Raw genomic sequence first — 288,358 nt, forward strand, 5'->3', positions numbered from 1 at the left:
TAGCATGACTTTTTATTGTGGTAAAATATATATAACACAAGCCTCACCATTTTAACTGTTTTTAACTGTATAGTTCAGCAGCATTAAGTACATTCTCATTGTTGTGCAATATTGTGGTTTTGGGTTTCGTTTTTTCTTCTTTTTCTTTTTAATCTCTAGCAGCCAGCTAGAGTCTGAGTAGTCTCCACAAACATGAATAAAGAAGATGTGCCTCACCTGGAAGGTGTTTCCCAGTACTCAGCACCATTCCTTGACATAGCAGGTACTCAATAAATGTAACATGAGTCATGGCAGAAGTTGCACATTGATAGGAGGACAGGACAGAGTCATCAGAGTTGTAAGATATGACGTTGGGGCCTCACAAATTTTTCTTTTTTAAAAATTTGTTCTTAGTAAGTTACACACACACACACACACACACACACACACACACATCCATATTCTGGTTTCTCTTGAAAAACAGAAGCCTCTCTGTTCTTGGATGGCAGCACTCTGCAATTACTGAATAACAGCACCCGACTAATAGGGATTAAATTTCCAACACATGAAATTTGGAGGTCACATTCAAAACATTCACCTGCCCATTGCATCTCCAGGGTTTTGAAATTGAACACTCACCTGGACAAACACCAGATCTTAACCAGCCAGGGCATTAGGGTCCCATCTGGTCAGCATAGGCAACTGCCAGGTGTTCCCCTTGCTGGTCAGTCATCTTAGGCTTTTGCAAAGACCCTGCCTGGGTGTAGCACAGCTCAGAGCAGGATATCCATGAGCAGGCCTGCCCTCCAGAGCCCCTTGCAGAAGGGTCCTCCAATACCCTGCACAGAGCTCTCACAGGCAACTGACTCCAAGATGCGCATCAGAGCGAAACTGCATGTATATTTTACACATCTTAAAGCCAGCTCCTCAGACTGGTACTGAGAGGTTGAGTGTCAGAGCACCACCAATCTCCTATCCCTTCCCTGCCCTCCTGGGGCTTGGTTTCTGTGATACCTCTTGTTAACACCATTCTTTCAAAAGCTAAAGGGCTCTCTTCCTTTCATTTTTTTAACAAACCCCTTTCTCACAATTCACCTCAAAACTCAGGTCAACTGTGTTTCATTAGCAGCATCTTGATACTGAAAAAGAGCTCAAGACAGGCAAGAAAGTAAGTTGAGCGATGCAGTTTTGAAATAAAACAAGTTTGTATAGTAACTAGTTCCAGATTGCCTTACAGTCTTGCTTGGCAGGTAGAGATTTATCTCTGATAGCATACCAGATGTCACACTTGCTCTTCTAAGACATTGCTTTTATCTTCAGCAGTTCCTGATGGAATAGATACAGAGAAAAGACTGGAGCCTTGTGTACACAGGGACTAGCGTGTTTGCATCCTGACACCAGAGATCTGATCACCTGAGAGCTTCCAATCTAGGGTTTAACAGCTTTAAAAAAAAAAAAAATCAAACACGTTGAAACAAAACGCAGCAATGCAAAACAAAAGCACAGAGAGGCACTTGAGCATTTTGCAATGTTCAGGTAAGGAGAAATAAGATGCGTCTGATGCAAGAACTAACAACCACCTAAAATGAGATTCATGGTTTGGTTCATCTGGGAAAAAAAAAAAAAAACCAAAATGAGGCCTCCAGAAATTGGCTCCTACTTTCATAGAATCACTTGACAACATTGCATTGTGACAAACTCCTCTGAGACTCATTTTCTACGGGAGTGGCAGCCTTTTCCCCTGCAGGGATTCTGAGAAGCTTCCTGCCCTGGGCCTTCTCTGTTGCCTTCCTTTCCTCCTGTCCACTGTACAGTCCTGGTGGGACTTTCTGGCTTTGTAAATGCAAGTGCTAGTCTCTTTGGCAAGTTGTACAAACCCACTGAAAATTAGTGTAAGCAAAACGGCACAGCCTCAGATACTCAACAGCATAAATCCACAGCCCATTTCACCAGACCCCTGTCAATAAGAGCAATCAGCTTCCAGCCCCTGGGCTCAGTGTCTTCTTAGCTCAAAATCTCAAAAAAGAGAATCTGTCTGTTCCAGTGTGGATCACCTTTCCATTTTGCTGCATTCGGGTTGGAGGGTCTCTGTAAATGTGGTTGCTAAGGTTCATCCAGCAATTGGAAGATTGAGTAAAGGAGTGTGTCATGGGCCGCCCAGACATACTGGGAGGAATCTGCCACTTTATAGCACTTGGTTTTGACTAGTGGCTGCAGCAGAAGTGGGGATTGTTCTGTGGTGAGTCCTTTCCAGCAGAGGAGCACTAATCAATGGGGATGAGAAACCACATGATTACTTTCAAAACTGGGATTGGGAGAGAGTCATGTTAGTTTTCTATACCTGCCGTAACAAATTACCACAAACTTCATGCAACACAAATATATATTCTTATAGTTCTGTAGGTAAGAAGTCTTACCAAGGTCTCACCTACATGAATCAAGGTGTTGATCTAAAATCAAGGTGTTGGGCTGGGAATGTGGCTCAAGCGGTAGCGCGCTCGCCTGGCATGCGTGTGTCCCGGGTTCGATCCTCAGCACCACATACAAACAAGGATGTTGTGTCCGCCAATAAAATAAAAAAATAAATAAATATTAAAATTCTCTCTCTCTCTCCCTCTCTTACTCTCTCTCTAAAAAAAAAAAAAGAAAAATATTTTTAAAAATTAAATAAATAAATAAATAAATAAATAAATAAATAAATAAAATCAAGGTGTTGACAGAGCTGAGCTCTATTCTGGAGGTTCCTGTGGAGAAACTGTTTCTTTGCCTCTTCCAGTTTCTGAGCCACTAGCAGTTTTTTAAAACATGGCAAATTTCTTCATCTCCAAAGCCAGAAACTTTGCATTTCTCTGACACTTCTTGCACCATCATCACTCTGTCTCGCTGACCACAGATGAGAAAGATTCTCCATATTGAGAACACATGTGACTAGATTGAGCCCATCCAGATTATTCCAGATAACACCCCATCCTCAAGTCCTTATATCTGCAAAGACCCTTGTATTGGGTGGAATTTTGTTGAAGTCCTAACCCCCAGCATGTGATCTTATTTGGAAAAAGGTTGTTACAGATGCAAATGGTTAAGATGAGACTTGAAATTGGGTCCTAATCCAATATGACTGGTGTCCTTTCGAAAAAGGGGAAATTTGGATACAGAGACAGAGATGCATAGAGACAGGACAATTTAAAGAGCTACAGGGAGAATACAGCTATCTGCAAGCAGAGGGGAAAGGCCTGGGACAGATCCTTCACTTACAGCCCTCAGAAAGAACCAACCCTGCTGACACCTTGATCTTGGATTTCCAGCCTCCACAACTGTGAGACAATACATTTCTATAATTTAAGCCACCAAGTTTGTGGTACTTTTAATGGCACTCCTAGAAAATGGACACATCCTTTCTCCTGGGTGAGGTAGCATATGCACAGGTGTTAGGGACTTGGACACAGGTAACTTTGGGGAGGGACGGCCACTATTCTGCCTACCACAAGTTTGGATGGTGGTTCTATGTTGCTTACTTGACTTCATCTGGATTCTGCACTCAATAGCCTCTACCATAAATGGAAGAATGCACCATAGGTCTGTTGCTCACAAACACCCTGCTGGCACCAGAGCAGTCTTAGAACAATCCATCTTTGTATGAGAACAGTGTCCAGCTTCAGGCACACTCACCTTTGTAAACCATAATGAAAGGTGATACTATTTTCTGCCATTTTTAAGAACAATTGTGTTTGCAGAATCCATTGGAATGGACATTATTAACTACTTTCTTAAAACATATGTACTGTTTTACCCTCCAATGTGAGTTCACTCTAGTTGCCTCCCCTACACTTAAGTGGGCAAGCATGCTATAGCCTGGGATGCCAACTCTTTCATCCACATGTAGACCAGGACAGCTCAGCAAGGACTCTCTCCCCTGCAGGTCACATGGATGCCTACTAGTTTAGCCCAGTTGTCAGACAACAGAAACTGAGGTGATAGTTGGGAGACATGGAAAACAACACAGAAAAGCAAATTTGAGACTGATAATAAAATAACAGGTTTATGTTCACTACAAAAAAGAAAGAAAGAAAGAAAGAAAGAAAGAAAGAAAGAAAGAAAGAAAGAAAGAAAGAAAGAAAGAAAGGAAAAAGTGCTTCATGTCCCCTACCACTGCCCTACCCTAATCCTGATCCTCTTTGATTTGAATCATGCAATAGTATCCTAGGTGTTTTCCTGTCTTCATTTTCCCCTGCTTTTTGTCCTCTGGCTGTTTCTGTAATCAGGAAAGATAAAAATATCACACACAGAGATCCGATAATGTCATTCACCTGCTCAGGGTTAGAAGCATCAGTGATTCCCCATGACCCATAAAGTCCAAGGTTCTAACATTGGCATAAGAGGTCCAGCCTGCTTTTCCATCCTTGTCATTCACTGCTCCATACACTCAAGAATCTATTCTAGTTTTCTCCAAAATACAGGGAAACCAGGTATGGGGAGTACCCTGTATTAGCATCACCTGTATTAGCATCCCTGTATTAGCATTACCTGGGGTGCTTGTAAAAAATCCCAGTCCTCCTGACTCTGAGTTTTAGCAAGCACTTGAAGCCTTTTATGTGTGCACCCCAGCTGGGGATCATTTACCTATTGCTACTGCAGTCTTTCTGTCTCAGATGCCCTTCTCCTCTTCTTCCAAGAGGAGGGAGATCACATAAGAACAGAGCAGAGACAGGATATGGGATGCCAAGGACAGAGTTATAGAGATGGAGGCACTTTGGGAAATTGCAATAGACCAACTATGAGGAGCCTTTAGGCTTTTGTTGCTTAAATACACATCACTGTAATGTCCCATGTGCTTTTGGAAAGACAAATGTGCTTTTAAAAAAAAAAAACAAAACATTGTTTATATCTCATCTTCTGCTTTTCATAAGCCAAATAAACTGCTTCTCTATCCCTCTTCCCTTAGCATTTCATACAGACCCTAATAATACAGTTCTGTTTTACAGATGTTTGCTACTGATCTGTCTCTTCTACTGAATTTTGAATTCCTTACTATTAGGAACAATGTCTTTTTCACCCTTTTCTCTCCAAGTAACAATATGATTTCTCTCTCTCTCTCTCTTTACAGTGGGAATTTGCAACTGACCATGATTTCCTTTTCCCTTGGCCACTTAACATGCTTAGAGTCAAATTCTAGTTCAAGCGTAACAATTATAAAGGCTCCTGTTGGCCTTGTATTTGTGTCCTCCTTTCCCCCTGGACTTGACCTATTTTAATTTGTATTTCCCTTGCCCTAAGTTTTAAAAACTTGCATTTAGATGTTTTATTTATTTATTTGTTTATTGTTTTCCTGCTACAAGCTGCCTCAGATCCTTCCTGAAACAAGGTAGGAGAGAGATAATTTATTCATCTCAGTATTCCTCCCACCCTGGACACTGTCTGGCAGACAGAAAATATGCAATAGCTGTTTGTTAAATTTAATCAAAGGGATAAAGTTATGTGGATTCTGTGACAGCTATTTTACTCATCACTTGGAAGACGTTTTACTGACTTTTTTTTTTTTCATCAGAGCTCAAGAGCTAAAACTGCTAGAAAGATATATGATGGGCAAGTATCTATTTTTTGAACAAATTTACTTGATTGCATCAACCCAATTGTTGCAGTTTTCCACCTTGATCCAATTGTCACCATGTTGCAACCCCATTTAGAAACTCAGACCACTCTTCAGCTGTGTAATGGTGATTAAACTTTAAAGTTGGTAAACAAGTAGCCAGGAAATGAGAAAGAAAACAAGGACGAGAGGAACAGGGAGAGAGGTGTTCAAGGGAGATTAAGCAAGAAGAGACCAGAGACAGGACACAGGATGCCAAGGACAGGGTCATAGAGATGAGACACTTTGGGAAATGGCAATAGACCAACCATGAGGAGTCTTTAGACTTTTGTTGCTTAAATACACATCACTGTAATGTCCCATGTGCTTCTGGAAATACAAATGTGCTCAAGCACATAGTTAAAGATGTCAACATCAAATTATTACACGATAAAACTATGAAGAAACAAGAGAAAAATCTTGAGAAAGAAAAATAATCTCACTTTTTATACTCATTTTTCTTCAATTTACATCTAATGTTTCCTTAAGAAAAGCCATCTTTTCCATCCCTTACATATTATATCTGAAGAAATAGCAGCAGTGCCCAAGTCTCTTTAAATTGGAGATTTTTTTTCCCTAGGAAACACATGAACATGTGTAGTCTTGACTTTCAGTTGTCACCTCAACTTTCTAAACAAGTCCCTCACGCTTCCAGCTAGCTATTTTCAAAGCATCACTCAACTGGAATTATTTTCCCCTTGAAGAAAAATAAAGGTATGCTAACCTATCGATTGATTCACATAACCAACTACACGTAAAGCCACATGTCTAATTTAAATTTGTTTCAATCAAAAACATCAATTCAATGTGTTGACTTTAATCATATTTTTCTTCATGAAAACCTAGAGAATCTGAGAGAATTCTTTGAACAACATAAAAGAAAGGTGTTAATATTAAATAGATTAGAATGGAAAGTTTGTGGCAATGAATTTGGTTACAACGTAACTATGTGAAAGCATGCATATGATGAGACAAAAGTATGTTTCTTTTCCCTGAATGAATTGAACAAAGGGATTGCAAGTTAAGGTTTGGATCTTTGGCTTATGTGTGTCATCTTGACCCTCTACTTGCATTGGCTGAGAGTTTGGTCTGAGCCTCAGAGAAATGAGTGTTAACCGGGTTGTCACCTCATCAGCCAAGGCGAGGAGGCCATATTAACCCCTGGTCTGAGCATCAACTGGCTGGATACTGGATACATCAGATGGTGTCTGAGGTCGAAGGTTATATGCCAGCTGCTCTATGCCCTGGGCTTCTTGCTCAGCTGCTACTGAGCTGAGACTCAGATAAGTCTCTAGTTTGCTGAGCTGAGACTCAGGTAAGTCTCTACCCTAACCCCAAACTGATGGCACCAGTCCCTTCGAGTGTAGACCTAGCTCTCCCTTTCCACTCTACCATGTGTCTCACAACTACACCTGCTGTGATGTTGAAGCCATCTTCATGATATAAGCTTCCATTTCTTTAGCCCTTGCCATGTGCCTAGCAGTATGCCAAAAATTTAACATACATTATCTTAGGTCATTGTCACAATAACAGAATGAGGTAGATGCACTGTCTTAATTTTGCTGACAAGTAAACTTAGGACTCAGAGAAGTTAAGTCACTTGCTCAAGAGAACAAAATTCACAGTGATAGAGCCAGGATTCAGACCTAAGACTTCAAGAGACCAAAATTAAAGTTTCAACTGTGTACTCCTTGTAATGAACTAGTAGCAAAGAGACCACAGAAGTAATCAAGAATCTTAGAGGTATTTCACTGGAACTGGCTGGTTTATTGACATATCTGTGCACTACTCCAAATCCTGTCGGCCTTACCTAGTCCTCCAGTAACTGAAAAAGCCTCCAGCTTGTGCCTTATGCACAAGCAACCTGGCAGGGTCCTGCCTCCGTGCGTCTCAGCCTTCTACTTCCTGCTTTGTGACTTCCCTGACGTCACCTCATGGACTACCAAGGCATAGCATTTTCACATGGACAACTCAAAAGGTAGGGAGTTACTCCAGTGGCAGATGACTGATAAATAAGTGTTTCCTTCTTTCATCCCCACGTGGACATTCTAAAACATTTCATATGGCTCCTCAGAAAGTTCCACATGGTCAAGCCTTGGCCCGTGGGCATGGTCAACCCAGTGCATCTTTATATTGGCCTTCCTTCTTCTGTGCTTCACTTTTGCTCATCCCTCATTTCCACCCCTTGGAACCACACTCCAAAGTAAACCACCTGTTTGAAAGTCTGTCTCAGGCTGACAGAAAACTGCTCATTTCTCAAGATAACAAATCCATTTATTCACAACTTACTCTCAGTGACCACAGTGATTTTTCTCTGTTTCGTTCAATATATTTCATCCTGGAGACAAGATGGAATCCCAAACTCCCTTGTTCTGAAGTCATACTGATTAAAATGTCCTGAAGGATTAGCGGGGAGATCTGACTGTGACAGACAAGACAGTTAACATCTCCCTCCTAAGCCAAAGGCTTAGTAAAGTGGGGCTTCTATAGGGCTGCCCAGGATGGCACTTTAGACAGAAGATGGAAGTTTTCCTGCTACAACCATAGAAGAGTTCTTTGAGGGAAGAAGCACACAAAGAACACTGTGCATCACCCAAACCAGGCATCAGGACTGCCGCTGCAGGTCTGTGCTTAACCTGCCCCATCAGGCTGCTGGGCATTTCCCTCACCACTGCAGGCAAGAACTAGGTAGAGCCTTTGCTTCCTTAAACCATTGTTTGTTTGTTTCTTTCTTTCTGACAGTGGAATGCACTACAATTCTTATTACACATATAGAGCACAATTTTTCATATCTCTGGTTGTATACATAGTATATTCACACCAATCCGTGTCTTCATACCTGTACTTTGGACAATAATAATCATCACACTCCACCATCATTAATAACCCCATGTCCCGTCCCTTCCCCTCCAACCCCTCCCAATCAAAAAATGGGCCAAGGACCTGAACAGACACTTCTCAGAAGGTGATGTACAATCCATCAACAAATACATGAAAAATTGTTCGTCTTCACTAGCAATTAGAGAAATGCAAATCAAAACCACTCTAAGATTTCATCTCACTCCAGTCAGGATGACAGCTATTATGAAGACAAACAATAAGTGTTGGCGAGGATGTAGGGAAAAAGGTACGCTCATACACTGCTGGTGGGACTGCAAATTGATGCAGCCAATAAGGAAAGCAGTATGGAGATTTCTTGGAAAAGTGGGAACAGAACCACCATTTGACTCAGCTATCCCTCTCCTTGGTCTATACCCAAAGGACTTAAAAACAGCATACTACAGTTACACAGCCACATCAATGTTTATAGTAGCACAATTCACAATAGCTAAACTGTGGAACCAACCTAGATGCCCTTCAATGGATGAATGGATAAAAAAAATGTGGTATATATACACAATGGAATATTACTTAGCAATAAAAGAGAATAAAATCATGGCATTTGCAGGTAAATGGATGGAGTTAGAGAAGATAATGCTAAGTGAAGTTAGCCAATCCCCCCAAAATAAACAAATGGAATGTTTTCTTTGAAACAGGCACTAAGGAGGCTGATTCATAGTGGGACAGGGAGTGGTAGCATGGGAGGAATAGACCATTGTTACTTTTGATCAACCTCTTTGCCTCTTCTGTCCACATTCACTCTCAGGGGCAGCTGGTGCCATCACTGTCAGCATAAAGATGTGCCTAGGGAAATCAGGAAGATGAGACAAGAGAGAATCTCACTGCAGCCACACTGGCATCTTCTCTGGTGGCTGAGATGTACACAGAGCATCCAGGGTGCCCCATGTGAATTCCCTCCTTCTACTCAAGCATGGGAAAACTGGGGAGAGAACCAGCCTCTTTCCCAGCCCTGAAGTGAGATTTATTCATTTTTCCAGAGCTTTATTTAGAGTTTGTTAGAAATCGAACACATGCTGGGAAGTGACTCCTTCTGCCAGAAGGACGTGCTACTGAAGCTGGCTAGCAAGCACACCTGGTTGGGTAGTCCACCTGCCTTCATCCCTAATGCCGCACTCCCCTTTGCCCGACAGAGCTGGGGGTCCTAATCTACACAATGAGCTGGTTTTAAAATTGGGGAGGACAAAGAGAAGGGCCATAATTAAAATGGCTACATTTGGATACAATTAAGGCTAAATACTATATTCTGAAAATGGACCACCAGACTTTCTATTTCTCACAAGTTGATTTTACATGAAGCCTTTCTGCTAAAATAGGTTTTTTACCCTTCCATTTATTTTCATTCTGGTAACCCTTATTTAACTTTTGGATATAATCATTTATTTTTTAAGAATATTATAATTTAATAAAAAGAATATGGTATCTATGACTCCTAACAAATTACACTAAGAAACAGCGTTTTCTTTTCTTTTTCTTTAAAAAAATAAACCCAATAATGACTAATGATTCCTACAAGTACCTTAAACCACTATAGCCATATTCAATTCAATGGCCACTACATTCAAGGCTGTGTCACAAGGCTACAGACTCCTAAGGCTTTTGGAGATTATTTAAAAAGATCTCAAATCCAAACATAATTTGTAATCTGAATGCCTAATTCCTATTATACACACATAGGTATGATTATTGAAAAGTGTTTGTAGAAGCAGATATGACTAACAAAACACAAATCCATTAACTCAATAGATATAGTGCTAGGGGAATGTAATATTTGAAATATTTCAAATACTAAAATGAAGTTCTAGTGACTCATAAGGTTAGGATAATTGATGTCATAGAAAGAAGCCCCAAGACAGGAGTCAGAAGACTTAGACCAATGTTCTAAATTCAGTTGTCAATAGGCTCAGCAACCTCAGGCAATCCATTGGTCTTGATGAACTTATTTTTTTGATTGAGAGAAGATAACCAACCTACATCACAGAGACTCTGTAAGAAATATAATTGAGCAGGCCATGGTGCTGCACATGTGTAATCCCAGCTGCTCAGGGGCTGAGGCTGGAGAATTGAGAATTCAAAGCCAGCCTCAGCAAAAGCCAGACACTAAGCAACTCAGTGAGACCTTGTCTCTAAATAAAATACAGAATAGGGCTTAGGATGTGGCTCAGTGATCAAGTGCCCCTGGGTTCAATCCCTGTACCAAAATAAGAAAGAGAGGGGGTGGGGAGGGTGAGAAGGAGAGAAAGAAAGATGGATCAGATCATATTTCGGTTTCTCAATTTTTTTTTTTTTGTGTGTGTGTGTGTGTGTGGTGCTGGGGATCAAACCCAGGGCCTTATGCATGCAAGGCAAGCACTCTACCAACTGAGCTATATCCCCAGCCCCTCAAATATTTTTAAAACACAACTTCCCCCAGAGATTCTGATTCAAAAGTCTTGAGTAGTACCCAGGATTAAAAAGATCCTCAGGTAATTATGACATACAGCTACATTTGAAATAATCTACATGCTAATAAAATTTCGGCTAAATTATTTTGCAATCATAAACTGCTATAGAAATACAAAAAGTTATTAGTAGTAAGTTGTTAGTTTAGTAATTTCACTAAACTAGTGCTCAAAGAGTTGTCTTCCAGCAACATGCCCTTGGCCACAAGGATGCATCTGAGGTGAGCTAATTGTAGCACAGCAATTCCATGCCATTTGCCCAAAAATAAAGAAGCAGGGGATTAAAAAAAAATGTTTTTTGTTCTGTTTTGCACTGGGGATTGAACCCAGGGGTGCATTACTATGAGTTACATCCCTAGCCCTTTTATTTTTTATTTTGAGACAGAGTCTCTCCAAGTTGCTTAGGTCCATGCTAAGTTGCTGAGGCTAGACTTGAACTTGCCATCCTCCTGCCTCTGTCTCTGGAGTCTCTGGGACTACAGGCATGGGGTGGCATGGCTGGGGGCAAAAGAAACAGGAAGAAAATCACACCAAATTGCATCAATAATCAAATTTCTGAAAACCAGTTTTAAAGAGAAAATATTAAAAGTAGTCAAGGATGTGGGATGGGATGATGGGGGTTAGAGAAAAATACTAAATATACTAGGGAAAAATTAGGATTATAGCTGATTTCTAATTAGAAGCAGGGAAAACTAGAAGACAATGAAGTAATAACTTTAAAGTACTGAAACAAATCTAATGCTCTATATGCAGAAATATTTCTTTCAAAAATGACAAAGCCTGGAGGTAGGGTTGTAGCTCAGTGGTAGAGTGCTTGCCTGGTATGTGTGAGGTATTGGGTTTGATTCTCAGAACCACATATAAATAAATAAAAATAAAGTTCCAGGGTTGGGGATATAGCTCAGTTGGTAAAGTGCTTGCCTTGCATGCACAAGGCCCTGGGTTCTATCCCTAGCGCTACACAAACACACACACACACACACCCACACACACACACACACACACACACACACACACAGTTCCATCAACAACTAAAAATAGAAATATATTTTAAAATAAAATATGACAAAGCCTGAACAAATTCACTGCCAGCGGACTGGATCTACAAACTTAAGCTAATTCATACCAGGTCACACAAGCTGATTGTTAAGTATTCAGGAGTTTTGAAAACTAGTTGTTAAACTGCTGGTGGCTTGAAATTGACCATTGTAGGAGTATCTATACCATGGGAATATCCAAAGAGCAAATTGGGGCTCTTTTTACTTCCCAGAGAGCAAGTTTACAGACATCACTGACAATATTAAAGAAGGTTTGGGGCTGGGATGTGGCTCAGTGGTAGAGCACTTGCCTAGTATTGTGTATTGCCCTGGGTTCAATTCCCAGTATTGTGGGGGAGGGGAAGTTTCCATTACTTTTGTAAGAATCTTACACTGCACACAAATGACATGATATTAATTGATACTTTTGTAAGAATCTTACACTGCACATAAATGACATGATATTAATTGAAAGTGGTCTGATAACATTAAGATGGATGTTATAAATTATACTGTAATCACTTAAGAAAAGGTGACATCACTAACACACCAATTGTGGAGATAAATTAAATCATTAAAAATATTTGACTACTACAAAAAAACTAAAAATGGGGCTGGAGTTATGGCTCAGTGGTAGAGCACTTGCCTAACACGTTTGAGGTCCTGGGTTCCATCCTCAGCACCACATAAAAAAACAAAATAAAACTATTGTGTCCAACTAAAAAAAACAAACAAAAACAAAACAAAATAAAAAACTAAAAATTGTTTGTAAGTAAACCACTTTAAATATACAGACATGAATAGTTTGAAAACAAAAGGGTGGAGTCTGAGAGTGTACCTCAATGACAAAGTGCTTGGCAAACATGCATGACACCAGGGATGACACTCAGCACCACCAAAAAAAAAAAAAGAAAAAAGAAAAAAAGGAGAAAGAAAAGGATGAAAAAACACATCATGCTATCAGTCATAAAAAGGAAGCTGGAGTGACTATATTCATATAAAAAAGGTCAATTTCAATTCAAGGAATTTTACTAGTGATAAAAAGAATCTTTCATAATGATAAAGGAGTCAAGTCTCAAAAAGATGTAACAATCCTAAGTATACACACACCTGACTCAGGCTCTAAATATGTGAAAAAAAAAAAAAAACTGATGAAAATGTAAGGAGAAATAGACAAATCTACATGATATTTAGGGATCCCAAAATTCCTCTCTCAATACATAATAAGATAAAAAGAAAATTACTAAAGATAAATAAGAATAATGACTTATAAATGAACTTGAGTTAATTGAAATTCATAGAATATTTTCCCTAGTAATATAGAAAATAAAAATTATTTGCAGCTATAAATAGATTATTTATGAAGACAGGTCATATTCTGAGCCACAAAACAAGTTGTCACAAGTTTAAAAGGTTTAAAATCAATGTACACTGACCACTGAAGATTTAAAATAGAATCAGTAGCAGAAAAATATATTTAAAGTCCTCAAATATTTGGAAATTTAACAACATTCTTCTAAAAATTTATGGGGCAAAGAAGGAATCATGAGGAAAATTAGAAAATATTTTTAATAAATGAAAATAAAAATCTGACATATTAAAATTTCTGGGGTAAAGTTAAAGCAGTACTTAGAAAGAGATTCATAGTAATAAAAAACTAATTTAGGAAAGAAGAAAGGTCTCAAATCAGTGGCCTTAACTTTCACATTAAGAAACTAGAACAGAAGAGCAAATGAAACCAGAAGTAGAAGAAGTAATAAAGATCAAATCAGAAGTCAATTTCATGAAAAAAGAAAAACAATAGAGAATATTAATGAGATGAAAACCTTGCTCTTTGAGAAAATCAATTAAGTTGATAAACAGACAACTAAAATTGAAAGGGAGAAGACAAAAATTACAAATATCAGGAATGAAAAGAAGGTCATTGTGAAGAATCTATAGACATTAAAACTATAACAAGATTATACATTCCAATGAATTTAACAGCTATGATGAAATAATTGATCAATCTTGTGAAAGACACAAACTATCAAAGCTCATTCAAGAAAAAGTAGATGGCTCATATAACCATATATCTATTAAAGGAATTGAAATTGTAGTTAAGAACTATCCCATAAAAATAAAATTAAAAAAAAACAACTCAAGGTCTAAGTATGTTTTGATTTGAATATATGGTGTCCTCCAAAAACTCATGTGTTAGCCAATGCAAGGACATTCAGAGGTGAAATGATTAGATTTAAGAGGTGTAACTCATCAGTGAATTAAGCTACTGATATGGATTACCTGGGTGGTAACTGTAGGCAGGTGAGGTATGGCTGGAGAAGGGAGGTCACTGGTGTGTGTCTTTGGGCATATATTTTGTCCCTGGTGATTGGAGCTCTATCTGCTTCCAGATGCCATCTCCTGGGCTACTTTCCTCCACCCTATCCTTCCACCATGATGTTCTGCCCCACCTCACTCCCAAAGCTATGGAGTCAGCTATCTACGGACTGAGAGCTCTGAAACTGTGAGCCAAAAGAAACTTTTTCTTCTCTGTGTTGTTCTTGTTCGGTGCTCAAAGCAGCTCAAAGCTGACTGAAACAAGATAGCTGCATTGATGAGTTCTATCAAGTGTTTAAGGAATCAACAATGTTAATTCAACAAAACCTCTTCCAGAAGAGTAAGAGGGAAACTTCCTTAATTCATTTTGTAAATTCAGCATTTACTCAATATTAAAACCATACAAAGACATTATAAAGTGAGAAAACCACAGAGTCTATAACTTTTGGGATCATGCAAAAGTTCTTAATAAACTTTTAGGAACTTTATTCCATCAATATACAAAAAGATAATATATTCAAACCAAGTGGGGTAGATAGAAGATAGCTTTACTTTAAAAATTCAATTAATAGAGTTCATAATAGTCACAGGCTAAAAAAAAAGCATATACGATCATCATGGTGTTAGCCAAGAAAAGCATTTGACTAAATTCAACACCCATTCATAACTTTAAAAATATATATCTTAGGGCTGGGACTGTAGCTCAGTGGTAGAGCACTTGCCTGGCATGTGTAAGGCACTGGGTTCAATCCTCAGTACCACATAAAAATAAATAAAATAAAGGTATATATATATATCTTAGGGAGCTTCTAGCAATTGTCCCCTCACAAAAACATCAATTTGAATAATTATCCACATGCAAAAATACCTTTATAAAAGCTAAGAAATTCATGTAAGAGATGACAGCACTTGGTTGGAACACAGAAAGAAGAAAAGACTACTTGGCATGGGTAGGAAGGACAATTTCCTATTACTCTTGTCACTCCTCCCACAAGTCTGTGGAGTGCAGTACAGAGATCTCCTCTGGGTGGTGGAAAGAGGAAAGCGAATACCTGATTTTTTTCATAGATGCAGCACAAGTGAATTTTCCATCAGGAGAGTCCCTGTTGTTGCTGTTGCTGTTCTAATTAGTTATACATGACAGTAGAATGCATTTTGATTCATAGTACATAAATGGAGACCAAGTTTTCATTTCTCTTGTTGTACACAAAGTAGAGTCACACCATTCGTGTCTTCATACATGTACCTAGGGTAATGATGTCCATCTCATTCCACCTTTCCTACCCCCATGTCTCCTCCCTTCCCCTCCTTTCCGAGAGCCTCTGTTTTAGTTAGCTTTTTCACTGCTGTGACCAAAAGACATGAAAAAAAAAAAAAAAAAACAATTAGAGGAGAAAAAGTTTATTTAAGGGCTCACAGTTTCAGAGGTTATCAGTCCATAGATGGCTGACTTTATTGCTCTGGGCCTGAGGAGAGGCAGAACATCATGGTAGAAGGGTGTGGCAAAGGAAAGCAACTGAGAACATGGCACCAGGAAGCAGAGAGAGAGCCTGCTTCCCTCACCATGGCCTGTCCCCATGGACCCACTTACTCCAGCAACACTCTCCCTGTCCACAGTTACCACCCAGTTAATCCCTATGGGGGGATTAATTCACTGACTAAATTAAGGCTCTTATAACCCAATCATTTCACCCTTAAACTTTCTTGTATTTTCTCACACATGAGCTTTTGGGGGACACCTCATATATAAATCATAATAGTCCTTATGGCCTAGGCTCTAGGCAGTCCCCATGCCAAAGACACCATGATAGCACCCACCTCCAGGCTCCAGGCTGATCTCTATGGACCTATGTTCTAAGCCCAACCCTGTGACCCTGGGTTTTACTTCAAATGTAAATGTGTTAAATTCTCCAATCAATCAAAAGACATAGAATGGATTAAAAAAATAATAAGACCCAATTTATATGCTACCTACAAGAGACTCACTTCAGCTTTAATGGCACACTTAGACTGAAGTGAAGGGATAGGTTGTTCATTGTGAATACAGAAAGGCAACTGATTTTTGTATCCTACAACTTTGCTAAATTTGTTTATTCTAACAATTTGAGGGGGTGAAATTTTTAGAGTTTTCTGCACATAAGATCATGTTAGCCAGGAACAGAAATAACGTCTTCAAATTTGGATGTCTTTTAGGTTTGTTTGCTTTTCCCCTAATTTCTCTGGCTAAGATTCCTAGTACTGTATTGAACATTAATAGCCAAGAATGGGCATCCTTGTCTCATTCTCACTCATAGAGTGAAGGCTTTCAGTTTTCACTATTGAGTATGATGTTAGCTGTGGGCTTTTCATATATGAACTAAACAACTCAGCATAAACCTATGCAGTAATTGTCAAATGGTCTTCAGCAAGGATGCCAAGAATATACAATAGGGAAAGGAACCATTTAATAAATGGTTTACTGGTGGTAAACAGTAAGTAGGTGGGGCATGGCTAGAGAAGTAAGTCACAGGGGAGGTATGTCTTTAGGGATTATATTTTGTCCCTAACTCTTCACATATTCTCTTTTTCTCTCAGCTTCCTGGATGACATGAACCGAACACCCTTCCTCTGCCACACCCTTGCACCATGATGGTCAGCATCACCTCAGACCTAGAGGGAAGGAACTGACCCATCATGGACTTGAACCTCTGAAACCATGAACCAAAATAAACTTTGCTTCCTCTAAATTGTTCATGTCAGGTATTTTGGTCAGAGTGATACAAAGTTGACTAACACAGTACTATAGCCTGAACATTTGTGTTCTCCCAAAATTCATATTTTGATACTTAATCCCCAATGCAATAGTAGTAAGATGTGGGGCCTTTGGAAGGTGATTAGGTCATGAGGGTGGAGTCCTCATGAATGAAATTAGTGCACTTCTTTTTTTTATATATATATATATTTTTTTTATTTTTTAGTTCTCGGCGGACACAACATCTTTGTTGGTATGTGGTGCTGAGGATCAAACCTGGGCCGCACGCATGCCAGGCGACCGTGCTACCGCTTGAGCCACATCCCCAGCCCCGAATTAGTGCGCTTCTAAGAGGCCCAACAAAGCTCGTTTGCCCCTTCTGCCATGTGAGGACAGAGAAAGAAGGTGTAGCTGCTATAGAAAACAGTATGGAGGTTTCTCAAAAAAATAAAGCAGAATTACTATTTGACCCAGTACTACTACTTTTGATATTTAACTGAAAGAATTGAAAAGAAGATCTCAAAGATATTTGCACTTCCATGTTTTTTTCCAGCATTATTCATAATAGGAAAGAGTAGAAATGGCCTAAGATCTACCAATAGATGAAAGAATAAAGAAAATATTTGAAACATAGATCCAAAAAAAGACAAGTCTAGGATACATTAAATACTTCTATAACCCAATATTAGAAAGATATTTTTTAAAAATATAAGTTGAAAATGGGTTCCTGGAAGTCAGGCGCAGTGGCACATGCCTGTAATCCCAGCACCTGGGGAGACTGAGTTGGGAGGATTTTGAGTTAAAGCCAGCCTCAGCAAAAGCCAGGCACTAAGCAACTGAGTAAGACCCTGTCTCTAAATAAAATACAAAATAGGGCTAGGGATGTGGCTCAGCGGTTGAGTGCCTCTGAGTTTAATCCCTGATACCCCACCCCCCAAAAAATGGGTTCCTGGATTTAACATACCTGAAGTCATATCTCCTTGAACTACCTAGTTACTTGACTAATAAATTCCCTTTTCTAACTAAGCCAATTTGAGTTAGGCTTCTGTTTCTCATAATAAAAAGAGTACTGAATAATAAACATGTATATTACAAGGTAATATTAGAAAAGCACTGGCTTGTGCACATACTGTCTGCCCTTGGGAATTCTAAAGCTCTGAGTCTAGGTTTCTGATCACATAGAAGTGATGGTATTGGGATAATAGGTTTCTAGAAGAGTTGCACAAAACTAAGGCACCACAGTGACCTCAGTAGGAAATGAGGGAGAAGCACAATCCTTTCCTCAACTAGACTAGAAATAAACACTCCTTTAAAAAATAATGTTTTAAATATTGAATTACACAAAGACTTTCATGTGTAAAAACTAAAAATTCCTTTGCTTAAAACAAACAAACAAAAAACCTTCTGTGATCTCTGCTTCCACAGCTCCAACGCTCTGTGTTAATTTATGAGAGACAGTGCGCATTATAGCACTGCGCGTTAAGGTACACCCCATGCCTTGAGTCTGGATTCAGCTGCACCCCTTACTAACTGCATGACCTTGAGCAAATTTCTCTGTTCCTTGGTTTCTTCATCTGTACACTAGGAGCAACGATTCTGTCTTCTTCAAAGGGTTGCTATGAGAATTAATTAGCAACGTATGTAAATCCCTTCCATTCATTCCTGGCACCTGGTACCTGCTCAATCCCTGTTAGCATTGAGGATGAAAATGAGAAGACCTGAACTATTTTCAGTGAGGCTGACTTCTGGTTTGCCTTTGTCAGCTCCCCCAAGGAATGAGCTGGAGAAAGAATGGAGACTCAAATCGGGTCACCTGATTCTTCCCTGTAATTGTGTCAATAGGTTGCAGGTAGTGAAAACCTTCCTCTTTGTTCTTTTCTGAATATAATCATCCTTTTAACTAAAGTTTAGCCCAAATAATAATTTTTTGAATGTGTTTTTTTCCTGATTTTATTTACAACATAATATGCATTGATTCAAATATGTAAAATTAATTTTAAAAGAAAATATTAAAGCACTTGTAATCCTGCAAAAAGAGATAAAGGCTATTAACATTTTGATTACTTCATATTTTAACTTGGTGTTATTTGCTTCCAGGTTTGGTTTCAAAGCATTTAAAATGATGCCCAGTAGCAGAGTGCTTGCTTCGCATGTGTGAGGCACTGGGTTCAATCCTCAGCACCACATAAAAATAAAATAAAAAATAAAGGCATGATGCCCATCTACAACTACAAAAAATTTTTTTAAAAAATGAACACACAGGGGCTGGGGATGTGGCTCAAGCGGTAGCGTGCTCGCCTGGCATGCGTGCGGCCTGGGTTGGAACCTCAGCACCACATACAAAGATGTTGTGCCCGCCAGAAACTAAAAAAAATAAATATTAAAAAAAATTTTAAAAAAATGAACACACAAATGCACGTTAAAAACTCTCTGTGTGTGTGCAGGTGTGCGCAGTTTCATATCTTTCTTTTCTCAAATAAGGTTATATTATAATTTTCCATGACATTAAATATTCTTTGGAAACAACAACATTTCATCATGTGCCTCTACCATCATTTATTTGACAAGTTCCCTATAAACCTTTTAGTTATTTTTTTGTTTGGATCTAGTTCAAATAATACTGTTAAAAACATCATTAGATATCGATCTTGAAAGATATCTGGTTAGGATCCTGAGAATACCATGCCCAGAGGTAGAATTCCTAGTTAAAGCTTGTGGTCCTGTATAAGAGTTCTGATATATATCATCAAATAGTCCCACAGAAGGTTTGCACCAGTTCACACATTGAATGGCACATGGTGTCTATAAATAGAAACTGTTTGAAGTTCTCCATGCTGATTTCCATGAGAGGAAATAGTAAGGAAGCAACTTGATGAACATATTGCCCCTTGAGAACTTGAACTAAATTATCAATTTTCACGGAGTGTTTTCCTTTAAAGTTTATGAAGCCAAACTTTTAGGGCCCAATACAGATCGCATATTTCTTTCTTGAGCTCTTAAAGTTTAATTTTGTTTTAAGACTCATTCTTATAGGACCATAAAATAAGAAGTTCATCACACACAGAGTGATTCAGATTCTTTATAAGCCATGATGTCTACTAATTTGAAAATAAAGAAAATATAATTGTTACTATTTCAATTATGAAGTTAGATCCCATCATTCACAGAGTGTGGTTAAAGGAATTGCTTATGTGGTGCTGATGCTGACTTCACTCTAGTCCTAAAACACTTAATGCTCTGTAGTTTAGACCAGTGACCTTTGATTCATTAAAAGTGAACAGTTAGCTGAGTTTAAGTAAACAGCAATTTGAAAATATTCCTTACATGTTTATCATTCAAGTTGGAAACTATTGGTAGTCAAATGTTGCCAGGGGGCAATTTTGTGATTAGAACGTCAAATTGTGAAACAAGCATCATCTAGAACTTAAAATAATTTCTAAAGCCTCAAATTCAAATTCCCTAAAGCTATGGCTTGTCCACCAGACCAAAATGTGCAGCTAATATGACAGTTTTTTGGCTTCCTTCTTCTGTGCCCCCCTCAACCCCAGCATTAACTGTTCTTTGTATCCTAAAGGAAACTAACAGAAAAATGAATCTGATTATGTATCCATCCTCTACCTACTTAAGGATCTTCAGCAGAACAAGTGGACCCCTGACAATCTGGACCCTGTGGATCCATTCTCAAAGGGTTTTATTCTCCTTCACCCTTCTCTGTGGGGAGCCATTCTGACACGTGATTGGGTGACTCCCGTTAAGGGCCTGAGGCACTCTGGCTGTGTCGGAGTTATCCCGACCCTTTCCTGATGAGAGAGCCCATCCGTGTGGGGGTGTGCGTGACCACTGACCCCGGAGACCCAATCACTGACCCTGACCTTGGAGTGCAGCCCCCCCTCAACCTTCATTGGATGGAATTCTCCCCTGAATCTCTTGTCCCCCAAATAAAAGGCTACTCCCCTGCGTGTTCGCTCTCTCTCTCTCCTGCTAGCCCAGAGTAATCCTCGCTGCCCTGCTGGGCGGCTGGAGGTGGGAATCAGGGAGGCGAGCCGTCTCGGACCTAGCAATGTAAAATAAGGTACTGTCTGTGTGTTTTATTTTGATCTCTTCTAACTAACTTAATGCCTAGAACCTCATTAATGAAACCACTGCGCAGGCCGCGTGGTAGAATTGGCGCCCACGAGGGGGGCATTCTGAATTAGTTAGATTGAGTGGGAGCGTGCGCTAAAAAGATTAAGGGAAAGAATAAAAAGGAAGATAAGGAAAAAGAAATAAAGAATAAGGAAGATAAAGAATAAAGATAAAGAAAAGGAAGAAGTGACATTTGGGTCACAAAAGTACCGGGAGATATTGAAGGAAAGAGACGTTAAATTACTTAAAATGGGAAATTCTACTTCTTCGGATAAGGAAATGTATCTGACTATTTTAGACAGTATAATTAATCAGAAAGGAAAACAGGTAAAGAAAACTCAGTTATTACAATTCTTAAAGATTGTAGGTGAATATTGTCCTTGGTTTTGTGACCAAGAGTCTCCAAATTTACTTACTTGGGAGAAATTAGGAAAAAAGTTACAGAGAGTCTGTCTTTCTACTGAAATACCTGGAGGTATAGAGAATATACAGAAAACTTGGACAGCCCTAGAAGTCTGTCTTTTTAAAAATATGGACCAGAGTTCACAGCCTCCTAAAGACCTTTTAAAAGACATTCAAGGAGCTGTTAAGTCTATTCAAATGGAAAATCAGCCTGAGGCTAAGTTAATTTCCTTTCGTTTGAAAACAAAAGCACTAGGGACCAAGGTTAGAAATGTGAACTTAGACTTGCAGCCCCATGCGGAGGATTCAAATAATGCGGATCAGCCCGCTTTCTCACCGCCGCCGGCATTTCCTCCTAGCGGGAGCCCAGGAATTCCAGGGAAGGTCGCACAGTGTGACATCATCGCGCCGGCCATGGGGGCCGCCATCTTTAGATTTACCGGAGCAAAACAAACAGTTTCCATGCCGACCATGGGGGCCGCCATCTTTAATTTTACCGGAGCGAGACAACAGTTTCCGTACAAACCCCTAATGATTTTCAAGGCTTTTAAGAGAGATATTTCAGCCTATGGGATCATTACAGCCAGGACTTCCCTCCCCCACAGCCATTCCTTTAGATTATAGCTTGATGGTAATAGATTTAAAAGACTGTTTTTTCTCTATAAGGTTACATCCTGAAGATTGTGAAAGATTTGCTTTCACTGTCCCAGCAATTAATTTTAAGGAACCTGTTAAAAGATATTGTTGGAAGGTGCTTCCTCAGGGAATGCGTAATAGCCCTACACTGTGCCAAAAATATGTTGACCAAGCAATAGATCCCATTAGAAATAGCTTCCCTGATGCCTATATTATTCATTTTATGGATGATATATTATTGGCTCATGCTAATCCAAAAGTACTTTCAGAAATTTTTACTCAGTTAGAGACTTCACTTACAACAATGGGTTTATGTATAGCTCCTCAAAAAATTCAAAAGGTATCTCCTTTTCAATATCTAGGTCAGATAATTCAAAGGAGTACAATCCGTCCTCAAAATCTTCAGATAAGAGTTAAGGAGTTACGTACCCTTAATGATTTTCAAAAACTATTAGGAGATATTAACTGGCTAAGACCATCTTTAAAGCTAACTACTTCTGAGTTAAGTCCTTTATTTCAGATATTACAAGGAAATCCTTCTCCAACCTCTCCACGTCAACTAACTTTAGAAGCTAAGGCAGCCTTAAGGAAAGTGGAAATTGCAATTAAAAATGCACAGCTTACTAGAATAGATCCTAAAGAAATAATGTATTTATTAATATTTCCAACTGAGCATACCCCAACAGGAGCCATATGGCAAAGATTAGGAGTTATTGAATGGATCTATTTATCTCACTCCCCTCAAAAAACATTAATTCCTTTTCATGATTCTATAGCTCAATTAGTTATTAAAGGTAGGACTAGGATTTTACAATTAATTGGATCTGAGCCTGATATCATAATTATTCCATTTTCTGTTCAACAGACTAATTGGCTTTTTCAAACTTCTAGTTCATGGCAGATAGCTTTTGCAGATTTCCCTGGCCAAATAGATAGCCATTATCCTCGTGATAAGATTGTACAATTTGCATCATTAACATCACTTATTTTTCCAAAGATTGTACGTTCTCATCCAATAGAGGGAGCTTTATCGGTGTTCACAGATGGTTCCAACTCTGGTAAGGCAGGTTTCTTCAGCCGTGTTCACACAGAGGTAATACAAACTTCTTATACTTCTGCTCAAAGGGCAGAGCTCCAAGCTCTGATTTGTGCCTTAGATTATTTTTCAAATGAGCCTATTAATATCTATTCTGACAGCTTATATGCAGTCGGAGTTACCAAAAATATTGAAACCTCAGTTATTGGCTTTACTTCATCACAGGAGTTATTTGAATTATTTCATAATTTACAAAAGACAATGCTAATGCGAAAGTACCCATGTTTCATTGGACACATCCGTGCACACACTAACCTTCCCGGACCCCTAATTGCACGTAATGACAAAATTGATAAATTAGTAGCTTTTTGTCAACAGATGTCTTCATATGACTGTGCACTAGCTTCCCATTCCTTGCATCATCAAAATGCTTCTAGCTTACGTAAAAAATTTAATATTACCAGAGAACAAGCTCATCAGATTGTAAGCCAATGTCCTAAGTGTGTTATTCACACTCCATCTCTGCCATCAGGGGTAAATCCCCGTGGATTAAAACCAAATCAGATATGGCAAATGGATGTAACTCATATTCCTCAATTTGGTAAACAATGTTATGTACATGTCATAGTGGACACTTATTCTAAATTTATTTTTGCCACAGCACGTACTAAGGAAAATACTCAACATGTAATTTCTCATTGCTTAGCAGCTTTTTCCGTTTTAGGGTGCCCTATGCAGATTAAAACAGATAATGCTCCAGCTTATGTAAGCTCTTCTTTTCAACAATTTTGCCAAGAGTTTGAAATTAATCATAAAACAGGAATTCCTTATAACCCCCAAGGTCAAGCCATTGTAGAACGAGCTCATTTATCTATTAAGCTTCAATTACAAAAATTGAAAAGGGGGAATAAGATAGTGACTCCCCAAAATAGCCTTAATCATGCCTTGTTTGTTTTAAATTTTTTAAACTGTGACACAGAAGGTCACACTGCTGCTGAGAGACAAATGTCTCCCTCAGTAACAGGCCCCTTAGGCAGAGTTCTGTGGAAAGATTTACAGACTGGTCAATGGAAGGGTCCAAACCCAGTAATAATGCGGGGAAAAGGCATGCTTGTATTTTTCCAGAAGGTGCTTTCCGTCCTATTTGGGTTCCTGAACGTGCTATCAGACATGGAGGAGATAGAACCCAGACTCAAGCGACTGAGGATCGACCCGGAGGAGCCACAACCCAGAAGGAGGAGATATCAAAAAAGGATGAAGAAAAACCAGATTGAACCAGCCGAAAAGCTGATTTCGTGGAAAGATGTAAAGAAATTGACAACCCAGGCTTCCCAAATATTCGACACCTAGGAAAGAACAGGACCCCAGTCTTGATGGTAGCAACAGTAATTGCCCTACTGGGCTGTCAGGTAAAAGGGAATCAAGTAGACACTTATTGGACATATTTCCCAGATCCACCCCTGGTACACCCAGCTGTGTGGACTGGAGAATCTATTCCAGTATTTACTAATGACTCATTCATGATGGGAGGATTTACAGATACTCATATTACTCCCAATCATGTGACTAGATTTAATTATTCTGGCTACAATGCCCAATTACCTTTGTGTTGGTCACATGATAAACATGCTGGCTGTCTGAAAGTATCATTTGAAGAAAAGACAGCGATTGGTAAACCTAGACTGACAAATAATTCTATTTATGGAGACTTAAAACCTAATACTAGATCAATAATTAAGATGGGACTTTCCCATAACAAGCCAGTCATTTCTGCAAAACCTCCACCGGTACCCCACTGTCCAAATAGTTCTATAATTGAAATTGGCACCTTTCCTAAATGGATGGATTGTGTAAATACCTTTCCTGTACTACATAAGGTGTCTAAAGCTAGTGGGTATATTTTAGACTGGTCTCCAAAAATTGATAAGAGACAATTACGAAGAAATTCTGCTATGACACCTGCAGGATTTGTTAGTAATATTTTGACTTATAGTGAAGGAGGTATTCAAAAAGATATTTGGCGTTTAATTGCTGCCTCAGAATATTTACATTTTACAGATAAACCTTTACCAAAATTTGTTGGCAAGAACTGTAAAGAGGGATCTTGCTATGGCCTAAGAGCCTGTGTCCAATCTCCTTATGTTTTAATTATTGGAAATGTAAAAGTTAAATGGATAGATGATAGATATTTTGTTACTTGTAATAAGTGCAACCTAACTAATTGTATTTCTAGGTATAATGGAGGAAAAGGAGTGCTGATACTTCATCAGCCCTTTTTTGTTTTATTACCTGCTAATATTTCAGAGCCATGGTATGCTGATGCTGGTTTACAAGTCTTACAGCAGATTCATGCCCAGCTAACAAGACCTAAACGTGCTATTGGAGTCATAATTGTTGGTGTTTTAGCACTGGTCTCTTTTATTGCCTCAACTGTCTCTGCATCTCTGACATTGTCTCAGAATATTCAGCATGCAAAATTTCTTAATAATTTAGCTCAAAATACTTCCAAGGCTCTGCGTAATCAAGTAAATATTGATGAAAGGATTGAGACTAAATTAAACGCCTTAGAGGCGACTGTTATAAACATTGGTAATGAACTTTCAGCCTTAAAATTTAAGGAAAGGCTTAAATGCCATGCTAATTATAAGTATGTATGTGTTACAGCTGCCAAGTACAATGCTTCTCTCTGGGAATGGGAGAAGGTTAAAAACCATTTATTAGGTATTTGGCAAAATAGTAATAATAGCTTGGATATTCTGGAACTTCATCACCATATCCAAGACATTCAAAATAATAGAGCTGATTTTTCAGATCCTTCTTCCTTGGCTAACCAAATATTGAAGGAGTTAAATGGATTCAACCCTGGAAATATTCTTAAGCACTCCGCTTGGTACATTATTGGATTATTCTCTTTGCTGTTAATTCTCTTTTGTATTGTAACTATAGGATGGCGAGTCCTCCAATCAAGAATCCGGGGACTCCAGAGAGTGAACCGCCGCCTCATTGTTAAGAAAAGAAAGGGGGAATATGTGGGGAGCCATTCTGACACGTGATTGGGTGACTCCCGTTAAGGGCCTGAGGCACTCTGGCTGTGTCGGAGTTATCCCGACCCTTTCCTGATGAGAGAGCCCATCCGTGTGGGGGTGTGCGTGACCACTGACCCCGGAGACCCAATCACTGACCCTGACCTTGGAGTGCAGCCCCCCCTCAACCTTCATTGGATGGAATTCTCCCCTGAATCTCTTGTCCCCCAAATAAAAGGCTACTCCCCTGCGTGTTCGCTCTCTCTCTCTCCTGCTAGCCCAGAGTAATCCTCGCTGCCCTGCTGGGCGGCTGGAGGCGGGGAACCAGGGAGGCGAGCCGTCTCGGACCTAGCAATGTAAAATAAGGTACTGTCTGTGTGTTTTATTTTGATCTCTTCTAACTAACTTAATGCCTAGAACCTCATTAATGAAACCACTGCACAGGCCGCGTGGTAGACTTCTCTTCAATTATATGTTCATCCCACCATTCTCTCATCTGGACCTTTAGTCTCTAGGTGTGCATCATCCATGTCCCCAGAAACTCTTGTTCCTTTGCTGGTCTGGTAAGTCCTAGTCATTGATCAGATTTCTCCACATAGCTCCAGTTCACAAATACTAAGACCAAGATTCACATTTTGTTAGGTTCTTTGGTTGTAAGAATTAAATTACAGTTATTGGGTTTCTTATTAGCATGTCCATGGAGGTAATAAGCAATTAAAGAATCTCATGGAAACAAAGAGTAGCCCCTGTTCAAGATTCAAGATAGTCACAAGACCTAAAGATCTCCATTCTAGTGCTCTCTTGTTATGGTGACACCTAGTCTCTCTGGTCCTGTGCATCTTTGCCTTGTCATTTTCTTCTCCCTGCCTACACCTGGCTTTGCTATGACTACCCCTTCAGACTTACTTTAAGTGGTTTCCTGGGTGTAGCTTCTCAGACAAGACCATCTCACAGATATGGACCAACCCCCAGTCTGGCTGCCTTTGGTGTCTGTTTCACATTGGTCCAGTCCAGAAGCCACCTTGTGTCAACCCCTGCCTTCTTGTAACAGAGGAATGGCTAAGAGAGGGCAGCTCCCTTCATAAAGAAATAAAAGGCAAGTTGGGCATCTTTCCAGATATCTCTGATGCACCAAGTCCCTAAATATGGCCCTGAGAATATTTCTTTTGATAGAATATAGAGGCCCATAGTTCTTTATTTGCTTTACATGTTGTAAAGGGGAGGATTTGTGGTGACTCTTCGAGCAGTATCCTGGAACTACATCAGAGAGGTTTTTTACCCAGGAAGTACAGTCATAGGCCACAGCTCTCCACCCACCCTTATCCCCAGTGCAACTTCCATAACCGCTTGGCTTCATTCTCTAGCTCCTGCCCCTCCATTTTCCTCTTTCTGGATCAGCTCTGCTGTAGCTCAGCATCTGTTGCTCAGAGGAAGCCACTTCTGCCAGTTGCCAATCCTCAGTGCCCCTCTCTCTTCTCCATCCATATTCTCAGCCCTCAGGGGAGGAGGTTCATAATTCAGGGCAAAGTGGAGGGTTGCCTTTAATGAGCTTTGGTATGGATTATGGCTGAGGTGCCAATATATTCTACTTACCTCAGATTTGCTGAGAGGACTAAATGAGATAACATATGTAAGTGCTGTGAACAGCGTCTGTGCTTCTTATTATATTTCAGTACTTGGAGTCCTCTTGGAAATCTCCTGAGTTGCTCATCCTTTCAGAACAGAATCAGCATGCTCTGTGTCACAGTCCAATTTATGCAGAGCAATTATATCCCCAAGTGATAAGTGAGGAATTTCATCTAGAAAAAGTACAAACTATTACTAATAATAGCTAGTATTTATTGAGTTTACTAAATATCAAACTCTATGTCAAGTGCTTTGCAAATTTTACCTAATTTAGCCCCCATGAAGTAGCTCCATCATTAGCTCTGCTTTATTGATGAGATGTTTCCTCATCAATAAAGGCACAGAGAGGTTAAGTAACTGACTCCAACTCCCTTGGTTATTGGAGTCAGCATTCAAATCAGGAAGTCTCTTCTGGTGCCAGAACTTTCTGCCACTAGCCAGGCTGTATCCAGTGACAATAACCACATTATTTAAGCAATAGCCTTGAAAATCAACTTGCCCTCACTCCCTCACTTCATAGATAGGGGCACTGAGATCCAGGCAAGTGAATAATTTGTCCTGAACTTCAAACCTTGTTAGAAACATAGCATTAGGTAGACCCAAGATACTGCTTTCGTTTCAGCTCTCCATTTTATATCTCTTAGACTACTTTTATTAGCATCTTCAGAAATGCTATCTTCAGATAATAATGAAAAACAGGTTTGTTTCTCCCCACTTATCCAAAGCAAGCTTCCAAATTTAGATGTATTCGTAAAATTTTGAGAAATTATATAACTTTTCAGGAATCAGTTTCTTAATATAGTAAAATGCTGGTTGAGTTTGATGAGTAATTTCTAGATATTTTTAATAAGGTATATACAAAAAATAAAAACAAATGACCATCTAAAATGCTATCATCAGACCGGGCACAGTGGTGCATGGCTGTAAACCCAGCGACTCAGGAGGCTAAGTCAGGAGGATCATGAGTTCAAAGCTAGCCTGGCCAATTTAGTGAGGCCCTAAGCAATTTAGCAAGGCCCTATCTCAAAATAAAACATAAAAATGGTTGGGGATGTTGCTCAGTGATTAAGTGCCCCTGGGTTCAATCTCTGGAACCAAAAAGTAAAATAAAAAGCCATCATCAGGAGCTAGGGGTGTGCAGCTCAATGGTAGAATGTGAGCTTAGCATGCACAAAGCCCTGGATTGAATCCCCAGCACCCAAAGATAAAATAATAAAATAATTCTGTAAAAGAGGGAACCTTCTTTCCTTCCTTCCTTCCTTTCTTCTTTTGTACCAGGGATTGAAGCCAAGGATGTTTAACAACTGAGCCACTCTCTAGCTTTATTTTTAATTTTTAATTTTGAAATAAGGCTTCACTAGGTTGCTTACAGCCTCACTAAGTTGTTGAGGCTGGCTTCAAACCTGCGATTCTCCTGCCTCAGTCTCCTGAGCCACTGGAATTATAGGCCTGTATCACCACACCAGGCTAAGAAGGAATATTTCAATGCCAAAAAAATTAGGAAGACTGCACTCTTAAAATAAAGGATAAGTCATTTAAAATGAAAAAAAGATGTGTTGTATGGAAAGACTCAAGAAACTGTCCTAATTGTTTTCATTTTGTCATGGACCAGCATTTGAGAGTCTCAGCTGACCTTTGAGGATCTCTCCCGTTCCAACTCTAAACGCTGTGATTTTGAGCATCATTTTCCCACTTACAATTATTTTAGAGGTTCCTAGTTGTTGGGTCTTTGTAAATTAATCCTTCCTAAGCTTATCTTTAAAAGCTTTGTTACATTGTGCGTGGAATGACTACTGAAGGTTTTACATTCAGCATAATAATGCACAGACATATGGTTATCTGTATTCCTTCTTAACACTGTGCAAGGCTTCCAGCCTCCCTCACTCCTACCCCAAGGAAACAGAGCAATGATTCTGACCTCTCCCTTCTCCCCAGAGTCCTTCAGACCAAGGGAGTCAGGCTTAAGCTTCAGTTGAAGGTTTTATTTCTCTACTGAGAGCCTTCTAATGACTCCTCCTGCCTAGGGTCTAACTGGCAGAATACCTGTCCCCAAGTAACCATCTGGAGAACAGTAGAAACCTGGCACAGATCCCTTTTGAAGTTGTCTCTTTGAAAATCATTTTTTTGTTTTCTACTTCATGCTGCCAGGTCATCCCTATGTATGTGTTCGCCACGAAGAGAGCCTCAGTGCCTCAACGGCAGTGGTTTGGCCCCCACTTCCCTCCGGATCTCTAGCATTTTGTTTGGCCACAGCAAGTACTTGTCATGCGTAGAATAAATCAAAGTTTTAAGCATACTAATTTAATAACAACAACCACTTATTGTGTGACTACTAGCGCCAGGAAATGTGATCCAGGCTTTACAAGACTTGTGATTCTTACCAGAATTCCAATTGGTGAGTGCATCGGTATTCCCTTTATGTAGACAAGGATACTGAGGCACAAAATGAGCTTAGCCAAAATCACAGAACTCCTTTTAGCAACTGAACCAAATACTGTTTCCAGCATGCTGAGCTGCAGAGCCTGTACATAAGTCAAATTCTGGGAAAAGGAGGGGAAAGGCAGCTGGCTTCTCCTTTTAGGGGCTGAGCAAATCTTCTTTTCTGGCCAAGTCTCTGTACAGGCAGAGAGGCAATCATGTCATCAACAGAAACAATGGAATCATTGACCTGCTTTTTAGACTCTCCAGTCTCTATGATCATGTAGGTCCACTGGGAAATGAGAAGTAGAGCCCAGACTAGCACCAGCTCTTCTGATTATCTGGTGCTTTCCCAACCTCTAGGGACCAGCAGAAATAGAAAAACTCACGGTTTACTTCAGGCAAGCTCTACAACCACCACCCACTCACAAATATCAGTACTTAAGGCAAGAACTTTGATCTCATTTAAATCACTGCAGATAGGAGGTGGACCTTCCTTGTTCCCTCCAGGCTAGCCCTATCTTGGGCTCTTGGTATCCTTTTTGTTCTCTTCATTTAGCCAACAAATGGAGCAAGAATTGTGCCTGGGAGGGGTTAGCAGACCAGGCCTAGAAGTACCTACCTCCCTTAACTCAATCAGGTGGCCATATCTGACTGCAGGGGAGTCAGAGGAACGTAGTCTGTATGCTCAGTAGCAGAGTGCTAGGGTACACTCTTCCATTCTAGAAGTCTATTCTGAGGGCAGCAGCTATCTAGACTCCAGTCCCCGAACTGCACTTTTGTCCTGAAAGTACTATGGGCACTTGAACTTTAAATCCCCATAATATATTTGTTTAAATACAAATCTCTTTGAAATCATTACAATCAGCATTTCTGCAGACTGGGGTTTACGTGAAAGGGACAGTGGCAATTTCAAGCAGCTAAAAAAAAAAAAAAAAAAAAAAACTGTGCATAGACTTTTCAGGGCTTATGGTACTGTTCATGTTGTTGTTTGGATGGTTGGGTTTTGTTTGGTTTTGCTTCATTTTTTTGTTTTGTTAATATTTATTGTATACTTACTAAGTGCTGAATACTGTATGATGCATTTGACATTTTTATCCTTGTTAATTCTCATAGCAACTCTTTTAAAAGACTGACCAAGGTCACCAAGCCATGAAGTGTGAGAGTCAAGATTTGACCTGGGTGTCTCCCATTCCATATCCTATGCTGTTCACTACATTGTCTTACAACTGGCAAAATTCTGGCCAGAGCTGGAGGCTAATAACAGCCCTGAACAGTTCTCTGAGGTCTACACCCCTCTGCCATGTAAGCTGCATGTGTTAGCATGCTGAGGCCAGGGTCACCATGTACCCCTTTCCTTATAGAAGCTGCCAGGAGAACACAGGCTTCCTATATTCTGACCAAGTGAAGGGACGTCAGTATTGCTTAAACTCTTGAGTGTAAAACAAGTTCTTTCATGTCCACACATTTTTGGTCCACATGTTAGAGATTAATTTCACCCAAAATGAATTAATTTATGTTCAGTCCAATATCTGCTGAATAATTTTTAATTCAGTGGGATATTTCAAAAAGAATTAAGTAGCAGTTCTCTTAAACCACCGTGGTTACAGGCTAGTTAGATCTTTCATTCCATGCTTTTAAATACTTAGAATGCCCTGGGAGTGAAGTGCAGGATCAATTAGGGCAAAACGACGAAAGGTTAATTTAACAGAGCCCTGAGCTCAGGCTCTGCCCAACCTGGCAGTTCCATGATCTAACAAGCTGAGTTATTTTGACTGTGTAAACACCATTAAAGTATAATGGTTTGTGTACCCACCCTACCATTAGATAGTAGTTTAAAGAACCTTATTAGAGGAAGCCATTGGGTGTGAGGGCGGAGAGCAGAAGGGGATGGAGGGGGTCTTTGAGCTATGAACTCTAATTGAACTACCAACAAGGGCTTATGATAAGCACCTCTCCCAGTACTCTCAGCACATGACCCCCTTTGGGAGTTTCAGTGTAAACAGAATTTAATCGCCCACCTGTCTTTTTAGGGCACTGTGCCACTCCACTTGCCTCTAGTTCAAGGAACTAAAGGTGTGAACAACACAATTTGAAATCATGGTGCTTTAAGGGTAGATTATGCAAAGAGCTCTTATAGCACAAGTCTAAGACTACTCTAACATGGTCCCATGGCTCAGGACATAGGCTAGGATCTGGTTCCAATCCCATGAGCTCTCCTGCAGCAGTGACAGCCATCATGGTGACGGGCAGCCATATGTTAATTTCTCAGGGAATCATTACCTGGTTTTCAGCTTGTCCTCACAAAGGTAATGGGTGCTCCAGGAGAACCTGAGTCCCCCATTTTTGGGTTCTACATCCTAGTTGGATCTTTAAAATACTGATGCCTGGTCTCTCCCCCAAGAGATGGTATTTTTCACAAAGCCATGAAGTATGAGAGTCGAGATTTTACCTGGGTGGACCTTAAGTGCAGCCCATGTTAGAACTATGGGTGTTGCCCCCACCCTTCTCCAGGAGGAAAGGTGGTTTGGTGTTGAACATCTTGGATATGGAAAATAGAAGGTGGGCCTGACAGATGTTCACTGTGGCCAATAGTAGTCATTGGGTGAGTCCAGTGTGCCCAATCTTTGTAATGAACAAGGAGGAGGTGGTATTGATAACCCGATGTTGTTAGCTCTCAACACAAGTCCTTTATTTTTTCTTCTTTCTGCTACATTGCCTTGCTTTTTGCCACATGACAATTTAGTGAACATTTATTGAATGTTTTCTGTATGCCAGACACCATAAGGAGAAAAGGAAGAAGAGAAAGGCATGGTCCTTATCCTCAAAGAACTTTCCAACCTTTACCAGGAGAGCAAATTCAGAAATCAGTTTCTTCTTATTAAAGTTCCTTGGGTGAGATAAAAATGTAGAGTTTTTAAATATTTTCAGGAATTCTTGGTGTTTTTTCCCATTATAGAGGTAATGAAAAGTTATCAATGTCCCTTCTCCAGATCCATTCACACACATGCATGTGTGCACACGCATGCACACACACAGACACACACACACCTCATCCAAAATAGGATATTTTATATACAAATCACAAGCCTTGATGTTTTTTATATGGTGCCTGTTTGTAGGAAAATGTGGGTGAGTTAAGGTTTAAGCTGCTTTTATTTTTTTTTTATTTTTATTTTTTTAGAGAGAGAGAGAGAGAGAATTTTCAATATTTATTTCTAGTTCTCGGCAGACACAACATCTTTGTTGGTATGTGGTGCTGAGGATCGAACCCGGGCCACATGCATGCCAGGCGAGCGCGCTACCACTTGAGCCACATCCCCAGCCCTTAAGCTGCTTTTATTGTAGAACATTGTTTTCACTTAAAAAAACAGTTTGTTTCTTTTATTAAATCACTACCATTGAGTATACAGCTTTATAATATTCTGTTTGACAAATGGGAACTAAGCAAAAAAAGTACTTCTACTGTATGTAGAAGTATAATAGTTGTTTTGAAAGAAAGCACTTGTTTGATTTTTTGAGTTGTAAACAGAACTAGCTGCTTTTATTGTAGAATATTGTTTTCACTTGAAAAAAACTGACAAACTAGGGTTATTCCAACTTGGATAGTTGGCAGACATTTTCTTGAAAATGAATAAATTGAACTTGTCACTTCAAGGAAAATAACTGACAGTATTTGTTGCCAAAGATAAAATTCAAGCTTTCAAACAAAAATTAGAATGTTAGAAAACCTGTAGCCACCATCATGAACTTGACAGCTTCCAAGCACTTAGAGACTCCAATGAAATTGATGATGATACCAATTAATGTGATTTTAAATATTATGTAATAAAATATGTTAACATTTGGAAAATCTATATAACTCAGTGAACTATTTTTTTTCCACGTAACTAATCATAAGGTTACAAGATTATACTTGAGGAAAAGGACCCATTCAAAGTGCAAGAGAAGACTATGCACACCTGTAATTCCAGCAGCTCAGGAGGCTGAGACAGGAGGATTGCCAGAGACAGAAGAATTGCCAGTTCAGAGCCAGCCTTAGCAATGACAAGGTGCTAAGCAACTCAGTGAGACCCTGTCTCTAAATAAAACACAAAAATAGGGCTGGGGATGTGGCTCAGTGGCCAAGTGCCACTGAATTGAAACCCTCACACCCAACCACCCACACACACACACACACACACACACACACCCGCCGCCCAAAACAAAAAAACAAAGTGAAGGGCTGGGGTTACAGCTAGCACATGTGAGACTCTCTGTTCGATCTTCAGCACAACATAAAAATAAATAAATAAAATAAAGGTATTGTGTTCACCTATATCTAAAAAATAAATATTAAAAAAACAACAACAAAGTGCAAGAAAGGTTAATGAATTTTAATGTGAAAGAATAGGAAAAGTTCATTAATATGGTCTTAGATTTCATATTGCAATAAACTTCTAAGAAACTACCACTTTTCAAGTTTTGATGTAGTATTCAAAAAAGACTATCTGCAGTTATCAGAAAAAGCTACTAAAATACATTTCTAAATATATTTTCTACATGATGACAGATTTTCTTTATATAATTCAACAACAAAAAACAGATCATAATTGACTAAATTCGGAAACAGATATGAAAATTCAGCTGTCTTTAATTAATCCAGAAATTTTAAAAAATTGAAAACTCTGCCATTAGTCTGTTTTTGGAGCTTTCTGTTTTTTATAAAATTATCTGTATTAAAATGCAGGCAGCCAGGCACAGTGGCACAAACCTATAATCCCAGCAGCTTGGGAGGCTGGGGCAGGAAGATTGACAGTTCAAAGCCAGCAATCTAGTGAAGTGCTAAGCAACTCAGTGAGATCCTGTCTCTAAATTTAAAAAAAAAAAAGTTGGGGCTAGAGTTGTGACTCAGCAGTAGAGTGCTTGCCTAGCATGTGTGGGGTACTGGGTTCCATTCTCAGAACTTCATATAAATAAGTAAATAAAATAAAGGTCTATTTAGAAATCAATGATAATAAAAAAATAAAAGCTACTCCAACACCTGGAGACTAAATAATATGCTACTGAATGAACAATGAGTTGCAAAAGACATCAAGAAGGAGATTAAAAGATTCTTAGAGGTAAATGAGAACACAGATACAACGTATTGAAATCTTTGGGACACTATGAAGGCAGTACTAAGAGGAAAGTTCATTGCATGGAGTTCATTCCTTAAAAGAAGAAAAAGTCAACAAATAAATGACTTAACATTACATCTCAAGGCCGTAGAAAAGAAGAACAAATCATCACCAAAAGCAATAGAAGACAGGGAATAATAAAAATCAAAGCTGAAATCAATAAAATTGAAACAAAAGAAACAATTGAAAAAATTGACAAAACAAAAAGTTGGTTCTTTGAAAAAATAAATAAAATTGACAGACCCTTAGCCATGTTAACAAAGAGAAGAAGGGAGAAAATTCAAATTACTAACATACGTGATGAAAAAGGAAATATTACAACAGACACTACAGTACAGAAGATAAGTAGAAATAATTTTGAAAACTTTTACTCCAAAAAAATAGAAAATATTGAAGGCATTGACAAATTTCTAGAGTCATTTGATTTGCCCAAATTGAATCAGGATGATATACACAATTTAAACAGATCAATTTCAAGTAATGAAATAGAAGATGCCATCAAAAGCCTACTAACCAAGAAAAGCCCAGGACAGAGGGTTACACAGCCAAGTTTTAGAAGACCTTTAAAGAAAAACTAATATCAATACTCTTCTATTTATTTCAGGAAATAGAAAAAGAGGCAGCACTTCCAAACTCATTTTATGAGGCCAGTGTCACCCAGATTCTAAAACCAAGCAAAGGCACATCAAAAAAAAGAAAACTTCAGACCAATATCTCTAATGAACATATATGCAAAAATTCTCAATAAAATTCTGGAAAATTATCCCATTTACAATAGCCTCAAAAAAACAAGACAAAACAAAACAAAAAACTTGGGAATCAACCTAACAAAAGAGGTAAAAGACCTCTACAAGGAAAACTACAGAACACTAAAGAAAGAAATTAAAGAAGACCTGAGAAGATGGAAAGATCTATCTTGTTCTTGGATAGGCAGAATTAATATTGTCAAAATGACCATACTACCAAAAGCACTATACAAAGTTAATGCAATTCCAATTGAAATTCCAATGACATTCCTCATGGAAATAGAAAAACAGTCATGAAATGCATCTGGAAAACTAAGAGACCCAGAATAGCTAAAGCAATCCTTAGCAAGAAGAGTGAAGCAGGTGGCATCACTATACCCGAACTTAAACTATACTACAGAGCAATAGTAACAAAAATAGCATGGTATTAGCACCAAAATAGACTGGTAGACCAATGGTACAGAATAGAGGACACAGAGACTAACCCACAAAATTACAGTTATCTTATATTAGACAAAGGCACCAAAAACATACATTGGAGAAAAGATACCCTCTTCAACAAATGGTGCTGGGAGAACTGGAAATCCATATGCAACAAAATGAAATTAAACCCCTATCTCTCACCATGCACAAAACTCAATCTGAAGTGGATCAAAGACCTAGGAATTAAACCAGAGACCCTGCGTCTAATAGAAGAAAAATAGGCCTCAATCTCCATCATATCGGATTAGGACCCTACTTCCTTAATAAGATTCCTATAGCACATGAATTAAAATCAAGAATTAATAAATGGGGGGGCTGGGGATGTGGCTCAAGCGGTAGCGCACTCACCTGGCATGCGTGCGGCCCAGGTTCGATCCTCAGCATCACATACAAACAAAGATGTTGTGTCCGCCGAAAACTAAAAAATAAATATTAAAAAAATTCTCTCTCTCTCTCCCCCTCTCTCTCTAAAAAAAAAAAAAAAAAAAAAAAAAAAAAAAAAAAAAAAAGAATAAATAGGATGGATTCAACTAAAAAGCTTCTGCTCAGCAAAATAAAACAACCAGTGAGGTGAATAGAGAGCCTACAGCTTAGGAGAAATTTTTACCACTGGCACATAAGATAGAGTACTAATCTCTAAGGTATATAAAGAACTCAAAAAGCTAAACACCAAAATAATAAATAACCCAATCAATATATGGGCCAAGGAACTGAACAGATACTTCTCAGAAGGTGATATATAATCAATCAACAAATATATGAAAAACTGTTCATCAACTTTAGCTATTAGAGAAATGCAAATCAAAATTACTCTAAGATTTCATGTCACTCCAGTCAGAATGACAGCTATTAAGAATACAAACAACAATAAGTGTTGGCGAGGATGTGGGGGAAAAGGCACATTCATACATTGCTGGTGGGACTTCAAAATGGTGCAGCTAATATAGAAAGCAGTATGGAGATTCCTTGGAAAACTGGGAATGGAACCACATTTGATCCAACTATCCCACTTGTCAGTCTATACTCAAAGGACTTAAAAACAGCATATTAGGGCTGGGGATGTGGCTCAAGCGGTAGCGCGCTCGCCTGGCATGCGTGCGACCCGGGTTCGATCCTCAGCACCACATACAAATGAAGATGTTGTGTCCACCGAGAACTAAGAAAAAAATAAATAAATAAATATTAAAATTTTCTCTCTCTCTCTGTCCCCCTCTCTCTCTCACTCTCTCTTTAAAAAAAAAAAAAAAACAACAGCATATTATAGGGACACAGCCACATCAATGTTTACCGCAGCACAATTCACAATAGCTAAACTGTGGAACCAACCTAGATGCCCTTCAGTAGATGAATGGATAAAGAAAATGTGGTATATAGATACAATAAAATATTACTCAGCAATAAAAGAGAATAAAATCATGACATTTGCAGGTAAATGGATGGAGTTGGTGAATATAATGCTAAGTGAAGTTAGCGAATCCCCCCAAACCAAATGCCAATGTTTTCTCTAATATATGGATATTATATATAATATAAGGATATTATTTTCTCTAATATAAGGATATTCATAGTGGGATTGGGAGGGGAAGCATGGGAAGATTAGATGAACTCTACATAGGGCAAAGGGGAGGAAGAGGAAGGGAAGAGGCAAGGGGTATAAAAAAGATGGTGGAATGAGATGGACATCATTACCCTAAGGACATGTGTGAAGACACAAATGGTGTGAATATACTTTGTATACAACCAGAGATATGAAAAAATTTTGCTCTACAGGGAGGAAGAGCATGAGAAAAAGATTAACATTAAACAGGGATGTGAGGTGGGAGGGAAAGGGAGAGAGAAGGGAAATTGCATGGAAATGGAAGGAGACCCTCATTGTTACACAAAATTACATATAAGAGGATATGAGGGGAAAGGGAAAAAAATCAAGGGAGAGAAATGAATTACAGTAGATGGGGTAGAGAGAGAAGATGGGAGGGGAGGGAAGGGGGGATAGTAGAGGATAGGAAAGATAGCAGAATACAACAGTCACAAGTATGACAATATGTAAAAACGTGGATGTGTAACCGATGTGATTCTGCACTCTGTATACGGGGTAAAAATGGGAGTTCATAACCCACTTGAATCAAATGTATGAAATATGATATGTCAAGAGCTTTGTAATGTTTTGAACAACCAATAAATAAAAATTTGCTCTATATGTGTAATATGAAATGTAATGCATTCTGCTGTCAAATATGACAAATTAGAATAAAAAAATAATTTTTTTTTAAAAAAAGGCTGGGGATGTGGCTCAGTGGTTAAGTGCCCCTGAGTTTAATCCCTGGTACCAAAAAATAAATTTAAAAATTTAAAAAGGAAAGGTTTTACCATTGCTATTTTTTAAAAAGAGAGAGACGAGAGAGAGAGAGAGAGAGAGAGAGAGAGAGAGAGATTTTAATATTTATTTATTTATTTATTTATTTATTTATTTATTTTTAGTTCTCTGTGGACACAACATCTTTGTTGGTATGTGGTGCTGAGGATCGAACCCGGGCCGCACGCACGCCAGGCGAGTGCGCTATCACTTGAGCCACATCCCCAGCCCTACCATTGCTATTTTTAAATGAATTAATAATTACATATTTTTTTAAATTCTCAGCTTTAATTTTTGATAAATATAACTAATAAACAAAAAGTCTTTGAGATCATTATGTTAGTCAGTTTTCTGCCACTAAAATACCTGACAAGAACAATTTAGGGGAGGAAAAGTTTTTTTTGGGCTCATGATTTCAGGGTCTCAGTCCAGTTACTGTGAGGCAGAACATCGTGGTAGAAGGGAAATGGTAGAGGAAAGCTGCTTGGTTCATGACAGCCAGAAAAAGAGAGAGAGAAGGAGGGAGGGAGGGAGAGAAGGGGAGAGAGAGAGAGAGAGAGAGAGAGAGAGAGAGAGAGAGAGAGAGAGAGAGAGAGAAGCACTTGTGAAGAGCCGGGGACAAAATATAATCCTCCAGTGACCTACTTCCTCCAGTCATGCCCCACCTGCCTACTGTTAATATCCAGTAATCCATTCAAATTATTAATCTATCAAATGGATTAATCCACTGATTAGGTTACAGCTCTCAGAGTCTATGATCCTTTCACCTCTGAACATTCCTGTGTTGACACTTGATCTGTTGGGGGGACTCCTCACATCCAAACCATAACAATCACGGATACTTTTCAAATGTTTTAAGGCATCCTGCGACCCAAATATTTGAGAACTGCTGGGATAAATCATTTTGCAGTAACAAACTCATCTTGAATTTTAGTGGGTCAACACAACAAATGTTTATTTCCCTCTTATGCATAATCAGGCGGCTCTAAAAGGCAGCTGTCTCCCACGTGCTGACTCCCTAATCTAGGTCACTCCATTCTGTGGTTCCGTTGTCTCGACACATGGCCACAATTGCAACTGTAGAGAAGAGAAAGCTGGAAGACAGGTCACTCAGCAGAACTGATCACAGGGCAACTGCAAGTGGGCTGGGAAATGTGAGAAAGCTTGTAAATATTTGGAAAGCAGCAGATGACTCTAAATAGCATGTGCAAAAATGTGTGGTGAGAAACTAAACTTCCATTGGAAGAGGGGATGGACATGTCCCAGATCTAATGAGATGAAGCACTGTGCAAGAAACTGCATGATGGGAAGCTCAGGAACCAGACTACACAGGCTGGCCTAATAAGCCTTGGCAAGATTGGATGGCTTAAACACTACTTAACCAATAATCAGCTCTATCTTTTTGCGGGGTGAAATGGTACTGGGGGTTGAATTCAGGGGTACTTGACCACTGAGCCATATCCCCTGCCTTATTTTGTATTTTTATTTAGAGACAGGGTCTCACTAAGTTGCTCAGCATCTTGCTAAATTGCTGAGGCTGGCTTTGAACTCTGGATCTTATTGTCTCCATCTCCCTGGGATTACAGGCATATGCCACTGCACCTGGCAATCAGCTCTATCTTTTGATAGATCACTGAGACAGTGGAAGAAAATGAAGTAGGCGGACAAGAGCAGAAACAGCACGGTGCTGATATCCGAGAGAGTGAAAAAAAAAAAAAGACAGAAGAAGAAGAAGCCTTAATTGTGGTGTTTTGCCCATTTCTACAGTGTGAAGTATTTCTACCATGGCTAATTTCTAGCTTGCCCATTGGAGTTCACTAAATGCAGAGTGAGGAAGAAACATGCACAATCAGCTTTCCCTCTCTCTCTCTCTCTCTAACTTTTTTTAGTTGTCAATGAACTTTATTTATTTATAAGCAGTTCTGAGAATCGAACCCAGTGCCTCACACAAGCTAGGCAAGCTCTCTACCACTGAGCCACAACCCCAGCCCTACAATCAGCTCTTTTGAGACAGTTGAGCCATATTCAGTGCCACTGAGGCAAGAAAAATTAGTCAGGAGGTGTGTTTAGACATAGATGATTGTGTCCTAAAATTCCTCTCCTTTGAATACAGCTGGAATGAACCAACCCATGTGCTAGACACTTCAGTTACTGAAATCCCTTGACCCATCACAAACAGCCACTACCACCACTGCACATCACCTAGATTTTCCCAGCTACACCTTGACACGTGATGGAGAGACACGTAGTTACCTCCCTCGCCATTTAGCCACACTCTTGCCTCTGCTACAAAAGCCTGGACCTCCATCCCTAAGGATCAGCAAATATCTTCTCCACCATTAGCTCATTCCCCCAGAGCCATTTGCAAACACTGTCTGATATTCTCACCTAATGTTCCTCCCCAGCTATTCCAAGGAGGAGCAGCCCAGAATAAGACTAGAAAGACCCTGCTTGGGTTGTTAGCAACTTCTGATTTACATGAAAAGATTCACAAGAATCAAAACAGTTACAGATTCCACAACTACGGGTTACAAAAAAGCTTTTTGCAAGCTTGCAGAGGGAGTGAAAACCTCAGCTTCTGATGGCTGGCTCCCAAGGGAACCAGATGTCTGTCTGATGGGGAAGAGGGATGGAGTGAGAGGCCCCAATCCAGGATGTTCTTGCTAAAGTGACCTGGGGCTTGGGCAGCAGGTGACTCTGTTCCTCATCTCCCACCCCAGCTAGCTCACCCAAGCTCCTTCTTCCTTCCCCCCTGCTCCAGTTTGCAGAGTAGAGTAACAGCTTGTATATACCTGAACTGGTGCCTGAGTGATGCTATTTAAATAGCTCTGCTCTGAACACAACAGGTGTCGCTCAGGATCTAGCTTCCAAATCTTTTTCTTTTTTTTTCTCCAGTAGGCCATATGGATTTTTTTTATAAAAAGAGTTTGCCTGGATCAGATGATAATCCCTCTCTTCCCTTCATCCTTCCTTCTCTTCCTCCCTCACCTTCTTCTTTCCCTCTTTTTCTTCTTTCCTCCCTCCTTCCTACCTTTCCTGCCTGCCTTCCTCTCTGCCTCCCTTCTTCTATCCTTTCTTCCTTTTTTTCCTCCTGGTCTTTCTTCTTCATTCTCTTGAGTTGTTCCTTCCCTTTCTTTCTTCCCCCCTCCTCCCCATCAACCCTTCCTCCATCCCTCCCTCTATCACTCCCTCTCACTTTCTCTTTTCTCATCATATAAAGCCCCAGGCTGCCATCTTTCTCAGGGCCCTGCCCATCCCCGCTGCTGGGTCTGAAAGTCACTGTCCCCTTCTTCTCCCTCTGCCTGCCAGACCAACCTCCCAAATAGAAACTAAGCATTCTGGGCTGGGGATGTGGCTCAAGCGGTAATGCGCTCGCCTGTCATGCGCGGGGCGCTGGGTTCGATCCTTAGCACCACATAAAATAAAATAAAGATATGTGTCCACTGAAAACTGAAAAATAAATATTAAAAAATTCTCTCTCTCTCTTCTCACTCTCTAAGAAAGAAAGAAAGAAAGAAAGAAAGAAAGAAAGAAAGAAAGAAAGAAAGAAAGAAAGAAAGAAAGAAAGAGAAACTAGGCATTCCAACCAGGGCCAGTGGTTAGATCTGCATCTCCATTCAAAGGTCTTACACAATCCATGTCACCAGACACTGGAGTATTCAAAGAGATGCAGAAAAGAGAGCTGTGGCCACAAACAAGGAAGAAAATGCCAGAGATCCTGGAAGCCATCAAATGCTAACATCTCTCTTGAAAAAATGCTAAAATCTCTCTTAAAATTTCTGTTTTAGACATTTCAGTTTTTATTACTAAACTCACTGAAATCACTAACCAAATAGAGGATCTTGAAAACAAAGGAGAATTCACCTCTGTGTTGCTGGAGTCGCCTAATCCAAATATTCCTGGCCCTGTGGGCACACATGCAGAGTGACTAGATTAGGATACCAACTTCTTATACAGCTAACTGAGCACACATTTTTAAAAATGATTTCTTTCTTTCTTTTCTTGTCTTGTCTTTTCCTTCTTCTCCCTCTTTCCCATCTCCTTCCCCCCCCCCCCCAGGGATTGAAACCAAGGCCTCATGCATGCTAAACTCATGCTTTAAAACTGAGTTATACCCACAGCCCCCAAAATGATTTCTTGTAATGATAATTTGATGAAATAAAGACCATTTTAACATCAAATATTTTAATGAATTTAGCATAAGAATTTACTAGATTGTCCTTTTTCACCTGGTAAAGGACTAATAAAAAAAAATACAGTCCATTTAGCAGCATTTGAGAACCTAAATCTCAGTGCGTCCAACACCATCTAAGGGAGTGAGGCCATATTTGGCAGGTACCCTCATGGAGGAATGAGGTCACAGAGGGGTTAAACAGCTTGCCCAACATCACACAGCTCATAATGTCAGAGCTAGAATTCAAAGCTAAGATGCAACTCTCTCCATAGTAAAGAAGCCGGTAACAGATTTTCCCAGCCCCAATACTGAATAAATTTTATGAGGTTTCTTTTTGCTGTTGTGTAATTCACTGCCCATCATGCAGTCTTCCAATCATATGTTTGATTTCACAAGGAAGTGTACTACCAGGTAGAGAAACTCTGGAATAGACTGCAACTCTGTTGTAAATAATTAGCTTTGTTGTTTACAAATTCACCTAGGTATTTCTTGCAGCCTCTGCAATACTGCTGGGGAAATGCAGAATAAGTTGTAGGATTTTTAGACCTGAAAAACCTGATTTTCCAGCCCTAGAATTCAGAGGCAACAAACATGCCTACATGCACTGACAGGGCTGTAGGGAACTCTGTCAGGCTGCTACCAGGCAGGATAGACCCTCCACCCTCTAGCCAGATGGCTCTCTCCAGCAGGTATTTTCCAACAAATGACACGGGCACCTGACTGTGGCCTCGGGTATGTTACTCACCCAGAGCCAACCTGAGGTTTCATCTAGAGTGGAAGGAATTTGGGTGAAATGATCTTGAGGGTTTCTTCCAGGTTGACAAATAAAACACAACCAATGAAATTCTCAGGATATTTCTGCTGCTAAACACAGGGATCAGGCATTTCTCCCCCTTGAGTGACACATAATCTGTGAACAAGGCAGGCCTTCTTTCTTTCATTTTTTCCTTAGTGTCATCCACTTCCACCAGCCCTCATCAAGACAAATACTGGCCCCACCAAAGGTCTTCCCTTTGAGGTGTTCTCAAGTGCAGGTGAAATGAGAAGATGGCTGTAGTTTATTCATGTAGCACAACAGCACATGGTTTTCTACAGCAAGCACTCACTAATTGGTAATTATTGCTCTCATTTGTCTATGTGTACTGTTTGATTGTTTCCATTCATTTAAAAGTATGACCTCAGCCAACATCCCAAAGTGTCCCCAGAAAAGACACGTTCCACACCCCATCTGGTCAGCCACTATTGCCACTCCGCTCTTCTTGTGTCTGGCTCCCATCCTGTGCATCTGGCTCTGGCAGACCCATGGGCTTTGAATTTGAGGTAACTCAGAGACAAGCTAATGCCAAAGTTCATCCACAGAGTAAACCTTGGACACTGCCACAGCTCTCTGCTCTCATCAGCACAGGGCTGGTGAGCTCTAAGGCAGCAAATGAGGCAGAAGGGCCTGCCCCACCCAAGCCAGGCAGGTGCCCAGGATCTCACCCAGTGCCTCCAACTCCCTGTCTCCAGAAGGGGTCAGTAGGGACAATGCTACTTATCCCATTGCCTCCATTTCCTCTTCCTGCCTCTCCCTTTTTTCTCTGGAGACTTCCCCTTTCCTCTTGTACTCAAGTAGAGCTTGTAGGCTGGGGAGGTGGATTGGAGCAGGCCAGGTTTACCCCCCACACATGTAATAATTGTGTTGGAATATGGCACCTCCTGGGAGGGCCCTGGATAAGTGACAGAGGACAGAAGAATTATTCACTATAAACCTTTTGTGCATTTTGAATGTTATGCCAACAGCATTAAATATCTATTCAATAAAATAAATTTTAAAATTTGTTTTAAATAATTTTAAAATCAGCTGGACACTGTGGCGCATACCTGTAATCCCAGCAGCTCGGGAGGCTGAGGCAGGAGGATTGTGAGTTCAAAGCTAACCTCAGCAAAACTGAGGCACTAAGCAACTCAGTGAGACCCTGTCTCTAAATAAAATACAAAATAGGGATGGGGATGTGGTTCAGTGGTCCAGTGCCCCTGAGTTCAATCCCAGTACCCTCTCCCTGCAAAAAAAAAAAATAATAATAATGATAATAATTTTAAAATCAGCCCCTAAGGGCCTAATTCTGTTTTTTTTTTTTTAAAGAGAGAGTGAGAGAGGAGAGAGAGAGAGAGAGAGAGAGAGAGAGAGAGGAGAGAGAGAGAGAGAGAGTTTTTAATATTTATTTATTTATTTTTTTAGTTCTTGGCGGACACAACATCTTTGTTGGTATGTGGTGCTGAGGATCGAACCCAGGCCGCACGCATGCCAGGCGAGCTTGAGCCACATCCCCAGCCCACTAATTCTGTTTTTTGTTTGGGCAGCTCTGTGCTGTCCAAACTTTAAACTCTTAGGGGAACCCCTTTTCTAAATAATGTGTTTCTGTCTAAATTGTTCTCTGTATCCACCAGCAGTAGCCTTGTGTGTTCTACCTTGAAGTCGCTAGTCATGTCAAAAGAGAAGAGAGTTGGGAGAGTAGAAAAGAAGCTGGGATTTGAAGTCAGGTAGACTTAGGTTTAAATCCTGGCTCTGCCACTGACTGAGTTGAAGAAGATTCTTAAGATCTCTAAGCCTAAGTTTCTTTCATCTCTCTGAAAGAAAACCAAATCAAATTACCTAGCTCACCATAAATCATAGCTGTTAAGAACATAGGCTTTGGGTTAAAAAGTCAACCTGAACATAGAATAGTAAGTACCAGAAGTCCAGACAGGGAGGTAAAAAAAGAAAGGTTGGAATTGATCAGTGTACTCTATTTGCATGTAAAAATACCACAATGAACCTCATTAATATATGCAATTAATATGTGTTGTTAATAAAAACACAGGCTTTGGGGCTGTAGCTCAGTGGTAGAGTGCCTGCCTAGCATGTGTGAGGCAGTGAGTTAGATCTTCAGCACCACTTAAAAATAAATAAAGGTACTGTGTCCATCTACAACTAAAAATATTTTTTAAAATATTAAAATACAAAAATACAAAACATAGGCTTTGGAATTAGGCTTCATTCTTTTTTTGTTACCAGGGGTTGAACTAAGGGGCACTCGGCCACTGAGCCACATCCCCAACCCTATTTTGTATTTTATTTAGAGACAGGGACTCACTGAGTTGCTTAGTGCCTGGCTTTTTTACAGGTTTAATTCTTATAACTGTCACATCCTGCTTTATTACTTTAAGCCTTCATTTCCTCTTCTGCAAAATAGAGATAATAATACTACTGACCTGGAAAGGTTGTGAACTTTAAATGAGATGATGTATGGGTAGGCCTCAGCAATTTAACCCACACATGAAAATATTATCTAAATTGTAGTTCTTTCTATCATGATATTTTTGTGAGAATAAGCTAAGATAAAGGGCCTGATACTCAGAAATACGGTGTATATTTTTAACATTTCTTTTTCCTTCCATTCTTTTTCTTTTTTTTTAAGTTGTAGTTGGACACAATATTTATTTATTTTTATGTGGTGCGGAGGATCAAACCCAGTGCCTCACACGTGCGAGGTGAGCGCTCTACCAATGAGCTACAGCCCCAGCCCTGATTATTTTTCTTTATGGAGAATTCCCTACAAGAAATTTCCTGATCTGTGTATATCCTCTCTCTCTCTCTCTCTCTCTCTCTCTCTCTCTCTCTCTCTCTCTCTCTCTCTCTCTTTCTAGTACTGGGGGTTAAACCCAGGGTACTTCACCGTTGAGCAATATTCCTAGCCCCTTTTATTTTTTATTTGGAGACAGGGCCTCACTAAATTGCTGAGGCTGGCTTTAAACTTGCAATTCTGATTTAGCCTCTGGAGCTGCTGGGATTACAGGTGTGAACCACCACATCCAGTTCTGGGTTTTATTTTTTGCAGTTCTGGGGATCAAACCCAGGGCCTCATACATGATAGTTCAGTGCTCTACCCGTGAGCCACACCCCCAGGCCCTAATTTTTTTTTTAATGCTCTGTATCAGCTGATGCATTCCATTTTGTGTGCTAATCACAATGCTCTTATGTGAAGAAATCAACTGGAAAGGCTCAAGAGAGACGACTCAAAACTTCTCTACAGGTATGTGAGTAGAGTGCTACTTAGCATGTGTAAGGCCCTGAATTCAATCCCCAACATTGTGAACACACACACACACACACACACACACACACCCTTTATAGTGGGAAGATTCTTTAATATTTCCTCTATTTGTAGAAAAATCTCGGTCCCGAGATTACAGAATTCAACAGAATACACGTGGTTCTTTCCCTGAGGGAGTTGAACCTTCTGGCTGAAACTTCTTTGTGTTCTCAAACCAAGATACCTACAGGAAACTTGCACTTGTGCTCCCCAAGTCTCCCTAAATTAGGGTTGAATGCATCAGGGAAAAAACCCAGCTGAGTAAGTTACAGTACCACAGACAACTATGGAAAGAACAGCTCATTTAATGCCATACATTTAAGAATCAATCTTTTTTTAAAATACCAGGGATTATACCCAGGGCACTTAACCACTGAGCCACAACCCCAGCCCTTTTTATTTTTTATTTTGAGACAGAATCTTGATAAACTGCTGAGGGTCTTGCTAAATTGCTGAGGCTGGCTTTGAACTTGCAATCCTTCTGCTTCAGCCTCCCAAACAACTGGGATTACAGGCATGCACCACCATGCCATCGAGAATCAATCATGGGGCTGGGGCTGGGGCTCAGTGGTAGAGTGCTTGCGTAGCATGTGTGAGGCACGGGGTGAGATTCTCAGCATTGCATATAAATAAACAAAATAAAAGTCCATTGACAACTAAACAATATTTTTTAAAAAGAATCAATCTTAGTCTATGATAAATGATGCAATTTTCTCAGAGTCAGTATAACAGAAGTTTACCAGGTTTGCAGGCCTAGTGAGCCTGTACAAAAATGCCAGAGAAAAGTCTAGGATTTCCAGGCTTCCAAACCCTCAGGTAAATGCCTATCCCACAGGGATACTTAAGCCTGGATGTGGCCATGTGTATCAGGGCAGTATGGCTACCATCAGATTGCAGCTGCCACAGACAACAGGAAGGAGCCCAGAGTTCCCCTGGCTCTGAGGTGGGTTTGTGTGACTGGAGCTAGGTGAAGTTTTATCTCACCCCCTCAGTCAACTGACTGACAGAGTAAAGCATCCTCTACCTGCTCCATGCTGGGATACAGCGCTGAGCAACAAACACACAAAATTCTCCAGTCAGAAAAGAGTGGGGCTGGAAGGACTCAGGGCTCTGCTGACGAAGCTCAGGGTCCTGGACTGTGCGGCTGAACATCCCCCCAAGGGGCCTTGGGTCAGGTCTGCTGTCTGTGCCGGGCTGCCATAACTTCTGAGTTGGTCAGAGGCAGCATGACGGAAGAGTGATGGGTTTAGTCACAGCACTTGTGACTTGTCACCACACTTTTCTAGAGCTCAGACTTCTTGTCATTAAAGAAAAGACTCTGAGAAAACAAAACCAAAAAAAAAAAAAAAAAAAAAAAAAAAAGGTTATCTAAGGACACTCCATTCCAACAGTGCTCTGATTTGGAAGTCAGGGAACACTGCCATGTGGCCTTCTTTGCCGTTCTAGGGGGTGCTCAGAGGGCTCATGCGCTCGCTCTCTCTCTCTCTCTCTCTCTCTCTCTCTCTCTCTCTCTCACACACACACACACACACACACACACACACACACACACCCCACTGCTACAATATGAGAATACTAACTTCAAGTCATGCTTTCCATTCCAGATTACCACATCATTTGAGGGTTTCTTTGACCCTCAAAATCCAGTAACCTCCACCACATACATCCCCCAGGTCCCATGACCTGTGATTTTTTTTTTTTTTTGAATCAAGGATTGAACCCCAGGGACACTTAACCACTAAGCCACATCTCTAGCCCTCTTTTTCTTTTCTTCTCTTTCTTTCTTTCTTTCTTTCTTTCTTTCTTTCTTTCTTTCTTTCTTTCTTTTTTTTTTTTTTTGAGACAGGGTCTTCCTAGGTTGCTTAGGGTTTTTTTTTTTTTAATTATTTTATTTTTGGTTGTTCAAAACATTACATAGTTCTTAATGTACCATATTTCACAGATTGATTCAAGTGCATCAGTCACTAGAAAGGCAATTTGTAAATCAATGGAAATTTAACTGATGTGACACAGCAATCTGTATACGGGGTAAAAATGGGAGTTCATAACCCACTTGCTTAGGGTTTTGCTAAATTGTTGAGGCTGGCTTTGAACTTTCGATCCTCCTCCCTCAGTCTCCCTAGCTGCTGGGTTGACAGGTATGTGTCACTATGCCCCGTGTGATCCATGACGTTTAAAACTCTTTTGATTATTTGTGATTCAGGGTAGCAGTGGGGTGATACTCCTCTTCTCAGCTCTCTGGCTGCTCAGCCCTGGGGTATAGTCAAAAACCTCTCTGCATTTCCCGTGTGTATCTCTGCCACTGCAAATTCCTCAGCCTACATGTGTGTCTCTGAGTGCTTCCTCTGGACTCCAGGACAGACAGCTGTCTGTCCTCCCCAGCAGTAATCTACACATGATAGCTAGTAGGTATTTGGCATCATTGGATGACTACATAAAAGGAAGGAACAAAGGGTCTCAAAGGTGACACCAAGATAGATTACTTTGAATGGCAGGTCAAGGCCAGCCCAGGAGAAAAATGTGTAAAAAGTCATCAAAGATTTTTTTCTTATTCAGGATCATCCCTGCCCCACCTGCTTTACGTATAGGGCCCCCATACAACCACAAGCTACTAAGAAATTAACTGACCAGGCCATTGTTCATTGACAGAGGGCTAACAGGGTGCTCCCTGGCTCAGTCTCTTTGCTTTAAGAGATTCCCTCCACCCCTGCCCCACTCTTCCAACTAAATCAAGAGATACTACTCTAAAAGGCCATCCCAATCCTGCTGATCCTTACTTAACCAGACTTTCTAGCTCTCTAGCTGGACTCCCTTAACCCTTTAAATAGAACTGCTTCCAGCACTGATCTCTGTGCAGCACATTTGTTTGTTCCTGTCTCACCCACTGCATGATAGCATTTTTTAAATTCCTCCTCAGCCACAGTGCCTAGCTCAGTGCTTGACACATAGGAGGACTTAGAAATATTTGCAAAATGAATATTAGTGCAGTTATTTTGAGATTTGGGGATAGAATATTAGTGCAGTTATTTTGAGGGCCAATGAACAAAAAAATGTTTATAGCAAATTTAAGGGGCAGAGTCAAATAATTTTTTAACAGAGAGGGAAGGGTGGAATGTTCCTTCAGCATTATTGAATGGATTAGTCATTCAGCAATCCTGCTGAGGGAAGACTGGGTTTCCTAAACCCCAGCCCAATGTTTTCTCATGGTGCCTTTGTCACCCCTGTCATATTGCTTTTGTTTGTGATTTGCAGCCTTGTGGGAATTACAACATTGGTTCATTGGTTGCTGGGTTTCACAATTCTCCTTCCCATCACGAATGTACCATAAGGCACATACAATATCTGTTTTCTGCATGTCGAAGAATTTAAATTACATTTTGTTTTACCAACTTCAGGACACCCCCTGAGATAACTGGAAACACCTGGAGATGTTGTGAAAGCAGAGCTAGGAATGGCCCAGTGGGCTCTGCAGCTAAGAAAGTACATACAGTTCCCTGCTCTGCTATTTTCTTCTTTACATGAGCAGCAGCTCCTGTGCTTAGAACTCTCCAAGCCCAGCTCAGTTGGAAACTAAGCACAAGTGGCAAGATGGCCCAAATTACTGAGGAGCCAAAAGCCTATGCAGAAGTAATCCTCCAAAATAGTCCATTAATTTAGGCAAAGATTTTTTATTTGATTTGTCAAACTGTCTATTCTTTACTCAGCTCTGTGTACTTTGGTGTGATCCAGTATGGTAACCATTGGTCACTTATGGCTACCAAGTACCTACAGTGGGGCTAGTCTGGATTTTGAAGACTTAGCATAATAACAAAATATGACATATCTCATTATACTTTTTAACTTTGATTAAATTGTAAAATATAACATTTTAAAATATCAGTTAAACATAATATGCTATTAATATTTATGTTGATTGGGCTAGGTAGCATAGGCCTGTAATCTTGGCAGCTTAGGAGACTGAGGCAGAAGGATGGTGCATTAAAGCGAGCCTCAGCAAAAGTGAGGTGCTAAGCAACTCAGTGAGACCCTGTCTCTAAATAAAATAAAAAACAGGGCTGGGGATATGGCTCAGTAGTTAAGTGCTCCTGAGTTCTGTCCCTGGTAAAAACAACAACACCAAAAAAAAAAAAAAAAAAAAAAAACACTAATGTCACCTTCAAAAAGTTCTTTTAATCACAGCTATTAGAAAATTATATATATATATATATATATATATATATATATATATATATATATATATATATATATATATTGTAAGGGTCCGGCGGAGCGTCGGAGAAAGAGACCACACAAGAGACTGGCTCCATGCAATTGGCAAAAGGGGATTTATTGGGGATCCATTCCAGCGCGCTGGGGCTCCGTGCTCACTCAAGAAGGGAGAGCAGCCCAGAGCCCAGAGCAGAGGTGGAGCAGAGCTTAAGTACATTTTTTGGGGAGGGGGGGGGGGCTTTGCATACATCAGAACAAATCATCATGAGACGCGGGAAAATTGAACAACAACTCTGAGACGTGATTAGCACATTCATTGGCGGGAACAGAGCGGGCGGGGGTGATTGGTCACTTCTAAGTGAGGTACACATTCAAACTGATTGGTTCGGGCCCTGTGACAAACTGCACGGGGCCTTAGGCTAAATGGCCAGTAGGGCGTTGTTTTAACTATCTCAGGAATTTCAGGTTCTGGGTGTAACAGAGGAATTTAATAATACCTAATCTTTTACATTTTAATTCAAGCTTTGCAGCTTAGAAACTTTATAATTCCCGGTCTTTTACATTTTAATTTAGGCTTTGCAATTTAGAAGCTTTACAATGCCCAGTCTTTTACATTTTAATTCAGGCTTTTGCAGCTTAGAATCAGCTTAGAAATTTCACCTTTACAATATCTTCCATTATATTTCTATTAGACATTGGTACAGTGACTATTCACACTTAGTACTGAAGCAAAAAAAAAAAAATCATAAGAATTGGGTTACTAAGAGAGTGAAGGAAGAATTGTTTCTAGGAAAACAAATTAGTTTATTTCAGATGTAGAGGAAAAGAAAATATGTTTTCTTGCTATTAGTTGTTGAGTAAGGCAGACACTTTTTGCACCAAACTCCTATGCTTATGAGGGGAAAAGCTGATGCCCTTTAAAAGTCTGTTAATGAACCTTCAAAGTTGTTCTTTCTTTTTGTTTCAATTAGGACTCTTCAGAGAAACTTACCAAGACCTTGTTTACCATCTTCCTTTTTGAACATGTGATTTATGACCTTGAACTGAGCATGCTCAGGAATGTCTGCCATCTTTCCTTTTTGAATATGTGATTTATGATCTTGAACTGAGCATACTCAGGAATGTACTAGACACTGAATGTACTTACCTACATGAATATACATAAGTACCCCTCCAAAAAAATCTCCTTACTTTTGCTTTTTTTGTTAGAGGAGAGCATTGCTTTGCCAATAACTCCAAAGCTCTCCTCACTTATTGCAGGGCATATACCTCTCTGTTTCTTTCACCTTCTGGTTGTACTCATTGGCTTTGTCCTTACCAAGAGGAGAGCCCAGAGCATTCAGTTATATTCCCATCTTAGGTTCATGGCTGAGACGTCTATATAACAATGGACAGATTAACAAGAGAAAAGTATATAAAATTAATTTAAGTTCTGTTAACATGGGAGTCTTTGGAAAGGAAGATCCCACCCCCAAAACAGAGAAAACCATGTATTTTTATGTTTAGGTTTGAAAAAGAAGTGGATAGTTGTAGAGAAGGATGACTAGACAAAGAGGATGTGACCTAATGGTAATAAATCAGGGAGGATTTAGCAAAGCCTGTTTGCTCAGATTCTTCTCTATATCCCTGTGTGACGTTGCTTTCTTCCTGGTATGGGGGTTACCTCTGGAAGACTTACTTATGACCTATTTCAGAGGAAGCTCAGAGAATTCTTTTATGTCCTGCTTCAGAGGAGAAGGACAAAGGGAAGCTTCGGCTATCTCCTCAAATACCAAACTACCATAGTTTGGAACACATGACTTAAACCCCATCATAAGCTAATTCTAAAGCATAAATGAACTGATGGATGTGAAGTGCTTCATGCAGTTCCCAGGACATGGGAAATGCTGGGTGTGAGGTGGCAAGAATAAGGATTTATCCTGTCAGCCAAGATCAAGAGAGATTTGGCACAAGGAAAGAACATGGGCTTTGATGTCAGACCTAGAAATATTTTGGTCCAAATCCATGTATTTGTGATCTTGAACAAGGAATTTAATTTTTCTGTGCTTTAAACTATACATTTACAAAGAAGTAATTGCACTCTGCCTTGTAGGGTTGTTATGAAGTTAAATAGGACATAATGAATATGGGTTCTAGTACAGAGTGATCAATTATAATTATTGCTATTAAGATCCTTTCTATAGTCATCTTTTCTCCAATCTAGGTCTGAGAAGGTCATCAGATTTACCATCTCCTAGTACCCAGGACACAAGCTTTCATGCCTAGGTTCCTACTGTCTTACTTCTAGGAACTAGTTATGAAATGTTAAAATTCTGCCTTGCATTCAAACCTACCTCCTGAAATATGCTTTCCCCAGAGAAAGTGGCTCCCTCCTTTGCTTAATATCTTCCTGTCTGATCCATTCGGATGAATCAAGTTTCACTGCCTTTGGATAAATTAAATATTCCATAACAATTCTTAGAAAACAACAACATAGAGAAAAATAATGATTACAGTAAGTTTCATAAATTCATCCACCATCCACGTCTCCCTTCTCCTTTTAAAAATGTTTTTTATTTTATATAAGTATGGTATTGCTATTTTTCAATGTGCCTGGAAAATTAAAAAGTAGAAAGTCCTGTGTTGTTTATTTGTTTGTTTTTCATTTTTTTTGTTTTTATTTGTTTATATATATATTGTGTGTGTGTGTGTGTTCGGGATGGAACCCAGGGCCTTGTGCATGTAAGGCAAGCACTCTACTAACTGAGCTATATCCCCACAGGAAGCCCTGTGTTGATCACCAAAATATTTTTGGTTTTGTTTGTTTTGCTATTTTACTGTTATACATAAAACAAAGAGTCTAAACATGCATTAGTACACATTAGTGCATGCCTGCAATTCCAGGAACTCCTCAGGAGGCTAAGGCAGGAGGATTGCAAGTTTGAAACCAGCCTCAGCAATTTAGCGAGACCCTCAACAATTTAGGGAGATCCTGTTTAAAATAAAAATAAAAAGGACTGGGAATGAAGCTCAGTGGTAAAGTGCCCCTTGGTTAAATCCTCCACACAAAAAACAAACGGTCTAGAAACTACTCCTTTGTGGGAACATGGAGGAAGATGGATGTACAAGAGACTGGTCAGAATCCAGAGGTTGTAACCTTCTGCAGAATGAAGGAGGCCCCACAGGTTCTGTGCAGGTGCTAACTAGCCTTCTACAGGAAACAAACGTGGTCAAGAGAATATTCATTTGCTAAAATCAGCTCTAATTCCAAGTTTAAACAGATAAGACTGGAGGCACCAGTTCTAAAACAATGATTTCCAAATTTCAATGTGAATGAGAAACACCTGAAAAGTTGGGTAAGCACCAAAGTCCAGGGCTCCTCCAGGAGATTGAGTGAGTAGAGCTGGGGCCTCTGCATTTTAACAAGCCTCCAGAGAATGGCTGGTGCACGTGGTTTGCAAACAAGCGGGACATGGAAAACCGCTGTGCTGAATGGCAAACACTGACTTTCTGCTCTCTCCTATATCCAAAGGTTCATCCACCCTAACCTCCCCCCTTTCCCAGCCTCTCTGCTTGACATCGCATCTGCTGTCACAGATGTGCAACCCTCAGGTGTCCCTAACACTTTTTTTCTTGGTTTAGTAATGAAAAGGTTCCAAGACGCCCAGACAGCTAACTTTACCTGAATCAAAGTGAGGTCTTATGTCCACTTGGTAGCTTCTTTAAAAATCACAAGCATTGAAATCTATGAATCCTGAGAGAAAGCATCCCCCATCACTCCTGTCTCCCTCATTGCTGCAACTAACTCTTCTCCAAGGAGAGGCAAATGCTTTTCCTCAGCACTACTGAGGATGCAAGAAACAGTAGCATTCTGTGAGAACAGATGAGTATGTGTTTGTTCCTAATCAGCTGAGTTCAGTGCCCAGGTGTTCAGGTGCCACAGGAGAGAAAACATGGCTGAAACACTGAATTGAACTGATTTAGAAAACACTAAGAAGGGACTCCGGGAAACTAGCTCTTTTATCAAAATCACTTAACTGCACTGACTTCACCTTTAGCTTATGCTAATGACATTCATCCATTCTGTAGTTCTAATCACCTCTCAGTGTTGCTGTCAGGTTTTAATCACTCTTTGCAAAAATCCTGACCAATGTTCATGCAAATATCTGAAAGAAAGGGAAGACAACCTTTCCTGGGGCTCCCTCTGGCAGTTTGCATCCTGGTGTTATCCAGAATCCTAAAGACTTTTGAAAAGACTTCACCAGTAGATAAAGCTCTCAAAAAGATTGATTTACAAAACGCCAGCTAGGGGCCAAGTAGACTCCTCAAAGACCTGAGTTTATGGAGGAGTGAGTTTTAGGGGCCTAGGAACAAAGCATAGATTTGGAAGCTTAGGAAGGATAGCTGAAGAAAGGAATTTCTTTGCTTTACATACAAAATAATTGAGAAAGGAGGTGTGTGAGGGCGAAGTGTGGGGGGAAGGGTTTTCATTCCTGTGTTAAAAGAACAGAAAGGGAGCATATTTCACTTTTATTTTTTTTTTTTCCTGTGAGGCAGATGGGCTGTTGGTCGACACTAAATAAATCCTTGAATAAATGAATCTCTCTAGCACCAGGGAGGGTTGGTGATGGAGGGAGCTGGGGGAGGATGGGAAGTGCTTTGTGCATATGGAACAGATAACTTTTTAAAGGAAAGGGGGATTAAAAGCAAGAACCTCAGGGCATTTAATAACTGTGGCATTTTATTCTTGCTTCATGTGGATTATTGGGGATTATCTGCTAAAAGCAAGAGCCCAGTCTAATGTTACCTTTTGATTCACCCTTCCTTTCCTCTCATTTAAAATCTTGTGTTTCTTCCATGATTTTCATTTGGTTATTGATGGACAAACCTGGAAAGAAAAAAATAAAGTTTTCCTGATGAATGGAAGGCACCATACAATCAGCCTTCACTAAGGAACAGAAGTGGGTTTTACTGTCAAATTCAGCCTTTAAAATACCAAAAGCCCAATTAGAAGTATTAAAGACTAGATCCATAAAAAGCTTTTGCAAACCAACTGCAGCGGCTTACAGCACTGCACGGCTAAAGCTCTGTAGAGCCAGTTGGTAGCAGACTGCAGGCTTGGGCCCAGCCTCAGCCTCACAATGCCAGCTTTTCATTCCACCCATGAGTTCTGCAGGCTTGAGGTCACACATGCCTGTGCACCAGGCAAATGCTTAAGCTTTGTCTCTCAAACATAACAAATCACCTGCATCTCAGAAGATAGAGTTTTTCCTTGTTTTTTTTTTTTTTTTTTTTTTTTTTTTTTGGTGGTGGTGGGGCTTGTTTTATAGCCAAAAGGAAATCTTAAAGTGAAGCACCTAAAAATTCAGCTCAGGGATTTTAGACATATGAGATATATTGGATTGATGGGTTAGTCTGAGGCTGACATAAAAGATCATCAGGGTACCAGGAATTAAGGAAAGAGCAATGGATTTTGGAGTCAATTCTAAAGTGCAGATTTTAGTCCTGGTCCTGTCATTTGTGTCTTGAGCTGGAACAAAGTATTTAAATTCTCTAAATCTCAGTATCTTTATATAACAGGGATAACAGCATCTCTCTCACGGGGCTGTTTTGTTTATAATTCAACAAATGGACATCTTTCCTTCTACACACAAATGCCATATGTGAAATAAATGTGTGTGTATGTGTATGTAACATAAATATTGTAATCCTTTTATGTATAAATATTACCTTTTTTTTTTACTACTTCCTCAGCCTTCCTCCCACCTACCCCTAAACTCCTTAGTTCAACCAGGACTTCTCAGTGCTGTGCCTACATGCCTCAGGAATTTACTTTGGAATGTCAAAGGGGGATAATTTGATAAAACCTGCTAACATCAGGAATTTCCTTTACAAACACATTGACAATGCCTGCAAGCTCTAAAGGCAGCTGTTCCAGGTGGTGACCACAATTCGCACCTGACTTGAAGAATTTCTCCATCAGAGAAGCTGCCTCACAATCTTGGTCCGGGTCCAGCAGGAAAAAAGAGAAAGTGGGTCCCCAGGAGACTGCAGGCAGAGGGCAGAGAGCCAGGCCAGAGAGAGCAGCAAATGAGGCAATGGGGGTCATGAGGGAGTGATGGATGTGCAAAGCCCCAGAAGAGGCAGAAAAGTTGAATCAGCAAGAAACCCAGGCCCATGGGTGAGATAACAGGGAAGACTGTTGACTTTGAAGGCCAGAATGAAGTCATAGGAGGGGAGGGACTCAAAAGGTGCCTCCCAAGAATTTTTGTATCTGGGGCTTGGGGGCAGCCAACTTGTTAAGAAGGGTATTTGGATGCTATGTTTACTAACCCATTGGACAAAAATGAAAAACAAAACAAAGTAAATTAGACCGAACAAAGATGGTGGTGATAGAGGAATGGTGAGATTAAGGAGAGAGAATGACTGAATGGCTGAAATTACTGCTCCCTGAGCCTTCCCCGGAAAAGAAGGGGCAAAGTACAGCAACTGCAGAGAGGGACACTTGGGAAAGTGAGGAGGGTCCTTGAGCACATGGAGAAGTCTGACCTAAGAATCTGTGTTTTATGCATCTTCCCAAGGGATTCAGAAGCACCTTTCAATTTAGAAGCTCCTCCATTAGTGGTAATAAGTTTTGTATGATTGTTAGGCAGTCCAACCATCTTCCCTGGCTAGATTCCTTTTCTCTTTGTCCTGGGAAACCTATGTTAATGTTTGTGGATTTTTCTTTTATAGAAATATTACCAGGCATTATAGGTATAATTCTCAAGGACATATAAAAATGGTTCATGCCTGGAAAAAAAAAATGGACTATTTGCTGGACTCACAAAATAATACCTCACAACATGGTGCTTTGGCATGCTGAGCACAGATGCTTCTTATGATGGGGTCCCATCCTGACACACCCATCATAAGTTGAAAGTATTATGTCAAAAGTTATTTTAATGTGCTTCATCTACTGAATATCATAGTTTAGCCTACCCTACCTTAAAAATATTCTAAACACTTAGTTATCCAACATTTGGGCATCATAAAGGAGTATCATGCCACCTATTGCTAACCTGGAAACAGAACAAATTTCAAAATTTGAAGTGAAAGATGTTTTTTATTGAATGCATATTGCTTCCTTATCATTGTAAAAAAAAAAAAGCTAAAGTCAAACCATCATAAGTTGGGGACCATCTGTACTCTGAACTGAAAGAAATTGGAAGAGATCTTCTGTCCTTCTTTCTTTGCTCAGCTTTCTCTCCTCAGGCAAGTCATAGAACCGAGAATTCCTCTTCCTTAATGTGGATCATAGAAATTAGAACTCCTCTCTTCCAAAGCCAGTCATAAAACCTAGAAATATTCTAGCCTTCCCCCACTTTTCTGTGTAAGAGCTGGCCATAAACAAGTTCTCTGACCTGCCTTTTTTGATCATAAAAATTCCCTCATTCTACAAGGGTCCTGCCCTGTTTCTGAGAAGGGGAAGTGCTCCACAGAGAGGCCAAGAGGCATCTGAACAGAAAGGTCTTGCTGGGGTTCCCCTCAGCCTCTTTCCATTAGGTCAAACTCTTTTTTGTTCAATCACATGTCTATATGACTGTCCATTCTTCACCAGATCCACAACTATGGAAAGTTTTGCTTTGTTCTTTGGGTCTTCATTCCTGCAGCCTCTTGTGTCATGTAAAACTGATCAAATAAACTTGTTATGCTTTGCTCTTGTTCATTTGTCTTTTATTATAGTCATATAGGCTTGAACTTGTAATGGGGAGGAAAGATTTCACACCCTTTCCACCCCTACTCTGTAAAACAAGAAAAGAAAATTTGAAAAATTGAAGTTAATAAACATAGGGGCTAAGGGTATGCTCAGTAGTAGAGGGCTTGCTTAGCATGTGTGAGATCCTGGGTTTGATCTCCAGCAGAGCCAAAAAAAAAAAAAGAAAGAAAGAAAGAGAGAGAGAGAGAGAGAAAGAAAGAAAGAAAGAAAAGTTAAAGAATAAATGTTTAAATACCTGCAAAATTTAACCTTAGGTCAAGTGCTCAAATATAATGGAGCCATATTTTGTTACATGTATAATCAAAATGATACATGCAATGTGGTAAGTTCTTTAAAAGCATGGCAGGGCCTCCAAAGATCTTAAAACAGCCCTGGCCTTAAATACTATCTCCATTTATTCATGTACCAATCTGTCACCTCTAAACAGGTTGTACAGCACAATGATATAACAGGAAGACTCCAGAGTCAGGTGGAGCAGAGGGCAGATACTTAAACACTTTTCTTTAGCATCTTCTATATAATGGAGAGAACAATAGTGCCTTTCCCATAGCTGTTTTTTGAATCCCCACTAGATGTTGGGTGAGAATAAACGTGATGTTACATGTAAAGCACCACCCAGGGGCCCCAGTACCTAACTTTACATAAATAGACTTCCACCTTTATGTTCTGGTTTGGCTGATAAGGATGTGACAGGGTGCTTTCAGATCACAAGCTGTATCAAGAACTTTCACATCCATGATCTTTTCTGCTCCTTACAGCTGCCCTTGGAAGTAGACAGCGGGGGCTCAGCCACATACAACATTGGGCAGGAGTCAGGCTTGAGTTCCCTAGGACCTTGAAAAAAATCCTTTAACCGTTTTAATCTCTGTCGCTTGCCCATGAACCAGAATAGAATTCCTGTTTCATTGAATTCACATTCTTAAGGGAATTCAAAGAAGACTGTATGTTAAAGGGTTAAACCACAATATCCATATACAAATACCTGATCTGCCCTTATTTTGGGGGGATAAGGAAACTGTAATTGGCAGAAATGACCTGACATGTGCAAAGTCTCTCAGCTTACCAGAGAGAGACCAGGCCAGGAAATTGGGTCAGTGTGCCTTCCTCCATAAGGCACTGCTTCCTGAACCAGGGACATTCCCCGCAGGGCCTTCACCGCACAAGGCAAAGTAAGAGAAAGACTCAGGTCACACAGACCTCTGCGGTCAGAGTTTTGCAAAGCAGACCTGCTCTGAGTCCCCATGGTTCAAGCCACTGCCTCTCTGTGGGAAGTGTGGCTTCCTGTGTCAGCCTCTCACCAAGCCAAAGCCCTCTGAGGTTACTTTAACTCTTTGCTACATCCCAGTTTATACTGGGGCTACGGGGCAGGGTTTAAGGTTCATGCTGATACATTTGCAGTCATCCTGAGTTGGATAATTTATCTCTGTTTTAAATCAAGGTAAATAATAGTTACCATTTCTTAAATGCTTCATATGGGTACTTTGCATCATCTTATTCAATTCTCTAAGGATATAGATGTTATTATTATTGCCATTCGGCAGGTGAGAAAATTTAGGCTCTTGCAGGTACAAAGTCATGCAGCCAAGTGGGCTGTTTTGAAGCCTGTTTCTCAAGGAGTGGGGGGAGGGGTAGGCCACAAGTGTGAAAGTCCCTCTCCCAAATCCCACATTCATGTACCGAATCAGGGGGTGGGGTACAAATGTGGGAGCTCAGAAATCTGCATTTCAACAAGGCTCACAGTTGAATCCCAGGGACATCCAGATTTGAGAACTGTAGCCACCCATACTCCCCATCCCCCCAGAGAGAGGCAAGGAAGGGAGCAATCTGACCTTCAACACTGAATGCTTTAGCATCATTGTAGACAACAAAAGCCAAGTCCCTTCCCCCTTACAAATCACTGAATAACCTACATAGCTTCTGTTTCACAGGTCTGAGTGGGACAAGGTTGTTCCTGTTGATTGACAGGGATTTTAGCATGAATATTTAATGGTTTGGGCAGCCAGTACACTTGACTAATGTAATATTTCAAGCTCTACTTTCATGCTGAAGGGATTTGCCCTCCCTTAATGCATGTCTACATCCTGTCCTAGTCCTTCCAACAGCATTTTCCATACAGATAATGCCAGCTCAGGGAGCCTCTATTTCCCAGCCCTCAAAGTAAGCTAGCACTTATTCTTATCTTCATATAAGCTCCTTCATGCTGTGGAGATGCCATGGGCATTGTCTTGATTTTTATCATTTCAAGTCCTCCATGACTTCTTGGTACAACCCATTACCAGAATCAGCTGGGCTGAATCAATCACATCTTTAGCATTCGCCTTTCTGTCCCTCTCTCATCTCTAACTCTATATCTCTATCACTATCTATACCTCTCCTTCCAGCCACTCATGTTTCCCAACTTGAAAAATATTTGGATCCAATAATGTACTTGGAGTTTATTTAAGCCAATTAGAGGACAAAGGATTGAATCAAGATGTACAGTCTTGTTTGCTGTGTCTGAAACTTCTTGAAGAGTGATTTCATTCAACTAATGTTATACAAAACATTAATGAAAGACTAAACACTTCCTCCCTAAGATCAGGAACAAGGCAAGGATGTTTGCTCTTACCCTTCTACAAGGCAAATAAGTATATGCACTCACTAGAAAAGAATAATAAAACTCTCTTCATTCACAGAACATACTGTATTTTTTTTTAAAGAGAGAGTGAGAGAGGAGAGAGAGAGAGAGAGAGAGAGAGAGAGAGAGAGAGAATTTTCCAACATTTATTTTTTTTCTAGTTCTCGGCGGACACAACATCTTTTTGTTGGTATGTGGTGCTGAGGATCTAACCCGGGCCGCACGCACGCCAGGCGAGTGCGCTACCGCTTGAGCCACATCCCCAGCCCCCATACTGTATTATTATATGTACAAAATCTCCAAGAATCCATGGCAAACTGCTAGAGCTAATCAACAGGTTGTGAGGTCACAGGATTCAAGAATCAAACACACACAAAAACGTTTTTCTATATATGAGCAACAATAATCCAAAAATATAATAAAAATTTCACTCATAACAGCACCAAAAATATATGTAGCAATAAATTTAATAAAAGTGAAAAATGTACACTGAAAACTACTAAACACTGATGGCATACATTAAAGAAAATCTAAATAAATGACAAGACATCTCGTGTTCATGAGCCAGAAATTATTATTTCAATATTATTTAATACCTCAATATTATTGAGGTAGCAATTTCCCCAAAATTGATTTCTAAATTCAGCATGACCCTGTCAAAATCACAGCAGCCTCCCTTTTTAAAATAAATTGACAAATTGATCCTAAAATTTATATGGAAGTGAAAAGGATCCAGAAAAACCAAAACAATTTTTTAAAAGAAAATAAAGGTGGAGGACTTATATTAATCAATATGAAGATTTACTATAAATCTACAGTAATCAAGACCATGTAGCATTATGGCAAGGATAAGCACATAAATCAATGGAACATAGCTGAGAGTCCAGAAATAAACCTTGCATTTATGATGAATTGATTTTCAACAAAGCTGTCAAAACAATTCAATGAGGAAATTGTGGTCCTTCTAACAAGTGGTGCTTGGAGACAACTAGATATCTATATGCAGAAAACTGAACTCACCTCACAAAATACACAAAGATTATCTCATAGTTCTAAATGTAGGATGACAGACCTAAAGGAAATAGCTAAAATTAGAAAACTTCAAGGAGAAAATATTTGTGACTTTGGATTAGGCAAAGATTTCAATGCCCAAGGGAAATTCATTTAAAACAGAACCTGACAACCAACTCTTCATCAGATTTTTTAAAAAATTTTTTTGTAGTTGTTAGTGGACAGAATAACTTTATTTTATTTGTTCATTTATATGTGGTGCTAAGGATTGAACCCAGTGCCTCACACATGCTAGGCAAGCACTCTGCTACTGAGCTATAGCCCTAGCCCTTCATCACATTTTAAACTTTGGTACTTTCCAAAACCCCCATTGAGCTGATGAGGCACTTGTAAATCTACAATAAAAAAAAAAGAAATTTGGAAAATGGGCAAAGGATTTGAATAGTCATTTCCTCAAAGATATACAAGCAGTGAACACACATGTGAAAAGATGATCAACATCACTGTTCAGTAGAGAAATACAAATTAAAACTTCAATTAGACACAAATTCATATTTGCTAGGATGATTATAACAAGAGAGAGAGAGAGAGAGAGAGAGAGAGAGAGAGAGAGAGAGATTATAAGAAGAGTTCATGAGGAATTAGAAACACTGGAGCCCTCTTACACTGCTGGTGAAAATGCAAAAGGTACAGCCATTTTAGAAAAAAGTTTGGTGGTTCTCCAAAATGTCAAATACACAATTACATATTACCCAACACTTATCTTTCTTTTATTTTTAGTAGATATCTATCCACTCCTAGTTATCTATCTACTCAAGATAAATGAAAATATATGTCTATACAGAAATTTGTACATGAATGTTCATAGTGGTATTGTTCATAATAGCCAAAAAGTAGTAACCACTCAAATGTCTGCTATGATGAATGAATACACAAAATGTGCTATATCCACACAATAAAATGTCATAAAAAAGAGGACAAAATGCCAATGTATGATGGGTGGATAAACCTCAAGAATAGTTTATTAAGTGAATGAAGCCAATCACAAAACACTACATATCAAATGATCCCTTTTATATGAAATATCCAGAATAGGCAATTCTGCCTATTGTTTCAGACCATCTTTTCATGAATGATTGTATAGCAAACAGCTTCAGAAGATTGAGATGGTACTTCGCTTTGGAGCAGTGAGTTGGTTTGTTTGATGCCCAGTTCAATAAATATGTCTCTCTCCAAGGCACAGATTGAGTAGGTCTGCTTGCAGCCCACTATTTAAACATTGGGCTTTTCTAAGCTTGGGGGCCCTCAGCTTGACCCCCTACATGCACAGAATCCACTTATACCCACTTATGCCATCCCATGGGACTTGAGGGGTACAGGAATTGATAGAAATATGAAACTTGTGCTGCCTGCTGGCCTGTAAGTAATGAAGTCCTTGGAATCTCATATCTTCTTTCAGTAACCATGAAACTGTGGCAGGCTAGCTTGGGAGCTTGCAAGTAAGGTTAAAATTTAGATCTTCATAGTTCTTGACATATAAGATAAACACAGTTGAACATAAAAAATATTATGATAAGTGAAACATGCTTGAAGCAAAAGACAGTTATATGATTCCATCTACATGTAATATCCATAAAGGTGAATTTATAGAGAAAGATCAGTGGTTTCCTTGGGAGCAGAGATTGATTGCAAAGGGCAATGAGGACTATTTGGAGCGACAGAAATATTCTAAAACTGGTTTGTGATAAAGTTTACACAAGTCTTTAAATTTAGTAAAAATTATTGAATTGTACACTTGGAATGGTGAATTTTTATGGTTATGTAAAGTATGCCTCAACAAAGCTGTTTAGAGAACATAGGAAGACACTACTTTGCACTTACTAGAATGGCCAAAGAGGAAAAGTCTGGCAAGAGGGTGAGTCAGCAAGGTTGTAGAGCCACAGGGACACTCAGGCATTGCTGGTAGGAGTATAAAATGGGGCAAGCACTTCAGTATGTGATTTGTCACTTTCTTAAATAGTTAACATCCACTGACTCTGAACTAGCAATTCTGCTTTCTCGATGTATTCCCACAAGAAGGGAAATTTTAAAAAATGTATCCACAGAAGGGATATGCTTGAATATTCACAGTAGCTTCAATTATAGTTGCAGATCATCCAAATGTCCATCAACAGGTAAAGAAATAACTAAATTGTAATACATTCATACAATCTAACATTATTTGGCCAAAAAAGCTTACTAATATATACAGCATCATGGATGAATCCCACAAACATTGTGCTGATCAAAAGAAACCAGATACAAGGGAGTATATCATGTATTATTCTGTTCATATGAAGTTCTATCGCAGTTAAATATTGATCTACAGTAACAGAAATCAAAGTAGTGTTGAGGGAAGGAAGGGCTGCATGGGAATTTTCTGGGGACTCAAGAGTATTTTCTATCTTGATGAAGGTGGTAAGCACATAGCATGTACATTTGTCAAAGGGAATCAGCTTATGTGCTTAACTTGTGTCATTTTTATAGTATATAAATTGTACCTTAATTGGGACTCACTCATTCTAGCTCTAGTGCAAGCTACTAAACACTATATCTTTTGCTTCAGCATCCATTGCAAATGAGAGAAACACAACTCAAGCTTAAATTTAATTCCTCCTGCCTCTGACCAAAAAAAAAAAAAAGAAAGAAAGAAAGAAAGAAAGAAAGAAAGAAAGAAAGAAAGAAAGAAAGAAAGAACAGAAAGAACAGAAAAGAAAAGAGAAAATAACAAATGAGTTTACTATCTTTCCTCCAAATCATCACTCTCTATCATGGAATTATGTAATCCTCCAAGTTAACCCAGCCCAACACCTTAAAGGTTTTGGTGATTTTTTTGCTCTTCTTTATCTTCCAAATCCAGTTATCCATAGATCCAATGGATTTCCCCTTTGAAATATCTCCACTCATTACTACCTTGTCCTCTTTACTATACATCTATTGTTCCTATAAATCTTGCACAGACAAAAGCAGAGGCAGGGTGGGGAAAAGGAGAAAGAGGGGGAGTGGGGGAGGAGAACTTATAACAATGAATTCTTTGTTATTTCTCTCTCTCTCTCTCTCTCTCTCTCTCTCTCTCTCTCTCTCTCTCTTGTCTGGGGTAGGGAGGATTTAAATTTAAGCTTTGTGTGTGTTTCTCTTATTTGCAACAGATGCTGAAGCAGAAGTGGTTAGTAGCCTGAAATGTAGAGCTAGAATGAATTAATTCCAATTCTATTAACTGTATGGCTTTGGTAAAATTAATTCCTCTGAACCTCAATTTCCCCATTTCTTTACTACTAGAACTAATAGGACAATCACACTGTAAACCTTTTTTCTATTCTTTAAGCATTTTTTTGCCATTATATAACAAAATATTTAAAAACTAAATAACAGAAAGAACATGTGTTAAATGCCATAATAGAGGCAGTGGCTGAGTTCTGTGGGAGAATTGAAGAGGAGCAGCACAGTTAGCCAAGCTTCAAAGCTTGAGGGCATAGTCCCTAAAACTTCCCCCATCAACTCCAAGTTCAGGGGTTCCCCAAACAACCCTCAGATCCTATAATTTATTCTAGAAAGCAGAACCCACAGAAAGGTATTATTCTCATAGTTATTATAGGGAAAGGATACAGATAAAAATCAGCAGAGAAAGAGATGCATAGAGCAGAGTATGAGAGGGTTTCAAATGTGACATTTCCATTGTCCCCATGGAGTTAGGACATATTACTCACCCACACCGATATGTGACAATGTGCATGAAATATTGCCAATGAGGAAAGCTCACTTGAGCTTCAGTCTCCAGAGTTTTTATTGAACCTTCATTACATTGACATGATTGATTGATTGACTGCCATGTGACTGAACTGAGTCTCTAGTTACAATGATATCACAAGACCGAAAGCCCTTAGCCTGAGTCACATGGACACTGATATGGCCAGCCACTACCCTAAGATTTTCAGATGTGGTCAGCCTTACCTTAAGTCCACTATGACCAGCCACCACCCCAAACAAAGACACTCCAGTCAGTCAGGTATAACAGCAGCCTAGGGTGAAAGGCAGACCTTCTGTTTGGGGAAGGCCAAATTCTTTACCACACATGCATCCAACCCAACTTCACAGCCAGTTTATGGGCAGAGTTGAGAGGCTGAAGTCTGCAGAAGAAGCTGACCAATGCTATACTGAATTGATTTGCTATTGTTATTTTGGAGTTTTTTTAAAGAATTATAGGGGTTGGAATATAGCTCAGTTGATAGGGTGCTTCCCTCTCATGCACAAGGCTCTAGGTTCAATCCCCAGCACCATAAAAAAAAGAATTATAGTTCTGTATATTTAAATATGAATACAACAATTCCTACTCCTTCACTGTTATGTTCTCCTGGTCATTTTATTTTATTTTATTTTATTTGTACCAGGGATTGAACTCAGGGGCACTCAACCACTGAGCCACATCTCCAGCCCTATTTTGTATTTAAATAGAGACAGGGTCTCACTCAGTTGCTTAGCACCTCACTTTTGCTGAGGCTAGCTTTGAACTTGTGATCCTTCTACCTCAGCCTCCTGAGCCACTGGGATTACAGGTGTATGCCATCACACCTGACCATCTTTTTTTCTTGTTGCAACTTTATGAACAATTCATGTTTTGAAAAAATTATAAAGTTTTAAAGGTTTGTATGAAAAACCGAATGGAAGATTAAGCACATATATATTTTGCTTTACAAAGAAGAAAGTAAAAGAAGATCAAAAGCAGGTTTTGGAAGTTTATGTGTTTTTAGTAATCTATGCTTTGGTCTCTATTGATATAGATAACTGAGAATTGTCTGAGATTGGTTTTTGTAAATGCTTAATTTTACCTTATTTTTACAAGATAATCCATTAGCAAAAGAAATTTCCAAATAACTTCTCATTTCAGCAGTAATAGGCAAGACAAGAAGATCAAATCCTTGAACTATTTACTTAGATGAACAGAAATACCCCTTTTTGAAATAATAGATATGCAAGATTTAGCCATTAAAGGGTGAGGGTAAAATGAAAATCCCTTCAGTAATAGTTGAAATCTGAGAAAATCTTTCAAGGAAATTAAACACTTGATCAAAAAGAAGGAAGGGTTATTGGTGAGAGCTGAGATTAAACAGCAGAATTGTCTTAGAAGAGGCCTCAATTATAAGAAGCAAGCAGTTAATAATATCCTCTCAGAGATCTGGTTTTCCTCAAGATGTCGCTTTGGGAAAATGCAATAGAGTTTCATTTTCTTTTGGCTAAGACAGGACTAAATGGCTTACCTTTGAAAAATGTAAAGAAAACTTAAATTTTTTTAACTTGAAATAAGTCACAACCAATAAGGAAGAATAGAATTATCCCTTCTAGTATGATCTAAGAGATGGAAAAGTACAACCCTTCACTGGGTCAAAGAAGTTTGAAAAATATACTTCCATCAAGTTTTTTTTTTATACTTCCATCAAGTTTTTTTTTTTTTTTTTTTTTGTAAATTGAACTGCAAAAAACAACTCAAAAGCAAGATAGCATTGATTCACACCCACTGCCATGAAACTAATTATTATGTACTTTGACTCATAAGAACACAGATATCTCCAAAATGAGTCTATTGTTTGGATCTTGTCTTTGTTAGTAACTCATCACATGGCCCAGGAGAAGGAAGAACAGGTAGAAGAGGAAGTGGAGGAACAGGAGAACCATTTTCCGCTGCTGCATTTCTCTATGATACCATGAGAGTACTTTACAGAAAAAAATGTTACCATCATCATTATTACCCACCCTCATTTTCATCACCATCACTATACTAAGTATACCAAGTAGTACAGGCATTGCACTATATACTTTCCATAGATATTTAATTCTCATAAAAGCACCACAAATCAAAGTACTATTCCTTTCTTCCTTATCTATTTAGTTTTACTGCACTGGGGATTGAACCTAGGTCTTCTGTTTGCTAGACAAGTGTTGTACGACCGAGGTATACCCCCAGCCTTCTAGTATTTCCACTTTAAATGTGAAAAAATTCGTGCTCAGAGAATTCACGGTTAGTAAGCAACAGTGTTAAATGAAGTTGAAACCTAATTTTGGGGTTTTAAATCCCCCACTTATGTTTCCTCTTCTTGTGGATCAATAGTATAGCATCTTTGATGAACAACTTTATTTGTAAGTGCAGCCATTACTCAGGACTAGAACTTATCATGACCTTACCTAAAGTTAGCTCAGTACCTGGGAGGATACTAAGGACTCAGTTATGTCTACGGGTCTGAGGTTAACAGATTTGGGTTCCTACAACTCAGTGGGAATGGGCAGTGGCAAGCAGATATTTTTAACTTGGTGAAGATAATTGTGATGTAGCAGGGTCCCAAAAGCAGACAGACAAATCTCTGGTCTGGGCTGAATAAACCACATGGTTCTGGGCTAATTCTGTCTCACATCGCCCCAATACAATATGGCAGTAATGGGTGCTTCATACTTCATAATAGTCAATATTATTCTAATATTATTTCAAGTCCAGCATGCTTTCTATTATAGCATACTCCATTTTGAGCAAATATACAAACAAAATATATTTTATTGATGTTATTTTAACCATAGTTGGAACTCTTTGGTTGCATGAGACCCCATGTTTTGCCCAAGCAAAACAGATAAATCTGTTGCCTCCTATAGATAAATCATGAAAGGCAAGGATGGAACTGGCCTGAAGAAAGACTGGATCCAGAGGTTTCAGCACAATCAGGATTCTGTCTCTTCAAGGGAGGTACTGGGGGCTCTAGGCTGTTACCCTCAGAGACAACCAGAAAGGCTAAAGTGCTTATGAATCTCTATAGTTCTATTTTTAAAAAGCCTAGAAGGGGCTGGGGTTGTGGCTCAGTGGTAGAGTGCTCGCCTAGCATGCATGAAGCACGGGGTTCAATCCTAAGCACCACATAAATGTAAAATACAGATATTGTGTCCACCTAAAACTAAAAAATAAATTTAAAAAAAAATTTAAAAACCTGGAAATGATTTGTTGTTCCTACTTGGGTCATGTGCCAATCTCTTGAACCAATCGCCACACCCGAGAGAGTCATATTAGAAGGCAGTTGTTCTCAGGCCATAGGGCTATAGAGTTCAGAAAAGATGTATAGTTCCTTCAAAGATGGGGATAACACCACATGGAGGGATTACTGCAGCAGCTTCTGTCATCCTGGTCAACCAAAGGGTCATCTCTGAAAGAGGTGTTATCTTCTAAATCACCCTAAGGGTAAAACATCATATATATCAGAATTGTCCTTGGAAAATCTCTAAAGTGTGTACACAGTCCTGATTCTTAGTCGCACTAAGAATCAAAAAGTATCAAACTTGATGAAAGGAAAGAACAAAAAATTACAGTCTATGTAATTAGTGTGACAAAATTATCCTGGTGTTTTGGTGAAATGAGCTTGCTTCCAAGACAACAATCACATCCATTCCTGAGAATGGGGTTGCTGAGAAAATTCCAAAAAGTGCCCCTCCTAATCATAGCTGTTCTCTATTCTTTTTTGATACCAAGCTTCTATTATCTTATTGAAAATTAATGAAATAGTTGTAGCAATTAAGGGAGCTATGTAAAAATATATATCATGAGCTCTGGACATAGAAGGCACTCAATGAATGTTTTACTGGATCTAAACCCAAATCTTTCTTAAAAATGATACAAGAAGTCTTCTATTGGGGTCGACATTTTATGCTGTGGCTCCACCAAACAGCAAAGATTTCCTGATGATTTGTGCTTGATCTCTTGAACTTCAATGGAATCACAAACCACATGTTAGTGGTTTGTGCCAGGAGAGGCAGCTTAAGGAATATGAAATATGCAAGGATGGCTTCAGGAGCTTGACTCGAAACCCTGGCTCTGTTGCTATTATCCATGAAACTTAACAAATCCTTTTAGTTCTCTGGTTCTCAAGTCTCCTCATAGGCCAAATTGGAATGTTACTACCTACCAATAAAGCTGTTGAAGGGACATTAAATTAGATAGTGTACCACTAACAAGTTGGATTGTGTCAAGTATTGAAATAATGTGAATTTCTTTCCTTCCTTGGAAGGATTACACTGTGCCAGACCTCAAGACACCAACACCCAAGGAGAGCGCTGGATGCCTGTGGACATGAATTGGTTAAAATGGCAGCTTCTGAGAGAAAGGTGGCATGGAGTTCATTGCTGTTTTCTCAGGTGGGTAGGAACTCTGTTTCTATCAAGTTCCCAAATTATTATTTGTAAATATATTGAATTGTACCTAGTGAAAAAAATTTTGATTTATATTTATATATGTACATGTGAAAGGACATTGGTGAATATGCACAGCTATTGAGATATGAACTTCAAAAGGCACTCTGGACACACTGTTGACTTACTTAAATTCATTTATACTACATAACTCATTCTAGAAATAAGTTTTTATGTTTGGATACATATATAAAAAACTTATTTTCTCCTACCATACTTTCATAACACAGAACACTTCTGTGATCCCAGACATATGTGGGTTTCCCATTCACACATGCAGAGCTCCAGATGGTTCTCCAGTGGACACTGAGTGTCCTCTAATTCAATTCAGTTCTGACATAACCTGGAGATAGCATTAGATCCCACAGGTTGAGCGCTCAGTTCTATAAGATTGTCCCCATTTCAGATGTTATTTGCAAGCACAGGCTCTCCTTCTGACTGACCAGCAATAAGTTGGAGTCCTCATGACCCTGCTCTTATGTTTGGTTAATTTGCTACTGTGACTCACAGAACTCAGAGAAACACTTCCATTTACCCATTTACTATAAAGGATATTACAAAGGCTACAGAAGAACAGTCAGAAGGAAGAGTTGCATATGTTGAGGTATGGGATAAAGGGTGCAAAGCTTCCATGCCTTTCTGAGCATTCCATCTTCCAGAAAACCCCAGAACTCAGTCCCTTGGAGTATTTATAAAAGCTTCATTACGTAGGAATGAATGATTAAACTGTTGATTATGGTTTGTCAACTCAACTTTTAGGCTCTCTCACTTCCCCAGAGATCTGGAGATGGCATAGGATTTAAAGTTCCAACCTTCTAATTACCTGTCTGGCTCCCCTGACAACCTGTCCCAATCCTGAGACCATCTAAGAAACCTCCAGTCACTAGTCATCTCATTAGGATACAAGACACTGGAGCTATATGTCAGGAAGTTGAGAGGAAGATCAAATACATATTTCATAATATCACACTGGAGAATTTTTCCTTTCTCAATTTTTCTCCAATTGATTATTTCAAAATAGTTTACTACTGTTCATTATAGTACAGCTTGTGTGTATATATCTAGTATACATTATGTTTATGAATAGCCCTCTTGGCCCACAGAAAACCAGATGTGGCACAAATATTCATAACACATGGCCCCTGGAAATACCTGGCCTGGAAATCTAAACCAAAGTGAGATTAATTTGATGTAATCCAATCTTTTGGAAAGACTATCTAATTAATCCCCTTAACATTGTATTTACTGATTGGTTAATTTGGATAGAAATGAGGGTATTTTTTTTTCTTGATAAGTATGAATTAGAATAGCAGGTTGATTTTTACAGAGGAGATTAAGCTATCCATTTCACTTTAATGACCTTCTAGGACTCAGGTTCAACTGTTGGTGAAATATAGTGTTGCCCAGTAAGTTGATACCCAGGTTTAATGAGTTTCTTGGGAGAATTATTACAAGATGGCATAGACCTAAGCAGAAGACCCCATTAAAAAAAAACAACACACATATCATATGATATTTATTTTCTTAGGTCATATATTCCCTACCATGTATCTTATCTCTGGGATGCACATTTATCTATAACATTCATGATCATTACATATGTTAAAACACCTAAACACTAGAGCAAGATCCAGCATGAACCTCCAAGCCAAACCTAGAAGATGGTTTGGCACATATTTATGAAACCAGTTATCCTACTTGATCATGGACCCAATGAGAACATATACCAGAATGCGGGACAAGAACATGCAGATATATCAATAACTTTAGTAAATATGAAACATTACATATCAAGAGCTAGATCATTAATTACTAGCCATTCATTACTCTTGATCCTTCTACCTTCCTGCATTGTTTCTGTTGCCAATCAGAGCAGCACCAAGCAATTAATAATTTATTTATTTGTCAGAGTGAGGGAGAGAGAGGGTGAGAACAAAGCATTCCAGGAAGGAAGACCAGTATACATAGAGACCTAGCAATGAGAGAGAGTATGGGATGCTCATAGAAATAAATCCAGGATTGCTGAGGTATGCACACTTTAGGGAAGAGTTGGGAGAGGGGGGCAGTATATGGAGAAGGTCAAAGACTGCAGGGGTTTTCCCTCATTATAAGGGAACTAAGGAGTTACTAAAATGTTAAGTAAGAAAATAACAGGTCATATCTGCATTTTATATGTTTTCTCCAGCTGCAGGATGAATAGGAGGCCCAAAGAATGAGAAGAAAGGAAAAGGACACCCAGGTTTTTGACCTGAGCAACTCAGGGTCTGGAACCATTTATGAAGCAGACAACACTGGAGCAAAAGCAGGATTTTTTTGTTTATTTTGTTGTCATTGTTTTTATGGGGGAGCAGGGGATATGATGATTAGTTCAGTTTTGGGTACACTGAATTTGAGATGCCTGGATCATGCTGTATTAGTCAGCTTCAGCTGCCATAACAAAAATCCCACAGACTGCATGACTTAAACAACAGAAATGCATATTTTACCATTCAGGGAGGCTGAGAAGGCCAAGATAATGGTTCTAGTTTTCATTATATATATGATAAAAGGGCTTTTCTCTTAGCTTATAGGTGGCTACCTGTTGAGAGCCACAGCCAAAGGGGCCCCAGCAAACTTCCAGCTGCCAGCTGATTGGCTCCTCTGAAGTGATGCCCATTGGGCTGTTTCCCCGCCCTTTCAGACCATGGAGCTGCTCATTGGGGGACTCTTTTGGCTCCGCCCATACGACCCAGCCAATCGGTCTCAAGAGAGGAGGCGTGGGGGTTGAGAGGCTCGGGAAGCCGAAGGTAGCGGTTGGGCTCTCAGGGAATTCCTGGAGAGCTCGAGTGGTGTTGAGGGCCACAGCCGAGTGGGGATGACGGATGGCATTTTTGCCAGAAGTAGTGGTTGAGAGGTGATGCCAGCGAGCCATTAAGATGATGACTTTTGAGTTCTCGCGGAGTTCCCGTTGAGTTCTGGTTGAGCTCTCGCTGGGATTCCTGAAGAGTTCACATTGGTTGGGGAGGTGCTGGAGGAGGGAATTCCGGTTGGTGGTTCCTGGAGGAGCATGTGTGAAGTGCGCTGGTAGAGTTCAGAAATAAAGTTTGTTCCTCTTGAATGGCTCGTGATTTGTGCCCAGCCAGACTGCAGCTGTGGTGCGGTGTGGGTGCCAAAAATAAAGTTTGTTTCTGCTTGGAAAAAAAAATTGGGAAGGGGTATATATCCCCCAAAGATAAACTTAAAATAACCCTTTTTACTCTAAACTTTTTAAATTTGGATTCTTCAGAGCTTGATGCTGATAACGTCAAGGTCACAGGTTCGTTCCCCTTACGGGACACCAAATACCGCAATCTGGCTGGGCACAATTCATGAGCCACTTGTCAAGCAGGAATGAACTTTCTTTTTAGCACCCATACTGCACCACGCAAGCTCTCCAGGAATTCCCGGAGAGCCAAACCGCCACCTCTGGCTTCTCAGGAGCCTCTCAACCCCCACTCCTCCTCTCTTGAGGCCTATTGGCTGGATCACATGGGCGGAGCCAAAAGAGTTCCCCAATGAGCAGCTCCATGGTCTGAAAGGGCGAGGAAACAGCCCAATGAGCATCACTGCAGAGGAGCCAATCATCTGGCAGCTGGAAGTTTGCTGGGGCTGCTGTGAGCCAATCAGCTGGAAGTTTGCTGGGGCCCCTTCGGCTGTGGCTCTCAACAGCTACCATCTCACACAGTTAGGGGTGAGGTACTGGGGAACTGGGGAGCTCTCAAGTGGAGAAAGCTTTTTTATCTCTCTCTTTTTTTGGGGGGGGTACTGGGGATTGAACTCAGGGATACTCAACCACTGAGCCACATCTCCAGCCCTGCTTTGTATTTTATTCAAAGACAGGGTCTCACTGAATTGTTTAGTGCCTTACAGTTGCTGCGGCTGGCTTTGAACTCGAAATTCTCCTGTCTCAGCCTCCCAAGCCGCTGGGATTACAGGGATGCGCCACCACACACAGCTTGACATCTCTTTTTATAAGGATCCTAATCCTATTGGATCAAGGCCACACCCTTATGATTTCATTAACCTTAGTTACTTGCTTAGAAGCCCTGTCTCCAAATGCAGACACACTGAGTTTAGACTTCAAAGCATGATTAGGAGTCGGGCACAAATATTCAGTACATACCACACATGCAAACAAAGATGTTGGATTATCTGGAATGGGACAGGGAGCTGAAGCCCAGTGGCTGGGCTGGGCAGAAAGTCCTGATGTGACAGCTGTTGGTATAAAATTAGCCACTTGATGCCTTGGGAATGAGTTCAAATTTTCCAGAATGAGAAGATGTCAAAGGTAGAAGGGTGGGTCTCTGGTATCTAACCTTAAGTAGAAAAGGAGAAGAAGGCAAAAGGGACTAAGAAGGAACAGCAAGAATTTGGGGGGGGGGGGGGGAAGAAACACTGAGAGAGTATGGTGGCTTGAGAATCAAGAGGAAAAAAGATTTTGAGAGCTTACCATATTTCTCTTCCCTCGGCTTGGCAAGCTAGAAGTTCCCCAAACACAGTATGCCTACATCAGAAATCTGGATCTGTCCCTGGTTCCAATCTCTCCAGAAACCAGAAATGTGATCATTGAACAGTACACATCTATTGAGCAATTACTGTGGCAAGCTCCAGTGTGGCCACTGTCGAGGCTAGAGAGGTTGAGGATAGAGGGCCTGTCCAAGGAACTCACTGTCTTGTGGAGGAGTCTAATAATGTTTTCCTAGAGGAAAAATTCACAGGGCAGGGCTGTGAGGATTAGCTATTATAAGGTTTACAAAGCAAGTGTTAAGAGTTCACAAGAGGCAGAGATTAGTGTGGCCTGAGGGAGTTAGAGCAGAAGTGGATTTTAGCATGGAGGGCCAAGTCCTTCATTCACATCCTTGTGGTCTGAGAGCACAGGTGCTTCAGGCACAAGGAATCAGGTGACATGAGACACAAAGATGGCAAATCAGACCTTGCTATGGGTCCCACAAGGGCTCCCTGCACGCCTAATTTGCTACTGGTTTATAGTGGAAAACATTAAAGGCTCCCTTCCTTAAGTGCACTGACTTGGGGGAGAAATATCCTATAGTTGTTTGGAAGCAGTGGATTGGTGGAGTGCCTGCATGGCCTCCAGGCAAGACTTCTCAGCATGGAAATATGTCACAGAGGACATTAAAGGCCAAAGTATATTCTCAGCTCTGGAGACAGAGAAACTGCTCTTGCCAGCTCACCCAGAACCAAACAATGTCTAGAAACAAACTTATAGTAACTGAATACAAAAGACTAGTATAAAGCAAAATGCCAATTTATGCAACTATCAAAACTCCAGTATTCACTCACTAATATATTGCAAGCCTATGGATCTATCTCTATAAGAAGTAAATTTCTAGTCAATAGGCTACTGAGCAAGACTGATTGAAGAAATCAGAAGCAGGGAATTGCAGAGATGACCTTTCCTGTTGGAGCAATTGACCCATCTTCACCTCTGATAACAGATGGTAAAGTGGAAAACCCAATGTCAGGTATCCTTAACCCTGAGTAAAGTGAGAGATATTGGAAGGCTTCCACTCTAGGAGCCTAGACCACCAAGTCCCCTTCTGCTTCCATGAATTATTACTTGGGCTACTTGCCAAGCTATTGAAACAAAAAGGTCTCAAACACTGACTCAGAAATCATGGGGAGTGAAACAGACTGAGATGAATGGAGAGCTCTTGTACTCAGAGTACCCCAGGAACTCAGGTCCCTTCAATCTCACTATCCCTTATTGCCTTTGTACCAATCTTCAAAATGGCAGCAGGGGCAATTCCTAAGAGCTTGTTGGAACTGCAGAATCTCAGTCAACCCCAGACCTACTGAATTAGGACCTGCATTTTAACAAGATCCCCAGGCAGCTTTAATACACATTAAAGCATTGCCCTGAGGTATTGTTCTTGACCATACAATTGAAACTGTTCTAATACCACATCTGCATCCAGTTAATGGAAAAGGAGAAAAGAGAAAGTGGAGGAAAAACTTTTTTTTTTCCTTAAAGGTAGTGACACAGACTTTGCCCAAATCATTTTCACTCACATTTCATTGATAAGAAATTAATCAAGAATATATAATAGGGGCTGGGGATGTGGCTCAAGCGGTAGCGCGCTCGCCTGGCATGCGTGCGGCCCGGGTTTGATCCTCAGCACCACATACCAACAAAGATGTTGTGTCCGCCGAGAACTAAAAAAAAAAAAAATAAATATTAAAAATTCTTTTTTTTATTGATTATTTAAAGCATTACATAGTTCATGATATATCATCTTTCATACATTTGACTCAAATTGTGTTTTGAACTCCCATTTTTACCCCAAAATATTAAAAATTCTTAAAAAAAAAAAAGAATATATAATAGGGCTGGGGATGTGGCTCAAGTGGTAACGCACTCACCTGGCATGCACAGGGTGCTGGGTTCGATCCTCAACACCACATAAAATAAAAAATGAAGATGTTGTGTCCACCGAAAACTGAAAACTAAATATTAAAAAATTCTCTCTCTCTCTCTCTCTCTGTCTCTCTCTCTCTCTCTCTTTTTAAAAAAAGAATACATACTAAGGGCTAGGGTTGTGGCTCAGTGGCAGAGCACTTGCCTCACACATGTGAGACACTGGGTTCAATCCTCAGCACCACATAAAAACAAATAAACAAAATAAAGATATTGTGTTCATCTATTTGGAAAAAAAAAGAATACATACTTAGCTGCAATGGGGATTCTATTACCAATAGGAAGAGAGAGAGAGAGAGAGAGAGAGAGAGAGAGAGAGAGAGAGGGGGATCTAGGAGATAGTAATAATCTCGTGTGTGTGTGTGTGTGTGTGTGTGTGTGTGTGTGTGTGTCAAAAAAAAAGTCAGTGCTACTTTGGGGAGAAGTGGGAAAACAACTGCATGTGCACCTTGCATTAGAAATTCCAGTCAAAAATACTGAGCCCATTTGTCCTTGATACTAAAGAACCAGTTATTTACAATGTGATTTCCTTCACAGATTTTAATGTCTTCCATATCATGTCAGGATGTCTTAATGTCAACTATCTTTCTACCACTCCAGGTGGAGGGAGGTTGTTTCTATGTGGGACAGAGAGCTTACAAAAAAGGAGCCTAGTGTACTTTCAGGGCCTCTGTTTATCACGTTTTAGAGAATCAGCTTTTAAAAGGAAATTATTTCACATGTAATAATTTGAAATAAAGACCATGTTAACAAAAAGGAGGCAATTTTCACAGAGAATCAAAATTACAATAAGTGATAATTGTCCACACATTTAGGATTAATTATGGGTCTGTTAGGTAGCTCTGCTGATCTCAGCAAGGATCATTGTTGTGTTTGGGGATTAGCAGTCTGTGTGCTGAAATAGCTCCCTCTGACAGGGTGTGGCTCTGCTCCCTTTGTTTCTCACTATCCTATTCCTAGGACCATAGTTTGGGCATTTTCTCACAATAATGTCCAAGGCACAAGAAAGCAAGCCCTAAGGAGTAACCCTATTTTAAGCCTCTGCTTTTGTCATGTCTGCTAATATCCTGCTGGGCAAAGTACATCACATGGCCAGTTGTCAAGGTATGAGGCAGGTTTTTCTTTGCATTGTAAACTTACTTGGTAAAGATATGGAAACAGGAAGAGGTGAAAAATTAGGAATATTTCTGCAATCTACCGTAGTCTGCTCTTACAATCAAAATAATTCACATTCCTCCCAAGTGCATGTGCAAAATATGCTCACAATTAGGCTCAAAGTCCAGGATCTTCTGATCTGCATCAGATCCAGATCACATACATCTGGAGTCCCATATTAAAAGGCAAGTTGTTGCCCCCTACAAACCCAACAATATTGAACAGAGACGGAATAACTGCAATAGACTTCCATTCAAAATGGGAAAAAATAGCAGTCACTGGTTCATAATAGTTTTGAAATTCTACTAGGCAAATGTTTCAGGTTCCCCTTCTCTGAAGATGAAGAATGCTCCTTGAGTAATCCCTGGTTTGGCTTCCCGAGAGAGACAACCCAGTGTATTTGTCTTCATGCCTCCTGGATCTCCATCTGAAATGTCCCTGATTTTTCTTCTGCTCCTTGATCATTTCTGCAGAAAGCATTTGGAAATATCTTTGGGCCACTTTCTCAGCCTAAAGAAAGTTGAAAGCCCAGAAGATTTTCTCTGCCCCATTATTTTGAACAGTTTCAGTTCAGTCTGGCAGTGCTTGGCAGTGCTTTGGCTAGTACAACTCTCTCAAAATCTTTGTGGGTTTTCTGTGTATTTAATTCCAAATAGCTCTATTTACCAAAATACACATCCAAAGTGATTTTTTGAAATATACCTCTATCTATAGACTTAATTGTTACAACTTTGAGCATGTCTGTTGAGAGCCAAGCCGAGTCGGAATGGCCCCTGTCAGTCTACTGTGGGACAAATGTACCTTAAAGATTCTTAAAGGACTTTTTGTCCAGATAAAAAGCTCTGTTTAGGCCTACCTTAATTTTTTTTCAAAGCTGCTAGCAAGATGGCCTGGCATATTTTTATGGCTATGGTAGAGGTACAAAATAAACTTTACTAAACAAGCCCATCTCAAGCTTATGCTTGTATCTTATCTGAAAAGCCACCCAATAACAAAAGCAAGTTGAATGACTGAGCCCAGTGTCAAGGGAAGGGCAGGAGTACACTGCAAAGTTACATGGCAAAATATGTGACTAGAAAGAGAAGTAAGGAATGGGGTCACTGTTGCAATCTATCGAGCTCACTTTCCTTGGAAAATTATGTATGGCACTTTTTAAGGCCTGAGATGAAGAGATCCTCTACCAGAAAGGATTTACATTTATCTTTGTCCGATAAACAAAGAGTCTTCTAGTCTAGAATTATTCTAAACTAAATTGATGCCTTTGAGATTTTTTTGCCCCCCAGGTGATATAAATTTGGGCTGAAAAACAGCATAAACACCAGCTTGTGGTTACAGCTTTTCCTAGAAATGTCTTCTTCTCCTCTCCAACTTCACAGAACCCAGGCACTCTGGGGATAAGGGATGGAGGGACTTCTTTCCAAATTGTCTTACTGTAGGGCTTGACCCTTTTGGGTCCCAGATTTCTTGGGGGAAGTTTTCGTACTAGACTCCCTGTCTTGTATGTCTCATGAGCCCAAACTATGAACTGCCCCTCAAAATTTTCCCTTTTAGTAAATACCCTCAAGGCATACAAATAGCCTTGGTTCTCAGCTATCCTTAGGATTTCTGACTTCACTTCAATTTTGTCTGATAATTTCCTACCTAAATAAGATACTATAGAAAGAACATTTTTAAATTTATTTCATCACTTTAAGATATCTTTTGCAAGAGGATCAATTCAAATAACCTCCCTCCATATAGCTAAAATTAATATAACTCCTTAATTAAAATTCATTAATATCTTGTCCAAATGGACTAAGAAGATATTCCACAATGTGCTCAGTCAAACCTGAGTGACGCAACATAAGGACTTGTCAGTATTGTCTCGAAAGTGTTCTCTTGCATTGTGTTCATCCTTTGCCAGAAATGAAGATTCTGGGATGCCACCCTAGGCCTACTGGTTAGAATTTGGAGGATTAAACCAGATATTCAATGTTGCAAGTTCTACAGGTGATTCTTATGGGCAGTGAGATTTGGAATGATCAAACTAAGGCATGATTCCAAATTAGATCTCATATTATTCCCAGAAATGCCTTTTTAAAAAGCCTTCTCACCTGGAATGTGCATTAGCAAAGCATGCATTTATAAGAGTGAGATTATTTCTCAGCACATCTTTCCATTTTCTTCATGTTTATAATACATATTCATAAAAGATTCTTACTAGCATACTTAAATTACCATAAGGAGTATATAAAACTTTAAAAATCCTAAGAATGCTTGATAGCCTAGCCTTCATAAAAATCTAGAAGCTGGAAATCCAATTATCAGTTGAATGGGGGAATTTAAACTGCCAACTGTAATTTAAATCACAAACCTATTATTCCTAATCAGCATAAATCCTTTCACAGTTACCATAACAAAATGAAAACAAAAATAAACTAAAGCACCTTGTTGATAAATGAAAGAATCTTAAAGTCTATGGATTATATTTTTCTATAATAGTATTTTCTGTTTATTTAATTCCCACAAATATACTCTTAACTTCTTTATTTGAGATTTTATTTAAAAATTTATATTAGGGGCTGGGAGTTCAGGTCAGTGGTAGAACACATGCTTAGCATATGTGAAACCCTGGGATTTGATTCCCAGACTCACCAAAAAAGAAAAAGAAAGAAAGAAAGGAAAGAAAAAACATATTCCTATAACCTCTGATTTTAGTGAATGCCCAACTTTGAAAATAACCACCCAAAAATGTAATTTATTATAGTCTAAAATTATTCTAAGAGCACATACATTTCTTTTATAATATTTGGAAATTTTGATAGATATATTGTTAAATAGGATAGAAATATTAATGGTAGGACTTGGAAAGTATATGTTACTGTAATATTCATTCAACTTTGTTTTATGTTTGAAATGTTTATGATGAAATGTTTATGATAAAAGAGATAAGTAGCTACCTATGGCTAATCTCTGCCTATTCGACATACCCTGCAGTGTTCCTTCAATCTAGGACATCTTCCTTCTCCCTTGAATCCCAGACCAAAGTCTACACTTCTCCAAGATCCATTCAGAGACATTCAGTCTTTTATGTTGTTCCAATACAGATCTTGTCAGAACCTCTTTCTTCTGAACTTCTTTTATACTCCTCCTTTCTGGCTCTTAGGTTGTGTTGAGGTTGTTAGTTCACATGGCTTAGAGGTCTATTAAACTGTAAGCTTCCTGGGGGCAGGGATTGTGTCATTACATCCCTGTATTCCTAGGTCCCACCCAGGCCAGATTGCAACTCAACTATGATCACTGAAAGGCTTTCCCTATTCATTCCAGACTAGGTGAGTAGCTCACTATATACTTTCGTAACATCCTTTATTTCTTCAAATCATAAGACATTTCAGACTTTATTGTAATAATTGACTTAATGATCATTCTTCCCTGCTTGACTAGTGAGGGCATGAACCATGCCTGTTACTCATCCATGATATCCCCAAAACAAGCACACCATAGGGCTCATAGTCCATAAATATCCATTAATTGAATGTTTAGTACAGAGGGAGTGTTTCAGTGTACATTTGTTGAATGAATTAATATGAATTAATAAATGCTGTTGAATGTACTATTCTCAAAAAAAAAAAAAAAAAAAGAGCAAGAAAATGTCTGACAGAGTCCATAAACCATGGAGAGCTCATATACAAACAAAATCTTTATAAAATAATAGACGGGGGCTGGGGATGTGGCTCAAGCGGTAGCGCGCTCATCTGGCATGCGTGCGGCCCGGGTTCGATCCTCAGCACCACATACCAACAAAGATGTTGTGTCCGCCGATAAAATAAATAAAAAATAAAATAAAATAATAGACGTGTATATCAAATTTCCTCACAACAAAGACTATTCTGAGTTAAAGGAAAGGAAACCATGTATCAGTTCTATTTTTTTTTTTTTTTTGCTTTAAAGAGATATAAGCTTTTATTTCTTTGTTAAAAAATAATGTTGGAAAAAAAATAATGTTGGCAATCTAGGCGAGGTGGCACATGCCTGTAATCCCAGCAGCTTGGGAAGCTGAGACAGGAGGATCATGAGTTCAAAGCCAGCCTCAGCAACATAGGGGCACTAAGCAACTCAGTGAGCTTGTCTCCAAATAAAATACAAAATAAGGCTGGGGATGTGGCTTGGTGGTCGAGTGCCCCTAAGGTCAATCCCTGGTACCAAATAAATAAATAAATGAATAAAGCTGGCAAGAGTTCATTGTTTTTTGGTGATTAGCCAAAGAGACCAAATCCCATATTCTTGTCCAGCTCCTTCAGGTCTTCCATGGCTTCAACCTTGACTAGGGCAACAGCAGGAACAAGGGTGGGGGTCGGGGGGGAGGGAGCCGATAGGGGCCAAGGGGACAGCAGCCACAAATGCAGAAGGATCAGCTGAGCAGCGCTCCATCTTTGCAGTAAGTAAGAAAGTATATTAAGTTCCCACAGACAAAGCCAGAACCTATTTATACACACTGATGAGAGAATGGGGCACAGAGGCAATAGTTGGGTAACCAATCTGCAGACAAATACTGGCAACATTGCAGATGCCCACCAGGGAGTAGAGTGCAGTTTTCTTTGTGATTTTAAACTTTAGGGTTACAGATGCTGCCATTATCAAAACAGCTGTTGGCTGATCAGCCCAAAGTAGAATTAGGGGTGGGGGGGTGGTCTTCAGCATGTTCAGAAGTGTGGCTTTAGTAGGTCCCACTGATCAGCTGCATATTACTCAGGATTTCATCGATGCCCCTGGAAATTTTAATAGTGATGCCCAAAACCTGAAAGAAGGAGGTCTTCTCAGGCTCCAGATCAGTGTTTTGGAATTGCACAATGGCTTCACATGAGACAATTGCACCAGTTTGGGTGGCAGCAGGCATCTTTTTGGTCAGCATTATTAGCTTGATCTCAGTCCTCCTTAGTGAAAGGCAAACATAGTTTCCCCCAGCTGTGAGAGAATAGTTCCTTCAGAATTGAGCTTGTTTCTAGTTCATCATGAAACTCAATAGTATATTCTACTCACCAATTTCTTGAAATAATCCTATCATTTCAGAATAACTCTTTCTTTCTTTCTTTCTTTCTTTCTTTCTTTCTTTCTTTCTTTCTTTCTTTCTATTTCTTTAGTTGTAGATGGACACAGTACCTTTATTTTATTTATTTATTTTTATGTGGTGCTGAGGATTGAACCCTGTGCCTCACACTTGCTAGTCAAGCACTTTACCACTGAGCTATAGCCCCAGCCCCTCTACTTTTCCTTTCTTTGTCTTCCATCCATCCTCCATCCTCTTTGCTTTTTTTCTTTTCCTGAAATTTTGAATACATATATTCTATTTGCATTGAAAAAAAAATCCTTTACTAGGACAGGATAGGACCTTTGGTAATGAACATTATTCTGATATTAAAATATGGACAGGGGCTGGAGGTGTAACTCAGTGGCAGAGCACTTGCTTAGCATGTGTGAGGCACTGGATTGGATCCTCAGCATCACATGAAAATAAATAAATAAAATAAAGGTACAGTGTCCATCTACAACTAAAAAAATTAAAAATAAAATAAGGACAATGATTATAATTTGTGCTTCAAGATATAGAAATTTCTTGTAGAGAGCAGGGCGTGGCGGCACACGCCTATAATCCCAGTGGCTTCGGAGGCTGAAGCAGAAGGATGGCAAGTTCAAAGCCAAATGTCAGCAAAAGCGAGATGCTAGGCAACTCAGTGAGACTCTGTCTCTAAATAAAATACAAAATAGGGCTGGGGATGTGGCTCAGTGGTTGAGTGCCTCTGAGTCAATTCCTAGTACCCCCCCCAAAAAAAAATTTTGGATTGGGGTCCTGGTTCAGTGGTAGAGTACTTGCCTAGCATGATTAAGACAATAGATTCATCCTCAGCACCCAATAAATGTATAATAAAGATAGTATATCCATATAAACTAAAAAATAAATATAAAAAAAGAGAAACTCTTGTAGATGAGGTCTTAGCTTTAATGAAACAAACTAGTCCAATTTGAAGTTTTTAATTTTTTGGATGGTAAAACTATTTTTAAATGAATTTCTAGATAGAAAAGTATACCTCAAGCAATAATTTAAGGATTGCAGTCATAATAAAATTCTTTTCTCTGCTTTTATTTTCTTTTATGATGTCATATTTTTCACTAATTAGTTTTCTAATTGTACATATTTACAGGGTACAGTGTGATATTTCGATACACATATACAATATGTTTTGATCAAATCAGGGTAATTAAGGTTTCTATCTCCTTCTCACTATTTTGTGCTTGGAGCCTGCAAGCTCCTCTCTTCTAGTTCTTCATAAAAGATACAATAGGTTATTGTGATCAATAGTCCCTGCTGTGCTGTAGCACCTCGACTTATTATTTCTATGTAATTGTTGTTTTCCAAACTCCCTCTAGACTTCTCTTCCTCCACCTATTAATCACTATTCTACATTCCAATCAACCTTTTTTAGCATCCACATATGAAAGAGCATGTGATCTTTCTGTTTCTGACTTACGTCACTTAATGTCCTCCAGTTTCATCCATTTCTCTGCAAATAATAGAATATCATTCTTTTTATGACTGAATAATATTTCATTGTGCATATACACACCACATTTTCTTTATCCATTTGTCTGTTGATGGACACTTAAGCTGAATACATATCTTAGCTATTGTAAATCGTACAGTAATAAACATGGGCATATATGTATCTATTTGACATGCCAATTTCATTTCCTTTGAATTCATGGGATTACTAGATCATATAATAGATTTTTTTTTGAGGAATCTTCATAGTGTTCTCCATAGTGACCGTACTAATTTACCTTCCCACAACAATGTGTTCCCTTTTCTCATGATATATTTTCACTCTAAATCAAGTATCTGTTCAATTGGTATGCTGTTAACACATATCTGTCTACAATGAATTAGGCCTTTGTTTTCCTTTGATCTTAAAAAATGAACTTAGATTTAAAACAATCTAAATTTTTTGATAACCTTTAATTTGAGATTGTCACAAAGTTTAGCTGTCAGTAGAAAATACATATGTGAATATATATATATATATATATATATATATATATATATATATATATATACTTTAAAATAGGATCATATAACCTGTGAGTGTCTAGACATAGCAAGCTCTCAAGGATGGCCATGATCATAATTCTTCCAACATTTTTTTTTCAGTTCTGAGAATGGAACCCAGCTTTCTTCACTGAACACTAGTATTTCATGAAAGGATTTGGTTTTAGTTGTTTTCTTCTTTTCTGCTTTAAACACTAATAAAGCACAAAGGATACCTGAATGGTCCCCTTAAATATTAACATCGATACTTGGAATGTATTATGAAAAGATGAGTTTCCCTGCCAGACGTGGTGGTACACACCCATAATCCTAGGAGTTTGGGAGGCTGAGGCAGGAGGAAAGCAGGTTTAAAGCCAACCTCAGCAATTTAGTAAGGCCCTAAGCAATTAGTGAGACCTGTCTCTAAATAAAATATAGAAAAAGGGCTGGGGATGTGATGCTCAGTGGTTAAGTGCCTCTGGGTTCAACCCCCAGTACAAAAAAGAAAAATTAAAGTAAATTAAAAAGTTGAGCAAACATTAGTTGTCAGGTTTGTCTAATAAAGCTTTATAGGAGCCAGGTGCAGTGGTGCACACCTGTAATCCCAGCCACCAAGGAGGTTGAGACTGGAAAATCATGAATTCAAAGCCAGCCTCAGCAAAAGCCAGGCACTAAGCAATTCAGTGAGACCCTGTCTCTAAATAAAATACAAAATAGGCCTGGGGTGTGGCTCAGTAGTCGAGGGCCCCTGAGTTCAATCCCTGGTATTCCCCACCAAAATAAATAAATAAATAAAGCTTTATAGAATTTTTTTTAAGTGATTAAAAATAAAACTTAAACTTTATATGTTTTTGTTGTTTTTAAAGGTACATATGAAACCCTTATATGTTTTGTTGAACCTTGTAAAACTGATTTGCTACCATTTTTGATTCATAAAAATGAGAATTTCATAGTGTTTAACCTAAAAACTTATTTCAATCACAGATAACCTTTCTAATATTTTGTTTGTTTTATCTATCTTTCCTTGGACACTTTCTCTCTGGTAACACATTCAAGGTTATCAAATATATTTTTTTGTTCATAGTGGTAAAATGAGCAAGTTATTTCTGTCCTCCTTTACATTTGTAAAATGATTAACAAAACAATGAAAGCCATATGTGCTCATGTACATTAAATTCTAAGAGATTACTTTTGTTTTAAAATCTTTCTTTCTTAAGCAATTCTCCTACTTTTGCTTTCTTCTCCATGCTTGAATGAAGGACATCTGTTTCCGTTTTCAATGTTATTTGTTGCATGAAGTAGAATATCAAAGTCCTTGTTCAATGAGGAAAGAATGCTTCAGCTTTTTATTTCCTTTTGTTTGTTCTCATTGATTTAAAAATTACAAATGTTGTACAAAAAGGATGAGCTGCTCACTGAAAAAAATTAAACAATAAGACATACCAAGTGAAATTCCTTCTCTCATCCTCCCTGCTCCTTCTCTCCAGGTAACCACTGAAAATAATTGGTGTGCACACTTCAGATCTTTTCCCATACATTTTTCCTGTATACATGTGCCTATATGAAAATATATGTGTGTGTATCTAATTCAAAATACTAAACAGTGGGTGACTAACCCATAGCAAACTCTCAATGGCTGCCATGATCATTATTCTTATTATTTCTTTCTTTTCTTTCTTTCTTTCTTTTTTTTTTTTTTTTTTTTTGGTGGTGCTGGGGATTGAACCCAGGGCCCTATGCACATGAAGCAAACACTCTACCAACTGAACTATATCCTCAGCCCATGATTGTTATTCTTCCAACAATTTTTTCAGTGCTAAGGATGGAACCTGGGCTTCCTGCCTGCTAGGTAAGTGCCCTATCACTGAGCTACATTTTCAGCCCCCCAATATTTTAATTTTTTTCAACAGTTGTTTATTGGACACTACTATATAATGGGCACTTGTTATACAGAAAGGAGAATAGACACCACACAATTCTTGCCTCAAAGACTTACAAATAGAGAGGGAAGACACCTATACAAGGAGCAAATTGGGAGGCAGCATGACAAGGCTGAGTTGGGGGTCTCTAGAAAGTGCAGTGAGAGCACGGAAGAGAGCACTGAGGTCTAATTACCCTCCATGTGATGATGATTTCAAGTCTCACTTTTCCATCCTTGACCTCCCTCCTGTTCCAGCCCTAAACAGAAAACTGTTTGACATCTCATCTTTGATGTCTAACAGGCATGAACTTCATACAATATAAACAGAGTTCTTGGTTTTTCACCCTAGACCTACCTGTTCCTCTCCCTAGCTTAGTTCCACCCAGTAGCTCAAGCTAAAACCTGGAGTCATCTCCAACAAGGAAAGGAATCCAGAAGTCAAGAATGTTAGGACTAAGGAACAGTTAATGGATTCTATCTCCAGGCTCACCTGTCAGCAAATGCTCTTGATTTCGCACACAGGATCTCTCATCAGTCTGTCAACTATGCTCCATCTCTGCTGTCTCCTCTCCTAGCTCTGGCTCTCTCAGCCCCTGTCCTGTAGGCCCTTTCACTGCTCTTCCTACTGCTATAATCACTCTTCTATAGTCCATTCTCCACAGGGCAGCTAGAGAGATGCCCTTATGTGTTAGTCACATCACATCACTCACAACCTTCCCAATGGCTCACATCACTCACAACCTTCCCTGTGGTTTTCCTTTGCACTCAGTATAAAATCCCTCCTCTTTGCCACAGCCCACAAGGCCCTGAATGTTGGCCCCTGCCTTTATCTCTCTGGCTTCATCTTAGTCCACAATTCCCCTCCATGTTACTGTTGAACTAGGCAGATATCTCTAATCTTGGGACATTCCAAGCTCAAATAACTTTTCACTGAGTTGCCTGGGCTAGTCCTCCACAGCTCACCTCTGTGGCCAACTCATTCTCAACCTACAGATCTGCCTTCAAACCTTTATCTGGCCACTTTTCCTCATGTAGCTTCTCTTGCAAAGTAGTTTCTCTTGCAACAAAACATTCTCATGCTGCACAATTCATTTTCTCCACAGTACTTATCACAGTGTGAAATTATGTGAGTTGTGTATTTGATCGCTTATTTATTTAATGTTGCTATTCTCCTTGCTCTGGACTGGATTGGAAACTCCATGAGAAATTGGACTTGTAATGTCTTGGTCACAGCATCTAAAATAGTACCTAGCCCTTAGTAAGTGCTCAACAAATACTGAGTGAATGAAAGAAAAACTGCTGAAGTCAATGAAGTCTTCATAGAAGAGATAGTCTTTAGGTTAGGACATGAATAATGAATTGAAATCTCCCAGTTAGACACATTCAGAAGGTAAGCGAATAACAGGCATTCCGAGAATGGGGAGATAAGGAGGAAAGGAGCAGGGAATGATGGGAGAAGATAACATCAAAGAGCAAGTTAGGTTGGGAACAGAATAACAAGATTTTGAACTATGCAAGGAGCTTAGGCTTTATCCTTTGGAGATGAGAGACATAGGTCACTGGAGCCTTGTGTGTTAGTTTTTCATCGTTGCTATAACAAGTTACCACAATTCCTATCAGAGAAAAGTCTGACACATGGACTGAAATAAGGTGTTAGCAGGACTGTTTCTTACTGGAGTTTTTAGGGAAGAATCTGTTCCCAGGGTCATTCAGGTTTTCCATAGAATCCAGTCCCTTGTGGATAGCACTGAGGTCTCACTTCCTGCTGGCAGCCATCTGGGCATTACCCTTAACTTCCAGAACTTTTCTGTATTCATGCAAAAGGACCCCCCATCTCAGAGCCAGTAGGGACACCCTGAATTCTCCTCTCACTTGGTATCCCTCCTTCTTCCCTTTCTGTTGCATCTCTTCTTCCTTTTTTACTCTCTATCTCTGTGACTCTGGCTAGAGAAAGTGCTCTGTTTAAGGATTCAAGTGATTAAATTGGACCCACTCAAATATCCCTGGAAAATCTCCCTATCTTAAAATCTGAAACCATAATTATTTTGGCATGTATTGTAACATATTCAAGTGTTCCAGGGACCAGGGTACCTTTTGGGATGGGAGATACTCTACCTCTACATTTTGTGATCACATTTTCTTGTTAGATCACTCAGCAAACTATATGAGGTCATCTAAGTAGAATTAAACAGGGGGGTAGACTAGTGGTCTATTATGACGAAGGACTAAAGCAAATCCAGAGGGCTCAAACTAAGTAATATCAAATAGATCTTATCTTCAGCATTGGTTATTAATTAGATGTAGAGATTATGACCATCTGGACTCTGGGGTGACCCTCAAGTAATGTTATTTGGTGGAATAGGGTATAAGGAGCAATTTGATGGAAAGATGCATTAGATCTCCTGTGGCATTGAAGATAAATACCTCCAACATTTTGTTGATGAGTTACTCATAATTAGAAAATTACTCAGATGGTATATTGACCATTTTCAATATAGTAACCTTCTAGGGGTTTTCAACAGATTAAGAGGATATTATTTTAAAACAAATCTATCAATATTCATTCACTGCCTAGCAAACAGTTTTTTGTCTATTTCTGGTATAAATTCTCAATAAGATTTATCAAATTCATTTTGTAGATATTTGCAAAAGTACTGCATAAATTTTTAATTCTATCCTCTTTTGAAGAAGACAAATATTGCAATACCACAGATATTATTCAAGGACACTCTGGATGACACAAGAAGAAAAGGTATGGTCCTTCATGGTCTTGATTTTTGTCCTGATTTTTTTTTCATTCTTTTTTTTTTTTTTTTGTTTTAATTAACTACGCATGACATTACAATGATCTTGGAAATTCATACATTTAAATATTTGGGGTATAATTTCTCATTTTTCTAATTGTACAGATTGCAGAATCACACTGGTCATAGAGTCACCTATATACATACAGCAATCATAATGTCTGTTCTATTCTGCTGCCCTTCCTATTGACAGGCATTATGGGTTTGCATCACGTACAGTGAAAAATCAGTACATATTTAAAGTTGGTCATTGTAGGTGCTTGGGTTGTGGCTCAGTGGTAGAGCACTTGCCTAGCATGTGTGAGGCACTGGGCTCAATTCTCGGCACTGCACATAAATAAATAAAATAAAGGTCTATTGACAACTAAAAAAATATTTTAAAAAATAAATAAATAAATTTGGCCATTATATTTCAATGGAAAGGCAAGACAAATCCAGGAAAGTTCTCATGCTATAAAAGTGGCATTTGTCTAGACAATTAGGACACATGAGTTATAGCAGAGGTTTGTTTATTCTTAAGAATGGGCACTTTTTACTGAGCATTTTCTTTTATATTTTAAAATTTATCCTTATGATAAGTCAGAAAAGAGGAGATTATTGTCACTTTAATAATCCAGAAAAGGAAACTAAACTTAAGGGTGATAACTTGTCTTAAATTCTATAACTAGTAAATAGTAGCTATAGAATGCAAACCCAGGACTGTCTGATTCCAAACTTCATGCTGCACGGCTCTGACGCCTTACTCAAAGAGGCCCAGGGTTGAAAAAAAAAACTTCCAAACTTCTACTTGTATGCCTTTGCCTTGGGGACACTTTCTTGAACTGAGAACATATTTTTTTTCCTCCTCTGCCTAGCTTCACATGGCTCCTTTTGGATACTCCCTCACAGTTGTAATATATTTGTGCAAGCAACTTCTGCTTCTTCTCACTAGAGTGTAAATACTACACACTACATACTGCATAAGGTTTGATTTGTCCTTGAATTCCCAGTTCTTCACATAGAGATTAGCCCTTTTGAGCACAAGGCTCAAAAGTTCAGTGAATGTATGCATGAATGGATGGATGAAAGAGTGAATGTCATTCATTTTCCCTGAAGTTCCAGTTTGTCATCTCTAAGATAAAATAAAACAGATTAAAGTTGGTCCCCCCTAACTTTCCACAGTTTCAGCTACTCATAGTCAACCACAGTCTGAAAATATTACATGGACATTTCCACAAGTAAACAATTCATAAATTTTAAAATGCATACTGTCCTGGATAGCATGTTGAAATCTTGTGCTGTCCTGTTCCAACTGTCCTGGGTCATGAATCATCCCTTTGCATCCAGTGTATACACATTGTATACACTACCAACCTATTAGTTACAATTATGGCTTAAATATGAGATGTCCCCTGAAAGCCCAAGTCTGAGACAATGCAGAAATATTCAGAGGTGAAATAATCAGATTATGAATGTTATAATCCAATTGGTGAATTAAACCATTTGATGGATTACTAATTTGAATGGATTAATGGGTGGTAACTGTAGACATGTGGGGCATTTCTGGAAGAAGTAGGTCACTGAGGGCATACCCTTGGGTTTATATTATCTTTGACTCCTTGCATGCTTTCTGTCTGCTTCTTGTCTGTCAGGAACTGAGTAGGTTTCCTCTGCCACACCCTTCAGCCGTGATGTTCTCCCTAATCTCCGGCCCAGAGCTACACAATTGACTGGGCATGGATTAAACCTCTGAAACCAGGAGCCATATTTTTTTTCTCTAAATTCTTCATATATTGATTACAGCAATGAAAAGCTGACTAACATAGTTACTTAGTAGTTGTTTTGGTTATCATGTCAACTGGCCCAATATCATAGTGCTTGTGTTCAAATAACTCTTATTTTACTTAATAATGGCCCGAAGCACAAGGGTAATAATGTTGGTAAATTGGATCTGCCAAAGATGAGCTATAAAGTGCTTCCTTGAAGTGAAAAGGAGAAAGTTTCTCATAGATACATATGGAAAAGGATAGTATACAAAGAGTTTGGTACTATCTGTGGTTTCAGGCATCCATTGAGGATCCTGAAAAATAGCCCCCACAGATAAGGAGGAGAACTGTAATTCATTGGCCAATTCAAAAACTCTTTTAAATTCCCTTCAGACAGCAGTAAAAAGCAATATATCTAACTGAAGTATCACATATGTTATATCTATCTGTTTCTATCTCCTTTTTATTTGTAATTTTTTGTACCTGTAATTGTTAGTTATAATTGGGCTACTAATAAAGCCCTTTAATGTTGAGTAGATTATTAAATATATAAGAATACTTGAATTCTAATACGTTCTACTGTTAATAGCATTATTATCCTCATTTTTAAAAATATGTCCTTTAATATTTGAGGAAATTTTATAGATTTACAGATGCACTTGGGTTGACTTTCTATCTTTCTTTCTTCACTGCAAACTCCTTTTATGTTTTCTTTGTAATTGAAACTGATAACTTGAAGCATTGAATGTAAGAAATAGAAAGTGTTTATGGTTGTGTTGTGTCTCATTTATTTCTTTCTTATTCACCAGTTCTGTAATTGGAGCTACAATGTGTTACATTTTACTTTCTGCAGGCTACTGCTTGCTCTTTTTCCTTAGTTTACTCTATCTTAGTGCAAATGTGTTTTTGCTTCCTCAAATAGAAAAAAATTGAAGGAAAAAAAGTTTCATTCCATGTAAAAGAATGTCTTGTAGTTATTGCTTTTTTATTTTTTAAAGCTACTTTACGTATCCAGTGTTCTAAAATATATTAGCAGTATTTCAAATTTTTTTCCCGTAGGTTTACTATAATTACAACTAATATAGATTGAGATTGGTATTGAGGTAATACTCTCTAGTGTATATAAACTCTCTGGTTTGGGTGAATTCCATCTCAAGATAATTTACTCTACCAAAAAAATGCAGCAAAAAATGTCTTAAGATAAATAATGATCTTTAAAACAGCAAATCTTCATATAATGAAACGACTGTCATGAGCAATTCTTCCAGAATTTGTCAATAATCTCTCAATAACTGAAAATTATTCAGTACTTGATTACTTATTTTCTATAAGATTGTACAATTTAATATTGATGGAGATGGAAACATTAAATGATCCTTCTCACAAGTATCCTAAAGAGCAGGAGAGAAGCTCATCAAAGAAAAACTGATGCACTGCCTGTGCAGCCACCCCCCAGGCATTCTCTCTGCACCTGTGTCTCTTCCTCAGTAAACTACCAGGGTCAGAGATGTTTCAAGGAGAAAGAGCACTTCCCTGAGACCTGGCCCATGACACTTAAATTCAATTGAAACTAATAGCTATAGGAGAAATTCGTCCTCATTTAAGAATAGGTAGTAGTCACAAAAAATATTTCAGAGGAAAGAGGAATAAGTATTTTTTCTAATAATAAAAGCAATGCATATAAGACATTTAATTAAATGAAGAACTATACTATGTTCAAGAATTGGATGACTAAATATTTTTAAGATGTTACTTCTCAAACTGGTTGATAGAGTCAATGAAGACCTTAAGAAAATTTCATTTTTTTTTCTTTTTCTTTTTGGAAATCAAAACTGACCCCTAAAATTTATACAGAAATGAAAAGAGTCTAGAATGGCCTAAACAGGATAGAATAACCTTTTTCTGAAAAAGAAGAAAAATATTGGAGCACTTTTACTTATTTCAAAACATATTTTAAAGCTATGGTGATCAAAACAATATGATTTTGGCATAAATACAGCATATAAATCAATAAAACAAAATAGAGACAGAAATAAAAAATTGATCTATTTTTTTGACAAAAGTACCAAACTAAATTAGTAAGAAAGGGATTTATTTTTTAAAGGTGCTGGGTTATGCACCTTTAAACAGGAAGATGGTTCTTACTTCATCCATATATAAAAATTAAGTCAAAGTATGTAATAGCATTAAATATAAAAGCTAAAATAATGGAACTTTCAGAAGAAAATGGAAAAAAAATTTGTGATCTTGGGTTAGAGAAATTTTTTTGATATGATACAAAACATGCAAATAAACTTGATAAACTTAACTTTATAAAAAGTAAAAAATTTTGTTCATCTCAGGACATGTATGTCAGTGTATTTTGTAACTCTATAAAAGAATATCTAGAACTTGGTAAGTTATAAAGAACAGAAATTAATTTTCTCACAATTTTAGACTCTGGGAAGTCCAAGATCAAGGGACCAGCATCTGATGAAGGTCTTCTTGTTTGTCCTCTCATGATAGAAGCTGGAAGGACAAGCCTAGCACCTGACACTGTGTGAAGCCTTTTTTTTTTTTAAGGGCCTTGATCCTAATCATAAAGGAGGAGCCTCTCATGACCTAATCTTGAAGATTCTATCTTAATAATATCCACCACCAAAATTCAGCAACACCTGAATTTTGGAGGGAACACATTCAAAACACAGCAGATACCAATAAGAAAAGAAAAAGACAAGTCACAGATTAAGAGAAAATATTTGTAAGATGTGTTTGGTAAGGATTTGTATCCAGATTATACAAAGGATTCCTAAAATTCAGCAAGAAAGATATGACTGTTGTGGTTATTATTATTATCAGGTATTCTCTAAAAGCTCATGTGTGTGACAATGCAAGAATTTTCAGAGGAAAAATGATTAGATTGTGATAGTTATCACCTAATGATTGGCTCCACTGGTGGATTAACTGGGTGATAACTATAGGCAGGTAGGGTGTGGCTGGAGGATGTCGGTCACTGGGGGTGTGTCTTTGGGATTTATTGCCAATGTCTCGGCTTGGCACAGGATCACGAGCCACCACAGCTTTGTAGATTCAAACAGCAATCTTTATTCCCGAACTCACACCGGCCTCCACACACGCTCTGGGGCAATCCCAGTTCTCCTCCGCCCAATTCACCTACTCCACGAGGCTTTTTTCCAATCTCCCTTGAATCTCATGAGAACTGAACGGGAACTCAGGCAGTAGGAACGCCCTATTCCCAGCAGCAATAATCTTCAACCTCGAACTTCCCTAAAACCCATATTGTCTTAAACCGGAAACGCCTTAAACCCAAGGAGCGGGATACTTCCTCAAACTGCAGGATACACCCTAATCCTGGATCCACCCTCGTCCTTGAGCAGGGTCACCTTTCTCAAACACACATGCAATGTCACAGCGAATTTCCAAGGCAAGTCCATTTAACATGGGGTACGCTGGCAAGGAAATTTCGATGCGTCATTCCTACTTGGCAATGGCCCTCAGCAATTTATATTTTGTCTCTGGTTAGCAGAACTCTCTCTGCTTTCTGGTGGCCATGTGTTGAGCTATTTTCCTCCACAGAATCTTTCCACCATATTTTTCTGCTGCACCTCAGGCCAGAACAATGACCATGGATTGAACCTCTGAACCTAAGAGCCAAAATAAACTTTTCCTCCTTTAAGCTGTCCTTGTCAGGTCTTTTGGTCACAATGACGAAAATGCTGACTAAAACAATGGTAAATATTGGATTGATTGCTTCACTAAAAGATACAGATGACAATAAAGTACATGAAAAAATGTTCAACATCTTTAGTCATTAGGCAAACACAAATTAAAATCATAATGAGATACTACTATACACACATTAGAATGGCAAAAATCTAAAATGGACAATAGCAAGTGTTGTGAAGTATTTGAAGAAACTAAAACCCTCATACATTGCTAACAAGAATGTAAAATATTACAGTTCAGGTTGAAGAATGTGATTTTAGATATGTGGCAAAGAAATCTTTTTCCTAACTCTGAATCTTACCTTTAAGAAGATTTATCTACACAATTCCTGGCAGCATTAGAAACTGTGATCTTGGACTTCCTAGACTCTAAAACGGTGATAAAATTAATTTCTGTTCTTTATAACTTACCCAGTTCTAGATATTCTTTTATAGAGTTACAAAATGCACTGACACACATGTCCTTAGATGGATCTGCTTTAGTCTCCTCCAAGGACAGACTCTTCATTACAAAATTTAACCCATATGCAGACCAAGAACATGTGTTTCCTGCAGGCAGGGTAATCCTTAAGAAAAGGCAGGAAGGGTTGAGCCTCTAAAAATGATTACTCTCCCCAACTCTTCAATCCATAGAAGAAGTGAGGGATAAGTCAAGAAGCTAGAAAAATTTAAAGAAAATCCCTCTTTAGGGAAATCAAGGAAGTAGAGAAGCATCCTTCTCCTAATAGAACATCAAATCCTATTGATTTTATGTCCAAAATATCTCTGATAGAATTGCCTTCTCTCCATTTCTATTACCACCTCCCTGATCCTAGCTAACAGCATCTCTCACTTATACTTCTGCAATCATTGTCTCACCATTTTAACTACTGGAAACATCTATTCTCACCTCCTCCAAATCTTTTCTCAACACATCATACATAGTGATACTTTCACAATGCAAATCCAATCATAATTTTTCTTCTACCCCTTCCACTGTAACTATGTTTTGTTGTTGTTGTTTTGTTTGTTTTTAGCACAAAGACCCAAAGCCCTCAAGGCCTTGAAAAGTTTGGCCCCATCTATATTATAGTTTCATTTTATGTATCCCCTGCTTGTTGATCTTCTTTCAGTTCTTAAACTGAGCCTTTGAGCCCCAGACCTGTATAAATAATTTGCCTACTTGGCATTTCCACATAACAACATTATCTCAGACTCAGCATGTCCCAGGGTTGTTATCAGCTAATACAGAGTTAACTGCCACGGGGCCTATGATATGCTTCCACTGGTCAGAAATTCATGTCCCCTTCCAACTGATTATTAACTCCTACTCAACCTTCAGGTTTAAGCCAATCATCATTGCATTGTGGACGGCTTTCCTCTGTCACCAAAGTCCTTTCAAAGTATCATAGATTCTCCTCCAATCCCCAGAACTGAGGATTCAAACCAGTGCTTTGTGCATGCTGGGCAAATGTCATGGTTAAGATATGAAGTGTCCCCAAAAGCTCATGTGTTAGACAACTGAAGAATGTTCAGAGGTGAAATGATTAGATTTTAAGAGTTGTAACCTAAATGGTGGCTTAATCTACTGATGGATTAACTTGGTGATAACTGTAGGCAGGTAGAGTGTGGCTGGAGGAAGTATGTAACAGGGGGTGTGCCTTTGGGGTTTATATTTTGTCTCTGGTTAGAACTTTCTCTGCTTCCTGATTACGGTGTCCTAAGCTGCTTTCCTCCATTATGCCCTTCTGCCACACTTGGGGCCCAGAGCTATGGAGTCAGCAAAAGGGGGACTGAAACTCTAAAACTGAGAGTCAAAGTAACTTTTCCTCCTTTAGGTAGGTCTTTTGGTTACAGCAACAACAACAACAACAACAACACACACACACACACACACACACACACACACAAATACCTGATTAAAACAGCAAGTACTGTACCCCTGAGCTCCATTCCTAGTCCAGCATCATGTATTTCTACTTTACGGTACTTTTTTTTTTCTTTTAAGAATTCACAAAAAAATTTTGTTGTTGTTGATGATGGACCTTTATTTTATTTATTTATATGTAGTGCTGAGAATCAAACCCAGTGCTTTGCACGTGCTAGGAAAGTGCTCTACCACTGAGCCCCAGCCCCAGCCCTCATGGTATTTTTTATAGAAAAATTTGCATTTATGTGTATGACTATCTGATAATTTCTCTCTCCCCTATTAGGCTTTAAACTATGTGAGGGAAGTAAGTCAGTTCTTCATTAATGCCTGTAATATTGAAAGATAGGATAAGAGTGAAGAATTGAACCTAGAGTGAGAGGTTTTGAAAGTTTCACTGAGGAAGTGAGAGCTGCAGGTTGACTAGATTGACTAGAGTGGTTAGGTGAAGATAAGAAGGAAATGTTTCAAATAGAAGGAACAACACGCGGAGAAAAAAACCTTATAAGTACTAACCTGTGTAGAGCATCACAGGGAATGAAGTTTCAGAATAACTGGAGCTGGGAGAATGACAAACAGTTTGGTAAAGAGTTTGGAATTTATCCCAAGGGCAATGAAAAGTCTTTGAAACTTCTGCTTTTTTCTTTTCTTTTCTTTTTTAATGCATTGCTGAGAATCAAACCTAAGGCCTGGTGCATTGAGGCAAGTGCTCTACCACTGAGTTGCAAATGCTGGCCTTTTCTGAAGGGTTTTAAATAAGGCATTGACATAGTTAGATTTGCATTTTCTGGCTACTTTGAGAAGGGAGACAAGCTAATAGTTTAGGTAGAGTGTAGTGGAGGAAATGAGTATTGGAAAACAAATTGACTTAGGACGCCTGTATCCAAGCAGTAGAAGAAACTGATTTAATGACTAGTTAAATGAAATGATTGAGGGATATCATGGTTGGATCTAAAAATGTCCCCCAAAAAACTTGTGTATTAGGCAACATTGCAATATTCAGAGGTGAAAAGATTTGATTATGAGAATTATAACTTCCATTATAATTAATCCATTAGCGGATTAAACCATGAGACGATTAATAATTTGAATGGGCCACTGGGAGGTGGTGAAAACTATAGGCGGGTGGGTAATAGTTGGAGGAAACAGGTTACTAGGGGCATGGCTTGGGGACTATATCTTCTTCCTGGTTCCTCTTCCTGCCCCCCATCTCTCTCTATCTGCTTCTAGCTGCTGAGAGCTGAGCAGTTTTCCTCCACCATACCCTCCCACCATACTGTTCTGCCTCCCTTCAGACCCAGAGCAATGAAGTCAGCTGGACTTAGACCTCTGAAACCATGAGCCCAAAATGAATTTATCTCCTCTAAGTTCTTTCCAGATATTTTGTTTACAGAGATGAAAAGCTGACTAACACAAGTGAGAAGGTGAAATTGGGGACCTCTGCCAGGTTTTTAAACTTGGACAACATTCAAATGAATGATGGTGCATTTACTGAGACCAAGAGTACAGGGGAAAAAACTGGAAAGGAAATAAGGTAGTTTTGAATTTTCTAATTTTGAGGTGTTCATAAGACAACCAAATGAGGATTTTTGCTAAATAATTGGAAATATACATTATTTGGAAATTAGAGTAGCTTATTAGATAGATCTGCCGTGAAGATAAAATTTTGGGAATTAGCATGTAAGTGGTCATGGAAACCTATAGGAAAGTCGTAGTAACAGATGAGATGTTGAAGGAGAGCATATGGAGTAAGAAAAGCTCTTCAGAAGTCTTGAGGAATTCCAACACATAATGGTAGATAAGAACAAGCCTATGATGGAGATTGAGAAGGACTTTCTAGAGAGACTGCAAGAAAACCAGGAGAGTGTGGTGCTGCCCAAGTTAAAGGCACACAATGTGTTTAGGGAGAAGGATTCTCTTACGTTGACAGCCCAATTTCTAACATCTTTAGCTCAGAGAACAGCATGAAACACTCTTCATATATTGAGTCTTTTTTTATTCCATCTTCTAGAATACCCTCCCTCCTTTCTCTGATTTGGGAAAAAAGAAAGAATAACATTTCATTCCTTAACTCTCTTTTAAAGCAGGTTTCACCTTTTCCTATAGTCTGTTGCTTTTGTGACTATCTTCCCTGTTATACCATGACCAGTACAGTACCTGGCATATAGTAGGAGTTCAATGAATGTTAGTTGAAACAGTTCATGTAAATAATATTGAGTTACGTTTATTAAATACTTACTGTTTCTGAATGCCTGTGCTAGTGCTTGGTTTATAATACTATTTTTAATCTTATAAAAAAATGTGCAAGGGGACATGATTATTCCCATTTTATAGAGGAGAAACCAAGACTAAGAGAAAAATAACTGCCCCAACATGGCTTGGAGAGTTGCAAAACTGCAATTCACAAACAAGTCTGCATGATTCCAAAGTCCATGGTTTTAACCACCACCTCTCCCAAAGAGAAGTAAACATTCACATTTCTCCAGACATCTGTGGAGGAGACATTTTTTAATTGGCAACTTTCCCAGTTCATCTCAAATTCTAGCACATAAACAGCAGCCTGCTCTCATTCCAAGAATGCTTTACTTTACTCTGGGTCTGACTGAGCCTCTACTGAGCTGTCTTGCCAACCTGTGGAACAGCAGTAGGTCTTTCCTTCATTCCCTCATTTAAGCCTGCCTGCCTACTCAAATTCTGGCTCATTCTTGAGATCAGTACCTTAATTCCACTTTTCTCTTCCTAACATTTCTTTGCCCCACTTGATTCATAGAATTACTCAAGAATCTTTTTTTTCTTTTAATGCCCATAGTGGTTTCTTATCAACATCTAGTGTGGAGCTATGATCAACACACTAGAACTGTAAGCTTCACCACCCAGAAACCCTGTCAATCTTGCACTGTTCCCAATATGCTGGACAATGTGGTTCCCAGGACCCACTGGACACACAATGAATAATGGTTGGCTGAATTAGTCTGATGGTGATACAATTCCAAACTTGGCTGACTGTTAAAGCAACAGAGCATGCTGTGCAGAGTAAAATCATAAACTTATGGAGGTCCATTTCAAAACTTCAAGTGAGAAGAATTGTTTTCATGAAGGTTTACCTGAAGAGTCTGCAGGCCAGTCCTTCAAGATACTAACAGACTGAAGATTGAATGAGGAGAGACAGCGTAAGTTGCCTTTGGAAGGAGGAAAAATTTTCACAAGTCATCTTAGATAATTCACAAAGCAATCTGTCTTAGGGTGATTTAGAGCCACATATGTAAGATTGCCTGATTATTTATCTAAATAATTATTTATCTTCATAACATGTTTAGAATAGAGCAAAGATTTCTACCTCAATAGTGAATGAGTTTGGCAGTAGGCTTTGGAAACCAGCAAGGTCCTTGCTGGCATGGTGGTACCAATTGCTTGGGAGGCTGAGGCAGGAAGATCTCTTTAGCCTGGGAGTTTGAGACCAGCCTAGGCAACATAGTGAGATCCCATCTCTCAAAAAAAAAAAAAGAAAAAAAGAAAAAAAAAAAAAAAGAAAAGAAAAGAAAAAGAAAAAAAGAAAGAAAAGAAAAGAAAAAGCTGAGGGAAATTATAAATTCTAGCACCATCCTTCTCCACTTTCATGGATTCTCTCTTATTTTCTGTTACTATTTCAGCTATTTCTCCTGGCAGTATACTTGCAGGCAAAATACTGATATTTGGCTAGATTTATACTTTACACTGAATTATGGATGATGATCATTCTGGAATTCCTGGCCAGCTTACTTATCATGGCTAAATGTAAAATCTGTGCATTGCCCTGCTTAGGGAAGTATCTGGCACATGATTAAGTTTCTAATAAAAATAACCACTATTATCCATAAGAATAGAGAACTTGATATCTTATCTTTTCAGGGATATTGCAGGCAAATGCCCCTTTTTCCATTTTGTTCCCTTCTTAGGAAAATATCATTGTTGAAAACCTTTCCTCAGAGCTGTTACAAGATCACTGCATTTTTATGTGCAAAAAAAAAAAAAAAAAAAAAACCATTTTCTTTTTTGGTTCTAGTGCTTCTTTACAACATTTTTTTCATATTAGTCAGATTGGCTATCATTGCTGGTTTCCAAAGCCTACTGCCAAACTCATCAATTTCTGTTCTCAGCCTTTAGGCATTTGTTTTTGTTTTCTCTTTTCACTAAAGGAAACATCGCTTATGCAATTGTGCATATTTTAAATTTCCAATTTTATGGATAACAATTACAGAAGAGGAAAGAATATGAGTATGCTTGTCTTCTTTTTTTCTTTTTTACTGTTTAGCAGTCACCTCTGCGGTGTCCTTGCAGACAGAAGATTGATTAGATGACCACTGTACACTGGATTCTAGCCCAGAATCATCATTTCACATGGGATCATCTCCTATGCTCCAAACAAATTTTCAAAGGTAGAAAGAAAATCTTCTTTTCTACCTCACCTCAAAGCAAATATACATTCCGAATATACATAAAGAAATACTTGCAGGTATTTAATTATTATGTATCTGATCCCTCCCTCACCCTTCCCTCCTCTGTCTCTGTCTCTGTCTCTCTCTTTCTCTCTTTGGTGCTGGATTATTAAGCACAAGCTCTACCACTAAGCTGCACTCTGACCCCCTAACAATCTTTCTTCAATAGGATAAATAAATAATTTTTAAATATGTGACTTCCATTTAATGCAACAATGATGCATTCATGTGTACTAATGATGTATTCAATGTGTAAAGATCTTCTAAAAAATGTGTTGTCCAAACTGTGGGTAAGACAGCAAATTAGCATTAATTTTTAATGAAAGATCATTGTGAAGGTTTATTGAATTTCATGGGAAGAAAACCTCTTATCTGATGGTGTACTAGATGTCTATGCACATTCTCTTTTGCCCTCAGGTCTCATTATAGACCCAAGGAATTCAGTGCTGGCTACATATCTTTCTCAATTCATAAAACTCACTCTGTAAAGGAGAAACATGACATGGGTCAAGTTTGAAAATGGGGATATGTAATGGGGCCACTTTGGTTATGAATAGTCAAGTGATTCAGAGCTGGTATGAGTCCTGGGATGACTTATGTTTGGGAAATACATTGTCCCCTGAGGTTTTCAAGGGATCAGTGCAGAGAGCCTGGGGAAATAGGTTGTGTATTCAAGCATGTAAGCCTGAAAGCAGGAACCAGGTATCTTTAGACTATTGCATATTCCATACTGTTAGACACATCACATCCAAGTCCAAGGGGCTTAATAGATTGTTGTTTAATGAGTGAATGAGAAATGTTTTGGCATATTTGGCAAAACAGTGGATCGGATGCCATAGAAATCTGATGACTTGTAGATTAAAGAAGACTTTGGGAGATGGGAGGTATTCAGAGAAAAGAGAGAATAGTTCCTCTGTTCTGTACTTCTGATATGTACTGGAAGACATTACCTAATTATACAGAAGGAGTGTCAAGAGCAAGTTATTGGTCTCCATTATCAACAGAAACCCCAATTCTATCCAATGCCAAGGGTTCTGGGTCTAGACTCACACACTCTCCACAGAAGCTGTTTCCTCAAGCCTTCTGCCTGCCTCCTCCAGGTCACTTTGTTTAGTTAACTTACGGACAAAATAGACAGCATTCAAGCAAAAGAATCTTCTCCTAAGTTAGACATCCCATATAGGAGCATGTCAGTTGGGAGTGTTCCTTCCCCATCCAGTCTAATTTTAATATTCTTCCCATTCCATCACTTGAAGGAGCTCCCTTCTTTCATTATTGTTCTCTCTATCTCACTCTCTCTCCCTCTTTAAAAAAAATTTTTTTAGAGTTCTATTGAAACTTATTGAAAAAATAAATTAGACATAAAGTAGACAATTTGGTAAATTTTGACGGATACCTACACCTGTGAAATCATCACTAAAATCATGATAATGATGGGCTAGGGATGTGGCTCAAGCAGTAGCGCGCTCGCCTGGCGTGCGTGCGACCCGGGTTCGATCCTCAGCACCACATACCAACAAAGATGTTGTGTCCGCCGAGAACTAAAAAAAAAAAAAAAAAAAAAAAAAAAATTCTCTCTCTCTCTCTCTCTTTAAAAAAAAAGATAATGAACATATCCATCACCTCCAACATTTCTTCATGTTCTTTTATAATTCCTTACTCCATACTGCCTCATTCTCCTTAACAATAGACAACCACCACAGATCTGCTTTCTGTCACTGTATATTAGTTTGTATTTTCTAAAGTTTTACGTAAAGACAATCATACAGCAAGTATTCTTTTTTGAGGGATGGCTTTACACATCCATTGATTGATAGGCATATGGGTTATTTTCAGTTTGGAGCTATTACCAATACAGCTGTCATGAGTCATGAAAATTCTTCTATAAGCCTTTGTGTAGGGATATATATATATTGAATTTCAGCAAATATATGTGAGTAAAGGGATGAATCAAACTCATGTTATGGCATCATCAAAATGGCGATATTACCAAAAGTTCTCTATAGATTTAATGCAATGCCAATCAAAATCCCAACGGCATTTCTTGTAGAAATAGATAAAGCAATCATGAAATTCATATGGAAAAATAAAAGACCCAGAATAGCAAAAGCAATTCTAAGCAGAAAGTGTGAATCAGGCGGTATAGCAATACCAGATTTCAAACTATATTACAGAGCAATAGTGACAAAAACAGCATGGTACTGGTACCAAAACAGACGGGTGGACCAATGGTATAAAATAGAGGACACAGAGACTAATCCACAAAGCTACAACTATCTTATATTTGATAAAGGGGCTATAAGCATGCAATGGAGGAAGGATAGCATCTTTAACAAATGGTGTTGGGAAAACTGGAAATCCATATGCAACAAAATGAAACTGAATCCCTTTCTCTCGCCATGCACAAAAGTTAACTCAAAATGGATCAAGGAGCTTGATATCAAATCAGAAACTCTGCGTCTGATAGAAGAAAAAGTTGGCTCCGACCTACAGATTGTGGGGTCGGGCTCCAAATTCCTTAATAGGACACCCATAGCACAAGAGTTAACAACTAGAATCAACAAATGGGACTTAATTAAACTTAAAAGTTTTTTCTCAGCAAAAGAAACAATAAGAGAGGTAAATAGGGAGCCTACATCCTGGGAACAAATTTTTACTCCTCACACCTCAGATAGAGCCCTAATATCCAGAGTATACAAAGAACTCAAAAAATTAGACAATAAGATAACAAATAACCCAATCAACAAATGGGCCAAGGACCTGAACAGACACTTCTCAGAGGAGGATATACAATCAATCAACAAGTACATGAAAAAATGCTCTCCATCTCTAGCAGTCAGAGAAATGCAAATCAAAACCACACTAAGATACCATCTCACCCCAGTAAGATTGGCAGCCACTATGAAGTCAAACAACAACAAGTGCTGGCGAGGATGTGGAGAAAAGGGTACACTTGTACATTGCTGGTGGGACTGCAAATTGGTGCGGCCAATTTGGAAAGCAGTTTGGAGATTCCTGGGAAAGCTGGGAATGGAACCACCATTTGACCCAGCTATTGCCCTTCTCGGACTATTCCCTGAAGACCTTAAAAAAGCATGCTACAGGGATACTGCCACATCGATGTTCATAGCAGCACAATTCACAATAGCTAGACTGTGGAACCAACCCAGATGCCCTTCAATAGATGAATGGATTAAAAAAATGTGGCATCTATACACAATGGAGTACTATGCAGCAATAAAAAATGACAAAATCATAGAATTTTCAGGGAAATGGATGGCACTAGAGCAGATTATGCTTAGTGAAGCTAGCCAATCCCTAAAAAACAAATACCAAATGTCTTCTTTGATATAATGAGAGCAACTATGAACAGAGTAGGGAGGGAGAGCAGGAAGAAAAGATTAACTTTAAACAGAGACATGAGATGGGAGGGAAAGGGAGAGAAAAGGGAAATTGCATGGAAATGGAGGGAGACCCTCATTGCTATACAAAATTACATATAAGAGGTTGTGAGGGGAATGGGAAAATAAACAAGGAGAGAAATGAACTACAGTAGATGGGGTAGAGAGAGAAGTTGGGAGGGGAGGGGAGGGGGGATAGTAGGGGATAGGAAAGGTAGCAGAATACAACAATTACTAATAGGGCATTATGTAAAATTGTGGATGTGTAACCGATGTGATTCTGCAATCTGCATTTGGGGTAAAATTGGGGGTTCATAACCCACTTCAATCTAATGTATGAAATATGATATGTCAAGAGCTTTGTAATGTTGTGAACAACCAATAAAAAATTTTAAAAAAAATCATAATACCAAGAATGTAATAAAAAATACTACCCAAAAAAAAAAAAAACTCATGTTATGGTATGTATGTTTAATTTTGTGTCTGTGTTATGTGTGTGGATAGAACCCAGTACCTCACATACACTAGACACGTGCTGTATCACAAGTTACATCTTCAGTCCCCATTTAACTTTTTAAAGAAACTGACAAACTTTTTACAAAGTGATTTCACCATTTTACGTTTCCATAAGTAATGTAGTAGAGTTACATTTGCAATACATACTTGTCAACACTTGCTATCCTCAGTCTTATTATTTCTAACCATTCTCTTAGGTGTGTTGTGATATCTCATGGTGGTTTTAATTTACGTGTTCTTAATTACTAATGTGCATTTTCCCCATGCTCATTTGACATCACTGTATCTTTTTTTGATGAAGTGCCTGTTCATTTTCTTTTTCTGCATTTTTAATCAGGCTATTTATTTACTTATTGCATTTTAAGAATTTTTTATGTATTATGGATACAAGTCCTTTACCAGTTTTGTGATTCGTAAAATTTCTTCTAATCTGTGGGTTGTCTTATTTTTGTGGGGGTAAGGGGCAGGATTTGTGATTGAATACACTAATTCTCTACTACTGAGCTACTTCTTCTCTCCCCTTTTATTAATTTCTTTTCTCCCCCCCCCCTCTCTTTCTTTCTTTCTTTCTTTCACACTAGTTATCCAGGCTGGGCTTATGATCTTCCTGCCTCTGTAGGCTGTCTTTTCATTCCTTTAGCAGAGTCTTTCTTAAGAAGGAAAAGTTCCTAATTTTGATGAAGATCACTTTATCGATTTTTTTCATTCATGAGTTGTTCTTTTGTTGTTGCCATATCTTAAAATGTCAGCTTCATCTGATCTCACAAAGATTTTTCCTAAAGGTTTTTCATTTTAGGTTTTGAAAGATTAGAACTGTGATTCATTTTGAGTTAATGTATGTTCATGAATCAAATGTAAGTAATGTCTATACATGGATCAAATTTAAATTTATTTATTTTTTTGTGGTTGTAGATGGACAGCATACCTTTATTTTATTTGTTTATTTTTATGTGGTGCTGAGGATTGAACCCAGTGCCTCACACGTGCAAAGCAAGTGCTCTACCACTGAGCTACAGCCCCAGCCCACATGGATCAAATATTGATCTTGTTTTGCAAATTGTTATTTTGCAAAAATATTTCCAGTATCCTTTGTTGAAAAGACTATCCTTTCTCCACTGAATTGCCTTTTGCCTTCACTGAAAATTAATAGATTCCGTATTTGTGAATCTATTTCTGGACACTCTATTCTCTTTCATTGATCTGTTTGTCTATTTTAATGCCAATAACACACTGTCTTGATTCAATATTCACTGTCAGTTATGTCATAGACCACTTGCCAGCCTGTGTATTATACACCCAGCCACTGTTGAGTCAGCGGCAGCTGAGTGCTGAGGGCAGTGGCTTGCAGAGTACAAAGCAGGGCTGCTGAGGACTTCCTCTTCATGTGGCTGAGAACACAGCAGTTTCTTCTAGTTTGTGGTAAGCTAAAAATACCTCACTCTCCTCTTTGCCTCTAGTTTTTACCTAGCTCAATAAATTTATATCTTTCCAAAATCCAAATCTGATCATATAATTTCCTTTTAAATGGTTTCCCATTGTCCTTAGGGTAAAGTCCAAGTTCCTTGTCCTTTGAGGTTTGGTATTTCTTTCTCTTTCCAGTTTCATTTCTTTCCATTCCCCATGCTTCTTCCACTTATATGCTGTACTCAAGCCATGCAGATTACTTACTATTCCCTGAACATGCCCACACTATTCCACTTCTTACATTTATTTCTCCTTCTGTAAAGAATATCTTTTCCCTCACTAATTTTCACACCTAGCTTTTACAAGTCTTTTAGATCTCAGATTTGATATACATCAATTCAGTTTAACAAATATTTTTAAAGCAACTAATATGAGCTAAGAACTGTATTATGAGTAAGGAACAACTCATGAACAAGGCCAGCATGGCCTTTGTCATCATGTATAGTTTAAAGGTGGAGATGGACATTAAGCAAGTAATTATGGTATAATTCACATGTATAATCATGTAGAAAATAACATGTAGTGAAATGCTTTTTCCCTGATAATGCAAAAACAACTATAATACATCTTGCCATCCATCTATATTTTTGCTCAAATGTTATGTCTGAAGTTCTCATCCTGAAGTGAGGGTAAGGGAAAATAGCAGAAGTCGATCTTTGTATTCCCAATAGCCACCCAATATTCCTAGATTAGGCCGAAGAAATGGGTGTCAAGAAACCTGGAGGTTCTTGGAGATAGTGCTGTGATCTTAAAATTCTCAGCCATAAGACCTAGAAATATTCCCAGATTATTTAAACTTGAGAAATCAAGTACTAGCAGGCTGTTCCCAAACTCTAATCAAGACTAGCATGGATTTTAAATCACACAGATATCTAGAATACTCTCACTAGCAAACTATAAGGGCTCATTCAATTAGCCTCATAGTCTCCAAAGTTTTAATTTGAGAAATTGAAATTTTAAAGACCACTTGTTCAGATAGAGTGGGAGTCACTATACACTACAGGTGAGTGTAACAAAAGGGGAAGCTTAGAGTGCTCTGGGAGTGTGAGGTGGGGGTGGGGGTGAGGAAAACCCTAGAAAAGGATATTTAACTGAACCTTGGAGAATGAGTAGGAATTAGCCTAAGTGGAGGAGTTGGTCCTGGTGGGTGCTTACTTCTATTCTACACTAATCATATGTAATATGTATCACAATGTCTTGTTTATCTCCCTCCCTTAGTCTGTAAGTTCTTGAAGATAGAAACTAGGTATTTAGGGTTCAATAGTCTACTAATTTCCTCAACATGAAGTAGGGAAGAGAAATTAGAGAAAGACAGCTTTAGGCAGAGGGGTTGAAAAAGGTCACCCTCTGTACAGAAGTATTGAAATTAGGCAGATGTAGACACACACAGGTACAAGGTTTGCTCCATAAAGAAAAGCATCTTTGTGAAAAAATGGCATCTTTTCCTGCAGATGGAGAAAGCTCTGTACTAAGGGACATGACTTTGTGATTGGAAAACAGGATGGATTTTTAGTCTGTATTCACCTGTTTGTGCATTTTTGGAAAGTGCACAAATTCCAACAACTGTATCAGTTAACCTTATGAATTTTTCATTGAGGTTTCTGTAGTTACTAGTATAGGCCCTGACACTTTGGTGTATATATTTACAAAATAGCCCTTAAAGCTAAAAGTTTAGACTAGGGACTCCAGTGCTGGCTTATAACCATGCAAATTACAGATTGTCAGCCATGATCATGAAGATACCTGACAATAAGCAGTGGTGTCAGTTGTGAAGCAGTCATTTCCAGTAGAAAGCTTACTAGTAATTATTGCATATAAATTACCAAATAAATGGGGCTGGGATTGTGGCTCAGTAGTAGAGTGCTCTCCTAGCATGCATGAGGCACTGGGTTCGATCATCAGCACCACATAAATGTAAAATAAAGATACTGTGTCCACCTAAAACTAAAAAATAAATATTTTTTAAAAATTACCAAATAAGGGGAGTAATTAATTTTAAATGGTTAAATTAAATAGCTGATAGAACCTGTTGCTTATACACATGCACATCTCTTCAGAGAGTTTGTAGTTTTTAAGGGTCCTGAAATAAAAAGTGGTGACAAAACTCAGTGAAGGAAAACCTCAAAGACTCCACCAAAAACTTTAAAACTAATAAATAAATTCATAAAAATTTGAGGATACAAAATTACATACAAAATCCAATAGTGTTACTGTATGCCAATAATGAATAGTCTAAAATAGAAATCAAGAAATGCAATTCCATTTACATTAACTAACAACAACAAAAAGCTATAGTAATAAATTTGACCAAAAAGGTGAAAGAACTCTAAAATAGAAAATTATAAAGCACTGATGAAATAAATTGAAGAGGACACAAAAAGCAGGAAGACATTCCCTGTTCACAGACTGGAAAAACTGATATAATTAAATATTTATACTACCTACAACAATCTACAAATTCCATGCAATCCCTAACAAAATACATTAACATTCTTCATAGAACTATTTAAAAAAAACTAAAATTTTTATGGAACCACAAAAACCTTGAATAGCAAAAGACAATTTGAGTAAAAAAGAACAAAGAAAGGGGTATTACACTATCTGAATTAAAAAAATACTACAAAATTGCAGCAATCAAAACAACATAGCATCAACATAAAAGTAGACATAGAAACCAGTGGAACAGAAAAGGTACTCTGGATATTAACTCATATATTGACAGCCAACTGACTTTTTAAAAATGTTCTAAAAACATATATTGGGGAAAGGTTAGCCTGTTTAATAAATGGTGCAGGGAAAGTGGGATATTGATCTGCAGAAGAATAAAACTAGATCCCTCTTATCAGTTATCAAAACAAACTGAGAATAGATTGAAGACTTCAATGTTAATCCTGAAGCTATCAAACTAACGTTAACACACACACACACATACACACACACACACACACTCATACAGGAAATGCTTCAGGACATTGGAATGGACAAGGACTTTGGGGACAAATTTCCAAAACCACAGAAATCATAAGCAAAAAATAGAACCCTACTACATTTTTGATTGCACAAATGGTGTGACCCTACTTTGTGTACAACCAGAGAAGTGAAAAGTTGTGCTCCATTTGTGTACAATGAATCAAAGAGCATTCTGCTGTCATGCATATCTGATTAGAACAAACAAATAATTTTTTTAAAAGCAAAAATAGACAAATGGGATCACGTCAAACCAAAAAGCTTTTGCATAGCAAAGAAACCAATTATTGAAGTGAAGAAACAACTTAGAGAATAAGAGAAAATAATATTTGCAAACTATTAATATCCAGAATATATAAGGAAGTCCAAAAACTCACAACAAAATAACCTGATTAAACAACAGACCTAAATAGACATTTCTTAAGACATACAAGTGGCCAACAACTATATAAAAAATGTTCAACATCACTAATCATCCAGAAAATGAAAATCAAAATCACAATGAGATATCACCTTACCCCAGTAAGAGTAGCTTTTATCAGACTAGAGATAAAAAAGGCTGGTGAGTATGTAAAGAAAAGAGAACCCTTGCACATTATTGGTGGGAACGTAAGTTAGTAAATCATTATGGAAAACAAATTAAGGTATCTCAAAAAAATTAAAAATAAAACTACTATATGATCCATCATTCCCATTATTGTATATATATCCAAAGCAAATGAAATTAATGTGTGGAAGATACATCTGTACTCTAAGTTTACTTCAGGACTATTGACTATGGCTAAGAAACAGACATAATCTAATTGTTCATCAAATGATGAAAGTGTAGGGGCTGGGGATATAGCTCAGTTGGTAGAGTGCCTGCCTTGTTTGCCCAAGTCCCTGGGTTCAATCCTCAGCACCACAAAAAAAAAAAAAATGATGAAAATATAAAGAAAATATGGTACATATACATAGTGGAATACTATTCAGTCATAGAAAAGAAAGGAATCCCTGTCATTTGTAGCAACATGGATGGAACCAGAGTTCATTATGTAAGGTGAAATAAATCAGGCACAGAAAGATAAGTGCCACAGTTGACTTCACTCATGCATGAAATATAAAAAATTTCTCGTAGAAGTTGAAAGTAGAATGGTGGTTACTAGGTTACTAGAGTCTGAGTAGAGTAGAGTGGCGAACAGATGGGGGAATGGTCAACCAATGGGTACTATATTACAGTTAGAGGAATGATTTCTGATATGATATTGCACAGTGGAGGTGAATACAGACAACAATAATATACTGTATATTTCAAAAAGCCAGGAGAATTTTGAATGTTTTCATTACGAAGAAATAATAAATGTTTTGAGTAGATAGATACGTTTAACCTGATTTGAACATTATACAATGTTGAGAGCCACAGCCAAAGGGGCCTCAGCAAACTTCCAGCTGCCAGCAACCAGCTGCCAGCTGATGATTGGCTCACAGCGGCCCCAGCAACATCTAGCTGATTGGCTCCTCTGCGGTGATGTTCATTGGGCTGTTTCCCTGCCCTTCAGACTGCCGGCTGATGATTGGCTCACAGCGGCCCCAGCAACATCTAGCTGATTGGCTCCTCCACGGAGCTGCTCATTGGGGGACTTCTTTGGCTCCGCCCACACGACCCAGCCAATCAGCCTCAAGAACAGGAGGATTGTGGGAGGTGGTGAGGTTTGTGTGGGGGTGAGAGGCTTGGGGGAAGCCGGTGGTGGCAGTTGGGCTCTGAGGGGTTTTCCCTGAGGAGCTGTTTTGTTTGGCATTTGTAGTTCTAAAAATAAAGTTAGTTTCTTTTGACAAGTGGCTCCTGAATTGTGCCCAGCCAGACTGCGGCAATACAATGCATACAGGTATTGAAACATCACAATACTCCATTAATATATACAATTTTAATGTTTTTATATATTAGTTGAAAATAAATTTAAAGAAAGAAGGAGCATACCAAGAGAATAGAGAATAACTTCCTGCAGTTTCTTCATGTGCTCACATAAATGGATAATCAAGTGACTTTTCTCCTAAGTTCCAGGTCCTTCACAGTACACTATTTGAGAAAACATATAGACTACCATATCATATTCTACCAATCATACCCAAGATTGAAGGAGTTGGTTGGTAAAATGATTCAGTCTAGGCTGCTATAGACAGACAATACATAGGTGCCTGGGAGGAAGTGAGAAATATATTTAAAATGTACAAAGCAGGAGTTTGGTCCTGATACCCCTCCTTCCTGAAGATAGAGCTATCTCCATTATCTTTATGGATTGTTGGACAATGACCTGATCCTAGGCAGATTGTATGGAGGAGTAATTTGTCTCTGCTTCCTCACACCACCTGCCTTGTTTATGTCCCTTCTCCTCTAAGACAATCAATGCCCAGATTCCCTGTGCCCCTGTTCACCTTTGGTGCTTGAAGTCCCATGCTGAAATCATCCAACCAGTCTGTGAGGATTTCCTAGTCCGATTATCTTTGGCTCCATCAAAAGTGATCTGAATTATCCCATTCCTCTAGACTGTCTTCTTACCTCTTTGTCTTTATGATATACATGGATTTTCATGTTGCCAGTGTCTTCTTACCTCTTTGTCTTTATGATATACATGGATTTTCATGTTGCCAGTGTCTTCTTACCTCTTTGTCTTTATGATATACATGGATTTTCATAGGAAAATCTGGAAAAATAAAATGCCTCTAGAGAAATGATAGGATTTAGTGTAAGAGCCCCCAGTTTGAATCAGCATTATATATAGAATTTTGGGAAAGTTTCTTCATTAATATGAATTTCAATTTATTAATTTGACAAATGCAAGAATTATTCATTTCATAGGATAAAGAACAAGATAACATATACAACCAGAGCTATGAAAAATTGTGCTCTATATGTGTAACAAGAATTGTAATGCATTCTGCTGTCATATATAAATAAAAAATGCATATAAGAAAAAGAACAAAATGACATTGTAGCCATATAAAAATCTACTAATAAATTATTTGACATCAAAGAAAACAAAACAACCCAGTGAAATCTGGGTTTCTGTATAAGCACATGTGGATGAATTATCCTTCAACATCCTGTATTCCTCAGGAACTTAGCTCAACTGATCAGAGCATCACATAGCTTTTGAACTTAGATGGTCTTAGATGGTCCAAGTAACAATTAAGTGGGGCAACTAGTAAGCTTATGAAAGTCAATTTACCAAAATAGAGTTGGGTGAGTTTCTTAAAATGTCAGGCAATTATTGTACTCTATTGGTTATAAGATATCACTGACTGAAAAATATGCCATTAAAAATGCCAATTACAAACTATGATTTACAGACAATTTGATTTCACAGATGTTATCACATTTAAAAAATATTATAAGGCTAGAAATGTTGCCTAGTGGTAGAGCACTAGCCTAGCACATATGAGGTCCTGGGTTCAACCCCTGGCACTGCTTCCGCCGCAAAAATGTGTTACATAATCGATGAAACATGGGTTATAAAATATTGATATTTTTGTTTATATATGGCTATGTATCTTTGAGGAAAATCAAGGTTATTTTTCTGGTGACAGCAGACCAATTGTTCAAGTTCCTTTGATAGGTACATCCTCAATAGCAGACCAGAGTTTGCTATCAAAGTTTCATAACACCATCTATAAAAATCATATTCATCTAATTCTATGCTCATCAAGCAAGTAATTTGGTGTTCTTGGCACTCTTCTCTACAGGGAGGGAATGTTTCAATAAATCTGCCTGAGTATTACATTATGTTTGGCAGTCAAAACTTTTACTGTGAATCAATACTATATCAACATGTGATGTATCCATTAGTCTTTTATATATTTCATTATTTCGTTTACCTGAGCTTGATCAACTGTGGTTAAAACTTATTTTTTAATTTAGTTTTTATATTTTGATACCAGAGATTAAACCCAGAGACACTCAACCACTGAATCACATTCCCAACCACCACCCCCGCCTTTTTTTTTTTGAGACAAGGCTCAGGGGCTTGCTAAATTGCTGAGAATAACTTTGAACTTGCACTCCTCCTGCCTCAGCCTCCCCAGTTGCTGGGATTACAGTCATGCACTACCACGGTTAAACTTATTTTTAACCTGGAAAGCTAAGAACCAAATCCTGTAGGAAAATGACTCTGTGGCATTACCATCACCAGATGGGTTAGCTTTCCATTAATGGAAATACCTGAATTGGAGATGGTGGTACAGGCCTGTAATCCCTGTTGCTTTTGGGCAGCACATCAGGCAGGGAGCCTGTGGTAGAGCAACTGCTCCTCTTGTGACCAGGAAGACAAGAGAGAGGCGGGTCAGGGGGTAGGATCCTAGTATTCTCCTTCAAGGGTGTAACAACCCTAATGATCAGAAAGACTTTCCTTTGGTCCCCACCTCTTCTACCACCTCCTATTAACACCATGCTGGGGACTAAACCTTTAACACATGAGCCTTTGGGGCACATTGCCATTCCAAACTATAGTACCAGGTGAGACATGAGTTGAGTAATAAGCTGACTTCTTTGTCAACTTAAAATTTAAATGGCAATTTGAGCATGTGACTTTTGAGCTATACCATCATAAGACATTTGAAAGCTAAGTACATTCTGTTTACCTTCACATCCTCGAAAGGGCCCCACATAATGTCTGCAATGTTATAGGCATTGAATATTAGAAGAGAGGATAGCTGTATATTTTCCAGTCTCTGTGGAAAAGGATTAAATTCATCATCTGAGTAGAGACTACATTTCAGACATTCTTTATTGAAAGTGAAGTAATTAGGTAATTAGGACAGAATTTAATATTGTAAGAGAAATGTTGATGTCCAGAAATATAAAGAGAAATGGATGTAAAAAATAAACATGATATTAACTTGTTATATTTTTACACCTGTATTGTTTTTTCTGGTTAAATGTTTCCTAAATGGGCTGGGGATGTGGCTCAAGTGGTAGCGCGCTTCGCCTGGCATGCGTGCGGCCGGGGTTCGATCCTCAGCACTACATACAAACAAAGATGTTGTGTCCGCTGAAAACTAAGAAATAAATATTCTCTTTCTCTCTCTCTCTCTCTCTCTCTCTTTAAAAAAAAAATGTTTCCTAAATGTATATGTTAAAGGTTGTAACTACCATTTTTTTCTTCTTTCAACATATTTTAAAAACTTAAATAGTACTTGATAGAGATTTCATGTTCATTTTGAAGAGATTTAATTTCACTTATAGTTAAACCAAAGATCTCTAAGTCCAACTTCTAATTATTGCCATGTAGTTAAGGAACACATTTGTGTAATTAGGTTTCCCAATTTTCTTTGGTTTGTGTTTTGCACCACTGGGGATTGAACCCAGGGCCTTGTACATATTAGGCAAGCACTTTACCACTGAGCTACATTCCCAGCCCCCAATTTTCTATTACAAAGAAAATCAATACATATTGTTAAATACATTGGCTTGCCATTTTACATTCTTTTTGTTTAATAAAGTACATGGGATATCCAAAATTACAGATGCCTTTTTTCCTTTGATGAATCTCAGCCAAATATTATAGAACATCTGGAATCTTTCACTGGAAAAAGTAAACAACAAAGGCATTTCTCAAGCTTGATGTGTGTGGAAGTTTGATGAAGGTTTAGTGAGGGTGGGTTTTTATTAGAAGGCTGGCTGGTTAGTTGCCAAGAATTCCTGGGCAGTAGTTTTGGCATTAATTTCTCACTCTTATAAATCCAGTTTCCTGATCTTGCTGACTTTCCATAGTTGATCAGACTTAGTGGCTATTTCCCCTTCTTTCCTTTTGCTTTATTATTGAACCTTCTATAATGGGATAAGCCAATTCATTGACCTTGTACTTTATGCAGGTCACCAGTGATCTTGTATGCCCAGTAGATACCCTTATCTCTAATGACTTCATGGCTACATTTACTTGAGGTGTACAGAAACTCTGTTTTGTGCCTACCAGTCCAATTTCCTTTTTCTCCAGGGTACATGTGGGGCCACATGACTAGAGTGTTAACTAGTGAAAAATGATAAGTGTTATGGCAACACATGATGGAATAACTACTTCCTCCTCTTCCAACTTACTGCAGTTGTGTATGACAAGACTAGGCAATGAAACTATGTTAAACTATTGAGAGTTGGGGTTCTTTGTTTTAGTAGAAAGCTGTTATGTATACTTACTTGGCTTCTGTGATGCTCCTCTCTTTCCTGAATCTGTGTTTTATCCATTTGTCTGTTTATTTATTTTCTTGAACTTCTCTACTCATTCCTTAAATATTTTAATGTTAAGTTTCCATGTCCCACTACTTTCTTCCTCTACATGTTGTTTGATGAACAATCTCCTATACTCTATGTTTTCATCTACTAATATATTAATTAGCAGAATAGTAAATATGTTCCTAAATATTATATAAAAGTTTTAATAAATATGTGTATATGAAATTTATTTTGATTCATGTTTTGAGTTTGTTTCAACTATGATTTTAAAGTCCTTATTACTTATTTTCTCATTTTTGCCATTCCCTTTGATTGTATCTTTTTAAATGGTTATTTCTTTGAACAATGAAAACTCCTCATTTATCCAACAATATTAATTGAACATCTGCCAGAACTGTCTTTTCTTTTTTTCTATTGGTGTATAGTATGTGCCTTACATAACTCTATGTAAGTAATCAGTTGGGTGAATTGAATAGAACTATTTAGTGTATAACTGCCACGAGTAAGGCTCTTTGCTGGGGTCAGTGCAGAACAAAAACAAATATAAAACTTAATTTCTGTTTACTTCATTTTTTTTCCACTCTAAACATCCTCCCTATCCCCACCTCAATTAGCAAACATACTGAAGTAATTGCAACTCCACAAAAGTGACTCACCTTCTGATTTTTTTTTGGCCTGGAATTCAGAAGCATTTAATATCGTTTTTTTAAGAACTGACTTGAATTTTATGAGATCATAGCTAACTTTATATATTTTATTTGGAAATTTCATTCATTGAAATAATTAATGGATTCACAAACTTTGCTAATATTGTCAGATTTTAATATATTAATAATAGCCAGGTCTTGCTTTTCCTTTCCTTTTTTTTTTTTTTTGAGACAGTGTCTTGTTTTTTTTTTTTTTTTTAAAGAGAGAGTGAAAGAGGAGAGAGAGGAGAGAGAGAGAGAATTTTCAATATCCATTTTTTAGTTCTCGGCAGACACAACATCTTTGTTGGTATGTGGTGCTGAGGATCGAACCCGGGCCGCACGCATCCCAGGCGAGCGCGCTACCGCTTGAGCCACATCCCCAGCCCTTCCTTTTCTTTTTAAAAAAGATTCTTCACCGGGTATATTCATCAGAGCATCATTTTAGTCACAGTAAGTAGATGTCATTGCAAATTTTCTCCCAGGGTTTAGCAGTTTTTCACATTTTATTTTCATTCTCAAATATAATTTCCTTTTAATGTTTTTAAATATTTTGGTATATCACTACGACTTTGGTAGTGATATAATATGAAAATTCTCATAGTGTGTAACATTTTTATTTGTTATAAGTCCAATAGTAAACTAGAATGTCCAGTTTTAATGGATTCTGCAAATAAAATTATCCAAAGGGTATCCCCTAATCAATTGTTTGCACCTTAGTGTAAATGAAGAAGGAAAACTTGCATTTTGGAAAAGCCCAGAGAGCTGGGAGTCTTTAAGAAAATTACCTAACCTTTTTTTTTGCCTTATTAGGTTGTAATAAAATTGAACAAGTTAAGAAAAATGCCTGGTACAGTGTGAGCTATTATTTTTAACTAATGAAGAAATTAATGTTGTCAATATCTTTGTTTGAAATCTGTTTGCTTAATTTCCAATCCATAGGAAAGAGTTTTTCATTCTTGTTAAGTAAATGCAATTATTGCATATTTCTCTGAATGTCAATAACATCTTGAGGGTTTAGAATAACTGCTGAATTAAATTAAAAAAAAATTATTTATTTATTTATTTGATGAGGAAGCAGGTTCAGAGAAGTCAAAGAATTTAAGGCAGGACAAGCAGATTTCTCAGGCACTTTTGCTTCATGTTAAAAGTTTGCAACTCCTTGCTTGCTCATGTCAAAACCAAAATCCCCCATCAGCGTTTCAGAATCTGAGGCTAATGTTTGCTATAAAAGAAGATTTATAGAACTCTCTGGGGATCTACTGATTCTTCCAGAGGGTTAACTAGCACCTAGATGCTTTTTATGTAACATCAGTTTGGAGAACCATGACACAGTAATGTAGAAAGCATCCTCAAAGAGGCAAGCTGAACCAAACCCAGGACATCTTTTAGGGTAGGCTGTCCTGGTGATTGACATGCCACACTTGATGCTTTGCATAGCCATCATGCATCAATCAATTGGACCCCTGAAGAGCTTAAAACCTTCCTCTGCCATTACTCCACAGTTATGACTGCCAAATAGTGCGTTCTTTAGTTGTTTTCCTCAACAACAGTAAAAAAAAAAAAGGGGGGATTCTGGCTCCTTAGTGGTTGTGGAAACCAAACATGGGCCTGTTCCACCTTAAAGGGCCTAGGCATGCCTAGTGTTTGGGTCTTGCGGAGTTTGGGCACCACCATATTTGGAGCGTGCCTACTTTGGGGCGGGAACCTCCTTGGGAGTGATTAGGTCAGCGCTGGGGGAGGTGACCTTGTTTGGTTTCTGGCACCCGAGAACAGTGGTGCACTGTTTCTGCTGCCCCCATTTGTCTAATTGGCCCAGACACTCCACCAGCCGAAGCTGCCCAGGAGCTCCTCGCTGGCCACCCCCGCGGCCCGCGGCGGGCAGAGGCGGGAAAGCCGCGCGCCTGCGCCGTGGGAACCGGGGCCGGAGGCGAAAAGCGGGGAGCGGAGGGGGGCCGTTGGAGCCGAGTAGCGTACTGAGCGGCGTGTGACGCGGGGACGCCGCGCGCTCCCAACGTCGCCCCGGTTTGACGCACACGGCACCAAACTGTGAGTTTCAGGGGTTATTTGGTCGGATTAGCTAGGACCCGAGTGGGTTTCGGGCCTCAGGGCTGTGGCGGCGGCGGGACTGAGGGTGGCGGAAGAAGTTGGGGGACCCGGCCTCCGGCGCTCGGCCCGGGGAGCTACGCCCTAGGCTGGGTCCCAACCATCCAAAAGGACGCATTTTGCCGCACAGGCTAAGATGGCGGCGGCGGCCGAGGAGGCGGAGTTGGTGCTACACAAGGAGCCCGGGCCCCGGGTTCAGGGAGGCGGCGGCCGCAGCGGCCGCGGGGGGCCGCGGAGCCTGAGGTGAGCGGCGGCCGCCGCCGCTGGGCGGGACTCGGAGGGGGCGGGGGGGCCTTTCCGCTGCGGCGTCGGAGAATCCGGTAGCGGACACAAAGGGGCTGAGCTGGGCACTAGACTTGGGGGTTTTGTTTAGTCACATGAAGCCGAGCAGCCAGTGAGCAGTAGGGGGAAGGGGCTGAGATCAGGCGGCTTGAGGAGCCTGGCGGTCGCCATTGCAATGAACTGAGTAACGGGGCGGTCCGAGAGCAGTCACCAGCCCCTCTCCGCGAGGCTACTTCGTCCCGGCCAGAAGCGCCGGCTCTGGCGTTAATTGTACACACCCCTCCCCTGGCTTGGGACTGGACCGCATAGCTCTCCCCTCCTCCCGTTCTGCAACATCTTGTGCCGCTAGGTGCCTGGGAAGTAACAGCAAGAGGTAAATCGCTCGAAGTGTTTGGGTTGCCAGGGGCTCGGTGGGTGTCCAGCTAAAGCTTTTTGCCTCTCCAGGTCTGATTCCCTGGCCTTTGTGTCCCTGGGAGCTTAATCTCTGCCAGAGGAAAGCAGGTGTGCTCCACTTCTCCCGTGAACCTGAAGATGAGTTGCCCCAGACCCTTCTCAGTGATTGGAAACTTAGGTGGTGGAGCTAAAGGTTTCTTGTTACCAGACTTCCACAGACGACTCTCGTGTTGGGATCCATCCATGGTTTAGCAACATTAGTGGAAAAGTTTTCTTGAACTGTTTTAAGTAATATTGACTTAAGTATAGTAGTTATAAAGCTTTTATGTTTAGACTTCAGATTTTGTGGGATCAGTAAACTCAACGAGGGGATACACATAACTTGGGGCCTGAAATGAGGGTCCCATTTTGTATACAAGTTAATACTTTGTACAGAGATACCCAAACACTGTCTTCTATTTTGGCCTTTCCTGATTAATGCCAAGCTTGGTGCATCTGGGTGATGATATAGATTTGCCTTAATCATATGTTACATCTCTGCAGTAGCTTACGTTAGTTACATTATTTGGTCCCACAAGAAGGAAAGCATTTCAAAAAAATAGACATCTAAAGTTCCTCAAAGAAAGGAAACCGGCTCTTTGCCTTCAGTGCCATGTGTAAGTATCAAGGGAACTTGACATCTGCAATATCGTCTTTGGTAGGTTTGGTAAGAAAAAATTATTTTTATAATTTAACTTAGATATAGGTGAAACGTGACTGCCAACTAGTATTAACGCAGCGGTATATATTGCTGTTACAATCATGGCTGTATAAGTTTTAGAATTTCTTATTTATTATAGTTATAATAACAAATCATATATTGGAATAAACTACTATTGAAGTACAGATTTCAATATTGAAGTACAGATTTTGTCTTTGCCATTAACAATAATCACTTGAAGGTATAGATAAACGCATTTAGGTCACTAATTTAAATTTGTATTCAAGATGAAATTTAAACTTTTCAACATTCCTTAAAACTTTAATTTTCTTTTTTTTCAGATATATATTTTCTCTTTTATAGTTTTTCTAGTAGAGTGTGATCTTAACTGTATTATTGAATAGAAGATATATTATTAACATTAGAAAATGTATTCCTAGATTATATAGTTTTACAGTAAGGGAATCTCAAAGAACCAGTATGCATACCCCCTTTCTTACAATATCTGAGGATAATTAAATTAGTTGCATAGTGAAAAATCAATCTTTCAACTTCTGTTGCATTGCTGTTTTCATTTGTCACATTGCTTGGATGAGAAGGTGAATATCTGCAACTAATGGTTAAATAAGACTCAACAAGGGAGAATTATTGAGAGTACTTGTTAATTAAATGCTATCACATTAACGAGAACTTCTGTGACAGTAAGTTAAATTTAATGTTGTGTGTTAGGTGACTTTGTTTATAAAGTGACTTTCGGTGAAATCCAGATACAAAATACAGAAATTTCAGAGCAGTGTTGGTTATGAATATTGAGATTTTCTGAAAGCATACTTGATCCAGAAATTTAAAAATTCAACAAGTTTCTTGGAAAGTTTGAGATAACTTCCATTATTACCTAAGAAATGAGAGATGCTAAAAACAACAGTGCTTTTGATACGATAAGTGAACATGCCACTCACACCCTTTTTAAAACAACTTTTAAGAGTACTGCTGCTCCTGTTGCTGCTGAGTAGTGTATCTCTGTCAGGTCTGTGAGGAAATTCAACAAGTCGTAAAATCATTTGTGGTGAATCCCACAGTGATCTTTAACTTTTTGGATGCCAGATTTGACAAACACAGTTAAATTGTTTTGACTCTTTTACAGTTCATTTATGAGGTTTTAAATTATTAAATTTTTTTTCATAAGAAAGTTAATAAGGTATTTCATAATTTTCAACACTATGTGAATGGATTTAATTACAAGGTAGTCTTGGGCCAGGGGCGGCACACACCAATAATCCCAGTGGCCCAAGAGGCTGAGACTAGAGGAATGCAAGTTCAGGGACAGCCTGAGCAATTTAGGGAGGCCGTGCCTCAAAATAAATAAATAAATTGCATATTAGTCTTGTGATAATTAGGGTTATACTTTTAGATTATTTGTAATTATAAAGTGTGTCTGTAACCTGTAAACTTTAAATGCTTTCCAGGTTTAGTTTGTGTTGCAGTTTCATGGGAGGTAGAGTTTTGGTTGAATTGAGAATGTAGTGGGCAGCAAAAAGGGAAAAGACTCAAGGAAAGTGTCAAGATGATGTGATTTAGAGAAAGTTCAGGTACTTCTGTCATCCTAAACACACTATTAGTTGATTAGGGTTGTTTTCTTTTCTGCACATGTGACTGGGAGAAAAAGAGTGGATCTTAGTCTTGTGGGAATGCATTTCTCTCAGCATTCTTTCAATAGCATCTCAGAACTGCTTTTCTGTCAATAAGGCAGTTGTAGCTTGCAGCAAACAAAAACTAGCATGTTGAATTATCTAACCCTAATTGGTAGAAAACCCGTTCTGCAGGCCTTTAAAAAAAAACTGTTTTCAAGTGTCTTTGAAATGATAATCTCATGAAATAAAACATGGGGATGAATGGTGTGTACTATAATAATTTAGATAAATATTCAAATGAACTCAGTATTTTTAAATTTAATGGCTCTGGTATAGAGAATGTGTTTTGTACAAGGAGAGTCTTTAAATATTGAACAAAATCATGAGATGGAGCTTTGACTGAAGTAGCTCAAAAGGTGGTGTTTTTGATTCAGATTTATTAGTGGGAGATAGCTGCTTTTAATAGTGTAAACGATACCATTAAGTTTTAAAAATCATCAAAATGATACTAGTTCTAGCTCACCCTGCTGGTTGGCTCATGTATTTGTCCTTTTCCTTATTTTAAATACTATATGAGACTTAGAGGATAAAGGAACACAAAATTCAATTCAGTCTTCAGAAAGATGAAAAAGTAATTTTCTCATCTCTCAGGCGTCAATTATACCACTATTAAATTTTTTCTCAGATTTTTTATTCTCATAGTTAAACTGTGGAGTTACTTCCTTTCTGAACTTACTGAGAGCTCATGTAGTTATGGGGTTAGTATGTTTCTGTATTTTTAAGTTCAGAATAAACACTTTGACAATTGTGAGATAAACTTCCAAGAGGAGAAAAGCAAAGGTCAAGGAGCCTGACAGGGTAGAAGTAGTAGTAGAGCAAACTTTTGGGTGGGGGAAAGTGAGACTGGATTAAGGTTAGCTTTTTTTTTTAAGAAATTTCCTTTTCACTCTTATACTAATCTTTGTCTACCTCTTCGGTTGTAGCCTTCCCATATCATTTAGAATTCTTGGATCTGTGATTTTGTAATGAAAGTATAAATAAATGATTTGTTCCATGAAGTTTGAAAATGAAGTTGGTTAGAGTGTTACAGATTTATCGTATTAAGTTTTTCAGTATGTGTATTTGTATAAGTTGAAAATACAGTGCCGTAAAGACTGATGCTGGGGAATGAACTGAAGACCTTGGGCATGCCAGGCACTCATACAATCACTTAGCTATACCCCAACCCTGTGAAGTGTATAAGTTGTAGAAGCATAAGTGTTAAGAGCCAAGCAGACAAGTGAAAGTGAAAAAACACCTAATAAAGTGTTAGGATTAAAGCACAATTTATAAAGCCTGCTTACACATATCCTATCAATATTTAATTTTTAAAAATCAATATTTTAGTCCTTTCTTCATGGAGTTTATTTTACTTAGAAGCTTATTGTATACATGCACACACACGTATTAGTTTCTTGAGGAAGATATTAATTGTAACTTGTATTTTCAGAGTACCATTTGTTAAGGAGAAAGGGTGATTCCCAATTTATTGTTGAATAGTTTGTGAAGATAGATAAAGTTGAAATTGTCTTTGCTTACTACCAACATTAAATATTTTATACACACACACGTATATACATATTCATATAGAATCACACTTGGCCTTTGTCTTTATGCATGCATAAGGAGACAGGAAGGGATAAGGTGGGAGCCTTGAAGTAAAATTGGCAGTATTCAAATTTAGCAGTGTGAGCACTGGGCAAGTGGATTTAACCATAATACTATTTTTGTAGAGGTTTAGGGTTCTAATTTCAGAATTCATGAAAAGTCCTTAGCTTTCTGGTACATAATGAATGCTGAGTAAGTATTAGCTGTTAAAATAATAATAATAGTTATTAATATTGTTTATTCTTTTAAAAAAATAGCTTAAAATTTCCATCTGTACCTATTTGAAATTGTATGCTTTTGCTAATATTCCATTTTTAGGCCGTGTCTCTAAAGATGGGGTTATTATAAAGATAGTGAGAGATAGGCATCAAAGTGTGCCTTCTCTGATTCTAGAACAAATCCTGTAACCAGGTTAAATATTTCAGCAATGCATTCCAATTTTTTTTTTCTTTTTTGATTGCAAGCTGATGAGAAGATGTACTGGGGAATGAGTACATTTTAGTGGAAGTTATTTCTTAACCAGGTGTTTGTCTTTGTTACAACATCCTAATTTTCTTCATTTACCTTTAAATTTTTGTGCATGAGTGTGGTGGTTCCATTAGTAAAGAGAGTGACTTGTCCATGCGTATCTGTATGTAACATACATATAAACCCTAGATACAAGTGAGGAGTGGCTGGCATTGTAGCTAGATTGAGTAGGAGAATGTAATTTTTTTCATTGGATTGTCTCAGGGGAATTTCTTCAAACACAGCATTAACTTTTGCTGTTTTCTTCTCTACACTTTTTGTTTGTTTTCTTTTTTGTATGTCTGTACTGGCATAGTATTAGTTATCTTTTTCCCCCTTTAATTTTTTTTTCTACTGTCCGTCTCCCCCATCACAAAGACATTAGATCAGACATGGGTAGGCATAAAAATGCTTTTATAAGGTTAAGTTTTAAAACCAGGAGACAAAAATTACAAATTGTACAATAACATGGTAAAAGGATAGACATATAGGAAGATGAGAAGGCAAGAAAAGAAAGGCCTTGAATCTAGAATCAAGATACAGTCAGGTTCAAACTTGGCTGCTATTTACTGCCTGTATGATCTGAGTCTGAAATTTGTTATTTTGGGGGCGCTAGATTTAGAAAAATCACAAATGTAAACAAATTAGAATTTTTAACAGTTGTAAAAGACAGTAAAAATAATTTTAAGTTCACGTAAGGAGGGGTGTGAGTATGAAATACTAGAAGTTTCATTTATGCTTAAAAAGTATTTTCAGCAGTTTGGAAAATGAAGGAAGGGAAGTCACCCTTAAACTTGGCACTGTTACTTAGTTTTCAGTATTAAAGGAAAAGGCAGTAACATTGATGTTAATTAAATATTGGCTATGTAATTAAACATCTATATGCTACATTTAATAATGCTGTGGTATATATATTCCTGTTTTACTGATGAGGAAACAAATTTCAGACTCAGGTCATGCAGGCAGTAAATAGTAGCCAAGTTTGAACTTGACTGTATCTTGATTCTAGATTCAGAGCCTTTCTTTTCTTGCCTTCTTGTCTTCCTATGTCTATGCTTTTACCTTGCTAAGGTACAATTTGTGATTTTTGTCTCCTGGTTTTAAAATTTAACCTTATAAAAGCATTTTTATGCCTACCCATATTTCAAGTGATGTCTTATTGCCCACATTGTTTATTCATAATACCATATAAAGGCTCTTTGTCCTAGCTGCTGGACGTTGGTACAATGATAATGGCTAAAATGGAAGCTGCCTTTTTTGTTACTGAGTTATTAAGCTGAATAAAATCAAGCTTAATCAACTAATTCTCAGTGGATTAGAATTGCTACAGGTTTAATTATACATCTGTCTTTTCTGGTGGAACATTAACTTAAAATTTGTTATAAGTAAAAATGCAGATGACATTCAATTTATCGTTATCTGAAAACAATATTTCTTACATTTTTATGTTTTGAAATGCGTTTTATTGTTAAAAATCATTAAAATGGCCAGGTATGGTGGCATATGTGTTCAATCCCAGCTGTTTAGGAGGCTTAAGTAGGAGGATCACAAGTTTGAAGTTAGCCTGGGCACAACTTAGTGAGAGCTTGTTTCAAAGTTGAATAAAATAAAAGGACTGGGGATTACCTCAGACTTTGAGATAGTCCTAATACATATATCTTTTAAAAGGACTTGAATTGATCTGGGGATGTAACTCAGTGGTAAAGCTTTTGCTTGGCATACATGAGACTTTAGGTTCATTCCCCAGTAAACTAACCTTCCCCAATATCATTAAAATAATATTAAATTTAAATAGAATTTAAGTGCTCATTTAAAGTCTACAGAGATATTTAGTTCTTATCAGTAATTTTGAAAAGATTAGCTTAAAATTGAATTCTTATACTTTAATTGGGAGGCTGACATATTAAAAGATAATATGTGGGACATCATGATTATAATTGCGATTGTATACTTGAAAATTGCTTAGAGTGATATATTTTAAATGTTCTGATTACAAAAAGTACTTGAAGTAGTGCATTTCTTAATTAGGTCAATTCAGTATCCTGCGTTGTGTAGCTATTTTGAAATGTGTTATATGCCAAATATATAATATGTATAGTTTTGTTAATTAAAAAAGAAAAAGAGGAAAGAAGAAAAAATAATTTATGGGGCATTTATAAATAGATTTTATAGATTATTATTGCCCTAAAGAATATAAGTTGAGCCACAAACACAACTTAAATTTTCTATAGCCACATTAAAAAAAGGAAATGGGTGAATTTTATTAACATTTTATTTAACCTAGTGCATCCAGAATATGTCATTTAAACATACAAACATAATTGAAATATTTTTTGTTCTTTTTTATATAAGTCTTTAAAATTTATTATTTAAAGCATACCTCAATTCAGACTAGCTAGACTTCAGGTTTAAGAGCCACATAATGGTTACTGTATTTGACAGTATTGTATAGCAAGTCTTGTTAGAAGTATGGAGAAAAAGGATAAAGTAGAAATTGAACTGAACCTTAAAGGATGACTGAGAAATGGGAATGCTTGAGAAGAATCTTTCTGTAAAGAATTGATGGGAATTAAACCTGGTAACAGAATGGTTTGAATCCAATTTAGGAAATTTGGTGTTTGTGTGTGTGTGGTGGGGGGGAGGGGTCTGTGTCTATGTGGTTGGAGGGAATATATTGGACTGTGCCTAATCCCTGAGTACTTTATGAATATTGGATTAATGTTTTCCATTAATATACAGAATAAGAAAAATGTTGAAAAAATAATAATAAAGTTTTGTGGATCTTCATAGGTAAAAGAGTTTCATTTAGGGAATATTGTGTTCTATGATATGATGGAGATTGATTAAAACCAGAATTGAAGAAGGGTTTTTAGATTTGGCCATTATTGGTGACTTGTTTATAAATGTTTTATTTATAAGTTACATACATTGATGTATACAGATTTTATGAGTACAACTCAGTGAAATTTTACATGTAAAATATATATAGGGAATTTCTTCTTAGATCAAAATATAAAATAATTTCTGCAAGGAAAAGTGCCTTGTGCCCCTTTGTAACCCCATTGTAGAAGTAACTAACCATTGTGTTGACCTCTTTCACCATAGAGTAGTTTTTAGTGTTTCCAGACTTGATTATGTTCAATTTTTTTCTCTTGTGTAAGGGCAGTAAGAATTGATGAGGGGCTGAGGTTGTGGCTCAGCGGTAGAGCACTTGCCTAGCATGTGTAGAGCCCTGAGTTTGAGCCTCAACACCACAGAAAATAAATAAACAAAATAAAGGTATTAAAAAAAATATCTGAATCTCTCTTTTTTGTTCCTATTTGGCATTGTGTGAGTCTGGAGGTAAATCAGGTGATAGTTGGTATTGTGATCCTTCTGATTTTTTCTTTTTTTTCAGTGTGGTTTATGTTACGATCAGAAAGATGCTTCTGAGTTTTCATTACTAGTTACCCTTTAGAGGTTAGTTTTGTGCCCTGAAAATTTGTTTAGAATGCAGAGATTTGCATTGCCTCCACAGATAATATAGTTATTTGGCTTATTTTCATTACAGTATTCTCTAGGCATATAGCCATGTAGTAGATGGAGGAGATCTTGGATTGCCTCCATATACAGATGCCTTTTGGAGCCTCTTAAATAGTAGTTTCGAGGCATTATGTAAGTTAGCTTTCAGGCATTTAAGGTTGCTTAATAAGGTACTTGAGTATTTCTTATGTGATTATAGAGATAGGAATAAATTGGTGCACTTCTTTATATTCTCCCTCTCAACCAGAAAGATTGGACATTTTGTTTATGCATAACTAGAATGTTACCATACAGATCATTGCACAAAAGTTTGAATGGCAAAGGTCCTTAAAGGCTTTATAACTGAGAATTGAAATGGAATTGTTGATCATGATTTCTACTTCAGTGCTTGAATTAGTTTTTTTTTTTTTTTTTAGAGAGAGAGAGAGAGAATTTTTTAATATTTATTTTTCAGTTTTCAGCGGACACAACATCTTTGTATGTGGTGCTGAGGATCGAACCCGGGCCGCACGCATGCCAGGCGAGCGTGCTACCGCTTGAGCCACCTCCCCAGCCCTTGAATTAGTTTTTTAAAAAAATGTAATTAATAATTAAAACATTATTGTTAAATTGGTGCTTTTGGGAGAAAGAAGTTTTCTGAAACGTGAATTACTTACAATGCAATGGTAAAAAGTACACAACAATGAAAATATGTGTCTTCACATTCTAGTATACCTACTTTGGAGGATTGGATATTTTGTAAATTGTGTGCAAACTGCTGTGAAAAAGATTACCTCATTAATACTTGGATTATGAATGCTTTTGAGATTATGAGTGAAAATTTTTAAAAAGAAGTTTTATCTTAGAATTTTTATTAATATATTTTTGCTCTCAGAATTTTAATAGTTATCTTGAAGAAATGATAAAACCACATGTTAACTTTCTTAATATAGGTTTTGTGAAGTATAGAAGATTAAAACAAAATTGGTTAGATAGACATTGAAAAAATACATCTTTATCTCCCAAATATTAAGACTTTATGTATAGCTTTTGAGGGCTAGATTTAGAAAAATGACAAACATAAACCAATTAGAAGTGCTTCTAATTACAGCTTTAAGACTTCTGTGAGTAGAAAAAATTATTTCTAGAATTATTCTGTATTTTCATGTTTTGATAAAAATGAATATTACATTTGAATTTTATTTGGGGAGATTTTTTTTTTATTTTTATTTTTTTTAGAGAGAGAGAGGGAGGGGGGAATTGTGGAATACAGGCATTGTCCTTGGTTAAATCAGGGTGTTTTGTTTTGTTTTTAGGTACCAGATTGAACCCAGGGGAATACTATCACTGAGCTACATACACCTTGTCCCTTTTTATTTTGAGACTGGTGATGCTACATTGCTGAGGCTGGATTTGAACTTGCTATCCTCCTGTCTTAGTCTCCTGAGTCTGTTGGATTATAGGCATGTACCATGTCACCCAGCCTAAATGGAATCTGTTTTAAATAAAAAATAAAATTGATAAGATGATGGCATGAGCTGGAGGGTTAGGAATTAAAAATATGGGGTCTACTGAAGTTCATTGGCCAGAATAACATGAAGAAATATGAAAAAGATTAGCAGCTAGGTAAAACAAGATTGGAGAACAGATTGACATGAAGAATGCCAGAGGTCTTGGTGGTTGAGGGAGGGTGTATTATTAAGAGGTAGTTTTAAAATATTGTGACTCCTCAAATTTGTATTGCAGAAGTAAAAATGAAACAATGTTATCTTCTCCTTTTCAAAGTAAATTTACTCAGAAAATTTACATTAGTTATTGAGATACACCTGCTTTTTTGCCTTAAAAAACTCACTGATTTGAGGCTGTGTGTGCTGTCCTGTGTCTGTAATTCCAGCGGCTAGTGAGACTGAGGCAGAAGGATTGCAAGATCAAGGGCAGCCTCAGCAATTTAGGGAGGGCCTAAGCAATTTAGTAAGACTCTGTCTCGAAATAAGAAAGGACTGGGGAGATATGTGATTCAGTGGTTGAGCACCCCTGGATTGAGTCCCTAGTACCAGAAAAACAAAAAAATACCTTTACTGGACTTTCTTCCTGTTAAGTTTGGTTTGAGGATTAAGTAAAACCAAAGAAAATTATGCTGTAATTGCTGGTATTTTTAAGTAAAAAGTGTTTTAGATGAATGGTAAGAAGAGCTTATAATTGTAATGCCATATTTTGAGTTATTATTTTAGCCATGGTGTAAGAGTCTTAATTGATAAAGGAACTAGTGGGAAAACAGGAGGTAGTAAAAGTTAATCTAGAGGCTGAGGCTGTAGCTCAGTGGCAGAGTACTTGCCTAGCATATGTGAGGGAGGCGCACTGGGTTCTATCCTTAGCACCACATAAAAATGAAACAAAATAGAGACATGCTGTCCATCTACAACTACAATTTTTTTTTTAAAAAAGTTAATCTGATTATTGTTTACACTTGTTTTCAAATAGATATTTGTTTTAAAACTTAGGAATATTTAGGAATACTGTTTTCATAGGGAAAAAAAATTCTTAAATTGTAATTCCCATTGGACAGTAGTACTTTTTTTTTTGGTACCAGGGATTGAACTCAAGGGCACTCAGCCACTGAGCCACATCCCCAGCCCTGTTTTATATTTTACTTAGAGACAGGGTCTCACTGAGTTGCTTGGCAGCCATCATTGTCTCAGCCTCTAGAGCTGCTGGGATTACAGGTGCGCCCTGCAGATACTAGTACTTTTTGATAATGAAAATGTCAGATGTTTGTTCTCACTGAAGTTAAGAGCTCCTAAATTGAATGTACATTTTGTTTTAAAATGAGTAAATATTCTAAAATGGAAGAATTATAAAAATTCCAACAGTAATATAATTTTACAAATCTTTTCTTTTATTTTTAAGAATTAAGAAACAGAAAAAAGTTTGTTAATGGAATCATAAGAGTTTTAATGTATATTTTAGTTTTAATATAACAAATTTACATTTTAACCATTCTCACAGTTATAGTTCTAACTTCAGTTAGTAAAGATTTTGTAATAATGAGATTTTAGGGATACAATTATATAGGGCTAGGTTACCTATTTTGGGAACTCAGCTAAGTTGAAAGATTGTCTCCTGCCATCATTGAGAACTAGAGATTTCATCTGCATATCTGAAATTCAGGGTTGGGGGGGGGTCTTTGTATAGATAGTATTGGTGAGAAGAGGAGACAGCAATATTAATTAACTGTTCTCATTATCCCCATGAACTGGTGGTACGGGAATAGGAAGCTTTCCTGAAAGCCCTATTCTGAATTCCTAAAATAGAGCCTAGTTTGTTTATACCTCTCTGTGAATCATGATTCTTGCCGATAGGCCCACCCTTACTTGCTTACTCTGCCTTGGATAACAGTAAGCTGAAAGACAGTGAAAATATCACTGTATGCAAGAGGAGAGGTTAACAGTTTGAAAGTTTGAAAGGCATGGGGACTCGGAAGCTATTCCAGATACACTGATGCTATTGGAACAGCTTATGTAGAAAAGAAATGGAAGAGATAGAGATACTTCAGTGGCTGTGACTTTTCATGCTATGCAGTGAATGTCTTATGGTAGCAGCACTATTAAGAGTGAACAACAACAACAAAAAAGAGTTAAACCAAATGTAGACACCCTTTAGTGGGGTATTGTTTGACTTAACACCTTCTGGTTCATGTTACCCACTTATGGGTTTAATTGCTCTTCCAACAGTTTTTTAATTTAACTAGCATTGATTTGTTCACCCTGTCTCCTTTAAAGAGTGAATTAAAAATTTTGTGTTTTTATAAGTCTAACCTAAACACAGTAACACAAATGTCGAAAATCAGGAAATGGAAAAAAATATACTAAACTGGCAAGCCAAGAGTGAGGTAACATTGTCGATACCAACCAAAGGATAATTCCGAGCCAAAACAATTACGTGAATAAAAGAATAGTTAATTAAAAGGTTTACTAAATAATATCAAGTTTGAATTTTATTTTTTAATATTTATTTTTGAGAAGTAGTTGGACTTAATACTTTTATTTATTTTTATTTGGTGCTGAGAATCAAACCCAGGGCCTTGCATGTGCTAGGCGAGCACTCTACCACTGAGCCACAACCCAGTCCTCAAGCTTGCATTTTATGTGATAACCAAATAACTTTGAAACATGCAATAGAATTTCTTTAGAGAAATTGGTAGTTTTAATCTTTTCAGATTTTAATTAACCTTTTAGAATTTTATAAATAGAACAAAAATTAAGGCTGTAAAGATTTGAATAGTAATATGTTTTCTTTACTAAGGGATGTCAGATTTTGTTCAGAATAGAGAATACACATTCTTTTAAAATTACTTTGATTTTTAAAATTGTATATTAGGCCTCAAAGAATTCTTTATTTGGGTTTTATATAAGAGAATTTGTATATGTCAGTATTGTTTACAACAGTATAGTAAAAATATTAAAGTCAAAATAATAGCAACTACTTAGATTATGAAAACCCTATATCCTACTGGAACAAGTTCATACTCTTGAAATAAATAACAGTGAGGAAATGGCACATCAAACTGATGAGATGAATGTTCATTTAAGCATGGTAGATTAAAGAGCCATTTACATTGTTTGCCATCAACCTCCTAATAGAATTTTAAAAAGGCCCAGAGTCTTAAGGACAAAAAAAAAAAAAAAACCCCAAAAACAAAAAAAAGTGGGTGATCACAGAAGTAAAACTCTGGAAGCAGAAAAGCAACAAGTGATAAATACTGTGAAGAAAGCTAAAACTTCCACTAATGGTGTAAAAGGCCTAGAATTGGTCTATAATTAGTTTTACAGATACGTGAGATGGTTTAGGAATTAATGGCTATGAGTACTTCTGAAAGAATTGTCCAAAAATCACTTCATCTCATAATTCATCAAATTTCTTCTTCTACATTCATTTGGAGGATCTCTGCAAAGCTCAGGTTAAGCTTGTCATACCTAAAATCGGGGGCAATTAAGTAGAAATTTATGTTAGACTGGAAGTCATCCCCAGCTGGTTCTGAAAATACGGCTGTCAGGTTCCTACCCCCAGATGTGAGATTGAAATTGTCAGCCTGTTATGGCAAACTGATAAAATCAGGAAAAACACCAACTAATAATAGTATATAAGGATCCATTAGGTAAATGACCAGATTGATCATCCTGCAGTGACACTTAATCCACTACACAACAGAGAATTTCACTACACAACAGAGAATTTCAAAGCAACTTTTAAGTGCCTCACTTTAAATATGAGACTAAGGATCACCAAACATTTGAAAATAAGCTCAATATGAGAGAAAAGGAAATAGAAAACACTTTAAAAAGAAAATTTTGTTACTGCTCTCTGTGAGTGTAAGAGTACATTGCATCTTTCAAACAACAACGTATGCTATAAAAAACAATGCTTAGAAAAAAAGGAAGTGCTTTTAGAAATAGAGGATATGGAATACTTAATAGAAGGGTTGGGAATTGGGAATATGAAACAATAGAAGAATTTGAAGATAAAGTTGAAAAAAATTTCCCACAAAGCTGGACAAGAAGCTATAAAATAAGAGAAAATAAAATTTGAAGAACATGCTGAAGGTTCAGTATATGAAAAATAATTATACAATGGGAGAAAGAGGGTGGAGGAGATTAAAAATTGAGCAAAACCCTTGAATTTCCACAGTGAAAGGGCTCACTGGAAATAGTAGACACCAGAAATAAAAGAAGGATTGTGAAAACTTACAGGAATGGAGACCATAAAAAGGATTACAGGGCTGGGGTCGTAACTCAGTAGTAGAGCACCTGCCTTTCATCTGTGAGTCCCTGGGTTTGATAAATAAAAATAAAGAGATTGTGTCACTCTACAAATAAATTTTAAAAAAATGATTACAAATTAGCATCAGAAAACAGGTAATGGAATGATGTCTTCAAAATCCTGAAGGAAAGATTACTTCCAAACTATTCTTGTATACACTACCAAGCTGTCAAGTGTGGTAGTACTAACATGAGGTTGTTAGAATATTTACTTCAAATGTATTATTTCCTAGAAAGTTGTTTGATGGGGTAAACCCAAGAGGAAGGATTCAGGAAATGGAATCATATACAGGAGAGGAGTGAAGAGAATTTCCAGGATGGTGGTGAAGCTTGGAGAGAGAAGAATGTAATAGGTCTGAAGAGTAACCAGTTAAGATTAGGACAGGACAAATGCATCTAGATGATGTTTCTTATAGAAGTGCCATGTTGCATAGCTCTTATTTGAAATGCTTGGAACCAGAAATGTTGATTTTAGAGTTTTTCAGATTTTGGAGTATTTGAATAGCCTGTACCACTTGAGGGTCAGGTACTCAAAAGTTTTAGGTTTCAAATTTTTGAATTAGGAATGCTCACCTTGTAGATGGGAATATTTGCGACTTAATTCATAGGGATATTTGTAATTTTCTTGTGCTAGGTGCCTGGTTTTGGTATGAGAGTATGTTAGCATTTTAGAATGAGTTAAGATTGGTCCAAGAATTTGAGAAGGCTGGTAAATTCTTTAAATCTAAAATATAGATTTTATTAGAGAAGCCCTTTTGTTGAGAGCCACAGCCAAACTTCATGGGATGTTTTTTGGTTACTCATTATTTTGCAAATCTACTCAAGAGTTCCTGTGTCCTCTTGAATCAGTTTTGGTATGGAGAGGGCAAAAGAGGATATTAGAGGGTGAATTCAAACAAAGCATTATATGTGCCTGTATAGAAATGTCATAGAGAAACCCATTAATTTATTCGATTAACATGAGTTAATAATTATAATTTTTTTTAAAGAGAGAGTGAGAGAGGAGAGAGAGGGGGAGAGAGAGAGAGAGAGAATTTTTAATATTTATTTTTTAGTTCTCGGCGGACACAACATCTTTGTTGGTATGTGGTGCTGAGGATCCAACCCGGGCCGCACGCATGCCAGGCGAGCATGCTACCGCTTGAGCCACATCCCCAGCCCCAATAATTATAATTTTTTAAAAACAGGTATTTTCTAGTATACCTATTCATTCCTTTGTTTTATGCTATATATATATATTTTTTTTTTTTTCATTTTCCTAGTGGTTAATGACTTTAGTAGTATCAAGTTAATTTCAATAATTTAGAAAAATTTTCCTCTGTTTAGCTCTATTCCTTCCCCTTCCTTTGTACTATTATTATTACACAGAAAACATCCTTTTATTTTTTAAAATCCAATAGGAGACAAAGAATCACACATGGAAAAATTATACTTTTATAATTACCCATGTAGTTACTTTCACCATGTTCTATTTCTTTACATAGATTCGAGTTAACTCTCTCTAGTATGTTTTCCTTTCAACCTGAAGATAATTTTTTAGTATTTGTGAATATCTTGATATCCTTTGGTTTTGAAAAATAGAGAATTCTTGGTTGATGCTCTTTTTCTTTTAATACTTCGAATATATTTTCCTATTTCCACCAGCCTCCGTGATTTCTGTTGAAAAATGATAGTATCATTTAGAATCTTCTCTATATGTAGTAAGTTGCTTCTCTTGCCTCTTTTAGGACTCTTTGCCTTTTTACAGTCTCATTATGATGTGTAGGTGTGGATCTCAGAATTTATCTTACTTGTAGTTGCTTGAACTTTTTTTTGGGGGGGTGTTTAGGTAATTTTTTTAAAAATCAAATTTGGGGGGAATTTTTATTCACGTTTCTTAAAATGTTCCTTGTTCTCTGTTATCACCCCTTTCTTCTGTAATTCTCATTATGTTATATTGTTATATTTAATGGGATCCTGCAGGTCTTTTAGGCCTTACACATTTTTCTTTTTCATTTGTTTTTATTTTGTTCCTCAGACTGTAAAATATCAATTGATATGTTTTCAGGATTACTAATTTTTTTCTATTGCCTATTCATATCTGTTATGCAAACCCTTTACTGCATTGTTTATTTTAGTTATTGTGCTTTTAAACTACAAAATTTTGTTTATGTATAACTAATTAGAACAGATTTAACAAACAGTGGCCTGAGGTTGTGGCTCAGCGGTAGAGCACTCGCCTAGTGCATTCGAGGCCCTGGGTTCGAACCTCAGCACCACATAAAAATAAATAAAATAAAGGTATTGTGTACAACTACAACTAAACAATAAATATTTAAAAACAAACAAACAAAAAACTCCAGAATTTTGGTCTATTTGGTTCCCATTCGTAATTTTATCTCTTATTGATAGTATATTTCTTTTCCTCTAATCCTTTATATATGGATTTCCTTTAGTTTTTTAAAATTTATTTAAAATAATTGACTTTAAAACTTGGTCTAATTAAGTTTAATTTAATGTTTCCTTAGGAACATTTTCTTTTGACTGCTTTTTTCCTCCTGTGTGTATAAATCATAGTTTCTTATTTTTATTTTTTTGAAATGTTTTGTAATTTTTGGTTGAAACCTATATGTTTTAAATAATGTAGCAGTTTGGTAATCATATTGCCCCACCCCAGTGTTTGTTATTGTGGGTTTTAGGGATTTTTTCTGAGTAAATTGTATAAAATCTGTATTGTCAAGAGTGGCCATTGAAATCTCTGTCCACTTAGGTTGGTGATCAGCTAGTAATTAACAGAGAGTTCCTTAAATTTCTCAACTGATAAATTTCCCTTTTTTTTTTTTTTTTTGAGGTTCTGTGCAACATCTTCAACACTTTTAACACTCAACTAAAAAGTTTATAACTCTCTACTCTTCACTTTCTGCTTTTTTGGAGCCTTAGGGCTAGACAGATGTAGATACTTAGGGCCTTATCGGGTCTTTCCTGGGCATGTGCACAGACCTACACATACTCAACAACGTCTTTTAGATTCTCAGGAATATGTTGAGCTTTTCTGAGCCGCCAGCTTTTGTATTTTAAAGGTTTTTTGGGGGTCTATTTTTTGTCCTACCTGTTTTCCTTTGCCGCAGCCAGTTTTACTATGAAATAATTGCTTCTTATTGTTTTTGACAAAAGCTCTGGAGTTGTGTGTGTGGTTTTTTGAGGGGACAGTTTTTTTATATTGGGTGAGTTCTGAACCAGTTCAAATTAAGATAGCCTTCCATGGGCTGGGTTTGTGGCTTAGTGCATCAGTGGATAAATTCATTTGAATATATTAACTGGTAGTAGCTTCGGCAAATAGGGTATGATTGGAGGAAGTAGGTCACTGAGAGGTGTGCATTTGGAGTTTATATTTTGTCCCTGGCACTTTTCAGTCTTTCTCTGCTTCCTAGCTATCATGAACTGAGCAGCTCTTCTCTGCTACACCCTTGTAGCATTTTCTGTTCACCTTTGGCCCAGAGCTTTGGAGTTGGCTGATTGTGGGCTGAACCTCTGAAACTGTGAGCTGAAATACACTTTTCCTCCTGTGAGTTGTTCTTGTTGGTTGTATGGTACAGGCCCACCAAAGTAACTGAAACACCAAGGATCAGCTATCTGGCTTGAATAAACTGTCCTTTGGATTATGCAAACTGTTGGTTATTTTTGAGTTTAGAAAAAGTTGATTTTCCAATTTTTGCCACTGTTGTTGGTTTTATGAGGATGTGATTTTGAGTCTTCCTTCTTATATATATATATATATATATATATATATATTTTTTTTTTTTTTTTTTTTTTTTTTTTTGCTGATGTCCTACTATTAAGTTTTGAGAATTATTTAATATTTTAGATGAATCTTTGGTCAAGTATGTAGTTTGCAAACATTTTCTCAAAATCTGTCACTTGTTGTTTTCATACACTTAAAAGCATATTTTACAGAGCAAATGATTTAATTTTGATGTAATCCAGTTTGTTGTTTTTTTCTTTTGTGGATTGTGCTTTTGATGATATTTCTAGGAAATCTTTCTATGTCTGGATCATGATGATTCTCTCCTATCTTCTAAGAGTTTGATGGCTTTACATTTTACACTTATATCTGATCCATTTTGAGTTAGTATTTGTATAGATATTGAAGTTCAGGTAATTTCCCCCATGTTTACATCATTCTCATTGTTCCAGCACTAATTGTTGAAAGACCCTCTTCTCCCTATTGATGGCTTTTGCCGTTTTGTCAAAAATCAGCTGGTTGTCTTGTGTGGTTATGATATAGTTTTCAAGAGTTGTAGAGGGGATTGTCAGAGAATTGTCATTTTCTTACACAGGGAGCAGTTTTATCTAAAGTTTAAAAACAATCAAGATACTGGTTTAAGTCTATTGCTTGAAATATGAAAGGATTAGGGCAAGGTTGGTTAGTAGGTAATGCTGTCCCCCTCATCAGACATTTTCCTTTTTCCTTAGGCAACTGACATTTTGTCTTCTATGGGGGGGTGGGATGTCTTTTTGCTCTATATTTTTATCACCTAAAAATAGTTTTTGAATTTTTTTTCATTTTTTAAAAATAAAATTTGTATAAATGGATCCTAGCTTCTTTTTTAATATTACATTTGTGATATTTATCTCTATTGTCGTAACTGTAGCTCATTATTGCATTGCCGTATGTTATACTAGCTTGTGCTGCTGTAACAAAATATAAGCTCAGTATCCCTTATCCAAAATGATTTGAACCAGAAGTGTTTTGGATTTTAGATGATGATGATGATGATTGATGATTGATTTTGGGATATTTGCATTCACTTTGAGCCCCTGGTTTTGGATTTTTGAAGTATTTCAGATTTCATAGTTTTGGATTAGGGTGTTTAACCTGTACTATAGACTGGGTAATTTATAAACAACAGAAATGTATTCCTGTTCTGCTAAGGGCCCTCTTTCAGTTTGCAGATTGATGTCTTCGTGCTATGTCCTCACATGTGGGAACAACGGTGGGAAAATTTTCTGGATTTCCTTTTGGTCCTTTTTATTCAGACTTGTATCTTCATGACCCAATTATTTTTCAGAGACTTCACCTAAAACCATCGTATTGGGGGTTAGGATTTCAATATAAGAATTTTGGGATGGAAACAAATGCTTATTCCATTGTGGTCTGTTGTTAGTTTTGCTAATCATGTTGTTCAAAATTTTTGTATTTCTGCCAGTTCAGTTTCTGCATAATGATTCAATTAGAGATTTGTTGAAATCTACTGTTATGAATTTGTCTTTTTGATACTGCTGGCACAAACACAATTCTTGCTTTTCTGAAAATATCAGTTTTTTCACCTTCATTTTTTTTTTTCTGAGGATAAGCCAGTTTTTCCTTATGTTACCATTTTTCTCTGGCTGCTCTCAAGGTTTTCTCTTTAGTTTTCAGTGACTTGACTAAGATATATGTATATATGTAAAAGTAGTTCTTTGTGTTTATCTTTCTTGGGTTTGTCAAGATTCTTGGTTCTATACATATGTAAGTGCTTTTTATTAAATTGGAGAAAGTTTTTGGCCATTATTTCTTCAACATTTTTGAGGGGGGCACTCTTTTTCTACCTTTTCTTTCTGGGAATTTAGTTATATCTGTGTTGGACTGTATCATAATGTCCTACTAGTTTCTGAGACTTAGAGTTTTTGCTTAACTGTCTTTGGATTGTATAGTTTTATTTCCCTATTTTCAAGATTGCCATTCTTTCTTTTTAAATTTTTTGTTGAGCCTATTTGGTAAGTTTTTAGAATTTAAGTTACTGTTAAGCTTTTTATTTCTTATTGTTTCTGTTTATTTGAATATATTTTCTTTGACTTTTTGTAATATACTTTAAATAACTGCTTTGAATTCTTTGTGTACTATCTCCAAGATTCAAGTATACTCAAAATCAGTATATTGACTCCCCATGTTTTCCCTTTGTGTGGGTCAGATTTTCCTGTTTCTTTGTATATCATGTCATTTTTCTTTGAAAACTGGACATTATACATACATTTTAGTTACTGGATTTTGTTAAATGTGCTTGGTATTGGTGACCTTTATTTTGGGTAGGTAGGTAACTTGCCCAGTCTTAGAACGCAAACTTAGTTTCTCTTGAAGTATGCAGCTACTGAGATTTTTCTCTTCTGGTTTCTAGTTGTTGCTTTTTTGGCTTGGTGTCTTAGAGGTCTCTTTGTGTCTAAGATGGTTTTTATCCAATGATTTGGAGTTTATAGTCAAATTTTGAAGCTTGTGCTGTGGTTTTCTTGCTTCCAGGGATTCTACTGATTTCCTTGGGCTTGGGCTTGGGCTCTATCGTCTGGCACTTGGCTCTTGAGAGTTTTAGCTTTCTGCTGCCCAAACTACACAGTTGGGGAATGCTCTGTGTTGAAAAAGCAGCCAACTCATAGGACAGCTCTATTTTTCAAATGTAGTACTCTCTCTGGTCTCTGCTTTTTTTTTTCTTTTCAACCCCCTCAGGTCTCCTTTATGCCTACATTGTTAGACATCAGGTGACTTGGCACAATTTATATTCAGAACTTTTCTTTTATCCCTGTTTCCCTAGCTGCCATGTTTTTTTCCCTGTAATTTTCAAGCTGCTTTTCCAGGTCTAAACTGTGAGTCTTAGAGGGATACTATCTTTCTCCAGAGATTATTTTTATTTTATATGTTCCAGACACTTATGGTGACTAGAATTTGGGATTGCCTTAATTACATTTAGGGGATAGAGAGTTTTGTTATTTGGTCACCTAGGTGTCTTTAGCAGAACTGCAGGATTTTAGCAGGACTTGTTTACTTCTGATTGACTTGAATTCTTTGGAGTCTTACTCAAGTGGTCGGAATATAGTATGTGTGTTAGATCAGCATTGCTTTGACAAAACACCTAAGAGAAGCAGTTTATCAGAGAAAAGGTTTATTTTGACTCACAGTGTGAGGGGTTTCAGTTTATGCTTGCTTTTTGCTTTAGGCGTGTGACAGCATAGTCCATCATGGTGGTGAGAGTACATGGTGCTAAAACACTGCATAGCTCATGGTGGCTGGGAAGCAAAAAGAAAGGAAAGGACCAGGATCCCAATATCTCTTTCAAGAGTATTCCTCCTAGTGACTTAACTGCTTCTGTTAGGCCCTACCTCCTAAAGGTTCTACCACCTCTCAGTGGTGCCACAGCCTGGCAACCAGGCCTTTAGCATATGGGTCTTTGGGGGGACATTTAAGATCCAGACTATTATAATATGATTTTAGCCATTTCTGAACCTTTGGTATCCCTAGCTCTACAACAACATCAGAAATACTGGTCAGCTGCCTCATCTGTATTGACAGTTACCCTAAGGTAAAAGGATCCCTGTTTGCTTGGTTCACATCTGTAGATTTCCATTATCTCTGAAATCTTGGCATGGTCATTGTTTGTTGTTGTGTTAGCTTTCTGATACCTTCAAATTGATGGGCTTTAATATTTCGTTCAATATCTCTACTAGGTCTCTTCCACTATACAGTTATTTCAGGCATGTGAACATCTTGAGAAGAATTCCATATATCCTACTTTGGGCTGTATTCCCATCTGTGAATAAATTACAGTGGCAAGGAGGAAAAGGTACTCTGGTTAGCCTGGGGGTCGGTTTGTTTATCCCTCCATCCAGGGGTGCCACTTTCATAGTTGAGTAAGAATATATTCCAGAAGGAAAATCTGTGTGCCATTAAAATAAATCAAGGAACTAATAAGGTAGCAGATTCCTGAATAACATTTTTAATAGATTTTGGAGTATCTTAAAAGATTTTACTATATGGTTGGATTCAACAACATATAACAACAACAAAATTTCTCAACAAATTATAATTGGTGACATTACTTACAAAAATGATTTCACTCAGTTTTAATACACCTGCTTTGAAAAACTTGAACAATGTTTTATAGAATCACTGCTAATTAAAGAATTAGGTTTTTTTAATATTTATTTTTTAGTTATAGTTGGACACAATACCTTTATTTTATGTATTTTTATGTGGTGCTGAGGATTGAACCCAGCGCCTTGCACATGCTAGGCGAGCGTGCTACTGCTGAGCCACAACCCCAGCCCCAGGGTGTTTTTATTTCCCCAATTAAAAAAAAATTTTTTTTAAAGTTATTGATGGACCGTGGTACTGAGAATTGAACCTAGTACCTCACACATGCCAGGCAAGTGTGCTACTGCTAGCCCCAGCCCCAGCCCGAATTAGGGGTTTTTTTTTGTCCCTTTCTTTTCCTTTGTCTTCAGAAGTTAAGAGATAAAGATCATGCTATTCTAAATGCCTAAGGATAAGAAAAATTGAATTATTATATTAAGCTAGAGTTGATATTGTCAATTCAGTACTACTTATTCACTTAGCTATTACTGCAGTTAGTGATTAATATAGTATAGGAAATTACTCTGGAATTTGGTATAAAGCAGTAAAAGTGTTATTAGAATAAGTCTGATCAGCCAGGCAGTGTTTCTGGTTTTGGTCAGGTTTATTTATGAATCTGTGTTTAGTAGCCAGTTAGGAAGGTGGCTCTGCTGCTTTTGGCTGGGTTCTGTCATATATTTGATATGGGAATTGGTTTGATATAAGCTGCTCTAGGATAGGGCAAGACATCTGAGATGTCCTCTGATCCTCCAACCAATTACAGTTTGTTTTCATGGTGGTATGAAGATTTTGAAAGAGTAGGTTTCTTGAGGCGTAGACTCAAAATGAACAAATCGAAATCTGTGGCATTCTACTGGTGCATTCCTTATAAGATTAATCCCAGAGTTCACGTGTTGGCGGAAAAAAAAGACTTTTATCTCTTGATGGGAGAAGCTGCAAAGTTTCATTTCCAAATAACATGAATAATGGGTTAATGCAGAATTGGGGCTATTTTTGCAATCCTGTATTTTGGTCCAATCTGTAAATTAAATTAATCTTAATGTGTGTTTATTTCTGATCTCATAGTTTAGCAGACATTATGTTTGGGTATAGATATAAATTATGTATGCCTGTGCCCTTTAGTCCAGATGACTCAGTAGCAAGGAGGAAAAGGTACTCTGGTTAGCCTGACAAAACGTATCTGATAAGATTTTGGAAGCATTGTATATGCATTGAATTGCCATTTGTAAGTAGATGTTGGTAAATTGTTGGAAGATGATTCACTTGCACTTTCACTCTTAAATGACAGTGATATTATTGTTTTAATTTACTGTCATTATAAATTAATTTTGATATTTAATTTTTTTAATATTTTTCATTCTTTGCACATTGTGAATTTTAAAAGTTATTGAACTAAAATTGACATATAATAAAATCATGTTTAAAGACCAAAAAGACAGCAAAGGATTAGATGGTAAGTGATTATCAAATGAAACATTAGATTTGCACATGATTATTGCCCAAGTATTTAACTCATTAGCTAACTCATCAATTTGATCCATAGTATATGGAGTAATAATTTTATTGGGAGAAATTCCAAACACTCCATTAGCTGCTTTTATTCCTTTGAGTATCAATTGTCCTATAGCCTCAGGATACCTCGTAAGAATAGTGTTAGGAGAATAAAATGAATGTACCCACAATAATGGACCTTCTTGCCAAAATACTCCTGTAGGAATATTTTTTGTTGGTAGTACAATAAATAATAAAAGGCAAACTTATATCAATTCTCTCCAAATGCATATTTTCCATATATGTTTCAATGATTTTTAATGCCTTTCTTGCTTCAGGCGTTAACATTCGGGGTGAATTTGGACCTGATGGACCTTTTAGGATATCAAATAAAGGTCCCAACTCTCCTGTTGGTATGCCTAGATAAGGCCTTATCCAATTTATGTCTCCTAATAACTTTTGAAAGTCATTAAATGATTTGAGTTGATCTACTTGTATTTGAATTTTTGGTGGATGGACCATGGTTGAGGATAATAGAACTCCTAAATAATTAATTGGAAAATTTAATTGTACTTCATCTATTGCTATCTCTAGATTATAATTTTTTAATAAGTTTGTAAGTGTGTCATAACATTCTAGCAATGTGTTTTTATCTTTGTGTGCTAATAATACATCATCCATATAGTGAAGTATTTGTAGTTCAGGATTTTGATTTCTAAGTGGCTGGATTGCTTTGTTAACATAAATTTGACACATAGTTGGGCTGTTAGCTATCCCTTGAGGGAGTACTTTCCATTCATATCTCTGATCAGGACCTTCATGATTCAACGCAGGGATAGGAAATGCAAAACGTGGACTATCCTTGGGATGAATTGGAATTGAAAAAAAACAATCTTTAATATCTATAGCTAAAACATACCAGGTTTTTGGCAAAGCAGACAATGGGGGAATTCCCGATTGAGCAGGTCCCATAATAACCATCTCATTATTAATGGCTCTTAAATCTTGCAGTAATCTCCATTTACCAGATTTCTTTTTAATGACAAAAATGGGAGTATTATGGGGAGATACGGAAGGTTGTATACGTCCCTCCGCTAATTGTTGTTTGACCAGGTCATGGGCTGCTTGTATTTTTTCTTTAGTCAGGGGCCACTGAGGAACCCATACTGGTCTTTCTGATTTCCAAGTACTTTTTATTGTCTCTGTGACCCCTCCTGAAAACCCAATCCATGTCTATCTATTTCTTGATCAATATGTATTGTCGCCACTGTACTTTGTCCTTTTTCTCCTAATCTTTTTCCTTTCCTAAAACCTTGTCTAGCCATAATAGTGGGCGCATTTGGATTGCTGTTATTCGTTAATGTCAAACCTAATTGATCTAGGACATAAATTTATAGGAAGATGATCCAATACATATGGCTGTATAGTTCCTTCACATCCTTCAGGATCCTTCCAGTCTAATACCATTGCACTTCTATGGGGATTAGTTGACACTCCTAGGCCTAGAAGCGTTTGAGTGGCTTGTTGTAACGGCCAATGTTTTGACCATTCTTGTTGAGAGATGATGCTAAGGTCTGCACCTATATCCAGTAGCCCATTAAATTCATGTCCTTGAATATTTAGTTTTAACATTGGGCGAGAATCTAAATTTAAAGACAGCATGGCCCAATCTACACCTGTGGAGCCTAATCCCCTGGAACCTTTTTCTATAGTACTCCTAGAAAATTTATCATGCAGGCTGGGTATTATTAATAACTGTGCTATTCTATCTCCTGGTGAAATTACTGATATACCTCTTGGAGAACTAGGTATAATTTTTATTTCACCTTCATAATCGGGATCAATTACCCCAGGACTTATCATAAGTTCTTTTAGAGTAGAAGAACTGCGTCCTAACAATAAGCCTACTGTTCCTTGGGGAAGAGGCCCTTTTACTCCTGTGGGAATGATTTGAACTCCCATCTCTGGAGTTAGTACTGCTCTGGCGGAGGCACAGATGTCCAACCCTGCGCTCCCTCTGGTTTGTCTGATGAGAGATCTGATGGATAATGTGTCTTGGGCACTACCCTGATGGGGTTGCTGGGTTCCTCCAGTGCCCCATATATTTGTGGTCGTGGGCCCCGGAGCATTGGGCCTCCCTGTCCGTTTTTTGGCAATGGAGCCCGATGCTTTTCTCCATGATATTGTGGGTAAACACCTGGTCCTTGTCTGTTCTTTGATAACGGAGTACCCTCTATGGTGGTTTGAGAACGGCATTCATTAGCCCAATGTCTCCCCGTACAGCATCGTGGGCAAATACCCGGTATTCTACCCCTTTGATACCTAGTTTTGTTAAACCCTCCTCCTATGCGGCAGTTCCTTTTAAAATGTCCTGTTTGTTCACAATTGTAGCATGTTTTTGGCCTGGCATCTAAAGCCTGTTGTACTGGAGCTGCCAAGACTTGCCCTTGTTCATTAATGTCTCTACATAATTTAATGTATGTGTTTAAATCTTCATGTTTCCATGGTCTAATGACCTCTGTGCACCAACGTTTTGCTTGCTCATAATCCAGTTGTTTTATTAATGCTTGTTCTGTATCCCCCAAAACTCCAGTAGCTGTTTGAATAAGCCTATCTACAAATTCAACGTAAGGTTTATTAGCTCCCTGTATTACCTTAGATAATTGATCTTGTAAATCTCCATGACCTTGTAAAGTCTTCCATGCCCTAACTGCATCTGCAGCAATTTGTGAGTATATAGCAGGATCATAGCTAATTTGTTGCTGCTAATCCTCATAAGGTCCTTTTCTTAACAACATATCTAGATTTCTCTGAGGATAACCAGCTGCTGCATATCGCCTAGCCATCTCTGTGCAGAATTCCTCAATGACAACCTTTCATAACAAATATTGCCCTCCATTTAGCACAACTTTACACATACCAGCCCAATCTGTTGGCGTCATGTCCAAGTTGGTAATTGATTCGACCATGCTTACAGTGAAGCGTGCTTGGGGACCATAGGTTGTCTCAGCCTCCTTTAACTGCTTCACTGTTTTGAAATCTAAAGCACGGTGAATTCGCTGCCCTCCTGCCTGCTCAAGTATAGGGCATGCTAATCTTTGAGGTCCTGTCTCAGGATCCCATCTATCAACTATGGAGGTTCGGGGCTCCCCAGCATATGTTGTCTCTATAGGTGGAGCTGTTGGTTGGACACTTATGCCCTTTGGTGATAGAAAGGTGTTAGTAGCAGCCTCCTGTTGTAACTTTTCCCCTGATAGTTCTTCCTCCTTTAAATTTTCTTCCTCTGTCTGACTAGCTCAAGAGACCTTCTCCTTTACTTGATCGTCTACTATAGTCTGAACTGAAGGCTTTGGACTAGGCAAACAAAATTGTACCAACGTCCATAACGGTAATGTGCCAACTGTCAGAGTTCCTGGATTTTTCTTTTCCTTTTCCCTTAAATCTTTACCATGATGGTCCCATTGTGATATATTCAACAGCTCCTCCTTAAAAAGTCATGGGCTACATTTTTGTATTGTATCAACGTATGCCCTGTTTTTGGTTTTACTGGGGTGCCTCCTTCTTCTAACAATTTACTTAACATTCTTTCAGTTTGGTTTTTGCTAATTTCTGACCCCATATTTCTGCTACAAGGATAATGCAACTCAACAAGATAGCTCAAAACAAAACCGAAGCAAAACGGAACAAAAAAAGCATTGTATCAATTTTCCTATTTTCTTGAAATGTATATTCGTGGTCTATCTCTATCTCTTCTTCAGGGCCGAACAACTTCAAACCTCGAGCCAACCATTTTCCCCATTTTTCCTGAGAAAATTCTAGGGACATGCAGCTTGAAACAAAAACAAAACAAATCAAAACAAGAACACATTGTTTTTTGAAATGGTCACCCATTCTCTCGCCTTCCCTCGGGCGAGCAATTTCACTTACCTCCGAGATTCAGGTGTTCCCCGCATGGGCCACCAAATGCTGCAGTCTGGCTGGGCACAAATCACCGAGCTGCCACAAAGCACTTGTATGTTGAAACTGAAAACTTTATTGCCTGAACTCCAACAGCACTCCACGCACACTCCTCGACAACTCTCCCGAACTCCACCCACGTGGCCCCCAGGAACACCACACACCAACCGGAACTCCCTCCACCACGCTGTACTCACTCTCGGAACCCCGCAAGAACTCATCGGGAAGCCCGCAAGAACTCATTGGGAACTCCAAAGTAGCGGGCGCCTGAGGCAGCAAGAGCTGCCCTGTACGGACAGTAAAGGTCTAATACACAATTGAATACACAGCCTGTTTCGATCCAGCATCATCCAGTCACAGCAATTATAGACAGCTTAACTTAATATCATCATCTTAATGGCTCTCTTCTCAACCATTACTTCTGGCAAAATGCCTGGGGCCATTCCGATTGGCTGTGGCTCTCAGCAAATATGTTACTATGTTTCCTTTATACATTTATCCACTGGTAAGCAATTGGAGTGTTTTCTACTTTTTTGATATTGTGTTTGATTTGATACTCTGCTGTGAACATGAGTATGCTATGAACATGGGTATGCAAATACCTCTCTGACATCCTGCTTTGAATTCTTTTGCATGTATACTTAGAAGTAGGATTGCTGAGTCACATGATAATCCCATTAAATTTTTTGAGAAACTGCTTACTAATTCTTAGAATGGCTGCATTTTATATTCAAGTCCTTTGCCCATTTTAGAAATTAGGTCATAAATATGAATTCCGTATGTATTTTCAATATTCAACCTTATCAAATATGTGATTTGTAAATATTTTCTTCCATTCCATAGGTTGTCATTTCACTCTGTTGATTGTTTCCATTGATGTGCAGAGTTTTATGATTGACCTGGTCCTATTTGTCAATATGTGTTTTTGTTGCCTGTGTTTTTGGGTATTCAAAAATTAACAGCAAAATCCAGGGTCCTGAAGCTTTTAGTCTATGATTACACAGTGTCTTTCCCTGTGTTTGTATCTTGTAAGATTTCTTTGGCAGTATTTTGTATTTTTCAGTGTGCAAGTATATTGTGTGTACTTGGTTAATTTCTAAGTATTCTTTTTTTTTTGCTATTTTAAATGGAATTGTTTTCTTAACTTCTTTTTTGGATTGGTCATTCGTAGTATATAGAAATGTACCTGGGGTGTGTGTGTGTGTGTTTTAATTCTGAAACTTGGCTGAAATTTATTAGTTTTAATGATTGATTTTTTTTTTTCATTTTTGAAAATTTAGGGGTTTGGTTGTTGTTGTTTTTACCATAAGTTCACATCATCCAAGAACAGGGCTGATTTTACAGTTTCTTTTCCAATATGAATGTACTTTATTTTTCATCTAATTGTTAGTATAGAAATGATGAGAGTGAGCAAGTTTTGCGAAACTTGATCTTAGAGGAAAAACGTTTTACTCTTTTGCCCTTGAGAATGTTAGCTCTGTAGGCTTTTTTTTTGTATATAGCTTTTATTATGCTGAGGTGGTTTCCTTCTTTCTTTGTTATTTGTTGAGTGTTTTTTTAAAATGAATTAGTATTGAATTTTACCAAATGTTCTTGTTACACATTGAAATAATGTGATTTTTTTCCCCTTTCATTTTGTAAATGTGGTATATTGGTTTCAGATGTTGAACTATCCTTTCATTCCAGTCCTTTTACCATGGTGTTGGATTGGTTTTGCTGAAGATATTTGCATCATTCATCCAGTGATATTAGACTGTACTTTTTTTTCTTGTTGAGTATGTGTGGTTTTAGTTTCAGGATAATGTCAATAGAATGAATTTGAAATATTCTTCTTTGATTCTGTGGAAGAGTTTGATGATGATTCGTGTTAATTCTTTAAATGTTTGGTCAGAAAAGTAATTTAGACCTGGGCTTTTCTTATTTGGAAAGTTCTTGATCATTGCATCTAATCTCCTTTTACTAGTTCTAGGTCTTTCAGAGTTTTTATTTTTTGTGACTCAGCTTTGGTCAATATATATTTTCATGAATATATCCATTTCTTCTAGGCTTTCCCATTTGTTGATGTGCAAAAAAATTTTTTTATAATCTTTTGGCATCAGTTGTAAAGTCCCATATTTCATTTCTGATTTTAGTTTTTTGAGTCTTCTTTTTTTTTAGTTTAGCTTAGGGTTTTTCAAATTTGGTTGCTCTTATTTACTTATCTATGCTTTAATCTTTATCTTTTCTTTCCTTCTGTTAACTTTTGTTTTAGTTTAGTTTGTTGTTCTTCTAGTTCCTTGAGGTTTAAAGATAGGTTGTTGATTTGAGATGTTCTCTTTTTTTCATGTAAGCTTTTACTAGGGTAAACTTCCTTCTCCGTACTGCATTTGCTGTTTCCCATACATTTTGGTATATTGTGTTTCATTTTTCCCCATATATTTTCTCCATTTCCCTAGTGATTCCTTCTTTGGCCTGTGGGTTGGTTGAAGAGTAGGTTGTTTAATTTACATTTCTGCATGAATTTTCCCTTTTTCCTCCTACTGTTGGCTTTTAGTTTCACTCCATTGTTTTGAACACTTGTTTTGTAACCTTCCCCGTATTTCTTTTCCATGTACTTGAACTTTTAAGTTTAATTCTTCTGAATTTTAAGTTGAAATCTTTTGAATTTTCACTTTCATTTTTTAAAGTATGTTTATGTCTCTTCAAAATACTTAAATATTTTTGAAATTAATGGACTTTATTTGTTTAAAGTTTTAGACTTAACAGAAAATTTATGCAAAATGGTATAGTGTTCTCATACATTCCCCTCACCTCCATTTTTCCCTGTGATTAATAGTTTACAATGGTATGGTACATTTGCTAAAATTAACGAACCAATATTTTCACATTATTATTAAATAAAGACCATAGTTTATTCAGATTTCTTTAGTTTTTACCTAATATTCTTTTTCTGTTTCAGATGTCATATTTCAAATATGACATTTCTCCTTAGGTCCCTCAAGACTTTGTTTTTAATGACCTTAACAGTTCTGAGGAGTATTGGTCAGATATACTGTTGGATTTTTCAACTCTTGGAATTTGTCTTATGTTTTTCTCATGATTAGCTATGGTTTCAGGTTTTAGGGAAGATATATTTGATATTTTAATATTCAGGTCTTCTCTTAAAATCCTGCTGGATAAACCCAGCAGTACCAACTACTTAAAGTGTTTTCTTCTTTTCTGGACCCCTTTCCCAGTGTCCACCTAAGTAATATTCTAATAATACTTTTTAGGTGTGGATTTTACAGTACTTCTATCAGATTTACCTAGAAGATCCTTTTAAAAAAGTCTAATTGTTATTATCAAAAAGATATTGTAAGTATTTACAAGAGTGTGGAAAAAAGGGAACCCTGTGTATTTTTGGTGGGAATATAAATAAATAACTAGCCCTTATGGAAAGCAGTATGGAGGTTTCTCAGAAAACAAAAGATAGAGTTACCATATGATCTAATAATCCCACTTCTGGGTATAAATCCAAAGGAATTGAAAGCAGTATGCTGAAGAGTTGTTTGCTTGCTTGTGTTTATGGAAGCATTATTCACAATAACAAAGACTATAGAAGCAACCCAGCTATCCATCATTGGATGAAATGGATAAAGAAAATGTGTATACACAATAGAGTGCTTGTTCAACCTTTAGAAAGAAGGAATTTATGTCATCCTCAGCAACATGGATGAACCTAGTGGATTTAATGCTTAGTGAAACAAGTCAGCACAGAAAGACGAATATCACATAAACTCATTTATATGAGGAATCTAAAAATGTTGAACCTAGAAATAAAGAGTAAATTGGTGTTTGCTCAGGCTGTGTGGAAATTGGAGGACTGAATGGGGAAAGGGGCAGTGTTGATTAAAAGGCACAGAATTTCTTTTAGGAAGAATAGGTTTTCATAATCTATTGCACAGAATCGTAACAACAGTAATAATGCATTGTATATTTTAAAATTGCTAAAGTTAGGTATTAAATGTTTTACCACAAAAAATTTGTAAGTCTGTGAATGGATAGATTTGTTAAGTAGTGTAATTTAATTATCCCATAATGTAAAATCATGCCAATACATCACATTGTACTCCATAAATATATAATATATACAATTACTATTTGTTGATTAAAAATAAAAATAAATAATAATTTAAAATGTGTCTAAAACATGGTTGTTTGGTTTGGGGGGAACAAATGTGGTTAAAAGTTTTTTTCAGATTTTCTTATATTACTATAGCTGAAGTTATAAAGCTAAGTTATTTTATGTGCACATATGGCATTTATATATACTTTTATTTTTGTTGTTATAAATGTCCATAACATAAAATTTACCATTTTAATAGATTTTAAGTGTATTTATATTGTTGCAACTACATGTATCCTTTTCATTTATTAATCTGCTTGGAGATTAAATACCACTGACTGGGTGGCATGAACAAAAGAAACTTATTTCCTCACAGTTCTGAAGGAAGTTCAAGATCAAATTCTTGGCAGATTTTGTTTCTCCTGAGGCCTCTATCCTTGCACAGATAACCTTTTCTCTGTGTATATGTGCCTGGGCTCTCTTACAAGACACCAGTCATATTGTGTTAGGGCCTCATCTTTTTGACCTCATCTAATTTATTTACCTACTGAAATGCCTTTTCTTCAAATAGAGTCAAATTTGGGATTAGTCAGTTTATAAATTAATACCTTTTGTAAAGGTACTTCAAATCCATTTCCTTGAGAATCTGCTATCTTTAGTATTAGTTTCCTATGACTGCTCTAACAAATTATCACAAACTGAATGGTTTAAATAATAGAAATGGTTTCTCTCTCAGTTCTGAAATTGTTATTACAGAACCAGAAGTCTGAAATCTGTTACAGAGCCCAGCTCATAGTGTTGGCATAGCTGTTCTTCACCTGGAGACTCTAGAGGAATGTCCATTCTTTGCTTCTTCCTGATCCTGGTGACTGCTGATATTCCTGGATGTGGCCACATTTTCAAATGTTTATGATCTGTCTTCTAATTGCCTTTTCCTCTATGTGTAATCAAATTTCCCCTGCTACCTCCCTTTTTAAGCGTACATGTGATTATAACTAGGCCTACCCAGATGATCTCAAATAATCTCTCCATTTCAAATTCCCTAATCATGTTTCTTGTAGCACTCTCCACCCCCCATTTTTCTCCTTATAAGGTAACATAATAGGTTCCAGGGATTAGGCTGTGGATAATATTTGTAGGGCCATTTACAGCCTGTTACACTCAGCAGTTTATATGGAGTTTTGTGGGTTTTTTAATGCTTTCACTTTGATTTTATAGTTTAGTTTAAAACAAGTAACAGTTCTGGCGTTGGTTGGCAGGGACAATATTCTCATCTAGACATCATAGAAAATTCTAGCTCTGGTTTTCAGTATGTGATCCTCAAAATAGTATCACTTTAGGAACTTACTAGAAATGCAGATTCATGGGCTTCATGTAGACCTACCAAAGTAGAAACTTTGGGGGCAGACTGTAGCAATCTGAAATAAGCCCTTCAGGTAATTTTGATGGACACTAAAGTTGGAGAAGCACTTTTCTAAATTGATAATACAAGAACTATATTTGTCTTACTCTCTAATCTTCTTCTGCTTAAGGCTAATATTTAAATAAATCTAGTAATTCTGGTTCACAAACTCCGTTTTTTTGCAGGGATAGAAGCATTTAGTCCCCAAGTCTTGGTACTGAAATATCAATGAAATTAAATAATTCACTCAATAGAAGAGTGTGGTGGGTTAATTTATGTCAGTTGTATTTTACTTAAATGTGGTTATTTCATAAAGTAATTTTTTTTTTTTTTAACCAGGGTTTGAACCCAGGGATACTTAACCATTGAGCCACATCCTCAATGATTTTTTTTTTTTTTTTTTTTTTTGAGACAGGGTCTTGCTAAGTTGCTTAGGCTCTCTAAGTTGCTGAGGCTGGCTTTGGAAGAACCAAACTTGCGATCCTCTTGCCTCAGCCTCCTGAGCTCCTGGGATTACAGGCATATGCCACCATGTTTAGCTGTAAAGTAGCATTTTTACATCCAGAAGTGATAATGACTTTTTTCCTCCAGTCCTCAAAGATGTGAATTAACTCATTAGCCTGAATTTTACTTGGGTTATCTTCTATATACATTTTGAGATACAAGCAAAATTTGAATCTCTTATTTAGCCCACATTGTTTAGGCTTTCATCTGCCAGCCAGTGACAATGCTGAAACAAAATAAGTGAGTTCTTGTCCTCAATATGTTCATACTATGGTTTAGAAAATATGCAAAGAAGCAGAAAGTGTTGATAGGCAGGTTTCACCAGTTAATTGCTACAGTAATTGAGAAAATGGATTTTTTAAAGCTGAAGGAATTAAAGAAGTATCTGCCAGGGTGACTGAGGTAAATATTGAAGGACTAATAAAACTGTTAGAACAAAGTTAAAGGGAGGTAGAAGGTAGATACAGGTAGATATTTGTAGTTTACCATGTGGAAGCAAAACTTAAAGCATAGAAGTACATGTTAGGATAACCATTATAAAGTGATCATTCATAGTTCTGGAAAGGACAAATTGAGATGATAGTAAGTTTGAAAATGGAAAAGTTAAAAGAGTAATTTAGGTTGACAGTTGGAAATAAGTATGTTGGTGCCATTTTTTAAGAATATAGAATTGAAAATAATAAGTAGGTTTCAGGTAGGGCAGGAGATAAATAGAATTTAGGCAACAATATATTGAGTTTTTAGAATTTGTGAAATGTGGTACAATAGGAATAGGTAGGTTTTTGGTAAGTACATTTTCTGTGGATTTTGGGGGAAGAAGTCACTATAGTAGATTGAGGATTAAATTGAGGAAGCAGAAGAATATCAATATATGTTATTTTCTGAATAATGGTTCTTAATGCTTCAATATTAGCTATTATGACTACTAAAAGTATATTCTTTAATGCCATGCCATACTTTCTTTTTATCTCCAGCTTTTTTTGTTGTGATTTTGTTATGTATAAGTATTATATAAATTCTGACCTTAAAGTATGTTTTATGAGGAAGCACACTCTCCCTATCCATGGATTCTGCATCCACCCATTCAACTAACCCTGAATCAAAATTGTTTTTGAAAGAAAACATTTCTATACTAAACATGTACATACTTTTTTTCTTGTTGATCACTAAACAATATAGTATAGCACCTATTTACACAGCATTTGCATTGTATTAGGTACTATATAATGTAGAGATGATTTAAAAATACAGAAGGATATGTGTAGGTTATATAGAAAGACTGCCATTTTATATAAAGGACCTGGGCATCTGCAGATTTTGGTATCCTTAATGGGTCTTGGAACCAAGTTCTCTGTAGAGAAATAACTACTGATTTTAACTATTATAATTGCCAAACTATTAATGAAAACAAGTTGTTACAGAAATTTTAAAAAAGAAAACTAGGAAATTTTTTATTGTGAATAGGTTATTGTTCCTCTAAAAAGGTATTTAGCAAGTTCCTGTCTTAGTTAACACTATGTTTTCAATGCTTTATCAAGAAAATAATTTTATTTGCAGATTTTAATTTAAAAGAATAGGGTATTGTAGATGTAGTTATTCATACCTGAAACAAATAAACAAAAAAATCCTAAATGATGGTTTTTACATGTATTTTTTCAGATTGGATTTAATTTCGGATGAGATTGTTCTTGCAGCAAGATGTTAATAAGACAAAATCTAGGTAAGTAGAAGACTACTTTAAATATTACATATTGAAGTAGAAATAACATAAAACATTTATGTTTTAAAAATATATCTTCAAAAGTCCAGAATCAATGGAATTTTTAATAAAATTTTGAAATATGAGTTGACTTTGACAAATTGACTTGATCTCATTGATTTGATAGGTGCTAAAAAGCAACCATCAGATTGTGGATCTAAATTTTTAGTTTTCCTTCTTTTTTGCATTCAGGGTTTCTAATGCATACAGATTTCCAGTGACTTTTCTAACATGTTAGGAAATCAAGTTGGTGTTTGGCTTAGCCACTATGAAGGAACACTTCATCATTCAGTGTAAAATTTGTTGGCTTGCTTCATTGTTGTCTTTGGTTGCTTCCATGAATTTTACTTTGTTATTTCTGTTAATGAAATTCTCCAAGTTGTTTCTTCTGTTAATGTTCAGAATTGTAAATTATTCCTTTAATGTTTTTCTTGTGGGCATATTTACTGAAGAACTTTTCTAGAAATGTAGCATTCTGATTAGCTCTCCTAAGACTGTTGACTTTGTAAATTTTGAATTTTGATTATACACTTTTGACCTGGTATGTAAAAGAATGCTTTTTAATAATTTAAGCTCTTGAAATGCTAAAAATTATACTTATCATCAATAAATGAATATGGCTATTGGATATTCAGTGAAAAGAATACATTGATATAATTGCAATTAATTTAGTCTTTGTCTAACTTGCCAAAGATTTGTTGATCTCAATGTTTGCTTAAAAAATGAAAGTCTATAATGAGCCGTGTGCACTGTTGCATGCCTGTAATCTCAGTGATTTGGGAGGCTGAGGCAAGAGGATCTCAAGTTGAGGCCAGCTTCAGCAATTTAGCAAGACTCTGCAATATACAGAGACTCTGTGTCAAGGCACTGCTGGATTCAATCCCTAGTACGAGTGTAATTTCAATCTTTGATTTAATCATAGCAAGTATATTGTTAGTGTAAAGAATACTTATGTGAATCCTATTAAATGCTTCTTATTCTTTATTAATTATTATAGTAGTACTTATATGATAGGTACTGCTATGTAGAAAAAGTTTTGGTTAACAGGGTTTTTCTTTTTCTTGAGGAATAATACTCTATTTTTATAGCTTTTATTATAAAGAACACGTGTGTGTGTGTGTGTGTGTGTGTGTGTATTATAATCTTCTTGAAGTAGAGAATAAACCAGACTTGTACTTTAATGTCCAAAAGAGATTTTGTTTGCTAGTAGAATATATGAAGTCTATTAAAACCTTTGTTCTCATTACTTACAAGTTTGATATTGCTTTTGGCATGACACTGGTTTAACTTGTTTGACCTTAATTCAACCATAATTGTGTTCTTTTCTTCTTTATTGTGGTATAACATACATAATATAGTGTAAAATTTACATGTTGTCTTATGTATATTTGCACATATAACCATCATCCAGATCAAAACATAAAAACTTTTATTATCCCAGAAACTTTCCTTTGCTTTCCCTCTTTCCAATCCAGTAAGCCTTCCCTTGAGGTAAGCAACCTTTTAAATTTTATTGATATAGTTAATTTTAGCTGTGCTTAGAATGTATATACATAGAATTACATAGTAAGTACTCTTTTGTATCCGACCTCTGTCATTCACTATGATGTTTTCATTCTTGAGGTGAGTATATGCATAGTTTATAATTTTTATTATTTTTTATTGCTGAGTAATACTACATCATATGAATATACTATAAATATTTATATTCTGCCTATAATTTTGTTTATTGAGTTTTCCAAATCTCTGGTTTCACTTGCCAACTTTTCTATGCTACTTTCTTCCTCTGTCTCTTTTATTGTTTCCTATCACCTGCAGAATAAAATGTAAGTTCTATACCATGGCATGCAATTATTTCACTATAGCTATGCCCACATGCCTAGAATTAGATCAATAAACTAAGTATGATATTTCATACTCTTGTACTAAGTATAAGTTGTCACATCTCCCCCCACCCCGCCCTCCTCCACCTCAATTGCTAATACCTCTTCTCTTGGCTGTCAGGTTTTTTCCTCAAATATTCTGTTTCAAGCATCATATCATGAGCTTTGATGTAGGCCTGGCCATATTGCAGTAGGTTGTCTTCTTTATTAAACTGTGAGCTCTTTAAAGGTAGACACCACTCATGTCTCATTTATTTTAAAAATGCAGTGCCTGGTATACTGTATATACTAAGTGCATATTAATAGATTAGTCACATATAAGTACTATGCACTAACCTATGGTGTCACCAGAGCTCTGAGATTGGTACATATGTAAGAAGGGAAGTTACTCATTTCCTAATAGGTGAAAAATGATGGAGGAAGAAATTGAAGAGCCGTAGTCAAGAACTTTGATAGCATTTTTGATTCCTATAGCTTAGGAAGCTAGCTGCTGAAAAAAAATTTTGGAAAATTTTGTATTATCATCATAGATATGTAATGTAATATTTATAAAAATATACTCTCTTCAGAAATGAAGCATTTTAAAATTGTTAAAGCATTTTAACTGGTGATGTCATTCTGTATTTGAGATTTGGCTAGTTGGATTAGTAGACACCTGGGATTTTTATGACTGAAGCTTGATTGTCCTCTAGTAAGTCCAAAGCAAGGAGAGGTTCTTCCCCTTGATGTGGGATCAATTTGTCATTTTTCCTTGATGTGGCTTCTGCTATGGCAATTGAACACAGAGTTGGAGATTGACCTCCGTCTCTTGCTGTTCATTCTCTCTCCTTACAAGGATTTTCTTAGGTTAATTACCAAATATAGAACTTTGATTATCTTTTATTTCAACCTGGATGTGAAAGGTGTAAAGTTCTGGTTCATTTGAGGTTCAAGAGAAATTTAACTTTGAGACTACTTGATTTAACTCTCTCTACTGGTTTTTTAGACTAGTTTTTCTCTTCAGAGACTGATGGATATACTATCCTCAGTGTCAGTGTCTTCCTCATCATTTGAGTTGGGCCATGAAGAAAATAATAAAGAGTTTTGATTGGAGGATGTCTCTGGGAAAATATGAGCAGAAGGAACATGAACTAAAGTTTTTATTTCAGTTTTCAAGAATGATTTCATAAAGTAGTTTCATTTAACTCTATGTTCATCTTACCAAATTTACTGGCATTTTCTTTCTTTTTTTCTCTTTTCTTTTTGGTACTGGGAATTGAACCCAGGGGTGCTTAACCACTGAGGCATATCCCCAACCTTTTAAAAAAAATTTTATTTAAAAAAATTTTTTTATTTTGAGATAGTTTCTCACTGGGTTGCTTAGGGCCTTAGTTGCTAAGGCTGGCTTTTGAAATTGTGATCCTCGTGCCTCAGCCTCCGAGTTGTGGGATTGCAGGTGTGTGCCATACCACACCCAGCAGTCATTTTCTTAAATGTACTAAAGTTTATATTTTAATATAGCCTACACTTTTTGAACTGCATCTTGGTTCTGATTTTTCAAACTATTTAAACAAGTCTTATTTTAAACCCATTGAAAAATAAATAATACTGTGAATGTCTTCTGTTATTTCAGTGTTATACTTAAAGGTATAAGGTTCAGAAATAATAAATGATTGGTTTGAGGTAAGGTGAATAATTGCAAAGATAGAAGTTTTCTGACTTCCTAGCTACCATTCTTTTAAGATGACATTAAAGCTAATTCTTTGAAATCTTTTAGGATCTTCTAGCTAAGCTGAGGACTGTAGTCCTCCCTGTCATAAAATCAGTGCTCAGTAAACATTTGTTTGATGTTGTATTGATTCACTTAATGTTTTATGAATTGATTATTATAGTTAAATTGGTTTTAGCTCATGGTTGCTAGCTAATTACTAGTCTGAGTAGGAAAGATGACTACATATGTAATTATAGTCTTAATGTGATTAGTGTTATGGAAGTCTGTGTTCCTGAGAGTCAAGGAAATTGTGTATTTTCATTTATTGTATATATTCAAGCACCTATGACAATTCTTTACTTATACTAGACACTTAATAAATATTTATTAATGACTGAATGGAGACACTGAATGAGGGAATCTTGGTGGAAGTGAAAAAAATAATTGTTGGGTTTCGTTCTCGAAATTAAAAGGCTCAGGGGTCACTCCAGGTAAACTGGGATAACTGGACTGCACAAAATAACCACACAAGAGACACAAATAACCCTTTTCTTTGGGGTCGCTGTGACAGCTCCTCTGACCTTAAGCACGTGCTGACCCCTTTTATTGAGGAGAGGCTATTCAAATGAGGCAAGGGGTCAGGTTTTGGGGGGCTGAGTCTAGATTCATGATGTCCACTGTCAGCAGGTTGACTGACATCTAGGTAGGCCACACCCAAGGGCACAGTAATAGAAGGGGACACACATAAGGCACTTCCATGGAACATTCTATCCTAAACAGGACAAGGCGTTGTATTACAAAGGAACAGGTGAGCATAGCTCCACCCATGGGGCTGTGAGCCCAGACACAGTCACTTGAACCCTAGAAGAATGGAGCAGTCTAGCAGCATAGGTGCCTGACACCACATTGCCACATCGCCCAGTACGGGAGTTAACTCAGTCACGCGTGAGGTTGGTCTCCCACAACTAATGCCTGGAAAAAGTGACAAACTGAAATTTGGAGAACTGTTGATGATTTATCTAGATTAAAAATTTGGGGCAAAGACTTTTAGCAGGAGAAACACTCTACGCAAAGGATGAGAGGTAATAAAAAGGGAATCTTGGTGGAAGTGAAAAAATACATGATTTGAAGTATATAGAGTTGAGCATGAGTTGTGGGTGGGGAGTGACATGCTGGGGTTTTTAAAGGAATTTGGAGTAACAGCAGTGAGAAACCACCACAGTTTAAATGTGAAGAAGTGATGCAGTTATATCCATGGGTTTTTTTGTTCCTGTGTTTTTCTTTTTTCTTTTACTGACATTTATGAAACGGTCTAATAAATTCAGCTTGGATATTTTCTTCTGTAACCTGACATCACCATATCTAAATCATGTGATCACACTTCTCTTGTCATTGGGGTCCAAATCCTTTAGAACATTTACATTGTTTTATTCTCTTAAAGTGTGGGTCATTTACTAGGTCTTTTACTTTGTCAATACAGCATGTGTTTATCTTTTCTTTCTGTTCCCATAGCTATTCATCTTTGGATCATCTATCTTTGCTTGCTTCATTAAAGACTTTGATTTAACTTGTTAAGGAAGTTGCTCTGTTAAAGAACATTAAAAATTTCTTAAGGAGAATTTTAATTCTTAGGTCTTATATTCAAGAGTTTCCAAATTCATGTTTTACTTGATTTTTAAGTTTCATCTCCTACTGGTTTTCCTCTTTCTCTTTCTGGTCCCCGTGTACCTCCCCCCCCCCCCCCCCCCCGTGTTGGGAATCAAACCCAGGGCCTCAAGTATGCTAGGTAATCTCTCTACCGCTAAGCCATTTCCCCAGCCTTTTTAACTATTTTTTTAAAATAAGCAATTTGTTTCAGTCTAATTAATCACCATTTTTTGAAAATTTTCACCTTTATTCATATCTTTCCATTTGTGTTATCTCTGCTCTTGAAATTTAACTCATCTAAGAAAACGCTGCTTAAATTCTGCCTCTGCCTTGAGGTAACATAGTACCTGCTGTATGGGAGAGAAAAGATTTCTTTTTTCACTCATCACTAGGTTTATAGTGGAGAACCCTTTAACAAAAGACAAGTTAATGAGAAAAGCAGACAAATTTTTAACGTGGAAGTCTTCAGGAATGAAGACTAAAAGAAACAGAAAAAAACTATTTTTATGGACAACCTGCAAAAGTATGATTAATGGGAATTCTTATTGTCATCTCTATGGGACATTCCTTCCTTCCCTATAAGGCAAGACACCTATCACATAAGGCACAAGGCTTTTTAGGGGGGAAAGGAAAGAGAATGTCAAAGAGTGAGATATGGCCTGCCTTGCATTTTTCTTAAATGCCAAGATGCCATATTTCCTGTCCCCCATTCATTGGGAAGTCACTTTCTGTCATTATGTATGGTGGTTGGAAACTAAACTACCTTTAGCTGAATGACTTTAAAACATAGCAAGAAAATGAGATACCGAATATTGACATCTCCCAGAACATCCTCCATAATTGACAAGCTCTTACATTTTTTGATTGATTAAAACAAAAATCATGATAACCTTATTTTTATGTTTTAAAATAGAAGTTTCTGTAGTGTTTGCTGTTGCTGTGCTTGACAAACTCTGAAATATTTTATTTTCCTAATTGATTAAAAGCAAACCCATGATAAACTCAAGCTTATTTTTAACGTTTATATAGTGCTTGCTATATGCCAGGAATTATTATGAGTACTTTATAAATATTAATCCAGTCCTTGCTTTGTAGATATAAATTGAGATATAATGAATTTAGCAGTAAAAGGGCTAAGATTTGAATCACATAGTCTAGCTTCAGAATCTGAGCTTTTAAAGAATTTGTTAAACTGTTCTCGTTAGAGCACTAAAATAAGTGATAGAAGAAAAAATTCACACAAAAATAATAATATGTGTATGATCTCATGTATACTTTCACCTGTTTCTCCCTCATATTTATTGGTCCCCACATACCCTTACTGGTAATTTTTTTCCCCATATTTTAAGTATCTTGTATAAGCAGAAACATATAGTATTTGTCTTGTTTCACATTCAAGGTTCATCTGTGTTGAAGCATTTTGCCAAATACTCTTCTTTTCAAGGCTACATGATATTCCATCATATGTGTGTATATGTGTGTATCATTGACTATCTCTTTGAGATCCTGCTGCTACTCTTTGGGATATATTTCCAGAAGTAGAAATGCTGGATTATATAACAATTCTAATTTTGGTTTTCTGAGGAACTATCATACAGTATTCTGTAGTGGCTTCACCATTTGACATTCCCATCATCGATTCACAGATGTTCCTATTTCTTTCTTTTTTTTTTGTCTTGTTTTGTATACAAAAAGACCCCTTAGTGTATAGAATAGGGGGCAGGAGAAGGATAAGCCATAAAAGGAGGAGGAGGTAGAAAATATCATTAAGGTAGCAAAATATTCTCTGTAAAAAAGTTGGAGGAGTCTTTACAGCCTCACAGAGAAAGTCAGTGGTCACCTTCTCAATGGGGTTCTCTCCACTCAAGTGTCCAGAAGAAGGAAAATAGCAGCATCCCTTTCTTCTGTAGCAGCCACTCCAGTGCTCACACTGGATCATCTTCCTAATGTAGAGTGCTGCAAGGCATGGAAGGCAGAGATTCACCTGTGACTCCTCCATCTCAGTCACCACAGACTGCACTGTGCAAGATCCTTGGGAGTGGTGGAGACAGGCTCCTTGGGGTAGAGATATATCTCGGGGCCAGTCATCTTCTGGAGGCAGTCTGATCAGGTCAAAGATTTTGCCCAACTGGTCAACTTCAGAGTTTCCACAGAAAAGAGGCTTACGATGAAACATCTCTGCAAAGATATAGCCAACGCTCCACATGGGTTGCATATATAGACTGCATTAGAACTTCAGGAGCATGTACCAGAGTATAACAATCACAGGTGTAAGTGCCATTTGGTAGCTGTATATTTTGGTCAGGCCAAAATCAGCCAGCTTGACTGTCCCACTACTTCTCACAATGAGCGATGTAAATGACATAAAGAAAATCTAGGCCTCTTAGAAACTAGCACGGAAGATCCTTGATGGTCTCAGGTGCCTTGTCCAGTTGTAGGAATTCTCTATATATTCTGGATATTAATCCCTTATCAGACATCTGATTTGCAAATATTTTCTCCCATTCTACGTGCAGTCTTTTGAATTTGCTTACATTGTCTTTTGTTCCACAAATTTTCACAAAGTACAGTTTGTCTGGTTTTTTATTTTGTATTATTGCTTGTGCCTTTGAAATCATATCCAAGAAACCATTGCCCAACCAGTGTCATGAAACTCTTGCCTTATTTTTCTTCTAGGAGCTTTATAATTCTAGATTGTGTATTTTGGTCTTTTGTCTATTATGAGTTAATTTTTATATATAATTTGAGGTTCTTTTTCAAGATTGTTGGCTCTGGGGGTCCCTTAAGATTGATTCCATATCAATTTAAGCTTTTTTTCCCCCTGTTTCTACAGAAACTGTCACGGGATTGTGTTGATTCTTAGATTACTTTGGGGATCATAGTGACATATTAAATCTTTGAATCCATGAACATGAGATGTGTTTCCCTTTATTCATGTCCTCTTTAATTTCTTTCAGTAATGTTCTTAATTTTCATTGTATAAGTTTCTCTCTTCCTTTGTTAATTAATTCCTAAGTATTTATTCTTTTTTTTTATACTATTTTAAATGGAATTGTTTTTCATTTTTTTGGATTTGTCATTATTAGTATATTGAAATGCAACTGATTTTTATTTGTTGGGTTTTTATCCTACTATTTTGCTGAATAAATGTTTTTGTGGAATCCTTAGGGTTTTAGATCATATCATCTGCAAACAATATAATTTTATGTTTTCCTTTTCAATTTGTATGCATTTTATTTCTTGCTTAATTGCTGTGATATGTTGAATAGAAAAGGTAAGAATCTTGTCCCCTCATCTGAGAGGCAAAACTTTTTATTTTATTTTTTCCATTTTATTTTATTTTTTTATTGGTTGTTCAAAACATTACAAAGCTCTTGACATATCATATTTCATACATTTGATTCAAGTGGGTTATGAACTCCCGTATACAGATTGCAGAATCACATCGGTTACACATCCACGTTTTTACATATTGCCATACTAGTGACTGTTGTATTCTGCTATCTTTCCTATCCTCTACTATCCTCCCTCCCCTTCCCTCCCATCTTCTCTCTCTACCCCATCTACTGTAATTCATTTCTCTCCCTTGATTTTTTTCCCCCTTTCCCCTCACATCCCCTTATATGTAATTTTATATAACAATGAGGATCTCCTTCCATTTCCATGCAATTTCCCTTCTCTCTCCCTTTCCCTCCCACCTCTCATCCCTGTTTAATGTTAATCTTTTTCTCATGCTCTTCCTCCCTGCTCTGTTTTTAGTTGCTCTCCTTATATCAAAGAAGACATTTGGCATTTGTTTTTTAGGGATTGGCTAGCTTCACTTAGCATAATCTGCTCTAATGCCATCCATTTCCCTGCAAATTCCATGATTTTGTCATTTTTTAGTGCTGAGTAATACTCCATTGTGTATAAATGCCACATTTTTAAAATCCATTTATCTATTGAAGGGCATCTAGGTTGGTTCCACAGTCTAGCTATTGTGAATTGTGCTGCTATGAACATCGATGTAGCAGTATCCCTATAGTACGCTCTTTTAAGGTCTTCAGGGAATAGTCCGATAAGGGCAATAGCTGGGTCAAATGGTGGTTCCATTCCCAGCTTTCCCAGGAATCTCCATACTGCTTTCCAAATTGGCTGCACCAATTTGCAGTCCCACCAGCAATGTACAGGTGTACCCTTTTCCCCACATCCTCGCCAGCACTTGTTGTTGTTTGACTTCCTAATGGCTGCCAATCTTACTGGAGTGAGATGGTATCTTAGGGTGGTTTTGATTTGCATTTCTCTGACTGCTAGAGATGGTGAGCATTTTTTCATGTACTTGTTGATTGATTGTATATCCTCCTGAGAAGTGTCTGTTCAGGTCCTTGGCCCATTTGTTGATTGGGTTATTTGTTTTCTTATTGCTTAATTTTTTGAGTTCTTTGTATACTCTGGATATTAGGGCTCTATCTGAAGTGTGAGGAGTAAAGATTTGTTCCCAGGATGTAGGCTCCCTATTTACCTCTCTTATTGTTTCTCTTGCTGAGAAAAAACTTTTAAGTTTAATTAAGTCCCATTTGTTGATTCTTGTTTTTAACTCTTGTGCTATGGGTGTCCTATTAAGGAATTTGGAGCCCGACCCCACAATATGTAGATCGGAGCCAACTTTTTCTTCTATCAGGTGCAGAGTCTCTGATTTGATATAAAGCTCCTTGATCCATTTTGAGTTAACTTTTGTGCATGGCGAGAGAAAGGGATTCAGTTTCATTTTGATGCATATGGATTTCCAGTTTTCCCAGCACCATTTGTTGAAGATGCTATCCTTCCTCCATTGCATGCTTTTAGCCCCTTTATCGAATATAAGATAGTTGTAATTTTGTGGATTGGTTTCTGTGTCCTCTATTCTGTACCATTGGTCCACCCGCCTGTTTTGGTACCAGTACCATGCTGTTTTTGTTACTATTGCTCTGTAGTACAGTTTGAAATCTGGTATTGCTATACCTCCTGATTCACACTTCCTGCTTAGAATTGCTTTTGCTATTCTGGGTCTTTTATTTTTCCATATGAATTTCATGATTGCTTTCTCTATTTCTACAAGAAATGCCGTTGGGATTTTGATTGGCATTGCATTAAAACCTATAGAGAACTTTTGGTAATATCGCCATTTTGATGATGTTAGTTCTGCCTATCCATGAACAGAGTATATTTTTCCATCTTCTAAGATCTTCTTCAGTTTCTCTCTTTAGGGTTCTGTAGTTTTCATTGTATAAATCTTTCACCTCTTTTGTTTGGTTGATTCCCAAGTATTTTATTTTTTTTTTGAGGATATTGTGAATGGGGTGGTTTTCCTCATTTCCAGTTCAGAAGATTTGTCGCTGATATACAGGAATGCCTTTGATTTATGTGTGTTGATTTTATATCCTGCCACTTTGCTGAATTCATTTATTAGTTCTAGTAGTTTCTTTGTAGACCCTTTTGGGTCTTCTTGGTATAGGATCATATCATCCACAAATAGTGATAATTTAAGTTCTTCTTTTCCTATCTTAATGCCTTTAATTTCTTTTGTCTGTCTAATTGCTCTGGCCAGTATTTCGAGAACTATATTGAATAGAAGTGGTGAGAGAGGGCATCCCTGTCTTGTTCCAGATTTTAGAGGGAATGCCTTCAGTTTTTCTCCATTTAGAATGATGCTAGCCTGAGGCTTAGCATAGATTGCTTTTACGATGTTGAGGTAAGTTCCTGTTATCCCTAGTTTTTCTAGTGTGTTGAACATAAAGGGATGCTGTACTTTGTCGAATGTTTTTTCTGCATCTATCGAGATGATCATATGGTTCTTATCTTTAAGTCTATTGATGTGGTGAATAACATTTATTGATTTCCGTATATTGAACCAGCCTTGCATCCCAGGGATGAATCCTACTTGATCATGGTGCACGATCTTTTTGATGTGTTTTTGTATCCGATTTGCTAGAATTTTATTGAGGATTTTTGCATCTAAATTCATTAGGGATATTGGTCTGTAGTTTTCTTTCTTTGAGGTGTCTTTATCTGATTTGGGAATCAGGGTGATATTGGCCTCATAGAATGAATTTGGAAGTTCTCCCTCTTTTTCTATCTCCTGAAATAGATTTTAGAGTATTGGTATTAGTTCTTCTTTAAAGTTCTTATAAAACTCTGCTGTATATCCATCCGGTCCTGGGCTTTTCTTGGTTGGTAGTCTTTTGATGGCTTCTTCTATTTCCTCACTTGATATTGGTCTGTTTAGGTTGTTTATATCATCTTGACTCAATCTGGGTAGTTCATATGTCTTAAGGAATTTATCGATGCCTTCACTATCTTCTATTTTATTAGAGTATAGGGTTTCAAAATAATTTCTAATTATCTTCTGTATTTCTGAATTGTCTGTTGTGATGTTGCCTTTTTCATCCCATAAGCTAGTAATTTGGGTTCTCTCTCTTCTTCTCTTTGTTAGCTTGGCTAGTGGTCTATCAATCTTATTTATTTTTTCAAAGAACCAACTTTTAGTTTTGTCAATTTTTTCGATTGTTTCTTTTTTTTTCGATTTCATTGATTTCAGCTCTAATTTTAATTATTTCTTGCCTTCTACTGTATTTGCTGCTGATTTGTTCTTCTTTTTCTAAGGCTTCGAGGTGTAGTGTGAGGTCATTTATTTGTTGACTTTTCCTTTTTTTAAGGAATGAACTCCATGAAATGAATTTTCCTCTTAGTACTGCTTTCATAGTGTCCCTGAGGTTTCGATATGTTGTGTCTGAGTTTTCATTTACCTCTAAGAATTTTTTTAATTTCCTCTTTGATGTCTTCTGTAACCCTTTGTTCATTCAGTAGCATATTGTTTAATCTCCATATGATGTAGGATTTTTCCTTTCTCATTTTATTATTGATTTCCAATTTCATTCCATTATGATCAGATAAAATGCATGGTAGTATCTCTACTCCTTTGTAATTGCTAAGATTTGCCCTGTGACATAATATATGGTCTATTTTTGAGAAAGATCCATGTGCTGCTGAGAAGAAAGTGTATCCGCTTGATGTTGGGTGGTATATTCTGTATATATCAATTAAGTCTAAATTATTAATTGTATTATTGAGCTCTATGGTTTCTTTATTCAACTTTTGTTTGGAAGATTTGTCCAGTGGTGAGAGAGGTGTATTAAAATCTCCCATGATTATTGTGTTGTGATCTATTTGACTCTTGAACTTGAGAAGAGTTTGTTTGATGAACATAGCTGCACCATTGTTTGGGGCATATATATCAATGATCGTCAAGTCTTGTTGGTGTATGGTTCCCTTGAGCAGTATGTAGTGTCCTTGTTTATCCCTTTTGATTAACTTTGGCTTGAAGTCTATTTTATTTGGTACAAGTATGGACACCCCTGCTTGCTTCCGGGGTCCGTATGAGTGATATGATTTTTCCCAACCTTTCACCTTCAGTCTGTGTATGTCTTTTCCTATCAGATGTGTCTCCTGTAGGCAGCATATTGTTGGATTTTTTTAAAATCCATTCTACTAGCCTATGTCTTTTGATTGGTGTGTTCAAGCCATTAACATTTAGGGTTACTATTGAGATATGGTTTGTATTTCCAGCCATATTTGATTATGTATGTTACTTAACATGATTTGTTTTTCTGCTATGATTAGTTTTTCCTTTACTGTACTACCTCCCGCTGTTGGTTTTCATTGTTATTTTTCATTTCCTCTTCTTGTAATGTTTTGCCAAGGATGTTTTGAGGAGCTGGTTTTCTAGCTGCAAATTCTTTTAACTTTTGTTTATCGTGGAAGATTTTTATTTCATCTTTAATCCTGAAGCTTAATTTCGCTGGATACATGATTCTTGGTTGGAACCCTTTTTCTTTCAACATTTGAAATATGTTGTTCCAGGATCTTCTAGCTTTCCGATTCTGTGTTGAAAGATCAGCAGTTATCCTGATTGGTTTACCCCTAAATGTTATCTGCTTCCTCTCTCTTGTGGCTTTTAAGATTCTCTCCTTATTCTGTATGTTGGGCATCTTCATTATTATGTGTCTTGGTGTGGATCTCTTGTGATTTTGTACATTCGGTGTCCTGTAGGCTTCTAGTATTTGGATTTCTTTTTCATTCTTTAAGTCTGGGAAGTTTTCTAGTATTATTTCATTGAATAGATTGCTCATTCCCTTGTTAATAGTTCCCAATATCAACAGTACATTATCTAAGCACAAGTTTTCATTATTAATACATTTATAGTTAGATTTTAAGTCTGTAGACATTGGTTTTAATTATTACTTAAGAATATATTCATTAGTTTCATAAAAGAAATACCATATCTGGTGGCATATATTAAACTTAATTTCAGAGGAAGGATGTTATACTTAGAGGGAAAGGAGTGAGGGTATGAGGTTAAACTAACTTAGCACCTTTGGAGAACTCTAACCAATAGACTGGTAATTTATGGAAGAATGTATAGACTCAACCTCCTATCTGTATTTAGATAGTTACCCTATGTATAGATAGCAAAAGTTGGGAGATTGAAAGTGGGATAGAGAGAATGTGAATAAAAAAAGAACAAAAAATAACAAGTAAGAAAAGAGAAATAAGAGAGAAGGAAAAGGAAAGTAAGAAATAAAGAAAAAAATGGGGGGAAGGTGGGGTATATGCAATTCCTCTATATTATATTACTTTGGTAATTCGGTTGTTCATGCACAGTTCTTGGTTTCACATATGTTGAAGTTGTGGAAGAGAGAGAAGAAAAGAGAAAGAAAGAGGAAAAAAAAAGTCTCTCAGAACACTGTTTTCCTTGCTTCCAGTAGGTGGCGTTGTCTATTCCTAGCTTGAGCCTCTGTATTCAGGGTGGTGGGTATAGCCAGTGTGAAAGGAAATGAGCTTCCACCTGTATCTTCCCTACTCTAGTCTCTGAGGTAGAAACCAGGTGCCTGTGCAGTTGTTGTTGATGATAGCTACAACCCCCAAAAGCTTGTGGGAAATATTTTGAGTTATCGCAGCTAAGGGTGGGGGAGTTGGAAACCAGGTACTTGGATCAGCTGCATAACAGTGCTGGTAGCCACACCCGCTTTGATGGGTTTTAAGGGTTGATGGGCTTCCTCTGGACTAGCAAACGGGGTGGGGCTGGGCTTCCTCCTCCTGTCTGGCTTGGTGCCTTGCGGCTTCCTCCTCTGGTCGAATGATGCCTCTAGCAGCCCAACACATGGGGCGACGTGGGTCCTGGAGGATCGGTAAAGACTGGCAAAACTTTTTAGTCATTCACCCTTGAGTATAATGTTGACTCTGGGCTTTTCATGTGTGGCTTCTAATATGATGAGGTAATTTCCTTCTATTTCTAATGGGTGTAAGGTGATAATCTCATCGTGGTTTTGATTTGCATTTCCTCAAGTATTAGTAATGTTGAACATCTTTTCCTGTGCCTGTAAGACTTTTGTATATCATCTTTGGAGAAATGTGTATTTAAGTCCTGATTTAGAAAATTAGTTTTTTGTTTTTAATTGAGTTGGAAGAATCTTTACATATTCTGAATATTAGCCCCTTATCAGATATGGTTTGCAAATGTTTTTCTTTCATTGCAAAGGTTTCTTTTTTTTTTTAACCCTGTTAATTGTTGCTTTTGATGTACAGAAGTTTTAAAGTTTTATGTACTGTAATTTATCTGTTTTTACATTTTTGTTTGTAATTTTGGTATCATACCCAAGAAATTATGGCCAAAGCCAGTGTTATGATGCATTCCCCCTTATTTTCTTCTAAGAATTTTACAGTTTTAGCTCTAACCTTTGAATCTTTGGTCCATTTTGAGTTTTGTATGTGCAGCTTTTGTGCTTTGATAAGATTGTTTTGGTTATTTTAGAGACCCTTGAGATTCCTGTGAATTCTAGAATGGATTTTCCTATTCCTGAACAAAGGTTATTGAGATTTTGATAGGGATGGATTTCATTGAATCCGTACATTTCTTTGTGTAGTATTGATGTCTTAATAATGGAAAGTCTTCCAATCTATGAACATGGGATGTGTTTTCTATATTTGTGTCATCTTTAATATCTTTTAGCACCATTTTTTAGTTTTATTATACAAGATTTCTGCCTTCTTGGTTGAGTTTATTCCTGTGCATTTTATTCTTTTAGATGCTACTGGAATCGGAGTTGTTTTCTTTCTTTTTTCTTTCTTTTTTTTGTTTTTTAGATTTTTTTAGTTGATGCACCTTTATTTTCCATTTATTTATATGCAGAGCTGAGGATCATGCTTGTCAAGTGCTCTGCCACTCAGCCCCAGCCCCAGCCCTAGCCCCTGGAGTTGTTTTCTTAATTTTTCTTTTTGGTCGTTGTTAGGTATAGGAACAGTTTATTTTTGTATGTTGATTTTTACATACTGCAACTTTGCTGAATTTTTAAAATAGTTTTAACAGAGATGTGTGTGTATGGAATTCTTAGGGTTTTCTATGTTTAGGATCTTATCATCTTTCAACAGATATTATTTTACTTCTTCCTTTTCCAACAGGATGCCTTTCATATCAATTTTCCTTTGTTCCCTCCCTTTCTTTACCTTTCCCTCTCTCTTCCTTCTTCTTTTTTTCTCCTCCCTAACCTATTCTTCCCTCTTTCTTTTCCCCCACCCTGTTCTGTCGTCTCTGACTGGGAATTTCAGTATTGGGTTAAAATAGAAGTGGCAGAAATGGGACTTTGGTTTGTTCCTGATCTTTGAGGGAAAGCTTCCAATTTTTCATGAAGTATGAAGTTAGCACTGTCCTTTTCTTATATCTTTCTTATATTTTGTTATGTTGAAATATTTTCCTTCTATTCCTAGTTTGCTAAGTGTGTTTATCATGAAAATGGGTGTTGAATTTTGTTGTATACGTTTTCTGCATCAATTGAGATGATCACGTGCTTTTGTCCATTTTGTTAATCGATTGATTTTTTTGTTATTGTTGAATCTTCCTTGCATTCCAGGAATAAGTCCCAGTTGGTAATCTTTTTAAGGTGCTCTTGAATTCTCTGTGCTTGTAATTTGTTTCAAGTTCTCAAATTTGTTTTCTTCCTGGATAAATGAAGACTCATGAATGATTTTATAATGAAGCCATACTGCATCATATACTTCTACTCTGTCCTTCACTTCTAAGGAAAATATGTTCAGTGGAATGTAAGCAAAAAGTGTTTTTCAACAGATAATTTACTTTACATTTCCCAGTATTTGTTTGTACCTAATTAATCACAACACATGATAATTATACTTGGATTCTACATGGTCATTTATAATCATGATTGTGCATTACAGTGCCATAAGAGATTAAACACATACACACACATTCAAACGTCAGAGAGTGAGTGAACATTAATACTTTTAAAAAACTCTTGAAATGCAGGTATATTTGAAAATTCTGACCTAGTTGATCCTAGTTACATATCAGTGTTCTATGCAATATTTAAAAAAAGGTGGTGGGGGGGAGCAAATCTACAGGCCTTAATGAAGTTGATCAAATTTTAGTGAAGCAGTTGTGATTTTCTTTGTGCAATCTTTTAAAATTTTTTTCCCAAGTTTTTCTGAAGCACAGCTAGGATTTTAACATTGTCTAGAATTTTCTCAGCCACAGAAGATGATATTTAGCAAGAGCTCTAATGTGAGCTGAAAGGAGATCCATGTGTTTTCTATATTAGGTATATAAAAGCTAAGTTGTTCTCTTCTGATCATCAAGGAAATTGACATGGGGTGCCTGTCCAAGTAGAGATCCGTCTTACTTCTATTTGGGGTTGCAGTGATATGGGGTAGACAGGACCAAATTTTTTTCTTAAGCTGATCTGCTCCTATACCCACACAGATCTTGTTTTTAGATATCAGTATTTAGCATAAAAGTGACCTTAGTTTGGTGTTTTCAGAAGGCAGAGATTACTGGTTATTCACTTATCACAAGAGAACCTTCATATGCAGTATGAATTGAAACATCTGGTTCTTCCAATGTTAGTATAGTGGTCTGGTAGGGATATCATAAGAAAAAATGCCACAGACTGGTTAGCCTAAAAAAATAGAAACTTATTTTTTCACATTTCTGGAGGCTGGAAGTACAAGATTAAGACATTGTCAGCTTTAGTTTATCTTCAGGCCTGTCTTCTTGACTTGTTCTCTCTCTGACCCTTTTTCAGTGCTTACTCATCCTCCATGTCAGTTTTTATGTCCTGTCTCTCATAAGGACTTGAGTCATGTTGGATTACGGACCACACTAATGGCTTCATTTTAACTTTCTGTTAAGGCCCTCTTCAAATAAGGTCACATATTGAGGAATTGGAAGGGGTTGGGTGTCAGGGCTTCAACATGAATTTTGGGTGGTTACCATTGAATTTGTAATGAGTTAGTTCAGAATGTTTTAATGTATAACTGAATGATTTAATGGGTTGAATTAAATCATTTGGAATTATTTATCAGATCCTGCTTAATAAAGAATAACTGCTAAAGATGATGATGACTTCGATTTTTGTAATGAATATTTAACCACAACTTGGAAATGTAATAAGAAGATGTAATGTATTGACTAGATTTGTGATTTTTTATTTTCTGTGACAGTAAACATGTATGTATTTGTCATTATATCTGAGTTATACTTAAAATATTTAGTAAAAGAGTCATAAATCTGGGAGGGAGTTTTAGCATATAGCCTTATTTTATATCACTTGTGATATAATTTTGATGGGGAGTGCTGGGGGGGGGCTTAATCCAGGGCCTTGAGCATGCTAAGAATGTACTTCTATCACTGAGCTGCAGCTTTAGCCCCATAAGTGTTTTAAAATTTCATTCTGATCCTCTTTATCATTATGATATTGAAAGAAATAGTAAATGTTTGTACTATCAAAATTATACAGTTCAATCAGTATGTAGGCATTGCTTATGTACCACAAAGCTAAGGATACAGCAATAAATGTTGCAGAGATTTAAATTATTCTTAAAAGGTAGTAATGGTTATATTGAATCATTGTCAAAAGTCTGCTTTTGTTTCTCAGATATCACATCAAGAGAACCCACTAAAATATATTATATACTTTAAAGTTTGAAAGGAAATTACCAAATTAAAAAAATTGTAAGTTTTTTATTTGAGCAGAAATAAGTTGCCCCTTTTACTGTATTTTGATATCTTGTTGTAAATTATATCACACATAGCCTTTTAAGTTTCTAATACATAACGGTTCATTTATATACTTAAGAAATTTGGTAAATCTTACATCACTTTAAAAAGTAATTGTTGATAACACTTGTGAGTAAAGTGTATGTAGACTTATTAGGATGAGGTTTATAATATCAAATCATATTATTTTCCATATACTTTCAAATGGATTGCATAGTTGAATATTAAAATAAGCTTGTATCTTTTATGCACATATTGGTGCCTAGAGAAGGGCTACCTAGAAATAGGCAATGTGTCTGATGAAACCAGTTGGAGTTAATAAAAGGGAAGCTTTAATTCCTGTAATTGATTGCAGGCCCTTATTGTTCATTTATAGTTAGCTTATTTTTTGTGTTCCTTCCTTCACTTAGGCCCTGGGCTACCTTTTCGTTGCTTAGCACAGCAAATACCTTGGAAGACATGGCTCCTTTTCTCTTTGATCCATGGGAAGGATTTTTCTAGAAACTTATGTCCTTTGGGAGAAATACATTAATCAGTAGTCATTAGTTGAATATTTGAAATACATCTTTTAAAAGAACGGTTCTACAAGAGCATATGACAAAGAACTTGACAGAATGCATTGAGAAAGGTTTCCCATAAATGACCTTGAGCACTGATCTAAAGAGAGATTATGAGTTAAGGTTACTGGATTTGTGTGATACAAGGCTAAAGAGAAGAGAATAGAGGATTCCACATCAAGTAAACTGCCTATACAGAGGTCATGTGTTGGAGAATTTGAGAGAAGACCAGTGAATTGGATAACTAAGGACTGGTGGAAGGGAAGTGTGAGATCAAAGTGGAGAGATAGGCAGGGCCCAGAACAGCTGTTTCAGCTGGTTTTAGATTTGGAACTGTGTTCTTAGAGAGGAAACTTTTTTCACAGAGGAGTAATGAACTTGTATAGTTCATCTCTGAGGTATGAGAATGATTAGAAAGGGACCAGTCAATTCCATTTAAAAATCTGAGATGCTTTTAAAAATTCTTTTTGCTATTACAATGTACAAAAAACTAGCTATTAATTGTGTTCAACACAGTAGATACTATTTAGATGCCAGGGGCCTATGAGTGAAAAAAACCATGTCTCCGCCCTCTAGAAGCTTACTTTGTAGTGGGGGAGAAAGAAACAACCAAGGGCTTGGATTATGGCTCAGTGGCAAAGCCCTTGCCTCCAAAGTATGAGGCATTGGGTTCGATCCTCAGCACCACATTAAAATAAATAAATAAAATAAAGGTATTGTGTTCATCTACAACTAAAAAAATATTTTTTAAAAAGAAACTAATAACTGTATTTTTTGTATACTATGAAGAAAAATATAATCAGAGAGGAGAATACAAAGTTACTAAGTGTACTATTTTCTTTAGAATGCTCTAGGAAGAACTGTGAAGGAGATAATTAGACCTGAGTGTGGAGTAACTGATTCATGCATATATTTGAAGGTGGAACTTCATGTAGAGCAAAGTACCTGGGGCATGGTCAAGGAATAGCAAGGAGGAGGCTCATGTGAGTATGGTGAGAAAGAGGAGAGTAGTAGGAGATGAAGTCTAGGACTAAGTACCTTATAATTGGATTAAACATGAACTATATGACACTTATTAATTTGATATATTTAATAGTTTTTAAATAAATTTGTTATTTCTTTTGCTGGTAGTACTTAATGAAATTAAACAATATTCTGTGGGGCTGGGGTTGTATCTCAGTGGTAGAGCGCTTGCCTAGCATGTGTGAGGCACTGGGTTTGATTCTCAACACAACATATAAATAAATAAAGGTCCATTACAACTAAAAAAATTAAAAAAAAATATGTGATTTAAACTAAGGATCTTTTTGTGTTCTTTTTTAAGTTAAAAAAAATGTACTCTTTTCCCCAAATTTTAGAATGTAGTGTTCTGGGTTGACGTGTACTTCCCCCTCCTCAAATTTCTATGTTAAGTTCAGGTCCCTGCTCCTCAGAGCATAACCTTATTTGGAGATAAGGTCTTTACAAAAGTAAATCAAGGTCAAGTGAGGTCCTAATCCAGTTTTGAGTGGTATTCTTTTTAAAAATATTTTTATACAAATAAAAACATTATAGTTAATAGTGGGGTTGGTTCATTTTGACATTCATAAATGTGTGTAACAAAATTTGCTCCATTTAAGTCCCCATTACTTCTGCTTTCCCTCCTCTGTTTCCTCCCATAGTATTTTTATAAAGTGGGGAAATTGGAACACCAAGATACTTACAAAAGGAAGAATTGAAGAGACACAGGAAATAGATGGTCCTTTTACAAGCCAAGGAGAGACCTGGAAGAGATCCTTCTTTGACAAACCTCAGAAGGAACCAACCCTTACCCTTACTGACACCTTCATCTTGGATTTCTAGCATCCAGATTTGTGAGACAGTAATTTCTGTTGTTTTGGCCATCCAGTGTGCAGTATTTGGTTACTATAGTCCTAGAAGACTAATATAGGTATTGACTAAAGAGCATAGGTTTTGTCTTTTTTTTTTCTACTCCCTCTCTCCTCTCTTTCCTTGTACTTAACAAGGGTAACATTATTAGGAACCTTTTAGATCTTTTACTGTGTGTGTGCTTCATAAATTTCTAAAGTAGTGCATGTTTTTTAGGGAAATGTGGATTTAAAAAGTAACAAGTAAGAGAAAGTAAATGCTGCAGCATTATATTCATAATTCTTTGCCCTCCAAGAAAATTTTAACTTTTAAATTATAACAAGATAACACATTTTCCAAAACAAACAAAAAAGACCTCTAAGGTTGTTTCTAAACTTTTACCAAGATTATAAGATTGATTTTTCTCATTTCAATATAATATTCCCAGTATAACCTTTTCTGTTACTTATAGTGGTATTTTAGAAAAAGAATTTGCTACCACTTGGTGGCACTACATGGCTTAAAAATGAATTAGATTGTCTCCTGTTAACTGTTTGCTGTTAAACATAAATGATTAAATTCAGAGGGGATCTGTTTGTTATGAACAATTTGGTATTTTAAGTGTTTGATTCTTGTTTTGTAAACAAAATAATCATTGGTATTATGGAATAGGGTTTATTAAAATGTCATGGAATATAAAAATGTAATCCAGGGCTTAGATTGTTGGGTAGGGAAGTTTATAAATTTTTGATAGAAACCTCCTTTAGTTCAGTGTCTTAATCCTCGTCTTAGTCTAAATTTGAGAAAAATATTTTTAATATTAGAAACAAACATCAACTTTTGTTTAGTATCAATTAGCATTTTCTAAGTCATGTGTATTTTATTTTTGAGTTAAGAAACTGAATTTTTTCAGGTGATTAAGATAAATAAATCATTAGGAAAACAATTTAAATTTATTTAATTATGCCTTCCTGTAGCATATTAAAAACTCAAGAAGTTCTTTAAGATATTTTATTCCTTTTATCTAATTAGACAAAGGATCTTGAAGTGTAAGAAGTGAAAATTTTATCATATTTTCAGACATGATTTTTACTTTCAAACAATTGATGAAAATACCATAATAAAGTTTGTGTAATATAGATAGAAAACATTCTAGGTTGCATTTATAACGTACAAAATATAGTGCTTCGTGTAATTTTAGAAATTGAAATATAGCACATAGGAAAGTGTTCAAAGTGTAAATATATAGCTCAGTGAATCACCAAAAAGTAAACACTCCATGACCACCATAGATAAGAATGCTGCTAGCAAGAGAGAATCACTGTTTCTTTTCCCAATCATTATTCCATTGCACTTTCCCAGAGTTGCCACTAGCCTGATGTCAAAGAATATAACTTTTTTGAACTTTATTTATATAAAAGTCTATTTTACAGTGGTATTATTTTGTCTGTCATGAACATTCTTCGACATGTATTTTGATGCATATTAACAGTTTGGATCTGGAATGTCCCCCCAAAGGCTTATGTGTTGAAGGCTTGGTCCTCAGTGCAGCAAATGTTCAAGCCTCAGTGGGGCTTTTGGGAAATGATTGGACCATCAGGGCTCTAACCTCATCAGTGGATCAATTTATTCATAATTTGATGGCACTGTTACGAAATGGTGGAAACTTTAAAAGGTGGGGCCTAGTTGGAGAAAGTAGATCCTTGTGGCTAACTATATCTTGTCCCCAGCCTGTCTTTCTCTTTGCCTCCAGGCCACTATTGAGTGAGCAATTCTATTCTATTACCCACTCCTTGCCATGATGTCTATGCCTCAACAAAGCTTCAAAATGACAGGGCCAAGTGACCATCACTGAAACCCCCAAAACCAGAAGCTAAAGTATCTTTCTTCCTCTCAGTTGTTTTTCTTAGGTATTTGTCACAGTTTTGGAAAGCTAACGCAATGTCATTTGAAACATTTATATTGGTTATTTACCAAGAGTAGAATCTGGATTACTGGTATATGTATGTTCAAAGGTAACAAAAATTATTTTCAAAGTGGTTGCATAGGCAGTTTCTGTTATCCTATATCTTCACCAGAGATTGGTATTAATAGCCTCTTTTATTTTGGCCTTTCTGGAGAATGAGTTTTCCTGATTTTAAATGAAATTGAGCACTTTTTAATAAATGTATTGTTTTTTTTAGATAATCTCTTGACTCCACTAATTTTTTAAAATTTGAGTTTTCTCTTTTTTCCATTGGGTTTGTCGTCCTTTTTGTTTTTAGGAGCTTTAATGTGTTCTAACTGTAAGTTCTTTGTTAGTTGTATTTGTTAGAAAAATCCACTTTGGCTGATAATCACTCTTAAATGTTTTATTGAAAGGAACGTCTGATTTTCATGTAGCCCGGTTTATCATTGTTAATAGTCAGTGCATCTTATGTCCTGTTTAAGAAGTTTTTATCCTGCTCCAATGACGTAAAAGTACTCTCAAGTTTAAAAATTTTTTTTTTTTTTTTTAAATTTTAAGAACAGTGGTTCTCAACTACAGGCAATTCCCCCATCTCTCATTCCATATCTCCCATTCCCTGATTGGGACATTTGACAGTGTTGGGAAACATTTCATAACTGAATGAATGTAGTTCTGAAATCTAGTGAATTGGGCTAGGATGGTGCTAAATATCCTATAATGTACAGAATGCAAAGCATCCTATAGTGCATAAAATAGTTATATAGCCAGTGTCACTAATGTTAAAGTAGAGAAATGTTATCCTAGAAGCCTTTTTATTTTGAAGTATGAAGGTCACCTTTTCTTTTTTTCCTGAGAATATATATTTATATACCATTATTGTAAAGATTGTCTCTTTATTACTGTACAGTATCACCTTTGTCTTAAGCGATCTTATACACATATGGATCTTGTTTCCAGACTCTGCTCCCCCCTCCCCAGTTGGTCTACTTTATCTATTCTTGCATTAATACCGCAATATTTTAATTTTCTGGCATTATAAGTCTTTATATCCAAAAAGGCAAGTCCTCTCCCTTTATTCATTTCAGCCACTTGCATTTCTGTAAATGTTTAGGTTTTTATTGGGGGGGGGGGATGTACTGGGGATTGAACTCGGGGACTCTCAACCTCTGAGCCACATCCCCAACCCTATTTTGTATTTTATTTAGAGAAAGGGTTTCACTGAGTTGCTTAGTGCCTCACTTTTGCTGTGGCTGGCTTTGAACTCACAATCCTTCTGCCTCGGCCTCTGGAGCTGCTGGAATTACAGTGAATTAATTCCTGATGGGATTAATTCACTGTAACTGGAGGTAGGTCTGGTGTGGCTGTAGGAAGTGGTTAATTGGGGGCATGGCTATGGGGATATACATTTTGTATCTCGTGAGAGGCCTCTCTCTGCTTCTGGATCATCAAGTGAGCTGTTTCCCTCTGCCACACTATTCTGCTATGATGTTTAGCCTCTCCTGGAGCTGCTGAGGAATAGAGCCTGTGGATTGAGACCTCTGAAACTGTGAGCCCTCAACTTTTCCTCCCTACAGTTGTTTGGGTTGGGTCCTTTTAGTCACAGGAGAAAAACTGACTAAAACAACGAGTAATATAATTTTGTGAAAAATACTCTTTGTAAAATAAAATTTAGTGAGAAGAGGAGCATTGTTTTGCATTTAAAAAGGAATCTTCCTGTTAAAAATATTCAAGAGGGGCTGGAGTTGTGGCTTAGTGGTAGAGCACTTGTCTTGCCTGTGTGAGGCACTGGGTTCAATTCTCAGCACTACATGTAAATAAATGAATAAAATAAAGGTCCACCAATGTCTAAAAAATATTTTTAAAAGTAGTCAAGATATCTAGATCTCATCAACTTCTGTTTTAATCTGTTGAGATATAGCCATTGGAAAATTTAGTTTCATATTTGTGATAAAATGAGAATGAAAAAGGCAGATAAGGTGTTGATATTATTTTGAAAATAGTTTGGATATTTGAAGATCCCCTTTGTATGGCTATTCAGTTGTCCCAGCACTATTTATTCAAAAGACTTCTTTCCCCACTGACAGGTCTTTGTCATTTCACCTACTATTTTTTTTTTTTTTTGGTACTGGGGATTGAACTCAGGGCCAATCAACCACTGAGCCACATCCCCAGCCCTATTTTGTATTTTATTTAGAGACAGGGTCTTACTGAGTTGCTTAGCGCCTCGCTTTTGCTGAGGTTGGCTTTTGAACTCGTCATCCTTCTACTTCAGCCTCCTGGAGTGACTGGGATTATAGGCATGCACTACTGCACCCAGCTTTCCTAATTTGTTTCTATTTTTAGGTGTTATTTTTATAATACAAAGCCCCTTGTAGTTTTATATAAATTGAGTATCAGCTTTTTCATTTCTGCATAAAGGCCTTTACAATTCCACTAGAGAGCTGGGTGTCGTGGTGCAGGCCTGTAATCCCATCAGCTAGGGAGCCTGAGGCAGGACTTTAAAACCAGCTTCAGCAAAAGGAAGGCACTAAGCAACTCAGTGAGACCAGTGAGACCCTGTCTCTAAATAAAATACAAAAATGAGGGCTGGGGGTATGGTTTAGTGGTTGAGTACCCGAGTTCCATCCTTGGTACCCCCACTCCCTGCCCCCCCCCCAAACAAGAATTCCACTAGGGAATCTAATCCATGAATGTTATGTTTTAGATACCAGGTGTCTCCCAGAACCTCATGTGGGAGACAATGAAGGAATGTTCAGAGGTGAAATGACTGGATTATAAGAGCTGCAATTCATTCAGTGGGTTAATCCACTTGTGGATTAACTGTGTGGTAAATGTAGGCAGGTAGAGTGTTGCTGGAGGAAGTAGTTCACTGGTGGTATGCCTTTGGAGTTTTCTGTTTCTTGATTGCCATGTCCCGAATTGCTTTCATCTGCTACACCCTAATGCCCTAATGCCCATATCTCAGGCCCACAGTTATGGAGTCTGCCAACCCTTGAATGAATCTCTGAAACCATGAGTCATAATAAACTTCCTCTTCTGAATTGTTCTTGTCAGGTCTTTTGGTCATAGTGACACAAAGCTGACTAAAACAATGAACAATAGAGTATCTTTTCCTTCCTTCCTTCCTTCCTTCCTTCCTTCCTTCCTTCCTTCCTTCCTTCCGTCCGTCCGTCTTTCTTTTCTTTTCTCTTCTTTCCCTTTCCCTTTCCCTTTCCCTTTCCTTTTCCTTTTCCCTTTCCCTTTTCTTTTCTTTTCTTTTCTTTCTGGTAATGGTGATTGAATCCAGGGGTACTTAATCACTGAACCACATTCCAGTCCTTTTTTAATGTATATTTTATTTAGTGACAGGGTCTTGCTGAGTTGCTGAGTACCTCACTAAATTGCTGGGTCTGGCTTTGAACTCACAATCCTCCTGCCTCAGCCTCATGAGCTGCTGGAATTACAGGTGTGTATCACCATGTCCATCTCATTTAATTCCTTTCAGCAGTGTTTTATAGTTTTTAATGTACATGTCTTTTACCACTTTGGATGCATTTATTCTTTTGATTTTTTTTATTAGATCATTTTTGGATGCTGTCATAAGTGGAATTTTCTTTTCAGATATTCATTGCTGGCATATAGAACTATAGCTGAATTTTTATGTTGATCTATTAGCTGTAAGTTTGCTGATTTTGTTTATTAACTCTAGTAATTTTTTGTGTGTGTGTACATACTTAGGATTTTCCTTATATATTTATATGTAATTGGCAAGTAAAGACAGTTTTTCTTCTTTCTTTCCAATTTAGATGTCTCTTATTTATTTCTCTTGTATAATTCCTCTCATTAAGATTTCAGAACAATGTTGAATAGCAGTGGTGAGATTGATTTGCCTTGTCTTGTTACTGATCCTTCTCTTAATGACTTGGGGAGGAAGCTCTGTCTTTGCACACTGAGTATAATGTTTGCTGTGTGTTTTTCATAGATGTCCTTTGTGACGTTGACAGCTGTGCTTCTGTTGCTAGTTTGCTAAGTGTTTTTTTTTTCATGAAACAGTGATAAATTTTATGAAATGCTTTTTCCGCATCTTTTGAGATGATCATGTTTTTTTTTTTCTTTATTTTATTAATGTGATTTATTGCACTGATTGCTTCTTAGGTTGATCTACTCTTGCAGTCTTGGGATAAATACCTCTTAGTTGTGATATATTTATATTTTTTTTAAATTTTTTTTGTGGGGGGGTACTGGATTAGAATCAAGGGCTTCATGTTTTTTTTTTTTAAGTGCTGGGGATCGAACCCAGGGCCTTGTGCATATAAGGAAAGCACTCTACCAACCGAGCTATATCCTCAGCCCCCGATATACTTACTTTTTAAAGTACTTTTTGCTTTAGTTTGCTAGTGTTTTGTTAAGGATTTTTGTGTCAATATTCATGAAATATACTAGTGTGTAATTTTCTTCCAGGTTCTTTGGCTTTTGTAGTTGTGTAATGCTAGTTTCATAGAATGTATGGTGAAACTTAAAATTCACCAGTGAAATCATCTGGTCTTGGACTTTTCTTTGGGCAAGATATTTGATTATTAATTCAGTCTCTTTATTTGTTGGAGGTCTGTTTAGAGTTCCTTTTTCGTTTTGAGCTACTCTGGTAGTTTGTGTGTTTTTAGGAATTTTCCCATATTATCTAACTTGTTGATGTTCAGTTCATAGTATTCTCTTATAATCTTTAATTTCTTTGAAGTCTATAGCAATGCTTCCATTTTTGCTTTCTTATTTGTGATTTACAGTCTCAGTCAATTTCTTTGTTTATCTTTTCAAGGAATCCACTTTTTATTTCATTGATTGTGTTTTAAAAATTTATTTTAAAACTGTTGAAACAAATTATGTAATGTTTAAGTTGGATTAAACACATCTACTCAGATGTGTCATTTCTTTATGGTGAAAACATTTGGAATCCTTTCTTCTAGCTTTGTGTCTCTATGACCAAAAGCCTAACAAGAACAACTTAGATGAGGAAAAGTTTATTTGGGGCTCACAGTTTCAGTCCATAGATGGCTACTCCATTGCTCTGGGACCAAAGTCAGGTGGTATATCATGGTGGAAGGGCCACCAAGAGGCAAACTGCTCACCTCATGTTGAGCAGGAAGCAGAGAAGAAGTGAGGGGAAGGGCCTACACAGAAAATGCACCCTTCCAGAGCACAACCCAGTGACCCACCTCCAGCCATGCCCCACTACCTATGTGTACCACCCAGTCAGTCTATTCAAACTAGGATGGACAGGTTAGATTACAGCTCTCACAATTCAATCATTTTACCTCAGACTCATTAGCAGAAGCTTTTGGGGGAATACCTTACATCTAAACCATAACCCAGCTTTTAAAATCGATAGCACATTATCATGATCTATAATCACCTTACTCTTACTATTAACTATACCTTCTGGTAATCACTATTCTGCTCAACTTCAGTGTGATAACTTCTATATTCCATGTGAGTGAAATCTCTTGAGGTACTTGTTATTCTGTGCCTGGCTAATTTAGCTTAATTGTTTCCAGTTCTACTGATGTTATCACAAATGACAGGATTTCATTCTCTTCATGGCTCAATGGTATTTCATTGTGTGTATGTATCTATTTTTAATCAATTCATCAGTTGGTGGACACTGTTTCTATTTCTTCAGGATTATGAAGTGCTACACATAGTAATGCAGTGTTATCTTCCATATACTGATTTTATTTCCTTTGGTTACATATACAGTGGTGAGATTGCTGGATCATATGGTAGTTCTGACTGGTTGATTGGTCTTTGTTTTGTTTAGTTTTTGGGTACTGGAGATTGAATTTAGGGGCACTTAAGCAGTGAGTCACACCCCCAGTTCTATTTTGTATTTTGTTTGGAGACAGGGTCTCACTGATTTGCTTAGCACCTTGCTGTTGCTGAATCTGGCTTTGAACTTGCAATCCTCAGTCTCAGCCTCCTGAGCTGCTGGGATTACAGGTGTGCATGCCAGGTATGTCTTTGTTTTGAGAGAAGGTCTTGCTGTGTTGTGCACGCTGGCCTCAAACTCCTGGGCTCAAGCTAAATTCCTCAGCTTTTTGAGCAGGTGCTACAGGCTTGAACTTGCACCTCCTTTTGTTTTTGAGTTTTTGAAGATCCTCCATACTGATTTCCATAATGACTATACTAATTTGCATTCCCATCAGCAGTGTGGAAGGGTTTTCTTTTTCTTCACATCCTTGCTAATACTTGTTATCTTTTGCCTTTTTGATAATGTTATTCTTACTGGAATGAGATGATACTTCATTATGGTTTTGATTTGCATTTCCCTGATGTGGTGGTAAGCATTTTTTTCATAATCTGTTGACCATTTGTATATCTTGGAGAAATGTCTTCATTTTAAAATTGGGTTATTTTTTGTTTTACTAAATATTTTTAGCACCTTATGTAATGGTTATTTGCTGTAAATTTCATAAGGTGTAATGTTGTTGATTTGTGATGTTCTTTCTAAAAATTCAGGTTTTAGGGGCTGGGGATGTGGCTCAAGCGGTAGCGCGCTCGCCTGGCATGCGTGCGGCCCGGGTTCGATCCTCAGCACCACATACCAACAAAGATGTTGTGTCCGCTGAGAACTAAAAAAATAAATATTAAAAATTCTCTCTCTCTCCTCTCTCCTCTCTCACTCTCTCTTTAAAAAAAAATTTCAGGTTTTATAGCTATAGTTTTTCCTTTACACACTGCTTTTGCTGTAGTACATGTTTTGGTATATTAGGTTTTTGTTTGCCTTCTCAGTATTTGTCATCCTACTAAGTCTCAATTGTGGGGAAGGTAAAATGAAGCTTGGTGTGACCTTCTCATTTCTGAATGATAATTCTAAGTCTGATATGTGGAGCGAGGTGGGTGAGAAAGAGAGAAATGAAGGTTTAAAGTAGCAGAGACAGATAAACATGCACTGGAATCTTGCCTGAAGTAGTTTTTCAATGAACTAAGACTAAGTAGCTTTCAAATTTTCATGTTTCCTTTGTTTTATAATATTCTACATAATGAACTGTGTTCTCAAACCTCCTTTATATTTGGTTCCCCAAATGTTTTTACATACTAAAAATTGCAGAAAGATTCTAAGTGGCGTGCTTCTTAACCTTTGAGATATTCACTTAACAAGATAGATCTTTGAAATTCTAGTTCTAGAGGAGGGATGCACAGACAGCATATTACATATTTACTCAGTGTGTTAGAAGGTATTAAGTGTTAGGGGAAAAGGGATAACCTAGGTTAAGAGGATTTGAGAATGCCAAAAAGGTAAAGAAGGTAAGGAAATTTGGGGTGTAACTTGAAATATAATGATTCAGGTAGGCATCATTCAGAATATCATTCAGCAAAGATGATATGAGATGAGAGAGTCTGGGTGGAAGAAAGCAAGGAATACTAATAAAAGCCATTGTGGCTAGAATACAGTGAGTGAGCTTGAAAGAGAAAAAAATGTGGTCAGAAAGTTATAGGAAGTATTTTTGTACAGTTTGATAAGCTATTTTAAGTGTTTGGTTTTCTTGTGAGGAAAACAGGGAGCTGTCACCGGGTTTTGAGGAACATGATCTAAGATTTAAGAGGATCACTTGGCTTGCTCTGTTGAGAATAGGGTAAACAGGACAAGGTGTATTAAATTGAGATTAGGAAGCTGTTCAAATGATACAGGGGAGAGGTAATAGTAGGCTGTAGCAGTGGTGAGAAATGATTAGATTCTGGATATATTTTGAAGATGACAGTATGGTTTGACTATGAATTATGAGGAAAGGAGAATAATGAAGATTGTTCTAACATTATTGGCCTGAACAACTAATGTTGGTGAAAAAACTTATAACTGTGTGTTTCTGAAACTTTGGTAAAGCAAGAAGGATGGTCTTTAAAGGGGAGGTGCATAAGGAGAACTAGAGTAACTTATTACAATCAAAACATACAGATGGATTTTAGGATAAAGAGTACATAAAGAAGTTGAGGAACTCTAATTGTCATTCATATCTGCCAACTATTTGGGAAATATTTCAGTACTTAGAAGAATATATAAACCCCAGTTTGAAGACCACTGTATTCAGTAAACTTCATTATGTTATCAAAATCATCTTCATTCTGACTTTTTAAATAAGTCTGATTTGTTAACCTTTGGGAATAGTGCTTAAAGCCTCTGTGGCTCTTGATTTGTCAGTGTCTCCTTGTAGAAATTTTGACTTATATATTTATATTTATTTATATATTTTGTAGCCATTTTGTTTAATGCAGAGAGGTTCATGAATATTTTATTTTCATGGTGGATTATATACTTCTATTGATATATAATATTCATCTCTAGCAGGGTTACTGTTGTTTCGCCTTAACTTCTATTTGATTTTTGTGACTAGAGACATCTTTCTTTGTATTAACATTTGCCTAGCTAATCTTTCCATGGTCTTATTTAACCATCTGTTTTGAAACTTATAAACAACATAGAACAGACTTCAAAACAAATCAGAATGCTTTTTGCTTAATACATGAACTTTTCACATCTCTGGTGAATGCTGATACTTTTGAAATTCTTTTTGTCTTCTTGATTTTCTTTTTCTTTTTGCTGTGTTCCTTTGCTACTTTTTATTTTTATTACTTTTTATCTTCCTTTGCTGTTTTTATTGGATACATCAAATTTTCTTCCATTTTTTCTGTAGATTTGAAATTATATGTCTTATTTCATTATTTTAGTTGATTGCCCTAAACATTTTAACATGTATAAAGATTTTTTAAAAAATCGGTATGAGGGCTAGGGATGTGGCTCAAGCGGTAGCGCGCTCGCCTCACATGCGTGCGGCCCGGGTTCGATCCTCAGTACCACTTACCAACAAAGATGTTGTGTCCGCCGAGAACTAAAAAATAAATATTAAAAATTCTCTCTCTCTCTCTCTCTCTCTCTCTCTCTCCCCCTCTCCCCACTCTCTCTTTAAAAAAAAAAAAATCAGTATGAATTAGTCTAACCTCCAATGTTGAAATCTTTTGGTATCTCAGTTTCTAGATTTTTAAGTCCTGTATTATTCTCTTTCTGAATGAATCATTTTTAAATAATTAGCAACAGTTATTAGATTTAGTTGTTCATTAGTGTTTTCTGATTTCCCCGTCTTTCTTTTTTGAGTATTCATTTCTCTCTGTACTTGAATATCCAGAAGCAACTCTTGTCATGGTAAACCTTTGGAATCTTGCTCGTCTAAAAATGTCTACTTTGTTGTTAAGCTCAAATGCTAACTTGGATTGTTATAGAGCTCTGGGTTGGAGAGTATTTCATCACTGTATTGATAAGAATGTGAAGAACATGCACTTTTATACATTAGAGGTAGACATGCAAATTGCTACAAAACTTGAAAAATGATTTCAAAGCATATTTTAAACTAAAATTCACTATAAAGCTATCTTTATAAGGATATTTATTGTAGCATGTGTATAGTATAGTTTCATTTCTCTAAAGATAAACACAAATACATATGTTTACATGTTTGAATGAGAAAGAGTAGAAGATTCGCCAGACTATTAACATTGGTAACTGAGGTGGAAGATAGTCTGGAGAATATGGAGATAACAAAAAATATATTGTACTTTTATAAATTTTTCAGGCAATATTTAAAAAAAAAGTTTTTTCCTTCAAAAATTTCAAGATGAATTTGTATTCTTATTCCTTTGTAGGTGGTTTGAGTTTGTTTTCCCAAAATGTATAGAATTTTTCCTTTCATTTTTATAGTTCTGAAATTTCCCTAGACCTCCTAATATGGAGATTTCTATGTTTCTTGAGCTCTTACACTTTTTTTTTCTATTGTGTCTTCTCCATATTTCTGCTTCAGTAATTCTCATACTCCATGTAATTTGTGGATCTATTCTCTGTGTCTCTTACATTTTTGCTTACTGTTTAACCTTTTTCTGTTTAAAAAAGTTGTTCTGAAAGAATGTTTCAGTTCATTTCAGCTACATCCACTCTGCTCTTCTTCCTTCGTTGTTGTTATTGTCGTTGTTGTTATTGTTGTTAGTAAATTTTCATTTTAAGGTGCTTGTTAGCCTCTTCTCAAAAGCAGATTATTTCTTTATTTAAAATACACCAGCCATCAGGGTGGCACATACTTGCAATCCCAGCAATTTGGGAGGCTGAGGCAAGATTACAAATTCAAGGCTAAGCTTCAGCAATTTAGGCAGATTCTCAGAAACTTAGTGAGTACCCTGTCTCAAAATAAAAACTAAAAAAGTCTGGGGATGTAACTCATTGAAGTTCACCTGGTTCAATACCCAGTGCCAAAAAAATTAATTAATAAAGAAACCCACCAATTTATATCTGAGGCTATTAAATGCATGTACTTCTAAAGTTCTTCTAGTGATTAATTAATCTTACTTTTTTTACACATTTAAATTTTTGTATTTCAGTTGCTATTAGGAATTGACAAAAGTATAACCTCATTGTTGTAAAATAATAAAAGCACTCTTAGTGTACTAACTTAACCATTTTTCAGATCCTTCTCAACCTTTTTGAAAAATTTTTGAGATGGTAGAGGTTTTTGTATTCTCTCACTCTTGAATATTATTGGTTTCCATATATTATTCAAAAATCAAAATAATAATTAATCCAAACTTTGAAGTTATTATTTTTTTTTTACTTTATAGTCTTCATGATGAAAAATCTAATGCTGTTTTGATTTATATCCTTTTGTATAAAACCTGCTTTTAGTTTTCCTTCTTTTTTTTTGTGTGTGTGTGGGGGGTTGGTTTTATTTTAGATTGACATCTCTGTTCTTTCCAGAAATCCTTGATTTTATCTGTACTAGATTGTGGCTTTATCTGACATGGTATATCTTTCTCTTACAGTCCCTCTGCTTTCATTTTCTTTCTTTCTTTTTTTTTTTTTTTTTGAAAAGAAGAAATACAAATAGCCAGCAAATATATTTTAAAAAGGTTCAACATCCTTAGCATTTAGAGAAATACAAATCAAAACTTCACTAAGATTTCATCTCATTTGGGTTAGAATGGCAGTCATCAAGAATACAAACAATAATAAATGCTGGAGAGGATTTGGGGGAAAACTGTTTATAGGATTGTAAATTAGTACAGTGAAATTACCATATGACCCAGTTATACAACTCCTCGGTATTTATCCTAAAGAAGTAAAGTCATCCATCATACTACAGTGACACATACATACCCATGTTTATAGCAGCGCAATTCACAGTAGTCAAACTATGGAACCAGCCTCAGTGTTCATCAATAGATAAGTCATCTTCTTACAATTTAATCACAAAGGGAAGTTGAAATTCATGTTCTTGATGGACTCTAGGGAATAAAATTTTTAAATCTTAAGTGGCTAATTCATGTTATTTTCCTTTGAGTTCAAAGGTCCCCTTATAGCTTACTGACTATTATTTCACTGAAACTCTGCTTTATTCCATAAGAGTTATTGCTCTGATCCTATGTCTCTTTAGCTTCTATTTATCCTGTTTATTATACCCTGGAAGTAGTTAAGATCCATGTAGCTTCTCCCAGAATAAATTCTCTTCTAGGAATGATCTTTACCTAGTCATCCAGCATATTTCTAGGGAGCTATATCTCTAGGTCTTAGCCTCCGCAATGAGTAGTACACAAATCATTGTCATTAAATGAAACATGTTAATGGTAGGTGTGTCATAGGGAATTAGCACTTAATGAGTAATTACTAAGTGCCAGATCCAGTGCTATGTTTTATGTGTATTGTCTTATTTAATTCTGTAAGAGGTTTCATCCCTCTTTTACTGATGAAGTGACTGAAGTTAGAGTAACTCTGCTAAGGTAGATGTTGCAGAGGCATTTTTTCAAACTCAGTCCTGGTTGCCTCCAGTCTCCAAAGGAGTGGTTTTCTTGACACTGCACTACAAAATTTAGCTAAAGTCCTTTCTCTTCTGTGAGACTTTTATTGGCCATGGTATTTTATAGGGCCTTCTACTTTTGAATAGAGTATATAATCTGTATTACTGGTGGCATAATGTATTGGTTTTTGTTGTTGTTCTTTTTAGTCATACATGACAGTGGAATATATTTTGACACATCTATACAAATATGGAGTACATCTTATTCTAATTAGGATCCTAGTCTTGTGGTTGTACATGATGTGAAGATTCACTGAGGTGTATTCAAATATGTACATAGGAAAGTTAAATCAGATTTATTCCAGTTTCTATTCCTATTCCTGTCTGCCCTTTGATGGCAGTTTTCTGTACATGTGTGACCTCTATAGGCTTCCCCAGTTAGATAGCAATACAGTTGAAAAAAGGAAAACAAAAAACCAGCAGTACCTACTGATATTAATATTAACAATAATTTAAAAATTTCCCTGAAACATCAGTTATGTGTATGATTTATTCATCCTTTATAAAATAATAATGTCATATTAATCATATTTTGGTTTCAGAGATTGGATAAGTTGGAAATCATGTACTTGCTAAATCTCTTGTGATTGAAAATTCCCATTCTTCACCTTGCTTTTATTCTTCCTTCATGTGGGTAGACCTGAAGGAAATTCTTTTAAATTGTCATCATTTGAATAGAACTATACATTTGATTAATAAGAATATGTGTTTGCTAAATACTACACAGTTTTCTATAAGATTTTAGCGAGTTTCTGTAATTACTGAAGTTTACAACAAATGTCTCTTCTACATCTTATAACTGAAACTCAAGAACTGAGCATGCAGTAAGTAAAAACTTGTTAGCAGCTCTAATGTAAGTCAAAAGAGTAGTAATAGCCAGTTGGTGATTTACCATCACAAAAATACAATATTTTCTTTTTCTCTCTCTATGAGAGAGAAGCATATTAATATTCTTGAGAGAAAGTAAATTTTTTGTGTTTGAATTTCTACTATTCTAAATTATGACAGTTGTAGAGTAGGGACTACCTTGGTCTATTTTTCTTAAAAGCTGATTGGATTTTTAAGACTGATTTCAGAAAACTAAAAAGGTAAGTTGAATAAATGATAATCTTAATAAGCATTCACATTTAATAAAAATATTATTTTGTGGAAAGAAAAACTTCTGTCTTTTCTAGTTTTCAAAGAGAATTTCACTTTCCTATCTGAATATATATATAAATAAATTTGAATTTCTGTGGTAGAGTTTAAGCTTATGTAATACAGATGAAAGGTTAGGTATTCATTACAGATTATTATAGAATTAAAGAATTTTTTTCAACAATCTGAACCTTCCCTTTCAATAAAATTAAATTGAAAATTAGTATAATAATTAATTCGGTGGCTGTCAGAATGTTCTACTTCCCATTAGAATATGAACAGCTTTGTTTGTTTGCTTGTTTTCCTTTTGTTTTTATAGGGATTGAACTCAGGGCCACTCAACCACTGAACCATAATCCCCAGCCCTGTTTTGTATTTTATTTAGAGACAGGGTCTCACTAAGTTGCTTAGTGCCTCAATTTTGCTGAGTCTAGCTTTGAACTCACAATCCTCCTGCCTCAGCCTCCCTAGCCACTACATTACAGGCGTGGGCCACTGCACCTGGCAACATCTTTGTATTTTCTAAATATGATTAATAATGTGGTGAAGGAAATGAATTCATAGAATTTTATGAGAATTATACTTGATTACAATCTACAAAACTTTTAAAAATGTATAGTTATTTACATGAAATTTTCAGTTTGTTGTTGATAAATTGTTTATTAGAAGGAAACTAGCATACATTTGTTATATTCAAGTCATTAAGCTAGACATACAGTACTTACTGATAAATGTTCTGTTCTGTTGGTCACCTTTTCCACCAAATGAGTAGTTTTTCATCTATTCTAACAGTTTCTTAGGGCACAAATAATTTCTTCAGCTATTGTCAGAAATTCTTTTGAAGTCACAGTGTTGGCGTTTATAGTCATGACATTGATTTTTTTTTTTTTTTTGGGTGTTGGGGGGGGGAACCAGAGGAGCATGACAATAATTTTGATGTGTATATTCTAATGAGCCTTGAACCTGTGGAGTCTACATGGGGACAGAAGTTTCATTGGCAATACTTTGAACATTCTTAGCTTTTAAATTCTTGAAACACATTCTTAATTTTTTTTGAATAAACATTAGGCAAATAGACATCTGACACATACTGATTTTATACTCAAAAACATTGTCATGTTTCTATGCTTTTTGATTATTACCACATATGTAGGCACAATAATTTTTAATGGTGTAATCCTCTTTGCCCTTGGAAATTACTTGTTTTCAAGCAGTTCATTCATATGTATATATAATAATTATCTCACCACTTTGAATATTTATTACCTCTCTTTTTACTTACTATGTTTTGTCTTCCTAGGACTTTTGACTACACTTTTTTGTACATACTAGACAGACATATGGTTTAGTATTTATAACATATCCCCAAACTGAACATAATTAGCAAACCCATCATAGACTGACAAATGCCAAAAGACCCAAAGCAAAATAACAATTTATGTCAGTTAATACTTTGTTGGTGGGGGACAAAGCTGACACACTACCTCTGAAGTGTAGATTGGTTCATTTTAGGCAGATAGTTTCCTTTGAAAGTGTTTTTTTTTAACCAAGGATTGTATCCAGGGGCACTTAATCAATGTGCCACATCCCCAGACCTTTTAGTATTTTATTTGGAGACAGGGTCTCACTGAGTTACTTAAAGCCTTGCTAAGTTTCTGAGGATAGCTTTGAACTTGAGATTCTCCTTCCTCAGCCTCCTGAGCAGCTGGGATTTCAGGCATGCTTTACAGTGCCCTGCTCCTTTGAAAGTTTTAAAGTTAAAAGATTTGTATAGATATTTTAACAGTAAACAGATCCATGTTAATTCTACAAGTATAGTAAAGAGTTTGGTCAGTGTGAAAAACATGTTATTAGTCTTTTTAATTTAAGCATGAATTGTTCTTGTTGAAGCATATGTCACTCATCCTATCAAAGGTAAAATCATTGCTTACATTGCTCTGACTGTATGAAAGCATGAACAACACAGTAAGCATTTGTTCCATGCTTAGTAAGACTTAGCATTCTCCCTTGGTTACAACTTTTTATTGCCTTACCTCTTCCATTTGCAGAATTCATTGTTGGGATATTAACTTTCGATTAGTGAACATCCATTTGTCTTTTTACAACTATAGATTCTCATTGTTATTTAATTTTGCTAAATTAAGTTTGTAGCATAGCTCTGTCCCCCACCTCATCATCCTTGCAATTACTTTTATAAAGTTTACCATATGGCAGCAGAATTCTTAAGATGTCCTTCTATGTTTAGTATTAGTATACTTTTCAGTAAAAATTTTCTTGTGTTATTAGTATCTTACTATTTTTAACAGCTTCCTATTGAATGATGAAGATGGTACATGGCATCAGGAACAGAACCTGAAATCAGTAATTTTATTGTAAATTGGTGATACATAATAAAATCACATATATTGTTTGTAATGGCAGTGCCACATGCTATGGGCAGTAAAATACTGTGTGCCCAATGTATTTTATTTTTCTGTTTGTAATTTCTATCCTTCAGACTCAATCACTCTTTCTTTTGTATTGCCAGTGGAAATAAGCATTGGGTATAATAGTTTTCATGATACAGATACTTCCGTGGCTTCAGTGTGTTAGTCATTTAATGGTGTATTTTCATTGCTCAGAAATCAACCAAAGTATGAATGTTTATCTGTTACTATACACACGATGTGTATATTTATAGGAAGCACTGAAAGCTGTCTGAATATGTAATAATGCTTAAATATTGAGGAATCAGATTTATTTTTCTTTTTTTTTTCATAGAGGTCAGACAGCTTTATTTTATTTTTTTTACTTTTTTTTTCATTTCTTTTTTTAAATTTTTTTTATTGTTTATTCAAAACATTACAAAGATTGCAGAATCACATCGGTTACACATCCACATTTTTACATAATGCCATAATAGTAACTGTTGTATTCTGCTACCTTTCCTATCCTCTACTATCCCCCCTCCCCTCCCCTCCCATCTTCTCTCTCTACCCTACCCCATCTATTGTAATTCATTTCTCTCCTTATTTTTTTTCCCCTTCCCCTCACAACCTCTTATATGTAATTTTGTATAACAATGAGGGCAGATTTATTTTTCAGTGGTCCTTTTCACCTTTGTCTGGTTCCTGCTTTCTGCATCTACTGTCAAAAAGAATAATGAAGCTTAACACTTCTTCAACATGTCTTGTAGTCCTACAAGCAAAACAAAATACAAATTTCCCCTCTTTCTCATTGCAAACTGAAAGGTTAATGTGAAGCTTCTCATTTAGTACACTTACCTGGTTGGAAGTGTCATCATGATTTTCCTTTTTCTAACTCTTAACAATTATATATGTAAAGTATACTTGCCAGAGACATTACAGGGCAGTATTTGTTTTAAAAACATCCATGCCCTACTGATATGTATTACTAAAAAGAACAAATAAAAAATTTTAAAAATCCCTGCCATAGAAAATGTTAAATTCTTTTTTATCATTTTATTTTTCTTACTTGCTGAGTGTTTATTTGCATGATACTTTGGGAATTATCAAAATATAACTTTGTCTTTGAAAACATTAACAATATTAATACAGTTGATTGTTATAAAGGGTTGCAATTCTGCATACATCTCTATAAACCTGTTGTGCTGTAAGGTGATAAGACTAGACCTACCAGACTGCAAGCCAGTTCATTAAAAGAATACTATAGTTTTTCCTTTAAAAACTATTTTTGTAACCTTACAAGGTAAAGATTTACTGGATCTTACTTTCTTTTTTAAAAAATACAGTTACATCATATACAAGCATTCTGTGCTTTGCTAGCAATTTGAAAAGTCTCCATTTAGGGCTAAATATAATTTTTAACTCACCATCTCCATTCCCCAAATATATGCAAGGATCTTAAAATTTTATGAATGGATGAATAAAGTCAATTAACATGGTATATATTTGTAAACAGCCTTATGTACATTTCTCAACAGTCCTTTAAAGGCAAACTTGTGGCCACATGTATGTCTATAATTAAAATTGTTTTTTAATCCTTTAAAAAAAAAGAATCAATTAGCTGGACGTTGTCGCAGATAACACATACCTGTAATCCCAGCAACTTGGGAGGCTGAGGCAGGAGGATCACAAGTTTGAGGCCAGCCTCAGGAACTTAGTGAGACCCTTTCCAACTTGGCAAGACCCTGTCTCAAAAAAAAATTAAAAAGGACTGTGGATGTAGCTCAATGGTAAAGCACCTTGGTTTCAATCTCCAGTACCCGCCTCCCCCCCCAAAATCAATAGATTACAAATTAACTTTAAAGGATTATTTCAGGTTATTGTGAATTTAATTTGTTTACGGTCCTGTGGTTTAATTCTCACTCCAGTTCTTGAGTCATTATTTAAGCAATGATTAAATGCTAGAAATCTTTGATATATATTAAAAGGGACTGGGTATATAATTCAGTTGGTAGAGTGCTTTTCTTTCATGTGCAAGGCCCTGGGTTCAATCCCCAGCATCACTAAATAAATAAATAGGGACCTTAGAAATCATTTTACTAATTTCCAACCTCATAGTCCACTCTACAGTGTTCCTGACTGTTTACCTGCTGAACCATTCTGATTCACTATTGTGTTAGGCAGCCCTTTGCAATGGTGAGGGGTTCCCGTTTCTAGTTTTTCTTGGACTTGAGATGAAAAATCATATCTTTATGACTTGATTTCTATAGGACAGACATTCAGACATTTGAAGATTGTTTGATTATATGGGCTAATTGTTAGAGTCAGCATACTCATTTGTCTCTTCATTTTATTATATGATAGGGTTTTCGGAATCAGCTTCATCCTGGATATACCCTTATAAATGTTCTGTGTGTTTTTATTTCAGTGTGACATGCAGAATAGGATACTGCCTATATGTGATATGATTATATAGTGTACTGTCTTCTCTTTTCAGTGAGATTTAGCTGTGCATTTTTGTACATTGTGTTAATAGTATATTTAGGCTTAACTACCAAAGTAATTTAAATGTAATTACTTAATATTGGTTTGCAATTACAATGACAGTTATGAAGTTCTTTTTTTGACCCAATCTCATATTACTAACTGGAGTTGTCATGTGTTCTTAAGGATAATTTAAATGAATATAGCATTTGTGAAAACCTGACAGATCCTAACTATAACTCAGCTAGTGGGCAGCATTATAATTTACTTGCAGCTATGTAATATTGTTATTAGTGAACTGAGGTAGAATGAGGGCAGATTGCACTGAATTTTATGTGAAATTATACTCTATGACAAAGGTTGGCATTATGTAATAAGTACTCACAGAATGTTAACCTGCTTGCAACAAATACAATTAATAATGTACATAAAAGAATGAAATTAAGCTAATTTTCTATAAAAAAAAGAATTATTCATGAACAGAAAGTGGACAGCATAGATTTGATGACAGGAAGGTTGTATCTAATCTGAATTACTGAGTGACCTAGGAAGCTTGCTCAGAGGGATTACAGAATAATTATGTTAATATGCAATTATCACCTCATTTCTTCTGTAGTAACCTCAAGATGTAGTGTAGTGATGGTGTTATAGCAAGTGCTGATAGTTTGCAAAAATACTGATGTTTGAGATTTCTGAGACAATAAGTCTAGCTTGAGGCATATAAGTGATGATCTGTCATCTTTAAGACAGATCTGACCTTTGTACTTTTTTTTTTTTTAAATGCTCACAGTATATAACTAGAGGCAGTTATAACTGTAGAACTCATTATGATTTTCTGGATACTGAAAATATGTTGTATGTAGATTTTAAATTCCCATTTGTGGCTGTTTAAAAATATGAATTTTTAAAAGAACATTTTTAAATTCAAGTAAAACAAAAATTTTATAATTATTTCATTATAAGAGGAAGGATTTAGTAATGGTATCTAAACATTATTTTAAAAGATCCTAAGTGATACAGCAAATTGAATGTGTTGAGTTGGAATTTAGGGGGGGGTCTAAACAATAAAACAGATTATTTTTAATTATTAGCTTCCCTTTTTAAAAACTTAATGAAAAATAACTATCTTAAAACATATCCCAACTTTGTTGTATAACAAACTGGTATTGATTACTCTGTTATGTATATTTGACTATATAAACTGAAAAATGGGTTGAGACAATATAAAACTAATTTATGGGTCAAATGCTTTCTTACCTGTATGCTACATAATCCTCTGTGAGTAGGGAGGTAAATGTCAAGCTTCTAGATTATTCAGTGCAGAGTTTGATGATCTATTATTTTTCATTGTATCTCAATGTAATATCTGATACTATTATTAAGAACAAGTACATTTGTAACATTTTAAAGTTAGAATATATTCTGAAAATTAAACTAGGAAATTTTTAATTGTTCCTAATACCAAGTCATTTTCTTAAAGCATATTTTCTAACAGATGCAATACATTGTTGGTATTAATGTGCTGCATTGTCACTTACCTAAAAAGGTCTAACTACTTTTAGTAGAAGTAATTTTTAATTTGTGGGCAACTATGCCATATTTCTTTATGTCGATGTGAAGGCCTAATTTTATATATTTTAACAATGTGTAATTTACTTTTTTTGTTAGTTGTTTTGTAAACAAAGTTATATATTGTGCACATTTTTTTCCTGTGGTTTTGAGCAGAACATTTTGATGTCTTTAGAATGTGAACTTATGAAAAGCTCTTGTAAAGCCCTTATTCTGGTAATGAGGTTGCAGTCTCCAAGCCGATATGATATTCTCATAGTTTGTCACCCTGCTGTTCAGGGGGTACCAATGAAGTTGCTTTAAATGGGAAGCGTCTGTTCCATCTCTGAACCTCTAACACCAGAACAGATGGGTAGAACATAGAACATGGAAGGTTTTACCTCTGAGGTGGTAACAGTGAAGCCACTCATTAACACTGAATTTACCACTTCGTTAGCAACGTTGCTTCCTGTTGAGAAAAGCTAATATAGGCTTTCAAATTGACTGAGCATATATTTGTCTACCTCTGTGATTATAATAAAGAGGAACAGAAATTTAAGACTAGTTTTTTAAAAACTGTCATTAATTTTAGATTTTTGAGATTATTACTATGGAGGCATTTTACTTTTTCTATCTTATGAGAAATATCAAGGATGGGTAATAGTGTAGCATCAAAGCTTGCTTTTCTTTTCATTGACATTTGCACACTAGTTCTAACACATGTTTATGTGCTGCCCATTTTTAACTTCTGTGTTTGTGATGTAGAGTCTCCTGCTGGGTGCTGCATTAGCACCATTTTGGGGTGATATCATTGAATATGATCTTACTGGAAGTCTATTTTTATTACTGTGAAAGTTTACCAATCTTAAAAGCAGAATTTTAAAACCTAAGAGGTGTGGAATAATGATTGTTGCTATACATAATGGCAAAAAAAAAGACATTTGTAATTGTTGTAATATTTATTGCATTAAACATTTTGTGGAAAGAATAAGATCATAGTTATGAGTGCTTGTTCTGCGTTATGAAATATGGAAAATGTTATTAGAAACCTTTTATTATTGAATCAGATTTAATGTGTTACAAAGCATGAAATTTGTACCATAAAGGATAGTAGAAATATTGAAATTTATTTAGAATGTCTTCATTTTAAAATATTCGATTATGAAGTCCTGTGTCTTAAGGTAGTATTATTAAAAGTAGTTTATATAAAAGTAGTTGATTAAAGTAGTAAATTACTACTTTTAATTAACTACTGTATTTCTAATATTAGAGCAGTACCTAACACTTAGTAAGTGCTCAGTAAATAAATCACACTATGTATGATGCTTATGCCAGTACTTTAGTTAAACACCTTTGGTTGCCAGGTCTCGAGTTCTTTAAGTGGTACAGAAAAGATTATTGGGGGGCTTTGCTACAATTGCTTAATGAAGCCTTCAATCAGAACCATAATGCAGCTTGTCTTACTAGAATGAAGTATCCAAATTCTGTAGAAACAAAACTAGTTTTATACTTTAAGAACTTTTACTTTGATTTTACAACCATCTTTATTCATTCAACAACTATGGCCCAAGCACCTATGCCATGTACAGCACGCTGGTTTGAGAAAAATGATGATGACAAGGTTGTTAGTCTCAAAAAGCTTCTATTCTTTCAAGAAGACAGCTATTCCAGTATAATGTGGCTATTTCTAGGAGCAGGATAAAAACAAAGTGTCAGGGAACTCTTCATAATAGGACAGTAAATCCAGCCATGGTGTGAATGTCTCCCAAACATTCATTAGTCTCCTGTTTAAAAAAAAAAAATATCCTGCTATCTTAAAATGATTACCACGTGATCAAAAATGGTTTGAAAAATTTTATCTGCATTTTATATAAAATAACCTAAAAATATATGCTTACGATGTTTCATTATCAAGCATTTTAGGCCACTGCATTAAACCATCAAATCATAAATGGGATAACTGCTTTTAAAGAATGTCTAGAATTTGGGAGCTCAGGCATGAAATTTTAATGTAATCACTTCATTAATTTTAACTTACTAATTTAGAATTAAGTATAAACTGAATAAGGAATGAATGAAACCCTTTGAATAAAGCATTTTTACAGTTAGTAGAATTTTAGAACATTAAACATCTTAAGAACAAAGCATTCTTAAATATTTTAAAAATAAAAATTACTGTTTTATTCATGAGTCATTGATGTTGATAGTAAATATGTTCATTCAGATTTAGATCTTTAGTGAGTAGTGTTTTGTTACCTTTCTCTAGGAATGAGCTTTTAAGTTACAAAACTTATCTGCAGTATTTGACAATTCAGACTATTTTGTAGTATAGAATGCTTGTTCCTAATGTACTTAGGTAATTTTGTTCTCATTAGCAATATGTGTTTGAGGTTTTGTTTTCATTCTGTAGTATATTCATTTATGTTGTGTGAGGGTATGTTGCATTTCCCTAGTCATTTTGTATGCAGCATTGAATTACTGCCTAGCACAAACAACAGTATTGAACTTTGAAATACATTTAAAATGTTTCAATTATTTGAAATGTTGCTACATTCTTATTAGGTTGTCAGTATAAAAAAGAATAGAAAAATTAGGATGTCAGTATAAAGAATAGAAAATAAAGCTTATAACAATGTATACTTTCAACTCTCCATACATTCTAATAGTACTTTTTTTTTTCATGCAAATCTAAATTTTTGTTTTCCATTTTCTAGACTAAATGTGTTAAATGGGCTTGCCAACAATATGGATGATTTGAAGATAAACACCGATATTACTGGTGCTAAAGAAGAACTCCAAGATGACAACAATTTTATCTCAGAGAAAGAGAGTGGAGTTCATAAACCAAAAGATTGTCAAACAGCATTTCAGAAAAATAATACATTGACTCTGCCTGAAGAACTGTCAAAGGACAAATCTGAAAAAGCCTTAAGTGGAGGCCAGTCTACTCTATTCATACATGCTGGTGCTCCTGCTGTTTCTAGTGAAAACTTTACCTTACCTAAAGGAGCTACTGTTAATGGACCAGTATCACACTCCTCCTTAACTAAGACTTCCAGTATGAATAAAGGCAGTGTTTCATTAACCACTGGACAGCCTGTGGATCAGCCAACAACAGAATCTTGTTCAACTTTGAAGGTAACAGCTGATCTTCAGCTGTCTACACCACAAAAAGCGAGTCAACATCAAGTTCTATTTTTGTTATCAGATGTAGCACATACTAAGAATCCAACCCATTCCATTAAAAAACTACCTACCTCTGCTTCAGTTGGTTGTGACATTCAAAATTCAGTAGGGAGTAGTATAAAGTCAGATAGCACTTTAATAAATCAAGTAGAGGTGGGCGAGAATAGTGAAGATATATTGGTAAAAGATGATTGTGTTAATACATTAACAGGAATTTCCTCAGGTACAGATGAGTATAGGTCAGAAAATGATGCAAACTGGGATCCCCAAAAAGAGTTTATTCAGTTTCTTATGACTAATGAAGAAACAGTGGATAAAGCTCCAGTTCACTCTAAAGTAGGTCTAGAAAAAAAGAGAAAGCGAAAAATGGATGTAAGCAAAATAACTCGTTATACAGAAGATTGCTTTAGTGATTCCAATTGTGTACCCAGTAAATCAAAAATGCTAGAAGTTGACTTTCTGGAACAGAATGAAGAGGTACAAGCAATAGACTCACAGAAATACAGATTATCAAAAGTGAAGCCTGAATCAACTGATGAAGATTTGGAATCTGTAGATGCTTTTCAACATCTAATTTATAACCCAGATAAATGTGGAGAAGACAGTTCACCTGTTCATACTAGCACTTTTATTTCAAATACCTTAAAAAAGAAATGTGAAGAGAGTGATTCTGAGTCACCTGCTACTTTTAGTACTGAAGAGCCATCATTCTACCCCTGTACAAAGTGCAATGTGAATTTTAGGGAGAAAAAGCACCTCCACAGGCATATGATGTATCATTTAGATGGGAATAGTCACTTTCGCCATCTTAATGTCCCAAGGCCATATGCTTGTCGAGAATGTGGACGGACATTTCGAGATCGCAATTCACTTCTTAAACACATGATCATTCACCAAGAAAGAAGACAAAAGTTGATGGAAGAAATTCGTGAATTGAAAGAACTTCAGGATGAAGGAAGAAGTGCACGATTACAATGTCCTCAGTGTGTGTTTGGTACCAATTGCCCTAAAACATTCGTGCAGCATGCTAAAACCCACGAAAAAGATAAAAGGTACTATTGCTGTGAAGAGTGTAACTTCATGGCAGTAACAGAAAATGAATTGGAATGTCACAGAGGCATTGCCCATGGAGCAGTAGTAAAATGCCCAATAGTGAATTCTGACGTAGCTCAGAGGAAAACACAAAAAAAGACTTTCATGAAAGACTCTGTTACAGGATCATCCAAAAAATCATCTACATACATATGTAAGATGTGTCCTTTTACCACTTCAGCTAGAAGTATTTTAAAAAAGCACATGGAATACTTGCATTCCTCATCATCTGTTGATTCATTTGGTAGTCGTCTTGGACTTGATAAAAGAAAAAGTGACATTCTTGAAGAACCCATAGATATCAGTAGCACTAAACCATTAGTTAAACAACAGTCAACCACATTTCCAAAGAACTCTGCTTTAAAACAAGACGTAAAACGAACATTTGGATCAAGTTCACAATCAAGTAATTTTTCAAAATTCCATAAGCGGCCACATAGAATACAAAAAGCTCGGAAAAGCATTGCCCAATCAGGTGTAAACATGTGCAGTCAAAACAACCCTCCTCACAAGACTGGAACAATTAAAAGCAGCATTGACCAAAAACCTAAGTATCTTCATCAAGCAACTAAAGAAAAATCTAATGCCAAGGCAAATAGCAACTATTTACATAGACACAAATATGAAAACTACAGGATGATCAAAAAATCAGGTGAATCATATCCTGTCCATTTCAAAAAAGAAGTTAGTTCACTAAATTCTTTACATCTGTATTCATCATCAAGTAATTCTCACAATAGTTTTATTTCAGATCCTCATAACCCAGACAACAAAAGGCCGGAAAGCTTCAAAGACCACAGGCGTGTGGCTGTAAAACGAGTAGTTAAGGAATCTAAGAAGGAAGGTTCTGTTGAAGGAGAAGACTTGGATAGCTATCCTGATTTCTTACATAAAATGACTGTTGTTGTTTTGCAAAAACTTAATTCTGCTGAAAAGAAAGATAGTTATGAAACAGAAGATGATAGTTCCTGGGATAATGTTGAGCTAGGCGACTACACTACACAGGCCATAGAAGATGAAACCTATAATGATCTTAATCAAGAACATGTAAACTTATTCCCTCTATTTAAAAGCAAGGTGGAAGGTCAGGAACCTGGAGAAAATCCTACCCTTAGTTATGATCAAAATGATGGCTTTTATTTTGAATATTATGAAGATGCTGGAACTAACAACTTTTTACATGAGATACATGATCCTCAGCAATTAGAAAATGCAGAAACTTCATTGTCAAAGCATAGTTCTGTTTTTCATTGGACTGATTTGTCTCTTGAAAAGAAATCGTGTCCATATTGCCCAGCAACATTTGAAACAGGTGTTGGGTTGTCAAATCATGTCCGGGGACATCTTCACAGAGCAGGATTAAGCTATGAAGCCCGTCATGTAGTATCACCAGAACAAATAGCCACAAGTGACAAAATGCAACATTTCAAAAGAACTGGCACAGGGACACCTGTTAAGCGAGTTAGAAAAGGTAAGTTTTCATGTGGTTAATTTGGGCTAATGTATCTGTATTCAAATTCAGAGGATTTGAATTTTTTTCTGGATTTGGTCTTTATTATAATTACAATTTTATATTTCAGAGGTAAATCACCTTAGAGTGGTCCATTTAAAAAAAAATTCTGATATTACTCTTAAAAATTTTTTTTAGCTATAGAGAAATCTGAAACCACTTCTGAACACACTTGTCAGCTTTGTGGTGGTTGGTTTGATACTAAAATTGGATTATCAAATCACGTTAGAGGCCACCTGAAAAGACTTGGAAAGACCAAATGGGATGCTCATAAATCTCCAATCTGTGTTCTGAATGAAATGATGCAAAATGAAGAAAAATATGAAAAAATCCTAAAGGCATTGAACAGTCGTCGCATTATTCCCAGACCATTTGTAGCTCAAAAACTTGCATCAGGTGATGACTTTCTATCTCAAAATGTTATACCTCTCGAAGCGTACCGTAATGGCCTAAAGACTGAAGCACTGTCAGTGTCGGCATCTGAGGAAGAAGGGCTGAATTTCTTAAATGAATATGATGAAACAAAACCTGATCTGCCCAGTGGAAAAAAGAATCAGTCTCTTACACTGATAGAACTTCTCAAAAATAAAAGGATGGGAGAAGAAAGAAATTCTGCTATTTCTCCTCAAAAGGTCCATAGTCAGACAGCAAGAAAGAGATTTGTTCAGAAATGTGTTCTTCCATTAAATGAAGACAGTCCATTGATGTATCAACCACAAAAAATGGACTTGACTATGCACTCAGGTAAGAGGAAATTCATGAGTATCTTTTTAATTTTAACACAGTTCAGTTGTGCTTTCTTTAATGGAATATTTGTGGAAAATACTTTCTCAGAATCTTCTTATTTAAGCTGCTTTTTTTGCAGAACAGATTGATTATTCTACTGTCATTTCTGTGTAACTCATCAATTGATGCTCATCAGCACTGTGTTGTGCCTCATTTCTTGGTCTGAATGTAAGGTGAGAACAAATGCAAAAGAAAACCACACCTCCCCCCCCCAAAAAAAAAAAAAAAAGCTGATCTGTAAAACTAAAATTGTTATGGATGAAGGATGGTTATGGATGGAAATTTTATGTTGTTCAAAAGCATAGTATTACTAAAAAGGCAAACTTTTGTCATATTTTTGCCTGTGTTTAAAAGTGATGTGTTTTCAAGATTTAGCTATTGGTTTTCCCTCTGCTCAGGTAAAAACAAAACAAAATGGTCTCTATAAACTAAATGGATTGGTGTCTGTGGTATGTTGTGATTAACCTAAAGAAGCGCTCCCTCCCTCTCCAATTCTTCATTGTATTGTGGGATAGTTTGGTTTTGGAGAACTATTGTGAGTATAAAACATGTTTGCTGGGCTTCTAGATTTTACAGTAGTTTTTTAAGGGAACAGACAGATGATTTAGCTTAGTGCTTGTGCACTAAAAAGTTTTTCCCTTTTCAAGGAATATTTTGTGTGTATCAGCAAATAATGTGGCAGATAAAGTAGCCAAACTTCATTTGGTGTTGCAGGGTCTGATGTGTATGTTTAGACTAGAAGAATTTTAAGTCTCTTTATAAAGGTTTCCTTTGGAGGTTATGAGTGTTGAAGGTTTATATAGATTGGTCTTTTGATTTGAGGCCCAGGTAAAGTGTGTCTGAGGTATTATATACTGTTGCTTTGTTTACTCTCCACGGACATTGTGATAGCCCAAATATTTGTAATGCAGTTTTGATTTAAGGAAAGATTACTTGTATTTTAAGTGGTTTGAAAAGTGATTTCTCTGGTAGGTATGGACTTGTGGCTAATAGGGCTCTTTCTTTCATACAAAGATAGTCTTTCAAAGTCAGTAGCTTTCTGTTTTTTAGGAGAATAAAATGCAGGGAATAATATGCTTCATAGAAGTAAAGCACACTTGTGGCTATTATAGTAAGGTAGAAGAAACAATTGAAACATGTTGGGGGAGTGAGGGTTGTTTGAGAAGTTCTGAATGTATTGTTTCAACATGTTTCTTTCCTGTGATGAGTAAGATGTTAGCTTGTTGATCATTTATTTAGCACAAAGATTGTAGTAAAAAACTTCAATTCATTAACTTTCATTATTGATTGCGCATTCAAAGTAATGAACATAAAATGCCCTGAATAAAATGTTGTGTCTAACAGCTGTTCAGTGGTGTGTTTTACCACCTTTTCTCCCAGCCTTCATCAGAAAGCCTAATTTAGTATGGAGCCTTTTACGGTTTTGTGGGTAAAACACTTTAATTACCACTTTGTCAACTAGACTTTTTAATTCTTTTTATTGGTAATGTTGTAAGCTTTGAAACTTCTCAACAGAACTGTGCTGTTCAAATCACAGAATTGTACTTTAGTAGGTTTAGGAAATGATCTGCGTAACACAGAAATCTGCAAGAAAATAATAATAGGTGTTAAATTCAGAAGAGCTAAGAGGTTAAAGTCACTCCTCTTTCATCTTTCCAAGAGCATGGTTTGGCTCTAAATACTAACTACAAACTACTAATAGTTAACTTAATTCCCCCTTTTTATTTCACGTTTAAGCTAATTCATGAACGTTTTTTAAACCATCTTTATTGTGGTACTTTTCTACACACTTTTAAGCTAAGAAAATTTCACTTTTTGAAGTGAGAACTGGATTATAGTTTTCTTTTGAATGATAGGTATGCCTGTGAAGCTTAGAACATGTGTGCATTGCAATACGACGTTTACAAGTGCTGTTAGCCTGTCCAACCACTTACGCGCTTATGCACGAAAGAAGAGTGCTGGACTTTTGACTGGTACAGGTATGTTTGAACAGATATCACAGCAAGTCTGTTTGATACAAATACACTTTTTTACCGCCCTCACCAGACTGGTGCTAATTCAGGCAATATTTATAGCTTTCTTTGGTAAGCAATAATTGAATCTGATACACATAAATTTCAGCAACTTGTAAACTTAGATATAATTTTAAGCAAGTCGTTCTTTTTCATTTGGATCATATTGACTTGATTTGTGGAAAAAAGTAACCAATTAGAGGTGTGAAACTTTTGAGTCTACATTAATCCTATTGATTTTTATATTATACTATTTTTGATTTTTTAAATTTATTTTTATTAGTAGATTCTATTAAAACACCTCTCTTTGGTAAGAAAAATACACACACACACACACACACACAGGTTTGTCTTGGAGAAATGCTTTATTAGAAAAGGAATTATAAAGAAAAGGAAATTACAATGGAATTTCAAATATGTAGAATTGATTAGAAACTAATGAGTTTTTATTAGTCTACAGATCAGATTTTTGAAGGGGCAATCCTTTATAATAGCCCAGTGTGAAAACTGAATAGATTTTACTTTTAATGCTCCTAAATAATATTTAGGATTAGTAAATATAGACATACACATAAGTAATATAAAATGCACATTTCTGTGTTATTTTTGGTTGGCTAGCCCAGCCTTGCAGATAACCTCTTCATACTTCATGTTTGTGAAAATTTTGTTAGCTTACTCATATGTAATATGCTTCTTACACCCTATAAAATGCTTTGCTCTTTTATTTATATAGTCTTTCAGGCTACTGTGTGTCAGCAAATTCCAATTTTCTTTCACATTTTAAAATATAACCCCCCCCCCCATCTTTTTGGCCTAAAATTCTATTTCTAGTCTAATGTCTCTTGCTGTTTTTTATCACAATCTTCTGCTTTTTCTAGCTGTAGTTTTCCTAACCTGTTAGTTCTTCCTCATGTCCTATGACTTAACATCTAATATGTTCTTGCTGCCAGAGAAACTCTTGTATTCATATTGGCATCTTTTTCTTCTGCTTCTTTGCTTTATTCCTTGATTTGATACACAAATGACAAGAATAACTATCATATTAAAAGGAGGGGAATTGTGAGTTTTATTTTATTGAATTCATGCTCCTATTGTGGGGTTATACATTTTATATATCCCCACCTTCATCAGACTTGACAGTTGATTGCACACATTAAATGTAGAGGGCAATGAAAATAAGAGAAGATAGAAATGGGAAATAATCCCTAATGTTATCATTGCTGTATGCCAGGTACTGTTCTCTGACGTTTATATGCATGACATTTAGTAAGAAACCCGATGGATTGTAGGTATTATAATTTCATTTTACAGGAAATTAGGATTTGGAAAACTTCAACAATTTGAAGTTATATAGTTAATGAGTAGCAAAATTGAAATACAAATCAAGATTGTCTTCCTTTAGATCTTTGTTATTAGTGATTATTCTCTGACATATATAGGTGATCTTTTTCTTGAATTTCTAATTTTAGAATGAAACAATTGAAAAATTCTAAAATGAGGTTGGGTTTAAGGTAGAGAGCATTCTGGTGAAGACTGAGTCTAATTAGAAAAAACAGACCCCCAACATGGTTAGACCTAATTTAGACTTTGAAGGGCATATGAGGATGTATCAGTCTTGACTATTCAGATAGATTTTTGAAATTGGAAAAAAGTGCTTTTACCTCATCTGAAAATCTTTCAAAACATAGGACTAGTTAGTTGTTTATAAATAACTGATAATGACATTACCTTATATTTAAAAAAATTATCAGGGAGAAAAGTAATATCTAATGAATGGGAGTACAAACTAGGCCATTAAGAAAAAAATTACATATGGATTTTAAAATATCATTAATTAAATACTACTCCAAATGTAGTAAGTTGTTTGGTCTTACGCAGAAAGAAGGGAAATGAAAACCTGAATAAAGTTTAGGGTGGTATTTTCTACAACTAATACTTCTTTTTTTTTTTTTTTTTTTAAAGAGAGAGAGGAGAGAGAGAGAGAGAATTTTTAATATTTATTTTTTAGTTCTCGGCAGACACAACATCTTTGTTGGTATGTGGTGCTGAGGATCGAACCCGGGCCGCACGCATGCCAGGCGAGCGCACTACCGCTTGAGCCACATCCCCAGCCCTATAACTAATACTTCTAAGAAACAAAAATTTGTTTCCTTTCCTTAGAAATTCTGAAACATTTTGTCCTGATATTTTAAATCTTGTTGACCAGTAGAGCTACATAGTTGTCTATGATGCTTATTCATGCCAACTAGGAAGTTTTTATTCAACTTATTGTTTTTTGTTTCCTAAATGGAGAATTTTATTTATAAACTCCATATATTTATTCTCTTTCCTGCATTATGACTGGTATAAAGCATTGATACCAACCTATTTTCCTAGAGGGTGCCACTGGGTTATTATAAAGAATTCATTAATTCATATGAGTATCAACCATCAGTTTTTCATAGATATGTATAGATGCTATTTTGATGAATAAAATACCAATTCATTCTTATTAAACCTACATTAATTCATCACAAAATTGAAACAATGGAAAAATAGGAATAAAACCTCCAAAAGAATGTCTAATATGTGAGTTCAAGCAGCCTTTATCCACATGGATCTTTAGTTGTATGGTCCATCCTTAAGGAACTCTTTGCTAAACATCTGTTTGGTCATTTGAGAAGCCACCAGTTCTTGTCCACTTCTGTGGGGACTGGTAGCCTCTTGAGGAATATTATCCCTCTGTTCCTTCTAATTGTACTTCTCCAAATATCCTTGAATAGACTGCAAAGGATACCCCTTTGCTTCCCCAAAATACCCTTTTACTGATATCAGATTATTCTAATATGACAGTTCTCAGTCCTTTTTATGAAAGCAAAGGGTTCCATCCCAGTAATACACGCTTATTTATATATATAAATTTTTTTTATATATAGGCTTTTCATATCATCTAAAGGTTGTCATATATGGATCATTCCTGTGGCAGAAAATTTAAAATAAAAATGAAGTAGAAAGAACACAGAACTGGGAAATAGGAGACCAGGGAGTCATCATATTAGAAAATAATTAAGATATAAAAACTGCTTAACATCAAAGCTAATTCTGTTGTCACAAGTATAAATTAAAATGCACCCTCCCTAATGTTAATAAAAGGAACTGATGAAAAAAGTAGGAAAGCTTTAGAATTGAAAATACTAGGGTTAAACTGTCGAAAAATAAATAAGAGTTTCCATAAATTGCTTAACAGGTTTTCTGGATTTTTAGTTATAGATAATTTATGAGGCTGTATTTTTGTGGGGGGTGGGTGCTGAGGGTTGAACTCTCAGGGCTTTGCATATGCTAGGCAAGCATTCTCCCACTGAATTATACCCCCCAGCACTGTTTTAATTTTTTAATGGATCTTTGTCTAAAGACACTAGTATCAAAGGGTACTTTATATCATATTATAAATTCAAGGTGGATTTTACTTTTTCAAGAATTAATTCCAGTTAATATATATTATACTGTTGGTATTCTTTTTTTGAGTTTTTAGTCTGTTTTTAGACTAATATTTTGCATATTCATATAAATTTTTTCTGTTTAGAGTCTTATGAAAACATGATAGAGTTCATATTAAGTACTTTTGAACTTTTGTTTTCACTGTTTGCTTTTGTGCTTAATAATATTTATTTGTTTTCTGAGGATGGAACCAAGTGGTGCTTTACCACTGAAGCACATCCCCAGCTTTTTTATTTTTTATTTTGAAATAGGGTCTTGCTAAGTTCCTGAGGTTGATCCTCCTAAGCCTTCCATGTTGCTGGGATTATAGTTGTGCACCACCATGCTTGGCTAAGAACAGTATTGAGTTATTAATAAATTATACATACTGGTTTGACCATGTCCTAGCTAAGTAACAGTTCCTTTTTCACTCTGATAAGTGTCCTGGATTAGATAGTAATCTAATTTAATTTATTTATTATTAGATAATAATCTAATCTATTTTATGCTAACTTTGGATATTAAAATTGCCAAAACATTTAAAATTATTTAAGGTAAAGTTTATTCTACCAATCTAACCTGCAGTTGGAAACAAACAAACAAATCTGAGATCAAAGTAAGAATGAATTTCAACAGATAAGGAAAGGAAAGGGAAGTAAACCGGAGTACAATGTTGTGAAACAAAATATATCTGCACAATGCATGGATGTTTGCATAATGCTGCTCACTGTTAACAGGGCATTCGGTTATCTCTCGAAAAGAAGGAAGAATAAGAAAAGTGTTCTTCGGCATTTTTATTAGGGCTATTTTTTTAATCTCTATATCATATAAACTCACATTTATATACACATAATCCCTGTTTATTCATTCACTCACTTGAATTGTGTTACACTAATATTTTCTTTTATTAAAAATTAGTGGTAGTCATGACCCAATAAATTGTTGCTATCCACTGTCACTAACTCAGATGGAAAACCCTGCCCCAAGTGTCTGTCTTTGGAACTGGAACTGACTAGAACCAACAATAGTTGTATATTAGAAATTTTAACATCACTTCTATGGCAGCAGGTGAATTACCTTTTTCATTTTATTATTCTCATCTATAGCTCACATATTCTTAAAATCAAATGCTGACCTCTGAGATTTAAAATAAATCAGAACATTTTAATTACTTATTTTTAAAAAAGCAAGGAAAATATCTTTATACACACCAAAAATATATTTGTGAAGGACTATATTTCATCATCTTCAGAACACTTTTTTTGTGACATTTTAGAAGTAAAGCACAATTTTTCTCATCTACAACAAGTAACTAAGCCATCATAGTTAAAGAAATGACTTTTCCCCAAGCATGATGGCACACACCTGTAATCCCCAGTGACTGGGAAGGCTGAGGCAGGAGGTTCTGAAGTTTGAGGTCATTCCCAGCAATTTAGCAAAACCCTGTTTCAAAATTTAACAAATAAAAAAGACTGGGAATGTAGCTTAGTGGCAAAGTACCCCTGGGATCAATCCTCAGTGCCACCAAAAAGCGAACAAATAAACCCACTTTTCCAACATGAAAAAAAGTTTTAAAAATTAGTATTAGAGCCTCTCAATTAGTGTCACTATGAATATCTCTACCTTCTTTTTTTTTGGTAAAGTTTGTTTTTTTATATATATAATCCACTTTTATTTTATGTTTTATAGATTACGTGTTACTAAATAGATTCTTTTGCCCATTTTCACCTTTGATGATATAATTGGCCATAGAGACTTACAACAAGTGTTAATGAATATATAACATAGTGCCAGCCAGGTGCTGAGTGGGTTTGTAAGCCACTAGAAAAGTCATTCCTGTGTTGTGGAAAGTGCTAGGGGAGCACTTTCTGCTGTTATAGAAAGAAAAAAAATAGCATTGTGAAAGCTTCCTGGTGTGCATTAAATTATTTGTTCTTTCACAGCGTCTGTGAAGTATCTTTTTTATATTATTATATTATGGCATGTTCAAGAAATCGCAAGCTTTTATAGTGATTAATTTAGCCCAAAAGAGTATAAGTAGAAAATTTGGTCTTATTAAGATTAAACTCTAAAGGATCAAATCATCTTCTATTTAAAGCAGATACCTTGATAATTTCCCTATATTGGGCTTTGTGGGAGATTGTGAAAAATATGTCTATGCCCTCAGAGAATTTAGGAATGTATTATTGGCAACACATATAGAACTATCATAATAAGAGAACTGTGCAAGATAGTGTACAATTAAATGGTATATTGCCTGCAAGTGGTGTTGGAAGGAGTTCAGGTTATTTTTGTCCAGGCCTCATTCGAAAGGAACTAGCAATTAAATAGAATTCCTTTTTTTCTTGCTGCTTTTACAGTTTGTTGTTATCAAATAGAGCCTCAAAATAAGAGAAAAATAGTACATAAAAACAGTTCATACTGGCATGTTTCTTGTCATTGTTTTTTTTAAAGGAGAGACAAGAAAGACTAACAGAACTTTTACATTCATTCAACAAAAGTTTGGTTTCTGGTACCAGGACTGTGATTGTCTCTGAAACTATAAAAACCCAGTATTCCAGCTGCATAAACATAATCATGACCTATACCATTAGAGTAAGTTCTATAATATTCAGCCAGACTCCCAGACTGGAAGAATGAAAAGAGTTTTGTGAAGAGGGGGTGAACTAGAATGTTCCAAGCAGAGAACAAAGCAGCATGAGCACAAAGGGATAAAATTTGGGAATCAACAGCTTTGCATATCACCCCTCAGTATTTTGCCAAAAAGAAGAAAACTCTGCATACTTATATATGCTTATCTATGTTTACAGCAGCATAGTTCACAGTAGCCAAGTTATGGAACCAACTTAGATATCCATCAACAGATGAATGGTTGAAGAAAATGTGACATATATTTTATTCAACCATGGGGCAGTTGCAGGAAAATGGATTGGACTGGAGATGATCATGTTAAATAAAATAAGCCAGACTCAGGAGGTCAAGTGCTGTACATTTTTTCTCTCAGGTGTAGGAAGCTAGAGAGAAAAATAGGGAAAGTGTGTGTGTGTCTGTGAGTCTGTGTGTGTGTTGGGGGGGTGATCTCATGAAAACAAGCGAGACCAGTAGAGGAAAGGAAGAGGATCAAAGGGAAGGAAAAATGAAATTGATCAGATTGTGTTATGTGCATGTATGAATATGTCACAATTCCTCTATTTTGTGTAATTGTAATGTGCCAATAAATTTTTTTAATATAGGTTTCACAAAAATGCTATTTCATTTTAATATAGTCAACATTAATTAGTTTAATCTTAGTTTTGGATGCCAGACCAACATGGGTGTTTTATCATGATTAGACAAAACTCTCAGTGATGGACTATGTTTCTACCTCCACAAAAATCTTTTGAATATCTACTTTTCTTTGATTATATAATATTTTGAAAAATATTTTGTAAGTTACAAAAATACGATAAAATTAGTATATGCTCCCAAAAGAAGAAGAAATTTGGAGATCAAGAAGTGCCAGGAGATTCTCATATAGGTATTTGGAAACATGATGGTGTCAGAAAAGTGCAATTAGTGCTTTGAATGCTTCCTAAAGAATTTAGGAAGTCATTGAAGGATTTTTAAAACTAAATGGTCTACTCAAACTTGTATTTTAGAAACCTATCCATGAGACAATGAAAGATGCTCTTCTGAATTAAGAGTATATATCTTTATGTATTTATCTGCACAGTAATATAGCATATATTCAAGGTATTGAATTGTTCATATTGAGTAAACTTTCTAAGTAACTAAGACTAACCCTTTAAGGATTAACTTTGAGTTTTCCTAACCATTTTGATGATAGTTTTTCTGAAATGATCTTACTTTTGCTTTGAGATGCAGTGAACTGAATATAATTTCATCATGTATATATTTTGAATAGCCTGGGTAAGTAATTGTTTTATTATGCCAGCAAGAATTAGGCTATTTGCCCACTATACTAAAAGGAAATTGGCTGATTATTCACTACTTCAGAACACTTTTTTTTTTTCAGCTCATACTGAAGTTTATGCATTGTGCTAAGTACACAGAGAAAAAATGGATCTCCCAGTTTAGAAGAAGCTTGTGCATATGCACGCACATAGACACCCAAGACTAATTGATAAGTGCCATTAGAAAGTTTTGTGAAACAGACTGGAAGTTTAGAGGAAACAAAAGGTACCTGGAGCCATATTATGACAAGCAAGGCTTTTAAGAAACACTTGAGTTTTTATTGTTGTTGAACACTTGGGTTTTTGTTGTTGTTGTTGTTGTTGTGTGTGTGTGTTGTGGGGGGAGAGGGAGGAAGGGAGGGAAGGGAAGAATTGAACCCAGGGACTTGTGCAGGCTAAATACATAGTATACCACAAGCCCTGCATGTAGCATTAGAATGGATCCTGAAAAATAGCTGATAGAAATGGAAATTAGGGCCAGGGGTAGGAAAGGAACATGTGAAAGAGGAGCAACATGGGGCAAGGTGGAAAGTTTATTTAAAAAATACTAATAAGTAGATCAGGGAATTGAGTTGAATTGGTGAAATGAGTCAGGTAGAATGACATAGAGTGCTGGTCTAACATTGAAATTAGTTTTGCAGTGAGGCATTGTTGAACTTTCTAAAAAGAATTGGTATAATGCTTTTGAGACTGCTTTATAAAGTTGGTTGGGAAGAGGAGAAATTGTAGATGCAGTCATTTTAAGAGTCCTATACCAGGGCAATAGCAGTAGAAATGTAAAGGGATATAGATATACCACTAATGTTATAGAAGTAAAGTAAGCAGAACTTGGCAGATAGTTAGAGGTAAATATATATATATATATATATATATATATATGAGAGAAAAAGGTTTTTATCTTATTCCAGGGAGAGTGGTTATACTAATACACTTGCCGTCAAGTAGGAGGATAGGCTTCATTTACTTCTCTTGTTATCTAGTAATATGCCGCAGTCTTGGCTGGGCACAGAATCACGAGCCACTGAAGCAGGAACAAAACTTTATTTTGAAAAAGCCGCTAACACTCTCCGCGCCAGCGAGTCAAAAACCGGTCCTCCCACGAGGGTGTCTGACCGGAACCGCGCGTCCCGGAACCCCCGTCTCCTCCGACCTCCTCCGGAATTCCCTCCTACTATCCTTCCCCAACCAATGGGAACTCTCCAGCAGTCCCGTAAAGTCCCGTAACTTGAGTCCGGTAGCAGGCCAAGGTGAACAGCGGGAGTCCAGTTTGCATATGAATGTAAATTTTAACATAATCATCTCAGTGGCTAGCTGGCGTCACTTTACAACCAAAGGTGCCATACATCGTATATATGCTTGTGGCTCCTAGCAGTAATACATCACCCAGCTGTCCACTGTAATAAAGCAAATAGCCATACTTTATTGTATCAATAGGTTTGTTTTAAAAATACAGGTGTTATAGTTTAGATATGATGTGTGCCCCAAAAGCTCATGTGTTAAGACATCATAAGAAAGCTTAAGGTAAAATTACTGGGTTTTGAGAGCCATTACTGAGTTAGTAGTACATTAATTCACTTGAATGAATTAATTGGGTGGCATTTGTAGGCAGGTAAGTTGTAGCTGTAGGAGGTGGGTTACTTGGGCTGGAAGATGCCTTTGAAGTATTATATTTTGCCCCTGGTGATTGAGAGCTCAGCTTGTTCTCTCTGCTTCCTGGTACTGTCCCTAAGTTGCTTTCCTCTTTCATGCCCTTCTTCCTTTATATTCTGCCTCATCTTAAGCCCAGAGAAATGGAATTGGCCATCTGTGGACTGAGACCTCTAAAATCATAGCCCAAATAAACTTTTCGTTCTCTACATTATTCTTGTCAAGTCTTTTGGTTAACAATGGTAAAAAAGCCGACTACGTAAGAGAGTTTTACACCATTGCCACATAAAACCCGTAGATTTCATGGTGTCTATTTTTGCTGATCATTGGTTAGAAAATTTAGTGCTATTTGGCCCCCCCCCCTTTTTTAAAATAAGCATCTTGTTTTTCCATAAGTCTTACCTTGTTCCCTAGCATTCCTATTGTCTTTGTTACTAATTTTGGGGGGTGTTGCCTTTAATGATTGGGATTTTTAAAATATGTCTTAAAAATGTATCTCTTTTGTTGTATTATGCTGTGATTCTAGTCTGATATTAATACCTTGAATGCTCTTTATAATCTGGGTTAAGGTATAATTAGACCTTACAGTAACAAAACATGTTATTGGACAGAGATAAATGTTAAATAATTTGCTTTAATTGAATTTATGAATATTATATAATTATACACTGACTTTCTCTTTTGGAGATTAGGCCAAGAGGGTGCTTTGTTGGAGATTGGTTATTGTGTCATGAGAGAAGAAAGATCTCCAGAAGTGGGTCCTTGGGAGCTCCCAGAGGAAGGAGGAACTTGACTCAGGACAAGTGGGATCTTTGACATACATGATGGAAAAGAATTTCAGCACATGTCAGTGGAGGCAAAGAGATTTATTTATTTAGAACAGCAAGGAATACTCATTCAAGGGAGATTGAAGTTCATCTCGAGTGAGAGATGTGTTTTGGGGGTTCCCACTCTTCTTTTAAAGGAAACTCAATGAGGGATGGGTATGGTAAAGTATGTGGGGATGATATAGATCAGTCTGGTGATCTCAGCATAATTTATGGTGGTCTCATCGTTCTCAAGGGCTTTAGGCCTATGTGGTCTTCATTATCTGATCAATTAATAGTGCTAGAAAGTTCTCTCCTTACAAATTTCTCAAAATAAGGTATCTGTCTTAATCTTTTATTGGTGGGCTAGTTAACAGTGCACATGGTAGATTTATATATTTCCCAGAAATTTAGGGTGGATAGGCATGGGAAAGAGACTGACTTGGGGAGTGATAGGCCTGAAAAAGTATATGGAACTTAAGAATTAAATTTTTATTTTCTTGTTCGTCCTTTATCCAGTTTAAGTTGAATATAATTATATGAAAGATAAATTTTTAAAAATTGTAAGGTAAGGTAGTTTTCTTACATAATAATTATTTTACTACTTCTACCACATCTGAAGTGATGTTTCACAAATGCTGAGACTTTAGAGGGCAAGACATATGATAATAATGAGGTAATTCTAAACAAAATTGACTCAGTGCAGATTCATAATGTTTACTTTAATGTTTGTTCTGATTTTAGATGTGTCTTATTCTAAGAAAAATGACTAATATTCATAACACCTGTACACATTGGTTAATTAAAAAGCATGCAAATCCAACTTATCTTGAAAAGAAAATTTTAAGTGTTGAGAAGCTATTCTGTATAGCAAAAGCTGACCAGTAAACCATATTGTATTATTATGTATTATAGTATTAGCTTTTTTTTTTTTTTTTTTTGGCTAACTGGTGAAACTAGTCTCTTCTAATTTCTCTATTTATAAATCATATTTATGTCTAGCTTTTCCCTTTACATGTTGAATACTTACTTAAAATATTATATTACAGATTATCCTTTCTACTTTGAAATAGCAGAGGCTTTAAAAAGTTTTTTTTTTCCTCTTATACAGACTCAAGTTTAAATAAAAGGGCTGTTGCTACCCTTAGTATAACCTCCTTTTTTATAGGAAAAACTCAATTATCTCCTTCTTCTGGACTAATAGCCACAAACCTACTCCTTAAAGCAAAGGAAACTTGCTTTCTAGATGGTTTGCGTATCATTCTTTTCCAGATGAAATGTTAAAACATTTTAGGCTGTAGTTAACTTTGCCACCTATTGTTTTGTGATTCTGAGTAAATTACTCATTTTTAGTCACTGGGAAAGGAAACTCTGCTACTGGGGGGAAAAAAGTTTAGATTGAAAATATTATGGTTTGAATCTGGAATGCCCACCAAAAACTCTAGTGTTGAAGAGTTCCTGATGCGGTTATGTCTAGGATTGAGGCTTTTGAGAAGCCATTGTATTGGACTATAAACTCATTTGATGGATTAATAATTTGACTGAGTGTCACTGGGATTGTGCCCTTGGGGATGATATCTTGTCCTTGGCCCCTTCCTTGTGTGCCTACTGTCTCTTACTCTGCCTCTCTCCTGCTGTTAGCTGAACAGCCACCTTCTGCCATGCTCTTTCACCATGATGTTCCACCTCATCAGAGCAATGGAGCTGGCCAACTAGGAACTGAAATCTCTAGAAATCAGAAGCCAAAATAAATCTGTCCTCCTATTAAGTAGTTGTTCTCAGGAATTTTGGTCATAGTGACAAAAAGCTGACTAATGCAGAAAATGATGGTGCAGTTAAATACTTATGAGATTACTAATTCTATATCTTTATGCTTTAATTCCTGAGAGGAACATTTCTTTCCTTAACTTAAACTGCTTATCTTGGGAATAATGATTGGCTTGATTATGTTGGTATAGCTGTGAGCAAAGAATTTGTGTTGTGGTAGAAGTAGGGGAGTCCTTTCTAGTTTTAATGTGCTATAGGGAGTGGGGATTTAATAGTTTTTCTTTAATAGCGACCCCCCCTTTTTTTTAATGGCCAAGAGTTTAATTAAAAGTTGGAACTGTGTGTATCTTTTCTCTTTAGAGTATTAGCTACTTAGGACCCAGGACTAACTACAAAATTTGCAGGATCCAGTGGAAAATGAAAGTGTAATGCCCTTTGTTTAAAATTATTAAGAATTCCAAAACTGCAGTAGCAGAGCATCATAGGCCTCAAACCCATGAAGCTAGTCTTGTGGATACTTTGCACAGATAAAAATATGTAAGTTTAGAAAAAAATTTAGCTTTTCATCAAATGACTTTCCCTTTTCTCTCATCCTTATTTTATACAAGCTAACACCTTTTTTTAAAATAACAAAACGAAAAAACCCTGATTGTTTTAATTGAGGCTGAAGAAAAGAAAATGCTATTAGCCAAGAGTTTTTTATATGATTGGAGCTTATGAACCTTGAAGGATTAGTGACAGCAAAGTGAATCAATTTTATTTATCTGTCTTACACTGCACCCTTTGAGACATGTGCTTCCTCTTCCCACCTCACCACTGCTACTACCACCTTCATCACTAGCTCTTTAATGGTGGTAGAATGGTGGTTTGCCTGTTCATGTTATTTTTATACCTACTATCTCCCTGAATGAACTTATACCTGCCATTTCTTGCTCAACTTGTACAAGCTAACTTAATAGGGGGGAGGGGGAAATCCCTCTAGTAACATTCCTCTTGTTGGGGATATATATAACCTATCCATTATGTTAAGTTTTACTCTACACCAGTGCTATGTTTTAAAAGTGCCCTGTAAAATTCGGGCTGAAATCTAATTAATAATCATTGTAACAGTTTTAAGAGGTGATTAAGTCTTTGGGGCTCCACTCTCATGCATGACTTTTATTATGAAAGAGTGTGGGTTTGTTATTAAAAGAAGTGGGTTCCTGATAAAAAGGATGGTGTTGCCCAGCTTTCATTGTCTCCATGTATTTGTTTGTTCTTCTGCCATGTTATGACCCAGCACAAATGGCCTCACCAAGTATTGGTGCCCATGTTCTTGGACTTCCCACCCTCCAGAATTCTGAGCCAAAGGAACTTCTGTTTGTAATTTACCGTGTGTGTGTGTGTGTGTGTGTGTGTGTGTGTGTGTGTGTGTGATGTAGAATTGTTGCTATAAACAGTATAACCTGAAAATGTGAAAACAGCTTTGGAACTGGGTAATGAGTGGATGCTGAAAGAATTCAGAGAAAAAGCTGCTAAAGGCTCATATTGCTGTGAATGGAGCATTAAAGGTGATTCTGGTGAGGGTTTAGAAGAGAGTATAGGGAAAGTCTGAATTTTAAGATTTTTTTTTTAGTGTTTGTGACCCAGAATATTGGTAGGAATGTGTATAATAAAGGCTGTTCTGATAAGGTTTCAAACAGAAATGAGGAAAAATATATTGGATACTGAGGTACAAGTCACTCTTGTTATACAGTTGTGAAGAACTTGATAGAATTGTCTGTATGTCCTAGAACTTTGTAGAATACAGAACTTTAGAGTAATGAACTAGGATATCTGGTAGAGAAAATTTTTCAATCGCATATCATTCGGCCTTCTTTGTGACTACTTTTAACTGCTGTGAGTTACAAGAGAAACTGAAAGGTGGAATTAAAAGAGGTGCAGAAGGAGCTGGGATTTTAAATTAGTAGTAGAGTGCTTGCCTGGCTTATGTAAGGCACTGGTTTCGATTTTTAGTATCACATATAAATAAATAAGTAAATAATAAAGGTCCATCAACAACTCCAAGAAAGTTTTAAAAAAAAAAAAGAAGAAGGAGCAGTAGAATGGAAAGACTGAAAAATTCTCAGCATGATCATGTAAAATATGTTGAAGAGACAATACTAATGATGTAAAAAGATTATCTTAGATAAAAGGAAGCCTTGTGCCATTCATCAAGACAATAGGATTACGTCCCACTGCTCCCTGCCTTCTTATGTGGGGCAGTGTTGATTAAGTGGCCTCAGATAAAAGTGATAAGCCTTGGCTTTGTCCTTGTGGTGTTAAGTTTGCCAGTGCATGGAGCATGTAAGAGCTGTGGGGGCATGGTACTCCCACCTAGATTTCAAAGAATGCTATGGACTACCTAGGTGCCCATGCAGAGAGATTAGGGGCTGAACTGCTATAGAAAGTCCACACTAGGCCACAGTAGAGCTGTGAGAGTTGGCACTTTTCAAGATGTCCAAACCTTCTAGTATGTCTAGGAAGTAACACATGGAGAAAAGTTAATATGAAGCTTTAAGATTTAATATTGGGTCTAATATCCCTTCTTGCCTATTTCTCCCTTTTGGAATGAGAATGCCTATCATATTGTATTTTGGAAGTAGATAACTTGTTTTGACTTCACAGGCTTACTACTGGAAGAAATTTGCCTCAAAATGAATCATGCCTTGAGTCTGGCATGCCTGATTTAGAGGAGACTCTGGACTTTGAACTCTTGAGTTGACACTGAAACTTTTGAAGACTTTTGGAATAGCATGGATGTATTTTGTATGTGAGTTTTTAGGGGGTATAGTACAGAATGCCATGGTTTGAATGTCCCCTCCAAAACTAATATTGAAATTTTGTTGCCATTGCATTAGTATTGAGAGGTGGAGGGCCTTTAAGAGGTGAACAGGCCATTAGGGTTCCACCCTTATGAATTAATTAATAATTAATAATTGTGGGAGTTGGATATTTATCACAGGAGTGGATTCCTGATAAAAGGATGAATTTGCCCAATTTCCTGTTTTGAGTGTGCTCACTCCCTTCTACCATGTTGTGTGACTCAGTAGGAAGGCCTTCATAGTTAGTGGTGCTATGCTCTTGGACTTCCCTGCCTCCAGAACTGTGAGCCAAATATATTTATACATTGTTTCTGATTTATCCAGTCTGTGATATGCTGATAAAACAGCAGGTAATGGACTAAGATATCTGGAATGCCAACAATCAGGGAAGAAACAGATGAAAGGACTTTTAAATGATTGGGTGGGGGGAGGATAATTGCAAATACAAATATTTTGGTGGTAAATGTTAATTTAATTTTGTGGTATGCTTCTGTATCACAGAAGCTTCAGGTATTTTTATGAATTATTATTCTCTGAAGTAATTTCTGCAGCGAAGAAAAAAGATAATGAAATTCATTGAAGCAGAAGCAGTTATTGTATATAATGAACAGAACGGTGGAAAAGGGCATAAGATTTTATGTAACAGTGTTAGAGCCAAAAGTAACTTCTTTTTCTTTTATGTACAAAACTAAACAGTTGTTCAGAAAACAGACTTGAATTTGTTTGTGTTATATTATCTCTTTGTATGCTTTTCACTGATCTAGTTTAGTGTTTTGGACATTTTGTTCCCGTTTCATAGCGTAGCAATATGGTGTTCTTTTTGAGGATGCATTGTCTGTTGTATTTCACTTTCATATTTCAAAACAGCTATTTTACTGAAAGGTATATTGTAAAACTGTTTGTATATGGCCTTACACTCAATTCATTCTTCCCACAAGTAACTATTCCCAGTACCAGTTTAGATATTTCATAAAATCAGATAATTTCAAAGATTGTTGACAGTCTTCTGGCTGAAGTTGCCCACCTCAGAAAGGTATGAGTGACTGGATTTGTTCCTTTCTAAAGAAGCAGTTTTACTCACAGAGAAGAGAACTTAAGAATTTCTATAACAAATCTGGTAATTTTGCATGTGCAAATATAGATACAGATTGGAAATTGAAAAGGTGTGTGGGAGTTTTTTCTTCTTTAACGCTAATAAGTGCAAATAAAAACCTACAACAAAGAAAGTCTTAGTGTTAACAGAGTTACCTATTTGACAGATACTCATATATAACAACTTTGTTATACCTTTGGCTGTTGATCACAAGTATTGATGAGCTTTATTATGTCAAAATCAAATGTGTTATACTAAAGTTGAATGCATTATATATTTAATGTAGTGAAACCTGATACAGTGCAGAATAAAACTGTTTTTCCCTCTAGATGCAATAAAATCTGTTAAATGACAACATTCGGATAATAGGCATGATTGCATGTCACCTTTTTCAGATAGGGAAGCTTTTTCTGTAAATCATCTTTTATTTAGAAGATACCATATAAATGTCCCCTTTGTATATATGTCAGATACTCAGTGTTTTACAGGAATAGGGTTGGTATTAGGGAAAAAAAAATACTTACCTATTAAATGTAATGTTTTACCAACTTAAAAAAAATTTCAAGGGCTAAGAAGTTTTTAAGTAATAATGAAGATATTAAGACACTGAGGCATTTGGATTTAATTATCAGAGGTCTCAAGTTTTTAATACCTTAATCTTATAGATATATTTCAAAGAATTTTTAAAAATATAATATTTTTTAGGTGTTGATGAACCTTTATTTTATTCATTTATTTATATGCAGTGCTGAGAATCAAACCTAGTGCCTCACGCGTGCTAGGCAAGCAGTCTACAACTGACCCACAACCCCAGCCCTCAAAAGAATTTTTAATGTATGAGGCTGTCTAACTTACTTGGAGCCCTAGCTACCAGAAATTATCAGTCTCGTGCTGGTGGAGTTGTCCTACTTTAAGTCATAATACCTTCAAGTTTTAATTACTACAAAAGCCATGATATTCACATTTAAAATTTATATCTGATCATTTATCAAACTGCCTAAACATACATATAGCATCAAAAGTCAGAAAATACCGTTTTTTCTCTGTTAAAGAAAAAGTGTAAGCTATTTCATCATCCTGGTAAAGCATGTTCCATGTTTAAAGTATCACAGTTTCTAAAAGTAACTTATTACATGTTTTGTAATTCATAAACCATTCTTTAGCATACTTTCTTACCCTCTCTCAATTTGTTTTATGCCCCTCACATTAATATTCTGTGAACATAGTTTTTAAGTATTGTTATAATGTATTCTGTTTGCATCCTGGAGTAATTTATTTGCATTTTTCAGAAAGTTTGAGTAGAGTGTGGCATTTTGACAACCAGCAAGTTCATCAAAGTGATATTCTGCCAGTAGTCTCATGATAAACGAAATGCTTACTCTGTTCCGCATAACAGAGGCAGGGGTTGTGTATAGTTTACATTACAAGTGGAAAGAGTAGCTAACATCTACTATCTTACCTTTTGAGTTCCCTGAACTCTCATTTCCAGTGTATGAATCATTTAAAATTCACTTAAATTCAAATTGCTCACCACAACAATTAGGAAGAAGCAGCTGCTGTTAACAAAATATGGGTACTGTAGTCTTCATGTTAGTTGTGAAGAACCTAGTTTCTACACATAAGCTTGGCTAGCCAGTGATCTGTATCTAAGAATGTGTGATATTTAAAGAAAAGATGCCAAGGTATTGCTTAGGAATGTTACCTGTATTACATAGGGCTAGAACAGATTTCCATTCAGGGACTGTCAAAATGTCGGTTTAATTACTGAGTTTTGCTTTATTTCTATTCTAGACTTATTTGTAGAGTTCCTGTTATGTGCCAAGCTCTTGACTGAAATAACGAATGAAAACCTTAGAAGATTTTTCTGTCCCAGATTTTGGTTGTTTACCTTTGAATTAGCCATTCTTTAAAACTTTACTTCCAGTCGTTCTTATTACTTATAGACTCTTGTTGTAAGAATGAAACAGAAAAAGACTGTGTGTCTTAGATTTTACTTTTAAACAGGCAGGTGACAGGATGCCGAAACCAGCGGCTTGAATGAAATTTAGGCTTCTTATATGGTTTTTAATTTTCTGTGGCATTTCTGTTGGTATTGCCACTTGATTATTATAAGGAACTATGTTTACTGGTTTTGTGTTAGTAGCATCTGTTCTTTTGGAATCCAGACTTTGAAAAACTCATTTCACAGAATCATTGAATAGCCAGTTCCTGTTCTCTCTTACTTGGAATTTTTTCAGGGGCTTTCAGGTGGCAGAATAAGAAGAAAAGCCATTTTGAGTGACTCTTCTGTTACATTTGTATCCCTTCCCCTTGGATTCCTAGAGATAAACTCTTTACCTTCTCTTCCTGCTAATTGACAGCAGCACCCTGGAATTACTATCATCCCTTTGTCCAAAGAAATGGTGTAGCTGAATTCAAAGACTTATAAAATGTTATGTCCTATTTCAGCTTATAAAAATACCTTTTTTCTTTATTAAGCCAAAATGTTTTGAATAAATAACAGGAAAAGTCAAGTAATGGAAAGATTTCAAGAACACTTAGCACTAAAATTTTGGTCTAAATATAAAATCCTCTTTTCCCTTTTTAATCACATTTTTAAAATAAAATATTGAAGAAAGTATAAAGTGGAAAAAATGTAAAGAATAGTTAACATCAAACATTGCATTCAGTTGTAAATTTATATAATGCAGATTTATATTTATTTTCTAGTAAAATAAAACTTACATGTTTGCATGATTTTACACTTACTACAGATTGAATTTAAAAATGAAGGTTGAGCTTTTTTTTTGCCTTTGAATTGCCATGAAAATTGATTTTTATTACATTATTTATGTTCCCTTGCTCAGTTTTTTTACAGCATGTGAGACCTACTTAAATGGAGCAGATTGTAATCAAATGCAAACAATTTAATGATCTTATATAAAACGTTAAAATTTTCCTGGAGTTAAGAAAAATTTAACCAGATGTTATGATTACATTTGATCACGAGAATTTTATGGTAATTATTGACCAACTTCGTAGTTTCCAGTTATTTACTTATATTTTATCAGTTCTAATTTGGAATGGTAAAGTATTATTTGAAAAAAGGAATACAAGACAAATATATGTAGATAGCATTACTGCTGTTAGAGATTCAGCTACAAGTTAGTGCATGCCTCGGAAAATAAATACAAACTTTTTCTAACTTGATTTTGGTGGTCTGACCTCTCTAAAAATATGTATGTATATTTCATAATAAATAAGGAATTTAAGTCTTTCTCTTCCCTTTTTTAGCCTTAGATTGTAAACAAAAGAAATCAAGGTCAAGATCTGGAAGCAAAAAGAAAATGTTAACGTTACCTCATGGTGCTGACGAGGTTTACATTCTCCGATGCAGGTACATACTTATATTGCCATATCTACTCTGTTTCTTCAGCTGTTTTATTTGGGATTTTTAATTGGTGTTAAGGTACATTCAACAATCAAGTTATAAGTGAACTTCTAAATCATTTTATACCTTAGCCAAGAGCCTCCATTATACTGTGATTTGTAAAAGTGACTTTTTAATTGTTGTGGTTTTTAAATTTGGTTTGTTTAGTTTGGTTCAGTTTCAGTTTTTACTGTCATAAGTTCCTGATTATTAGGAACACATTTTACTTTCCCCTCATACAATACCTCCTTTCATATACTCACATAAGAAAGAATTCTGAATTGAGGATGGGTCTTCAGAGAAAGGCACATTTTGGAGTGATAATTGTAAATTACTTAAGATTTGTAGGTTTTTTAACTTATTATAACTCTTAATAAAAACATAGGAATTAGGAGTTTCAGTATCATTAAATCATCTCAACTTCATTTAGATACTATCAGGGTGCTATATGTAGTATATAGTAAGGTTTGTTCCTTAAATGTTTTATGGATTTTATGTAAGTTGACTTTAAATAAAAGGAATTGGTTAAGAGAACTTTTATCAACTTCTATAGGTTTTGTGGCCTAGTCTTTCGAGGACCATTGTCTGTTCAGGAAGACTGGATTAAGCACTTACAACGACACATTGTAAACGCTAATCTTCCACGGACTGGAGCTGGCATGGTGGAAGTCACGTCACTACTTAAAAAGCCTGCTTCCATTACAGAAACTTCATTTTCTTTACTAATGGCAGAAGCAGCTTCATAGAACCAGGAAACCTTTTAAATAGCAAATTTGAATTGGATGTAAATTTTAAATTCTTTTTTTTTTTTGTAAACCACAATAAATTATCCGTTTATAAATACTAAAGCAGGAAAATGGGGAAAGTGAATTTACAGTGACATCAGAGCAAATTGAACACTTAAAAACAGTAAGTAGTCTATATATTTTATATAGAGTGGAAGATGTGTTTTTAAGATTTACTAAGTTTTGTTGGTTAACTATGTTCACTCAATAAAAGACCTTACATGTAAGCAGCCATTTATAAATGTTGCACATGGATACATATAGACAGACTTATTGGAAAATTATGTTTTCTGCAGTGTTACCAGAATCAAGGCTCTGTTTATTCCCCACAAGACTTGCATAGAAATATAAGATATTATATTTTGTTTGTATGTATTTAGTGTTTTGTATAATACCAGGAACTTGCTAACTAAATTTACTCAACTTAGGGCATTAAATATCATGTACTTCATAGTTTGAGACTGTTCACTCAAATAGGGCAGAGTACTATTCTATCTAGATGTGTAAGTGTTTTTTTAAAATCACATGGAACGGTTTTTTTTATACTAAAAAGTGGAGGGAGATTTGTTTAAACAAGTATTTCTAAAAGAAATATGTACATAGTCCTGGAAATTATTTGTGGTAAGGAAATATTCTTTACTCCAGTTGCATTTCTCAGACAATAAAGTGGTGCATCCATGCTACCTCCTACTTTGTCAACAAAGATGCTATTTACCCTTTACATTTTTGTATCATAATAGATTTTAAAAATCTAATGTTCTTTATTGCAAGACATCCTTTTGTTAACAGATTTGTTTCTTTTTAGTGTTCTACCTAAAATTTGACATGCTTACAGGACAGGTTTGCCTCTTACTTTATTTAACATTGTAGAAATGTAATAAACGATGCTCACTACACAATTTAGAATAGGCTTTCTCATTTATATTATCTTCCAAATTTGATCAGTTAGCAAAACTTAATACACCAATTAAAATATTTCTTCATATGATGAGAATGTTTACAATTTAAATTTTAGAACTTGTTTTGGATGTGATTATATGTATGAAAATTGTGTAACACTATGCTCATGCTAAGAACCGACATAACGGAATTACTGAAATAAATGTGCTGTGAGGAATGGAAAATATGGTGCAGGTGTCTTGGTCATGATAAATTGTGATTATTCTTTTCAACTATTTCCAAAAACAAGTTAGTTCTTTTAATTTGAAATTAGATTCCTTTACAAATAACAGTTTTTGTATGCAGGCACCATTTCATTTAATTTCATGTAGTTTGGCTAATATTATAGTTGAACCAAGGATATGCATTGATACTTTTCTTTATGTGTAAATAAAGTTAAAAACAGTTAAAATAAGGAGTATTTTGGTAGAGTATATACATACCTCACTGCCAGTGAAATTGCTTTCCTATGGTATATCTCCTTACCAGAAAAATCTCTAAATAAAAAAAAAGACTTAAAGAAAATTATAATGTCTATAATGTGAAGCATTTCTTATTTAATTTCTTATTGGTGAAAATAGTCCACTTGAGGTTGTGTTTCCCTGATTTAAATTATTTATGTGTATTGGGTTACTTTGTTCACAGAATATAGTTTTGCTAGAAACATTGCATAGATTAACATATGAGGAAGATAATTTTCTCCCTTTAATGATAAATTAAACCTTTTAAACTAGGAACATGTTATAGGTGAACTTAGAACATTGGGTTGGTTGGCTGGATTGTCCCACCAAGGGTCTCCTGATCTCTAGGGTCCGAGATAAGGGAAAAGTACTTACAAGTTGTTTTCAGTTTTTCAAAAGGCCTGATAGATTCTTTACTTTTGACTAAAAATATACCAAATCTTGGTGTATCATTTATCTCTTATTGTGCAAAATTCTTTGATGGTTACTTCTTTCTCCATATTAAAAAATGTGTGTATATATATATATATATATATATATATATATATACCTGAATAGACATATCTGTATATGTATCCACACACACATACATACATGTACTTTTTAAAAATATGTTTTTAGTTGTAGATGGACACAATATTTATTTTTTATGTGGTGCTGAGGCAAGTGCTCTGCCACTGAGCTACAACCCCAGCCTACGTACATACAATTTTTTTTTGAGATAAGGTAGTCTTGCAGAGTTGCCCAGATTCGCTTTGAATTCATAATCCTACTGCTTCAGCCTTCCCCAGTAGTTGGGACCACAGGCATGGGCCATAGCACCTGACACACACACACACACACACACACACACACTCTCTCTCTCATATATATATAGTAAGATTTACTACAGGCAAATAAAATTTGGAAGTGAAAACAAAACAGGATTTCTAATGGGAAAATTAGCAATTTCTAGAACCCCTTTTAGCTCTTATTCTTAAAAGTTTTGTGACTTTTGTCTTATCGAGGTAATTATCAAGATATATGGGGCTGGGGTTGTGGCTCAGCGGTAAAGCACTCGCCTCGCATGTGTGAGGCCCTGGGTTCGATCCACAGCACCACATAAAATAAAATAAAGATATTGTACCATATACAACTAAAAGAATAAATTTTTTTAAAAAGATATGGATACAAGTAGAAGAATTAGACCACAAGTTTCATAATTAAACCTATGTTAAATTTCTTGTATATTGAACAATATTTTAAATAATTATTTCTACTTCTAAATATAAAAAGAAATCAATCATGAAAATAGAATAATAATTCAGGGGCTGGGGATGTGGCTCAAGCGGTAGCGCGCTCGGCCTGGGTTCGATCCTCAGCACCACATACAAAGATGTTGTGTCTGCCAAAAACTAAAAAATAAATATTAAAAAATTCTCTCTAAACAAAAAGGAATAATAATTCAGGTGAGGTGTTGTTGTGTATGCCTGTAATCCCAGCTGCTTAGGAAGCTATAGCTCAGTGTTCAGTGTCCAATACCACATCTAAGAAGAATTTAAATTAAAAACAATTGGGGAGCTGGGGTTGTGGTGTGGCTCCGTAGAGCGCTCACCCAACATATGCAAGGTGCTAGGTTCAATCCTCAGCACCACATAAAAATAAACAAATAAAATAAAGTTATTGTGTCCAAATAAAAATTTTAAAATAAAATTTATTTTAAAATTTTTTTAAAAAATAAAAACAATTGTAAGTTAAACAGAGTATTTTTTTATAGTAAAGATATTTGGATTCAGATTTTTCTACTGGTGAATTTAGGCAATTTCAGCAAATACTTTAATTAAGGAACTTTTAGACAGTGTTTACTTTCATTTATAACATTTTACAAATATTTTAAACTACATTTATTAATTCACATTTAGTTCCTATTTCAATAACCTCAGTTCTCTTATTTAAACTGTTCTCAGTGGCCAGGAATGCTGCTCAGTGGTAGAGTGCTTGGGTGGTAGAGTGCATGAGACCCTGGGTTCCATTCCCAGTCCATCCCCAAAATCAAAAAATTAAAAAAAAACTGGTGCATGAATTTTTTCCAAATATAAAAAATTAAACCTGCAAAATATGGAGAAACTTGAATATTCTTGAATACTTTAATATTTCGTATAATTTAGTAAGATGTCTAGTTTAAAATCACAACTCGAAGTTGATTATGCAGTTACTAAATTTAGAAGGCGGAACTGTTAATCTAATAGGTCAAATAATTTTTGGGTATGTACAGATTGCCTCTTGCCAAATTTGTTTTACTGAAAGATGAAGTACATTAAAGTACTGTATTAAAAAGTACTTTATTTACAAGGACAAGATGTAAAACATTGCCAGCACCCCCAACTAAGCTCTTCATCTCACCCTTTCTTTTTTGTGTGTTTGTGTGGCAGTGCTGAGGGTCAAATCCAGGTTCTTATGAATGCTGAACTATATCTCTAGCCCAATTCTAACTTTTAAAATAATCATTTATATACTCTTTTTTTTTAAAGAGTTTGACTTCTTATGAATGCCATGTACTTTATTTTTACTTGGTGTATTTTATAGAAATGGAATCATGTTTTCCTTTGTGTCTTGGAGTTTTTGCTTAGTGTTGTCCTTGAAGTTCGTTTCTGTTGTTCTATTAGCTATAGTGTATTTTCATTATTGTATGTTACTGCATTATAATGTGACCATTTAATTATCCATTTTTATTATTGATACATATTTAGGTTTTCAGTTACGGCATTAAATGCTATGGAGCTCTAAATATTCTTACATTTCTGCTGATAAACGCCATTGCAGTTTTCTCTAGGCTCCATGCCAAGGAATGGGGATTTGGGGTCATAGAGTATATGCTTCAAAGAGAAAACAAAACTCAAAAGATCACACGTTTATATTTCCACAGGAGTGCATAAGAGGCCTTGTTCCTCCAGATCCTCACTAATAATATGGTCTAATTAAAAAATTTTTGCTAGTGGTGTAAGTGGCATTTCATTGTGAATTTAATTTACATTTCCCTAGGTTTTGTCTTTTCTTATGTTTATTGCCTACTTGGATTTCCTCTTTGAGAAATGCCTTCACAAATTGTCCCCCCCTTTTTTTTTTCTTTTTTCTTTTGGGATATCTGTCTTTGTTCATATTAACTGTAGGAATTCCACTAATCCTTAAATTGTATGTGTTGCAGTTATCTTCTACTTTGTTGTTTTATTTTGCATTTGTTTTATGGTTACTTTTGATGAATAATCCTTAATTGTAATGTAATCAATTCCATCCTTTTAAGTTTCTTAGGTCTTTTGTGGCAAATGTTCTTGGCTTTTGTTTGTCTGAGGAGGACTTTATTCACTTAATTCTTGAATAATATTTTATGAGTGTGGAATTCTAGATTTGCATTTATTTTCTCCCCACATGTTGAAGCTTTTATTCCACCCTTTTCTGCTTTGTTTCTGCTTTAGTTGTCACTAATGTCCATTGTCTAAATTTCCTGGCTGATTTTCTTTTTTATCTAATTTTCTGAAATTTTTACTATAATACTTCAATCTATGTGTAGGGATTTTTATTGTCAAGTTTGGAGTCTCTTTTGGATTCTGGAAGAAAGTCAATATCTCTATAATTTTTCTGCCTCGTTTCTCTCGTTCTTTTGGTACTCCAATTTTAAATTCTTCTCACTGCCTTCACTAGATTTTTATTTATTTGCCTTCTCTGTTTTCTCTTTTACTCTTAATGCTATATTCTAGTCTCTTTTGATTTACCTTCCACTTTAATTTTCTCAGCCACTAGTGTCAGGTCTAGAATTTTATTTAGTACTTTTTCAGATATACTTTTTTATTGTTTCTAGTACCCAGGTTTGGCTTTTTTTTTTTTTTCCCCTTTGAATATGGTTCACATTGTATTTCACATCTAATAATTCTGGAATTTAAAAATATTATAGATCTGGTTCTTTTGATGCTTTTTCATCTTGTTCATGGTGTCATGTTTCTTTTTGCCCAGATGTTTGTATGCTGAACATTATATTTGAAAACTTTGGCTATTAGTTTAGAATACCTTAATCCAAGTTTAAGTTTTGAGTTTACTGGCCTAATCAGATGATCTAAAGTTAGCAAGAGCTAGATCTGGGAAAGGCTGGTTTATATCTAGTTTACCTTTTGCCATCAAAATGCAATCTGATTTCACAACTATTTCTTTCACATAGGACTTGCCCACAGGGCAAAATAAAAGGTTGCACTACTAGGATGGCCTTCACTTTTAGGTTTTTGACTCAATTTTTCATTATGTTGTTAACTTTTTGTGCTTATATGAAATAATATTATTAATCGAGAATTTTAAGAAATATATGCACAGATTCTTTTGAGAATGGGTTTCTATATGTTTTATTCACTTCTGTTTTCCTAGAAGAGTCTTGATAATAATAGATATATCCAGTGACATATAAAGTGAATGAGCTACTTTAAAACAAACTTATGTGGGGGTACAAAATCCATCTTTTCCCCTATTTTTCTTAAAAAATACATTTTGGCTATTCTTTTGCATTTTTTTCTCTTATGTGTTTTTAAGCTCACCCAATTCCTTGGGAATATTATTAAAATTTGTGAAAAATGGGAAAATGTAGGTCTTTCCTTTTAGAAACATTGTTTTTTATTTATTTTGTATATGCTACAGGAAAATCTTAGTTTTCTTTATAGAGAACCGCAGATTGCTCTTAGAATTTGTGTTTTAGTTTTGTTGCCATTGTGAATGAATTTTTTCTAATGCAGTAGTGGTAATGGAAAGGAAAACTGTTGGTTCTGTTGTGTCAGCCTTATTTATAGTCTTTTTGCCTTAGTAAGTTCTCTTATGACAATATTTTTTCACTTATTTCATGAAATTTTCAGGGAGCCAGTCATCTGAAAATTTTGACATGTATGTCTTGCTTTATAATATTTATTCCTGTTTTTTTTCTTATTTATATTTTATCAAGGTGATAACTGTAATACCTATGTTGCTCCTGAGTGTATAGATGATACTTATGTTTCATCATTAAATTATTGAATTGAAAATAACTAAAAGTGGCAAGAAAGTGAAAAATAAAGTGGAAAAGAAGTTTTGCAAGTCATGAAGGGTTGCTTAATACTATAAACTAGATTTGCTTCTATTTATTCAACTAAGAATTTTATTCGCGTGTATTTATTTTGTTTTCTATTGTGCTTACCATTTCTGTTCCTTTCCCATATTTTTATTGGTTGATGGAGTTTTATTTGTGAATTTTTTATATATATATTTGAATAGGATCGTATGGGGCGTAGAGAAGTATCTCTTTCCTTTGATAATGCAAGTGCTGTTTTAGATTTTTTGGGGTCATTTTAAAAATTAAGTCTTTAGTCCATTTGAAGTTAGTTTTGGCTTACAGTATAGCACAGGAGTCCATTTCTCCCTTCCATGAAAATGTATAATCAATTTTAACAACATCATTTATTAAACAGTGTTTGTCACATACCAAATTCTCATGTATGGGATCTGCATGTGGAATTTCTTTTCTGTTAACTGTTCTTTCTTTTTCTAAATGAATACTGTATTCATTACAGGGATTTGTTTTATACTGTGTTCTAATAACTGGCAGAGCAAATCCTTTGTCCTTTAAGATACATCTTCAGTATTCTCACAGATCTTTAGGATGATATTACTATCCTTTTCTTCTGTTCCAAAAGTTTTGAATCCATTTTCATAATCTTGACAAATCTATCCTCCATTTAAATATTGTTTTACATGGCTTACTAATGTTTTCTCTTTTATTCTATGTGGAGCTGTCTTTTCTAATTTGTTGTTTTCCTTTTTTCCCAGAAAGGTGAATAATAAAGTGAATGGGTAAAAGATCCTATCAAGGCAGTTCTTTTCTCTCAGAGTGTATAGACTGGCCATTTGATTGCTAGTCTGACTTTTTCCCTTATAAGTAATTTGATAAAAGATTTTCGGTTTATTCTTAGAGTTCAGGATACCTAGTGTGTGTGTGTGTGTGTGTGTGTGTGTGTGTCTGTCTTCAATCATTCTACCCTGAAACTTAATGAGCAAATCCGGTTTAAAAAAAAAAAAAACTAACTCAGGTAAAATTTGCTATTACCTAGCTAATACTTTAATTTTTCCAGTTGTTCCTTTTCCTCCTTCTAGAACTCCCATTATCTGCATTTCTTTGATGTATTCTTCAAATCTTTTTCCTCCTGATTTCCATTTATGTTATGTTTGTTTTGTACTTTGAGATATATCTTGTACTTACAGTGACCATCCTTCTTTTAAAATTGTATTTCAAAACTACTATTACTAATCCTTTAGAAGTTTTGTGTGTGTGTGTGTGTGTGTGTGTGTGTGTGTGTGTTACTTGAAGCTTTTAAAATGGTCTTATTTATTTTTTCTGTTTTTTTTTTAAATTATTTATTTATTTTTTTAGTTTTCAGCAGACACGACATCTTTGTTTGTATGTGGTGCTGAGGATCGAACCCGGGCCGCACGCATGCCAGGCGAGCGCGCTACCATTTGAGCCACATCCCCAGCCCCTATTTTTCTGTTTTTATCTGTTGTAGCATTTCTGTTTTATTGAGGACAAATTCGGATTATTCTTATTTTCCTCTCTGGATCTGGGCCACCTTACATAGGTTATTTTTCTTTAAAGCTCAGTGGGTTCTAGTCTGTTTGTTGGAATATACTGCATCTGAGTAATCCTCTAAGAATGAAAAGTATAAAGTGGCCGTCCCTGTTAGGGCACTGAAGGGAGTCTCTGTTCTCTGGTCTCCCTGATTTCCCTTGAGCACTCTATAATCTTTTGATTTCAAGTTCAGTTCCTTCTTGGGCTTTATAAAGATAAAATACACTTAACATGGAGGCCAGAATTGGCTTTCTCTCTGGAGCCCACATATCCCTGATTGTCAAGTTTTTCCTAGGATCTGTCACCTCTGATTCTTAACCTTAATTTTCAACACATGGAGAAGAAAACTCCATATCATTCCCTTTTCTTTCTTACAGGAAGGACCCCAACAGAGACCTAATCCTCATTTAGATTTATACCAGTTGTCTGTGTTTCCCCTCAGCCATTTGGCTTAGGTGAAGCTACAAGTTTAGTGTTCAGAGGGAAGAGAAAGGACTTCTGTTGGAATCACCTCTGCTCCCATAATTTCATCACTCTTTAATTTTTTAACAAATATTAATTTATTTTTTAATTAGCATCTATCTCAATCAGTATCTGTATCTTTTCCCGATAACACAAGAACCTTAGTATGCTCTTCTTCCCTCCCATTCACTATCTTCCCTCATCCCTCCCCTTTTTTGAGTCACCTGAAATTTTACTTCCATATTTATTATTTTAAAAGTTTTATCAAGTATTGATTATTCACTACTTAATAGTCTGTGTGAAGGGTGCATAAAGCCTTTTTGCTGAAAACTGAAGTGTAGTAATTGCCTCAAAGAAAAATCCATATGCAATTGTTGAATTCCAAGCTGAATCAGTCTCTTTTTCCATGGAACATTTTTGTAAATGACACTGATCTAACAAAAAATTAACCATTTTAATGTAAACAACTTGGTGGCATTTAGTACATTCATAATGTTGTGCAACATCCACCTCTACTTAGTTCCAAAATGTTTTCATTACCCCCTAAATACATTACCCTCTGTATACATTTAAGTACTTGATCCCAATTTTCCCCTACCCCTAATACCTCACATTTATAATAATAGTAGTTATTGAGCACTTGCCACACTCCAGTTTCCAAGAGTGAGTGTACCATACCCCAACCCTCATTCCTCACAAGAATTAGCCCTAATAGGTTTCGTCTGTTGTAACGTGGAATTTAATTTAATCATTTAAAAATGATTACTTCTAGGCTGAGTGCTCTTTCTTTCTTGTAATCCTTTGATCTTAGCATTTTCTCTCATGTAAGAACATTGTTAAAATATCCAAAGCTGAGTCTATCTTGATGGGAGCATACTCTACCTCCTGTCCCTACTGCATAGAGGCCAAACAGGAACTAGAGTGCAGTTCCAGGAGAAGTTATTATGGAGAATACTCTTCACTGATGTGTAATCCAGGAAAAAAGAATCTGTGAGCTGAATCAGATTGGTAGTCAGCAAGATTTTTCATCTGAATTGCCCTATCTAAGCAGTTTGCAGTTACTACTTTGGAATCAATGGTAACAATAGATAATAGACTTAACAAACAAACAAAACCCTAGGGGACTTTGCACTTTGTTTTAAAGGGATTTTTTTTAAACCTAATGATAATTTTTAAAAACTTTTAATTGGAGTTTTCTTTAAACCCTAATATGTCCCCGTAGAACTTTTTACTTTGAAGAATTGACTAATTTTCTTTGATACTTCTTTTTCTTTATTCTTTAACTTATATTTATAAAAGAGATAAGTGTTCTAAAGAATATGTAACTTGGTAGAGATTTGGCTTGATGTAGATTCTCTCATACACTCTGAAGTGAGTTGCTCTCTTAACACGAATCTGTCCTAGGACTTCAGCCTAATATTACTTCTAGCATTAACGAAAGAATATCATGAAGGATTATGAAGACCAAGATTATAATTATTTATCTTACTGTGATAGATTCAGTGGACTTTTTTATGCATGTTAAATGTAAATATTAATCCTTGTAATTGGTCCTTCAGATTTAGGCAAGAATAAAATACAAATCAATCATTAAGATATTACGAGAGGAGTTATATTGAGTAGGAGCTGTAGAGAACATGATGAAAGTTTGGATAAGCTAGGTAAGTTGAAGAGAATCCAATTTCTAAAAGTAGAGAAAATGTTAGCACTATGAGATATTGGGAAGGAAACTTCTTCAGCGCAATTGCATACTCGACCCAGGGGTTATGCTTGAAGAGCGCAGGTAGGGAAAAAAGAAAAAAAAGACCATTGGTCTACAGCTGAGGAAAAGTTAAGTGTTCCATAAAGCATTTGTCAAAAAACTGAGGCAGGAATAAGGTTTCTATATTGAGACTACCTGTATTTGCCATTCTCACAGGTTTTCACACAGCTACTTTCTCTGGTATTAAAACCCTGTCAGAAACATTTCATTTCTATGATAGAACCACAATTTGTCTTTTTTTTGTCAAGTAAAAAAAAAAAAAAATTCCCACTGTTGTCGGTTGATGATGGTAATATGGTGATGGTGATAACAACAAAGGGAAGAGGAAGAAGAGGAGAGAGGTTGAAGGCAAACTTGAAGTTCGTGGTTATTATTTGAAGAAAGCCAGAGATTAGTCATTGGATCTGAGGTGTTCCCTGAAAGCTCATGTGTGAAACAATTGCAGGAATGTTCAAAGGTGAAATGATTAGATTATGAGAGTTGTCATTTAGTCCATTTGATGGATTATTAATTTGAAAGGGCTACTCTACTGGTGGTAACTATAAGCGGGTAGAGGGTGTGACTGGAGCAAATAGTTAATTGAGGGTGTGCCTTTGGGGTTTATATTTTGTCCCTTGATCTCTCTCTGCTCCCGCTGCCATGCATTTACAAAGCTCTTCTCTGCCATGACGTTCTACGTTCTGCCTTACCTTGGACCCAGAGCAATGGAGTTGCCTGAGTATGGACTGAGACATCTGAAACCAATAAGCTCAAAATATGACTTCTCAAAGTTGTTCTTTTCAAGTATTTTGGTCACGACAATAAAAAGCTAACAGAAATACCCAGGTATCATAACTTGGTTTTTAGTGTTGTGTTGTTCCCAGTTTTTAGCCACACAAAACCCTGAATTCATATTGATTTTAGTTCTCCTAACCCCAGGGATTAGACTACTTCCACCTCTAAAATTATGTCATTAGAACAAAAAGCCACCCACACCAACACTAATAAAATTTGTCTGAACATTATCAAGAATATCAAATATAGCATATAAAAAGTAAGGTATCCTTTTAATTAAGCTTATGCTTAATTATAATTGATTTATATAGCAGTGAATTTTTTGGAAACTGCCTCTGAAAGGGATGCAGAATTCATTTTGGCAAAGATAAAAAGAAGAGCTGATAGCACATCTTAAAACCACATGGAGGCTAGCAATTAGACTTAAAGTCAGACAAAATCACAAGTAAAGCCATAAATAAAAGAGAGTCTTAATGTGATTTAAATACCGTGACTGAGTTGCATTCAGTGTCAGCCTGGTCACCAAGTCCAACGTGAAGTCATCCTCTATAGAGATGTATTCTAGCAAAAGACTTCTGCATTTACCATCTGGCCCGTGACTCTGAGCACATCTCACTGAATGACACATAACCCAGTGGGATACACCAAATTTGCTTAAACATGAGCGTGTCATCTTCTCATAACAAAGACTGAATTTCACCCTAATTTTATATTCTGTAAACTTTGTTGTGGAAATTATTCTAAAAACTGTTTTCTCGATAGACCTATAAACATTCACTGATCTTATTTCCTATATCAAAGCCACGTTTTCAAAAAACTGAATTTCCATTTAAATGGAGAAACAATTAGATATACTTTAAAAATCCACAGAAGTAATAAAACATTAGTAAAACTAAACCACTTTATCAGACCAAGTGAACTGACCTTCCAAACAGGAATTTGATCATAAAACTCCAAAAATTTTTCTGTTCTCTGTCACAGTTTCCTGGGAAAAGAGCACTACTTGAGAAATTTCTGTAAAGTTTTGACTTTTAGTTTAATACTTCAAACTGTGAATTGAGGTAATTTTCAATAAGGCAGTCACGTCTAGTTTCTCCAGTCAAGAGTTTGAATCTACTGAGCTTCCTGTATTCAGTATTATTGTGGAAGTATTTCACATTTCAGGAGCAACAATATGATTTGCCTAAATAGAAAGTGTTCTTTCTTTAAGACTTCTTTGTCATCCCTCAGACTGCTAAATATTTTATTGGCTATTGGGAGAACAGACATATATATACTATATCTTACAAAGCACCTCAAATATATATACAGATCCCTAGTTAATCCTAATAAGCTCTCTGATGGTATGTGGTGATCTTTCTAACAGATGCTAAAGACGGAGCATTCTGTGAAAATTCAGGAAAAAAAAATTTAACCATTTTTTAACAAGATTGTATGAAACTATGACCCTTTAATGGAATAAGATAGAAATGGAAATATAAGCAAGATTCTTTAGGCACAACAGACGCAAAGAGAAAGGAAAATAGTCATAATTAGAAGCAAAAAGTTTAAAAGCAAGAAGTATTAATACATTTTAATGCCAATTTACTTCATGTAAACATCATTAGAAACCAAAGTGGAAACGAAGCATGTGAAAAATAAGGTAAGAAATGGTATAAAATTCTGGGGACATCCTGCTTATGCTGGACTTCTTCAGGGCTACAGGCATTGACAATAGGTCTTTCATATTGTTTTAAGAACTGACCCAAATTATTGTGAAGCCAAATGAAAATGAAAGGTGATAAGGTGATTGAAGATTACAAAAGGGCATCATAATGCTAATGTTTTCAAATGTCACTTGGACTTCTTAACCTGGAAAACCACTGAAATTGGCCAAGGGGAGAAAAATTCATAAACTTATGCTCTTATTTTAAAAGAGCAGTAAAGCCATGCATAGTAACATACACCTTAATTTCAACTACTCAGGAGGGCTGAGATAAAGGATGGCAAGTTCGGGGCTGGGGATGTGGCTCAAGCAGTAGCGTGTTCGCCTGGCATGCGTGCGGCCTGGGTTCGATCCTCAGCACCACATACAAACAAAGATGTTGTGTCCGCCGATAACTAAAAAATAAATATTTAAATTCTCTCTCTCTCTCTCTCTCTCTCTCTCTCTCTCTCTCTCTTAAAAAAAAAAAAAAAAAAGGATGGCAAGTTGGAGGCCAGGCTGTGCAACTCTATGTGAGATTCTATCAAAATTAAAAGGGCAAGGTATAGGGATGTGACTCTGTGGTAGAGCACTTGCCTAGCATTTGTGAAGCCATGGGTTTGAGGGGGCAAAAAGAAAAAGTAGATTGTGTTATAATATTTTTAAAGAAAAAAATATCTTTTTAAAGAATAAAACCTCTGCAAGTTTAATACTGGATCCCACACTTCTGTCTTAAATGTAAATCCCACCCAAATAAAAATAGGAAGGTCCATTAGGTGGAAAGATGGTGACCATCTGTTCTATATCTCCCTTGAGTTCCAAACAAGAAATGGACATAAGTATGAATGTGAGGGATTTTGACAATGAAGAATATTATTAAGTGGGTTACTGAGTGAATTTTATTCCGTGAAAATCTTTTAAAAACTTATTACTATCCCTCAAAACAGTTATTGTCTTATCTCTGACATGGGTAGCCCTATAGGAAGAGATGTGATGATTACACAAGAATTTAAAAGTGTCAGATCTGGATACCAAGATTGAAGCACAAAAATACCTGGCCATAAAAATAAATGGAGACATGTATATATCAACAAAATGACTGAATTTAACTTATTAAATTATCAAAAAATTGCTTTTGAATAGCAAGGGAGTCTTCATTTTTAGTTTTAGTTGTACAGCTATATACTTTTCTGAAACAGACACCGGGAGAATCTTAAAACAAAAATCTGGCATCAAGAATATTTTTTGTCAGCTGCATATATACGTGTGTGTATATATGTGTTTCATACAATACGCTTTAGAAGATTCAAGCTCTTGAGTGACTCAGAACTTTAGGCATTAGACCAATGCAAGTACATTTCAGTGAAGGCTGGGATCCTGGGAAACTAGAATCCTGAAACTATCATGCCTGACTAAAACTGAACTATTTCTGCTGATATTGATCCAGGAATGATGAGAATTTTTTAAGAAGCACCTATTCAACGTCAGTAAGAATAAAGTTTAAGAAATTTTAGTCCTGTGTAGAAGTGAGCTAGTATATTAACATCTGATTTTTCCTGTTAAGAGGGCTTACTGAGCTGTGGCTGACTGCAAACTACCAAAATGATATCACTGAAGGCAGAGTTGGGAAAACATGTATAGTCACCTCTTGTTGCTCCAGTACACCAGTAGTCCTATGAGAGATGTGCATAGAGCACCAAAGTTGAAAAGCATCACTAACTGCCTGTCATTCAGTGACAGCCACCATTTTCATTACCAAGTAGAACTTCTCTGTAACTTTGTGACAAACTCTAAAAGCAAAACAAACTAATCCCAACTGCTCAGGAGGCAGAGGCAAGGGGAACAAAAGTTCAAAGCCAGCCTCAGCAACTTAGCAAGGCCCTGTCTCAAAGATTAAAAAAAAAAAAAAAAAAAAAAAAAAAAAAAAACTAGGGATGTGGCTGAATGGTTAAGCACCCAGGGGTTCATTTCCCTGTACCAAAAATAAAATAAAAATTTTAGAAAGCAAAATAAACGTGATTCTTCTGAGAGCTATTCTTGCTATTTATTTATTGTGGTACTGGGGACTGAACCCAGGAGTGCTTTACCACTTGTCTATATCCCCAGCTCTATTTTTTTTTTTTTTTTTTAAATCTTGAGACAGGTTCTTTCCAAGTTGCCCAGTCTGATCTCAAACTTAAGAACCTCCTGCCTTTCCCTCCAGAATCACTGGGGTAATAGGCACTTGACCACACCCATATGACAGCTATGCTTTTTAAACTCAATTGACTTCATTATTTAGCAGAGGATTACTCCATATTGCTCCTTGTCATAATATCACCCAAGCCCTTATATGTTCCAGTCATGGAAAGTGAAATCATTTAATTTTACCAGTCAATAGAACAGATTCTTAAGAGCAATAAGCACAGCCTATTCAGCAGGCCTGAGGTGGGAGAATCCCTTGACCCCATGAGTTTGAGATCAGCCTTGGCAACATAGTGAGACCTCTGTCTTAAAAAGAAAAAAGCTTGAGAGCATGCTTTAGTGTGGATTTTAATATTTTGGTGTTTTAAGACTCAATACACTGAGAAATAGCAACTACTATTGGATAAAAGTCTTACTAGAGAATATTAACAGTTCTGGAATATTATTCGCTTATTTTTAAAAACAATATATTGCTTTAGCATATTAGTTTATAACCCACCTCCTATCTTCATCCTCAGACCTATACAGTATCTTTGTGATCTCAGGAAATGTGTTATCTCACATTGTCCATGAGAAAAAAAAACTCTTTATAGAGAAAAGAAACAAAATGACATTAACTTCCCCAATACCAGAATGCCAAATGGCTTGGGTTCCTACCTATAAATCAAGTCTTAAGAATTAAAATTTCCAGTTGCTTTCACATTTTCTTATGAATTCCTGCTTTCCATATTTAAAATCTAAAACCATTTGGCAAGTGCAAAAACTTCCCCTGAACAGTGGATTCTTAGAACAGTCATTCCAATCATTAAGTTACTAATAATGTGCATAACAACACTTACATTGCCATGTTTTGCTCACTGATCTTCACAACAATCCTGAGATGTCATAGATCAAGAAAGAGCCTCATGAGAGCTAAAATTTACTTACCTAGTGTCAAGTCATACTGGAATTTGAATTGTCATTGGACTCCCAAATATACATGTTCTTCCTACTACACAATGCAGAATAACATAACAATCTCATTGCCAAGCCTCAGACTTTGCAGCAGTGTTTAATTTGTATTAATGAGGTAATAAAAAGTGCTTTCTGTTTGAGGCATAGGGGAGTCTGTCAAGATGAATTAAGACTAATCTGTTAGTATTAAACTGAGTAGGGGTTAGAAACCCATTTAGACTACATGAAATTCTTTCATTTTACAACTGACAGAGAATTTATACCCAAATAAAAGTCATCACCATGGTCCTAATAAAATTTGTTAGGTTTATTTGTCTGGTTGGTTGCTTGTTCTTTTTTTAGTTATTTAATGTAAGTAATCTGCTGAGTCACAGTTGATGAACATATCTCTAAATTGGTGGGTTTTATTAATTTTATGTTTATGTCGCATATTTGTTTTTGTTTGATTTAGGCTTTTTTGGTATAGGCAATTGAGTCTAAGCAGGCTTCTGTGAGCTATATCTCTAACTAACCCTTTTTATTTTTTAAGGAAGGGTCTCACTAAGTTGCCCAGGCCAGCCTTGAACTTGAGGTCCTCCTGCCTCAACCTCCAGAGTAACTAGGATTACTCGTGTGCATAACCACACCCAGCTTGATTTATTTCTTCTGGATTTTATTTCTGATTTTTTTCCCCTAACACAATTAATGACCATGTGACTCAACCATTATCAATTCCTGTGAGTTAACTTTCTGAATTGCTGATGGATAATGAGTAAGATTATTTAGCTGGTTCTGACTGGTCAACATGAATCACTGGCAAGATGGATGACAACGTAGAAGACAGGAAGAAGAAGAAAGAATATCTAAGTCAACATGCTGAGGTGTGCAGGTGCCGGTGCCCGAGGAAGAAATGATGAAATACAGAGGGCGTTCTGATTATTTGCCTTAACGTATATTTTATTCTCATTTTTTAAAAAAATAGTTATAAAATTATGAGTCATGAAAGATGGAAAGCCTCTCAACGAGGTCTTCTGTAGATCTTAGTTACCCCAATGCACAACAGAAAACAGTGAATGTACTTTTTGAGTTCCAGAGTTGTAAGCTTCACAACTGAGAGAATCATTTATTGAGTAATGTAGGCTACTGATGGATCCTCCTAATTGAAATTATATACTATCAACAAACTTCAGATTTGATGCAGAGTAGAGTAATGGCTCTCCTTGGTAGCAAGGGATATACTGACAACTTGGAAGCTCCTCTGAGGCCTGTTCCCTGTTGGGCAGTAAGTAGCTCTATCAAGGAATTGTTTCACACCACACACAAATAAAGGCATTCCCTCATTAGAGTTTTTCCAAGGCAGTTCCCCCACCCCCCCCATTCTGGAATGCATGATCAGGCCTAGACCACTTCCAGGGTATGGAGGTGCCGATATGTGATTTGCAAACACTGGTAGAGCCAAATCTGGAACCACTATTCTGTTCTCAAACTCAGGTTTTAAAAATGGAAGCCAGAGTAAGAGGTTTGTGTTTAGGACCACCAGATGGCACCATGTACAGATTGAAAGCATTACCTTCTCTGGAAGGTGGATGCTAGTTTGTCATCTGTCCATTTACAAAGGATACTTTCTTAGGTCAGTGATCAGTGGTAGATATGGTAGAGCTGTGACCTAATGACATTTTTGTAACTACCCAACTCCAAGGTATTGAAACCTTCCAGGAGAGATTGAAATAATCAAGCTAGAATGGGGGTGAAGTAGGGAAAGGAGCAGGGAGATCATAGTAAAAAATAAATACTACTAAGTTGGAGAAGACCAGGGGGAAAGCATCAGAAGGTAAGTAGAAATGCAAAAGTAAATTGGGTTTTTCCACTAAACACCTGTTTAGGGAGAGCAGTGCTGCTTCACAATGTAATTAGAACCATATGAAATTGCTGTCATCATGGAATATGGTTCAATTTAATAAAACTAGAAATTATTGTAAATGAAATAAATTTATAGGAAAAACACAAGTTAGTCATTGGTTTGCTAGTAGTAGAATAGTAGAAAAACAAAATCCAAACTGGTTTTTAGAAACCAATGTATTCAACTCAAATATTTACATATTTTTAATCCAAGCTACTTTCTATATGTCCAGGGATGATTTGAGGAAAAAAAAAAAGTTTGAGAAGAAAAACAAGCCAGCATTTTATATTAACCTAAAGGAAATTTAGGCCATTTTTAAGAACTAAGCAGGTGTTCTGGCTTAATTAAGCAGGCACACCACTGTAATCCCAGCTGTTTAGGAGGTTAGGGCAGGAGAATGGCAAGTTTGAGGCCAACCTCAGCAACTTAGTGAGACCCTGTCTCAAAAACGGCTGGGGGTGTGTCAGTGGTAGACCACTTGCCTAGCATATGTGAGAGCCTGGGTTCTATCTTTAATACACTGCATACACACACACACACACACACACACACACACACACACACCAGAAAAAAAAAACCTGGAGAAAGTTAACCATTGAAAAGATCAAGAAAGGTCCTATGCAGATGAGTATTGGTCAGTCTTTCTGCAATGGTGCAGAATATTGTCAGCTGTGGAGTCTCACAATATTACCTTAACGTATTATGGCATCCATAGACCACCACCACCCAACAGCCAAGGGGTCAACAGGTGTCTATGAACAAGTGAGTATTGTTGGGTCTGGCTGTGCCAGCCTTACCCTGCCCCACTGCTCAACATAACTGAGCAGGATGTTAGCATATTACTCCTACCAGTGCTCGTTCATGGTTTGTGGGCCATTTGAGACCAGGTTTCTGTGTATGCTAACATTTGAAAAGGTCAAAAGACAGTAGAAAGAATCAGACTTAACTTTCCTATGCTCATATATGAATACATGACTCTACATCATGTTTAACTGTAAGAATGGGATCAAAATTGTAAAGGGTTGCACCCATGTGTGTATAGTATGACAATACCTTATTGTCATGACATATCTAAAAACAAAATTTCAAAAAGTAATAAGTTTTTGGTTGTAAACAGAGGGAAAGCAGGCTTGGTGTTTAAAAGGAATGTTGAATAAAAATACACCATTTTCTTTGTGTACTAAATTTAAATATAGGGGCTGGGGATATAGCTCAATGATATAGCCTATGTTTGGCATGTGTGAAACCCTAGGTTTGGTCCTAGTACACATTCAAAAAAATAATAGTCAAAAAGAAGATTCAGTATAGAGGGGGAGGCAAAAATAGCATCTTTATTGCACTTTTATGGGGTAAAGAGACAAATTATCCAATTTTTCTCAAAATTATGAGAAAGTATTATGGAGAAAAGCCAATTCCTTAGCATAGTTTTGATGAAATAAATATAAGGCAATTGACAGTTTACAATGTTTTCTCATGCACAGCCATCCTTACAGCACTTTTATGACATATGTCATTTTCCTGATCTTACAAGATCAGGAAACTGAGGCCAGATCCTTGAGGTTTAGTAACTTCTCTAAGGTCATAATTAGTGAGCCACAGAGGCATGTTTTAAACATAGGTTGTTATGCTTTGAATATGAAGTCCCTGAAAAACTCATGTGTATGTGTAAGACAATGCAGAAATGTTCAGAAGTGAAATGGTTAGATTATGAAAACTGTGACCTAATTGATGGGTTAATCCATTGATGGACTAATAATTTGAAAAGACTGCCCCTAAGTTGTTCTCATCAGGTATTTTGGTCACAGCAACACAGGTTTGGCTGAAGTGTATTGCATGGCTAAAGGAATAGATCTGTGCTTGGGCATCATACATACCGGGTTTGACACCTTGTACTGGCCCTTATTGTGTTGCCTCTTAACTCAAATTCAGTTTCATCATCTGTGAAATGGCAATGATGACCTCTCCTTTAGAAAGTTGCTGCTGAGAGTAAAGATAATATATAGAATATTCATTGAACATTGCAGATACTACAAAAAAAGTTAAATTTTACTTTATAAAATGTTAAAACTTCTGCCCTTCTAGCTGGGTACCGAGGCACATGCCTGTAATCCCAGCAACTTGGGAGGCTCAAGGAGGACTATCATAAATTCAGGGTCAGTTCAGCCAATTAGTGAGGCCCTAAGCAACTTAGGGAGACCCTGTCTCAAAGGAAAAAATACAAAGGGCTGAGGATGTAGTTCAGTGGTAAAGCACCCCTGGTTTAATTTCTAGTACTAAAAACAAAAACAAAAGAAAAACTTCAGCCCTTCTAAAGTCAACATTAGCAAAATGCGTGTCAAACTATAGACTTTGAGATATTCACAATACATATATTCTTTCAAAGGACTTGAACTGATCTGGGGATGTAGCTCAGCATGCCCTGGGTTCAATCCCCAGTACTGGGTGGGGTGAGGGATTAGAAAGAGACTTGAATCCAGAATAATAAAGAATTCTTACAACTAATTACAATATAAATTAAGAAGTGAGCAAAAATTTCAACAGATACTTCACAAAAGAAGATATATAAATGACCAATTGGCATACTCAAGAAGGTACTCAACATTAGTTACCAGGGAAATACAAATTAAAATCACCATCTTGTTACAGTTTTCCATTATTCTATGACAAAGTAGCCCAAAATGTAGTGACTTAAAAGCAATGATGACATTTTTTTTTACTCACACATCTACAAACTTGGATAACCTTAGCAGAAACAGCTCACCCCCCTCTCCATTTGGTACTGAGACCACTTGGGTGCTAAGACTGGAACTGTCTGAAGGCTTATTCGTGCATATGTTTGGAAGTTGATCTTAGTTTTCATCTGGGATGACAGCTGGAATATTTGAACACCTGCATGTGCACTTTGCATATTACTTAGGATTTCTCTCATCATGGCTAGATTCCAAGAGCAAGCATTCCAAGAGATAGAGCCAGGTAGAAATTATCGCCTTTTCTTCACCTTGCCTCAGAAGTTGAAGTCCTGCATCAACATTCTGTTTTACTCTCTTCACTAGAAGTGAGTCACTAAGACTGACCCATATTCAAGGAGAGGGGAGAAACATGTTTAAAGCAACCACAATCTGTCAAATTATTTACATTCCTACCACATGCAAAATATATTTGTCCTTCCTCAGTTCTCCTCAAAGACTCTCATGTGTTACAGCATTGGGATCAGGCTCAATGTCAAGATTTTATCACCTAAATTATATTCAGAGTCAGATAAGGCTGTTTGTGGTTCCCTTGTTACAGCCTTAGAGTATAGGACTTCTTAATCTGAAGACCTGTGAATGAATTAACAAATGATCTTCCCTTCCCACTATATACAGTGGTGGAACAAGAGAACTGCTGTAGAACTCCAATTCAAAAAGGGTGGGGAAACAGGAGGCATTTAGAAATTATTGCTTCATGGGTGTTAGGAAATCCAGCATAGCACATGTTACCAGTTCCTGGATTAGAGTTTATCCTATGCCTGGGAATAATTCTCTACAAATCTTGCTCTTCCCTCTGGGCTTTGCTGTATTTTCTTCAATTTGAAAGTCATCCTTCCTTGCATATAAATGAACAGTGAGGCTGAATAAGATTTCTTAGTCTGCCTTCTGCCTTTAGTAGTTCAGGAATCCAAAAAATTCATTTCTTTTTGTAATTTCTTTGTATCAGTTCAAGCTGGCCATGTTTCTACAGATACAATTTTCTTAAAAGCCTTCTGGGTTTCCTGTGACTCTTACTGGCATTCAATCCATTAGCCAAAAGCAGCATTCACAAATCTTATCAAGATACCCTGTTACCTAACCTTGCTTTCCTTTAAGGCTGTTGTGGAACAAAAACCATAGATCCTTAGAAGTCTTGTTCTTTAATGAAGAGAATCTTTACAGTATATACTTAAAGTCTTTACAAAAAATTTATTTTCTATTTGAGGCACCATCTTAATTCTTTCTGAAATCTTCTCAAAAATTTTACAGTCATATGTTAGGCTGCATTTTTTATACCATGTTTTCCTGAAATCATCCTAGACTTGAACTCTGCCCTGAAGTCATTTCTTAATTTTGGGTGTCCCCCAACACTTGTGAGAATGCAAGAATTTTTCAGAGGCAAAATGATAATAGATTATGAGAGGAGTAACCCTAATTCATTGATGTGAATTAACTGGTTAGTAACTATAGGTAGGTAGGATGCGGCTGGAGGAAGTAGATCACTAGTGTGTGCCTTCGGTGTTTATATTTGGTGAATGGAGCTATATCTGCTTCATGGATGTTATTTCCTGAGTTGCTTTCCTCTGACACACACACTTCTACCATGATGTTCTGCTTCATCTTGGGCCCAGAGCTAAGGAGTTGACCAACCACGGAATGAACCTCTGAAACCATGAGCCAAAATAAACTTTTCCTCCCCTAAATTTTTCTTGTCAGATCTTTTGATCACAGTGACAATTTACCATCTGTAAAAGCTAGAAATGAGAAATAATTTTATTTTCCAAACCAGCAGTCCCTTGTTATTTTTAATTTTATTTAATAGTCATTCTTTAGCATGTTCCTTTCCTCGTGCATTTACTATAAACAAATGAAAGACCCAGCAATGACTTGAACACTTTGGAAATCTTAGCTAGAACATTCAGTTAATTATGTAAATTTTCTTGTTTTCATGTTACAGAAAGCAACAGTGAAGCTAATCTTTCACCACTACAATTACATTTTATTTTCCTTTAATCTCTCCCCAACAGCCTTGTTTAGGGTGAACAGGTTTCCTTTAAGAGCATCTTCGAGAACATTTTTTTCTTTGGTTAACACTCTCCTTGAGGTCTTTTCATTTTTCACCAAAGCCACTACCTGTACTATAGGTTTGTAGTCACAGCAGCACACTTCTCTTGGGTACCTTGGGTACCTTGGGTACCTGACTCAATTCCAATGAATTATTATTGTCGTAAGGGGAGAGAAAACTTCCAACACTTAATGATTTTAAACAATAACATTGATTTTAACCATGAAACTGTAATTTGAGTAGGACTACCACATGCAAAATATATATTGAGTCCTACTCAAAGTTTGGTGATACTGGTCCCTGCTCCACTCAGAGTTGCTCAATGGCAAGGGACTAGAATCCAGTGAAGATTCATTGACTCATTTTATGGTAATTTATACTGACTGAAAACTTGGACCTTAGGCTGTTGGCTAAGTATTATCACATAGCCTCTCCATATAAAGCATTTATCACTTGTTCCAAGGATAAGTATCTCAAAAGAGAGTAAGGTAGGAATTGCCTCATCTTTTCTGACTTCAACAATACCTCTGCTGCATCTGTTCATTGAAAGTGAAGAAGGAATAATGTTTGTGAAAATGGTAATAAACTCTGAAATTCCACTCCTCCATAAGAGCAATGTAAATTATCTTAACCAACTTTTTCAGAACTCTACAGATAAGTCAAAGGCTTGAAGCAACCTGAGGGCTGCTTATTCAAAAACAACAAAACAAAACCCCAGCTGATTCTTGATAGTAACAGAGTTTGGTAGCATTTTAATGTACCCTGGTTTCATCCCTACTGCTCAGCAGTAGCCTTGAAGTTAATTGCCCACATCATAAGAGAAAGGATTGGGCTTCATTCACAAAGAACTGTCATTATTTGATCTGTATGGTAATTTTCTGAAAGATTAGATAGACAGGCTTCTCTTTATTAACTTGACTCAGAACTCATTCCATGCTAAAGCTGCTATACATGTGAAACTTTTTTTTTTTTCTGAAACATTTATAAGCCAATGTTTCAGTTACTGCTGCCAGGGATGATAAATAGCAGTTGTGGCAAACATACTAGTGAAAAAGCTTGGGAGAAAAAGCTGGAGAATGTTGTGTCCTTAAAGGCTTTGGAAAGTTTTGACATATTTCTTGCATTCTAAAAGGCCACAGTGCTCTGTTCATGCTCAAGAAATACTCAAAAAGGCCCAAAGTTATCATCTTTGGCTAACCTTGAGAGTCTGCACAATGGCAGAGGCAAAATTGTGAATTACCTGACTGAGTGCTAAAGGTATACCCCAATACAAATTCATTTGATTCCATGAATTTAAGGAAATCTCAATGCAGTTATCAGCTGATCACAAAACTAACAAAAAAGATTACAGTTACCTCACATAATTGAGAATACAATTTCATGGGATTAGTTCAGAAAAGTCACTAAATAAATGAGTATCACAGCCATGATCAATAACAACAAACTCAAAGGAAAAATAGAGAAAGTCAATTCCCTGACTTGTCACATCACATTATTCAAATTGTTTGGTTTTCAACAACAAATTAGGCATGCAAAAGAACAAGAGAGGATAACTTGTGCTGAGGAAAAACACTCAATAGAAAATGTCCAGAAGCACAGATGTTGAACTTTCTAGACAAAATTTTCAAATCAACTAGTTTGAATATGTTCAGAGGAACACATGCCCTCAAAGAACTAAAAAAAGTATGAGAATGATGCCTTAGAAATAAAGACTGTCAATAAAGAGAAATTAAAAGTAAATAAAAAGAAATCCTAGAGGTAAAAACTGCAATCATTGAAATGAAAAATTCACAGAAAGGCTCAACAATAGATTAGATTTAGCAGAAGAATCAGAAAGAATAGATCAACCTCAATATTGAGGTTATCCAAGCAGAGAAAGGAAAAAAAATGAAGAGAAATAAACAGCCTCAGAGACACATGGGCACCATTAAGCAAACCATGATAAGCATAATGGGAGTCCAGGAAAGAGAGGAAAGAAAAGGGGGACAAACAATATCAAAGAATTAACACTAAATAACTTCCTAAAATTTATAAAATATTTCATCTAAACATTCAAAAATTCATCAAGCTCTAAACAGGATAAACCCAAAGAGATCTACAACTAAACATTCCATTATCAAAGTGTCAAAAGCCAAAGCAAAGAGAAAAATCTTAAAAGCAACAGGATAAAAAGTGACTCATTTCATACAAGTGATTCTGAATAAAATTAACATCTAATTTCTCCCCAGGAATCACAAAGGCCAGGGGCAGTGAGATAACATATTCAAAGTACTTAAATAAAAATTTAAGAATTGTATATATGCCAAAACTTCATAAAAAATGGAGAGCTAGGCATCATGGAACACATCTGTGGTCCCAGCTACTCAGATGATTGAGGTAAGAAGATTCCAAGTTTGAAGCCAACCAGGGAAACTTGGCAAGACCCTGTCTCAAAATAAAAAATAAAAACAGCTGGGGATGTAGCTTACTAGTAGAATTCCCCTGGGTTTAAACCCCAGTACAAAAATAAGAAGAGGGAGGAAGAGGAGGAGGAGAAATTAAGACATTCTTAGATAAACAAAATATGAAATATATACTGCCTACAGAAAATTCAGTTTCTAATCAAATACACAAATAGTAAAAGATGGGGAAAATATTCTGTACAGATGGTAATTAAAAGATTTCTAGCGTGCACATACTAATATCAGGTACAATGAACTTTAAGGCAAAAATTGTTACTAGAGACAGGATATAAGGTCAAACCATATTAATAACTATAAACACATATAACTATATGCAACAGAATCCCAAAATACATAAAGCCCAAAATGACATAATTGAAGGGACAAACAATTTGAAAAAATTAGAAACTTTCAATAATGAATAGAACAACTAGACAGAAGATCATCAAGGAAACAAAAGAGTTGAACAACATTCCAAGCCAGGTAGATCTAACAGACACCTATAGAACACTCCCCTGTACAATACTCTATAGTAGTAGAGTACACCTTCTCAAGTACACCTGAAACATTCTCCAGGATAGACTGTTAGGCCATAAAACAAGCCTCAACAAATTTAAATATAAATCATAATGAAGAATGTTCTCCAACAACACAGGAATAAAATTAGAAATCAGTGAAAGAAGAAAAAATTGGGAAATTCACAAATATGTGAAAATCAATACAATTATAAATGGTTCAAAGAAAATATGTTTAAAAGTTCTTTTTTTAAAAAAAATCAATAAATTGAAAAACCACTAGAAAAATAAAAGAGAACACTTAAATTACTAGAATCATAAATGAGAGAGGGAACATTACTACTGAACTCACAAAAATAAAAATAATGGAATACAATGGCTAATAAACCAGTTAACGAGATGAATTGGATAACTTCCTAGAAACAAACTATCAAAACCAATTTAGGAAGAAATAGAAAACATGAATAGACCTGTAACAAGATTGAGTTAGGGTGAAAATTGTCAGAATTAAAATGGAGTCACTTATGTCAAACTCTAGTTAAAAAATAAAGCCAGGCGGTCATAAAGGAAGGGATTTCATGCACATGTATTTGATATCACAAGAGACTGTCAGAACCACAACCTTGTACAAAGACCATGACAACCTTACACACAAAAATTACTTCCAAAAGGACATTGACCAGCAACTGCATGTTCAACCTTGGACTCATGCTACCCTAGCTATTGATCCTTGGAACCATGGATAATTGTTTCAGAACAACTTATGTAACGTTCCTCATCTTACCTTTAAAAACCCTTCTCTCCCTTTGCATCCCTAAATATGCACAATTTACTATGGCATGCACATTCCTATTACATTGTTGCATGTTCATTCCTGAATAAAGTACTTATCTTTGGAGAGTCTGACCCCATTTACTATTTAGGTTGACACATAGTAACTAAAAAAACTTCTAATAAAATTCAGGCTCAGATGTCCTCACTGGTGAATTTTTCCAAACATTTAAAGAATCATTGACTCTAATCCTCAAACCCTCTAAAAAAATTTGAGGGAACAAGGCCAGACAAAGACATCACAAGAAAAGGAAACTATAGACCAGTCTACTGTGTATATAACTGTAAAATCCTCAACAAAATAATTGCAAGACAAATAGAGCAGCATATAAGGAGAGTTGCACATCATGATCAAATGGAATTTATCCCAAGAATAGAAAGTTGATTAAAATTATGAAAAATCAATGTATTACATCATACTAACAAAGGCTTGGGTTCCTACCTATAAATAAAGTCTTTTTTTTTTTTTTTTTTTTTTTTTTGGTGCTGAGGATTGAACCCAGGAGTACTCTACCACTGATCCAAACCCTTTTATTTTGAGGCAGGGTCTTGCCCAGTTGCTGAGGCTGGCCTTGAACTTGTGATTCTCCTGCTTTAGCTTCCCAAGTAGCTGGGATTATAGGGAGGCTATGCCACCATGCCTGGCCTGAAGGTAATTTTATACAATATTTTTAGTGTGCCTATGTTCTAACTATGACCAATCATATGAGATCAGGGGTGGAATTTTCCACTTGCAGCATCATGTTTGTGCTCAAAAAGTTTTGGAGTATAGAACATTTTGAATTTTTAAATCAGGGATGCTCTGCCTGTATTGAAATAGAGGTGGTAGGGCCCTCAAAGGACAGTGAGTTGAGAAGGGGAGAAGATCAGATATAGAAGAGTCAGGAAAGGGGGAGGGCAAAGAGTGTGGGTGAGGGAGAAAATTGATTGGGGTTATCTAGGTGTCAAGAATCAAAAACACCTATCAAATTCAAAGTGTTTTGTTTTCTTGCCATTTCCTCTTTCTTTGTTGCTACTGGGCCTTATCACTGATGTGCCTGGAGGTGAGAAACTGAAAGGGACTAATAACCCTTGGGAAAAACACCCTCAGGGTCCCCAGACAGTCCCTGGAGACAGCACAGTGAGGAGAGAGTCATAACTCAGAGCTTGGAGAATCTGAGGGGAGAGGAGGAAAGGATGTCTGAGTTTGCCAAGAAGTATGGCTCTCTGACTAGACAGAAGTTTTAGGGAGTTTTCTTTGGTGTTGTAAGGTATGATTGACCTTCATTACTATCTCAACAAAGCTTTCTATAATGATGCACATTACTCTCAAGTCTTTGGGAATTGGAATGAGGATTTCATTGGATTTGAGCTACGTTGGTATGGCCTTAAGTAACAGTGGCAAAACCAAGACTATAACCCAGGCTTATAATGTGAAGAAGTTGGTCCAGCTCCGGTATAACTCCTCCTGAGAGCTGCAGGAGAGGTTGGTTTGAATCAACTTGTGAACCCAACCTGTGAGAACCTGGTGGCGTGTAAGTTGGGGATAGGCAGCAAGTAACGAGCACAGAAGGACTGCAAAGCAGTTGTCAAATATAGGGAAAATCCTTCCCAGTGATCTGTTTCTGGTTGTATGTGCATGTAGGCAAAATCATAGGAATGCTCTGAGAAGGGACACACCAAACTGGTCATAAGAGTCAAAACTTATATAATGTGTCTGGCACTATGTTAAACTCTACTCATTTAATATCATATCTCACTGAGGTCAGTACTTGTGTTAATCAGATTTCTATCAATGTGATGAAATACCTAAGAAAAGCACTTACAAAGGAAAGGCTTATTTTGGTTCATAGTTCTGAGGTTTCAGTGCATAGTCAGTGGGATCCATTGCTTTAGGCCTGAGACAAGAACATCATGGTTGTGGGAAGTGAGGCAGAGAAGGCTGCTCACCCTTTGGCAGTCAAGAAACAGGAAGGACCTGGGGACAAGATATACTTGTCAGGGTATGCCCCCAGTGACTTACCTCCTCGAACGAGGCCCTCACCTCCTATAAATTCCATCACCTCCTAGTAGTCCATTCAATTATGAACCTATCAATGGATTGATTCATTGTTGAAATCAGAGCTCTCATGATCCAATAACTTTCCAAAAGCCCTACTTCTCCGAACACTGCTGCATTGAAGACCAAGCCTTTAGCGCATGAGATTTCCAAGGACACTTCATACCAAACCATAACATTCCATCCATGTTACCCAACAGCTCATGCCTATCTCGCAATGCAAAATTAATTAATTCATTCCATCTCCAAGAATCCCTTATCTTAACAGTTCCAGTATTTCTCAAAAATTCAAGTCCAAAGTCTCCTCTGAGACCCAAGGCAAAAACTCCTAGCTGTGAGCTCCTATAAACAATAAAAAAACATGTCACATATGTTTAACCTAAAGTGACACAAGCTAAACACTACCATTTCAAAAGGGAGGACTCAGAAAATACCAAGAAAGGATTAGACCAAAGCAAGATGGAAACCTAGCAGGGCAAACTTTAAATCCTGTAGCTCCACATCTACCATCTAAGGCACTTGGTGGTAGGATCTGGGCCCCAAAAGATTTGGGCAGCCTTATCCCTAAAGCCTTTCTGGCTGCAGGCCAACTTGGCCACTCTCTTGAGTTGAGTCTGCTCATTGCCTGTGGCTTTCCTCAATAGATGTTCCACATTCCTGGTGTCTAACTTCTTGAGTCTCCATTGACTTTGACTTCATCCTCACAACTTCATATATCACTTCTCAGGGATTTCCCACAGGGATACCAACCCTGCAAATGCCTGGCCTCCCAGACTGAAATCATGGTGGAAGTCTGCATGGTCCTGTAACTTTTGCATTCTTCATTACTACAAAACTAGCACCATGTAATGACGCTAAAGTTCACTACCAGTAGCAACAGTAGCTGAGCCCCTTGGGACCATGGCTTCAGTGGAACTCTAAGTGCCTGGATAAGCTGAACATAGTGGAAGGAGTCCTGGGAAAATGACTTCCTAGGCAGCCCTATGGGAGCAGGGTATCCAGAAACTCTTTTCTCAAAGCAAAATCTTTTTTTTTTTTTTTTAAAGATAGAGTGAGAGAGAGAGAGGGAGAGAATTTTAATATTTATTTTTTAGTTTTTGGCGGATACAACATCTTTGTTTGTATGTGGTGCTGAGGATCGAACCTGGGCCGCACGCATGCCAGGAGAGAGCGCTATCGCTTGAGCCACATCTCCAGCCCAAAGCAAAATCTTTCAAGTGAGTTTATACTTTCACACCCTTGAGCCCATGAAGGGTGGCATCTGGCCAATTACTGAGATGCCCTCAAGGCATCTTTCCTATTGTCCCCAGTACAAAGTAACTTGACTTCTTTTTAGTGGCACTAATCTCTTCAGCAACTCTCCTTGGACCATACTTTAAATCTACTACTTTTCTGGCCAAACCTTACGTTTTCCAAACTTTGCATTTTGCTTTTTGCTCCAAATTCTCACAGTAAATCTGACTGAAAGCTGCCAGCAATACTCATGCCACAGCCTAAATGCTGTGCTGCCTTGAAATTTTCTCTTATTAGATTAGTTGACACCTTTGAATCCAGTTTCACACAAAGGCTCAAGGCACGGACAAAATGAGACAAGTTCTTTGTCAGAATATAACATGAATGGTCTCTACTCCAATTCCCAACAGTCCTTATTCCTATCTGAATCTTCATGAGCACAACCTTTATTGTCCATGTTTCTATTCGAATTCTGGTCTTCTTAGTTCATATCAGAATTGCCATTAAGCTCTACTTATGACATTCTAAGTCTTCTCTAGCTTGCACCTCTAACCTTTCCAAACTCTTCCCCCAAACTAGTTCCAAAGAGTCTGAACCACATTGTCAAGTATAGTCACATCAGTGACCCCACTTCTTGGTGCCAATTTTCTGTGTTAGTCATTTTTCTGTCACTGTAACAAATACCTCAGAAAATCATCTTAAATGGGAAAAGGTTTATTTTGGCTCATAGTTTCTGAGGTCTAAGTCCATGGTATCTTGGCCCCACTGATAGAGGATTGTGGTGACGAAGAACTTCAAGGCTGGGAGCACATGGCAGAACAGAGCTGCTTACTTAATGGTGGCCAAGAAGCAGAGAAAGGCCAGGGACAAGATATAGTCCCCAAGGGCATTCCACCAAGGACCCCACTCCCTTCAACTAGGCTCATCTTAGATTCCATCAATAGTCCATTAATGACATTAGAGCCCTCATGATCCAATCTCCTTTCAAAAGCTCCAACTCTGAACATTGTTGTATTGGGTCCATGCCTTCAACAAATGAGCCTTTGGGGACCATTCCAGGTCCAAAATATAACAGTACTATAACTATCCTTCCAACTAAATTAGTAGGTACTCATCAGGAGAGGTTAAGAAAGTGCATGAGACTTCATGGCTAGTAATTAGCAAAGTTGGTATTTGAACAACCAACAATCATGTATGTAACCAAATATATAGAACAACAAGGGAGAAGAGATAGACATGCTGGATTCAGAGGGCAAGAAAGTGATGCTTGCTTTTTTTTACCTATATACACTTTTATTGTTTAAACTTTTATAATCTGGAAGAATCCATACATTTACTTGTGTATTGTTAACATATATACATTTAAACTGGAATCATCAAAAGATATACAAAAAGCAAACAAGCTGATTAAAAATAGTTAAAGTACTTGAATAGACATTTCTCAAAAAAGGCACTAAATGGTCAATAAACACATGAAAAGATGCTGCATGTCCCTAATCATTAGAGAAATGCAAATTAAAATCACAATAAGATACCACCTCCCACTGCTTAATATGGCTACTAGCAGAAAGAAACAAACAACAAAGAAAAAAATAAGTTGTTGAGAATTTGAAGAAATTCAAACCCTTGCATATTTTTGGTAATGTAAGAGGGTGTATTGCTATGAAAAATAATGTGGAAACCATTAAAAAAAATCAAAATATAATTACTGTGTGATCTAACAATTACTTTTGGGAGGTATATATGCAAAATAATTGAAAGCAGGGGCTGGGGACACTCCATTGTATATATGTACCATATTTTCTTCATTCAGTCATCTGTTGATGAGTACCTTGGTTGATTTCATATCTTGGCTGTTATGAATAGTGTTGCAGTAAACATGGGTAATCATTTATCTTTTTTTTTTTTTTTTTTGCCAATTTCCTTCATTCAGGTATATACCCAGAAATGGTCTAGCTGGATGTTATGGTTGATTGATTCTTAGTTTTTAAGAACCTCCAGAAACAATAATTAACTTACTATAGTTTCGTTAAGTCTGAAGAGAACCGCCATGTGAAATAATAATTCTCAATTGTAACTCTGCTCAAAATAATCCCGGAGAGAGTTATGATCAAGTAAAGCAACTTACATGTGCTATCAGAATGCAGAGCAGTTAGAAGTTGGGTTGAGTCAAGTAACTGACTTTTTCCCCTGGAATGTGGGCAGAAGAAAAGGTGTGACAGTCCAGAGCCCAGACCCACTCATTTTCCTTGCAACTTTGTATTGCCATGAAGACAGAGTGTCCTTGGAACCCTGCTGATCCCAGAAGAACTTGTGTCCTATGAATCCAAGATATACTAAACCTTTGGCTGGAAGGAGACCCTCATTGTTATACAAAATTACATATAAGAGGAAGTGAGGGGAAAGGGGAAAAAAAACGAGAGAGAAATGAATTACAGTAGATGGGGTAGAGAGAGAAGATGGGAGGAGAGGGGAGGGGAGGGGAGGGGGGATAGTAGAGGATAGGAAAGGCAGCAGAATACAACATACATGAGTATGGCAGTATGTAAAAAAGTGGATGTGGAACCGATGTGAATCTGCAATATGTATATGGGGTAAAAATGGGAGTTCATGATCTGCTTGAATCAAATGTATGAAATATGATATGTCAAGAGCTTTGTAATGTTTTGAACAACTAATAATAATAATAATAATAAACTAAACCTTTGGCTGAAGCCAGGCCTGCCTGATCAACTATATTGGGACTCTCAGAGCAACGAGCTACCTTTAGAGATGCATAAGTTTTCAATAAATGCTTGCCTGTTGTGGGAAAATAAATAAATAAAAAAGAAACCTCCATGATGGTGTCCATATTGGCGGTACTAATTTACATTCTCACAAACATTGTTCAAGAGTTCCCTTTTCCCACATCCTTGCCAGCTTTTGTTATTGTTGTTTTATAATGGACATTCTGACTGGAGTGAGACAGAATCTTAATGTAGTTTGTTTTTTTCAAATATTTTTAGTTGTAATTTGTACACAATACCTTTATTTTTTTAAATTTATTTTTATATGGTACTGAGAATTGAACCCAGTGCCTCACACACGTAAGGCAAGCACTCAACCACTGAACCATAATCCCTGCTGAGGGCCATTACCAAGTAGGAATGACGCATCGAAATTTCCTTGCCAGCGTACCCCATGTTAAATGGACTTGCCTTGGAATTTCGCTGTTGACATTGCATGTGTGTTTGAGAAAGGTGACCCTGCTCAAGGACGAGGGTGGATCCAGGATTAGGGTGTATCCTGCAGTTTGAGGAAGTATAGTATCCCGGTCCTTGGGTTTAGGGCGTTCCCAGTTTAAGACAATAGGGATTTTAGGGAAATTGGAGGTTGAAGATTATTGCTGCCGAGATTAGGGCGTTCCTGCTGCCTGAGCTCCCGTTGAGCTCTCGTGAGATTCAGAGAGGATTTTGGGAAGAAAGCCTCGTGTAGTAGGTGAATTGGGCAGAGGAGAACTGGGATTGCCCCAGAACGTGTGTGGAGGCCGGTGTGAGTTCGGGAATAAAGAATTGCTGTTTGAATCTACAAAGCTGTGTGGTGGCTCGTGATTCTGTGCCCAGCCAAGACTGTGGCAAATCCCAGCCCCTTAATGTAGTTTTTAATTTTCATTTTCCTGATGGCTAGAGATGTTGAGTATTTTTTCATATATGTATTGGCTATTACTTTTCTTTCTTCAGTTTTGAGACTAGAGATGCTTTATCACTGAGTTATATTTCCATCCCTTTTATTTTTTAAGACAGGTCTCACTAAGGCTGGCCTTGAATTTGTAATCATCCTGCCTCAGCTTTTCAAGTAGCTGGGATTACAAGCATGCACCACCATGCTCAGCTGTACTTCTTTTGAAAAGTATGTGTTCATGTCATTTGCCCATTCACTGGTTATATTATTTGTTCTTTTGTTATTACATTTTTTTAGTTCTATATGTATTCTGGATATTAATCCTATGATAGATGAAGAGCTAGGAAAGACATTCTGTAGGCTATCTCTTCACTGTGTTGCTTGTTTTGAAACTTTTTAATTTTATGTTAATTTTTTATTTGTCAGTTCTTGCTTTTATTTCCTGAGCTATTGGAGAACTATTCAGGAAATCTGTATCATTATCTTGAAATATTTTCCCTATGTTCCCTCTAATAGTTTCAAAGATTCAATTCTTATACCAAGATCTTTGATCCATTTTGAGTTCATTTTCTTTTACAGTGTGAGAGATAGAGATCTAGTTTTAATCATCTCATGTGGTCATCCAGTTTTCTTAATACCATATATAGAGGAGTTTGTCTTTTTCTCCAATGTATACTTTTGGCACCTTTGTCAAGTATCATATGGCTCTAGATGCCTGGTTTTATTTCTGGTGCTCTCTTCTGTTCCTCTGATCTACATGACTGCTTTTAGGTCAATGCCATGCTGTTTTATAACTCTAGCTCTGTAGTGTATTTTGACTTCTAGTTTCACCCCATTATGACCTGATAAATTATAAAAAATTATTATTTTTTTTTGTATTTACTAATACTTTATTTATGACCTAAATATGACCTATTTTTGAAGAAATTACATAAGTTGATACAGCTGTTGGATGGAATATTCTGTAGATTCTGTTAAGTCCATTTGATCTTTGGTGTAATTTAATTTGTTTTTTCTTCATTGATTTTTTTTTGTCTAGGTGATCTATCTGTTGCTGACAGTGGGGTGTTGAAAGCACTCACTATTATTGTGTCGGCATCTATCTCTCCCTCTATTTCTAGTAGTGTTTGTTTTTATAAAATTGGGTCTTCTAACATTTGGTGCATATCAATCATTATATCTTCTGGATAGAGTGTTCCTTTATTAAAAATCTTTTATCTCTTCTGACTGATTTTGGCTTAAAGTTTCTTTTATCAGATATGAGTATGGGTACTTCTGCTTGCTTTTGAATATCATTTTCCTTCCTTTAATTTTCAGTTTATGTAATGTTGACCAGGGAATAGGTTTCTTGCAGGCAGCATACTGTTGCGCCCTTTAATTCACTCAGCCACTTTGTACCTTGTATTTGGAAAATTTAGATCATTTACATTCAGGGTTATTATTAAAAGGTATGTACTCATTTTTGTCACTTTGTTGTTTTTTTTTCTGGTTGTTTTAAATAATCTATGTTCATTTCTTTCTCCCGTATCCAATTTAGAAGTTTGATGGTTCACTGACTTAATATGTAAATTAGTTTGGTTCTTTCCTAATTCTCATTTGCTTATCTACTCTTCTAGTGAGATTTATTCTTTCATCACATGCTTTCATGATTGTGCTTATCTTGCTTCCCCTTCTAAATGAAGAATTCCTTTTAATATCTTCTATAATGCTTGTTTAGTAGTCAGCAATTCCTTTAGTTTATGCTTATCTTGGAAGGTCTTTATTTTTTATTTGATTCTGAAGGATAACTTTGCTGGATATAGTAATCTAGGTTGGCAGTTATTTTATTTCAGGATTTAAAGTACATCATTCCATGCCAATCTGGTCTTTGGAGTTTCTATTGAGAAATTGGATGGATTTGCCTTTATATATGATCTGGTGCTTCTCTCTTGCAGCTTTTAATATTCTTTGTTTGCTCTATACTTTTATCAGTTTAACTATAATATGTCAAGGAGAGATTCTTTTCTGGTCATATCTATTTGGGGTTGTAAGTGCCTCCTCTACCTTGATTTCCCAATATTTGGGAAATTTTCTGCTATCATTTCACAGCAGAGCTTTTCTATGACTTCAGCCTATAGCACTTCACCCTTGTTTATTCTGATTATAGTTAAGTTTGGTCTTTTGATAGTGTCCTAGAGATCTTGTATGTTTTATTCATTCTTTATTGTCTCCTCTTCTTCTTCTTTTTATTTTTTGTGGTGCTGGGTATTGAACCTAGGGCCTTGTGCATACTAGAAAAATGCTCTACTACTGAGCAATACCACCAGCCCTAATTTTTAATTATTTTTCCTTTTCTACTATCAAATATGTTAATTCATTAACTTTGTATTCAAAACTGGCATTCTTTCATCCACTTGATCTAGGGTATTGATGAAACTTTCAACTGAGTTTTTTTATTTGCATAGACGCAATGTTCTGGATGTGTCAACTCTTGATTCTTGGCACCACAAAGAAAGGGGAAAATGAACAATAGTAAGTAAAAGCAGACCAAATGCAGAAATAAAATAAAACCCAAGTGAAAACTACAATAATCACATCAGCAACAGCAGAAATCGCAGGTGCAAAAATGGTGTAAAATAAAATGAAGAAAATGATAAAAATAAAATAGATTAAGAGAAAGGAAAGAAAAACAGATAAAAGAAGGAAGAAAAACCAAAGTTAGAAAATCCCAAAAGAGAAAACAAGGAAAGCAGGAAAAAAGGTAGAAAGTGACAGAAAAGTTTTTTTTAAAGAAGATAATAAAAAATCAACACCCATAAATCAAAGGAATTTTTGTATATCAGTGACAATTCCTCTGAAAGGGAAATGAGGAAAACTACCCCATTTACAATAACATAAAAAAAAATACTTGGGAATCAACTTAACAAAAGAGGTGAAAGACTACTACAATGAAAACTACAGAACACTAAAGAAAGAAATTAAAGAAGACCTTTGAAGATGGAAAGATCTACCTTGTTCTTGGATAGGCAGAATTAATATTGTCAAAATGACCATGCTACCAAAAGAACTATACAGATTTAATGCAATTTCAACCAAAATCCCAATGATATTCCTCATAGAAATAGAAAAAGCAGTCATGAAATTCATCTGGAAAAATAAGAGACCCAGAATAGCTAAAGCAATCCTTAGCAAGAAGAGTGAAATAGGTAGCATCACTATACCAGACTTTAAACTATACTACAGAGCAATACTAACAAAAACAGCATGGTATTGGCACCAAAATAGACTGGTAGACCAATGGTACAGAATAGAGGTCACAGAGACTAACCCATATAATTACAGTTATCTTATATTTAACAAAGGCACTAAAAATGTACATTGGAGAAAAGATAGCCTCTTCAACAAATGATGCTGAGAAAATTGGAAATCCATATGCAACAAAATGAAATTAAACCCCTATCTCTCACCATGCACAAAACTCAACTCAAAGTGGATGAAGAACCCAGGAATTAAACCAGAGACATGGTATCTATTAGAAGAAAAAGTAGGTTCAAATTTCCATCATGTCGGATTAGGCCCCAACTTCCTTAATAAGACTCCTATAGCACAAGAATTAATATCAAGAATCAATAAATGGGATGGATTCAAACTAAAAAGCTGCTTCTTAGCAAAAGAAATAATCAGTGAGGTGAATAGAGAGCTTACTAATTGGGAACAAATTCTTACCACATGCACATCAGATAGAGCGCTAATCTCTAGGGTATATAAAGAATTCAAAAAGTTAAACACAAAAAAAACCCCATAAATAACCCAATCAATAAATGGGCCAAGGAACTGAACAGACACTTCTCAGAAGAAGATATACAGTCAATCAACAAATACATGAAAAAATGTTCAACATCTCTAGCGATTAGAGACATGCAAATCAAAACTAAGTGAGATTTCATCTCACTCCAGTCAGAATGGCAGCTATTAAGAATATAAACAACAGGGCAGAGGTTGTGGTTCAGTGGTAGAGCACTTGCCTAGCATATGTGAGGCACTGGGTTTGATTCCCAGCAACGCATATAAATAAATGAACAAAATAAAGGTTCATCAACATCTAAAAAAACATTTTTTTTAAAAAAAAGAATACAAACAACAATAAGTATTGGTGAGGATGTGGGGGAAAAGGCACACTCATACATTGCTGGTGGGACTGCAAATTGGTGCAACCAATATGGAAAGCAGTATGGAGAATCCTTGGAAAACTGGGAATGGAACCACCATTTGACCCAGCTATCCCACTCCTTGGTCTATATCCAAACAACTTAAAAACAGCATACTACAGGGACACGGCCACATCAATGTTTATAGCAGCACAATTCACAATAGCTAAACTGTGGAACCAACCTAGATGCCTTTCAGTAGATGAATGGATAAAGAAAATGTGCCATATATACACAACGGAATATTATTCAGCATTAAAAGAGAATAGAATCATGGCATTTGCAGGTAAATGGATGGAGCTGGGGAATATAATGCTAAATGAAATTAGCCAATCCCCAAAAAAACAAATGCTGAATGATTTCTCCGATTTAAGGATTCTGGTCCATAATATGCTGTGGTGTGGTGGGATGGGAGGATTAAATGAACTCTAGATAGGGCAAAAGGGGAAAAGGTGAGGAAGGGGGCATAGTGGTAGGAAAGATGGTGGAATGTGATGGTCATCATTACCCTAAGTACATGTATGAAGACACGAAGGATGTGACTCTACTTTGTGTACAACCAGAGATATGAAAAATTGTGCTCTATATGTGTAATACGAATTGTAATGCATCCTTTTGTCATATATAACAAATTAAAATTTTAAAAAAGAAGATAATAAAAATAAGAAAAAAATAATAAGAAAAGGTATATTTTTCTTATATATAATTTATTTTATATTTGGTTTTACACATATATATTATGTGTGTATATGATGTGTGTATAAATACTGACATACATACAATATAAATAATACAGCAATTACACAAATAATTTTAGTAAAAAATAAAAAGTATCATCTCCTCTGTAATGGATGATTATGCAGGCAAAAGTAGATAACTGGAATCTGTGTGTATGAGAGTTTATTTCTGTCTTCTTAGGTGCTGAACACCTTGGAGAGAGCAAGACAGAGGGTTATTTGCCCCTTTATTCTTTTGTGATGCTCACCGGGCCACTAGCAGGAGTGGTTGGTGACTAGAGCCATATAGACACCTCTGCTCCGCCCTGATTACCAACACAAGCTAGTGCAGAATGCAAATTTCCCCTGGCAGTAACTTACTCCAAAGATATTTGCTGTGTGCACTCCCAAGGTGGGGCTGACATAGGGTGCTGAAGAATGTCTGGGTCTCCAGCATCCTTTGTGAAGCCACTCAGAGGGCAGAGAGAGGTCATGGGGTCACAACTATCTGCATTGACAGAATGGGGAGTAGTGTTGGGCCACCCATAATCCTCCTCCCAGAACTCTGATGTTCTCAGACTTAGCTGTCACTTGAAATACTTCATGGCTGCTTAGTCCCTGGAACTCCTGCAGTTGACTTCCTAGAGCTGTCCAAATGTCTGTCCTATAAGCCAAGTGAGTTCTGATCCCTTCCATTGTCCTATCACATAGAGTTTTCAGTGGATTTCTTTCAATGGCACTCCCTCAGAGCCAAACTGGATCTCAAGGTAGATGCCTGCTGAGAAAGTATAGTAATGTTTGCTGCTGGCCTTTAGGGACAGGAAAATGAAGGGGCCTTTGACTTCCAAAGCAGCAAGCTTGGACAAGACCTTCTCAAGATGACTCTCCACTACCATATTGTAAATATACTTTAGGAAGTACAGAGAACTCTTCTAGCACAATTGGTCATGCAGAACCCAGGTCAACTGTATTCAGACAGCCCTTTAAGGTGCCAATTTCTGTGCTAGTTGTGCTTATTGGGTCTCTCCCTCTTTCTCCACTACCCCTACCCTCTGGTGAGCAGCTACATGATGAGTGCTGTGGTGCTGTGTCTCACCCTCTCTGTTTCCTACTGTCTAGAGTCAGCATTTTCCCATAGTCACTCACCTCAACGAGTAGCTGCTCTCCAGTTGTTTTGATTCTGTCTTGTGGAGAGGCTGACAAGTGCAGGCTGGGTACCTCTGATCCACCATCTTGAAATTTTCTTTCTTTCTAATATCTTTATGGTTTTAGTATCAGACTTATTCTTGTTTCTTATTCTAGAAGAGTTTGGAAATGATTTCTCTCTCTCTCTCTCTCTCTCTCTCTCTCTCTCTCTCTCTCTCTCTCTCTCATTTGATATCATTACAGTATTCTTAAGGTTTGATGGAATTCACCAGTGACACAAAGTAGGCCTGTTTTGTTGTTGTTTTTATTGTCTTAACAACAAATTCATCTTCTTGGACAGATATGGAGCTATTTAAATTTTCTATTCCATTACATGTCAGATTTGATAAGTTTTGTATTTTAAAGAAGTGTGTCTGCCTCATCCATGTTGTCAAATATAAATCCTTAAAGGTTGCCTATAAATTTCCTTATTATCTATCCTTTTGATGGTTGTTGGATGTTGGTGACATCCTGTCATCCTGCCTTATATTTTTAATTCATTTTTTCCCTTTTTTATTGATCAGTTTAGCTAGAGGTTAAATAATTTTATTAATCTTTTCAAAGAACCAAATTTAGCTTTGGTAATTTTCTCTATTCAGTTTTATTTGTCTATGTTATTGACTTGTGCTTTTGTGTTGTTTTCTTCATTATTTCCTAAATAAAACTACTTACTCTAGATTTAATTCAGTCATCTTTTCCCAGATTATTAAAGTAAAAACTTAATTGATTTTAGATCTTTTTGTAACATTATCACTTGATTAAAAATATTTTAAATTTTTTTCTTGTGATTTTTTTTTTGATCCATAGTTAACAGAAGTACAGTCATCCCTTGACTACAGGGAACTGGTTACAGAACCCCTGTGGATACCCAAATCTGCAGATTCTCAAGTCCCTGATATAATATGGCACACTATTTGCATATAATCTATATACATCCTTCTGTATAGTTTAAATCATTTCTAATTACTTATGATACCTAATAAAATGTAAATGCTATGTAAATGATTGTTATACTGTATAGTTTTGGGGAACAATTGGAAGAAAAAAATGCCTGTGTAGTTTTATACAGATGCAATTTTTTCTCCTAGTTTTGAACCCCAGTTGATTAAATCCAAGATGTGGAAACTCCAATATGGAGAGCCAACTGTATATTACTTAATTTCCAAATATTTGGGCTTTTTTGGGATATCTTATTGTTAACAATTTCTAATTTCATTCTTTTGTTGTCAGAAAGCTCAATTGTATGATTTCAGTCTATTCAAATTTATTGAGACATATTTTGTGACCTAGCCTATAGTCTATCTTGGTGAACATTTTACATGACCTTGAAATTAATGTTGGGTGTAGTGTTATGTAAATATCAATTACATCAAGGTGGTTGATTGTACTGTTTATCCTGTCTATATTCTTTTTGACTGGGGTGGAGTCTAGTTGTTGGGGGGTCATTAAATCTCTAGTTAAAATTCTGAATATTCTATTTCTCTCTTCTAGAGTTATTGCATAATATATTTTGAAACTCTGATTTAGATACATATAGTTATAAGATCTTTCTGATTAATTGACTCTTTAATTATTATGAATATTAATCTGATTAGAGTGCTTGCCTTAAAGTTTATTTTTGTCTGAAATTTATTTTAGTTTATTAATATAGTAGTTCCAGTTTTCATGTTTACTGTTTATATAGTATATAATTTCCCCACTTTTTAATTTTAAATATTAGTGCCTTTATATTAAACATGATGTTCTAGACATCATGTTTTGGAATGTTTTGGTTGACTACTGCTATGTAATGAACTACCCCAAATCTTAGAGAATTAAAACAATGACCACTTTTAAGATTCTTTGGGTCACAAATTTGGGCAGGGCACAGTTGAGCAGTTCTAGTCTTTTGTCTTGGGTTATTCATGAAATTATCCTTCTTGAACTGAGCTGGAAGGTCCAAGAAAGTCTCCTGCATTTGACTAGTACCTCAGTGTCTCTTCATGTGGCTAGGTCAGGCTTTGTCATCTGTGTGCTGTCCATGGTGTATCTGAATTTTTTACATGGTGACTGGCTACTAAGAGTAAGTATCATAAAAATTGTTATTCTGAGTTGATGTATCCCTTTTTCTTCCTTGTTAACAGAAACTTATTTTTTTTCCAGGTAATTTATTTTTAGCCATGGTATGCTCTTCTCTATTCTCAGAGGATGGGATATAGATTAGCTTAATAACCCAATCATGATTAAACTATTCATCTTGCCAGCAACTAGTTTAGAAACTGGCTTTTGATAAAATTCTGGATAAAGCTTGAGGTAAAGACAAAAGGAGGACTTCTGGAAAAGTGTTCCTTAAGTCTTAAAAAGGAACACAACAGATAAATGTCCCCTTTCTCTGCTGCTCAATACTTGCTCAATTATCTGCATTTAATACCTGGAACTATGTCCATCAGAAGAGGATAAGCAAACATGCCAAGAGGGCCAGTGAGAAATATGGAAAAAGGCTGGGTCCTGGATGCTGCTGCTGAGATCCTAAATCAACCCACCCTTCTGACTTTTTGTTTTATGAACTATCACAGAACAGTCCTCTTTTACTTGCAGTCTACAACATTGTGAAAGAAATAACAGGAAGATGAATCCAGAAACTGAATCCTCACCACTCAAAAACAAAACAGAACAAAACAAATGATTTTATGATCAATCATTGAAGCAATTATATTTAATACATTTTAAATCTGTAATACAAGTTACAGCAGACAGCAAAACCCTGAATTTAAGTTTTAACTTACAAACCAAATTAAAATCCAAAGAAACAACAATAAAAAATTTTTTTACCCCTTCTAAATGGCATCATTACAATGGAACACTGCTGGCCATAGACCTGACAATATGTAGGACAGAAGGTAAACATCATGTCATCAGAAAAGTTTATCTTGAAGTTAAAAGTCTGGTGACTAAGATCACATCTGTTAGCATTTCAGTCAAATCACAGATTTGGGCTTAAAATTTCATTTGAAAGATAGAACAGAAGAGAAAAACCTAAGAGAAGCTCCACAAGACTAGATTTCATTCCAGTGTTATGATGCCCAATACATGTTTTCATTTGCTGACAGTCATATGGCTGTAATGTATCTAATTTTAAGCAGGCCCAAAAATAGGTATTTAGATTAGTGCCCTGGTTCTTCCCTCGTTCTTTTGGCTTTTACAATATCTTAAAATTGCTTTTTAAGATATTGGGACCAATGTATGATTTTGCCCACTTTTTAATCTTGCCTAACCAAGCAAAGGTATTAATTTAAAGCACCTGTCATTTATATTATCAATATTACACATTAAGGTATTTAATGCCTCTAAAGGACATAAAGGACACACTTGGACTTTTTCAGAGATTGTATTTTGCTTTATAAAATTACATTGGGGTGGGGATATTGCTCAGTGGTAGAACATTTGCCGAGGCTCTGCATTCAAACCCAGCACTGCAAAAAAGAAAAAAGAAAGAAAAGAAAAACCACCCTATTAACTTGCATACGTATTTACCACCAACATTTGAAGCTTCTTCATGGACTGGCAAGAGCCTGCACATAGCTACGTGGAAACCACTTATTTCAATTTCTTGCTCACACATCTATTATAAATTAGAAAATATTTATCTTCATCTTTCTATACTTTAAAATAGCTTTTTTACTTCTTCATTCAATTACTGACTACCTAATATGTTTGTGACATACAAGACCTCCTGGAAGCCACCCTGAAGAATCCCCAAATCGGTAAGACCTGGCCCCTGATTTTTGACCTTTTGATGCCATATCACAGAATCAGCTCTTGCATTCTCTGTACCATATGTTTTGTATTTATTAAAGTAGAAATGCCAGTCTTTTTTTTTTTTTTTTTTTTTTTAGGTCTAGCTTAATTTCTTGCAGGTATCAACCTTATGTGTCTTTACTAATAGGCAAACAGTTAGCAAGGTTGATTTTGATAGTGCTGGAAAACCAGGTATAGTGTTGTAAGGGGTGAAGCTAATCACAGTCCATAAAGGGACCATTACAAGAGAGTGTGAAGATTGCTGCATCTTGTGAATAAGAGTCCAGCCACACATGGTATCATCACCTCTGGGGTCTGTCCTTTCTGGCTCCTCACTGAGACATCTCTCTCTAGACTTCTCTGAGCAAGTGGATAGGGAAGCACCCCTGTTATTTCAGTGCTCTCTGATTTGTCTAGCCCCTCACAGCTATGTTCTTAGAATGTTTGAATTTGATCAGGACCATAAGATGATTATATTCTCACTACAAGTGGATTGTGAACTAAATGCATTGGGTTGGCAGCAAGATCAATAGCTTTCCCTCTTTTTTTTTTTAAAGGAAGTTTCCTTTGGCAGAGGTCATTAATTGGCATTCTATTCATCAGAACTCAATCTAGAGTGCAGAGTTTTCTGCACTTATCTACTGGGAAAATTTTGCTCTACCTCATCACTAACTTGGTTCAAGAAGAAATAGCTAAGTTTTGAAAAATACTCTGAACAATGTTTGAGGGTTTTGGATTGATCAAATAAGGAAGAAAAGTGTTTAAAAACCAAAACTCAATAGTGATTTTCCCATGCATATCTAAGGTACCTCTACATTATTTTTAAGTTTTTCTTCCTACTATAACAAATTAACAGAGGCATGCAGAAGCTGCTTCATAGCTCTATCATGTAAGGACTGGAGAGCCAATATATTTTGATTTTCTCCCAACTTTTTTTTTTCTGTGAAATTGTTTTATAACAAATCAGAGGAGCTCAGAGTATAGCTCCATGGTAGAGTGCTTGCCACTGCCCCACAAAACACAAATAAGAAATGTTATAAATATTTTTTTCCCAAAGTGCCTCTCTGTAAGTATCTTTCTTAAATGATATATCAAGTCTCAGTTTGGCTAATTGATAATGTTAACTCTCACTTTTTTTTTTTTTTTAACATACAAGCTGTACGTTTAGAGCCCTTATGGACTAATGTGGGTCATCTAAGGAAACCACCTAAGAAATGGGTTTCTTTTTACATAAACTCAATGAGATTTTGAAACACAATTGTCAGGAAATACAAGTAATCCCTGAAACTTTTTCCTCCTGGGTTATCAGAGTCTGAGACAATTGATGACATTACATCGGTCGTTCATTTCAGATTCGTGGAGCCCACAAAAATCAATAGTTTTCCATTATCAGGTCCAGCTGGGTCACTAGTCTGTCAATGAGCTGTTACAATTGCTGTACAGGGGTGAGCCTGACCAGTCAATTGCTGCTGACAAGAGGAAAACATGCTGACAGCCACGGGAACAAGTCAGAACACAGATTTGCACTTCAGTCTGCCATCCAAAGAGACTCAGAGCAAGGCCATTTTCAAGACACAGGGCACATCCCTAGGAGGTCTGGGGGCGGAGCTACCACCCTCGGGTTTTATAGCACCAGTGCCTAAGGGCCTGTCCTGGCGGTAGTTAACCATCTTTAGTAGAGACCTTCTGTAGTCACTGCCTTTGTTAGAAGGAATATACTGGCCAGAATTTCCCTAAATAGACCACAGTGTACCCAGAGCAGGATTAGGAGGGAGGAGGGCTACTATCACCCATCCAGATGAAACTATACGTATTTACAGAATATAAAAACCGAAAGAAAGAAAATGGGCCAAAGTTATCAAATCTAAACAAATACCACTAAACTTGTTGAAAATAAGTATTAACTGAGGACAGAAGGTTATTTAGTTTTGGTACATAGGCTGTATTCTTACTGCCTCATTTATAATATAACATTATCTATACTTTGATCTCAATGTAAGATATTTAAATATTTAATTTAAATTAAATATTTAAACTTAAATGTCTCATTCACAGCCCTCTGTCTGAATATAGAAGACAGCAAAAGGAACTGAGGTTTAGTCTTGTCCTTCCCATAATTAAAAAGTGGGGAATAGAGTGGTGAGCTCAGACAAGTATCTTATCAGACCCACATAATAAAATACCTGCTGTGAGAAGGTTGTCATGAGATTCAAAATGAGATCAGTTGAGAGTGAACTCTATGCAAGTGAGGGACTGTGTGTGTGTGTGTGTGTGTGTGTGTTTACTCATTGGAAGCTATCCATGTAGGAAGAAGTTTGGAAGCAACTAAAAGAAGTCCCGCTGCAGAGTAATTCATTTTTAGTCCTGGACTGAATATAGGAATGACCTCTAAAGACCACCAAGAGTGAAAACCAGAATTTAGAGGACAGCTCAGAAGTTTCAGTGGGTTTTGTGGCTCTCCATAATTCACAAAGAAGAGGGTTCAGATGTTAACAGAGAGGACACATACTAGCTGGGTTCCTGCATGCTGAGGGGCTTCAAGAGCATGGTGAATTTGCACAGTGCTCGGGTCTCATGTTGGTTTGATTTCAGACATCAAACTTAAGAGCTCAAAAGATAAATATTATGAATCTGTTTCAATATTATGATTTTTAATGTTCCACTTTTATTAATATCTTTCAAGTATTAAATTATAGCCTTCTCCCACTCACAATGCCTCCAGTCTTGGGTTTGAATCATTTGGAAGTCAACATTTCACTTGTGTTCCATCATCAAAGCTGGTAATCAACTGTATTACTGGAAGCCAACTAACTAGTTTTTCAAAAATATATACTACCAAAAAATCATTTTCTTTAAATGAGTTAAAAAAAAAAACCCTAGTTTTAACAGGAGCAAATTTACTAATAATTAAATGAACCAGTCTTATGTCTTCCAGCACTTGGAAGCATGGAATTCATCAGAACTCTCATAGCATTAATTAAAAAGAATTTATGTTTTTTTAATAAAATGCTTCATGTTTTAGCTCCTTTATTCCTCCACCAAATGTGATTATGTGGGGGCTGAAGGGAATTCAGGTTAATATGTTGACACACTTAACAATGCAGGGTCATGTTGCACAATACGCTTCACTGGTTTGGTTCAGTACACCCCCTGACAGGGCCTAATCATCCCCTGCCCTAAAGGCAGAGGGAAAGAGAGGATTTTAATTACTGCTCTGTATGCAAGTTTGCCAGCATTAAATTGAGACATAATTAGGCCTCTGAATTTTAATAATTGTCCTAGCTAATTGGGCAGACAAGTACGTTATGCAGCATGCCATGATTAGATAATTAGTATTTCCAAATGACAAAATTGGGCTCTTGATTACAAATTCTACATGAAGGGGGAAAAAGGTAGCAAGCAGATCTTTACAAGTCTATTAAGGGAGAGTTTAGCGATGTTGGTAATTTAAAGTCCATTAGGAAGCAACATTTCCTTCCCAGATCTTGGGGGTCTGGGACAAGAGCCTCTGGTGGACTTGGGCTCCCACTTAAGGCTCCTCCCCAGGGTGCTCTGCTTTTTCTATATCTACCCTCTCCCCACCTCCTGCTACCCCTTGCTGACCTTAGACAAGTCTCTTTAGCTAGATGGCAGGTTTTCAGATAAAATACTGAAAAATAAATCACAGGATATAGGAAGGGTAGAAGAGAATAGAAATGTAAGGTAAGGGTTTTAATAAGTATCCATTGTGGCTTTCTCTTGCAAATAGCTGTTCTTCATTAAAATCTTTTTTTATGGAAAAGATCAAATCAGAATCTTAAGTTTTTGAGATATTTTATTATTGGAATGAAAAGTATGTGCATTGCAGATTGACCTGGATTTGAGGTCATCAGTTACTAGATGTGTGATCTTGGAAAAATTACCTAATCTCTTCAAGTCTCATTTTTCTCCCTGGAAAAATAAAGAACCTTCCCCATTAAGATTGTTGATAAGATTAAATAAAATAATGCATATAATTTAAAGTTCATTGTCTGGCATGGAGTAAGTGTTCAACATTAGCTATTAATTAAATATAAATTAAATCAATAACAATGAAAGGTATAACATGTAAGTGCTGGGTCTAGCCCTTTGCTAGCCAGTCTTGAAATTTCATTCTGAGAGAGGAACATGGTACCCCTTTTGTGTGGGGGTAGTCCAATGACAACAGCTCCGCTGCAAACCAAACATCCAACCAAATTTCCTTTCTCCTGGTTCTTCAAGGGTTGGCATTGCAGACAAGCCTTGACATGCAGAAACTATAGGGCCAGTTAACTTTAGAAGAATGTGATATAAATTCTGCATCTTACACTTTGTGGCTCACTCTGCACAAATGTCATGTTACTATCAAAGAGCATACTTGTAGCTACTAAATTTTTCTCACAATTGATAATCTGTAGGCTGGGTTCCAGAGATAGATTTTCCAGGCAAAATGAATATTCATTGGATACAAACTACAACCCTTCTAAAATTATTCATAGGTGGTTTACAAATGACTATCTGATGAAAGATTGTTAGGGAAAACTCAGAAGTTCTGGACGTATTTTCCTGACCACTGAGCATGACTATAAGGAAATTAACAATGTCTCCATGGTTTGATCTAGTCAAGACAACCTACTGGACGGAATCAGCATTTTTTTTTTTTATGATTTCCTTAGAACTTTGTGAAGTTATCTCATTTATGAATGAGAGAAGAGTTCTGTTGGAGATTACAGTTGAGAATAAATACAACTCTCTCTCCATGTGTAAACTTTATATGAGCCTGACATAATCTCAATAGCAGTACATCATCACTAAATAGTAGACAGAGAACCCGAAGAAGAAAAGAGGCTTAAAATTAAGTGTAGAATGCATATATTCTGTTAGAGGTTTAGAAGCAGAGTAAGATATTATTCTTGAGAATGGGAAGGAAGACAGACCCTTATGCTTGATCTGTATTTACACCATAAAGAAACCTCTCTTCTAGGGGCTGTTCAGCTGCCTGTAGTTATCTGGGACTCTGCTTGCGGAATCACGCGTGGCGAAGAGAGTCGGTTCAGATCCACCCGGCGCTCAGCCTCACTGCACTTCCCAGTTGCCAAGATGAAACATCATTGGGTGGAGGGATAACTGTCATGAAGGATTTTCCCTGCCACACAATACTGAAGCTTCTCTCCCTCTCTTTTTTGAAGAAGTGCGTTTATGACTGATTGCTCAACACCTTGTTGGTTCTGATTGCAGAAAACACACCTTATAAATATATGATAACCATCCTGTAATAGTGTGACAATTTACTTCACAGTGCGTTTCAGGCTGCTAATTGATCGTTTCAGTCCAGAGACGATTTGGAATAAATTATAGCCATCAAAAGGATATCACAGCTCATTTTGGTGGAAGGGTTTCCACGTCGCTTCGCGTTCGTCTCCCGGAGAGGGACGACTGAGCCCCGCGGGCTGAGAGGAGGGGAGGGAGGGGGAAAGGGAAAGGAGGCCAGTGGGCGGGACTGGGGGCGGGGCCGGAGGCGGGAGCGCCCGCAAGGCGACTGCAGGTCCGCGGCCGGACGGTAGAGGCCTCCCTTCCGAGGAGGCGGCACCCGGGCGGCGCGGGCGCTGGGGGCTGGGGCACTGCTCCCTGGCGCGAGCCCGAGCACCCTTCGCAGCGAGGTTCCCGTGCGGCCGGGCCGGCGCGGGCATTTCCCACCCGCTGTCCTGCCCCTGCAGGCAGCAGCGCCCGTTTTTCTGAGGTGAGAGTCTCCCTCGGGCAGAGGGCCCTGCTGGTGGCGGGGGTGGGGTGGGGCGGGTGCTCGCGTGCGCGGGATCTCACCTCGAGGTTTCTCGGCCGGGCTTCCCTGCGGGGCGGACGCGTGTTCCTACGCGCTCCGGGTCTAGGGCTAGCGAGGCACCGAGGCGTCGCGACTCCTGGGGGCATTGTCTATGTCTGGAGTAACTCAGGTTCTCGCGCCGCACAGGCGGCCTGTGGAGCGAAGCAGCCTCGGAGGAAGCAGTGGCCTCCGCGAACCTCGGGGAAAGGGCGTGGAGGGACTGACCCGGCAGGTCAGCTCGCGGGGCGCGGGGCCGAGACAGCGGGCTACGCGCTGTGAAACTCGGCGAGAGCGTCGGCCCTAGAGCCCGGAGCGCTTCGCCAAGACCGAGCCAAAGTGTCCGGTCCTGACCCCAGCCCACCCAGGGTCGGTCGCGCCCTTCGACCTCTCGCCTCGATTTCAGTTCCCAGAAAAAGTGAGTGCCATTTTGTGGTGGTCATAGAAAAGAGAGACCCAAAGGCCTGTCCCTGCATGGGATTAGAATTCGGCGCGGGGGGATCAATATTTTTTACTTAGAACAATTCTAACTCCTGTCGCCGGCCTTGGCTAGTCTGTCAGCCCCCAACCCCGCCCACGAGAGCCCCTGGCAGTCTTCATTCCTTTCGCAATTAAAACACTAGAAGAATTGAGGCCTTTCAGCTCACTGGTAGCATGTCCTTCCATCCCCTGTGCTCCAAGCCAGCCTTTGCATGATGTCCTTAGTTTTTTAGTCTTCTGTCACGCTAATACATTATGTCAATCTAGGGCAGGGATGTTTCCATGCAGGCGATTTTGACAGCAATCATCATACCGAGCTATTATGAAGTGTGATGTCAGTGCGTGCTGGAAGGACGGATAATATATAAACCAGTTCTTGACACAGTATCTTACAAGAAAACATCTGAGGCCATCAGTAAGAGGCATTTTAATTCACACACTAAAAATATTTTGTGTTTAGTTGACATCTTTCAAAATGCTGAATGAGATAGTAGCATTTATCATTTTGTAGGTATTTATCAATGTACTCACAAAAGTCCCCATAGGAAGGAGGAGGGTTTTCTCTTATTCCTATTCTAGGGTATAAACTGAGAAACAGAGATGTTAACTGACCTCCTAAAAAGTCCATAGTGAGTTAGTGGGAGAACTTCATTTATGAGATTAAAAATTTTTAAAAACAGGGATAACTAGAAAACTCAAATCCAAGTCTAAGTAAATGTTGTACACTCAATATTACATAAAAGCCAGAAACTGTATTTACATGGGCCAAATCCCATGGGAGGCTAAACTGTGGGAATTAGTTTTATGATGAATATATATATACATATATTTATTTATTGACCTAAGATATGTATTTTTAAAAAATTTTTTTTGAGAGAGTGAGAGAGGAGAGAGAGAGAATTTTTAATATTTATTTTTTTTTTAGTTCTTGGCGGACACAACATCTTTGTTGGTATGTGGTGCTGAGGATCGAACCCCGGGCCGCACGCATGCCAGGCGAGCGGGCTACCGCTTGAGCCACATCCCCAGCCCAGATATGTATTTCTTTTTCTCCATCTATCCATTCAGTATTTACTCACTATTTATTATACAAACGTCATTCCACTTTTCCATTGAATGTGATCTCTACAGGCATTTAATAAATAATTGCAAAAATGTAACTAAAGTATAATTTCCCTAGCTACAAGAAATCAATATTATTAGGAAGAGTTAAAAACTGTGTCCTTTTGTTTGTACAGATGGAAAATTGTATTAATTCCTTCAGTAGTAAGTCAAGGGAGTAAAATAAACTAGGAACCAGAAAGTTTTCTTCAGCTTATATCTTATTCACAGTGCCATGATTTCTTTTTGTCCTTAAAACTTTTAAAACAAATTTTTAAAGAACTTACATGATTAAAAAGGTTTATGATATTCTTCCAGTTATTTTGGAAAGCAAAATTTTGCTTAAAAGGTCTTGCTTCTTATGTGATATGCTGGACTAGCTGGTTTTATGTGAGTGAAAGCACCATATTTTTAATGAAAATTAGGTTTAAAAAAAGTTTGGTTTTTTTAAACCACAAACTGAAATAAGAGTTACTTACAATTAAGTCAAGCAAGCAGAACACATCCCTCATAGTCTTGCATATACATGGTTAAAAGTCATTGGGTTAAGGGCTGGGGTTGTAGCTTAGTGGTAGAGCACTTGCCTAGCATGTGTGAGACACAGTGTTTGATTTTCAGCACCATATATGAATGAATAAATAAAAGTCCCATCAACAACTAAAAATAAATAAATAAATAAAGTCATTGGGTTAATAAAAATAGGAAAACATTCCCAATATATTTATCCTAATTATTTGTGGTTATAATTTTTATTGGGTAATGCTTGAGATTATTCAGAACAATGCTTAGATCCTTGAAAATCAAAATGTTTTGTATGAAATCTGCAAGATACATCTAATTACTATAAAATTTTCTGAGTAATAACATAAGCCCTGATGTTGGAAATACTTTTATCACTAACAGTAATTTTGTGCTGTAGGACTGAAACTATATAACCAGAATGTGATTATAATATCTGTGTTTTAACAACTATAGCAGTTCTTCCAAACACAATTTCGTATGTCCTCATCCAATTAGTCATCTTAAAAGGCTGTCACTTTGGGGGGCTGGGGTTGTGGCTCAGTGGTAGAGTGCTTGCCTAGCATATGTGAGGCTCTGGGTTTGATTCTCAGCACCACATATAAATAAATAAAATAAAGATCCATTGACAACTAAACAATATTTAAAAAAAATATATTTTTTAAAAAAGACTGTCACTTTTTGGAAAGTGCTTTTATTATTCAAACCTCTTTCAGAACTTCTCATTGGGCATTGTTTTCAGCACCCACAACACATCTTGTTTAAAAAAAAAAAAAAAGAAACACTTGGAGATAGCTTTACTTAGAGACCTTGAGGCCCTGAAGAAGTCAGGCCAATATAATTTGAGGTCAAAACAAGCTGAAAGACAATTAGTTGAATTTATTTTTTTTAAGAGAGAGAGAGAGAGAGAGAGAGAGAGAGAGAGAGAGAGAGAATTTTTAATATTTATTTTTTAGTTTTCAGCGGTCACGACATCTTTGTTTGTACGTGGTGCTGAGGATCGAACCCAGGCCGCACACATGCCAGGCAAGTGCACCACCGCTTGAGCCACCTCCCCAGCCCTGACAATTAGTTGAATTTCTTGAGTGGATTTTAAACTAGTTCTAAAGTCACTGTATTAACATAGTTTGAACAATGGCAGTGCCATTGGAATAAGAGTATCTGTCAAGGGAGAGCTTTAACAAAAAATGCTGATTTGGAACTCAAAATTCTATTTGTCAATGAATTACTATTTTAACTGTCATGTACGTATATAGTGCATTGGCATGCTATACAGAGGCATATCACTTCAAAAGGTTATATTTTCAGCAATTTGTTTGATCCTGAATTTTATGAGAATTCACAATTCTGGTATGACTTAAAAAAGCTTTTAAGTCCTAAAATATGAAATTCACCCATATCATGGGTAAAATTGGGTTGCCCTATATAGTTCCACAGAATTGGTGCTCTATTTATTCCTTGAAATATGAAAGAATCATACCCAACTAAGAATCAAACTTAATTTTTATTCTGTCCAATAAGTGGGGCATTCCACCATTACAAAAACTCAGCTATCCTTAGACTACAAGTGAGGTCTAATCTGTGAGCCAAAGCATTTGTAATTTGATTATGAATGTATATTCCAGAGTACATATGTGGTAGAATTATTATGCACTGTTGAAAGTTAATAGTATGCTATCTCCTGTACAAAATACAGAATAATGAAACTCTTAATCTAGTGAATTTAAACTCTTGTTTGAAGTAGTAGTGCATGCCTGTAATTCCAGTGACTCAGGAGGCTGAGGCAGAAAGATCATGAGTTTGAGGCCAGCATGGGCAACTTAGTGAAGACCTAAGAAATTTTAGCAAGACCTAGTCTCAAAATAAAAAGGGCTGGGCATATATGTACCTCAGTGGCAAAGTGCCCCTGAGCTCAATCTCCAGTTCTTAAAAGAACTTACTATGATTTTCAAGACCAGAATATGGGAGAAGGGGTAGAAAGACCAAAAGGAAAAGAGTCAAGAAGGTAAATCATGGAGTTTTTGAACTATAATTAAATTCATTTGAGGGAATGATTTATAATTGTTTTCCAAATCAGAGAACAATTTAAAACTTGAGGAAATAATGCAATTTCAACTCCAACTAAGACTGTAAAGAGAACCAAGGAAAGCAGAAAGAGTATAATTAGCTGAGTAGGACTTTTCTAAGAGTTCAGGTCTAATGCTTTCAGTATTATTTAGAAGGCCATGAGATCATTAGTGATTAGCAGGAATCTAGACCATAATGATCAAGGGAGATCAAGGCCAGTGGAAAAAGATGAAAGAGCTTTCCTGCTTAAACCAAATGCTCAAGCTCTTACATAGGGAAGGTCAGCCAGCAAACAAAGAAATAGGGCAACAGTCCCAGAGCAACAAGTAAGTTCCCTTCTTTTGTACCAGTTAGATTGGATATGGAGATTAGCCAAGTTTGAGTTGAGACAAAAAGAATGTCCTTATTTCAGCCACTTACAAAGTCTGGAACTTTTAGTCCTGTCTGCATTGGTGAGCTTAGATATTGCCCAGAAATTGGGGCAAGTAGACCTGCTGGGCCATGGACACCAGGAGGTACACCCAACTAAATGGTCATTAACAAGGTAGACTCAATTCTATATTTTTTTTCCTATGGACAGACCTTGCATTGTTTGACCATTAGGTAGACAAAACAGCTTCTGTTACGAGTACAAGGGAAGATCAGTTACCCAGCAAATCCTCCATAAATAATGACAGTTATAGAAAAACAGTTGGCAGTGATTTTAGCCTTCTTTTGAGATAGCCTAGCCATGATGCCTGTCCATCTTCTGTCAATCTAAGAGTAACCCAAATATTTTTTGAATTGGAGTTTAAATATTAAAAGTTTTATGTAGTGTTTGCAGCTTTAGGAGTGAGGCCAAGTGAGCTCTTAATGTGGTTCAGGTAGTTAAAACAGAAGTCTGGTTAGGTATAGCTTGAAGCCAATTTCTTTCAGATAGAGACATTCCCAGCTTCAGATTTACAAAATTCCCATGTAGATTCAGGCCATGGAATAAATGGGCAATTTCCCTAATATTGCAAAGTATCAGGTTATAGAGTCCTGCACCAGGAGTGGGGAGTAGGTTTACCATGTACAAGTTGTGTTACTTGAGGACATTTTAGTTTTCCTCATAGTAATAGTCAGTGAGTCTACTTTACAGGTTGGTTTGAGCTTCATCTGAGATGAAATAAATGGAAGAACTTGATTTATTAAGTTTTGTGCATTTGCAGGGTTTTGTGTACTCCTGCATAGGTTTTGTAGGTTAAGGTAAGGTTGAAATGTCCAAATAGTTAAACCAAAATATAAATAAAGATGGAAACACACTTGGGAACATAGGAAAATAGACTAGTTTTAGCATGGATTAATAAGAAGTACTCTGGTTACTATGTTAAGAATTTTCTTTTTGATACTTCCTAAGACCTGTTGCATGTAAAGAAACCTGACAGCTTCCTTAATACTATCAAGCTCAGTTCTGCAGCATTGGCACTAAAGGAACAATCTGCTTGTGAAGAGAACTGCCAGGCTTTTAGACCTTGATTCTTATACCATCAAAGTTTCTTCTAAGCAGTTGCATTAAACCTCTTTACCATGTTCATGATTTAGAGGATAACAAGAAGCTGACTTGAATTGTATATATTGGCTTAATTGGTCAGCTATGAAATTTTTTTAAATAGTCATTATTCTTCCCATAGCAGCAGGCCATTTATGCTGAAGAGATAAGACTCCCATCCCTTAGAAGCAATTTTTAAAAAGTTTGTGTTTTTCATTTTCTCCTACTTTCCTCAGTGTATTTAGAAGATAACAAGGATGTAGGGGGAAGGGCAATTTGCCTCCAGGATCTTTGGCTTCCACCAACATAGGGGCATGGTTCCTAGAAAGGTGGGGAAGTAGAATGTTCTAGTTGGGTGTATACTCACCCTTCTGTTGAGTTTCAGGATCTAACCTACTGAAGAATAAAATAGTAAAGAGTAAAAATATTTCCCCTTCTCCAAGATCATGATTACAGGGATGTTTTCTGGAGGTTTGTTTAAGTGTCCTCTACATAATAACATTTCACTAATTCACATTGTGTGAAGTATGATGTATTTGAACCAATACAATGTAGTGACTAAGGAAGAGGGGTATTGGATTCAGATAGTATGTGTTTGACTATCAAATCTGCTACTTACTAGCCGAGTGACTTGGAACAATTTCTTACTATTTTGAAGTCTCAGTTTCTTTGTCTGCAAAATGGTAATAATAACAGTATCGACTTGTAAGGGTTATTGTATGCAAAGTGAGTGCATAATAAATGGACCTATATTATTAGGTTTTGGAGAATGAGGAGAAATATATGTCAAATTTTCATCTTCAAGGAACTTACACTGGAATGGATCAAATAAAAAGAAAACTGACAATATAGGGTAGAAAATGGTAGTACCAAGTAAGAGCTGCAAATAATGAAGAGTTCATCAGTCAGCCAAGAAGTAGGGTCATGGCAAAAGGTTTCAAGGCAGAAGTGGGAATTTCTGAAATTGCAGGTGAGGCAGGATTCAGATATGAGAAGACAGCCTAGATGGCAAGAGGGAGGAGTGATCAGAACACAGCACAGCAGGGGTAGAAATGTGGCAGAATAGGAAGTATACCAGCCTTTGAACTAGACTAATAATCCTAGCTCTGCTGTGAGATCTTGGTTGGACAAGTGTCTTAACTTTATCTTCAGTTTCTACAGTTTAAAATCAATAAACTGTATCCATCACATTAAATAGAAGATATTGAGTAACAGAATGTTGGTAATATTTAATATGATGCTTTGACACTTTCAATAAAATAGATAATTCAAATGATGTTTTCAGGAAACAATGAGAGAGCTGTCTGTCTAAAGAACTGTATTGCCTTGTATAGGCAAAAGGTGCAAAACAAACCAGGAAGGGCAATTAGTGCCCATACAATGATAGGGAGGAGGCTTGAGGCCAATTCAAAGACCTGGGGCTGTTTTAGACAATCAAAATTTATCAAGACTTTCAGTAAAGTGGGAATTTAGAATAGTAAATCTCTAGGCTCTCTGAAGGCTGTCTTGGAGGAAGGAAGAAACTCACTCCAGTGTAAGGTGATCAGGGTCTAGATTAGGATAGTGGCAAGGTTACCAGACCTCATCTCCTAAGCTGCTTTACAGCTTAGGGCTCCACAGTGTGGAGTGAGGGAGAACATTTTTGTTTATTTTGTTTATAGACTCCTAATATTTAGTGTCAGTTGAAAACTAGGATAGATCTATAACTTCAGAAAATTGAGCTCACTCAGTATCCAGAGACTTTCATAAAAGATGAGAGGTAGTTTTGATGCTAAATAAGCCCTGTAACTTACTTTAGTCTTATAAAATAGCCTCTATAAAAAGCCTCTTTCTGTTGCTAATTCAGATCCAGGAGTCTACCCTTGGTTTTCTTCTCTTCTTTTGATACCCCCAGTTTTCTAGGATACACAACCACAGATCCCTTATAGCTATATAGAATTCAGTTAGGATTGTCATAACAAGAGGCACTGGAATAAATGGAGAGGACCCAGCCAGACAATTTGATGACTTTATTTATTTGGTGAAAGTGTAATTTGGATGTTAAGATTCTGTCCTCTCTCTGGGGATAAGAAGTGATTTTATTAAAAACATAAACCTAGGAAATAGTTTTGGATTCTAGGGAATACATTTGTATGGTTTCAAATTCTCCTGCCACCTCTTTTTTTTTTCTTTCTGTACTTAGTTATTTTGTAATGGGAGAGTACATGGTAAATAATTGTATTCCTAAAGAAAATCACACTAAGCCAGTATATGACTGTAAGCCTGTTGACAGCCTGGGCAACTTAGTGAAACCCTGTCTCAAAAAAGGCTGTGTGTGTAGCTCAGTGATAGAGAGTCCTGGGTTCAATCCCCAGTTAGTGGGCAGGGGAAAAAAAAGAAAGAAAATCACACTGATTATATGGACACCAGTTTTAAAAATAGTAGGAAATCCTGTAGTTGGCCTTAAACATATTAAATAGGCAAGAATAACCTAACCTATCACTGATTTGCTCAACTTTGTTTTCTCTCATTTGGCTGCAGGAGCAACATGGTTTTGAGGTACCTGAATAGTCCATTGCTTGTAATGAGGATGCACACAAAAGGGGATTGTATGCAGTGGTTGACAAACATAGGATATAGATAAGTGACAAGAGAAGGATAGGCCCTAAATTAGAGGCAAGGCATTGTCCATGGGCAATGAGTATATTTCATTTCTCATCTCCTGGGTTTATTTAATTTATCTGCCGGGGTAGGGAGGAAAAAAAGCATAATGCTATAAGGCTGATTAAGATGCAAACATGCAGATTATATCCTGTTCCTGTCACTCTAGCCTGGAAGCAGATGATGGCCAAAGAGACCCAACCTAAGGGAAGCGAGGGAAGAAAGCAAGAATCCACACTTTTTAATGAAAGATTTTATGAACGTATATGTACATGTGTAGTTTATATAACAATATATATGTGGTTTTTTTTTATTTCTCCCATCCGTACCACCATAACAGATCAAAGTAGGCCCTGGCTGAAATCTGGCAGGGGATTTGGACCAGGAGCAGGTAGCATTGAAAAGAGGGTCTTCAGAGTGCTACTGGTATTCATTTTGTTGGAGGGACCTCATCAGAGACCAGCCTTCTCTATTCCATGGGTGGCTGACCTTGGAAAGGTCCTGCATGCAGATTTCAGCCTTGCCCCCTCTTCTAACCTCTGCCTTCTGCTCTGCAATGGGACCTCTGTTTCTCTCTTCCCCCTCTTTTCAATTAAGTGAATTAATTACCAGGCATTTAACTTTTTGCCAGACTCTTTCATTATGCCCAGAATTGTTGCTGAGCGGCAAAGGGAAGTAATAACATTCGCAGTGAGGGGCAAATCCTGTTAATGAACAAATTAAAGTTCAAACAGTGATTCAAGTTCACAACCTCTCGGTGGCTCTTCTCTTTAATAAGAGTTATACATGTTACTTTCCCCCGTCTTTTCTCCCTTTTATTACTTTTTAAGCTTTTCATCAACACTGCCGGGGCATATTTGAGGCTCCTAACCTTTCAGCCTTGACAAGGACTTGAGCAGTTATAATCCTGTCTTAATTTGGCAACTTTTGTAAAACACATAAAGGGCCCAGGGTCACCTTTGGTCACTAAGGCCTCTGGTGACCCTATAGTTTCCACCTCTACCAGAGCTTCGTGGGCTGCTTCTCTGGTATTCAAACCCTTCTAGCAGTCAGGATCAGATGACTTCCCAGCCAGAGGCACAGCCATGTAGGACCAGTCTGCTAGTGTTGGAGCCCTTGCTTCTCTTGGTTTCCTTTCTTCCCTTCAGCCCTCTCCTTCCAAATGGCTGCAGCACAGCGGGGAACTGTAAAAGGAGAAGGAGTCTCTAAACTAAAAAGTGGGAATGTATATGAGGAAATGGGTTTGAGATAGGAAATGGCATCCTCCCCACCACCATACCAAATGCTGTTCCACATGCTGAGAGCACCTCACCATTCTTGTGGCAGGAGGCCCAAGCCTCCTTAGTCCTGGTGGGAAGAGGCTGGGTGGGGTCTGGTAATTGTCTCCTTCCCCCTCCCATTGTGTGTGTGTGTGTGTGTGTACTATGGATTGCGTGGGGGTCTTTTCTACCTCAGTGCCTGGCTTCTCACCACCATCCCCAAGCGTGGCTAAATATAATCACCATGACAACTGCAATCTATGAGCATACACATAATAGAGATGAAATAGACAAAAGATTAGCATGCCATGAAAAGTACAATAAGTTTCTTATTTAGCATTTAGATAACTGTCTTTCCTTCGGAGCAAGCTTCAAAGTTGAAGCCAGTTTAGACCAAGAGGATTAATTCTTTCTCCCGCATGCTTCATTGAATCTCTCATTACCAAACTTTGTCTGTATTGATGTAAGATTTGATTGAAGATTAGAGCATTTAGCAAATCTTGCTTTTCTGCATGTATCAGGTCCTTTCAAGCACGGATCGCAGTGCCCAGTGGTCAATACCCTTACTTTTATCCAGTGTCTGCTTCATTTAAACTTAATCAACTCCATCAATGAACTGGAACAGGGAAACGTCCCTGTGGTAAGAATGTTGTGCTTTTGTGGGATAATTCTTTGCTCTTTCCCGATCCGTTGGCGTTAAACCTAAAATTGCACTATGATGAACTTTTTTTTTTTAATCAATATGATAATGACAATTGGGCCTGAATGCTCTGGTAGGACTTAGAGTAGAGCAGGATCTGGCCCCCATTACCAAAACAACTTCTCATCTTGCAATAGCCAGACTCCTATTGTGTGGCTTTAATAATACCTTTTCTTCCCTGACATTGAATATTGCTCAAGCTGGAAAATGATGCATCTTTGTAGGAAAGGCTCGTATGTCACAACCAGAAAGTGAAGCAGACCGATTGGTTGTGTGAATTATCTGACTTGCTGCAGTGAATTATTTGCACTGTTTCCTTACCTAGTCAACAAGTTCCTGAGGTATAGTAGAGATCAATCAAAACTGACAGCCCGAGTGTGAAGGCTTTACTGTGTAAATCTGGCGCACTCATCCTGGCCATGCCGGCCCTGGCATCTGTATATCATTTTTATACTGCTACCAGTAGAGCAATTTCAAAAGTATTTGCAAGGAAAATGCGTGTCCCCATCTGTTCCTGGAAGCATAAATGTGCCACCTTCAGAGGGTTTTCACTGGTAATCATATCTTTAATGATCAACAGACTAGTGATATATACCTTTCCATAAAATGGGGTTTTCTTTACTTTATTGTGATTGGCTAGAATAAATAGCTTTTCCATATGTTAGGGAGATAAAATATAAGATTAGCAGAGGTCGTTTGTTGGATACTAAACAAAAGAAACAATTCATTCCAAATAATCTTTGAAAAGAAGCAGTGACAAAATTAAGTTGCGATAACAGAACATCTGAGGCCCCACATCAGGAAGCAGACCTTGTTCCTCCTTGGAAAAAGAGCCGTTTAAGAGCAGAAACTTGGAGTCTTCTAAGAGACCCTGGTGGCTTATAGTCAGAGTTGGGGGAGGGAGAGAAGCAGGGAAGTGAAGGAGGGCTGGAATAAGACTTGTTTGTTCTATTGCTTTCCCATATGTATGTTACTGGGTCCTTGGTTGCTCCTACCGTAGCACCCTGGGTAAGTTGGTGGGTGGTGTGTTCAAAGGCAAGGAAATGCCACCATGCTGAATTTCTCTTTAGGTCTTTCAGTGAGAGAGAGGCTGTTCAGTACTGGAGAATAAAGGTTGGCTACTTCTGCTGGAGATTTTCTTCACCCACAGAAAAGGAGACTTCAGAGATACCGCGCAGAGGTCCCAGCTTTACATTAAGTTCCAAAACCTAGCAAAAGGAGCTTTTGGACCTGTCAAAGAACCCCCAGGAAATGATTTTAATAATAGAATCCTACCTGTCCTGGTCACAGTCCTATGCAATCCTAGGCTCTGACCCCCTCCCCTTCCCACAAGTTCACACACAGACTCCAAAGGGTGCCAGAAGCACTTTCTTCAGATGCAGCCCTTTTCAATTTTGCTGATTTGGAAGCTTTTCCTTCAGGATCCTAGGCCTAGATATTTGAGACTATGAATGCCTGAATAGGAATATTAAATTCTGTTTTGTTTCTAGAGCTAAGAAAGAACCATTAGTTCCAGGACATCAAAATTTCAACAATGCCCCAGTCTCTGTGCTCTCCAAAAAATAGGTTTGAGCATGTGGACCTGTTCCCCACAAATCAGGAATTGAGAATGGGAGTGGAAATTCTCTATAAACATTGAGAACAGACCCACTTAGTAACTTACAATTACTCTACTTTTGTATTTTTCTTCCCATTATGTATTGTTACTGGTTTCTTTTTTTCATTGGAATAGTGGTGGTGAGGAATCGCTATCTTTTCTGTATATCTGCGCTTCTCCTGTGTATTCACAGAATTCTGCCCTCTCTCCAAATGCCTTCTGCTCTCATTGTAGCAGGAGTGTGTAGCAGAATGTGTGGGTGTTAATTTCAAAGTGGGAAATTGGGTCTGCAGGCAGGTCCCAAGCAAAAAGTACCCATTAACATTTTAGACCTAATGCATGTTAATTTCCCCAGTGAGTCTTGGGAATAGCTCAGAAAAAGATGAGTTAGTCATTATAGAAACATTTTCTTTTAAAACTTCCTCTGAATTTTAGAAATATAATCCTATAGGCTGAGTTTCCCATAGGCAGGTATAGATTTACAAGTAAATTATACTTTGTTTGACCTTATACCTGATTTACTATTGTATTGCAATTAAGACTAAAGGGGAAGTCACACTTGTTTCCACATTGTGGTGTGATGCATGCAGGTCTTTTGCTTGTGACAAGAAAATTCTGGCATATATTGTGTATGAAACACGATTTGCATTCAATTAAAAAGATCAAGTTTTCTGATTTATACATATTTAAATTTGATGCTGTTTTGTATTGAATTTCTGTTATTTTCAGAAAATGAAAAAAGAAAACCTCCTTGACTAGTTTTGTGTGATGTTTGCTTCTTCTCTTGCCTAGGAGAAAGAGGCTGTTGCTTTGCAGTTAGGACCATTTCACAGTACATGCCTGGAGGTCCTATTTAACTCATAAACCTCTGCCAGGAACTGTTGCTGTGTATTCCAGAGTGGAAGTTACCTGTGGAGCTTACTTTTGGCCTCATGTTGGCTGAGGTTCAAAACCATAGAACTTTAGGCACCCAAAAAGGGGACTCAGGATACCCACATTTCTACAAACCCTAGACTGGAGTCATTTGCAGTAGAGTCTTTTGCTGGTTCATAACCAGACCCTGTGTACACATGTACATCCATTGCAGAGATAAAGTCTTGGCAACTATAGGGCAAGTATTGAAAAATTTTAAAACTCCACACTGTTCAGGGTGAAAATTACCTACACTTTGACAATGCTGTCTCTGCCCTTCCACAGTCTCACTGCTACCATATAACCTCAGTCCATGTTTATTTTACTGAAAATGTACATAATCTCTGATAAACTATTAAAATATCTAAGAATATAGTTTCTTACCAATTTATTGAAAATAAAACCCCCCTTGTCTTAAAAAATATTAAACTTACACTCTAATTCAGATATTTGAAAAGATAGTTTAATAGTGTTCATTTGCAATACTGCTTCATGATTATAATATATATAAGTATGTAGTAGTATTTGTTTTTTAGGTGCTCCTTAACAAGACAGGGATGAGTAGGTAGTATGGTGTATTGGAAAGAAATTGTATTTGAAATAAGCTTAAGCTCCTTTGGTTAAGGAAAATAAACTTGATTGATAGTTAATGTGAAATGAACATTTATAATTTGGTATCAGGTATGGATAAAATGCCATCTGGATCTTTAAAAGGCAAGGTGTATGAAGTTATCAGAAAATGATATTTTGGGGGCATTGAAGGTTGTTTTTTGCCCTAACTGGATCTAAACAGCATAGCAGTAATAGTTGTGGTCACTCCACTCTTTTACTGGGAATTTCCATCTTGTGCAGAAGGAAATAGCAGGAAAAAAACTTGAATAGTTAATAGCTTGTCTAAAGGATGTTATTTCCAGCCAGAATTTCTACAGTCACCTCCTGTGAGTACTGCTAAGGGATG

At 36.7% G+C, this 288,358-nt stretch overlaps 1 protein-coding gene across 17 annotated transcripts; it reads left to right on the forward strand.

Annotated features, from left to right (window-relative positions):
• Window positions 1-119,377: 119,377 nt before the first annotated feature.
• ZNF644 (zinc finger protein 644) lies at window positions 119,378-225,930 on the forward strand. 17 transcript variants are annotated; one of them, XM_081307660.1, is made up of 9 exons: window positions 119,378-119,688; window positions 120,472-121,076; window positions 155,178-155,238; window positions 174,986-175,124; window positions 175,803-175,994; window positions 200,087-203,121; window positions 203,299-203,904; window positions 224,797-224,899; window positions 225,486-225,930. In XM_081307660.1, exons 6-9 carry the CDS (start codon window positions 200,118-200,120, stop codon window positions 225,676-225,678), a joined length of 3,906 nt encoding a protein of 1,301 aa, XP_081163786.1. In that variant the 5' UTR covers window positions 119,378-119,688; window positions 120,472-121,076; window positions 155,178-155,238; window positions 174,986-175,124; window positions 175,803-175,994; window positions 200,087-200,117; the 3' UTR covers window positions 225,679-225,930. The 17 variants fall into 17 exon arrangements, with proteins under 17 accessions (XP_081163786.1, XP_081163785.1, XP_081163781.1 ...); XM_081307659.1 differs by lacking the exon at window positions 120,472-121,076; XM_081307661.1 differs by lacking the exons at window positions 119,378-119,688; window positions 120,472-121,076 and adding an exon at window positions 119,696-119,988.
• The last annotated feature ends 62,428 nt before the right edge of the window (window positions 225,931-288,358 follow it).

The sequence above is a fragment of the Spermophilus citellus genome (genome assembly GCF_964194105.1).
Source record: "Spermophilus citellus genome assembly, chromosome: 9".
Taxonomy (NCBI): domain Eukaryota; kingdom Metazoa; phylum Chordata; class Mammalia; order Rodentia; family Sciuridae; genus Spermophilus; species Spermophilus citellus.

Excerpts from the sequence above, each read along its gene's own strand:
- ZNF644 (XM_081307655.1), top strand. The coding sequence starts at position 155,195 with ATGAGATTGTTCTTGCAGCAAGATGTTAATAAGACAAAATCTAG. Across the intron at positions 155,239-200,086 it reads GTTAATAAGACAAAATCTAG|ACTAAATGTGTTAAATGGGC; the intron begins GTAAGTAGAAGA and ends TCCATTTTCTAG. Across the intron at positions 203,122-203,298 it reads TGTTAAGCGAGTTAGAAAAG|CTATAGAGAAATCTGAAACC; the intron begins GTAAGTTTTCAT and ends AATTTTTTTTAG.